This window comes from Sander vitreus, chromosome 19, assembly GCF_031162955.1.
Source record: "Sander vitreus isolate 19-12246 chromosome 19, sanVit1, whole genome shotgun sequence".
NCBI classification, from domain to species: Eukaryota; Metazoa; Chordata; class Actinopteri; order Perciformes; family Percidae; genus Sander; species Sander vitreus.
The window spans coordinates 14,280,133-14,562,632 of NC_135873.1; the positions used below are offsets into that span (position 1 = coordinate 14,280,133).

The following is a 282,500-nucleotide window of genomic DNA, read 5'->3' on the forward strand; positions in this document are numbered from 1 at the left end:
CTAGCTAGTTACTAGGGCTGCAGCTATCGACTATTTTAGTAAATAAACTCAACCCATTTAGTGCATTTAAGTGCCAAACATTTTCTATCTGACGGTCTGTCTCTGGAGATGCTGACTGCTCTCCTCCCAGCGAAGTAGTAATCTCCTAGTGTCAGGGTGTGAGACAAAGAGACCGCGGAGTGGGCTAATTTGTGGTTCCATGAACAGTAAATTCATAAAATTCAGTGCCCTGTGTCGCAATTTCCCACACTACCATAGTTGTCATATTTCACGGAGATGGACCTTCAGTTAGCGGCTGTATCAACTCAAATTGAGCCAGTTCTAGGCCCAGCGCCGGGGTCAGAGCGGGCTGCTGGCCAGCGGCAGCACTGGGTCTAACCTGATCTGGCAGGGGAGTTGGAGCGTCCCGCAGTGAGTGCGTTGTTCGACAGTAATAATCATCCGTGCCAGACACAGTTCGCTGTCATAAAGTCATAAGATCTTTAGTAACCGAGTTACTTGAGCTCCTGAAGAACGTTTTAGCCCTACTAGTTACCTTGCTACATCCAATAAAACAATAACCACATAAATAGTGACGAGTGTGGATGAGACTGACGCAGCTGTACAGGTTGTTAATTTATAACACACAGAAATACAACCTGGACCTTATTGTGTCTAATAGACTGATATGAATAAACGATTTCTGTCACTGAAAGTGATTGTTTTTTTTACCACTGACAGGCTCAGATTGTTGTTAAAAGTGTGCGACAACATTATCGATCTCACGAGGTGACGTCTTGTCCGAAGACAGCGGCGTGGGGTATAACGTGGGTCTGGGGAGGGGCGTTCGGGGAGTTTGTTGTTTTTTTGGAGTGCGGAAATTATAGGCCTGGGTTATCTAAAAGGTTTTCTGTGCCGTGGCTTAATGTTGAAATGATTTCGACAATGTGGATGAGGTCATCAATTCGCCTATTTCAATCAGTCTATTGGACACAAATGCATGGGGAAAATAGGGTCCAGGTTGAAAATGACTTTGCTGTTGTGATTTACATTAAAAAAAAAAACTATTTGCAATGTTTCTTAATTGGCACAAGAACATTTAGTATGAAAACAGAAATGGTTTTATTAAAATAAGTGTGTGTGTGTAAATAATTCACATCAGACTTTTTCGTGTGTTGTGAAGTGAAGCACCAGTTGGTAGAGCGGGCGCCAAACAGAGAAATGTATATATATATATTTTTTTTTAGATAAAACTGATGTTGACAAAGTTTCCTTTTGGGGACATCATTTGAAATTGGGAAAAATTTGAAGTCGAAAAAAATGTAATAAATTGCAGTATGTCGCAGAATATTGCAATATGTTTAAAATCGCAGTAATATCGTGATTCGTGACATAAGTATCGGGATGATATAGTATCGTGAGGCCTCCCCCATTAGGATTCCCACCCCCTAATGCTAGATAATGTAGTGTAATCACCTTACATTGTGTTACACGTTTAAACTTTTGAGCCTCACTTCACTGAGCATGAATTGGACAGTTTGGGGTATTTCAGTGGTCAGACGAAAGTCTATTTTGGCTGCTGCTTGCCATGTCTGCATTTTGGAGTGTCTCTTTTTCTAAGTGTGAGCGTGTAGGGTTATTGACTTCTTGTCAACTCTTGTTTTGCAGGGTTTTAGCTTCTGAACAGCGGTTGATCTCAGGACATCTCTATTTGGGTTTGGAGACTTAAAAGCATACCCAGAGCAACAGAGGGTGTAATTCCTATCACAACTGTCCTGAGAAAGTTTAGTCCCAATCTTCCAGACTGATCTCATGAAGTGGCGTATGTATGACACGCCAATTCGTATGCCCTTTTTGGCACGTTATCAAGGCGCATACTCGTTTTTTAGCGTGTTTATCAACGCCGTTTGGCCTCCATTGCATTACCTTGCGATTGCGTGTGAATTGACGCCGTAGCGAGTAGTATGAAAGGGCGAAAATCCACGTAGGGAGGTTGGTCGGGGGTGGCGGATAGGTCAAACACAGGACTTTCACCCAGGAGACCGGGGAACGTGTCCCGCGTGTCACGTTTCCTTCGTGTCCCGCCTGTCATGTTTCCTAAACTCAACCGTCGCTTTCTTCTTTTCCTAAACCCAACCCGTCCACTTTATACGGTGCTCAAAATGCATACAGATAACACGCCACTTGGCTTTAGGAAATGGCGTGTATGTTAACGCGATAACACGCCAAGTGGCGTGTATGTTTACATCTGCTGTATACAGCGTAGACATACGCGCGGATAGCACGAAATGCGTACAGATAAGACGCCACTTGGCTTAAGAAATTGGGCGTGTATGTTTACGCAAAGTCATGATGTCATGTTGAATCTTCATATGTCTATATGTACTAGGGCTGGATCCCAACATTCAACATTTCGGATATTCGTTCATTTGGTAGGTATTCAATTTGAATATTGTTTAGTTTTCTTCTTGTTTTCCTCTTTCAATACTGTAATTAAGTTGAGACAGATTCAACTTTTGGAGAAACGCAACCCCACGTCACGCTGCGGTGGCCAGTCGTGTAACCAGCGATCAGACGTGCCTGTGTGTTATGAGTTGGTGTGAGAGTCCCGTACAGGAAACATCACTGCCTCTATCCCTGCCACAAGACGGTTTTAAACCGCTATGAGGGTAAAAAAATAAATAAAACCCAAAGGCAAGCACTGAACTGCCCGGGGAGTTTGTTTAACAGCTGACTGTTTCCTGCAACAACAAAAGCACAGTCGCTCGTTCTCTTTTCTTTCTCTCTCTCTCCGTGAAATGAAGCTGCCTATAAACGATCTGACGGAAAACGGTAGTTGTGAAATATGAAGTCTACTTATGCTACATTGGGGGATTAAATAACACAACAGGACGTCACACGTGGAGCCATTCAGGTGACACTCCCACCGCCGCACAACCCTGCGCCGATCACTTTTGTTGGTCTGAACGTGCCCTGAGTCCTGATCGATATTCGTGGGAGAGTTATGTAGAGAAAAAGGAAATGTTTTGAACTACTTTTACCTTCAATAAAAATAAAAGGACTGGCACAGCTCTGCAGGAGCTGATGAGTCAGGTAAGAAAGGGAGGTAAGGAGGAAAGGAAGTAGTAGCACACAGATATGTCTTGGAGAGCCACAGCGCGATGGAGAGATAGGGAAGAGGAAGCAAGAACTAAAAGCAGCCCTAAAATGGCGAGGAGGAGATGGTGTGATAGACAGATGGAAGGATAAAGAGAGGAGGTAGCTGGGTGGAAGCAAGCAGGGAGGTAAGAGGGTCAGGCGCAGCGGAGAGAGATAGACCGATAGGGGGACGAAGGAAGGAATGGAAAGATGGAGGGAGAAAGATAATTACCAAAAAGTAGCAGGCAAAGGCAAAGAGCGATGGAGGATAGAGAGAGAGAGAGGGAAGAGCTAGTCCTGGGAAAGATGAAGCTACCAGCAGTGCTCATAATTTAGTCTGAAAAATGCCGCTTATTCAATGGATGTGTCTTTGTAATGAAGATTTCAGTGCTGGGTGGAAGACAGACACACACACACACACACACACACACACACACACACACACACACACACATATATATATAAGTTATGTATATAGAGTGTGTGAGAAAGGTTTTAATTTAAATATGTACATACTGTCTGTGTAAGTAAACTGAAACTGGAGTCTCGGGGCAGTGCCGCCCGGTGCTTTAGAAGGTGATAAGCAGACATAATTAAGAGGCCATTAATAAATTTGTTAATGAGCACTCCATGTAACCGAGAGAGCGCCGGGGAGGGAGAGATCATGTGTAATTGTGCGCATGGATGTGTGTGTGTGAGGCACAGAGGGGGGGAGGCTCGCTCACTTTGTGTGCGTCTCTCATATTCCATATCAGGCGTATCTGCTGGCTGAGATAAGTTATCATTGTGAGATATGTCCTGCCTGTGACACATACACACTGTCATCTCCGCTACATTTGCATAAAGAGGGCTTTTAGCGATGCCCTTGTACCCTCAATGACAGTATTACTCGAGACACACACACACACACACACACACACACACACACACATGCATTCATTATGTATTAGTTACTTCCCATATAGTTCTGTTTTAATGTAAGGATTAACTCTATTACAGTTTGAATTGAAACCTAAATATGTACCAATATTTGGCCTGTTTAAGCTAAGTTTAGGAATTGAGTTGAAACTATTATTTATTATATTTGAAGACATTTTTTGACGAACAACCGAGTGATCGTCCTCTCTCAGGAGTTTTCAGGAGTCGCATTCTCCATTCAAACCACACCAAAATTCCATTCATACATCAATAGGGCTGTACCGAATACCATTTTTTTTTTTTAGCTTTGCAGCTTTGGCGTTGGTGATTGCAGCGGCAGCAGCGGCGGGGGAAACCAACATTTCCGACCGCACCTGAAGGCAGCTTTATTAATAAAAGAGACAAAGTGAGAGATGAAGCGACTGCTTTGTTGTTGCAGGACACGGTCACCCCAAAATCCTGGGCAGTTCATTGCCTGTTTTTTGTTTTTTTTTTGTTTTTTTTACCTTCAGAGTGTGCTTTTCTCCAAAAGTTGAAATAGGACTCAACTCTTTGCCGCAGGCATTCAAAAACAAACACAAAGCCCTGGCGTTTTTGCCGGACTGTCTGAAGAGATGATGACCTACCTGTATGCAGTGTGTGTGAATGAATGCTCAGCCAGCCGGTGCCTCAACTGTGTTGGCATTATGCACGGCCGTACTGTCTTTACCTTTATCAAATCGCCTGAAAACGACACCAGACTGCTACAGTAGAACCATACAGACCTCTACACACAGCGGACATTTAGCTAGCACCTTAATCCCTACAAAACACCACAGTAAATGTCAGCATGCATGCACGTTTTAAAAACGACGACGATTATTGGAATGCCAAAGTTGAAAATAGAATACCTGCCCATCGAACAAATATTCAAATATTCAAATATTTGGATCCGGCCCTATAAATCAAGGATTTTAGCTGATTATATTTTTAGAACCAGGGCCTCTGTTATTTGGATCGAGTAGCTTGTAAAATATAAGTTGTGTCAGATTTAGTACACTGAAAAAAAAGTCTGTTGAATTTACATAAAAAGAATCGGTTGCACATATATTTATGTTGAGTCAAAATGATTTTCTATTTAATATACTGAATTTTTGAAGTTTTTCATTAATGTTAAGTGTATTCAATTCTCACCTATAGAAGCAACATGAGATTTTTATGTAAAGTATATGCAATGTTGTTCTGTTAAATCAACTTTTCCTGCTCAAGTTAGTCTCATAAAGATCCTGCATACTTTGTGTATGAATTCTACATGCTAAAATGATTTCTGTATGCTGATTTCTACTAATCTCTTACCTTCAGCATTTACTCGTTTAACATTTTCGAAACAAATAAGGCTAAACAAAACAGCTTTGTTTACAACTGTATTGTCATAGAACAGAAGGTTCAGTGTAATGTATACACAAACACATATGCACACATTCACAAACAAATCTCATATTAGAAGAAAGCACCTTTTTCATTCACAAGAAACCCTTAGTACCCAAGTTATCAAGAGTGTGTAGTAAACAATGACAGCTACAACCTGAGGCAACACTGTTGGTCCTTCAAACACCTTCTGAATTACATCAAACCAGCATCAAGAGAATACTATACAGCCAGGTTAATGCAGGGATGGCTTGCAAAATATGTGCAAAAAACATTTACTACATTTACAATTTCTCAACAAAATAAAAGGACACATGTAAGAACCATTATTGTCCTGGCAAATGTAGATCCAGTGCTTGAAAACTTAATTTTCTCCTTTGACTGCAAGGGCTTTGAAAATAAAGTAATACAGTACAAGAGTAATGGCTTGCTTTCCCACCACTACTATATTTCAGTGAAGAATGTGCAAAAGCCAAAAATCACCTCCAAATTTGAAAATAGGGGAAACTGTTGGAGCTCTAGTCAACACACATCTGACAAATGCTGACACCTAAATGAAAAAGGTACATGACCCTGAGAAAAAAAACAATACACTACACTTGCTATAAAAAATAACATACATTAAGGCAGCGCAAGTGAAATGCTTAAGTGTCAAAAGTCCAGTCCAATGAAAAAGCAGCAATGGTCCATATTCCAAAAGAAGATGGGGAAACTGTTGTATCCATCTTGCCATTAAATGGCAACAGTTCACTGATGGAGTCTGTATTTGAGAGCCTGGGCTTGCTTTGACGGTGTGTTACCGTCCAGCTCCATCACAACCTTCTGGAGCACTTCGAACGAGTACTTAAGTTCAGGAGGACAGTTGAAATTCAAGGCATACATTAGGCCAAACAACATGGCAGCAGCTAAGGCAACGTTGTCCAGATCATGCAGTACCACCTGGCCCTCCAGGACAATCCCAATGTCCTCTGGTCTATCAGTGGCATCTGTGTGTTTCACAATGCATGTTCCCAGCGTGGTCTACTCAATGGCTCCTTGGTTCAGGCCTTCGTCTTCTGCCTGCAGAGTGCACGTTCACAAAAAGAGTCATATGAGAGGAAATAAAAACACTCGCTCTAAACCTTAAGTCTATTATGCCCTGAAAACATCATACTATTTAATGAGTATCTGCGTTAACTGATAACAGTTTCCTCAAATAATGGCCTGGGCCTTTATTTACCTCAGCAGCAAAGGGTACCAGGTAAGGTTATGATCACATTTTTCCTGAATGGAGTTTTTTTATATTAACTCTGCAGTAACTATTTAACCCTTAGTCTACATTAAAGCAGATCTGCATTAGCGTTCATGAACTTTGACAGTTTAACAGCTCTTAAGTAAGAAATGTAGCCAGTACCAAAGCAGTACTTGATCATATTTTGTATAAAAAGGTCATAGTATTTTATGTAACTGCAAGGAATCTGTCAGTGAATGTTTTTGAATTATACTACAATTTAATGGAATACCAAGGGCAGCGACTAGTAACAATGCTGTCATTATTAGTTAAGCTATTGTTTTCTCAATGGTTACCCGTTATGAAAATTCCCACAACACAAAGCAACATAACATCATAGTGAAAAATACATTTTGTGTTTTCATTTCTGATATCTCATATTTTAAGACATTTCACTCTACGGGTCTTATAAATGTAAAAATGGATATTCACAAAATCTAGAATCTAGTCTTCAACATATTTTAGGCTACCACCAAACATGAACTAATTTTAGACCACTTTCTTTAAAATTTCGAAACCACTACCGTACTGATATCTAAATAATTGGCTAGCTGTTCTGTTTCTTCAATAACTAGATGTTTTAGAACTTAAAGTATCTAACATAAATTTCAAAACTACTCCCTAATATACTCACTGTGTATTCTCTCACTAGATTTTCCGGGTCCTCGTTGAGGTACACACTCAGACCCTTGAGTATGCATTCCCGCCCAACATCGACGTCGTCATCCTAAGTCAAGGGAAATGAGCAGAACAAGTCATGGGGTTAGAGTCCTTACCTCTATCAGATGTGTACAAATCAGTAGCCCCCAAATCAATGTTAGAAAACATGCTCTAATCAAATTTCATAAATCCCATACCTCGCTTACATCAAACAGCGTTGGCCACCTTGCCTGGAAGTCTCGTATAATTGGTGCGTCACGAACCAGTTCATATCTCCTATATGAAAATGTTTTTTTTTTCTTCCATTTTCATCCTCACCATCTCCCGGTTGTTCCTTTTCTTAACATCTGAAAGAAGTTCCACTCTTCCACTCTCAAGGCTCACATCAGTTTCTCCGGTAGGATGGGGATCATAGCTAAACTGAGGAACATGGAAGATACTGGGCCAAAATGACCTTGAGCTGGATGACTCTGACTCTGGTGAAGAGAGTATGTCTGTATCAACATTCCCACTAGACAGGGACGAGGGTTCTTCAAGAACGTGCTGGTGCAGAGCAGGAACTGAAGTGGAAGGATGAGGTTTCTGTCATGGGAATTACTCTGATGGTCCCCCTATTCTGTACTTTATCTATTGAAGTGAGATTCATAAACTCATTTCCAAATAGTGCATCCATGAATTGAAGTCTGAAGTTTGAGTTAAGGCCACATTGTCTTTGGACCTCACTAACAAGTTCATTAACAGATCCAGGAAGTCCGTTTTGGAAAGTCAACCTTTGGCTGCTGTTGTCACCCAGGATTACTTTGAGAATGGTCGAGGGAGTCATCATTCTGTGCTCTAGTCTGTTAAGAGGAGGAGAAAGATTCAATTATGACAAGGTTGTTATATACTGTTTTAATGTTAAGACACTTTTCTGTATGAAATAAATATTGGCATTTTAAATTTCTCAGATGCAGGGTAATATTTTGTAGTTTAACCAGCAACATGAGTGAAGATGAAATAGCTACAGTTGATTTAATCAGTCGGTAACACTTTAATCCTGAAAACTTGACAGTGGAGGCTATAAAGAGGCCTAGGAGGGATGTGGTCCACGTGCATATGACATGCAGTAGTAGTAGTGGGACATATTGTGGTTAGAAAATGGATTTAAAGTATGGTAGGCAAAAGCTGACAGTGTGGCACAACAAATGCACCCAGAATGTGGAGAGAGAAGAGTCATGCTTACACAGGCAAACAGGGTGACTGAAAAGCGAGGCCATGATAAATAAATCATATACCCAACACTTTTTAAATACCTTCACCTCCAACAAAAACACTGCATTAATGTCAAAAGAAAACTAAAAGGCAGAATCAGTATAATTAGTTTCTGGGATTTATGATCACAAGGTTCAATGTTGCTTCCTCATCGCTCCTTTTGGATAAATGTAGGGCTGGGCGATATGGCCAAAAATGTTCATATGATTTGATGTCGATAATTATTTTTCAAAGGTTAAAGGCAGATTTTTGCTCCTGAGTGAGAGTTGAAGAAACCAAATGGTTAATTGTGGTTTTAAACATTTCTTTATGTCATGTTCTTGGTCAGAACATAACACTTGATGCCAAATGGTAGAACATTCAAAACAATGATTAAAAAAAACCAAAAAACTTCTAGTTGGTAGTAATGGATAATTGAGCGGGATTGTTTTTGTATGAGTCTATAGATTTTTCAAGGAAAGTCCTACTCATTCTGCCTTTAACTGTTAATTACTATCCTGACAGTTAACCAACCTTTTACGAGGACATGCCTTTTTAAGGTCACCATACGATTTGATCGAACCACATAATTGGCCAATGGGTAGGTGTCCAGAAGTTCACTGAGAGCCACAAGCTTTGTTTCTCTTGATGGTGACAAGCTTAGTTCAAAGGCTCTGTAGTGTTCAATGTACCACCCACACAGCACTTTCACAATGAGGAACAACTCCTCATTTTTAACACGCATCTGAACAATTTCAGCAAACTGGTAATCCACTTACTGATCCATAGACAACTATCATACCCTTGCTGTAGGCTATGCCGCCGCTTGATGCATTCTTAGCAAGATGTACTTCAGATGTGTTAGGGTATTTTGACCTAATAGCATGAGCCACTTCCTCGTTCAGTACATCAACTGGAACTGTGGACACATTCGGTACATCAAGGCTAGATTTACCATAAGATGGTGAGTTTATGTGGAAAGCGATCATCAGCTGATGTTTGGAAGCCAAAGTCAGAGGTATATTCTTAAAGCAACTTGTGTGCTTCGCAATCTGCTTAAAGAAACTATGTTTGGACTCAAATCGCATTGTCCAGAGTGCGACTAGAGGGCCAAAACACCTTATCATGTGAGGGTAGTGCTCAAGATGGTGATGCTTAGGTAGAAGTCTGACACCAGGGAACAACTCTTGGTACCGCTGTCTGTGCTCAACTATTTTGCTTTCGAGATGTGAGATGGATTCATCAGTATGCACAGGAGCAACAACTAACTCAACAATATCTTTTAAGTCCATCAATACTAGCCATGCTGGCTCATTTTCTGGCACTAGAGGTCCAATCAAAAACGGGAGAAACCTCAGCAAACTCCAATTCTCATGGACATTGCCCCCAATAGTTTTCCGACTCAAGAAACTCTGTGGCGCAACGTGTGGCTTGTTTGTTTTGTCTGACCATTTATAAGGGCAATCCAAAATAGCTTTATTCAGGTAATCTAATGTAAATACCTTCTTTGATATCATTAATGCCAAACAGCAAGCCAGCTCGACTGGCACAATACCCTCAAAAACATTGTGTGCAACATCAGGAGGAAAACCAGAGACAACTTGAAAGTGAGACAGATTTTTGGTTAAAACACACTCTCATTTAACTCCAAAGCAAAGGGAATGACTCAAGTGCTGCTTTTACGTGGTCTGTATGCACCTCTTTGGTTCTAAGGCTGAAAGCAACACAGTCAGTCCTAATATCAAAACTTTTTGCTGTGCAAAACCGGCAGAAGAACTCACCTGAAAAACTTTCAGAGAAGCCTGCAATACTGTGCGCCCCCAAGTTATCAGCAACAACACTCTGAACTGTACCTTTAAGAGAGGGTGTGGGGGAGGGGGGAGTTTTTGAAAGTCTTGAGAATTTAGTTCAAATATGTCAAATAAAATTGAAACATTTTTTTTTGTTTGTTGGGCGTTTTAGGCCTTTATTTTGACAGGACAGCTGAAGACATGAAAGGGGAGACGGGGGGGGATGATATGCAGCAAAGGGCTGCAGGTCGGAGTCGAACCCCGGGCTCGCTGCGTTGAGGAGGAACCCTCTATATATGGGCGCCCGCTCTACCAACTGAGCTAACCGGGCGCCCCTACAGCGGTCATTTTGATGTTACATTACATTGTCCAGTTCATTGGAACTACAGATCCGCTACCCGATCTGGCAAACTTGCATAATGTAATGTAATGGACAATTCCGCTTCCAACCTGTAGGGGGACCAAAGTGGGGAAAAGTTACCTAGTGTTGCTTTAACGCAAACTCCTTTTTAACGTTATAGAGTTTTTTTTGACGCAAGATTAATGTGCGCGTTGTGCGATTTGGGTTGTGTGTAGTTTAGGATATCAGAAAGCGATGCAGCAGTACTGTTGTGGATGGCTAGCAGAATGCATAAAGTGCTCCGTGATAACATCCAGGGGATCACCAGACCCGCCATCAGCCATCTGGGTCGCCGTGGCAGATTGAAGCGCATCTCCTTCTACTGTCAAGTTAATCAAACTTTTCTTTGCGATGTAGTTGTCCCCCAGCTAGAATTAGCATGACTAATAGGCTTAGGGACCGTTTGTTATGTATTTAAGGGGCCACCGGAGGAGTTTTGGGACCTTTAGGCTAAAAAGACTCGACCCTTACCTCGCCAGTAATCATTTTTCTATGAATGATTTGAAAAAGAGGCATGACCCTCCCCTTATTTGCTAGTTTGCGCTTAGCAAAGATATACAGATGCCATTTGATTTTCTTTTACAGCCATGACATACATGAGTTAACCTCTGCATTCTCATCTTACACGTCACACTCCTCTGTCATGGCCCTTGAGCCAGGTTATGACAAGAGAGGGAGCGAGGCATCGTAAATTATCAAAAGTGATTTATTTAACAAAAGAATAAACTAAACACATCTTTTGTAATGTGCAAAAGTGTGTCTCTGTAACTTAAATGAACTCAAAACAAGATGTGGCAGGCAGGATGATCAGGCCATGGTGGATGGTCTGGATTGCAGTGAAGAGAGCCCGTAGTCTGACCAGTTGGAGCTTTATCAGCTCCCAGGTGCACCAGATCTGCAGTCAACTCAAACAAAGATGGGTAAGACCAGAGAGGTATCACTCCTACAGAGAGGCCCCACCAGATCACACAGGGGCCGTCACAGTTCCCAGACCCAACATCTTGATGTGGGTCTGGCTTGTCAGGCTACTTAAACGCAGCAGTTTCAAATATTAACCAACACACACACACACACACACACCCACCCACCCACCCACCCTGAGGGCTGTGTTGTGTTATGTGGGGTTTCAGCAGAAGTATAAATGTTAGATTAATGTCAGTGAGGGAGCTGGGGAGTGTGAAGTTCAGAAAGGGAACCACTGACTGGGCAGTAAAGAAGCGGAGAGTCTACTGCTGTCAATTTCTTCTCCCTCCGTGGAGAGAGATTGATCCCGCTTATGCTGCTTCATACTCTGCCACTCACACCGTAGCTGCCTTGGTTCATAGTGTTTTAAAATGAAAATTGCCGTCAGCTTTTGTGGACTAAAATGCATGGGAAGTTGTTCAGAAGCGGACACACACATAAGACTTAAAAACTTGCGGTGGAAATGGCTTCTCACACTGACATCATCTTTTGTTCAGTGGAATCCATTTAAACAGGGATTGGCATTCAATTTGAGAATACTCAGGTTTCATTTATAACCTTGGACACTCAAGCAGCTACTCTGTGGAAGCTGTGAAGCTACAGCGCCCATGCTGTAATCTGTAATGTCAACATGATGTACAGCCTGGAGGTTGTCCACTGACAATGACTTTGTGGACTCACACGATGTTTGTCTGGATTTATACATCCAAACAAGCTTTTTGCTGTGGTATTGTAATCAATCCAAAAACAGAAGTACTTTTTGTAGAACACTGCCAGAGCCCTCCTGCCCTGTGCCAGACCAAAGTCAAATGAATAAATATACAGTGATAATGCTAAATGTATCTTGGCAACCTGCCATAAAGGGCCCTTTTAGTATAGAATATTCATGCACCTATTTATTTGTCAGATGAGTCTTTATAGCATAGTAATAATCAGTAGATAATAAGAATTGTCTTGTTCTGTGTGCCAGTACATGTGTGGATGCTGGTTTTGCTTAAATTGATAAGATATTTAATCCATGAGGCAAGCAACATGTGCCACCAAGGCACACGACATCACAGGTAAAATTAGCGACTGTGATGCTAGCTTTTCGTAGCCTAGAAACGGGACAAATCTGCAAACTCATGTTTTACTTGCTCTGGCAAATACGTCTGGTCCCCCTTCCCAATTTCCAGCCGACCTGGACTGGGTAGCGACATTGTTTTCTTCTTCCTAGGATGGCGAAGGCATGTCCCGCCCTACTCTGCCTCTGATTGGCTTCCCCGGATATTCTTACCCTAACCAATCTCACTCCTCATGCCTCAACCTAACCAACCCCAACCAACAAAGGCAACAAGTACTAGCCAATAAGAGGCAGAGTAGGGCAGGTCATGCCTTTGCCATAGTAGGATTCACAATGTAGCGTCCAGGTCGGGCCAATCACAGCTGTTTATTTCATTGGAGCCTTTGTGCTGGGGACACGTTGGCGAGGATAAACCTAGCTTAGCAAAGAGGAGCACCTTTGAGGCTAACAACCAAGATGGCTGCAGCCGCATGCTGAAGTACTTATTTTAAATTCTGATGGCAACAATGGTAACACTCGTTCACAGCAGCTCATCACTGCATGCTGTCGTATTTGTCCGTCATCGGCGCTATGTCACATGTTTCGTTGCTCCGATTGGTTGTAGGTCTAGGCACTTTTTAGATATGTCAACACCTCTTGGAAATCGAAAGTGATCTGAGGGGCCATCCACACGGCAACGCTTTTTGGTGCAAACAAACGTTTTGTTTGGTTTTGGCCGATCGTCCAAACGAATCCTGTAAACGCACTGCCTGAAACCTGGTCCCAGGGTGAAAAAAAATGTGATAACGCCGCCCTCGCGGCTTCGTTTGGACGGCGAAGCCGCATGCTTGCGTGTGGATGTTGTCATCGCCACACCCCTCGACCTCTTATCCCGCGACGACGTCTCATAACAACAATGGCGGACTACATGCTTGTGTTGCTGCTGGAGAAGATATTGAGCCCTAAAGTGTTGTGAATAACGTGTGTCTAGTGAAAATAAACAAATGACTGCAATCACTTTCAGAAATCTCTTTTATTAAAAAGTCAAATTAAAGTTTTTAAACTGCAAATATAACATAAAGGTCACTCCACATGGTCTTTAGTCGGTCCCCTCTGTGGCTGTCCAGCTTGGCCTCGAATTAAGCAGAGCAGAACATTACTATTGGGCAAGTTAAGGCAAAACTATGTTGTGAATTATGTACTGAAGCAACACACCTACGTAAACATGCATCCGTCCTAATGCCCACAACGACACGGCACTGGGGGGGGGAAGCTTGTTTTGGTACGTGTGGACGTGGCCTGAGAGGTTCCAGACTAATGGTCTGGCGATGTCAGGCTGAGGTTCTCGTGGAAAAGAACATTGTAGAAATGTTTCTCCTTCACTACAATACAGTTCTCATTGGTGCATGGAGTGGCCATTAAAGGAAATGAACGCCCTTCCATCTCGGTTTCAAAATGTAGCCAAGTCTGTTGATGAGTGTTTGCTATATTAGCATGTTTGGCTAGCCAGCCAGGTGACAGCTATGTTCCGCTTATTGGACCTGTTTCTGCTCAAGCTACAACATGTTTTGGAGTAGAAGCGGTGAGACTAATGAACTCATCACTTTTACTTAAGCAACAGTATTATTATAATTTAACCTCCTTGTTATTTATTATCTCATTATAAGCCATTTTGTGTACATCAGGGTCTTCACTCCACCGCCATGACACACCAGCTGTTTGCTAGGTGTTTTATTTGGGGCTTTCCACCCTTTTAATGGATAGGACAGCTGTAGACGGGAAAGGGGAGAAAGAGAGAGGGGGGTGCGGGGGACATGCAGCAAAGTGCCGCGGGTTGGAAGGACTGAGCCTTGATACATGGGGCACACGCTCAACTAGGTGAGTGCTAGGTGGTTGTGGAGCTTTCACTCCCCTTTTTAAATTGAAGCGTGTAATATCCTTTCCATTTCCACCTTCCTCAGCCACTCTGCTATCAAATCCTCCTTCACCCTAAAGGGGCTTTAACTCAACTGTAATTACAAAAACCATACTACTCCCCCCCCACCCGCAGCAATTAGAGGATTCCCTCCACCGCCTCACCTTCCCGCCAATTAAACCAAAGCGAGAGAAAATGGGGAAAGCTGATCACCTTACTGAAAACCTGCCTCTCCGTCCCCCCCCTCTCTCCTCACCCCTCTCCTCTCTGCCCCTCTAGAAGCCATCATTTATGTACACAGTAAATCTCCCCGGACCTCAGAAGGAAGCAATTAGTCCTGTTTTGCCTGTTGCGTCACAGTAATTATGGCTTTACGTGTTGCCGTTGGTTGCCAAATCCTTTGCCTACTCCTCCTTTAAACAGCCGTTAAGTCGGCCACTAAAGAATCTCTGGCTCTTGAGGATTTTGGAAGATGATCTTAAGTAAGCCCCGGTTAAGTCACCCCCGTTGGGAAGCATCTGCTCTTCTCAAGGGTCCACAAAGGCAGAAACATGCTGTCACTCCCATGATGCTCTCTGTACGTGGCCTTAACCTCTGACTGTAAAGATGGGTAAAAGGAAGGAGGATTTTCCAGTGGGCTCAATGAAGTACTTAGTAGTAGTAGTAGTAGTAGTAGTAGTTTAGTAAAATGGTATTTTTTTCATTCATTGTAAAAAGGGGTTTTAGTTAGGGATGTCCAGATCAGCTTTTTGGATCCCTCCGATCCGATTTGTTTCCAAATATTGAATACCTGCCAATAGAGTCATGATCCGATACTTGTAGTTGCTCAAATAATAATATTGGGCGGAATGTAAGAAAAGTGTGATTATGAGACCCCTCTCTTTTTTTCCAATGATTTGGAAATGATTTAAAGATCGTCGAGGGGACAAGATAGATAGATAGATAGATAGTCCTCATCTGCGAAGCCCTTTCTAAAACATGAAACGTAAAACACTTCCATGAAGGCAGCATGTGAACCCCACATATCAGACACACACACACACACACACACACACACACACACACTCAAGAAACTCACCTGTCAGGATGTTGAAGCACTATTCTCTTTTAAGCTCCTTGCTGTAACACTGGGTGACACCAGTAATTTTGTTTCGCTTCTTGACAGCTGATTATTTCCTCCCTGGCAGCGTAACACCAGCTGTCAGAAAGACCTGCGTGTTAAACTGGGCTAACGGAACACTTTTAAGGCTGACTAACTTCAAAAGACTATAAACGAACTCAAAGAAAATGTGCTGGCCTCGCATTGAGCCTACAAACAACCCATAATCGATGCTTTCTGTAAGCCCGTGTTACACTGCTTTTATGTTGATGTTATCAATACTTAAATGTCACTGCAGCGGCTTTTGACAGCAGCATTTGCTATGTATTACAATAATTTACCTAGATTTAGATTTGGTGAGAAGGTTGTACAGTAAAATGTCACATAAAAATGATTTGGATGTATTTATTTTAAACCTCTGACTCCTGTCAGATGTGTGCGTTGGCCTGTGTCTAAGTGCCTGAGCCAGCACGCTCAGACTTTATGTAGAGCAATGTTGATGGGGGAGTGTAGTTGATTGTCAGACTTCACTTCATCACAGAAGCAATGATGTGTGTGCATGCTCGAATGGTTTTTATTACTATTATTTTTTTGTTTTGCTTATATGTGCAGTGTTTTCCCTAGGTTTATGGAAGACTTGGATGAACCTATTTGGCGCGCGGTTTAGGGATCCACCCTGAAAATAAAAAAACTTATGAAAAAATCATGTTGGGCCATTATTATTAACATATCTGTTACTGTAACATTTGGAAAAGCAGATAATAAATAAATAACACTGAAAATGCTTAGACAAAACTTTAAGAAGTCCACTTGGGACAAAACTAGTCATTTAGTTTGTTTTGATGTTCACATTAATGTTGTGCGTGCGTGCGTGCGTGTACATGTATCATAGAATAATTGTTCTTTTCAGCGCTACGTGCAGTGTAGCAGCGCGTGGCTAAGGCCGGCTGCCCACTGGCTGCGTGGCGTGAGCGTGGCGTTTCTGTTGCGTGGCGGCTGCATGGCGTTTTCTATGTCTTTGCACACCAGAAACGTGTGTCTGACGCGGCGCTGCTGCTGCTAGCCTTGTCTGTACACATGTACGTTTCCCATTGATTTACTGCACTCAAGCAGCAGTATACTTCATGTTAAACATAAATATATATTGATTTGATTACAGCAAAGACAACGTCGTCAGTATTGACGGCACCATAGGCTACAGAATATTTCGTTCTGTATTGACAGGTTTTTGTAAATTACATTTATATCTGCATTTATGTCAAAACCTAGAGACTTTCAAACAACATGTCATTTATTAATATGTATTCGTGTCAAAATTACATATAAACATCTTTTCCTATTCTATTTTGCCTGGGAACGCTTCCAACACGCTTGCGTGTCGCGTGAAAAATAGGCGTCGGTCCTATTTCTAGCAGGCACGCGTTTTGGCCGCGGCTCGAGACGCGCCTGAGACGTGCGTGTCACGCAGGCAGTGTGTAAGCTCTAACCTGTTAACATGGGAGCCCCCACGCCACGCAGCCGGTGTGCATCCGGCCTAAATCTTGCCCTGCACCTGAACATTTCCGCAAATCACTCCCGCAAATGGACTCAACTTTCCCTTCTCCAGTCAACATACTCAGTTACTTTCGTCCTCTGTTGGATAGTACAACGCACAGGCAGCCCTGCTCTGCTGTAGCGTAATGGAGATGCACGACGTGAATGCATAGAACCACCAGCAGCGAGCCAGGCAAGCTGACCCGCTGACAGAAAAAAGGAAGAAGAGAGGTACTAAAGGGACGACAGGGAGAAGAAAAGATGAAAAAAAAAAAAAAGACAGATGGACAGATGTAGGAGGAGATCACCGGGCCTGGCTGGAGATGACGGGGTTGCCCGCATGGGTTTTAACGGGAGGCAAAAGGGAAAAAGAAAGGGAATTATCCCCGTCCGGTTCAATAAAGCGGCTTGAATAATTACAGTGGAGTTTACTACCTGGAGGGAAATTGAATCCCTCAGAACCTCGAGAACGGTGCGAGGAAAAAGAGGAGGAGGTAGATAAGCAGGTGAACAAAGAGGAAATTATAAAGAGAGGAAGAGCAGCAAAGAGAGCGTACTGTCGCTTCACTTTTTTTCTATTATCTCTGTGCAGTAAATTAGACTTGCAGGCACGGGAGCCAACTGTAAAACCCATGTGTATGTGTTTCCTCTTGTTTGCTGTGATTAGCCGCAGCAGGTTTAAAAAAAAAAAAAAGAATAAAAACAAATAAAAACTGAAACCCACTGCTCTGCGAGGATAACCCCGTCTCTCGCCCGGTTCAATTTCCAGCTGACAAACGAAGCGCACGAACAACGTGCCGGTGACAACTCTGGCCAGCTGTTCATTGTTGAGTCGCCGCCAATCAAAGAGCGATTGTACTGGATGGTGGAACAGCTGCTTCAATGGGATCAGGGAAATAATTAGGAGTAACATTTTGTGAACTGCGTGGCATTTCGGTTGATCGCAGAGCTGGCGACGAGAACATAGTGGGATGAGGATGTACTGCGTGTGTGTGTGTGTGTGTGTGTGTGTGTGCGCGCACGTACGTTTTGGTATGGGGGCATTAATGTATTGAGGACAGACTGGAAGAGAGAGTCTCTGCAAATCAGTTTAATTAAAGAGTACCGATGCATGAGATTAGATTGGGAGCCTATGGTGTAAAGGATATGATATGAGAGAGAGAGAGAGAGAGAGAGAGCGAGAGAGAGAGGGGGAGAGAGAGAGGGGGAGAGAGAGAGAGAGAGATATGTGGGAGGGAACGGAACCACGTCACACAGCAGACTTCTAAAAGTAGTTGTTTGCCTGTGGTGATGCACAGTGCGCCAGTCCCTCATGATGCTTCTTAGGTTGCCACGGCACCCAGGGCGTTTACTGTCTCGGCGATGTGATACCCCCCCTGAGTCAGGCAGTGTGCGTGTCTTTGTTTGTGTGTGGGTGAAACATCTCTGGCTGGTCTGACGCTGAGAGCCTAATTAGTAGTGTCATACAGAATCTGGTGACAAGATGCAACACAACTGCCGCAAGACGGACAAACACACACACACACACACACACACACACACACACTACTGTATGTCCTTCATGAGGATATTATCCACTCTATGAGGACAAAAATTCTCACACCCTAGGCGCCTCCTTTTTTAATGTCAAGGAATAAAAAGCATTTGCTGCATGGCCAGTTGACATTCAATTCATTTAGAGCCAATCATGTTTCAGCCGCAAAATATCTATATATAGGAAAGACTACCTGTACTCTGAATGTTTTGTTTCTTTGCTTTTTAACATTTCTCACAAATATGCATTGTACCCTTTTAAAAGAATAGTGTGCCACTCAACTACTGTTGGGGGATTTAAATTGGCATCATTTAAAAGTATGCCGAATTAGCTATCAGCACTTCCTGCTTGCAATGTCCCCGTGGAAGTACAGACAGACTGTCACAGCATTTCTTTGATACTGAAAACAACTTAAAAACATGACGATACACTGAAGTTTTGGAGATTTAAGGTGCGTCTTTATTCTATGAGTTCTAAGTGGATGTATGGATGTTTATTTACGATGGACATCTGAGATAAAATCCTCAGAAAGCACAAATCACGCTGGATCTAAAAGTATGTGCATCATACAAGGAGCACGAATTAACCCCCTTTAACTCTCCTGCGCCCCACGTGGACAGGCTCGTCTCACAGTTTGAAAACCATGGCTCTGCAGCCAGCCGCCAGTTATCTTAGTTCAGCATATAGACCGGAAGCAGCTAGCCCGGCTCTGTCCAAAGGAACAGAATCTACCTACAGGCAAAGCTCATTAAGGAACATGTCATATCATGTTTGGCTAATCCACGCAATCCATAGTTAATCGTCTTCATGCAAATCCAAGATAACTGGCTGCTGACTGTAGCTTCATATTCATCGTACAGACATGAGAGTGGTATGGATCGTCCCATTTAACTCTGGGCAAGAAAGCATTGTTCTAGATTAGGGATCGACCGATACTGGTTTTTCAAGGCCAATACCGATTATTAGTAGTCAAAGCGTAACTCTCCAAAATGCAACATGGGGTCTTTTTGTGAATGTACCCGAGTCAAACTTTCGTTTAAAAGCATAATTAGGACGGAATCGCCACTTTTAAGATTGACCGTATTCTCGTTTTTGGTCAAATGGCCTTTTGAATGGGAGAGCTAGGGACACTACTGTGATCAATCTCCGAATGCAACGTAACAGGGAGGAGGGTAAAGATGGAAAGCTCTTAAAGCTTAGTTCCATATAAATGCACGGATAATTCGTTGTTTTGTCGTTAGTGTAAAAACAATATTGGCCTAGTTGAAAAAGGAGCCTCATATAAGAAACAATCCTAAAATCAACAGATGCATTCATTCGCATTCGGAGATCGACACTTTTTGACTAGCAAGATGTCGGCGAGCGGAAAACCAACAGCTACAGTGAGTTGCTCAAAACCTTTCTTTTTAGTAAACTCTGTGTACACAAACAATGTTGTCAATGCTGGAGTTCATGTGTAGAGCCCCTGGTGATACCTGGAGAAAAGTCTCATGTCGTGTCGAGCCTTCTTAGTGTTTTAATAATAGTGATCTTGATGCGATCACAGTAGTGTCCCTAGCTCTCCCATTCAAAAGGCCATTTGACCAAAAAACAAGAATACGGTGAATCTTAAAAGTGGCGTTTCCGTCCTAAATATGCTTTTAAACGAAAGTTTGACTCGGGTACATTCACAAAAAGACCCCAGGTTGCATTTTGGCGCGAGTTACGCTTTAATGAAACCGATAATTTAATAAATGAGAAACTTTCAACATAATAGCCAGAAAGTAGAGCACTTTTTATTAATGAACTTCATCGGTTATCAGGCCAATAATACGCAGATACAGCTAATCTGCAAACTGCCATAAAACGGCCGGTCCATCCCTATTCTAGAGCTGCAACGATTAATCAATTAGTTGTCAACTAATAAATGAATCACCAACTATTTTGATAATATCGATTAATCGGTTTTAGGCATTTTTTTTAATGGAACAAGTTAAAATTCTCTGATTCCAGCTCCTTAAATGTGACAATTTTCTGGTCTCTTCTCTCCTCTGTGACAGAAAACTGAATATGTTTGAGTTGTGGACAAAACAAGACGTTTGAGGACGTCCTCTAGGGCTTTGGAAAACACCGATCGCCACTTTTCACCGATTTCTGACATGTTAGAAGACCAGACGACTAATCGATTAATCGAGACAATCGTCAACATATTAATTGATAATGAAAATAATCACTAGTTGCCGCCCTACATTTTTAATTTTTTTTTCAAGATGTCAAACTATCACTAGAGCTCAAAAACAGAACGGATCCCTTTCAAAGTATTCTTCATGATTCCTGTATGGCTCTCCCAAATCTGAACTAAAACACGTTTTTTTGAAAACTTATCTTTGAAGTCCATTTAGTTTCAAAATTCCAACAGTGAGCTGAAAAGGCAATTTGGTTACTTAGGGCTAACTGTAACAAAATCAGGAGTGAGTAGAGTCACTTAGTCCCAAACACTGCTCCCAGTGAAAGAAAGATGATCACACGACATCACTTCAACGACGCTGTCGTTGTCAAATATCACAGTCTCCAGTTTTACATGACGGGGGGGGGGGGTATGCTAGTTAGGGATATGACCTGAGGAAAAGCAATGCAGTCGTACTGTAGTGGCTTGTGATTCCCTCATTTGGGAGCTGATGCTGACAGAAACGGATGAAACAGAAACGAAGGAGGGGGTTGAGCAAGAAGAGTAATAGTCAGAGCAGATAAAAGGCGAGGCAAAGTTTGCTTCCTTTTACAGCTCCTGACACTCGTTAGACAAGGTTTTCTAACTTGCATGTGCGTGAGAGAGAGAGAGAGAGAGAGAGAGAGGGGTACATATAGTGCAGGAGCCTGATTAGCATTGTGCTCCATGTTCCACGGCTGTGGCTTAAAGAGAGATGGAGCGAGAGAGCATGAGCGGGAATGAGAGAGAGAGAGAGAGAGAGAGAGAGAGGAAGGAGGCAGAAGTGCCGTCTCAGCATTGTGCCAAAGGAGGAAGGAGACGAAGAGAGGAGGAAGGAGGTGAGAAGTGTTCACTCCATATGTTTGGAGATGAATGAGAGGACTGGAGGCAATTAAGCTTGGAGAAAGTAACATGTGCTGCTTTTCTCTTCCTCTCATTGTCTAAAGGCCCCTGTACGCCTTCTGATTTTACACCGCCACCGATGAAAACAATCCAAACAATGAGAAACCTGGTGAGATCTTTGGTTGTCGGTCCAAAGATGATGATCCCAGATCCAGCGACTGTCTTAAGAGTCTCTCAGTACTTCCTGACCGACCTGGTTCCTCCCAAAGACAAATATTTATTTTCTATCTTTTCTTTAATAGAAAATTTAACATTTTTTGCGTAGAACATAGAAACATCTTTGAACAGATAATCGATCGCTGTGAAATAGAACTATATAAATGACTCCTGGTGTGGGAAATTCACACACATCTACGCATCTAAATGTAATGGAAGAACCATTTCCTTCTTTTCACATCCAATATCCAACTAAAGAAGCTCTGTATGAAAACAGGTAATGGCAATACAATAATATATAAATAACGAATACAAATAAAATAAATATAGCCTTGCAGTATAAAGGTATTTCTGAAAAGGCCGTCTATCAGCAGTGATTGTGGAGTGCGTGTCGGAGAATAGCACGGACGCGCGCTTCACACCGCGAGCGGGCACGCGCGTCACCCGGCGGAAAAGGGAGAAAGGAAAAAGAGACTGTCGCTGTAGTCGCGATCGCGTGTGTGCGTCCTTGACAACCGTAAGTCGTATAACTTATGTTGTCAGTTCATTGTCAGCTGGTGATTTCATTGTCTGTGTTCTCCACCTGCTAGCTAGGTTGCACGTGGCTGTGGATTCGATATAATGGCGATTGTTGGACGCCCTCGCTCACGTTTGTATTTTATGTGCGTTATTTACATGCTACAGTAGTTGCACTGCATTAAGATAATGTAATTAATAGTGGGTTTATTGTTATTTGCTAGCCTATATATAATTCCTATGCATTGTGTATGGTAGCATTTACAATGTTATTTATTTACAGCATTTGACCGGCATCAAATCGGCATATGTCAGACTGACCGGCTGGTCATGGCCAATCACGTGAAAATCGGCCAATTCCGGTCACCAGCCGGTCAATCGGTGCATCTCTCATCAAAACAGGTCACAAATGTATGTTTTCATTTTATTTAGAGGTGCAACGATGAATCGATTAATCGATTAGTTGTCAACTATTATATTAATCGCCAACTATTTTGATAATCGATTAATCGTTTGAGTCATTTTTTTTATAGATTTCTCTGATTCCAGCTTGTTAAATGTGAATATCTTCTAGTTTCTTCTCTCCTTTGTGACAGTAAACTGAATATCTTTGAGTTTTGGACAAAACAAGACATTTGAGGACGTCCTCTTAGGCTTTGGGAAACACTGATCCACATTTTTCACCATGTTTTGACATTTTTATAGATCAAACAACTAATCGATTAATCGAGAAAAATAATCGACCGATTAATCAACTATGAAAATAATCGTTAGTTGCAGCCCTAATTTTATTTATTTTTTTATGTCTAATTTCCTAAAACAGCTGGTCACTGTAGTTTTTGGCAAACGTTACTCAAACAGGAGTAAAGAACATTTGTTGGGGACTGTTGTCAGGTGTGGATCAACGTACATCTGGTGCTCTAGTAAGGATTTACACACTGCAGGATGTTAAGTCCAAATAATATACAGTGAGTGTTCATGTTAATTAAGGAACATGCCACTCGGTGCAACAGTGTGTCTCATTGGTGTGTTTCAATTGGTTTTGGAAAACTATGGAGCTTTACGGTACAGAAAAATATAAAATATGACCAACCTTACCTTTTAACAAAGGCATTATACTGCCCAGAGATGTTCACAAGTCATTTTTTGCAAGTCCAAGTCAAGTCTTTGAGCTCGAGTCCAAGTCAAGTCTCAAGTCTTTGAGGGGCAAGTTCAAGTCAAGTCTCAAGTCTTTGGGCACGAGTCCAAGTCAAGTCTCAAGTCTCTGGCCATCTGATCTGTCCCTAACACTGTATTGTTAAATCTTATGAATTGAAAGCATGTCCTGTAGCTACCATCCAGACAGTACAGTATTAACATCAGTTGTGGGATAACTTTATGGGGTCTACTTAACACATCCCTCTAGCCCTCTGACCTGGTGAAATATTAACCTAAAGCTGTCACATCATATGGATACAACTATAAAGATACAATGTGCCTGTTCCCAGCATTAGCACAACACTTTGCGATGGTTAGCTTGTTACCTGTGACGATATATGCTAAATGTAACGTCTCTTTCCACATTAGTGTGTGAGTGACTGACCTATCTGGGTGCGTTTTGAGATGCCTGATGAAGTCCGACGTTGTTGATCCGGCATCATTTATCTTGGTGCCACACTTTGCATGTAGCTGTTAGCTTACTGCCACTGTTTACCAAGTTATTGAAAGCAAAACTAATGACAAAAGGCACAACTCCGGGAGGACTTGGTGTCGCCATCGGCAATGTATTTTTTTATATGTGAGTGCGCGCACATAGGCGAATGTACGTTGCACATTATGGCAAAGGGCAGGGGACATGCAGCTCGTCATACGTTTCCCCGTATATGCGGCAATAAAAGAAAATAGAAATACATGAATACATTTAGATTTAAAAAGCAATAATTGCATGAAAACAGGTTGTTGACGAGTCTCGAAGCTCGAGTCAAGTCTGAAGTCAGCTGTTTGTTCGACTTAAGTGCGACTCCAGTCCGAGTCTCAGACTCGAGTCCCCATCTCTGATACTGCCTAGTATATTATGAAGGAATAAGGAATAAGAAAGCAAAATGATTGTAAATAAATGAAAGAAAACATCATTAAAACTTCACGTGATGTTACGTTACAATGTAACAATAAAACTTGACACAATATCTGATTTCCATCTAAAAGCCATTGTCAGCCAGAAACTCTGTCAAGTCTGAGCCTCGCACCAAGATAGCACAATTCATTTCCTGATGATATCTGGATGTTTAAAACCGCCACACGTAGAGCTGCGAAGGGTTTCTTATAATAATGCGAAAGCAAATTGAATCGTCCTCTTTTCTATCAGCCACTCTGGATGTGATCCAAGGGAAGAATTGAGCAAAGAGTCCTTCTGGCTTGTTTAAATCCGTCAAGTCATTGTCGATTCACCCTTGCCTCCAGCCTATTACCCATCTGCTCCAACACACACTGACTCTTCTTGTTCATGAGAAACCCACCTGTCTGTGTGTGTGTGTCTGTCTGTGTGTGTGTTGCGGGGAGACAGAAATTGGTCATTAACTAATACACGGTGGGAGAGCGTGTCCACCGCCGCCGGCCTCGCCGTGGTCAGAGGTCACTGACGCAAAAGCACACAAGTCCCTCGCAGGTCCGACTCTGCCTCATCCATCTCTGTCAGAGACTCAGCCAAGAGCGCACGCACGCGCACACACACAAGCATAAATGCATAAATGCATAGACACACGTGTAGGTGTTCTCAGGTGGATACGTGCACACAAACATTAACACGTGGACATGCATTGCCTAAGCGCACACGCACACACACAGATGGAGCAACCTCAAAGCATCTGGTGTCACTTTCACATGGATTTTGTTTGCACTCTCAGGGGAGACGATTGAGAAAGAGTGACAGCAGCAGGTGTCATGACCCATTTTTGTCACTGTGTGTGTGTGTGTGTGTGTGTGTGTGTGTGTGTGTGTGTGTGTGTGTGTGAGAGAGATTCTGGATGTTTCATCTTGCTTCTAAAGATCTGAGCAGTAACAGGATCTTTAGCTGCACACACATGAACACACACAAGACAATAGGGTTGGGTACCGAAACCTGGTTCCACTATGGAACCAGTTACTACGCAAACGGTAGTGTTCGGACCGGATTAGAACACAAACTTCGGTTCCTCATTTCGGTTCCACTTAATGTTTCAATATTTTCCCTCTGACGCTCCGGACAGCAGCAGACTCTTTTTTTTCTTTTCCGCCGAGTGGCTCGCGTGCCGGCTCGTGGTGTGACGCGTGCGCCCGCTCGTGGTGTGTAGCGCGTGTCCGCGCTACTCTCCGACATGCACTCTACAATCACTGCTGATAGACGGCTTTTTGTACACGCTCCGAAACGGACGTAAAAATATCACACTCTCTCTGTAGTCTACCGTTAGCTAGCTACCGTAAACGTAGGCTACTTTTAAAATGCCATATATTTCCCTCTGGGCTCACCAAAACGGACGTAAAAGCATATTAACCATTCACTGCACGTGATCACTAGTAAACATACAGGTGCTGGTCATATAATTAGAATTTCATGAAAAACTTTTATTTAGTAAAAGATTTATTTCAGTAATTCCATTCAAAAAGTGAAACTTGTATAGTGTTTATTTCTTTTACTTTTGATGATTAGAACTGACAACTAATGAAAACTCCAAATTCAGTATCTCAGAAAATTAGAATATTGTGACGCGGTTCAATATTGAAGACACCTGGTGCCACTCTATCAGCTAATTAACTCAAAACACCTGCAATGGCCTTTAAATGGTCCCTCAGTCGAGTTCTGCAGGAAGACTGCTGACTTGACAGCTGTCCAAAAGACGACCATTGACACCTTGCACAAGGAGGGCAAGACACAAAAGGTCATTGCTAAAGAGGCTGGCTGTTCACAGAGCTCTGTGTCCAAGCACATTAATAGAGAGGCCAAGGGAAGGAAAAGATGTGGTAGAAAGAAGTGTACAAGCAATAGGGATAACCGCACCCTGGAGAGGATTGTGAAACAAAACCCATTCAAAAATGTGGGGGAGATTCACAAAGAGTGGACTGCAGCTGGAGTCAGTGCTTCAAGAACCACCACGCACAGACGTATGCAAGACCTGGGTTTCAGCTGTCGCATTCCTTGTGTCAAGCCACTCCTGAACAAGACACAGCGTCAGAAGCGTCTCGCCTGGGCTAAAGACAAAAAGGACTGGACTGCTGCTGAGTGGTCCAAAGTTATGTTCTCTTATGAAAGTACATTTTGCATTTCCTTTGGAAATCAAGGTCCCAGAGTCTGGAGGAAGAGAGGAGAGGCACAGAATCCACGTTGCTTGAAGTCCAATGTAAAGTTTCCACAGTCAGTGATGGTTTGGGGTGCCATGTCATCTGCTGGTGTTGGTCCACTGTGTTTTCTGAGGTCCAGGGTCAACGCAGCCATCTACCAGGAAGTTTTAGAGCACTTCATGCTTCCTGCTGCTGACCAACTTTACGGAGATGCAGATTTCAAGTCCAACAGGACTTGGCACCAGCACACAGTGCCAAAGCTACCAGTACCTGGTTTAAGGACCATGGTATCCCTGTTCTTAATTGGCCAGCAAACTCGCCTGACCTTAACCATATAGGAAATCTATGGGGTATTGTGAAGAGGATGATGCGACGCGCCAGACCCAACAATGCAGAAGAGCTGAAGGCCACTATCAGAGCAACCTGGGCTCTCATAACACCTGAGCCGTGCCACAGACTGATTTCATTAGTTGTCAGTTCTAATCATCACAATTAAAAGAAATAAACACTTGAAATATATCAGTCTGTGTGGAATGAATGTATACATTATACAAGTTTCACTTTTTGAATGGAATTACTGAAATAAATCAACTTTCTCATGATATTCTAATTATATGACCAGCACCTGTATTACACTTGCTCTGCTAGTCTATCGTTCAGGACAAGACCCTGTAGCCTGGTGGTGGGGGAGGCGGGACAGCCTCCCCAAATTGTCTGCCCTTTCAAACTCATACCTGTGTCCAAGAGGCCTGAACACACCATCTGAGAGAGTTTTCTCCTGTGCAGGACATGCCATAAGTCAGGAGAGGTGTCGTATCTCGCCAGAGAAGGCAAATATGGTCAGTTTTCTGCAAAAGAACTGCTAAAGTTTGAAGCTGGTTTAGTTAGCATACCAACTCAACATTTTGTTGTTACTGGTTAATAGTTCACGTTACAGTAGAGCTGGGCAATATATCGATATTATATTGCTATCGTGATATGTGACTAGATATCGTAAGTGTTGTCTTTTCCTGGTTTTAAAGGCTGCATTACAGTAAAGTGATGTCATTTTCTGAACTTACCAGACTGTTGTAACTGTTCTATTATTTAACTTTACCCACTTAGTCATTATATCCACATTACTGATGATTATTTATCAAAAATCTCCATTGTGTTAATATTTTGTAAAAAGCACCAATAGTCAACACCACAATATCGTTGCGGTATCGATATCGTGATATTTGATCGTCACCATATCGCCCAGCCCTACGTTACAGCGCTTACGTTTAAAATACTTCTATAATGGTCTATTGGTGAAGTAGCATTGATCACTTTGAGGGGGGGGGGAGATACATTTAGTCCCCACCTGGAATCCCAACTTTTAAGTGTGGCTGTGAGTCACTAAAGTTTTAGGACTTAAAAAGTCAGTATTTTAGCAAATTCGACACTTTGAGTCAATTAATTACACCAGAGTTGTAAACTTTGAGATTTTGGCCAATTTGTGTCTTTTTGAGCATTTCTTTCCCATTTTGGTGCCTGATATTTATTTCCTCCACTTGTGCGTTGCTGTGAGTTATGGCGTAATACGCTTTAAGTGTCATCTAGAGAGCGTCTATAGACAGGGAATTGGCTTGTATTTGCCTCTAATGGCTCTTAAGGGACTATTCCTATTTATCTCTGTACAGGTCAGCACTTACCAGGAAGAGAGGAAAATATAGCACGGCGTTGAAAAGCTCCAAGATGTAAGGTGTCGTTAAGAGAAAAGAGGGAAGAAGAGAGCGACGAACCGAGAGAGTGCGCAGAGGAGAAACAAGAGAAGGGTGTTTCAAGAGCAACAGAGAGATGTTGGTGATGAAGAGAGGAGTGCGTGGGTGGAAAGTTTAGTTCCTTCTCCTCCTTCCATTTCAATGATACAACACCGGGGCCATTGGTGTTTGATCTCTCCGCTCGCCTCCCACCCTTCTCTCTCTCTCTCTCTCTCTCTCTCTCTCTCTCTCTCCCCCCTCTGTGATTGCCCTCCACTCCTCCCCCCTCAAACATTTTCACACAGTTTAACGCTTCGTCCTCCCTCCCTTCTTTTCCATTTCTCGTCCTCCTTCGTTGCACCTCTTCCCCTTCTTTCTCGTTCCACTCTCTGGTGTTAAGTGGGCATTCACGCAGCCAAAAGACGCGGTTCCTTCCATTCATTTTGAATGGGGGCAGCGCGTAGCGCTAGCCTGGATGCCAGCCGAACTTAGCCCCGCCCACAGCATTTGAGGTCGGAAAGTTCGGTCTGGACTTGATCCGTTGAGGAGCAACTATGCTCGAACCAGAGCTGTTCGGACCAATCAAATTGTCAGGGCGGGCTTTATACGATGATGGACAGATGATCAACAGTAAGGCAATCAACCACGTCACCAAGGAGCGTTTGGGTTGAATTCGTTTACAACAAAGATGGCTGCCATCGCGTCTGCTGTAGAAGATATCGACAGCACGTTCATTTTAAAAGAGGAACAGAGAACCGCGATCACGTATAGTATAAGCATTGCCACGCCGGTCCGCACGACACGGAAACTGCCGCCTCTGCCTTTGCTCTGTCGAATCCTGTCTTTGACTTGCAGCTTCTGTGACGTCTGTCTCCGTCGCTCTGATTGGTTGTAGATCCCTCCAATGAGTGCAGAGGCATTTTCTTTCCTGGTTCGGTTGAAACACGCCTCGTAATCACAGCCCATTGGAGCAGGATCAGACTCATATTCTGACTAGAACCTGAGTATGACCACGTCAGGCTAGGTCAGAGCTGTAACAATTCCAAATGTTGCTGTACAGTTAATTGTCTCCCCCCCCCCATCTCTTTCCATCTTCACTTCTTTTCTTCCTGATCCTCCCTTCCTCTCTCTCCCCTTTCTCCCTCACTTTCTTGCCTTCCCTGCTTCCTTCCTTCCACCTTCTTCTCTCTCTTCCCCTTTAACTCCCTGTTACCTTCCTTACTCCCTAAGTTCAACATCCTTTTTACTCTCTCTCTCTCTCTTACCCTGTCCTTGTCTAGTTCCTATTCTTTCGCCTCCTCTTCCTCCTTCCTTCCTTCTTATGTCCTTCACTCCTGGCTCACTCCCGCTCCACCTGTCCATCCTCCCCATCCTCCCCTCTCATGCCACTTCTCCCTCTCCATTTCCTTCTTCCTCCCATTTTTTCCCTCCCATGTCCTCCCCTCCCTCCTTTCCACCTTGATTTCCTAACTCCCTGTCTCCCCCCCCGCCCCGTTCATCCTGTCCTTTCCTTTCTCTCCCTTCACGTCTCGTTGTCCTTCCTCCCTCCCCCAAAGGTGATATCGGGCCCTGGCCTGGATCCACGCTGGGTGGGCGGGGTCTCCCAGCTGATCGTTAGAGTAATTAACATCAGTAAAGACGGGTCCTGGGATACTGAAAACCTCTGACTCACTCAGCTCTTCATCTCTGTCTTTTCCTCCTCCCATCAGGCCTCTGCAGTGTTCTATTACAACACAAGCCAGGGTTTTCCCTGCCATTATACTGTACGTTTTAGGCGCAGCACCTGAGCCGTTTTGGGCACCACCTAAGCCAAATGAATGTAACTAAAAGACTTTTCTCAGATCTAATGATTGTAGTTGGACTTCTTTAGCAAGTTTTGTCTTTAAGCTTGTTGAGTGTTTTTTCTTTATCTGCTCAATCTTTTCCAACGTTTTAGACACAAATATGGTGATATATTAGTCCACAATGATCTGATAAAGATGTACGCAAAACTACCATAAAGGGCCACAAACCGACTACAAAGAGACGCCAAATGACCACAGAGACCCAAAACAACCCCAAAGAAAACAAAAACGACCAAAAAAAAAAAAAGACACAACACGACTACAAGGAGACGCCAAACCCAGAGACAAAATCACACAAAGAGACGCAGCATTTATGGGAAAATTGCATTTGTTTTTCATTGAAAAACGTAATATTTTCTTGAGGAAGGATGCCTAAACCCCCCCCCCGTCAAATATGCGCACCTAAGTCTTGCACAAAGCCAGGGAAAACACTGCAATCATAAAGTAAAGACATAACACTCGATCCCAGTTTGTTTAGCTTTGTGTCCAGAAAACTAGCAGCTGCCGTCCAAAGTCCTGCATCCATGGATGGATTCCTGAACGGGCCTACCAGGCACAGGCTCAGGGGCCCAAAGTGTCAGCGCCAATAAACCAGAGCACGTTTTCCTCCCATCCCAGAATGCTGTGTGGACTAGCCAGACCCCCCTCCGCAGCGCAGTGGAGGAAGGTCTGGCAATGCGAGATTAGTCCAATGTGGACATGTTGTCTAGTTATCCTAGTCCGGACTAACCTGCTGGTTGGCCCTGGGGCAAAAATGAGCTGCAGCGCCCCCATCAAGCCCTAAACCTTCCGCTCTGTGCATTGTGTACAGTGTTTCTGTGCTAGAGAACTGCATGGCCCCATCATTTGCTGTGTGGTATTTTCAATTTAAACACATGGATTTGGAATATGCAACACATTAGCACAAAACTCAAATAATAAAGGCCTTAAAATTAGATTTTGACACAGGTAATGAAGTAAGACCCACCTTCTGGCCCTCATCATGTCAGCTGTGATGCATATTCTCAAATGTTCATTTAACCAGTGTTAAACAGTTGACACAGTTTACTAATATAATCTTTCCAACTTTTCCGCCGTCTGAACAGTTCTGCTGTCGGCATTGTGCGGCCCCTAGCCGTCATGTTTTGCCACATGACTGGCCTCGGCCCGTCAACCTCCACAAACAGTCTGGTTTGTGTTTAGTTTGGACGACTTGTATGTTGTAGCGCCGGATCTTTTTATACTTCTGGAGCAGGACCCATAAGTTCTTTGTACAAGTGTCTCTCTTACATTTCCTTTTTGACACTTGCGCTCTCTCCCGTCCTTGTTTTTCTGTCTCTCTGTGTCTGATCTAAAGCTGTTGTCTTTCCTTTGGTTTATTCTCGTACCCACTTCTCCCTCTCTGATCCAGGTTAGGACTGTCTCACCGGGCACCTCTCTTTCGCTTTCAGGCATTCCTTTGCTTCTTCTCTCTCCTGGTCTCCACATCTCTCTCCGTTTGCCTGTTACAAACACAGCCACCCCAAGGGTATCTTTCTTCTAGCTTTTTTCCAAAGTGTCGTCTCCTTCCTTGATTTATGCTCTCCGTCTTTGTCTCGCTCTTTTTCCTTCTCATCCCAGTTTCAATCTTGTTCTTTATCCCCTTTCCTTATCTTCCTCTCCGTACTCACTCTCTCGCTCACTTCTGAGACAGCCGCTTTTGTTTCTGTCCCTCTCTCGCTCTCTCTCTGACTTAATCATTAGGCCAATTATTTAAGCTTTAAATCATTAAGCTTCAGAGCACGGACTGAAAAGTTTGCCCATTGCTTTTCTTAATTAATCCACAACGTCTCACTCTCCCTGGCGTATAAGTGGGAGTTGTGTCACTTTTTGTTTGAGTGGTTTCTTGTTCCTGATGAACATCTTTTTCCCAGTGTCTGCTCATGGGCCAATGTGGGCCTGTCGTCACTGTGATTACTGTGGTATTCAGACCAGAATCCATTGAAAATATGTTTCAGACATTTAGAAAAAAAAAACGCAAACTCATGGTTTTAGATAATCTGGCTAACCTATTGGCTTCTTTTCATCCTGTCTGATCATCTAGTTCAGCATAGCAATGGCACCATGAGTCCAGATCTCAGCACTTAACCAACAGTTATATAGTTACAGTAAACTAAAATGATTCTTTAAAAAAAGGAATCGGAATGGAATGTCCCACACCACTGAACATAATTGGGGCAAAATCACTAATGTTCTGTCAGTTGGCAATATCCTGACAGTTCTGTAATCTAATGCTTTTGCGTCATTGCTGTATTTAGGACTACATTTGCTGAAAGTCATTTAAATAAGGCTTTGCGCTGTCCTAATTCCCATTTTTACCTTCTGTTTTATGTTTATGTCATGGCTTCAAAGTTTCCCGTAATGTCATAAAAGTGGCTGCAATGTAATAGGAAAGCAGCTAATGGGGATCGGAGAGACTAGTTTTATAATGTGGTAATTGTAACCCCATAACATGTATCTAATATTCTTATGATCTAATATTCTCTGTTCTATTGTCTGGAGCTGCTGTGTGTGTGTGTGTGTGTGTGTGTGGGGTGGCATTGATCTCTTTTCTGGAATACAGACTCTGACACATCAGAATGAGATTCTTTTTTTTTTTTTTCCACAAATGTCAACTTGATCCTCCCTTTCCAACAACGTATTGTTCTCCTCCACTTTAGCCCATTCCAGAGCCAGGAAATGTAACGGGCCAGTCACGAGGCTGTCATCCAAGTGCACAGTTATTGAAATTTCACAAAATTGCAAGTAGTAATTTTAATTACAACTAGAGATGTTCCGATACCAGTGTCGGTATTGGCTCCGATACTGCCTAAAACGCTGGTATCGGGAAGTACTGGAGTTTATGCACCGATCTGATACCACGTAATAAAGCCTAAAAATCTACGTTAAAGTAGTTTATTTATGTTATTTTTCCGTTATAACTGACTGTCAAACTGGATAATAAAAGAACGTTCTGTGGCGTTCATGTTTCACAAAGAGTTTAACCTGAGCCAGACCGACAACAAAGATAGAAATCATATCACATCCATACAGGGATAGTAGTACACAGTTCTTAAAACATGATAAAATATATGACACACTGGTATCGGATCGGTACTCGGTATCGGCCGATACGCAAGTTCAGGTATCAGAATCGGTATCGGGAGGCAAAAAATGGTATCGGACCATCTCTAGTTACAACCAAAAAACATGTCTAACCTTGGAGTTGGGTAAAGTTTCCACAGGATTGCACTTCACTGTTGGTTTTTCTAAAAGCTAAAGTTGGACAAGAGCGAGAGAGAGAGATGGAGATGGAACGGGAAAGAGGGAGAAGCAGTTTGTTTGAAGGCGACCCCGCCCCTTTCTCTCTCTCCATCCTATGAGGGATGAGGCTGCTGGCAGTTTGGAGATGATTGATGGTCCTTGTAAATATGGCCATTAGGCTGCCATATAGGCTCTCCCTGCCTTTAAATCCATTATTCATTGTCAACTGGGGCCACTGCGAGCCCCCAATTTTATGCAATTTAGCTGCGCACTTAATGTAAACTGTGAAATATGAGAACACACGTGGAGCCTCCTCATCCTGAATCAGGATGTTTTTGAGCTTATGCAAAAAAAATGCAACAACAAAAAAAAAAAACTTAATTGTGATAGGAAAACATCTGCATACCATACTCCACTTGTTCTCATTTCAATACGTGATATGTTATTGCTTTGGTGGCCGCCGCCGAGCGCTGTGGATGCAATAAATGCTGGGAGATGAAATACTAGCGGTTGTAAAATCCATATGTCCATGGATTAATAGCTTCAGGCGCCCATGCTGGCGGTGAGAAAGACAATATTAGAGTCAGTGGGGAGTAACAAGCTTATTAACTCCGGAGAAAGCGGAGAAGTGTCTCTGGGTCCAGTGTGCAGAGGCATGGCATGTTAAAGTAGCAGCAACCAAGCAGGAATTTGCCCACAGTGCTGAGAATAATACTGAAATGACCTTTGTCCACTGGCTGAGGAAGGAACAAAGACGATGCGAGCTCGAAGATGATTTGTAGGCACAAAAAACGAGTGCGCAATAGGGCGGCACAAATAACTGCAATATGGACTAGTAGAAGGCTATTCAGTTAGTTTGGAATGGGGGCTGCCGGTTGATTCAAATGATCCAAAAGGAGCGGTCGGAAAATGTGTTTGTTACTAACCCACGGTGAAGATCAGCTGTAGCGCAGCAGATGGGTGCGGAGAAGTTGGATCCTGGTGTCAACAACCAAATGACGTTCACAGCGCTGCACGCCGCTTCGGGGCTGCTTCCGCGTGCTGTGCGGCCCCGCTGAACCAGGCTGAGCTATTGCAAGAACAGGACCACAGGCGCGGAGAAGAGAGTTGCTGAAGCGAGTGAAGAAGAACGCGCAAGGGACTTTGCACGGAGATGCAAGAGATAGAGGACAGCACTCGGCGTCGGCCACCACGGTCACTACTTTTTTACTCAAGGGGCCACTAAATATCACCTTGTGGGCCAGATACGGCCCGGGGCCGCCAATTGAATAGCCCTGGACTAGCATTATCCTGATGGATGGATAATCAGTCACCCTATAATGTCTCCTTCAGTCCGTTCCACTGGTACTCCGTGTTGGCAGCATATACAACATACAGTATAAGTAACACACAACAATTACTGCTGGGAAGCTTAATTTTTGGAGGATATGGCAGAAGGTACAAAACTCTTCATGTAGCGGACCCGTCTCCAGACCAAGGACCTGTGTCTGCGTCCTGATGGAAGCAGTGTGGCGAAGGGGTAAGCGCAATATTTGTTAAAGGCAACATATGTGTCGAACCATTCTGAATCCAGTATGGTGGCGCTGCAGAGACGTCCATACAGACTTAAGAAAAGGTCTTTGTTTGGTACAGATCCTCGCAAAAATGACACATTTTTTTAAAATTTTAATATTTTACGATGAAAATGCGAAAATGTTCATTCCCTCCAATATCGTGAGTCATATCCCAATCGCAATATCAGTCACAAATAATCGCAATTAGCTCAGCTTTCCTCATATGGTGCAGCCCTCGTGCACAATGCACCAAGTTTGTGCATGAAGATGCATGCATGTTCTGGTGCTATACAAGCAGCGCTGCGAAAATCAATCGATTAATCGAACAGTTGTTTACTAAGTTTAAGTAAGTACAATTTCTCTGATTGCAGCATCTTCAGTGTGAATATTTTCTAGTTTCTACCCCCTCTGTGACAGTACACTGAACATCGTTGCGTTTTCACCGTTTTCTGACCTTTTATAGACCAAACAACTAATCGATTAATCGAGAAAATAATCACTAGATTAATCGACAATGAAAATAATGGTTGATTGCAGCCCTAGTTAGTAGTACAGTGGCAACTATGCAGACACAGACTAGAAAGATTTCACTCTTTCACTGCATGAACAGCATGCAACTTTAAATTGCTGCCGCTCCGTTGCTTGGCCTCAAGGAGTAATTACTTGAAAAAGTCAACTGTGCTTTGTTTCCACCTGTCAGGCAGCACAAAGGACAACCTGTCAGCCAGATGACTGAGAGTTTTGTGTTATAACATGCCTATTCAATTCTGCTTGATGGCTAAAGAATGGAAGAAAAAGTACCTCTGCAGCACTTAAAAATCAATATAAATGTGTAAAAATTACAACCGGTTGAGATAAAAAATGAATCACGGTGCATCTTTTAAACGGCCTAGGGCGTAATGTACTTTTGATTACTACTGAGACTACGCCGCCTTATTTTATGTATGTGAAGAGATTTCTTTCTGTTTATTTAGTTATTTTGATGTGGGATATGTTTTATAAATCTAATATTTTTTTTTTACATTTCTTTGTCATTTAGGATAGAATACAATTTCAGTTGCACTTTTAATAAGACACATCTGTTTTATATAAAAAAAATCTTGAGAAAATCCTATCGTGAACTTAAAATCGTGAGTCGAGTGTATGGTTATTGTTATTTCTTTTGTTTATGAACCTGTCCTGCCCTGCAGCTTGGTATACAGTATGAGGAGCTGAATACCCTGTTGTGCCAAACAGATTTTACTTTAACAAGAGAGTTTTAATATACTCCTTTGTCTGTTTTATTATTATTTATTTAGTTATGTTATGATTTGTCACCGGGCCGGACAGGGGGACAGAGAATGGGGATGGGGGGGTGGGGACAACAGAAAACAACAATTGCACAAAGTGACAACACCTGCAAGAGAACGGGGAGGGGGACTTGGGGCGGAGAAAAACTAACAAACAAACAAACAAACAAACAAACAACAAAAAATGACACAGAGACAGCCAGCCGAACATCAGCAATAAACAGCTGATATAAGAAAAGAACTGAGGTAGAATGAAAAGGAGGAACAGCCAAGCAAAATAACAACCTAAATTTGTTTGTGTGTGTGTCTATATGTGCGTCTGTGTGTATGTGTGTGTCTATGGGTGAGTGTATGTGTCTATGTGTGGGTGAGTGTGTGTGTGTGTGTGTCTGTATGGGTGAATGTGTGCGTGAATGTGTGTGTGTGTCTGTGTCTATGGGCGAGTGTATGTGTCTATGTGTGAGTGTGTGTGTCTATATATATGTGTGTGTGTGTGCATAAGTCTGTCGCAGAGTTAGTTAGTGAGAGTTTTGTCATGCCCTTTAAACTTTTAATTAATAATTTTGACTTACACCCTCCTTACGTTACATCCCTATGTTAACATTACATCCACGCTAGGGCCAAAATAATAATCTCGATTATTGTGATCAATATTAAGATCAGGATTATATAGCACGTCCTTGTTGTGCTACATTCCTGCTAATGTACAAATCTTTGCATCAAAATAAGTAGGGCTGGACCCGAATATTCAGATACTCGTTTGTTTGGTAGGTAATCGGTTTTCAAGTTTGGGATTCGTATATATTATATTTTTTAATATTGTAGAGTAACAGAATTCTTAAAAATGAATGCCTTTAATTACTGTCGGGATTAAGCTATGAGCAGAGGACTTCCGCTAGCCGCTAGCCACTAAGCTCATGCCAGTGTAAATACTGAAACCCTGCAGCGTTACTCCGTCCATCTCAGCTGAGAACGGAGAAACGCCTGGCGAGTTATAAACGACCAGTCGGATGCGTGGAGAGGTCTGATGGGTTACACTGCAACAGCCTGGTGTTGTTTTCAGGCGATTTAATAACGGTAACCCGAGGTAAACACAGTGGACGGCCGTGCGTGATGCCACTGCTGGCACGGCACTCTGTCCTTACCGAGTCATGTTGTCAGTTTTGGAAGTGCTTAATTTGATAGTTTTTAAGGAGCGGAGCACGCATTTTAGACGTCGATATCGCAGTCAATCATGTTCATTTAATTGTGGGAATCCAACATCGTCTTTGCGATAAATATTTGATTAATTATGCCGCCCTGATCCACACTAGCTTTGTTTTCTATACATGCCTGTGTACTCTAGTTTGTCCCAGCCGTTTTTGGTGCCACTTCTTGTCTATTTCTCAGTGGATTGTAGATGAATTTAGTCTATGAATCTGTTTCTTCCAAGAAGCGCTCATGCCAGAACATTACTGGCAGAGACAGAACGCTATTAAATGCAAGATACTCCATATTAACAGTAGTGCAACAGGTCAAGCAGTTAAATCAGCTTCTGAACATGACACATTTTTGGGCTGTGGAGGATACTGTCTCACTACTCGGGAGATACAGCGTGGGATTCCACAGATGCATGCAGACGTTGAATAAGTTAGTTTTGGTCGTGGAGAAACTCTACACCAGTGGGTCAGATTTGGAAGACAAAACAGGGCAGTGAGCAGAGCCAAAGCTGGCAGAGTTCCATCATGTTGGAACATGCGTAAGGTGATGAAAAATTCACTTCAAACATGTTGAGCTTTAGTAAATCCAAAGGGAAACAAACGCTCTTACATTGACGTAGGGGCTTGCTGTTGCAACTGGAAGAAACAGAGTCTGGGGTCTGTGGCTGAATTGCATACTACACTAAGTTTTTATTAGAGCACACACACACACACACACACACACACACACACACACACACACACACACACACACAAACCACCAGTGTGTAAGGGTTCTTTAAACAAACTACTCTCAGTCCTTTTAAAGTGGACCAAAGAGTAGACCGACAGAAAAAGGACTCTCCTCCTGACTCTTTCTAGTCCACTTCAGCTCCGATGGGGCCTCCCGGCTCAAATATATTGGCAAAAGACAAAAGGAACCTGAAGTGTGTTGTGTTTACAACGCACAGGTAAAGAGAACCACAATGTGGACTTACGGGGCTTTCACATCTGCCTTAATTAGTTCGGTTGAATCGCACAAGAGTTGGTTTTTCCCCTTGGTGCGGTTCGGTTTGGGCAGGTGAAAACGCAGCCATGCACCGGCACGGCAGAGCGAAGTCTCTGTGACAATGTCCGATCATTTAAATGAAATGAGCTGGTTCGACGATGGAGATGCAAGAAATATACGCTAGTCCAGAACACGGGACCTTCTCCCTGTATTTACTTTCTTTCTCCCGCCACAGAAACATCCGACCAATAAGCGGAGTGAATGTCCTTGCACTTGCTTGTAATGACGCATTTGTCGGAGTTCCTTTCTGGATTGTTCACATGAGCGCAAAAAATGCTGACTAATCGGTCTGAGTTCTTTTGGAGGACTGAAAAAGGCCAAGTTTGGACGCGCCCTGACAGAGTAATATATCTGTTGTTCTTCCTATTAACATTTGTCTCCGTAAAGTCTGGTATAATTGGCTAACTCTTAAAGTATCATTTTTCCCTATACAGTGTTACCACCTCAACTTCACCAGCAGCCCGTACATACACTACATTTATGATTCATTTGGGCTGCTGTGATGCATGAAGCTGCTGATTTTCTCAAATGACGTTTTTCAAGCTTTAATGCTCCCAAACGCTGAAACGGTTAGTGAACTACAGTGACCGTGATTCATCAGCGCTGCGTCAGTGGTGTAGCACATCTGTTCTCCCCGGAGTCTGACTGCGTCGGTGCTGACACAGACCCAACGGAGAGCATTTAAGATGTCTCGACAAACAGATGGAAGTATAATAATCGGCAATTGTCGCGGTGCCGCCAGCCTCAAGTGGTTTGACAGGCTTCAATGCCTGGAAGAAGAAGAAAATTATGAATCGCCGGGCTCGCTGAAAGAACCATCAGTCGCAAGTCGGCACTGTATCGCAGTGCTGCTGCGGTGAACTGGCTACCTGTTGGAAACATGTAAAGGCAGAGAGATTTACCCTCATTTATCCCCCGAAATCTAAATTTTATCTTATTTTCCTCTCCACCTTCCTCAGTCATTCAGCCGAGTCTCTGTAGCTGTTAAGTGACGTTTTATTGACACCACTGTTCTTCCTCTTCGCCATCTTTTCACTGCATCACTCCTTTACCCTCTTTCAGTCTTTGAAAAGAGCAAAAGTAACCGGCAGTTCCCACTGGATGCGGAACGTCTGCGGACCGGCTCCGCTGCGGAACGGCTGCGTGCTCCGCCGTCCGTCAACACCCACCAGGACCCACGATATCTCGCGAATTCACGTAGAGTAGAACCACAAAACCACCAACAGTTTGTTTCCGTCCACAGGAGTAGAGGGGAAACGACTCTGTGCTGTGTTTTCAAGGTGTAGTGCAGGGAAATATGATCCGCCGTGAGCACGGTGTATTTTACTTTGAAAATTAACCGGATTTTTATTTTGTTTCTGTGCTCGTCTTCCTGTCCCGCGCTATCTGCCGTGTGTGCTGAATTGCTGCGGAGCTCTCCGGCGTCCGTCAAAAATAGAAGCTCTGCGTATCTGCTCCTGAGGGCTGTGGACCGCCGGAGCTGGGACGGAGTAGGGACGCAGACGTTCCGCAGACGTTCTGCGGTCAGTGGAAATACACACACTTGACTTTAATGGAAACCTAATGACTCCGTCGACGTTCCGGAGACGTTCCGCAGACGTTCCACATCCAGTGGAAATTGCCGGTAAGAACTTCTGCGCTGATTGGATATGCATTTCTGTAATGTGATGTGATAGGGAAGACGAGAGGGAGGGAAAGAGGGGAAGAGAAAGGGAGGGAGAGAAAGAGGGAAGGCAGTTGGAGAAGGAGAAAGGGTGAAGAGAGGAAAGTGGAAATGAATAAGGTTGGGCATAGCCAGATAAACCTGTTAAGGAGGCATCAGGCAAACATTTGCTGATGGGCTCCTACTGACCCACCCCTCTTTGCAATGTGTACCCTGCGGTCACCAGTTACCATTACTTCCAGTGCAACCAGTGCTCTTATATGGGAATAATATGTAATGTGTGTGAGTTTGTAGTAAATTAGTTGAACACAGCTATGTTTAGGAATATGTACCATGTAAATACAATAGCTCTTCAAACTCAAAAACTGGATTTAGACTTAGGTCTCCTCTGCAAGACATACACACAACATGACCAGATAATGCTGGACCTCGCCTTATGTGATCTTTTTTTTATTTTAGTGATGCAAACTCCAAATTCCATGCAGATAATCAGATTACTAAAACAATTGACATGCAGTGACTATGAGGCTGGTAATCCAGCCTTGGGGAGAGGGAGGAAACGACAGAGTGACAGATAAGAAGCTGAAGGAGATGAAGAAAGAGACCCGTGATCTACACCCCCCCCCCCACCCTTTACTTTCCGCCTTGCTACATATTGGGCACACTACTTCCTCCGCTGGTAATGAACGTTGGCACCGGTCGTAAATTGGGCCCTGCCAAATCTTCCAATATGGAAGGAATCCCTAGTGATACTGGGCCAGATCGTAAATAGTGAGAGGACACTTGAGAGGAGAAAGTAAGAAAGAGATGGATGGACAGAGGGAAGGACACGAAAAAGTGTGTGTGTGTGAGTGAGTGAGAGAGTGATGACAGACAGACATTGTCCTTGGCAGACTGTCTCTGCTTCTTCAGCCAAGCCCATTTTCTTGAAGGTGTCAGACACACACACACACACACACACACACACACACACACACACACACATTGAAGTGTGTCATGGGGGTGAAAATAACACTTGCTGCTGCCCAGTTGTCATCTGACTTGAGGCAATGGGCAGCCGGATGGTTCAGGGCGACTTTAATGGTTGAAATTCTTAATAAATCAAATTAATCCTGCTCTTTTTTAAGGTCACTCTATAATTGGCATTGCATCTGTCTGTGGGATTATAAGCACAAATCCTCCTCATGCATTAAACACACACACACACACACACACACACACACACACACACACACACACACACACACCATGTGTTGTAGGATATGATGCACTCTGATAACAGGTCTGTTGTCTGTTGACTAATGCTATGATATTCCCAGGATACATTGTAATGTGCCAGTAGGATTGCAGTCTACACGAGCATGAATTTGTTTCAGTCCCATGGTTTTAATGCCATTTCAGACACTTTTCCACACTGCCAGGAATAAAACTATGCATTGCTGTCATTTTGGACAAAAAATTGGAAGTATAAAAATGTTAACATCGGCAGCTTTAATTCCAAAATGTCAGAACGCGTTTTTTTAAGCCTCCTTCAGTTAAACCCTAGGCTGGATTCAGGCTTCAACTGGCACCCGATTCAGGCACCCGTCCTCAGCAAACCGATGCACACTGATGCATAAACGCAGGACACATACAGTACAGCGGAAAAACGCAGGGTGCTCAGCAACGCAAAAGTAGCGAGCAAAACTCTTCAAAAAGCTGCCCCAGGCTGCTAAAATCCACTCTGATCGGGGCCTCACTCTGATTTGCCTCTGCTCTCCACCACCCCAACCTCCTCCTGATGTGATGAGCTTCGTGTATTGCTGATGTACCAACGGCCCCCTTTACACCTTGCATTAAAATGTGCTTTGGGTGATTGGATTGCAATTGGATAGTGCTTTACCATAGGTAGTGCAGACTTTTTATTCACATTAAATACATTAAGGGCGGATTGTGATGTGATGTGCTAAACCACCTTCGGAGGTGGTCAGGGACACATTGTGACCACATTGAACACAAGTGTAAATGCAAATGCGTTTTCAGTCCACATACAACAACTACCAGCACCGGCCTAAGTCCCGACGCCGGGGTGCGCACAACTTTCAGCCCAGACACGAAGAAGATCTCCATGCAGCAACAAGAGTAAAGTCCCTTTAGAGAATCATTATGCAGCCAGTGCTGGTGGACAGTGTACCCCCAAAACGCCCCGAAACTGCATTTCAAATGGCAGACATCTCTCCGTCCTGCGTTGCACTGTGGCCGGCTGCGGCTGCTGCAGGTGTAAATGGGGCCTATAATTGCTAGTAGGGGTGCATGATATATCGACTCAATATCGTTATCGCAATGTCACGTTGCGCAATATTATATCAAAAGTAAGTATGCAATATCTAGTTTATTTTGTGGAGCGCTGCGTCCCGTCCGTTGGCTGTGTGGCTTGGTTGTGTTTGATTTAGAGCCCCCTTCAAACGCTGTAATGATCCTATTTCATTGGCCAGTTACCGTGCCACTTGCACATGTTAGTGCACGTCGGCGCACGGGTCCACTACGTGACCAACCCTATGGAGCGTACCACGTGTGTGCATATTTCGACAGAGTGACGGTGTAAGTGAAGAAATAGAAAGAGACAACAAAACGGAACGAATCAGAGAAGCGAAAGAAAAGTTGTATCCTGTTCTCTTAATTTATTTATTTCATACTGTCCAACCAGTAAAACATGTCCTGTTCTGTAGACATGGTCCTTATTTATTTATTTATTCATGTTGGACCAGTCCAATATGACAGTCAGTGGAAATAAACCTTGTGTTGTATTTGTTTTATCTATTTTGATGCGTTTTCCCATAATTTTTGTAATGTTTAAAATGATCGTAAATAATATTGATATCACAGTATTCATAATCGAGATCGCAATATCACATTTTGTCAATATCGTGCAACCCTAATTGCTAGAAATGGTTAATTCCTTCATGCAATGTCTCTGGCTCGAACATACCTCCAGCAGGCCACCCCATTATGCATGTGGGAAGTTTTCACATCTTGCCCAAATCAACTTTGACTTCTGCATACATTATGCACATCACCACCCTTAGACCCCCGCAGATACAGTATACCATCTAAAGTTTACCTAAGAGCCAAGCAGACTGCTGCAGAAGCTGCAAAGGTCATCCCACTGGGGGAATGGATTGGTGTAAAAGACATTATCACATCCCCTGCTGATTATTCGTGCGTGACCAGTGATGGAGCTTAAGGATGTTAGTTCACCCGTCCGACTGTCTGACATATTGCTACATCTACTGGCTAGCTTTGATATGAGCGTTCCTAGCCCCCAGAGGATGATTTCTGATGCTTCTAACCCCTAACCTTTGTTTAGCATCACAGTCAAACACAAAGAATGCAAGTTTCTGTTCCTAAAAATGGACATCCACATGGCCCAGTGGATCAATCCCAGTGCTTTTTTTCCATTGACGCCATTTGGTCAAAATGTTGGCGTGGGGACGTCAGAATATATAGGTTTCAGGTTGTGTTGACATTGTTAAGAACAGAATCTGAGCTCACTTTGGAAAATCTTGTTCAACAAGCTGTCACGGAGTAAGGTGAACTACTGTAAAGCTACACCCCAAAGCAATATAGGTCTGTAGACTTTAGTCACTTATGGTAGAAAGAGTTTAAACAACAATTCTACTGTATTTTGGTTTCATATTATAGGTAATGATAGTCGTTTCTTGCATTTTCACTCGAGACCTACTGTCAAAAAACTCCACACACATTAACTTAGGCAGCGTGTGGGTGTGCGGGCTTTGTAAAGGCTCTGTACATGCCCCAGTAGTTTCGCATGTCCGAGCAGCGTGTTTTGGATTACAGCATCGTTACCAAACAGGGATGCACGGAAGCCGAGTCGCGCTAAAGTCCAACATCCGCCTTCCTCTGTGCTCTGTTCTGGACTGTGGCAGATCTGTTATGCAGCACATGGCTGTGTGTGTGGTCTGAGGCTTAATTTGGGATTAACATTCAGGATATTACAGATTACCACACCCCACATTTGACCTTCTGGTTCTAGTTCAGCCACCGTTGGATGGATGAGCTTTCATCTCTGAGTAGTTACAGCGACTCAATCTCGCGGCCGGAGCCAGAACGTCCGATGCAAAGCTTTCAAACATGTTGTGTCACACGGTCGGAATGAAAGGGAGGATTACACACCAGCGTTTCTTTGACCAATTCACATCCAAGGCTTAACTCAAACCCTAATGAGCTTCAATTCAACTTCTCAAGGATTGCAGAAAAATGTGCTAGCTTTGCAACGGAAAAAAAAAAAAGTATTTGCATAACATTTTTAATCTAACATTATGTCACCTTCTCTTAAAATTAAAAAAATAATCCCGTCAAATTAATGATAATGAGATTGTATGTTGGGAAAACGAAGTGATGGGGATACAGTGCAATAGAATATTCTAATCACAAAGCCAAAAAACTATTTCAGAACTATATTGCGTTGATTCAGTAAAATATATAATTCAGTGCTTTCATTTAAAGGGCCACTCCACTAGTTTTACACATCAAGGGCAGTTTACTTTTTTAAAGGAACTTACTGCTGTACTCAGCGTGTGGTTTGTTATCCTCTGTGGCTCTGGAGGGAACTTGGGAATCCTATTGAAAGACATGGGCATTTAAAGCCCCTGACACACTAACCTGATGGCCGACTGTTGGCAGAAAAGGCAGTCGGACTGATCCAAAAAGTGCCTCAGAACACACCAAAGCGACGCCGACTTGAGCGCGTAATACGCCTCCATAACAGCAGGCGGCGCTGATCTGTATTGTCGCAGAAAAAAGAAAACCGGCAGCTGATTGGACGAACGCGTCACGTGGGTCCGATTTCTCCGGAAATTCAAAGCCAGACTGTCATGGCGGCTTGTTCACTATACGATCTCATATTGGACTAAAATAGTTCACCGAAACGTGTTTCTGAAAACATTTTAAGCGAGAAATAGGCCGCGCAGTTGCGGAATCTGTCTTCATTTCAGATCGACGAAGGTCAGTTTAAAAGATTTTCGTCAGAGACTCTAGTCACGCTCACCCCACTCGTCATTTCCGGGGTTAGCACTCCACCAATCAGACGGGTCATGGAGTCTGACTGCCCGCCCTCCGACGCAACACACCGAACAGACTGGAGTCACTGACCTCGCCGGACTGTCCGACGGCCGATTATCAGCTTGGTGTGTCAGCGTCTTAACACACATGGGGGGGGGGGTCTACAAAAGGTGTCAAACAAGGTGTTTGTTTCCATAATAGAAAAGACCTACTGTATACACTTTTTTTGTAACAGGCAGTAGTTAACTGCTACAAATATGTAACCCATTAAAATAGGTCATGAAGGCTGAATTCCTTTATCTGATTCTAAAAACAAGGCCGTGGTTAACCATCTCAGAATGACCGGAGTTATTCCAACTCCCAAGTTGGAATAATATCAGGCTGTCCTGTTTCTTTTCTCATGATGCCAACATGTCAACAACAAAAAAGACACACTTGCATTATGGGAAGTGTGGGATACCGTGTTTATGTGGCACGACTCAAGGGATTGGGGGTAAATGTCACGATATCTCAGTCTGTCGTTTTATTGAATTAAATGTCATGTTTTCAACATTCTATTTTGACTTCCCCTCTAACTTTATCAAAGTGCAATGGATACACAAAGCATACTTAAATAGATGTTTTCCACGTACTTCAGGGAAAATGTATTCATTTTCCGTGTATAATTAATTTTGAGTGTACATTTTGGGATTGTTACCTTTTGCAGTGCTTTCTCTCTCTCTCTTCCTCCCTCCCTCCCCCCCTCTCTCTCTCTCTCCCTCTCTCTCGCTGTCTCTCTGTCTCTCTCTCGCTGTCTCTCTGTCTCTCTCTCGCTCTCTCTCTCCCTCCCTCTCTCTCTCTCTCCCTCTCTCGCTGTCTCTCTGTCTCTCTCTCTCTCCCTCTCTCCCTCGCTCTCTCTCTCTCTCTCCCTCTCTCTCTCTCTCTCCCTTTCTCTCTCTCTCCCTTTCTCCCTCCCTTTCTCTCTCTCCCTTTCTCTCTCTCTCTCTCCCTCCATCTTTCTCTCTCTCTCTCCCTCCATCTTTCTCTCTCTCTCTCCCTCCCTCTTTCTCTCTCTCTCTCCCTCCATCTTTCTCTCTCTCTCTCCCTCTCTCTCTCTCTCTCTCTTTCTCTCTCTCTCTCCCTCCATCTATCTATCTATCTATCTATCTCTCTCTATCTCTCTATCTATCTCTCTATCTCTCTCTCTCTCACCCCTGCTGTCCACCAAGGGCCAACTGCCAGCTGCCCCTGTACTTCTCTGTCTCATCCATATTTGATGCATCACATTAAAACTTGATCGTGGAAACACTTTCGCATTCTGACATTCCTGCTGATCCACTATTTAGTCTCCCTCAGCACTTTGGCGTGAAAGAGCCCCCCCCCCCCCCACCCTCCTCAGTCATGCTTGAGAAAAGGAACTCGACACAAAAACAAAGTTTGAGGAAAAACACCCCAAATTATCTCTAGAGCGGTGCCGGATGACGGTGTCTGATTGGTTCAGCGAAACAAATGGTAGTCTAATGCCTCCAAGTGCACTGGGTAAATGGCGACATTTGGTATTTCAGAGCAGGGTAAACAGACGACGGGAGATGGTTCAATTAACTTTCAGTATGATGGTAAAGTTCTTGTTTGTTTCTTGAGTTTTTGCCATCTTACATGCAGGGAATTGAGCTTTCTGCTCAAGTGTAGCACCCTGCGCCCTGTTTTTTTTGTGTAAGACGCTGTAGTTACACTACAGGGTGCTTGGCGCTTCATATTTCCAGGTAGCTACCACAAAAGTGTATCCCTGTGAAATGATCACATAAACAACTTCCACTTCAGGGCCTATTCACTTTCAACTACACCTTTTTAAATAAGTGACCCCAGATACCCTGGAAGAAAAATAATAACATGCAACAAAATGCAGTCTGGGCTGGGATTACATGGCTTTCGCTGCAAACATGGTGGTGGCTAGGGCTGCACGATATTTAGTTTCATCGTCTACATCGCGATGTGCGCATGCGCGATAGTCACATCGCAGGACGTTGCGATGTTGACGCTACAACTTCTTTGCTGCTTGTTCTCCTTTTCCATGATTGTTACCGGTCAACTCTTCCCCTTTAAGACAGGTGGTCATGTGACGTAACGTTAGTCCGACGGGGGGGTTGTTATGGGAAGTGAGGCTCTCCCGTGTGTAGACCGAAGAAGATCTGTGTAGGCTGCTGACACAGTGATGCACATGCTTTTCCACGGGTAGTGAAGTTACAGTAGTCAGTGTTTTATGTTCGCTGCAAAGACAAACTAAATCACCTGATTAATGCAGCGTAATCACGACATCTCCCGGCCATTTCTCACCGCAGAAAGCTGCTACCAGCCAGGCTAAAGCTAACATAGTTAGCCTAAAGAAACAAGTCATCTGTCCCAACTAACGTTATGGTTCGGAGCTGCGACGCTGGAAACGTAACACTAATCTACAACAGCAGTCTGTTTCTGATATAATGTAATTTACACTGATCTAAGTGCTCTTGGATACACAGTTTGTTGCAAGAGTGTGACATGCAGGCTCTTCATGTCACAGCAAACCACCAATCACGATCAATATTGATCAATTTATCTAACAACCAAAGCAGGCCCCGCTAGTCGACCACAACCTGACATTTAGAGGAAGCAACATGCATGCATTATTAATATCATTCACTTTAGCCTGGATTGATATTATATGTATACAATGGTGTCATGTCAGTCAACCAGTGTATTTCTTCCTAATGTCCTTATCCAAAATCACTTCAGAAGAGTAGTCACAGCCTTACTTGCTTTGGTTTTTATAAAGCATTAAAGTTCAACAAAGACTGGTTCACATAAGAACATTTCCTTTTTCCTTTTTATTTTCCATGTAGATGCTCTCCCCTACAAAATCACCCCAGTAGTTGAGAATGATTTAGTATTTCTAAATAGGGCTATTTATGTCCGCTTGTAAAAATGTGTCTTGTCGTGCAGGCCTAGTGGTGGCTGAGCCATAATGGCGTTGGCTTGCACTGCTAGCCGCGAGCTAACAATTGTTATAGTGCTCCCACTGCCTAGCACAAACTTTTTTACACCACGTACCACTTCAGAAAATATTAGGCTCTCTAAGTACCACCATTATGGCCCACGTCAAAATAAAGTGGCCTAGGCCTATGTCCGTTTCAGCTGCGGGTCGTTCACACAGGAGGCAGGTTTTATTCCTAAAAACAATTACTTATTGTCGACAGCCACAGCCACACACTACTTCCTCCGTCCCGCTCCAACTGAAGCCAAATTTGAGGTAACTCGGGTCATATCTCCTTACTGTTTTGCATCATTTGCTGCTAGCGGGTGCAAGTTTTAAACTTAAAGCTTTAAGCCTCTAAACATGTTCGTAATGTCATTAAAAGTGCCTACCCGTGTGAAGTGATTCCTTCCGAGTGAACACAGTGAATCCGCATAGTGAAGTTATAAAAGTCGTGCTAATTCAGCTCTGTTTAGTTCCGGTAAAAAAGAGATAAAAAAAAAAATATTTTCAAAAATAGGCATATGCTTATTTTTTTAAAAGTGCTGTAGTACAACTAACAGGAGACAAGTTATAATTGAGGTAAGTTTGGAGACACTTCCTTATTTAATCATTAAATGAATAAATGTTTTTGTTGTATCTCTTTTCGGTGTTGTAGTTTGTAGACGGTCCCTGAGTCTTGCCGTCTCAACACCGGAACTAAACAGAGCTGAATTAGCTGAACTTTTATGCATTTCTTTCACATCTACCGCAGTCAGATTCACTGTGTTCCCGTCACTTCACATGGGTAGGCACTTTTAATGACATTTGCGGTTTAAAACCTGCCCCGTTTCAGCCTCCTGGGTGCAAACCGTAGCAGGAGGATAACACGGCGTAGGCAGCACCGATTGTTTTCGTTTTTCTCGCTACTGACAGCACTCCAAATGTACAAACAACAGAGCTACTAGTTGGAATCGACCGGAATTCTCCTTTTAATGTTCTGAATGTCGAGTACAGCCCCTTTTTTAAGCAAAAAAATAAATAAAAATGAGACACCTTAAATAATGTAAAATACTAAAACTAGCAATACGCTTTACTAATCAGCAAACTAAAACCCCCAAAAACCTTTTATACCTCACAAATGCAAATAAGAAACAACCAAATGTCCCTATAAAATCAAATAATTGAAGCTTCCCATGTTCTTGCTATCTTAGCACTAACATCCTGCCTGATTACCAGGTTGGCGTTGTTTCCATCCGCCAGTTCTGCTGCGGGGGCTAGCATGTTTTAAAGTGCTCGCCCCATTGTGGGCAGCTACTTCCACACACACGTACATGAGGGCAAACAATAGGGGTGGTAAAAAAAAAAAAATTGAAAATCGTATGTATCGATTATTAAAATCGATTCTTTTCCCTAAAATCAATATTTTTCATTTCTTTTTCACCAGTGATTCACCCAAATCATTTTCTGTTTATACGGTACCGCTGACGTCGACTACATCATATCCGTTTCCAGAAAGCAGAAAATGCAGAAAATCCATGTTATGTACTTCTTTACAAATTACATAAATGTCAGACTAACTGACTGATTGTTTTTTTTAGAAAACAATTAGTTTTTAGTAATGTCTCATGATATATTGTCTCTGGAAGTGTATTATTCAACTTTTATTTTTATCAAAGAAGGAAAAGAAAATGGCAAAACTCAATACTATTGAATCGCAACACAAATCGCATGGGCACACATGTATCGTGAAGGAATCGGATCGGGACAAAAGCATATTGTCCCAGCCCTAGTAAACACACACACACACACACACACACACACACAGCATGCAAACACATGTACTGTACCTGGCCTCACTTGAACACGTGAAAGATGCTTCTTCTTAGCAGACGCCGGGATCCCATCAATCCTGCTGAAGGCCACAGTCACACACCAACGTGCAAGCGCGCGCACACTTCACTGTTTGACTATTTCACAGTGTAAATATCAAGACTTGCCTCTTGTTTAGTCAGTGTGTGTCTGTGTCTGTGTGTGTGTGTGTGTGTGTGTTCCTGTTCCCCGGACACTAACGTGTGCTTAACCCTGTGTTTGCTCTGCAGAGCCCCAGCTGAAGGGCATCGTCACGCGGCTTTACTGCAGACACGGCTTCTACCTCCAGATGCTGCCGGATGGCACCATGGAAGGCACAAAGGACGAAAGCAGCTCCTTCTGTAAGTGACCAGTCAGACACACAGAGATCAGACAGATAGTTTAAAGAAGGCATGCATTTCATAGTGTTTTTGAACCGTTCATTTTTACCTCTGCTTACTCTCTTGCCATCACATCTCGTAACTAGTTATGGATGTGTGGGGGCCAAACAGTTTCAACAACCTGGCCTGATCCAGGTCCTTCTGATTTACAAGTGAAGCTCTGAGTATAACACATGAACTGTACCAAATTCACACTGTAATGTAAAAAAGAAATTAAAAAAAAAAATCATTCCCTAGTCTAGAATATGTAGTTTCATTTCATTCTCCCCAACCATCTGGCGACCCCCCCAGAAATGATCTCGCGACCCCAGTGGGGGTCCCGACCCCCAGGTTGAGAACCACTGATATACTTTGTACACCACTGGGAATTCCCCCTGCTTCGATGCCAAAGGACATTTTAAAATATAGGGAGTCTGGACAGCACATGGATGCAGGATAACACTGCCATGCTTTTCTGGCCTGTTGTCATGGTTTCCATATTCCTATAGCACTATTTTGGGGGCGACTATATGCACTCAGCTTGTAATTGCAGTGTTTTAAAGTCACTTAATGGCAGCGGGAGAACCCTCTGGGGATCTGAATCAAGACTTAAAGCTCTCCGTATTAGTACAAAAACTTGACACACACACACACACACACACACACACACACACACACACACACACACGCCACAACCATGTAAACACATCTCACTCTGTGGGTGATTACTGACCAAAAACATCACACACTCTTGGACTACCCTCTAACCCTCCCAAAGAGATCAATATTCCATTATAGGATATCCCTGATGTGGCAACACAGCATCTTTTTCTGTCAAAAAAACAAGTTTGGATGGAAAACATGAAGCCTGCACATTTTTGGATTTACAGTCTTCAGAGAGGAGAACAAGAATTCACACTGACTCTCAGTTGTAGTTCCCTCAGCATTTCCTTGAGGTGTAGCGGTGCTACCAGGTTTTTAATAACCTGGATTAAACCTCGAGGCGTTTGTTGGGAGGTTTTCCCCTTGGCATTTGTCCCGGAGAGAACATTTAACAGCAATTTTTTTTATGTTTTTAATTTTTTTTTTTATGCGACTTAGACATTGCCAGGGTTATGTTTGATGATTGGGAAACTTGCAGTTAGATTGGGACGAGTAAAAGAACTATCAGCGACTATCCCTTGGGGAAAAAAGTTTCGGGGACAACTTGTGAGAGAGTCGTCCAACAGCTGTTTGGTTAAATTAGGCCCGCGACACCTCCAGACAGCTCCGCGGTAGAGTGTTTAGACCGTCCCCCTCACCTCTCCCTCTTATGTAACAGCACACCTACACTGAGGCAAACATTGCTGCACTGTGAACTTTAAACGTTCTCACGACCAAATCTGAAATATTCATCACATAATACCGTTGGGCACATCCAAAGGTGAACGGGGCTCATTTTCCAGACGGATGTGAAGATTGCTGTTGCGTAACGGCGCTCCTAGTGTGTCGGGATGTTTATTTTCATCAAGTCGGTGGGGGGTCAAATCGCAAAGTGTTTGCGTGGGTTTGACGTATCGTTTATTTTATAACAACTGGAATTCCATCAAAGCCAGGATCTGGTTTAATGTTGTCCTGGGCTTTGCATTATCAGGGGACTGTGTGTGTGTGTGTGTGTGTGTGTGTGTGTGTGTGTGTGTGTGTGTGTGTGTGTGTGTGTGTGTGTGTGTGTGTGTGTGTGTGTGTGTGTGTGTGTGTGTGTGTGTGTGTGTGTGTGTTGGCTGGGGCTGAAAGGAAAGTCCCGTTAAAAAACTCATAAATTGTGCACTTTTTTTTATCCAAGTCCAGTTATTTAGTCATTCATTCATTCATTCATTCATTCATGCAGGAGTTGTTGAGTGATGGACATCATTGTAAATGAGTATCAATCAGCATCACAATCATCTACCTGACTGCATGGAATATTGAAAGGGTAGAAACAGCTGTGTGGGCATACTGTAACACACTGACTGTCAGGCTAATCTCCAGTACTCTCCCTGGGAGCAGAGAGCTTTCAGTATATTGCAGACTGGCCTGGGATCAGACCGCTTTACATTTCAATTCAAATTTTATTTATCCTATCAAATCATAACTAGAGTTATCTCAAGACACGTTACAGATAGAGTAGGTCTAGACCACACTCTGTCATTTACAGACCTAACAATTCAGTGCGCATTTAGCAAGCATTTAGTGCGACAGTGGTGAGGAGAAACTTCCTTTTACATTTCAGTCCATTATAATTACATTTGTGTTTGTGTCGCTAATAGCCAATAGTGATCATATACTGTCAAGTCTTTATCGACAACGTTTTATTTACGGGATTGTTCGGTGCCGCCCGAAGTTCCGCCAGATGTCCCTCATTTTTGGCCGGACGTCCCTCAGCTTCCGCTTTCTTTGTGTTGGCATTCTAAACTCCGGTCGATTCGGGGAACGTCCTCCGAGCTAGAACCGACAATCAAATTGTATTTATCTTCTTTTTTTTTTTTTTTGCGTAAAATTCTCATCACTCTAGTCGATGGCCATTTTAATTCCAGAGCCCGCCTCCCTACGTAGTCCTGCTGTAGTTGTGTAAAACAGCGCGGTGGGCGAGAGCAGCGGACGCTAATTTTACCTTGTGTCGGGTTCGTTCGGTGGGATGGACACCGCATGATTTCTACTGAGAGGACGTAGCATTGACGCCCTGCTACTGTGGTAAGCTAGTTCGATTCTACAATAAACACACGGTACAGAGTTTTCGTGGTTTTTTTGCAGCTTAACATGTATCTGCATTTTCTGTCTCTTCTCTTAGCCCCTCACATTTTGCGCCGTCAGTCTTGTGTCCACAGAGGCGTCAGCGCTAGTAATAGTGACCTTTGCAGAAACACAGTGAGCGGTACGTTAGTTACATTGATTAAAGTAAGCTTCAAGGCAAAGAATTTTCTTAAAGAATGTCTTAACGTGGTATTTTGGAGTATTACTATTTTTGTTTTTATCAATTAGTGTGCACCAAATTTGTGTAACAAATGGTATCAACCCAAACAAAATGCTGCAACAACTTATGAGACATAAGTGAGCATGGGAATGGCCATCATATACTTATATTTGTATATCACAGTGTTCTAAGCCCTAATACACTTTCACAATTTCTGTTTAGTTTAGTTTATGACTAAAACAACTTGACAAAGAGTGCTGAGCTGCATCTCAAATGAATCTTCAGGTGTCCAGCTTTGATGATATATACCACTGCATTTGCCACATCCCCACTGTTCCTACCATATCCACTGGCATCAAAACAGGAAGAAAGAAGTGGTAAAGTAATAAAGCCCGCCTCTTGCTTGATTTGATTGGCTGCCTTAGCCAACTATGACATTGATGAGCGGTGCGACTCTGCGCCTTGCATTGAAGAGTTGCTAATATTTTAACTTGAATGCAGGTCTAAAAGCCGCAACGGTGGCCATACCATAGGAAAAAAAAATGTTTTTGGTTTTGGTGGCAATGCATTTCTTGCGACTTGTCTCGCTGTGATTGGCGCATCAATAATTATAATATCAATAATAAAGTAATATAATACACATCAGTTTGAAATGGGCCCTTCTGTATAATAAGTACTTTTACTTTTGGTACTTTAAGTATATTTTGATGCTACTACTCTTTTACTTTCTACTATTACTACTCTACTTCTTCTACCACCGCATGCAACGTTTGAGCCCTCACAGCCCTGTACAAAAGTCTGTAAGGGGGGGGGGCTGACGCACAATGGATGTTCTTTTCAACTTCTGATCCAAACAACGTGTGAAACAAAATAAAATCCTGAGGCGTGCAACCCTTAATGCAACATGTAACCTTCCCTTGCCCTTCACCTCTTCAAAATTCATGTGCGTGGACTAATTATGCACCCCGCAGCGCTGTACGCCGAGAAGTCCTAAAAAAGGGCCAAATCTGCAGCTAATGTGATAAATAATTAAGGGAGCAACAGTATGATTCATGACTGAGGCCCTTGCCCTGACGCTGAGTTCCTGGCCAACTGTGGTACTGATCGAAAACGGGTGTGTCTCTAGAAGTATACATCGATGCAAGCACACCTTTTTCAGACATGTACAGTACTTGTCTAACAGAAACATTCTCAAAGTACAGTTGCCCTTTAAAGGGCCGCTCCCAGAATTACCTCTCTCCATCACTATTTTCCACCCCCTTTCTCCCCTGACTTCTCCCTTTATCCCGTGACGACATGGACCCAATGGTCTGCAACCTCTCTGACCCCCTCTGGTCACCTCTCTTCCTGGGCCACCTGGCGTCACAGCAGCCACCCTTACCTCCTGCTTCTTCTGGACAGAAATGTGTCGGGAAGGCGAAAGGTTGGTGTAGGGACAAAAGTTGGGAGGGAGGGAGGGTATGGAAGCCCTGAGGGGGGATGTAGCAGAACAAAAATAGTGACGAGTGTGGCTTTTTCTTTATGGCCTTGCAATACTTTTTATCACTTTTCCCCCCCCCCCTAGGGGCTTCCATAACTAGGCGATAGAGGAAGTTGTCACGAAGCTGGATGTGATTTGTATATTAAAGCCAAAAAAAAAAAAAAAAAAGCGACAAAAGGAAGGAAACAGAGAATAAAAGGGATCAGAGAAGAGAAAAAAGAGGGCACGATGGAATACGCCAGAGAAAAGTGAGCTAGTGAGACAAGACGGGTTGGCAGAGGAAGTGAGAGGGAGGATGACAGAGAAAAGAGGGATAGAGAGAAAGAAAGGAGCAATAGGGAGCAGGAGGAACAGCTGGCACACAGCTGATGGCTCCTCCATCACTGTGTCTCCCCCCTCTGGTGGGAGGTCAGAGGAGCCCCCCCCCCCCCCCCGCGCCTCTCCTTTTCTGTTCTTGGCTCTTCCGAACTGTTATGTAATAAAGCTGGAAGAGGAATGACGGCAGCAGAGACGAGCGTGGTAAGAGAGTTGAGATTCATTGTCTATTTATTGGGGAAGAAAGGGCCGTTGAAGAAGAGATTTTTTTTCTGTTTGTTGAAAGAAAATGTCAGTGGGAAACTCAACATGGTCTCAGTGCACTTTACAATTAAAGGAACACAGCAATAACAGACAGCAACAACACAATTGAACAGCATTAAAGCAGCGATACAAAACCAGCATCATAAGAGAACGAGTGGAAACATTTAGTTATTGCAGGACGCAGAAAGGATGGTGAGTTATGGCTGGCTGTAGTATAATGAGTAGAGGTGGGTTTTCAATCTAGACTCGAAAATGTCAACTGAGTGAGCTTGTTTAACATGTAGTGGGAGGCCATTCTAAAGATGAGGTAGAAGAAGACAGATTTTTTTTTTGATGGAATTAACTGTCATTGTCTTTTATATTGAATTCAGTTTGTTCAAAAAAAGAATATTGATTGATTTCCTTTCATTTGTTTTAAATTCAACAAGCATTTTGTTGTATTTTAGCAGAATACTGAAAGCAGCAGAAATGCAGAACTGAGTACACTTTAACATCCGTTTGTTTAGCGCAAGTACTATTGTTATCTTGACATTCAACGTTATTGCATATTTTCCTCAAATCGTGCAGTCCTAATACGAATTTTGCGCCTATTAGCCAGTTTACTATGGTACTATGAAGCTTGTTCTTTACAGTTTGCCAACCATTTTCCTAACTACTGTGCAGACGTTGATTTTCTTTTAATGCCGTTTCCTAACTTCTTAGCAGCCATAGGTCTCCATTCATTCGAGTCCATTTTAAAATGCAGCTTTCACAGACAAAATATCAAAATATTGGATGAAAGTGTCTGCTTTTCTTTTTTACATTATGTGTATGCTGATGAATGGGTACGAATTGATTGATTTGAAAAGTCTGTGTGTGATTAAACCCATGAAGTGTAAAGTTTTAATTTGTAGCATTTCAAATCATTCTGATGGCATGAGTTGTTAATTGTAGTGTGCCAAAGTGTATTTTGTGATTGTGTGGGGGCTCAAGGCTATAGTTAGGAATGTTCAAACTGTGCACGTTGTGGCTGTTACTTGAGGAAGTTTCTGGCTTCATGAACTCCCTTATATGAGTGGAAAACATAGCTAGAAAGGTACAAAAATAAAGGCATGCTTCAAAAAACAAATGCAACATGCTTTAAAAAATGCCTTCCAAAAAAATTATTTTAATGTTTTACAAGAATGAAAAGATGGACTAGAGGAACATCTGGAAAAAAAAATGTAAATATAAGAGCTGCAGTAATAATTAAATACAATTTTATGTAGCATCAATGTTGTAGCATCAATGCCCTGTTTGAGGAATCGCAGCTTTAAAAGCCCCTGAACCCATGGTTTCTAATCTTAAGTTTTTCTCCATAGCATACGTTATTCATGACTAAATAAACAACAATCAACATTGAAGTTTGAGAAGAAAAAAAAAAATGTATATATATATAAGTTCTCATTTATTTAGAGATTTTGATTGACAGTGTTTAATGGAAGCAAATAACTGATTCAAATGTAGCTAAACTCTGGTTGGGGCGCGGTGGGTGCGATAGTGCCAAATATTGGGCCAATCAAAACCACAGATAACGTGGCAACGGAGGTGAGACAAGGATAAAAAATAAAATAAATAAATAAAAATAAAACAAAGAATATGTGCACTGAGCAAGTGATGATGAGGGACGGAGCTGCTGCTGTGATTGTCACTGTGATTTCTGAATTCTGTTTCTCGGCGAGGAAGAGAGGAAAAAAACAACAACAAAAAAACTGAATACGACAGGAAGACAGACAGTTTGACAGACGGGAGAAGAAGAGAAAAAACGGAGGCCGGAGAGATGAAAGCTATTGACTCTCAGTGTGTACACCGAGAAGCCATGAGGAAAAGCTTCATTCCCTGACTTTTATCCACTGTAATTACCATCTCCCACTGTTGAGAGGGAAATTTCACTTATCTCTTTCTGGAAAATAGTCTGCTCTTTCTCGCTCCGTCTAACTTTCCCCAGTGCTCGATAACGCTCCCTTCAAAGAGGGCAGAAAGAAATGCAAAGACTTGAAAGGCAAGACGACGGAAAAGTTGGCTCTGTGTGAGATCCCCAGCTTTCAAGGAGGGAAGAAATGTGAACATCGAAAGCAAATGCTCCGTCAGCCAGATGAGGGAAGAAAAGGGGAGAGTGCCAGAGCGGGCTCGTGAGGATGAGAAGCAGAGCATGAAGAATACCAAACGAGGAGAAGTAAGGACAGGGGATGACGAGACGAGTGATGAAGAGACAGGCAGAGAGGGCTGCAGGGTAAAATAGGACAAAGATGAATGGACCCGGATTGAAAAGTATTGGTTTCACAGGACGGGGGGGGGGGGACGACGACAGCAAGTGAAGAGGGAATTGAAGGGGAACAAATAGGGAAGAGAAATGGAGAGACGTATTTAAAAAAAAACCCCCAAAACACAGTGAGATAAGAAAAAGGTTGTTAATTCATGACAAGGCAGGGTGAAAAGACAGAAAGCAACAGGGAAAGAGAGGAGAAGACAGATGGACTGAAAGGAAGACGGATAAAGGCTCAGATGAATTGGCTGTGGAGAGGAAAGCCTGGGGGAAGAGGTGGAAGGTAAATAACAGGAGAGTGAAGGTAGTTGTCTTGTCATCGAAGTCATCGACCACGAGGGAAATCAGGCGTGAAGCTCCTCTACACGTCGTTTTATTCTACTATTGAGTCCTTAAAGCTCATTTTTTACATCACAAATGACAGTGCGTGATTTAGGAGAGAGGCAGTTCCATGCGTTGCCGACGCAAATCAACCTTGTTTTTATCAATCCAAGTGTCATTTTACTGATCCCCTTGCAGCGCTCTGTGTCTGCGTTTCATTAGCGCTTCGACATGCCCTTGTTCACTTCCCATCAGCACTTGCCCCTCGGGCGGGAATCCCCCGCCACCATCATAAGTGGCGTTCCGATTTGTCTGAAAAACTGAAAACTTGGTGAGATCGACCTTCAGAGGGTTGAGGGAGCGACGATGGTCACTCCAGAGGTGGATATGGCCCACAATGCATTGCAGTACATCCATGGTTAGATGGCAGCAACGTACAACTGGTAAAACTCTGTTTGCCGACCACCAAAGAGGGAGAGGATGATTAAATTGTAGTAAATTGAGTTAACTCATTCTAAGCCTGTAGGTATTTCTGATGATTAGTTAAAAGGCATAGTAATACATGTATTTTAATGATTAAAACATTTTAGAAATTATGTATACAGCAACTTTCATACAAGCAATGCAGAACAGAGTGCCTTGCAATAAGGAAGTTGCATGACAGACGTACATAAAATTAACATAAAAACAGGGATAGAATACCAAAATGAATGGATATTAAGAAAATAAAAGCAGTAGCGCTAAGCCTACAACTGGCGGTCGGTCCTGTAATGAATGATTTGGGCTGAAAGTGTACAAGAGCAGGTGTGTTCCATTTAAATCCCTCGCTCCTGCCCCATCCACTATCACTCTGCTCTCCAAGTAGCCTCTGCACAACGTATGCTGTTACGTAATAGTGTGTGTGGAACTTCTACTACAAACGCAGCCCATGTCTTGTTTCAAGATGTAGATATTTTGGGCCCTGTTTTAACGATCTAAGCGCACGGCGTGAAGAGCCTGGCGCAGGTGCGTTTAGGGCGTCTCCAAATCCACTTTTTTGAAAAAAAGGGTCCGTGCGCCGGGCGCATGGTTCAAAAGGGTTGTACTTAGTGTCTTCATTAATTCATAGGTGTGTTTTGGGCGTAACATGCAATAAACCAATCAGTGTCATCTCCCATTCCCTTTAAAAGCCAGGCGCGTTTGTACCTTGGAGCATTGCTATTATGATGGCGGATTTGCACCGTAATATTATTTGTAATCTTTTTCATGTTTGTGTGCTGCTGCGCTTCCCTGTGTGTGTGTGTGTGTGTGTGTGTGTGTGTACAAGCAAAGTGTGCACGAGCCTATGCGCATTTTACTAATTCACTGTTAAAATAACAATGAACTGCTGCGCTATTGACTTCAGACCAGGTTTTTGTTGGTCAATGGCGCGATCACTTCCCGCTGCCTCAAGATAGCAATACGCCAAGAATTCACCTGAACACACCTCCCTGTAAGACCAGCACGCCCATGGGCGCAAAGATGGGCGCAGGTGCATTTGCTATTTAAACGACGTGGGCGCCGGACGGGAAACTGACAACTGCGTCGGTCTTAAACTAGCAAAGACACTCGGGTCGGGCTTTGCGCTGCGCTGGGTTCAAGATAAGGCCCTTTAAGTCTTTGGAACTGGAATGGAATGTTTTAACATGGACATTTACTAAACACCATAATCAGGATACTACCAACAAGCTTAGGCTTTGATTATTTTGGATACATACTGTATCATTTAAAAAATATACAAACCCCAATTCCAATCAAGTTGGGACGTTATGTTAAAACGCAAATAAAAACAGAATGCAATGATTTGCAAATCCTTTTCAACATATATTCAATTGAATACACTACAAAGACAAGATATGTAATGTTGAAACTGATCAACTTTATTGTTATTTTGCAGATATTCAGTTATTTTGAATTTGATGCCTGCACCACGTTCCAAAAAAACTGGGACAGGGGCAACAAAAGACTGGGAAAGTTGAGGAATGCTCGATACGATATTGTAAAATCAAAATAAAGGCCCATCTTAAAGATGATGATATGTATGGATATTTTCACTTTGCATCAATGACATTGGATCGTTGATCATTGAATCCATATATTGATCCAGGTCGATGTATTGTTACACCCCTAGTAATTTTAAGCCTATAGACAGGGAATATGGAGTTTAACTACTTTCAGTTTGTTGCGTGTTTGAACTGCTGACAACAACGCTGTCAGTCACCAGTGAGGGGAACTCCACTGCTAAAAAGCTACAGTTAATGAGTCACTTTACAGTTCAGCTTGAGGATTCTGTGTTAAAGGATGTTAATGCACTGGCCACCCAGTTATCCGGTCCTTTTTAAAGCGTAACTCTCACCAAAATGCAACCTGGGGTCTTTTTGTGAATGTACCCGAGTCAAACTTTCATTTAAAAGCATATTTAGGACGGAAACGCCACTTTTAAGATTCACCGTATTCTTGTTTTTTGGTCAAATGGCCTTTTGAATGGGAGAGCTAGGGACACTACTGTGATCGCATCAAAATCACTATTATTAAAACACTAAGAAGGCTCGACACGACATGAGACTTTTCTCCAGGTATCACCAGGGGCTCTACACATGAACTCCAGCATTGACAACATTGTTTGTGTACACAGAGTTTACTAAAAAGAGGTTTTGAGCAACTCACGTCAGCAGTTGTTGTTTACACTATCCGACATTCTCCCAGTCACAAATAGGCGATCTCCGAATGCGAATGAACGGAATCCATAGGAGGAAATGTCATTCTTATATGAGGCTTCTTTTTCAACTACAAGGTCAATATTGTGTTAATGACTAACGACAAAACAAGAAATTATCCGTGCATTTATATGGAACTAAGCTTTACTCCCTCCCTCGACTATTTTTGACTCGCTCGATGGACGGCGAGCGGAAAAACGACCGCTACAGTGAGTTGTTCAAAACCTTTCTTTTTAGTAAACTCTGTGTAGCACTCACCATTCAAAAGACCATTTGACCCAGAACAAGAATACGGTGAATCTTAAAAGTGGCGATTCCGTCCTAAATATGCTTTTAAATGAAAGTTTGACTCGGGTACATTCACAAAAAGACATGTTTTGGCGAGAGTTACTCTGTATCAAAGAGGGAGTCTAGTCTTGCTTTGCCAGACCTTCCTCCACAGCGCTGAGAAAGAGGGTTTGGCTAGTCGTGCTCTGGTTTATTGGCATTTCTTTAAACCAATCACAAGCCACGGTGCCTCTGCAAAATAGCCTCAGGAAGGAACTTGTTTTGGTGGAACGTGTACGTTCAAAAGTAGTTTTAGTCGTGCAACAGAAAACTCAGATTGGACAGATAGTCTAGCTAGCTGTCTGGATTTACCCTGCAGAGATCTGAGGAGCAGTTAACCATAGTCTTCATAACTCTTCATAAACCAGAGTTAAAAATTACAACACAAAGAAAGCGGAAGGTAACGGGACATCCGGCCAAAAAAGTTTGACATCCGGCGGAATTTCCGGCCGCAACGGAGCAATCCCGGAAGTGGAACGTCGTAGATATAGACTACCTGGAGTCTACATCCACGACGTATACAATCACTGTGTTTTGTTTAGCCCATTGGACAATGAGAAACAGAAGACAATTCCACTTTTAGAAGTCTAAGTTACTATCACGCCACAATGCTTCCATCTAGTTAGCTTCATTCAAACAGCAGATAGACTAAAGAGCCTGTGTCTGTCCAGAAGTTAAACTCTGCGTGACTTCTCATGGATGACTATAATCCTCTTCTCATTCCAGTAGAGACCAACTGGGCTGCACAATACAACCCAGCAGAGCGCCAGGCCTGTGTGCAGGGCTGCAGATGCCCTCTGCATAGCTTAACTCTGTGTCTCTCTCTCTCTCCCTCTCACCCCATCTCCACTTTCTCAGTGTTTATTTATTGTGTAGATGATCTCAAGCCTCAAATTGACTTGTGGGATTGATTTGGCAACGCCCTCCACCCTCCCCCTTCATTTCCCTCCCCTCGTCTTCCTTTCCCCCCCCCGAAAGACTTTTGATTAATCCAACGGCCTCCTCTGTGAGTTGCAGAGAAATAAAGTGAATCAAATGAAAAGAGAGAGAAAGAGAGGGAGGGAGGGAGGGAAAACCAAAGAGAGATGAGGTGCCTCTTATTATACAAGCTGAAAGTTATGTGATCCATTTGATAAAAGCTCTTTTTTGATTGAGGATGAGACAAGAAGCAAACTTTCTTGGGAGGAGAGGGAGAGAGGGAGAGATGAAGGAAACAACTGACAATGGAGAGCGCCTGAGAAGTAGGGAGTAATTGACCATTCCTTAAGCCCTGTTACTTTGATAACGGTTACTAAACGCTACTATTTTTGATACCAATTTTATGAAATCCATTTTAACTAAAATAATTTACAATAGTTCACATTGCGGCACACATTTGTATTCATTTTTCAACTCCTACTACAGTACGTGAGCCCTGTCTCTGTGCGTAACGTTATTCCTGCCTGCTTCTACGGTGTGTGACGTTAGACAGCCAATCACCAGCTTTACGAGATCTTGGTAGATGCATAATGCATGCTTATTGGCTCACTGACACTGATGAGATTCACTCCTTGGGTATTGAATGACGAGGCATTTTTCAATACTCGATACTAAGGAGGCAATTTGGACGGTGCCTAAAAAGTATTGAGTTCTGTACCAAGCCCTAGTTAAAAGAAATGAAAGGAAATCATTTCCAGCATTCTTTTATTGAACATATTGAATATTGAATAGAATATAAAAGGCACCACTAAAAATAAGTGACAGTTACATTTTAAAGTGGTTTTCTACTGATATTTACTGATATAACACAAATCTTTCACGATATGTCGCAGCCTTTCGCGATGTGTTTATCGCGGCAGTTGATATCGCAGTGACGTTAAAAAATCAATCCACAGCCCTAATCCACACTACTAGTTTTTGGTTTGAAAACGAATATCTTTTGCTGCGTTTACGCCTTACCCCGGCGTTTTTTGAGCCCTTAAAAAGGCGACATTCGGAAAAACTGCTGAGCCCGTTTTAGTTCGACAACTCCGGGGTGGTTTGGAGTTTGGCCAGGACGAAAACGAAGACAGTTGGAAACGGCGACACAGTCAGTCTTTTGTCAGTGTTATTGGTTAGATAGGCTTCACATGCATCCCTAGTGTATGCGAATGGTCATGTGATATGCGTCGCCAGTCGTGTTAATGCAGACGGAAATTAGTTCTGCTACGGAGCTAAAACGCTTGTGTGGACAGAAATAATTTTTTGTTTCCAAATGCCGTTTTACAAATGAAAACGTAGTAGCGTGGATGTAGCCTAAAAGACTGAGGGAAAACTAGAGAGAAGGGAAAGAGGAGGGCAAGGAGGGAGGCGGTGTGTGCGCGCCATGCTCTATTTGTCATCCCGGCCGTGGTCTTTGGTGACACCTTGTTCATTTGCCAAAGCGACTGTTTGAGATGCAGGCATCGATCGAGCAAACAGAAGCTGGGCCCTGAAGATAGAGACTGAGGGAGAGAGAAGCGTGTGCAGTTTCATTACAAACGTTCGAATCACATTTTCAAACCGGACAGACATCCCTATCTGTACTGTGTTTAGTGCAGAAGTGGAAAGAAAAACAGTAAGTACTGTACTTAAGTACACATTTGAGGTACTTGTACTCTTTTCATGCCACTTTCTACTTCTACTCCGCTACATTTCAGAGAGAAATATTGGACTTTTTACTCCACTACATTCATCTGACAGCTTTAATTACTAGTTACTTTGCAAATTAAGATTTGTGCACATAAAACACATGTAGTATTATAAAATACAATGTTTTATTATAAATTAAACTACCCAACAATATACAGGCCTACAAGTCCAGCTGAAATGAGTAGCCTATTAAACACAGAATTGTTTGGATCGTTTCAAGTTTTCTAAAATGTGAGGATTTTTCTGCATTGAGTACTTTTAATACTTTAAGTACATCATCTTGATGATACTTGCATGCTTTTACTTAAGTATCATTTTCAATGCAGGAATTTTACTTGTAATAGAGTATTTTTACAGTGTTGTATTAGTACTTCTACTTAAGTAAAGGATATGAGTTCTTCTGTCACCATGTGTCATTTATAAGTGGATAAGTGGATGACAGATTACAGTTAAATCTGACTACGTTCACATTGGCGTTAAACATTGAAAAGTACAACTTTTTAAATAGAATCCAAGCTTGCAAGTTTTCCTTAAGTGTAATGGATGTTGCCTGAAAATGGGACAAATAAAGTTGTATGTTCTTTTTAGTTTTTAGAGACTTTCTTGAAGCTTAAATAATTCACTCCAAAACTCAATAGTTCTGACAAGGTTGAATTTTCAGTATATCCCCCCCCCCCCCATTATGGCCAGCATTGACTTTCTATCTCCATCTAATATCTTAACTTCCATCTATTATGTTGGCAGAACTTTTGATTTGAAATTGATTTGTTTTAAAAGAAGCTAATGGCTCCATGAATCTAAAACATTCTCCTGAGACTTCATCTTTCATCTGCGTAAGAGATCCGTCATTTTGACAACCACGCTGTCACCTCATAATGCATTTCTATCATTTGTCAAAGAAAAGAAGAAAAAAATCTCACACATGCTGCAAACTCTTACAATGATGCTGGTTTTGGTATTCTCACCAGAGTTTAGTAGTTCAGTAAATGCTGATTCCAAGACAGCGCTATCTGCTCTAGTGCCTTTTTAAAAAATGACCAGTGACACATTATTTAGGATTTTATCATGTTGGAGTTGTGCAAGCACGTGGCCGAAGCTTTCATGAGCTTTTGTCACGATCATCCTAAAATATAGTAGTTTGATTTTCTCAGTAATATTTTGCATCTGCTGACAAAGATCATGAAATGATGTTGAAAGTTCCAGAAGAAGCTAGTAAAAGGGCCTTGAGTTTTCTTTTTTTTTGTTTTCAAGGTCAAGGATTAATAATTTCAAACTCAACCTGAAATTTGAAAGGAATAGTTTCAAATACTTTAAGGACATTTAAGGAATACTTTGGGAAATACCCTTGCTTGCTTTCTTTAAGGAAATAAGCTGGTTTTACACCGGCGTCCGGCGCTTACCGCTAAAAGTTCAGCATGGTGAACTCTAAGGCCCCAATCTCGCACCCGGCGCAGCGAGGCACAAAGCCCGACCCGAGTGTCTTTGCTAGTTTAAGACCGACGCAGTTGTCAGTTTCCCGTCCGGCGCCCGCGTCGTTTAAATAGCAAATGCACCTGCGCCCATCTTTGCGCCCATGGGCGTGCTGGTCTTACAGGGAGGTGTGTTCAGGTGAATTCTTGGCGTATTGCTATCTTGAGGCAGCGGGAAGTGATCGCGCCATTGACCAACAAAAACCTGGTCTAAAGTCAATAACGCTTTTCATTGTTATTTTAACAGCAAATTAGTAAAACGTGCCTAGGCTTATGCACAGCGCGCACACTATGCTTGTTACACACACACACACACACACACACACACACACACACACACACACACACACACAGGGAAACTGGCTTTTAAAGGGAATGGGAGATGACCCTCTGATTGGTTTATTGCATGTTACGCCCAAAACACACCTATGAATTGATGAAGACACTAAGTACAACCCTTTTGAACCATGCGCCCGGCGCACGGACCCTTTTTTCCGCCGTCAAACTAGCAAAGGTGGATTTGGAGACGCCCTAAACGCACTTGCGCCATGCGCTTAGATTGTCAAAATAGGGCCCTGAGGCTACATTTACATTGCTACGTTTTGGTTTAAAAACAAATATTTTTTGCTACGTGTACACCTCGCATTCACACTGCTCTGGCGTTTCCGAGCCCCTAAACCGGAGACATTTGAAAACACTTCTGACCCCGTTTTGGTTTGGAATCTACGGGGTCGTGTTGCAGTATCAACGGCCAAGGAAAAAGAGCTATCCCATACACAAACAGGAATGTAAAAAAAAGACAACGTGGTTGTTTTACTGGGAGTTACGTGCTGTAACTGTTTGTCAGCGACCATCGGGCAGCCGCAGTGACTTCCTGGATTCTCAACAAGATTCCAGGAAGTCACAAGACATCAGTCGTTACAGCACATCAGTCCCAGTCCGCAGGCTGAAAGTGGTATCGATTTTCGAACTAATTCTTGGCAAAAACGAGCCCATTTTCCCAAAATGCTGAATTCCTTCAAGTAATGTAATAACAGCCGTTGTGTGTTCAGCCTTGTCTGTTGGTGGTTGTTTTTCTCATCCCAGGTCCCAGTCCAAACGCTTCAGGGGCTTTAATCGTCATGGTAGCGTTTGGCCATCATGACAGTGTGACCGCGGAGCAGCTGGCAGCGGAGGCTGCTGTGTCAGTATCACTCAGCTCACCGTGTCACATCTTATAAAGACACTGTTAGATGGCACACACTCGAGACAACACAAACACACACACACACACACACACACACAGGGCTGCACAATATATCTGTTATCGCCATCGCAATATCAACTGGCACAATATATACAGTCAGGTCCATAAATATTGGGACATCGACACAATTCTAATCTTTTTGGCTCTATACACCACCACAATGGAGTTGAAATGAAACGAACAAGATGTGCTTTAACTGCAGACTTTCAGCTTCAATTTGAGGGTATTTACATCCAAATCAGGTGAACGGTGTAGGAATTACAACAGTTTGTATATGTGCCTCCCACTTTCTAAGGGACCAAAAGTAATGGGACAATTGGCTGCTCAGCTGTTCCATGGCCAGGTGTGTGTTATTCCCTCATTATCCCATTTACAAGGAGCAGATAAAAGGTCCAGAGTTCATTTCAAGTGTGCTATTTGCATTTGGAATCAGTTGCTGTCAACTCTCAATATGAGATCCAAAGAGCTGTCACTATCAGTGAAGTAAGCCATCATTAGGCTGAAAAATCTAAACAAACCCATCAGAGAGATAGCAAAAAACATTAGGTGTGGCCAAATCAACTGTTTGGAACATTCTTAAAAAGAAAGAACGCACCGGTGAGCTCAGCAACACCAAAAGACCCGGAAGACCACGGGAAACAACTGTGGTGGATGACCGAAGAATACTTTCCTGGTGAAGAAAACACCCTTCACAACAGTTGGCCAGATCAAGAACACTCTCCAGGAGGTAGGTGTATGTGTGTCAAAGTCAACAATCAGAGAAGACTTCACCAGAGTGAATACAGAGGGTTCACTACAAGATGTAAACCATTGGTGAGCCTCAAAAACAGGAAGGCCAGATTAGAGTTTGCCAAACAGCATCTAAAAAGCCTTCACATTTCTGGAACAACATCCTATGGACAGATGAGACAAAGATCAACTTGTACCAGAGTGATGGGAAGAGAAGAGTATGGAGAAGGAAAGGAACTGCTCATGATCCAAAGCATACCACCTCATCAGTGAAGTATGGTGGTGGTAGTGTCATGGCGTGGGCATGTATGGCTGCCAATGGAACTGGTTCTCTTGTATTTATTGATGATGTGACTGCTGACAAAAGCAGCAGGATGAATTCTGAAGTGTTTCGGGCAATATTATCTGCTCATATTCAGCCAAATGCTTCAGAACTCATTGGACGGCGCTTCACAGTGCAGATGGACAATGACCCGAAGCATACTGCGAAAGCAACCAAAGAGTTTTTTAAGGGAAAGAAGTGGAATGTTATGCAATGGCCAAGTCAATCACCTGACCTGAATCCGATTGAGCATGCATTTCACTTGCTGAAGACAAAACTGAAGGGAAAATGCCCCAAGAACAAGCAGGAACTGAAGACAGTTGCAGTAGAGGCCTGGCAGAGCATCACCAGGGATGAAACCCAGCGTCTGGTGATGTCTATGCGTTCCAGACTTCAGGCTGGAATTGAATGCAAAGGATTTGCAACCAAGTATTAAAAAGTGAAAGTTTGATTTATGATTGTTAATCTGTCCCATTACTTTTGGTCCCTTAAAAAGTGGGAGGCACATATACAAACTGTTGTAATTCCTACACCGTTCACCTGATTTGGATGTAAATACCCTCAAATTAAAGCTGAAAGTCTGCAGTTAAAGCACATCTTGTTTGTTTCATTTCAACTCCATCGTGGTGGTGTATAGAGCCAAAAAGATTAGAATTGTGTCGATGTCCCAATATTTATGGACCTGACTGTACATCGCAAAAGGCTGGGACATATCGCAATAGACACAAAACTGATATTTTTGTGTTGGTTGAAAGAAAATATCAGTAAACTGCACTTTAAAATGCAACTGTCATTCTTTTTTTAGTGCTGCCTTTTATATTCAATTAAATGTTCAATTTGTTCAATAAAAGAATATTGGAAATGATTTCCTTTTATTTGTTTAAAATGCAACATGTTCTCATATTGTGCAGCCCTTACAGACATATTTTTATGTGATATGGTGATAACACAATATACATGAATAGACAACCTGTAACACTGCTGAGATGTAGTAAAGGGACAGAATAGAGTTAGTGCAAATTGTGGTTTAATTAGTGATGTGGATCAGTTGTAACGCAGTATATATAAATAGATAGTCTGTATAAATGCTGAGAAGTAGTGAAGTCAATATACAGTTAGTGCAAGTTGTAATGTAGTTAGTGATGTGGACCAGTAATAACACAGTATACAACAACAGACAGTCTGTTTAATATAGTAAAGAGTCAATATACAGTTAAACATGTATTTGTATTTGGACAGACAAGCACCTAAGAAATCACATTCAGGCAAGCCCACTTCTGACAACAGATTGAATTGTGTGTGTGTGTGTGTGTGTGTGTGTGTGTGCTGTGTGTGTGTGTGTGTGGCTCGTTCCAGTGGCTCAGTTGAAGTTAGTTTATATGGAGAGTTATGCACATAAGAAATCCAAGGTTCCACAGGAGGGATATTCAGCAAACTGCATTACAAAGTGCTGTTTACTGTGTCGGGACAGAGGAAATGAATTCAAAGCAAGCTCAGGCGATGTCGCCGTCTAATGTATTCCTAAAGCTCTCCTCTAAGCTATGCTGTCTCTATCTTTCTCTCTCCAGCAGGGGGATTCTCAGTGCAGTCACTCCGTTTTCTTTTCTTCTTTTTCTTCCAGTGCAGTTCAACTTGATTCCTGTGGGGCTCAGGATAGTGGCCATCCAGAGCACCAAGACGGGGCTCTACGTTGCCATGAACAGCGAGGGCTACCTCTACACTTCGGTACGGTCAGCACACACAGTACAGTAACACCGTAAGCCTTTGAAAGACTTAACTCATCATGCTATTTCTAGAGCTGCAAAGATTATTTGATTAGTTGCCAACTATTAAAGTAATCACCAGGGGTTTGTAGATAGGGAGGAAATTGTGCTTGCTAATTTGAAATGTTACTGCTACAAAGGATCTATGAAAGAAGACGGTTTGAGTGATAATGCTGGGCATTATATCCATATTATATCAACATTGATATATGAGACTAGATATCGTCTTAAATTTTGAATATCGTGATATGACACAAGTGTTTTAAAGGCTGCGTTACAGTAAAGTAACAGGGTTTCTGCGGGGTCTTAAAAAGTCAAAATGTTAGGCCTTAAAAAGTCACTCAAAATTCACTGAGGTGTTGTGTTCTAGGTCTTTCATCATTTTAAACAGGTCTTAGTTTTCCTACGTCCATGCAACGCTACCTCTGCGATTTATGTTTTATTTTTTTATTCCGTGGTGTTCCAGTTCTTTCTTTTGCTAGTGTAAATATAATTTGCTGTATATTTATCAACTAATATTACTCCGTTTCGCTTTTTTATTCAATTTGAATAAATGTATTTACTTTGCAAGTCATTTTGTGACTGCATTTCGTTGTACTTTTATGTTGTGATATAGGTCTTATATTTCATTCATGATGATCTTAAAAAGTCTTACATATGACTTGGTGAAACCTGCAGAAACCCTGAGTGATGTCATTTTCCGAACATACCAGCTGTTCTATTATTTGCCTTTACCCACCTAGTCATTATATCCACATCATTGGTGATTATTTATCAAAACTTTCATTGTGTAAATATTTTGTGAAAGCACCAATAGTCAACCCTACAATAAGCTGCAATATCGACATTGATGTATTTAGTCAAGAATATTGTGATATTTGACTTCCTCCATATCGCCCAGCTCTATGGCAAGTAAGTACTTACAAGGAATTTGCCTTGGTGGTTGGTGCATACGTAAACAAACAAACATATTGGGGACATTATTATGAAATAAACAATAAATACAGCAACAAATATATACAAGATAGCTGTTTAACATATGGAGGGGAAAAGTGGCTGAATAGATTGAGTGTAGAATGTGCAACAAATATATAGTATGTGCAATCGGTAAAAAGTAAAAAAAAAAAAAAAAAACATTCTCTGATTCCAGCTTCTTCAGTGTGAATATGTTCTAGTTTCTTCACTCCTCTGTGACAGTACACTGACTAACTTTGAGTTGTGGACAAAACAAGACATTGGAGGACGTCATCTTGGGCTTTTGGGAAACACAGATCGACATTTTTTCACCGTTTTCTGACATTTTATAGACCACAACAACTAATCGATTAATCGAGACAACAATAGACAGATTAATCGACTATGAAAATAGTCGTTAGTTGCAGCTCTAGATATTACACCAGCCCACTGCTGGCTTTGGACAACGCATGCATTCTAAATGTTGTTTGTTGAAATGGAAGTAATAGAGAAATATGTCGGGTTACATGAAAGCTTTTAAAGTCAGTCTGGGTGGCAGCGTTAGTTACAGTAGATGGATGTGTGTGATAGCCTCTAACACACTACTTGTTGTTGCCTTTAGAAGTAACAGAAGAACACAATAGGCCTGTATATTTATCATTTATTGTCATATTAGAGCTGAATGTATGTAATGCATGTACTGTTACTTACCACACACTGTATGATTTACAAAAAAAAGGATGATAAAGTTACTCCGATATTCTCTGTCTTGCAAAGTGGGATACCGCTGGGCTCCTGCTTAAATCAGATATATGAAAATGTAAACATTTGTGTCTCATCTGCTTTGCCAAGGATTCATTTTGGATTTACATATAGTATATAGTAACTGTCAAGCAAACCCAATACAAACCAGATCACCATTCATAAAAAACTAATACTGTAATGTCCCCAGTCTTCATTCACAATATATGTTCACCATGTTATGATAATTAACCATATGCATATTAATTGTTACTCCAGAAGCTTTGCAGATACCAGTTTTAGTTTGTGCCAACTCATGTTGTTTTTAGCATAAATAAGGATTCCAAATTGTTATGACATAAACAATGTAAGTGATCAGCATTCAACAAGCCAAGTGCTTTTCAACAGGTGAGCGAGTCCTGACAAAATTATGTGGGCAAAACTTTCAGACTTCACTGCGCCCAAACATCACTGTAAAACATCACTGTTTTCATTTCTTTAGTTTAATCATGGGCTCAGTCTTGCATCTTGAAAGGATGAGTTGACAGCTGATCAGTCGTCTAACGTATCAAATGAAGTGGTTAACAAACAGGATTAGCCTATTAGCATATACTTTTTTTCCAACTTGCAGTGAGTCGCGTGACAAAAGTCAAACTTGGTAGTTTGAGGAACTGTACTACGTACTGTACTATGCTTACTAATACACACACACACACACACACACACACAGCATGACATGACACAATGCTGAGACAGTCTTTTCACTCCGACCTGGTTCCCTTTTACTCACACAGTTACAGGCTAAGGTAGGGTAACATCTTGCGTGCATCTGTTTCCCACTCTCGGTCACAGCAGCACTCGTATGCTACAACTTGTGAAACCGCTCACACGGTTCTTCCAGAGAGTTGTTTCGCATTGATGTGCAGAGGAAAGCGGAGGCAGATGGAAGAATAGGCGGAGAGACAGAGGGTGGATCAGAGTGCACTCTATCAGGATGCGGAGAAGCTCTTTTATTTCTGCCTTTCTCCTCTTGGCACACAGGCAAAGTGTGTGAGATCTTGTTTGAAGTGCATCGGCGCGCTCACTTCAAAGTCCATCTAACGCTGCCTGCATGCATACTATACTGCCAGAGACGAGGAGAGCAGATGCAGGGTTTCTATCAGGTGGAACAATGGAAAATCAGCCCGGGAAAGAGCACACATACACTGATATACACAAAGGCCGCTGCCGCATATACAGTATTCGAACATCTGTCAGTTGAAAACATGGACATTACTTCATGTCTGTCCTTAATTCTAGCAGCTTCCCACTTTTCCAACCACAAATTGCAGTGAGACGTAACCGAAGTCTTGAAAGTTCAAAGCCCTTCTTGGTCCAGAAGTCACGTAACATGACTTAAAGTAGTTGGCAAATCTGGCTTGAACTGAGTTCTTGTTGGCTCTTTAAGTTTTGTTGCTTCGTGATTGTACAGTCATGGGCCTCGGTTTCAAAGCTCTACTTGTGATTAAAGGGAAATGTCTCTATTTTTTAACCAGGGTCTTATAATTGTGGTCAATCTGACCATGGGTCATGCCAGAGACGGTTTCGAACCGAGACGCCCCTACTCAGAGTAGTTTCCTGTATCTGTGTCACGGCCACGCCTCTTTAGGAGACTAGCGGCAGGTTCTGAGTGTATTGATTCCAACGGGAGAAGTAAACGTGAACACAGATTATGACCGGATTCTTTCGCCCCATAGTCACCAAAGTAAATATATGAGCCATTCTTCACAAGCCACATATCTCCAGAACATTCTGACACTAAAATGGCATTTTTCAGGGGGGACAAATCAGGAGAGATTAACTTAGTTTGAGACCTGTTTCTGTCTCAGGACCAAACTCTCGCGAGATCTGGCAACACAGAGAAGCTAACGTCCGTGAACGTCCTAACAAAAATAATCTCTGTGATGCAAAATCATTTTTTTTAGCTGTGTAAATATCTGTTAGCGGAAGAAAATACTAATAAATTATACATGCATCACTTTTCATCAATCCACACGACGTTCATTACTTTTTCAAACGAGGCCACGCCCCATTTGGGAGACAGGAAGTATGTAGCGTTTCATACCATTGGCATTTTAGTCATCTTTAGTAATAGAGAATCTTTGGTCATGCTTTGGTTAGCTTCCCAACTGCATAGAGACTAAGCTAGCTGTTTGGTTAGCCAACTAGCAAACTAAAGCTCCATATTAATCTGAAGTAATAATGGATATTTATTATGCATTCATACACATATAGCGTGAATCTACAACCTTTTAAAATCCAACACTTTCTGAGTTTACTAAAGACGAGCATTTGAAATGATTCATGTCAAATTTTATTTTCTCTGGGAGGCTTTAGGGAACGCTGCTTGCCTCGATATACGATGTAATACCTGAGTCGTGTTTATGCTCTTGGTAGTCCCGCTTCACCAGATCTTCCTCCACAGAGCTGCACAGGAGGGTCTGGCTAGTCCACACAGCATTCTAGGATGGGAGAAATTCGTGCTCTGGTTTATTGGCATTTCTTTAAACCAATCACTATCGTCTTGGGCGGCGCTAAGCACCGGACAGAGCCACGGTGCCTCTGCAAAATAGCCTCAGGAAGGAACTTGTTTTGGTGGAACGTGTGTACGTTCAAAGGCTGTTTTAGTCGTGCTACAGAAAACTCAGATTGGACAGATAGTCTAGCTAGCTGTCTGGATTTACCCTGCAGAGATCTGAGGAGCAGTTAACCATAGTCCTACCATAAATCCACCAGAGTTTAGAACACCAACACAAAGAAAGAGGAAGGTAACGGACATCCGGCGGAATTTCCGGCAGCACCGGAACAGTCCTGGAAAGGAAACGTCGTAGATATAGACTATGCCCTTGGAGGCAAACTTATTTAAAAGTTTCTTTTTATCATGAACAATCGTCGGGAGCGTTGTTTGAACTTGCCGAAATGTCAGAAGTAGCCCCAATCCATATTTTAACCTAACTCTACCTCTACTGTACTGTAACCCCAACCCGCCCAAAAACCCTGGAACTTTTCACCTAATGAGCCCCAGAAAATGGTCCTTGCACATGACTTTTCCGGGGCTCGGAACCCCCCCCAGACAGTAAAAACCTTGCATGCACACGCACACAGAATATAGAGGTTATAGTTACCCAGGCATTCTCCTGACAGAAGAAAGGTGACCCATTTTCACTAAGGGAAATAACCAGAGAGAGAGAGAGAGAGAGAGAGAAAATCCCTCTGAGATGAGAAAGGAGGGAGGACAAAGGAGAGAAGGAGAACTTTTTTCCCACCCCTCTCACCTTAAACTACCTGTTCTGCTATTGTTCTGTGCAAATGTGAACACCAGAGAGAAAGAGAAGAAGACAGAGAACAGAAATAGAGGATGATGCCATGTATTCGCTCTCGTTGCCCTCAGGGTCCGGAGAGAGGCAGTGCACAGCCTTAACACCCTGTTATGCAACCGTTAGCATGTGCTGGGAACACGGCTCCTGCGTCATCCCCTGAAGGGTTAGGGGAATTTTAGCAAGCAGTCAAAGAAATAATCTCAATACGAAATCTTATTTTGAACATGTGGAAATTTCAGAAAATATTTTGGTGCCATTTAAGGTTGGGCGTACCAATTTCCTTCTGCTTTCTGTAGAGGAAACTGCACTGTGGGACTGTCAGAGGAGGACAGGAGAAAAAGAAATGGTACGAGTAGCAAATAGGACAACATAGGGGTTGGCCAAACTGATTGACATGAATTATAATGTTAAAGGATATTGCTGTTCTTCTTTAAAGTTGCTATACTAATACTAATTAATATTTTCATAACAACAGATCAAATGATGCGCTTGGGCAAAAAGGTCTCTTGTAGTGACAAAGGCAAAAATCACACTATAATCCATTTACATTTTTTTAAATATATTTCAATGAAAATGAGAATAATGACACAAAAATGTTCATTCCCTCCAGTATCGTGAATCCTATCGCAATCGCAATATCTGTCAAAATAATCGCAATTGGATATTTTCGCTCTCATCAGCCTCGTTTTAATTCCTTTTTCTGTCATCGGCAACTAAACAGAGGAACGTCTGCACTTCTGCTCCCTCAATTATACAGCGTAGTGTACGACGACGTTTTGCGGGCTGAAAATGCCGGTAGCTTGGCTTATTTAGAAATGGTGGGTTTGTGCTGGCGCTGCTCTCTGACCAATCAGTGGTCTGCACTTTTTTTAACTTCACCTTCTACTGTCGGCTCAGCTCGCTTGGAACCTCGACCGAGGTGGTACCAAAAAAGTATCTGGTACCTATTCACAACTTTTTGGTAATCGAAAACCCAAAAAATGTGTTGATGAGTCGAGTAGAGTCGGATCGAGCCGTGACATGCAGTGGAAAAAAAACGGCAAAAGTTAGCATTTAGCTGGTAAACATGGTGAAGCATTTAACAGCCAAAGAGCCAGATATTTTCTGTAGGATTTGGTGTAAAGTACAATAGCTAAAAGGAGATTAAATATTGGTCTTAAATTATGTGTGTAATTTGAAAATAAGAAACAGTTTGCCAACAAGTGTACAGCTTTGTTTCTGCTGCCCTAGTGGACAAAAATGTCTCATACAAATTGTTTATATACTGCTACTTTTATTGCCAAATACGTTTTGAGCGAAATCCTAACTGCTGCCGGGATTATGATTTTCCAGGGTGGGACATTGATCTACTCGTGCAAACGCTATGCTTGTTACACACAGGGAAACGCAGCAGCACACAAACATGCAAAAGATTAAAACAAAAAAATATTACAATGTGAAATAGTATTATCATATGATCTGCTCGCACGCTTTCACTTCACGCACGAGCAGATCAGTTTCTTCTCCTGAAACTCTCTCCTTCCTGCTTAGCAAATCTGCCATCATAACAGCAATGATTTTCCCCCCGTCAAACTAGCAAAAGTGGATTCGTGCATGCCCTAAACGCACCTGCGCCAGGCGCTCCACGCCGTGCACTTAGATGGTTAAAATAGGGCCCATAGTGTTTCGTACCTAAAGTCACTGTTGACTTTGTCAATATTTGACCTAGACAATGATCTTTCCCTAACCTTAACTGTGAGTGCCCTAACATAACATAAATAAAAAAGTGAATTAATGTTTTAGCTGCTAAGTGAATGATTTGCAAATACTACTATTACTAGTAAGCACTTACTATGCCAAATAGGTTCATTTATAATGGTTTCCTAATTATACTGATTACAAACGTAATACAGGCAGCCTTATGTTGCAAAGCAGTAGTATACAAGTCATTTTTACGGGACAGTTACAACGTGATGATTTGCTTGTTAGGCTCAAATCGAGGAGTATTCCCCAGCAACAGAAAACAAAAAAACAAAAAAAAACATGTAACCAAGGTGGGGGTGTTCCCTCTTACCTTTTTGTAGCAATAACAAAGGCTCGCTTCAGCTGCGGCAGTGTTCCAGTGGCTACTCGGCATTAATCTTTCATGGGCTTCTGTGGCAGATGTGTTCCCTGCTGCAACCACCCACACACACACACACACACACACACACACACACACACACACACACACACACACAAGCAGATAATTACAACACTTGTTTAAAGGATTTGTAAAATGAAGTACCCTCTCCCAGCTGTACATTTGCCAGTAATGGCTCAGAGAAAAGTACTTTTCCAGCTCTGCCTTCTTAAGCATCATTTATCTTGATTTATCAGTTGCATCGTTCCAATTCTAAGCTCTCTGTTGTTATTTTCTTTTTGTGTTATTATCTTCAGTAGTTTGTTCTTTTCTGATTCCTGCTCTCTACTCCTCTGCTGCCACAACTCATTTTCCCCATGAGCATCACTGACATTTTATCTAATCACCTAATCTCATTTAACCAGCCTGAAACACAGCACAGCAGTGTTTTAATTATTTTCATTTGTTGTTTAATCTATGATGCACTGGACGAGATGAGCTGTCCTGGATCTTCTACTTTCTGGTGCAATGACAAAGCCAAGGTTTTGAACCAGGGTCCATTAGTAGAAATGTAGTTTTAAGGGCTGCTAAGAGAAGTAATGTCTCGTGGCAATCAGCGCTACTGTTAGCAAGCTGGTGTGACTAGCTTCCACTTTGCGAGTGGAATAAAACATAACGTCATATGGGGCCTACCAAATGCTAAATGATGTAAGGGACAGATGGCTTAAATAGTTGATAGCTATGTGGGGGGGGAAGAAGCCTTATATCACCATTTGTACCCTTTAACATCAAAGGAAGACACACAGAAGTTGAAGGTTCGTATTCTAGCAGAGGCAAGTCAACTCCTGCCATGGAAAAGAAATCCCATCCAGAGACATGACGCTTAGAGGCAGTTCCATAAATATGTCCAAAGACATGTTTCCTTCTCACAAATATGCTGCTGTCTCATTATACACATACAAAGGAGCAGAATTCAAATTCCACTTAGACTTTAATACACATTAAATACCTACTGTACGTACATAAAGTTTGATTGCTTTCGTTTGCACTGGTGTTTCCCCTGCAGACACACAACATGAATTATTGATCATACCCATATATACCCTCCCCCCCTCGCTACATTCAACCAGACGACAGACTGTGCAGACCGACACTTCGGCAGCGGCAGTGAAAGCAGCTCCTGCCAGGACAAAAGGGGGGGAAATAAACAGGGATTTCTTCACATAAGAGGGATCAACCTTTTTTTTCCTCTCTCTTGTGTAGATTCACCTTCCTCAGTAAAGAAGTAGGCGGCCAAACATTTCTGTTTATTAGCCTTGAGGAATATTACCCAAGCTTCTTTTAGCACTCAGTAGAGACGGAGAAAGAAAACCACAAACACACAACCACAGATTTTAATTTTTAGATTGCGAACTATTGTACCTATTGTATAAAACAATGGGGCAGATGAACGTGTTTGTGCCTGCCTCACATAGTTCGGTTGAATCGCACTAGTGTTCATTTTCCCCCTTGGTGTGGTTCTTTTGGGCAGTTGTGGATGCGCAACACGTTCTCACTCCCATCGCGTCAAAAAGCAACGCTCGGTCAGGTGTCTTTGGCGTTTGTTTATTGACGCAAAAAGTCTCCTTAAGCATCATATTTAGACGCGCTTGGTTGGGACTCTTGGCGTCACTTTTTGACGCTCTGGGTCGCGACGTACGTTCAACTGATATGCGGCAAAAGAAACAGGACAGGTTTAGGAAAAGACGGTGGGTGGGGTTACGAAATGTATGTTTCGGTGACACGCGGGACAAGAACGGGACACGAACCCCCGGTCTCTTGGGTTGTTGTTGGGCCCATCCACCACCCCAACCAACCTCCTTACACAGCATCGGTCTTTCATACTACTCACTACCGTTGTCGCTCTTAGTCATACCTGCAAACTAGTCGCTGTTCGGTGAAAATCGCCGTTTTGAATGGGAAAATGTCATCCACGTGAATCGTGTAGAGCCGAAGATTTTTCCCGGCCCGGATAGCAACGCGGATTTCGGTGCCTTTTTGGTGCCACTTAAATGCCTGCGGTTAATCTCTTTGTGGATTCGTGAGCTGGTAAATAAAAAAAGGAGTGAGAGCTAGATGATGGCGCGAATGTCCTTTTGTCCTTACAGGAGCCTCTTGTTTTCGGAGGATGAAACAAGACGATAATAGAGGCGAGACAGAGAGCAGAGGAGGGAGTCACTGCAGAGCATATGTGTATCTGCATTTACATTGAAAGGTGCAGGATGGAAATTGACTTTTGCTTCAAATGACACACCTGATTCCTGACACACCAGTTTTGACCTTTTCATCACACGCAATGTAATACTTCCTTGTGTGTACCCATACAACACGTGTGTGTGTGTGCGTGTGTGTATATGTGAGAATCTGTATTCAAGGCCAGGGCTCTTTAAACTCCTTGAAGATGGGGGGGTGGCAGGGCAATTTGATTGACAGGACAGGCTGGATCTTACCACTAGTAATAACAAACAGGGCTGATTGTAGTCGCTGTCTTGAGAGGAACGAAGATGGCAGCAATGGATGCTGGGAGGGAGAGAAGGAAGAGAAGGATGGGCTGACAGGCCCAGACTCATAGCGAACATAACGTCTCCGCTGGGAGCAACAACCGCCGCCATGCTCATCTTTCTTGCACAGCTTTTACTCGCCTGTCGGTCTGTCTCGCTCCCTGTCCGGCCATTTGTGTCTGTTGGCCTCTCCTGTGGTTTGTCTTTTTCTTCTCCTTTCTTATCCTCCATCACTTCTCTTTCTCCCCCCCGTTTTTTTTTTGTCACAACCTCTTTTATTCCGAAATATATATCCCCGGCTTGATGTGTCCCTTATCTGCTGTCTTTGTCCTAGCTCTGTCCTCTACCTCTCTGTTGTCCCCTTTCCCCTCTCTCCCTTTCCCCTCTCACTGTCTGATCTCACATTTTTATACTTCCCACTCTTTATTTCACCATTCCCTGTTCTTACACTAGGGCTGGGTATCGTTCAAAAATATTCGATACCGGTACAGATAACAATACCGTGACTTTGATAATGGCTCCTAAACAATACTTCTCCCCCCCCCATACCAATTTTATAAAACCAGGGTTTTCCCTACTATTAGAAGCCTGAGGGCGTTTTCACACCTGTAGTTCGTTTGCTTTGGTCCGAATCAGTTGGTGAGTTAGTAAACTTGGAGCGATTTGCCCTCGGTCGGTTTGGTTTGGTTTCACACCTGGAAAAATCCAAGCGTACCAAAATGCGTCATTACAAATCAGGCAAGAACGTCCAGCCCTCTTATTGGTCGGATATGTCTGGGGGCGGGAGCAAGAAAGTAAATACAGGAAGAAGGTCCTTTATTCTGGTCTAGTGGTCAAACCAGCTCATTTCATTGAAATGATCAGACGTTGTTTCGCAAGAGACGTTACTACATCTGCTCTGGTCACCGAGACTTCACTCTGCTCTGCCGGCGTCTGTCTCCAACTTTAGCGGCAGCTGGTTTGACCACGGAGATACGAGAGACAGATGGGAAGCCTGACTGCAGTCTATTTCTGTGATAGAAACACTAGAACATATATATATAACATATATGATAGAACTAAACACGAGACCACCTCTTCAATCAGGTCTCGGTACACTTGTTTGGCCCGCTTTTGGTGCGCACCAGAGTTCGATTGCCGCGTTCTCACCTGCCCAAACGAACCGCACCAGCGGGGCAAACGAACTCTAGTTCGATTCAGCCAAACTAAAGGCTGTTGGTGTGAAAACGCCCTTAGGCGCAGCACCAAAGCTATTTTGGGCACCACCTAAGCCAAATGAATGTAACTAAATGACTTTTCTCAGATTTAATGATTGTAGTTGTTGATTATCTGCGCTAGCGTGGCCAACATTACATTTTAGACACATATATGGTAATAATAACGGTCCAAAATTATGTGAAATTGCATTTTTATTTTTGTATTTATTTATTTTTTTTATTTTCTTAAGGCCGACCCTAAACCCCCTGCCAAGACTGCTAAGTCTTCAACAAACCTAGGGAAAGCACTGAAAACAAAAAGAAATGACATTGCACGTTACGTCATTTATTTATTTTTCAGCTCCTACTACGTGAGCCCCGTCTCTGTGAGTTTTTCCTGCCTGCCTCTACGACGTGTAACAAGGACGGCCAATCACAGACATTATGAGATCTTGGTCGAAGCATGCTGCATGCTTATTGGCTCACTGACGCTGATGAGATTTACTCCTTAGGTATTGAAATTGGATATTGGATAACGAGGCATTTTTGGATTCGCGATACTAAGGAAGCCATTCGGTCGGTGCCTAAAAAGTATCAAATTCATTACCCAGCCCTACCATACACAGAATATATGTCCAGAAAAATCACATTTCTAGATGTCTGTTGCTATGTATTCAAGGACAAAATCCATTCCTTAAGCTTATATGAACTGACACTAATGTAGAAAAGACGTGTAGACGTACTAAAACATTTCTGAATGTTTTAATAGTTCTGTGACTGCATGTTCCTGCATATTTTGACAAGAGGTAAAGCATCTCCCCGGATATCAATCAAGTCATGCTAAGTGATGTCTTCCATGTTAATGCTGGCTCAGCAAAACCGTCATGGTGCCAAAATAGTGACAGCTGTCCCAGGTGAGATGCTAATTGCAAGGGCATAATGCAGCAAGTGCATGACAGACGTAGGCGGCATGCTTTGAGGTAACGTTCTGCGGCACAGCTCCAGAAATATGACTCGCACACTGATTAGAAATGTGAGGCGGGCGGTAGAGCTGGGCGATTACTCAACCTTTATTTTCAATCATGCTTCTCGGCCTCCAACGATTATGAAAACGAGAGAATCAAGGTTGTTTTTGCCGATAACTGTGCCGCATTCCAATTTTGCAACGATGCTCCTGTTTCCGCTTGTGTTGAAAATCCAGTGCACCCCTTTTTATGTATGTACGTCATTTATTCTTTTTACTTTTGTTTATTTTTTGTTTGTTTTTCAGTCCAATTGTCCAAAGAAATCCACTGTTGAAAAGATTATTTTTAAGTTCAAGGAATGCATGATGTTTCCAAAGTCAATGGGTTATCGTTTTAAATTAGCCTGGTTATAATTTTTGCCTAAATCCAATGAATGTGAGACATGGGAATATAAACTATACAGTCAGTGGTGGAGAGAGTATGATCTTTTGTGATCCACAATGTAAAAATACTCCAGTACCAGTTAAAGACCTGTATAAAAAGTGAACATAAAGTTGTCCTGGGACAGCTATAGTGGGAGAGAGAAAAGACTGAGCTTCCTCTCTCTCACACATTCCCATACAGTCCTCCTGAGTGACCTACATCTTAGTCTGAGTGACCAACATTTCACTTTGCCGCAGTTGGGTGATAATAATAATCAGTAATAACTAAAGCCTGACTCTGTGGCGATGCACCAACTGAAACCTTTTTTCAGTGTGTTCTTTTTCCGAGCTGGATAGTCCAGCTGTAAGAGGCCAGATGGGCTGTGTGTATCCATCTGTCTTTACACATCCCCAACAATACACACCTCTTCATCATTCCCTCACTTCACCTCTGCGGTACCTTTATTCACCCGGCCGCCGCACATTCTTTTCAATCCCCAGCCTCTGCCTCTTGTTCCGTCATGTCGAACGCCCTGCACATCTCAAATCACTAAAGAGAAAAGAATCAATTGTGGTCACCAGTCATGTGTCCACTGTGTCTCTGGGAAGTCAGGCATAATGAATGGTTTGTGGAGGTCTTGATATTAATACAGGCACATTGGGCCAGGTCTATGCAGCGGCTGTGTAATGCTCCTGGAGCACCTGGGCACTCAGCAAAGGTTAATGGCGGGGGGTGGGGGGGACTCCCTATCATGGCTTTATTGTCTGAAGCGCTGGGACCCGCTTACCTGTGGGCACCTCCTGAAAATTGCTTTCTGATAAAAATAGTGCTCAGCCGCGGACCTGGCCCACTTTATTAGCTGTGTGCTCTGGAAAAGCCTCCTGGGTAGAGAGATGGCAGTGGAGAGGGAGGAGTGATGTCTGGATGGTGGGAGGGGTGGTTTTTCGAGATGTTGTCAAAGGCACACACACACACACACAAATGAACCTGTATACAGACACACACACACACCTGTGCAATTTAGCCACCCTGGGTAGAGACATGGCAGTGGAGAGGCAGGAGTGATGTCTGGATGGTGGGAGGAGTGGTTTTTTGAGATGTTGTCAAAGGCACGCGCACACACACACACACACACACACACACACACACACACACACACACACACACACTCTCTCTCCCCTGTGCAATTTAGCCACCCTCCACATCCCCACAAACACACATGTGCAGCCAGGTATAAACAATTTGACAGAGGCAGGCAGACATAATTGGGCCGGACTCCGATACCCGGGACCAGCTCTGGCCAGACTCTACGCAGTTAACAGGGGAAAGTTGGGTAAAGTAAAACTTTACTCTGCCGGATGTACACTCAGAGGATAAACAAAGTACATCTCCACTCGCGACCCAATACTGAGAATCATTGGTGGCGTGGAAGGGAGGCAGAAATAAAAACCCATTTTCTGCTTCTTTTCTCATGTAAATTTCAGGGGAGAGACACACAGCTAGAGCAAGTGTATCAATGGCATGTAGGAATGCCCAAGGAGACATTTCTAATGTATAAGATGCAAACACCTTTTCATATTTAATGCATAGAGAGTCCAGAGAGAGTTTAAAATGAGTTCAACAATTGAATGATTGAGCGTCACCAACATTACACGCAAACAAAACGCAGGATTTCAAAGGTGTTCTTAGGAGGTTTCTGTAATCAAGTTAGATGAAAGACACACCCTGACTGACCTTTTCCAATCCAGTGGAGATGACTGTCTGGGAATGGAGGCGACATGACTTGGTTAGGTTTAGGGAAAGATCACGATTTTAGTTTTACAGGCGTCTCTTTTACGAAGGTGGTCTATGGGGAAAATCCTTGGATTCAGGGGGGTTTTTCACTGTCCAGTGCGAGTGGCCACTGGACAAAATTGTCTGCAAGGCTGAACGCTCTCCCTGGGGCCTGCCCCCGACCTCCTCCCTGCGCTGACTTTGTGGCTCTATAACGACATCCCCTTTCTTCCTTTCTTTGCTTCCATCATAATTACTGCACCTGCTAGAGAGCTCTGTCACTTAGGTAGTAAATGTCTCTTCTTGCTGAATCCACTGATTCTGTCGTTCTTGGGAGGGGGGACAGCCTCCGAATCTTTCACGGCGAGTACAGCTGTGCTGACCTTTGAGCCACATATTCCTGCAGTTGACCAATAGCAAGCCGTCCTGACGGTGCTGACCTTCGTGGAAACTGGGAACGTTTTATTGAAGGTTATTATCTGCGTTGCACCATCCGCTGTTATGTAAGCGTCCTCTCTCAGAGTATAAACTGCTTCTTTAAAAGAGGAAAGGTTTTATGCAGACAGTTATGAGACAAGAGTTGATGGGACAAATGTGCATTTTGAATAAACTGTGTGAAGTTATTGTCCCATTAGCAGAGCTAATAAGCCAACTGTTAACGAGCCTGTTAGCCTGGTCAGCGTTTTTTGTCCTCTTCAGTAAAACCTTTCAATGGATCAAATAGTGGACAATCCCAAGAACAGCAATGTCAGGGGGTAGTACACAGTAAGTGCAGAGAAAATAGAAAGAACCCCGGGAAGCTGTTGTGACTGAATAGGTCTAGCATGTCCCGGCTGGCTATAGCAGTTAGGTTACCAGTAGTCTGGATCGACGAGAGTATTTTTCCAGGATAATCGCCGGATGTCCCTCGCCTTTCAACACGTTGTTACGGGAAACAACAGCAAACTTTGAGCTAGCAAGCTACACGCTGACAATGGCAAGTTTTGAAGAAAGATTTGGATCGTGCAACAAGGCAGGCCTGCTTGGTTCTTTCAGGGAATGATTGTAAAGATTTACAAAGAATATGTTTACGGCATTTCCTCTCTAACTGGGACGTTTTGGGACAGATTGGTGGGGATTGCTGTGGACGAAGTAACGTTAAACAGGGCGATACACTGGTAAGAGCAAATTCCGTTTAACCATGTATCCAGCTAATTTATGTAGCTCATGTTACTGTATTGTGTGAACAGTTAACTTCATTTTATATTATATGCGGCTTTTAATTTTATCGTGGTGCAAATTTTCCACCTAAACAAGTTCCTTCCCGAGATTATTTTGCAGAGTCATTGTCGCTGCCACCGGAGCTTAGCGCCGCCTAAGACGATTGTAATTGGATTAAAGAAATGCAAACAACCCATAGTTTTTTATTTTTTTCCTATCCTGCAATATATGTGTGGAGGAGCCAGACCTTACTCTGCAGCGCTGTGGAGTAAGGTTTTGGCAATGCGAGACTAGCTTCCCAGCAACGGTAGTTAACCAACTACTTCAGCAAGTAGTCCCTACGTCACCAAACGTATTACTTAACTTATAAACCAAATATTTCCCTGATTGTCTTCCTCTACCATGTATTAGGCTACATTTACATTGCTACGTTTTGGTATAAAAACAAATATCTTTTGCTACGTTTACACCTCGCATTCACACTGCTCTGGCGTTTCCGAGCCCCTAAACCAGAGACATTTGAAAACACTTCTGACCCCGTTTTGGTTTGGAATCTACGGGGTCGTGTTGCAGTATCAACGGCCGCAAACGGAGACCTTTGGCAACACCAACACTGACCCCAACGTTTCGCTGCCTGATTGGGTCAGACGTCTCGTTCTCTATGACTAAGCTACTAACGTTACCATGGCAACTACCAGCAACGGGCTGAGTATACATGCTGCCTCCTGTTTACCCCAGCACGTGCATGCCCAGTATACAAGAATGTTGATGAGATATGTGGTTTGGGTGTGTTAGTCTAAACGGAGATTAGTTCTTCTACTGGAGCTAAGCCAGACTGTCGTGGCGGCTTGTTCACAATACGATCTCATATTTTACTAAAATAGTTAACCGAAACGTGATTCTGAAAACATTTTAAGCGAGAAATAGGCCACGCAGTTGCTGAATCTGTCTTCATTTCAGATCAACAAAGGTCAGTTTAAAAGATTTTCGTCAGATTTGGAGAGACTCTAGTCATGCTCATTCCGCTCCCTGTTTCCGGATTAGCACTCCACCAATCAGATGGGTCATTTGAGTCCGACTGCCGGCATTGCCCGCCCCACCGATTATACATGTCAAATTGGCCAAAATGAAGGCCGACGGCCCCTCGGACGGACGACGGCACGGAACACACCGAACAGACTCGAGTCACTGACCTCGCCAGACTGTCAAACGGCCGATAATCGGCTTGGTGTGTCTAGGGCTTTAATCTACCGGTTCTCCCTGCCTCTAATGTGCTTGTTGTTCAGTCTTTCTTCCTCCCCTCCCCTCCTGTTCTCTGCACTGTTTGTGGCCTCTTCTCAGCTCCCCACTGGGGACTCTTTTAGAGAGGCACCGGCCGCTAAATAGGGAACACCTCTGCTCACATGAGCAACCTCCGAGAGGAGGGGAAGAGGGAACAAGGGAAGGGAGACATGGGGAAGAAGTGAGAAAGGAAGGACAGGGGAATTGGTGACGCAAGATGTGGGGCATCGTGAAGGATGAGGAGGCAGAAGTGACATGAGACAGGATTTCATATCCATTTTTAAATGCCGCAGCTATGTTCAGAGCCAACGCAGAAGCCTTGCTACAGTTTGACAAGAGTTACGGCTGTCCCCATGAGCTGAGAGAGGCAATCCCCGTTCTGCATTCTGATCAGTACTATCCATAAAAACACACACACACACACACACACACAGGGTGAATACACACAAAAAGACAGGGATACACAACACATGTGTATGCATAGATACATTTTATATGATCATTTATAGGAAAGCAAACATAAATGGGTAGAAAAGGTTGCAGTACACACCCTTTTAGTGTAAATTTTTTCCTGAGTGGAGTTCTTTATACGTTTCATGCTGTGCCATTTTACTGCCATGTCTTACAAAGCCAGTTATTTGGGATGGATGGTCTGTGGTGATAAAGAGAGTTACCGCATCCATCATCATAACAGCGAGCAGTTCCTTTCTCTGTGGAGACTGGCAAAGAGAAGTCGTGTGAAAGTGAGGGTGTGTGTGTACAGTATGGGGATGGTCTCTTCAAGACATTTAGTTCACTGGTTTTTCTGCAGAGCTATTGTGAAGAGTAGGTCACTGGATTCATGCAGGGCTAAGGAAAAAAGTTGGAGGAGTTAACTTCCCTGTTACAGACAACAAAATCCCGCTCTTTGGAGTTTAGTTTGTGTCGATCCAACAAGTCCTCCAAACCGTACGTTTTCCATCCTCATATCTTAACCAGAGAAAGTAATGGCTGTTAGGTTTTAAACACCTTGACGTTGTGAAAATGTCCCCATTTTTTTATATATTTATTTAGGCACCACAACTACTTTATGTTTAGAAAAACATTGTGGTTTGGGTTAAAAATCAGGCGTTACTTCACTTCCGCACGTGATGCTGAATGTGACGTAACTTTGTTTGTTCCGTAAAGTTAAAAAAACTTCATAACGTCAACGTCATAATTATTTTGGCCACTAGAATGCGCCGCCACTATAAACATGAAGATGAGCTGTAATTGCTGCTTGAACAAACAACCTATGGCAGTGTCTGTCCACCTGATGAATGTAAGTCCAATATTCACTTTCTTTTAGCTCTGTTTTGGTCTCCATCAACTAAATGCAGAGCTAAATGCTCCACTATCTTTGTCTTTTGCCTTAGTCTGCCTTTTGGTGCAGGCCAGATTGCGTGCAGTTGGGCGCTGTAAAACCTAAATAATGACCTGACAGATGCTACAAAAGCTCTGTAAAGCTGAGAGGAACTGCAGAGTAAGGGGCATATCTACTGTATAATTAGACATATTAAGAAGTAGGTAAAGGTAATGACATGACGTGCAAGTTATTTGGCCAAAGATTCCAGCTGGCTACAGAGAGAGGGCGCAGCCAGGATAGCTCCATAAAGCCGAAACCGCACCAAGCAGCGGCAAAGTGGAGCTCGCAGCCATAATTAAATGTTTCTGGGAGGCATGTTCATGTGTTTCAAGCGGGGAGAAATTCTTCATAAACATAAGTCAACATGTCACAAGAGACACAGGACTCTTCTTGATTGACTGTAGGTATTCTCTGGCCGCGCTTTGCCACTAAAAGTTGAACTATCCCCCTACTTTTAGTCTGGCTGAGATCGGAGCGGCGGCCGCAGCTTTCCTTAGACCTGCATGACAGCTCGCAGCCGGCCGCTCTTTGCCACTGCGGTTTTTTGCCTGTCTTTTGCTTCCTGCAGCAGGATCAGCACCTTGGAGAGCGCCACAGCACAGCCTTGAATAGTAGTTTGCCAAAGTGATTATATTTAAAGATTATATTATTATATTGTTGCCTTCGTGTATACTTGCTGCCTACCAAGTATGTTAGCTCATGCATTCTCTTCCTCGTAATGGTTTTTTATTTTTTTTATTTTGTCTTCTTCCTTTCCTTTTGTAATGTTGCATTTGTGGTTGTCAAAAGCTACACTGGGTACCTTTAAGTTCAGCTAAATGCTTTCTTCCATCCTGTAGTAGTTAATTTACACAACATCAACAGTTAATATTTCTATAATTAAATAAGATCACTTCTATATATATATATATATATATATATATATATATATATATATATATATATATATATAGTGTCTATATATCTATATATATCTATATATATATATATATCTATATATATTCTATGATTAATAAAATTGGCTCCCGTTAGCACAAGATATAGGGGTAACCGTAAGTTTGGGCTGCATGTCTTTTAACAATTACTGACGGTTTGGCTTTAATGCAGCTTCTTATGCAGAAATCATTACCGTAGGTACCACTTTTCCTCATTCCAAACCACACACACACGTGACAGGTGGCAGACTGGCAATTAGTCAGGTCCCTCAACACAACTTTTCAACAAGGTCTTCTGACAGTATGACCTGAGAGGACTGAGCTGCCAACACACACACACACACACACACACACACACACACACACACACACACACACACACACCACTCCTCCTGCCTCCACCTCCTCTCCTCTGACCTTCCTTACCCACCCATCGAATCAGAAACTGCTTGTCTTTATTTCTTTGAGTCAGCACTCTTATTTCCTTTCCTCTCTTTCACACTCTGATCGACCCCCCCCCTCCACACACACACACACACACACACACACACACACACCTTGTCACACACACAAACACAGAGACACAGACACACACACCTTCCTCCTCTGATGTGGCAGTAAAAGCGTGCAGACACACGTGGCCCATAGGAAGGAGATGGGAGGTAATGTGAAAGAGGAGATGAGAAAAAAGAGAGAAAGTAAAGGAAGACAAGAGAGGAGTGGACAAGGAGAGTTGGAGAAAAAAAAGCAGTGTAGAGGTAAGGCAGGTTATCTCTGGTTCCCTTTGGAAAATCCCCAAACGCACAGCGAGAGTCTGGCAGTCAAGGTGAGCAGCAGAGGACAACCCTCTCTCCCTCCCTCTCTGCTTCTTCCCCCTTCTGCACCCGCCTGCACCCTCTCCAGCTGTTCTCATTACAGCATGTGTGTGTGTGTGTGTGTCTGCTTTTTCACCTCCACTCTTGTCTGCGTGTGAGTTTGCGACAGAGTTAAGCCCGGTTCAGACGAAAGATTGTCGACGAGAAAAAACCCATTTTAAGAACGTCGCAGGGAAAAGTTGCAGCGGTCTGAACCGGCCCGTCTCAGCTTGACTCAAGCCGACTGATGGCGTCGCTCCGACTCAGCTGTTCCAGTCGCAAAGGCTGGTTTTAGAACGTAAAGGGGCGTCTCCTGTTTCAGCAGCCAATACAGAAGTCAGCTGGTAAAGTCGAAACGGGTCACATGCTTATTTCACAGATAAGAGAAACATTTTATTTTGATTCAGTGGCGATTCACAGTTTCCCCGGGGGGGGGGGGGTTTCAACGTAAAATAGAAAGCCACACTGCTGAGCGAACATTAACAAGTTGGAACCGGTTCTCGATGCCCAGTCCTAGTCAGAGGGTTGTGCATGAGTCTTAGTTTATTCGTCTTTTTGTGCAGTCAGATTTCATCCACCATATGTGTTTTTGGATGTTTTTTTCTCTTCCTTGCTTGTGTATGTATGTGTGTGTAAGATGCCATTTAGTGTGTGTGTGTGTGTGTCAGAGCTCTGGTCAAACTCCAGCTCTCCTCAGGGCGTCCCTGTAAATGCCAGAATGTTGGCACAGATGAGGACCCCTCTCCGTCTGAACTGCTAAAAACTTTGTTCTCTTCTCTGCCGGTCAGCAACTCGTAGACACTGACGAGAGGTCACCAGAGCGCCGAGAGGCTGAGAGGTTGAACTCGGACAGAGAAAAGACCTTTCGAGCCAGCGCTTAGGTTGCTGTGAGGTCTTTGCTGTGATTCATGGTGGGCTGGGAGAAATGTCACATTGTTCCAAAATCTCTGCTCCCTGAGAAGGACTATGCCATTTTGTGAGTCGAATTTGGAACATATTTTTCCAGCCTAGATTACACTGTGCATTTGACATTACATCCTGTGTTTAAAATTAACAAAATACTGTGCCGGTTTAAGCTGGAGTTTCCCTAGATGATGCTCTGAGTATTTTATGCTGCTATAATCAATATTTTTATGTTTAGAATGGATCAAATGTCTCTGTGCACATGAGGAGCCCAGCTCATTGTTTCTGTTTTACGACCCCCATATTTAAAGTTAGTTTTAGGTTAGGTTTAAGTTAGGTTTAGTTCACACTCACCGCTCTCATCAGCCTTGGTTTCAAAAGCAGCAAAAAAAAACCCAAAAGCTGTAGAGCAGAGGTTCTCAATTAAGAAGATAGAGAAATCTTGGAATAATTTGACGTGGCCCGTTTTTCACTTTTCTCGTCCTAATTATATGTGAAAGAACAACAAGAGAAAAGCATTAGAAGGAGATTAGACATGGATTAAACATGTTTGCTGATTCTAAGAGTTATAGATTTGTTAGTTAAGAACGTAGTCTATGAACTATTACAGATTTCAAAATGAAAATGATCCGTTACTTTTGTGACTCTGAATTTCCTTGTACTTCTATGTCGTGATATACAGTAGGTCTTAAATTTCATTCATAAAGGTCTTAAAAAGGTCTTAAAAAGTCTTAGATTTGACTTGTTGAAACCCTTAGTATGATCTCATAGAGAATAACTCCCAATACAAGGCATTTCAAAGTAAGATGAGTGATTAAAGACATTTGTTATCTCTAGAAATAGCTTGAATTTTGAATTTCTTTTCATTTAATGATATAATAACAGTATCTACTTAACTGCTATGTGCTTATTTCACAAACAAATTGTGTTATAGTCATAATCTCTAATATAACTGTACACAAAAGGCTTACCAACCACCAAAATTCTGAACTGGATTAGAGCCTGCTAACGCCCAACATGATCTCACACACACACACACACACACACACACACACACACACACACACACACACACACACACACCCACCCACCAGCTACATTGAAGGTATAATTTCTTTTGATGCTCTTAAGCTGTTATTATTACAAACAGCAAAACATTTCAGATATGATCAGCTCTGTTCTTTACATCGAACTCTACATCAAACCCAGTTATATGTAAATATATGTGTAATATATTGAGTCAAAAAACACTAATCTTTTGAAAATGAGCCTGCTATGAACTACAATCGTCCCTTCTTGTCATTTTTTTTTGCAGTGTGCTATCCCACAGTAATACAGCACACTCACACACAGCCAGAGTAAGGATGACACATCCCTTTTTTCAGAATGAAGCATTTGCTAACAGCGCTGCTTACAAGTTGTAGTGCGAGTCAGCCAGACAGATGTTGCTTTTCAGACTGTTTGCTGCTGCGACTATTGGACTTGACAGAGCTTGTTTTTCACTTAATGTGTGCAGATGATTTTCTAACACTTGAAATGGCTATAGGTTATCCACCCAAGATAACAATGCTGGCTCGGAAATGGAAGTTTTTTTATGTAGACTGTTTCTGAGTTTTCTTCCTTTTAGTGCTGAGTGATGGTTTCTACTAGGAATGGGTATCGCCAATGATTTCCCCATTTGATTACATTTCTGATTCAATTCTATATCTATTAGAGTAGGGAAATTTCACTTACAATACTTATATTGTATATTGCATATTTTGCTTGGATATAAAATAGATTCTCAGAGAACCTATGCTGTAAATTGTACAAACAAGACAGCCTGACATATTTTTTATATATATATATATATATATATATACATACAACCAGGAAGAGCAACGAAGAAAGTAGCGGAGCTAGTTGACAGATTAAAAAACGATTTAAACTTTGAACACATCTTCCTTTTCTAAGAATGACTTCAGTGCCGTTCTTTTCTCAAAGAAAAGCTGAACTCCAAGTCTTCCAGAGTTGCTGACAAAGCCGAGTCGAAAGACAGCAGCAGCAGCCATAAGCCTGCCCACCGACTCTATACACGATGTGATTGGCCCAGCCAGAGTTTGGTTTTTTCCAGCTCGCAAGCCAACGGAGACTTATAGACCCCCATGGCTGCAAATTACATTTGCTGCCGCTAGGGTGCGTCTAGATTTCTAGGCTACCAGGTTGATGTTTACATTTAGGATTAACCCCCCAAAAGTATGTTTAAAGTACCTTTTACTTATACATCCATGGTGAAAAGGCATACATTAAAACATCGCTTTCTGGATTGTATGGATCAATATCAGATTACTCAAACAAAGTGATTATTGATGTTATTTGACTATTATTAAAGTGATCATTATTTTAACCCAGCCCTAGTTTCTACTAGGGTTGGGTACCGAGACCAGGTGCTAATACGGCACCATTGCCTAAACGACCGGTATCTACCGGACCGAATAGCAACGCGGCTTTCGGTGCCTCATTTCGGTGCCACTGAAATGCCTGCGCATCTCTCTCATGCTCCGAAACGGACGTTACAGGCAACGCTGCACATGATGCTAGTTAACATTACACTTGGCAGCAGGTAATGTTAGCCTAGCGTTAGCTAGCAGCTAGATTAAACACGGTTAAAATGCTGACAGCTAAACGGTGTAAAAGTGTGACTGTAATCTACGTTACAAAGAAACAACACAGGCGGTGCGTTCACTTGAAACAGGTAGCCTAAGCCCCGTGGTGCATTCAAAGTTATTGTAAAATACCCGTTTCCCATCTAGTGGTTGTTTTTGTCGTTTACCAGCAATTTAACGTTACTGTTGAAATAAGTTCTTGTCATTACATTTTTAATAAATCATTTAATTTTGACCATATGGCATTAGAAATAAACAAGCTGTTCATGTGTTGTTTTGTGCTCCTTTTCTTCTTTTTTTTATATATATATATTTCTTTTTCTTTTTAAAAGTATCGGTTCAGGCACCGTCACCGTTTTAAAAGTAATATTTTAGCACCGGTATCGGAAAAAATCCAAACGATACCCAACCCTAGTTTCTACAAAGCATTTGAAAGAGCAGTGCCGATGGCAACACAGCGGGGCTACACGTTGTGCATAAATTAACACATGATAATTACTCCTATCTTTAGACAATTATTTTGCAAGCTCCTGTACTGCTTCCTCAGCTGTTTGTCCTCAATTAAAGTTGTTGTTTTTTTGTCTGCTCATTTGCCCAGATAATAATCAGCGTTGCTGCTAAACAAGCTTGTGTAAGCCTAACCTTGCTCTGTGTGCTTTTAGTGCTGATTCTTATCCTTCTGACAAGAGTTGCATCTGCAGGTAAATATTTCATCATTCACTATACAAGGACAGCAAAACGCCCCCAATTTTTAACGGTTATCCTCAGCCAAAATCCTGTATTTCCACTAGAGCTGGGCAATATATCGATATTTTATCGATATCCTGATATGAGACTAGATATCGTCTTAGATTTTGGATATCGTAATATGACATAAGTGTTGTCTTTTCCTGGTTTTAAAGGCTGCATTACAGTAAAGTGATGTCATTTTCTGAACTTACCAGACTGCCTTTACCCACTTAGTCATTATATCCACATTACTGATGATTATTTATCAAAAATCTCATTGTTTAAATAGTTTGTGAAAGCACCAATAGTAAACACTACAATATCGTTGCGGTATATCGAGGTATTTAGTCAAAAATTTCGTGATATTTGATTTTCTCCATATGGCCCAGCCCTAATTCCCACTGTTCCATAGTCTTTTCAATAGCTTCATGATTAAACACAAAGTAGCACTGAAGCATAACATCATATTGCACTGCTATTGACTCTTCTCAGATCATCCGATGTTCTCAATGTAAAGTTATGATAGAAAATGCTTTACGTATAATTGCGTCATACACAAACTCTCTTCTCGGGGCCATTGAAGGTGTTTTCCTGTGCCGTGTCACAAACTACCAAACCCCACTGAATCAAGTGCTTTTTTAGATGGAAAGAAAACAGCTCTCAGTTCATGATCAATCCAGTATGTTTTTTACAACCCGAGCCATCCCTCAAAAAAGGAAATGTTTCCCCGCAGGATATTTTAATGACAGTTCTCTTTTTTTTGGATTGTGAGATGAAGAGACAGGAGGGACAGGACAGAGACAGCGGGGCTGGAGATGGGATCTGACAGACGGCCGCTTGACTCACTTGTTGTGAAGCAAACTTGACCTGTTGGCCTTTATCATGACGTGACCCTCATCCCCCATGCAACAAAGACACATGATTGCTTGTACAAACTTTTTCTTTGAGAATAAATAAATCCTGAATAAATGAAGTGAAATGAAATACAATATTTCCCTCTAAAATGTGATGGGGGACGACTGTAATGATTCAGTCACAAAAAAATAACATACAAAAAGTTGAAGCTACCTTCAGTAGAAAGCAACAAAAAAAAAGAATTTGAAGTAGAGTAGGCCTCTACCTGCAGCTCTCCCTCTCCTCTCTTTGTCACACGGGCAATACATGCACAGAACAGCCAACAGGATATCTCGCTCTCTCTCCCTCTCTCCTCCTTCTTCTTCTTCTTCTTCTTCTTCTTCTTCTTCTTCTTCTTCTTCTTCTCTCTCTGAAATGACCTGTGATTGGCCAAAGTCTCCCATCACTTGCTAGATTTTCTAAAGCCTGATAACAGAGCCAAAGGGTGGTGCATATTCTAGTTTTCTCTCAGACCACTTGAATCACAATATGCTGAAAGATTGCCTACCACATCTTTAAGTTTATTTAAAAATAACTTTTTTTTAAAAGGAATCATTGTCAAATATGTATGTAAATTGACTACCAACAAATGAATCTCTTTAAAAAAAAAAAAAAGTAAAATGGCATTACATTTGGTGAGGGTGCATCATCGATTTGTGTTGGACTTAAAAAACAAAGATGGACTTGGACTTGTACTTGGACTTGGGACTTGTTGGTCTTGACAATAGATCTCCCTGTCCTAAATTGGGACTCGGCTGAGGACTTCATAACACAGACATTGTCCCACGCTTATCAGCCTATCTATCCGATCCATCATAAACATTGGCCTGCAAAAGCCCATTTTGCTTGAATGAAGGCCATCCATCCTCCCAGTGTGCATTTGGTGACCGGTACAGCTGTGACAGGAAAGCTAGTATTGATCAGTTGTAGTTGCTGACACATGTTACTGCAAACATCATTTACAGAGAGCTGTGAAAATGCAACACATCTCATGCGTTTCCCTTGCCATGTACAGTGAGCACACATACAGGCCCAGTCATACGTGAGCCCTATTGACGCAGTCAAATGCATTTGTCCTCTGGGATGCGGTCGATAAGTGCCTGCAACTGAAAGCCCACCGGATTAACCTGTGGTTTGTTCGATTGCGGCGTGTAAATCGTTTTTAAGTTCTTCACGCCCGGTTGTGTCGCCGCGTCGCACGTCCAATCAAAGCCTAATCTGGCCTTTTTGGACTAATGCCTATTGACTTTTCACATTGAATCAATTCCCCAGCTGAGCACACGGGGGGGGATCAATGGTTAATGGCAGCCTGCGAAACGGGGCTGAATGATGTCTTTAGGTGTCAACGGATGGAAATGAGACGAGAAGGTGTGTGTGTGTGTGTGTGCCATTAATGGAGAATAATCCTACTGTACTTTCTCTTGGTCTTCTTCCTCGCCTCTCATGCCGTCTTTTTCGCCATTTCATTCTTCTCTCCTCTTTCTCTCGTTTCGTCCTGTCCCCTCTCTTCCTCTCTTCTGTCTGTGGGGGTGAGCGATGACGGGAGGCAACCAGTCCATCCGTCAATGTTGGGGTGTGTGTGTGTGTGTGTGTGTGTGTGTGTGTGTGTGTGTGTGTGTGTGTGTGTGTGTGTGTGTCATCTGGCGCCGGGTGGCCTCCCACTGATGTAAGAGGGATCCGTCATGTCTCTCTGTCACAACAGCAGACACGCATGAGTGGATGTACAAACGCACACACGCACACAATCTTCTTGCCTCCCCTAAAAGGATCTGTGTGTTTTTTGAGAGGATTTTTTTTTTGTAAATGTAGTGTCAAGAAGTGTTTGGTTATGGATATGTTTTACTGGCCCTGACTTTATCTGATTAGTGAGTGTGTGTGTGTGTGTGTCTGTTTTCCTGAGTGGACTTCGTTTTTAAATGTCTCTATGTCCATGTTCTTGCTGTCTCTTTCTTTTTTAAATCTACTCTGGCAAATACTTTGACGCAGCATGGCTGAGTCTTCTGCACGGCCAACAATTCTGTGAAATCAACACCTAAATATCTTTCTAAAGTCAGTTAAAAACAGCTTTTAGGCCTTGGAGTCGTACAAGCAAGCAATGATATCATACTGCATTTTTTGTTTTTGTTTATATCCGTCTGCATCCTATTTTGTAGAATGCAACATGATGGAACATTTCAGCAAATTCTGCCTAAAATATTTAGAAAAACAAAACAACACATGGAGTTTAGTGCATAAATAGCAGCACAAAAAGAAATCCTTGTGTGGAGTTGTAGCTGCTCTGACACCTCGAGTGGTTTTAGCGTGCTAAAAGAGGCCCTTTGGGGGGAGCTGAGCATTATGGAGTGGCAAGTAGACAGCGAGTTAATTTTGTGCAGCAACAGCAGCATGACCAGTGTCAGGAGCTCCAGACTGCCTGTGTGTTTGGAGCAACCCCTGCCGGACACAAGAGGAACCGCAGCGGTGAGAATTAAGTCTGGCTTGTCTTTCGGATGAGGGGAATGAGAGTTATTGGACTCAGTTGACAGTAGTGGAAGAAGTATCCAGGGGCGTGCAAAGCACAAAGTTCTGGGCCCTGTAGAAAGGCATTTTCTATGGGCCCCTCCCCACATCCACAGCTATTCATTCTAGCATCTTTTTAGGCCCTCCTCACATGAGGGCCCTGGCTACTCAGTCCCCTTTTTCCCACCAGTCCGACGACCTTTGCTTAAGTGCTTTTACAAGTAAAAGTCCTGCATTGAAAATTTTACTTGATTAAAAGTATGTAAGTATGATCAGGAAAATGTACTTGAAGTATTAAAAGTGAAAGTACTTGATGCAGACAAATCCTCACATTTTATAAACTAGAAATGATCCAAACAGGGTTAGGGGTTAATCATTTCATCATTTCAGCTGTACTTTTAATTTCTAATAAAACCATCACATTTTATAAACTACATGTGTTTTGTGTGCAACGATCTTAATTTGTAAAGGAACTAGTAACTAAAGCTGTCAGATGAATGTACACTGTTTTTATTCGGTGGAGCTCTGTGTCTTGTTAGTTGTAAGTGAAGAGGTGTAAGGAAGCCCTGTTCTCAGTTTGTGAGAGAGGAAACGATCAAATAAGCCGTAGACGCTCTGCAGACAGATGTGCGTCCGTCGCCTGTGCGTCTGCTGTGTGTGAATAATGGCTCTCTATAAATGACTGCTTAATAGTGTGTTATCCTATTAAGCTGCAGCGCTTGATGGCACCCCCGACAGTGTGTTTGTGACTAAGTACATGTGGTTGGCTTCGGGCCAGGACAAAAGTGGAGATGGGACTGATCAAATTAAAAAATACGTTTCGATATGTGACGGTTACAGAAAAATACTTTCCACTGCATCTGCAACGTGAGACAGGTGCGTCGGTGGGCCACAAGCAGGTCAAAAGTTTCAAAGAAACTCCCACACACTGTCTAACTTGCAAAAAATAAATAAAGTTAAATAGTAGGCAACGTTTCTGTACTAGACCATCTTCAGGCAATATGTGACTGTTGAAAGTCCCTACAAAGTAGTAGTTTTTTTTATATATTTACAAATGCCAGATGAAAAAGAGTATAATGATGAAAAGTGCCTGCATGCTTGCAGAGGTGAGTGTGCTCATGCATGCAAGCTGCGCGTGCGTCTTTCTGTTTCCCTGCTGGGGGATTCTGTCCATGTAGCACCATGCTAAGCATTACACAGAGTTAAAATACATGAAATATTAAAGGTGTATTTTACAAGGGGAAATGATAAATTAATGATTCTCTGAAAACGGAGCAGATTTGTGCCCATGTTTGTCGCTTGCCTTCTTACGTTTTAGCATTTAAGACTTAAACATTGGATTTTGAAAAGCGATGAGTATTGCCATTATATCAACCATCTTTTCTCAGCCAGGGCAACAAGTGGTGTAGTATTATATTGCATTGAGTTCTGTTACTTGGATGTAGTTTAATGAGAGTGAATCTGTTCATCCTCTGTGTGGGCAAGTGTTGTGTCTTTGCGTTGGTTTGCTGTCAACACTGTGGACACTTGGGATGAGATGGGGACACAGCTCGGCTAAAGAAATCAAGTGTCTTCAGCCTCGATTTCTAAGAAGTGAGAGTTGCGGCCGACCTGCAGATTTCTGGGAGTTAATTCCACATATGTCGTGCAAAAAAACCCAGAATGCTGCTTTTCCATGTTTAGTTCTGACTCTGGGGACAGAACAGAAACACAACCACTGGTCATTTTAATTTGCATCTACAAACAAAATATATAGAATCAGAAAGGGGTTTATTGCCAGTGGTGCATACATACGTAAACAAACATATTGAACATTAATATGAAATAAACAAATACAAAATAGATTTGAATCCTGGCTGTGATGAAACATCAGGTTCATTTTCTTATCCAATTTTTCTCTGAAACGTAGAGGAGTAAAGTCTAAATTCTTATTAAATGAAGATTCTCACGTAAAGTACAAGTACCTCAAAATTGTACTGAAGTCCTTGAGTGAATGTACTTAGTTACTTTCCACAGCTGCTCCACTGGACCTGCCTTTCCAGCCTTTCCTTTTTTTAGGCTGTGAAAGCACACACAAACTTGACCTTTGCCATATATTAACCGTTCCAGTAGGAAACTGTGGAAATGTCCTTCCAAAATGTGGGTAGAAATGCGTGCGCACTGCAGTGCAACACACTGCAGTGCAAACACGGTTAATGATAGCGATCTGTTATTACACCTTCCGAGAGACTCCAGACCTTTGGATTTCACTCTGTGCTGTTAGAGCTAAGTTAATGGGTGGGCGAGGAAATGAACGGCTGCCTAAGTGAATGGATGTGTAATTAAAGAATGGGCGATACAGTCGATGTAATTAGCTTGTTTATGTGCGGTACAATGGATATAGGCAGACGTTAGGGCCCTGCGGTGGCAGACAAGTGGCGAGAGAAGACGGAGAGCATGGGGGAAGGGTGGGTGAGAAATGACAGTGAGAGAGAGAGTGTGAGCAAACTCCTTATTCAGGCCTTTTCCGTCACATCAAGGCTCCAAATCAATCCTGCAAATTGGTTTGTTCCTCAACAAGGTTACCAAATGACGACGGGATGGGGGGAATGAAGTGGAGAAGGAGAGGCAGAATATGAGAGAGAGAAGGAATATGTGAGAGCGGTAACGAGAGGGAGATAGAGGGAGGAGGGTGGGGGATGTCCCGGACTGATTTTGACGTACTAATGCAGTGCTGTGTGTGTGTGTGTGTGTGTGTGTGTGTGTGTGTGTGTGTGTGTGTGTGTGTGGGCGGGCGGGCGGGCGGGCGGGCGGAAGGCCAACAGTTAAACCATAGTGGGGTGAAGGATCCGGGCAATTGTTGTTTGTTAGAGGTAAACCAAAATCGGCTGAGTTATGGCATCCCATCTCACAAACCGCTTGGCAAACAGGCGTGAGCACATGTTGGGGGTGTGTGTGTGTGTGTGTGCGCGCGCAGTTTGTTAATACAGCCACAGCTGCTCCTGTAACCCTGTCACGATGAAATGTGGGGCCCGTTTTCTCCCATTCCCAGCTGAGTCCACTGGAATTGCAGAGTAAATATATAAATAATAGAACAGATTAAAAAAAAAATGGCAGACACACCAAATGTGTTATTCTTCTCCTCTGACTTGATGTGTGTGCGTCTGTCTTTCTCTGTGTGTGTGTGTGTGTGTGTGTGTGTCTTTCAGGAACACTTCACGCCCGAGTGTAAGTTTAAGGAGAGTGTGTTTGAGAACTACTACGTCACCTACTCCTCCATCCTGTACAGACAGACCCAGTCGGGTCGGGCGTGGTACATCGGCATCAACCGAGATGGACAGGTCATGAAAGGGAACCGTGTCAAGAAGACAAAGGGAGCAGCGCACTTCCTGCCCAAACTCATTGAAGGTACTACAGATTAGTATATACTGTGCACGCTGTTCCAGAGTCAGGGACCAGTGAGTGTTCAGGGTTTCTGAGAGGTCTTAAAAGTCTTAAAAAAAAATTGTTTAGGCCTTAACAAGTCTTACATTCGCTGAAGTGTTGTGTTCTAGGTCTTCAATAATTTTAAACAGGTCTTAATTTTCCTACGTCCATGCAACGCTACCTGTAATGCTTTCACGGGGATTTTTAATGTTTGTTTTATTTTTTTATTCCGTGGTGTTGTAGTTCTTCTGCTAGTCCAAATATAATTTGCTGTGTTTTTATTTTGTGACTCTGCATTTCGTTGTACTTTTATGTTGTGATATAGGTCTTAAAGGTGCAGTAGGTAAGACTTATAACACTAACTTTCTGTCATATTTGCTGAAACTGACCCTATGTTCCAGTAGAACTACATGAAGCAGGTACAGTAATTAAAAACAAATCTGGCTCCTCTGGCTCCACCTACAGCCTGTAGTGTGATTTGCTAAAATCCACCGCTCCCTGTTCAGATGCACCAATCAGGGCCGGGGGGGGGGGAAGTCTAACTGAGTGTCAATCACTGCTCATGCACACGCATTCATTCTCCCTTGTGGGGGGAGGGGCTTAGGAGACCGTTTTAGGCTTTAGCAGAAAGGGGGGGAGGGACTGAGAAGTTGTCGATGTTAAAAATGTTTGGCTAAGACCTGAATCTTCACAATCCTACCTACAGCACCTTTACTTTTCATTCATAATGGTCTTAAAAAGGTCTTAAAAAGTCTTATATTTGACTTGGTGAAACCCGCAGAAACCCTGGTGTTGCCACCATCCTTCAAGAACGTAGAGATTACCGTTGGATGATCAGTCAAGTATTCAGTCATCATTGTGTTTTGGAAGTAGCAAACAGAATTTGATTTAAGCGTCAAAGTTCAATCTTGACATTGAAAATAGACATTGGAAATATAAGGCTGACAGAACAGTCCCATTTACCTCGTGAAGGAATAAAGTGAGTGGTCCTGGAGCTGCAATTGTTACGTCAAAAGGCATTTGCCTTTTATATAATATTTTGGAATAGCCTGTGGGCAAATAACTCTATTTTATTAATTTTTTACAGGCAAATAATACACATAACACAGGGCAATATGATGACATAACAAGATAAGATCACAAAAGAAAGACAAAACCATTGGACACAAAAAAGACAAAATAAAATCATTAGGCTCTCTTGAGTAATTTAAAGAACAATTGACATACTGGTACATTTAGGAACTGTAATATACATGTGGGAAAATAACTTAAGGGTACTAACATTGAGACAGACAAGACAGGGATATTCACATGTTCTTTATAAATTAGAATTTGTTGACTGCTAAAATTACATTTATTATATTGATCTGTACTGTAAGAAATAGTAAAGAAGTAAACTAAACCTAAACTTTAGGTTACTACGTTATTGGTAAATGAGGTGCAAGTCTAAATGAACTATTTGTACCCTTCTCCCTCCCCAGTGGCCATGTACCGGGAGCCCTCTCTACACGATGTTGCCGAGCAGAGTCCGCCCAGGAAAACGCCCAAGACCTCCAGTGAGTCGCCCGTGCTCCAGAACGGCAAGAAGGACCCTAAATCCAAAACCAAAACAACGTCCTAGCGCTCAGAGACGCGGGTGGGGAGGACGGGGGGGGAGGTCACGGCGGACACCTGAACACTGTTGTTAGGGCTACCCTATACTAGTGACACTGACCCCCTTGAGAACTATGCGTACCACAATGCAGTGGTGTAAAGTTGGAGGAAAAAAAGGAGCAGATCCGGGAAGAGTGAAGCTGGCCAATGGGAAGCCCCTTTTTACACACACACACACACACACACACACACACACACACACCAGCCCATCCACCTTTTTATTAGATTGTGATTATCAAAGCCTGGGATATAAAAGCAATAACTCCACGAAGAGGCGAACGGTCGCCTCGCAAAGTATAGCATGTCAGCGCAGCGTGTTTGACCTGCTGGAAAGGAAATCCCACACACACCCTCTAGCCATCTTCAGCAACATCCTTCCAGCCGACCAAATGTCCTAGCAAAAGTCTTCCTGGTTTTACCACCAACGGGTGCAACGGTCAACTCGGTCCCTCTGCAGCGCACACTTTACAAATGGGTTGGGTTTTCGTTTCCCCACAGGGCTCCATGCTAATGTTAGCCGCACACAAAGCCATGCTGAAGCGAGGCTGTCACAGAGACCCTTGCAGACTTTTTGTTCTGCAGCCATCTGCTCAGTCCACATCTTCTGTGTGTGTCAGCGACTTTGTGTGATGGCCTAGATACTTGTCAGCCCTGTTTGTGTGTGTGTGTGTGTGTGTCTGTGTGTGCGTGTTCCCTTCTTCTTCGATCCACCTTTGGTGCGATTTGATTAGTTTGTGACATGGACTCAATTTTCCACTCGGCAGCACAAGAAAACCCCTCCCGTCCTCTCTGGCTCTGTTAATGGATTCTGGGGCTGATCAGAATCTTTCGACCCTTAAACGAGGGGCCAAGAGCTCCCTCGACACAATGCATAACCACACACACACACACACACACTCATTATTACACTGACATTTACGCACACATGCGAAGGTGTGTGTACTGTGTGCACACAGTCCTGATTTCCATGAGCAACGACCGCAGAAAATGATCTCCAACTCAACACACTTGACATAATGACACATACACACACTCGCAAATGCGCACACACACGGCGACGTGGTGAGTGTGTGTGCAGGTTCTGGGAGAGGGTGAGGAAATCATCAGTATGATGGTGGACGGTGTAGCTTGTGATTGCACTGCAATAGCTGTTCTTACTGTGGCTGGCCAAGCATTGCACAACCACCCCATAAAAACTCAAATTGTTTTTAATTAATAATTGCATTCCATGCTACCCCATCTCTGTCCCCATGCCATAAATATTCCGTGTATGTACTTAGACAGTTAGCCTAGTGACATCACTTGAGTAATGTTGGGTTGGGATTGGTGACTTTAAAGTCTAACAGAAAGACTGCCATGCAAACTGGAGGTGTGGAGTACAGCAACGCAAAGGCCTAAAACTAAGCCCAAAACCTGGGCCATACCGGCATCGTCGAGAAACGACATGACCCAACTGGTACTGCCAGTTGGGCACCCAAAGCTGTGTTTTTGCTCAATTTAATTCACTAGTCCAATGCCCGTTCAAAACATGCCTGATGTTCGAAACGGGCCGATTGCTTGGCCTGTCGTATTGCTTGCAGCTTTCTTAAGAACCGCTCATCGTGATTTTTACACCTGACACTGCGCTTCCTTGGGTGCAGAGCAACACACCTGCCATGACATAGTTGCGTCACACACCCAGGTTGCGGCTAAAACAAAACGTAGCTGAGGTATTCATTCACAATTTACAGTTTAATAATAAATAAATAAAATGAATAAATAAAATATGATGAAGTACTATGAATTATGTTACCAGCGATATCTTTAGTTCCAGGCAATCCTTCTTTTCTCGGGCCAACATTAACCACAATGCAACTCGGCCACAGATCAGTTTAGTTGGAGATTCTGCTGTGTTATGCTAGTAGAGCAGAGATGAGGAGCGGGCTGCAGAGGTTTAGTACCCTTTTCTGACTCCACGCCCCCAGATTTCTTCCAATTTTAAAAGTAGTTTTTTTCCCCCAACTGCCGACACGGACTCATGTGACATCACTTGAGGCAATCATTCCGGCAGTCATTAGCACAGCTCCTTCTGGAGCCACAAAAAGACTTTATACAACTGGTAGAGTAAGGAAATGTAAATGGACTGTATCTATGTAGCGCTTTTCTAGTCTTAACAACTACTCAAAGCACTTTAACAGAGTACAGGAACCATTCACACACATTCAAACACTGGTGGCCGAGGCTGCCGTACAAGGTGGCACCTGCTCATCAGATAAACAGTCACACACATTCACACTCCGATGGTGCAGCATCGGGAGCAATTCGGGGTTTGACCCATAGAAAGGACTAAAAGTCAGAATTCCTCAGCCTCTTGCTGCTTCAATTTTGACCATTCATGTTTTTAATCCATCTCTTGCAAGTCCCCTAACTTTACGGAAGTGCAATACTAAATCCCTGGAGTGGTCCTTTTAAGTCTTTATTTACACATGGATTAGTGAACTAAGCACCTCTTGTTTATGACGTGCAAAAACACCATGCTTCACATGGATCGCTTCCTCCGATTCTTCTTCCGAGTCTCTGTTTCTAAACGTGTTCAAATGAATCACAATGAATCTCTGCTGGAGACTTTGGTTATAATGCAAGGGAATTCAAGCCTACTTGTCATTTCACAAGTCTCTTTTCTGATTGAAAAGGCCATAGCTCATGATTACTTTTGACTATAACTGTTTTGTTAGGAGGAAAAATTTGAAACCAAAGTCGTATATAAATAATAGAAATTGATATCTGTAGTAAATTATAGCGATGGTGAATATAAAAGATACATGTGTTATATTTACTTTGATCACATTTTCTTTAGTGTTTAATGTGGTAGACTCCCTTGGGAAAGAAATATTTCACAGTGCTCGTTGGCGAGACCTTGTCTCGTGTGTTTCCATTTTGTTCTTTCCATTCAACACAAAAAGCAATCATTTTTCATATCGAACTTTCTCGGTACAATATGCCAGGCGGGGTAATTGTTTCTGCCTAATGTTTATGTATTGTGTGAAGCGAGAGGGTCCTATGTTTTCAGCAGGTAGAGGGGAGTTTAGATTGATGATCAGGGCTCGGAGAGAGGGACCATCCAAAGTAAAGAAAACCGAGATGGAGAGAGATTCTTAGGGGGGTGGGACCACGTTCCCTGAACACACACACACACACACACACACACACACACACACACACACACACACACATAATCATAATCCTCTGTTCCCTTGTAGCCTGTGGTTGTAAATAATAATAGCTGATAACCTGTGCAGAATAGAGGCGAGCTGCTGAGCAAATTAATCTGCTACCTGAGAGATGAAGCAAACTTTACGTCTGTTTTCCTGGAGGAGAGAGCGAGCACAGATTAGTTTACGGATGGAGAATGAAAAGAGGTAGGTTGAGACGGGGGGGGCGAGGAAGTGAGTATGGGTGACGGAGAAAGACAGATGATTCGACAAACAAAAGGAAAGCAAATGCGAGTTATTTCCATATTTATTTGTGACACAAGCTACCGTTATAACCTCGCTTACACACTAAAGACCTTAATTAAACTGTTTAATAGACCCTCAGGTCAGTGCGTTCGACCAGTTACCCACCCTATCGATCGCTAAATCCAGAACAGGTTTGAGTATTATTCGCAAAAGTAATTACGCAAATGTTTAATTAAATGAGGCTCCTGCCCACTGGAATAGATTTAAGACTGTGTGGGATTAGATAGAGAGATACGGTTCGGTAAAAGGAAAAGGAGGAATCCAGCAAACAGACAAAGCCATGACTTCTGTTACGACTATATATATATATACTACTGTATGTTTTAAGGGCTGGGAGATCTACGTTGCAATATTTTCCTATGTATGTGTCATGTTTTGTTGTTTTTAGACTTTAAATCAAAAAAGTCAAAAAGCTGTAAAGAAGAGTTAAGGGCTAACATTTTAGTTTATCGATCTAGGTGGACTATGGAGATAATGAAAAAAAAAATGTAGAGACTGCTGTAATTTAGATAAAGTTCAGATTAGTGGAAACCATGCACACAAGCCTGCGTTACACACTGGAGGTATGGAGTTTCACATATGTGAGCATTTAAGAGGCATAGAGGTAGGGCTGGGCAATATATCGATATATCGATGGCGGTACATGAGGCTAGATATCGTCTTTCATTTTGGATATTGTAATATGACACAAGAGTAGGGTTAGGCATCGTTTTCATTTAAACAATTGTGATTAGAGGTCGACCGATATGGGTTTTTCGCTGGCCGATGCCGATCTTTAGAAATCAGGGTCAGACGATGGCTGACAAAGGCTGCCGATTTATTTTTGTCGATATTTGACCGATGTGTGCTTGTTTTCAAACCTCTATTTAAAAGATAAAATGTAACACTGATAAATACTTAAGATACACCAAATTTCTGAACAAAAACATTTATTGAACACTTCACCAATCTGCACGTGTATACTTAAATTAAAAATGTGTAAATGTAAAAACATACGTTTATGTATAAATAATGTATACAAAATATATTAAATAAACGAAACAGGTAAGAAGAAAATAAATTTTGTCAAATAAGCTTTTCAATGAAAAAAATAAAGTTCAGGTTAGTGCACTTGGCAGCATTCATCAAACTTCTGAGAACACAAATCTGCAAACTTAACAAAAATAAAATAAATTAACAATGTTAACAGGAGTAGTGCTGCACACAGTAGCAACCAGCAGCATTTCTTTGTTTTAGGTCTGGCCGATTAATCGGTCAACCTCTAATTGTGATTCCAATCCCGGTTCTTCCTTTCGATTGTGGCTCTTATCGATTCCTGATTCCGATTCTTTGAGCGGTGGAGTTGAAACGGGTCACATGCTTATTTCACAGATAAGAGGAACATTTTATTTTTGATTCGATGGGGATTTACAGTTTTACCGGGCTTTTTCAGCCACACTTTAGAGCTCCGCTTTCTGTGCTCCATGGCTGCAACAGAACAAGTGCCTGGGCCACGACGGAAACCAACACTTGCCCATGTTACATTTGGAACCGATGATCGGATTCGAAACCAAATTTTCCAAACGATTCCAATAAAGAAACGATTCCATTGGAATCACAATTTTTGATGCCCAATCCTTTCCTGGTTTTAAAGGCTCCATTACAGTAAAGTGATGTAATTTTCTGAACTTACCTGACCGCTCTAGCTGTTCTATTATTTTCCTTTACCTTAATCATTATATCCACATTACTGATGATTATTTATCAAAACTTTCATTGTGAAAATATTTTAGTAATAAGTCAACCCTACAATATCGCTGCAATATCGACATTGATGTATTTGGTCAAAAATATCGTGATATTTGATTTTTTCCATAGTGCCCAGCTCTACATAAAGGGGCTAATGAAAAATGAGTTGCATTATGGGAAATGTAGGATCCCGCTTTTTATCGCAACTTGACTCTTGCATGACAATGAAAGTCAGGATATCTCAGCCTCTACTGTTTCAATTCCGACCATTTTTAAATATGCCTCTGGTGAGTCCCCCAACATTATGGAAGTGCAAGACTATATTGCTTGAGAGGCCCTTTAACCTTTAAAATAAATGCATAAATTAGCTGTACAGATGCACACACAAAAATAACACACAAGGAGGCATTTTAGATAAGACTTAATTCGTTTGAGATCTTTTTTAGGGCTACAATCATCCTATTTCCTGCCTCAAACTCTGCGGTAAAGTGACTTCAAAGTAATGAGAGCCGAGACTTTTTCAAACCGAGCCATCAGATCTCGGGACTGAGCGTCAGTCAACACTGGCATCTAGTGTGGATTCATATCTCAGATTGCTGAGATATTCATACTGTGTGTGGACTCGGTGATAAACATGCAATCTATTACAAATGGTCCATCAGCCACTTAATAATTGCATCAGTCATTAGTATCTGTTCATTTTGCCAGTGTAGAATATGCAGCTTGCTTAGCTTTTTAAGATGAGCCGTTTTATTTGAATACGCATCCTCATGCTATTCAACAAGATGTTCTCTGTTTTATGTCAGCGGCCATACCTTTCTGAACAGCCTGACAAATAGTCTCCTATTTTTTCATTCACATCTGTGATCTAATTACTGTAATTCTTTACAGAAGATGTAACAGATGTCGTTTGAAAATCAGATTTAGATGTTTGATGTTACCTGTTATTGGAGTTTTATTAATATATTTGGGTAAGGGTAAAGATCTTGAAAGAAGTTGCGTGAAAATGTGTATCCCACTGTGTTTGCAAAAAAGGTAGATTACAAAATTATTTGTTGCATGTGGAAAGTGTGTGTGTGTGTGTGTGTGTGTGTGTGTGTGTGTGTGTTCTTGTTTAACTATATTTGTGGGGTCCACCGGGAGTCCAGTATACTTGTGGGGTCCCGACAGCTTTGTGGGGCCAAAATGCTGGACCCCACAAGTTTAAAGGTCTGTTTGAGGGTTAAGACTTGGTTTTAGGATTAGGGTTAGAATGAGGTTATGGTTAGGGTGATGGTTAAGGTTAGGCATTTAGTTGTGATGTTAAGGTTAGGGTAAGGGTCTAGGGAATGCATTATGTCAATGACGGGTCCCCATAAAGATACTACTGTGTGTGTGTCTGTGTCTGTGTGTCTGTGTGTGTGTGTGTGTGTGAGAGAGTAGTGTAGTGTAAGTCCTTTTGTGAAGAAGCATGAAATCAGCTCCTCTGTTCCAGGCTGTCTGCTCTCCGGCCTTCGAGGCTTCACTTCAAACTGTTCTGTGTGAATTACGGGGACGTAAAGATAGCCATTTATCTCGGCGGGCGTCCATTCGAGCACATGTTTGATTAGCGACCCGCACCCCACCCTCTTTTAATTTACTGCTTTTAACTCACTGATAAATGTCTCGGGAGTCAGCTCTAAATGTTAAATATTGGCCTTTGGGCCTGGCATCGCTGTTTCTTTTGAGTATATGAAGAAAGGGGAAGGTGGGAGAGGTGTGTGTATGGGTATCGGAGGGGGTTAAATGATGTGCATCTGATTCTGCCGCACGCTTCACACACACACTTCTCTCCCCGGGGACTCCCTCCCATTTCTTGCGAGTCAGGGCCCTCCCTGCTTACTGAGCGAATTACAACTGCAGTGGGGGTCACCTGGGGTTGTGAAGAACTCACAGAGAGAGAGAGAGAGGCAAGTGCCACATATTGTAGTGTAGCTAACTTGTGCCCTCCCAGCCTCTCTTTGAAGTGTCACTTCCTCACTCTGATCCCTCTTGCAAACACAATTTCCCTTTAACCTGGAGGCAGTATGTATCTGTGTGTGTGTGTGTTTTCTAGATCTTACTCATTAGCTTTGGTCTGTGTGTGTAATCGTTTTGTAACTGTGATTGAATATCTGTGTGTCCAATATGTGCGAGGGGGAATAAATTATAGGCAGAGAGAAAGGGAGGGAGGAAAATAGAGGATAAATCAGAGGCCAAATCAATGAGTACGAGTCCTTGGGCAGGAAGCAATAAACTCCATTAACAAGGTGCAGCCACATAATTGGGAGAGTGTGGGGAAAAAAGGATTAATATTGATATAGAAACCAACTGAGTGTTTTATTAGAGCTTTTATTTTTCTAACACCGTTTCCCTTTTTGCGAGCTTGGTTGCTGTTAAAAGAGTGTATGTGTGCGTGTGTGTGTGTGTGTGAATGTGAGTGCGAGTGCATTACTTTGAGGTGGAGTCCCTTCACCACATCTGCAATGCAGCAGAAAACACAAAAAAGAGAGGGAGGAAGAGAGAGGCTCACGTGACAAAAGAGTGACGCCGTCCTCAGACAGATTTTCTCTCTGTCTCTTTTTATTTTGCTTTAGCTGCTTTATAAAAAAAAGTGCTTTTATACTGGAATCCAGTGCACTTTGTGTCACATCCTGTATAGTATTAACCAACACATTAACTTCATATATATATATATAAAAAAGGGGCTGTGTTTTTAAAAGCACACTCACAATCCCCGTAGACATCTGTGTTACACACACACACACAGGCAGCACCCTGCACCAAGCCGGCGCAGATGTGGCTAAATGGGGGTGACCTTTACAAACAGATCATTGAGGGACTTCACCTCTCACAAGCTAATGCACCAGCAATGTTGTAGTAGTGACCTTACACTGTACGCTGTGCTAAAATGTCTTCATTTAACCCTTCTTTCAAGTGTTTTTTGGTTAAAAAAAATAAATAAACAAAAACCCCCAGTATGGATTGTGTTTTGGGTATTTCTCAGTGGACGTACTGTGACTTGTAATGAAATATGAGGAATTCTGATTGTATTGGTATGAATCATTGTTGGTCTGTCCATGTGTGTTTGTTGATTTGACGTGTTCATTTAGCTGTTTAAGTGCAAATCTGTGTCTGTTGTCCTATCACATGTCGGGATGTTGAACAATAGAGCTCAATCTACAAAGAGAGGAAGACTTAAGTACGCCAAGACTGTAGAGTCTCAAACCTCCGGATCCCCCACAATCCCCCAGCACTCACCTGTCAATCAAAGGGCCGACTGACTGACTGATTTTAATTGGCGGCATGTGGACTGCTCATTCACCGTCTTGTCTCTCCCTCAAACACACACACACGTCTTCTACCTGTGTGTGTGTGATTCTGTGATCGATCCTTAAGGGATTTTTTTTGACTCTTTTATTTATTTTTTTTGCTCTTATTTGTACTGCATGGACGATCCAAATTATTGTGACAAAGTCTTCCAGAAAAGATGTTAAGGAAATCACCATATTCTTACTTTCCTTCTTGTCTTCCAAATGCAAAAAGAGTGCTTCAGTCTTCCAGCTTACAAAGCCACAATGACACTATTTTTGTATACAAATGGGGCAAAAAGTATATCTATATATAAAAATATATGAATATATCCACGCAAATGTGGTTGGGGTGCAGTAAGGTCCCCTGTTGCTGGCAAGGTGGAATAATACAACTACTATGCGCCATCCAAAACCCATGGATCCCTTTGGAGGAAAGAGCTGAAAAGGACTAGAGAACCGTTGGGACTTGTAGTTTGAAACTCCTGGGTTGAGGTTACGAGGATCACAGACAGGCGGGACTACAAGCATGCATGCGCCAATCATTTACTGGACACCTTCAAAGAAACAGTCTTTACCCAATATTTACTCTTTAACCCCTTAAGCCCCCCCCCCATCCTCAACACTTTATTATCCCAAAACTCTTGTCCCTGCATTTGCAATATGATCTGTATTTATTTCTATAATAACTTACACAAAGTCAAGGGAGACGTATTATTGGATATAATTGAATAAAACAAACTAATATATTTGTATGATTGTAACGCTGGTCTGCTGAGAGTTTTTCTTGGTGTTTTAATGTCATTCCTACGGCAAAAAAAAAAACATTTAATATTGGAAATGGCAGTACTGAACCGAGTTAACATAATCTGATTTACACTATATGATCATATGATCTGTCATGGTCTGAGCCGGGCCCCTTTGGTCGCTTTCAAACCTGTAGTTCAGTTGGTCTGGACCAGGGGTATTGAAAGTTGGACTATGTAAGGGGGCCCCCCCGCCCCCCCCAATCAGAGAAAATAACAAATGTGACACGTGAAGGTCTGAGAGTTCTGAAAGGTGCATCTTTTTTCTATGATTTCTAAGCAAATTTATGAGCGTTTTCCCCAATGTTTATTCATATTATATAATGACATTTTTGGAAAGTGTAAGTCAATCAAGTAAGTTCAGATTTGACTAAGTTATGACTCCGAGGAGAAGCGCGATTTTGACGCAAACTGCGGCAATCAGGCACTAAGGGTTTTAAGGTGCCTTGAATGCCTCCACTTCAGCTCTCCCTGGGGATGCGCATCTAACAGTAAGCCTCTGGTCTGGACCAAGGGAAAAGATTATACATTGTTGGCTTTAGTTGTAGTTGCTTTCATGTTCACACTGACTTTTAACAAACTAACCAAGAGGTTTAAACATGAAGTCAAATGCATTAGCAGAGACGTATTCGTTGGACAGTTTTGTCATCCTGTGTGGAAGCATAGGAGAAAATCGAATTCCAGTTACTGGGTTATGCAGTACCTATACAGCACTTACACTGCTTCTTTATTTAACAAAGTCTAACACGCAGCTTTCAAAATAATTACTAATAACTGAACTTACTAGGAGCATTATTGCTCAAGACTCCAACTGGACTTCAAATGCTAATTGTCTTTGGTAACCATGATCCCTAATACACATTGGTAAATTACTTTCTTGGCAGTTTATATACAGCATATGGCTTTAATGAAAGTTTAGCTTTTAAATGCTAAAATATCATATCCACTAGCACAAAAGCATGTAGCTTTTACACCACAAACAGCTCCAGAGTTTGATTGACGGCTTTCGCACCAGGCCAAACTAACTGAACCAAACGCACCAAACCAGATCCAGGTTAGTTGTGAGACAGCCTTTAGTTCCAATTGAGCAAAGTCTTAATGCTACAGCATACAATTATACTTATTTTAGACAATAGTGTGCTTCCAACTTTGTGGAAACGGTTTGTGTTTCTCCCTTTCCTGTTTCAACATGACAGTGTGCACAAAGCCAGCTACATTAAGAAATGGTTTTCCCAATTATAGTTTGGAATACCTTGACTGTCCTGCACAGAGCCATAAACCCCATTATTAAGCTTTAAGATTAATTGGATTACCTTGTCTCCCAAAAACAGTGTCCGACCTTACAAATGCTCTTGCGGCCCGGTCCCAAAGTACCAGGAGAGTGGAGGCTTTTATACAGTATAGCTGCAGATTAATGCCTGTGGTTTTGGAATAAGTTCAACAGTGAAAGATTAGGATGTTTACATGCTTTGTTTAGCTGTCCACAAATAGTGTACTTTGATCACTGTCAATTGAAGTCAAACTTTGAACACAAAATTCAACTGGCAGACTTTTAATTTGAAATCTAAGATAAGACAAAGTTTATCTCTGTGGCGTAATTAGCTAAATAAACACCAAAGAAAGTGATTAAACTGATGGATTTTCAGTATAACTTCAGGTGATAGGGAAAGTGGGAACTTTGACACCATGTTGGAATGAACTATAAGAATCCTCTCCCACATCAAACTATATAATCTCAGTCTGTATCCTTCCGTTCCGCTTCCGGGATTGCTCTGTTGCCGCCGGATAATCTGCCAAGTTTCACTCATTTGTAGACCGGATATCTGTTGCCTTGGGCTTCCTTTGTGTTGGTATTTTTAACTCTGGTGGATTTCTGAGGACTATGTTTAACTGCTCCTCAGATCTCTGCAGGGTAAATCCAGACAGCTAGCTAGACTATCTGTCCAATCTGAATTTTCTGTAGCACGACTAAAACTACTTTTAAACGTATACATTCCACCAAAACAAGTTCTTCCGAGCCTATTTTGCAGCGGCACCGCAGCTTTTCTCCGGTGCTTAGCACCGCCCAAGACGACTGTGATTGATTTAAAGAAATGGCAATAAACCAGAGCACGTATTCCTCCCATCCCCGAATGCTATGTGGAGTAGCCAGACCCACCTCCAGCGCGCTTCGGAAGAGGGTCTGGCAAAGCGAGACTACGTTTAAATCCACTTTTTATTAAGTCTGATTACTTTAATCCTGTTACATATTAGTTGTTACCCATGAAAATAACAATCATGGGTAAGCGATCAATCTAATTTAACTTAACTACTTCTGAATTAAGGAGTGATCTATTATGGTTGGCCTAGGAGAGATCCCTGGATTTGAGTTACTGCCAACAGGGGCTTTATATACACTCCCTTATGACCACAAATTTGATGTGTGACTTGACACTAGCTGCTAGCTGTTAATAGTTAGCTTCTATGGTAATTAAATTGGCGGCACGCCAAATGGCAGTGACAGTGGATCGTAAATTACGGCAGCGTGAATGGCCGATGAATATGAGTGAGAGCAGAGTGGCATGAAGAGACGAGTAAAGGGATATACAGGGGAGGATAGAGATGTTTTACTGCAGGGGCCTTCAGGAAATACAGCAGTGTGGCTGTTAAACGGTTTGATCAACTTAGCGTTATACTGTAAGAATAATGGCTGCTGAATCACCTCTGTATGTCCACTTATTACAGTTGGTGACCAAGATTGCCATGAATTTTTAACATAAAGGAAATGTTTTATCATCACACAAGAATAGAGACTAGACACTATGTAACAAACCAGATTGTATCTATTTACATGCATGTATGGAACAGGTTCTATGCATGTATGGAATCAGCAGCTGGGCGTTTTAGCCACTTAAGGATCTGTTTCTTGGCTGCCCTTTTCATAGTATTGCTAGAAAGATCCAGGAAATGTATCCCTTAATGGAATTATCCTCCAAATTATGCTCAACCACCCGGAGGTGTTCCGTGTTTAAAGGAGCAAAACATCTGTGAAGGGTGGCTCCCGGCTGATGACCCGGCAGCCGGACCAAAAGACACTGGCGAAAGTGCGTCAGGCAGAAATGCCTTGTAGGTGTGGTCTCACCTTTGCTTACAACTAGTCCAGTGCTCCCTATTCAGAGATACACTTTACACGTATGGAGAGCTAAGGAACTTACCAAGGTGAATGACACTTCCAAAAAGGCAAGATTCCAATTGATACTGGACGTAAGATGTGAGGTGCAGAATCCAAAATGGACGTGATTGCTAGGGCTGAGGAATAAATAGATAGAGAGAATAGGGGTCTAGCTCAGGGGGAAGAACAAATGGTCAAATGTGTATCAATGTACCTGAAGGTGTCATAGCTAGGGCCCACATGTAGTGCGACTCGGGGCTGGGTCAACAGTTTGATGTGGCATTGTAGCTTAATTTTTTCCCTTGTGGTTCCTAATGAAAGGGAAGAAGGCAGGAAAGTGGATTTTGGGGAAAATAGGCACTTGGAACAGGAAAAGGATGAGAACAAGGCATGTTCTTTGTGCCTGAGCCTAGGTAGGAACAGTAGTAAGTTTTCATCTGAACCATCGTATTAAACCAGCCTTTCCCATTCCATCATATCACTATGCCTGCTATCCTCCAATGAAATTTAACCTTCACTGTTTTTCTTGACGAACTGCCTGGAAACCCAACAAGGACTTCTGTGGGTAGCCTACCTCGGCCACAGTTTGACAACCAGTGGTGTGTACAGTAGGCTCTCACTGGCCAAAGTAGAGCCTGGTCCACACCATAGACTGACTGAGGGGGTGAACAGTGACACACACCCCTCCTCCCCATGGATGTAATTGGAGCAGACAGCAGTTGGCCAGGCTTGCCTGACTGACAGACAACAACAGTCCAAACCAAAAGTTACACTGAGGAGTTCCAGTGAGCTGCATTGGAAAAGAAAAAGAAAGAAATAATTAAGTTTGTATTAATCGACGGAGGATCTGTTAATCGGAGGAGAGACCTTTTTGTTTTGAGAGGTCGCCATGAAAAGCCTGGATCTGTTCCTGCTGACATGTTGCTTATGCAGCCTGAGTACATTGGGAGGTAAGGCACAAGCTGACACAATACACCCATGTAACAGTAACTGTAGTAGTCATGGAATATTTCACTACACTAATATCACGTAGAATGTCACATGGAACAAAAAAAAAGTTATAACCTAAAGTTCACCAGAATCCACTAATATTAACCGTTTCTGAGAAACTGTACATTCTTTAGGACTAACTAAAGGTTTACAGCAGTGATATTTTAGTTGGAGAAGGAGCAGAGATTGACTATCCATAGTGCTTGGCAATACAGGTCTGGCCCATGTCAAAAGGATTTTCCGATAGGATAATAAATAAAACTAACTAACTTTAGTTAATTCATTTTGAGCTTACTGCTCTCTTATGCTGATGTTGATTTAGTGTTTGTGAATGCCTTTCCCTACAGCCTCATTGACAAAACTGAATTACAGTAAAGCATTCTTAGCTAGTTATGTGTCACAGCAGCAACACAGTGATGAAGATGTGTATTAAGTCTGGTAAGTAGCCTAAACACACCACAGACACACTTTGGGAATATTAATCACATTATAAGAAGACTGAAAGTCGACAGTCATGTCAGCAGCTCTATGAGGCTGTACACAGCAGTGTTTGAGCTAAATGCTAACATGCTCACGGTGACACGCTAATATTTAGCAGGTATTTTACCAGTAATTTACAGGTATTTACCAGGTTCACCCCCATGGGAGTTTTGTGTGTAGTATGCTAACACACTCATTGTGACATGCTAACTTGCTTATGTTTAGCAGGTAATATTTTCCAGGTTTACCGGTGGGATAGCATGCTAACTTGTGCTAATTAGCACTAAACAGAAAGTACAGCTGATGTGAATGGCATTAGTTTTGCAGGTATTTGTTCATAAAAAAAGAAAATTAGAATTTTGACCTGATCATGACGCTAGAAGAACAGTCAGGGGATTTATAATGTTTATCTGAATTAATTCTCTCCAGGGACCTTGAATAGCTTTAGCGAATTTAACGGCACTGGATCCAATAGATGCCATTATATTTCACTCAAAATCATTAACGTGCTCATATTATGCTAATTTTCAGCTTCATATTTGTATTTTGAGGTTATATCAGAATAGGTTTCCATGGTTTAATTTTTTTTTTAAAACACCACATTTTTGTTGTACTGCACATTGCTGCAGCTCCTCTTTTCACCCTGTGTGTTGAGCTCTCTGTTTTAGCTACAGAGTGAGGCATCTCACTTCTGTTCCATCTTTGTTGGCAGTAGCTAGGTAAGGACTACTAGCCAGTCAGAAGCAGAGTATGAGGGCGTGCCACGCTAGCAGCTAGGCGAGCATTATAACGTGTGTTCCAAAGTGACCACGTTTGTCTCTGAAGTAAAGGCTGGACTACAATAGAGCTGTTTGGAGCAGTTTGTGAACAGTGTTTTCTGTTGGAGATGGTAAGTCCCTTTGGGGGGGACTTTAGGCTTTTTCACTTTGTAAACCTATAACATGCACAAAAAGAGATATAACACAATAAAGGAAAGGGAAAAAGCCAAAAAGCATAATGAGCACTTTAATGTCAACCTCATGTTGGCGTTTAAAGTAAAGTCAGGGAATCTGAAAGGATTAATTTCATCCTTAAGTGAACTAACCTGTGATAAAAGAAATTACTCCACAAACATAACTAAATATCATCAGACATTAAAGCCAAAACAATAATTTAAATCATGTTTATCACTACTCAGCAAGTGCACTCACTTGTTTTTTTTTAAGTTATTGTGTAGGAATACAGCTGAAAGCGCATTTTAAGTGCCTTTTCGAATAGGATGACTCATCCATTCTTCTTCTGTCCTTTATCAAAGTGACTTCAGAAGAGCAAAGCTTACAAATGACCATTCAAATTTGCTCTGTATTTTATTGCCATCATTTATATTCATTGCAAGTACCCTTCACATGCCCAACACTAGCCTTCAGCATAGTCTTAACTCATCTGATCTCATTGTACTTGAATCTGTCTTATTTACCAAGTCATCCTAAATGGGCAGAGAGGAGAAAATGCTAAAATCTAGCCTTCTACAGCAGCCGCCTTCTACTCATGCAGCCTCGGCCATCAGCAGCCATGCTTCCCTGTGCCTAGCTAATGGGGGTGCCTTGCTTGGTGATCGTTGTCATTTATTCCTGTCAGCTCGGATCCTACCGGGGCCACAGCTATGCCAAACGTGATGAATGCGGCATCACCAGAGCTGCTGATTATAAATGTGTCTAACCTTCCAACACTGAGGAGGAAATGGGTGGAAGTAAAGCAGGAGTTATGTCTGAAACTGCTGTAGAGTGGTACAGGCCTGTAGTGAGACACTTCTATAACTGCTACTTCTGTTTATGTTCTAAGGGGTATTTACTATATGGATTTTGACAGTTGTCATGTGGCATATGTGTTGCAGCTGGGGTAAGTGTTGCAGTAAATATGTTAATAAGGGTACATTTCTAACAGCATTGTTTATTTAATGTTATTTTCCATGTATATTCATCCTGAATCTGCAAATTCTTTTCACCACAGCATTGCTCCTTTGCAAAAAGTGAAACTCTGCCCAACTTTACCCTGTTAGCAAGTCACTGAAATCTCTCCACAAGCCGCTGCTTGACTCTCTCACCCGTACAACGCTCATTTGAGTTGCTTTGTAGTCAATGTGAGTGGGTGGTGACGAGGCAGAAAGTGGGACTCTTGTCTAGTTAGAAAAACGTGAAGATGTTCCATTTAGTTCATCAATTCCAAAACACACAGTGGTTACAACTAGTCTGGCTATCTCCTGCTGGGCGACACATCTGGCTGTAATAAACTCATTCTGGGAAGCATCCACTAAGCTAGAAGCTGCCACTGAGGCCACTGAGCTAGAAGGTTCATTGGTTGCCCAACACACCTTTCCTGCCAGTCAGTAAGCTTCGCCCTCACTTGTCACCAGTGTGATGAGTTTTGCACGGAGCTGCAGAAACTTTAAAGTGTTTGGGTTAATTTTATGAATTTGAAGACGTGAGAGAGACAGGCAATGGACAATATAAATGGTAATTGGTTTACAATAGTAGCCACATTATAACTACCACCGTCTGCTGATGGGTTATGGACAGCTACTAATAAATTAACGATGCAATGGCAGCCTTACTTGGCTGAGGTCTTATCTGAATTTTGAATTAAAAGGACTACACAGAATGGGTTTCTCAAGACCTCTAATCTATTTGTCATACAGGTGCGTCTGAAGTGGAGAAGGCTCTACTGAAGCAGCTCTTTACCGGCTACAACCTTAAGGTGCGGCCAGCATCCAGCCCTGAAGAGAGGGTGGTGGTCCGTGTGGGTATGGTCCTCTCCTCCTTCGTTGGACTGGTGAGCTACGGGACCGTAACATTTCACGTATATATTTACATATGTACATGCACAACCACAATGTGAAAAACAGAGGCTTGTCCACCCATGATTTCTACGAGCTAAACGGCAAAATAGAATTGCTGTTTCCTTGTCTGAAATACCTTGTTTTGAACTGAGTTCAAAACATTTCAAACATCAGAAAAAGAAATAAGTAGCTTAAGGATAGTCTGGCTATTTTTTAGGGTTACTGTACAATTAAAAAAGGCTTCAAAACCGAAAATTGTTCATTACGTAGCTTGGTATATGTGACCCTTCAAAATTGGGATTATTGTGACAGTCACTAATGCCTCATTTCCACTGCATGGTTCTGCTCAACTTGACTCAACTCCACTCACTTTTGGTAGCAGGTGCTTTTCTCTAAATTGTTTTCCACTGCAGATAGAAGCCTACCCCCTCAGTGTAGGCGGGTTTCTCAGCTGATTGCCAAAGCGACGCCGCATGAAACTGCCGTGACTTCATTGTTAACGCTACACTCGCTGGATCCTTTCATCAGCAAAGATGTCTGCCCTTTGTCAACTGCCACAATGTAGTGTACGCCGTAGTTTTACGAGCTTTGGTTTTTTTAAATCTGGGGCGAGTCGTGGCCGGGATAGCTCAGTTGGTAGAGCAGGCGCCCATATATAGAGGTTTATGGAGAGGGTTTGACTCTGACCTGCGGCCCTTTGCTGCATGTCATTCCCCCCTCTCTCTCCCCTTTCATGTCTTCATCTGTCCTGTGGAAATAAAGGCCTAAAAAGCCCCCCAAAAAAATCTGGGGCGAGTGAATAAAAAAAAAAAATGCGGTCGCAACTGACGGTAGCTTGGCTATTAAACATGGCGCCTTCGTGCAGGAGGTCCCGTGTTGCGCTAGTGATGGTTTTCTCTAACCAATCAGTGGTCTACCGTGTTTCAGCTCCACCTTTTTAGTATCGGCTGAGCTCCCTTGGAACCTCGACTGAGGTAGGTACTAAAAAAAAGTACCAGGTACTATCCAAAACTTTGGCTAATGGAAAACCAAAGAAGAGCAAGTGGAGTTGAGTAGAGCCAGGCCGTACCATGCAGTGGACAAGTGGCATAAGAATGTTCGCTTATGTGACCCTTCAAAATTGTGATTTTTGAGGGGTTTCTTGTGACAGTCAAGACATCAAATCTCCTTTTTCCCACATGTAACTGATCTTTAATACTGTAACTTATCCAGAAAAAACTAGGGCTTCTCTGCCTCTAATAAGTACGTATTTAAAAATCAAATCGGATTTCCTCAGACAGATGTCTCTGAAGAGGTTTCATAAGCACAGTGGTTGCTCCGCATGCTGAGGACCACTGTGCTCCAATAGTCACCTGGATCATGACAGGATAACAGAATACTTTATACCTGTAAATGTAGAGCTAAAGTTTTAAATATTTCAAACTGTGAATATATCTGAGCGCCATCTGGTTCTGCAGTCAGTGCTTGCTAGGTCTGCTGAGTCAAATGGCACACAGTTATCCTATTGATGTGGAGTACTGGATTTCTATCCACCCATGCAGTGTTCATATAGTGTTTTAGCAGCATGCACCGACTGGGCTTCTGTCTAAGTGACTGCATAAAAACCATGCACACACTTAAACAAACATACACACACCAGGTCACTTTATCTGTTCCTTAATCCTTAATTCCCCCTTGGCTCTTTTCTTCGTAGCACACGCTGGCACACATATGCCCGCACACAGTGTCAAATTTACATACTCATCTACAGTGAGCATGCTCCTTACGCCTCCACTCAAGGTCAGGCTCCGTTCTGGAGAGGAACGATGTTGAAAACTGACCCACTTGGATATGCTTCGTCCCCGTCTGCCCAGAACTAGTCAGCTGGATAACAGCAGTGTTATTATTAACATTCCCCCCGAGGGACACCCTGCGGTGAATTCAAACAGTTACAGGAAGAATCAGTAAGGGATAGGTCAGTTATGGGATAGTTATTTGTGTGTTTGTGTGAGGGTGAGAGAGCAAGGTGGTTTAAGTCAACCTCCCTTTACCCAGCCCCACCCTCCCTGTTTGTGTCCCAGCTGTCTGCCTGACATTCCTCCCAGCGTTTTAAATAGCAGGCCCGGCTCAGGGAAGCTCCACCTTCCTGCTGGATAGACAATCACATGCATGCAGACACACGCACGCACGCACACACTTAAATCCCGCCACCTCCATGTTAGCGGATGGACCAAACTAAAAACTCAAAGTACACCTCAACTTATTCTTTTCTAAAGATCTTTGTGAGTTTGTGTCATTTTAGGTTGTTTTTATCACGCTGATGTTTTTTTTTTTTTGAGTTAATAATCCTGATAAGTTTGGTTTTTATTAGTTATTTGATGCTATAAAAACGGGGTGAAATGTCATGACTGATAGCTGTGATTGACTCGCGATTGGTCAGGCGGGTGTATGGGCGGGACTTAAATACCGCGGCTCGACCGCCCGATCACTATTGCGCAGTTTCTGGCTCCAATATTACAAGATGGCAGCGCCCTTATGCTGGATATTTTTGGCTTCACTTTTGTACAGTAAAAGGAAGTACAGATGTGTCGTCCATCTTTTTTCACAGTCTATGGTTTGGATGAACAAGTAGAGGCTGTGCGTGTATATGTTATGTAGCCATAACACTTGATGTCATTTGTGTCATAACTATCCTAGCAACCATGTACACTATGGTATGGGCCAAGAAGTCCAACATCAGCACTGAAACTGTTTACACACATCAACTAAGCATGACGAAGGGCAGATGAAACATTATTACGCGGGGAAAGTTAAAGATCCTATGACATGGTGCTTTTTGGATGCTTTTATATAGGCCTTAGTGGTCCCTAATACTATATCTGAAGTCTCTTTTATATAGGCCTTAGTGGTCCCCTAATACTGTATCTGAAGTCTCTTTTATATAGGCCTTAGTGGTCCCCTAATACTGTATCTGAAGTCTCTTTTATATAGGCCTTAGTGGTCCCCTAATACTGTATCTGAAGTCTCTTTTATATAGGCCTTAGTGGTCCCCTAATACTGTATCTGAAGTCTCTTTTATATAGGCCTTAGTGGTCCTCTAATACTGTATCTGAAGTCTCTTTTATATAGACCTTAGTGGTCTCCTAATACTGTATCTGAAGTCTCTTTTATATAGGCCTTAGTGGTCCTCTAATACTGTATCTGAAGTCTCTTTTATATAGACCTTAGTGGTCTCCTAATACTGTATCTGAAGTCTCTTTTATATAGGCCTTAGTGGTCCTCTAATACTGTATCTGAAGTCTCTTTTATATAGGCCTTAGTGGTCCCCTAATACTGCATCTGAAGTCTCTTTTATATAGGCCTTGACCAACTGCCATGCTTCGCTTGTTTTCAAGCCATGATGTCTCTCTCTCATGGGCGGGCCTAATTCTCTGGGCGGGCAAAGCAGAGAAAGGGGCGGTAACCTTTCCCCTTATGATGTCATAAAGGGAATATTCCAGATTGGCCCATCTGAGCTTTAATTTTCTCAAAGGCAGAGCAGGATACTCAGGGCTCGGTTTACACCTATCACCATTTCTAGCCACTGGGGGACCATAGGCAGGCTGGGGGAATTCGTATTAACGTTAAAAAACGTCATAAAGTTTTCATGCCATGGGACCTTTAATGATTTGGTTCCCAGTAGACGGCTTAGATGATCTTGTTAGATGATCTTAGATACATTCCATTATTTTTAAACCTTGATCTTAAGCCTCTTTCAGACTTGCACCCCTTACCATTAATCTGAAGGCAGTATAATGTGTGGGTTTCATGTCTGATCGTGCACCCTGGTCACTTTTACATCAGTGCTTGTGCATGTCGGACTTTAGAAAACTGGCAGCAACATTTGCTCTCTAACTGCTATGAAATCCATGTGAAAATGTAACATTGGATTAGTGTGAGAAGACAGCATTGTGCGTTCAATGATCAAGGCTTTAACGGCAAGTTAAATCCATCAGTGATGCAGCCTTTTACTTTTAGACACAACATTGATGAGAGCCATGGATTTGTTTTAGTTACACAGCTAAGATGATTATCATCCGGGGATACATCTAGATTTAAAGTGCTCATTAGGCTTTTTGGCTTTTTCCCTTTCCTTTATTGTGTTATATATTTATTTTGTGCACGTTATAGGTTTACAAAGTGAAAAAGCCCAAAGTCCCCCCCAAAGGGACTTACCATCTCAACAGAAAACACTGTTCACAAACTGCTCCAAACAGCTCTATTGTAGAACAGCCTTTACTTCCATGATGAAAAAAAGCTCTTTGCAAAATCTATTAACAAACAGTTTTGCCGCTAGTGTAGTTAGCCGGAAAGTTGCCACAATAACACATACATTGTTTTGTATTTTCTGTTCCAGAATATGAAAAATGAAGAAATGAGCGTGGTCGTTGTCATGAATCTGGTAAGTGTGTTTGTGTGTCAGCTCCTTTCTCCACACCTAGCATTTCTTACTGTGTGCTTGTTGCGCTGAGGCTTGCAAATGCGGAGTTGGTTTTTATGAATGTTGCTGGTACATTTCAAGCCTTTTCCAACACACAATGAATGACCTGTCAGACGGTTGTCTGAGAGACCCAAAAGCTGCTTGCTTTTCTAAAACAGGAAGTGGCATTCATTAACACAGAGTACTGAAATTATTTTGACCACCTCAACGCTGCAAATAAGTGTATTCATGTAAGACCTTCTTTTTTTGTGTGTACAGCTCAGTGCCAATACACTACACATTAACCAAGCGAGAGCACTTTGGAGTCGTCCTAATAATACAGAGTATATGCAAAATGAAAAATTATGCAAATGGGGTTTTGTTATGCAAGGACAAATGCACAAGGGAATCGTCCCTGTGGATTCTAATTACAGCAGTGGAAAAACAATGAAAAATAAACTGATGAAATGACAAATTGGTTACATATGTAATGGTAACATTTCCTCCTCCTGTCATTTTGTTTCCCTCTTGTCCCTTGCCCTTTTTATGCATTAGTGTGTAATTTCCCAATGCCTGCACTTTATTTTCTTTTTTAACTTTTGAAACAGGAATGGACAGATCATCGGTTGTCATGGAAACCCAAGGAGCATGATGGGATTGAGGTGATGCGTATCCCCTCTGCGAAGGTTTGGCTGCCTGACATAGTCCTCATCAATAAGTAAGCACGGGCACTGCACTCACATTGGCATAAATTAACCAGCGCTAAAGAGCACAGGAGAAACAATTTGGTCACTTTCCTCCTTTTTTCTTCTTCCTCTCTTTAGATATTTTGACTGGGATGGTTTCTGCGTCGACCCTAAGGGGCATTTAGTTTTTACCCTCCTGTACATATTGATGTGACTGCTCCCTTGGTGGCAGACATGTAGAATACGATATTGCAACAGTATGACAAATGTTTTATGAGGACAAACGTGGGCACAGCTTGGTTTACGCCAAAAATAGTTCTCTTTCTTCCTTCCATTGACATGGGGCTAAGGTCGTGTTATTCAGTCAGAGTTGATATGCATCCACCCTGCTCAGTCCACTGCTCGTGTTGTACAGCTAAGTACACTTGTTGTACTCCTTGCACCTCAGCTGTCTCCTGGCTCAAATCCCTGAGTTTGTCTGACCCATCCATTCATCCTGAACTCCACCCTACGTGGACTTTCTCGGACTAATCTGGGAGAAAATATGGTTCCCTCCCTTTTTTCTGTATGGGAATGTAATTCTTAGGAGACAGAGCTGGTTATTGACTTATCTTAATGTATATTTAGCCAAACTAGTTTTCTGAGTTTGTCATTTCTCCATTCAAGAAATACAGATACAGAATAAAGATAAGAGAAAGTGCTATGTACAGTAATTAAAACAAGTAAAGTGCAGCCACAAAATATTTGTTACCATATTGATCATGCATGAGCAACAGATTGTTTGAACATGCAGCTGCACCCAGCGGTTAAAGACCAAGTACAGTACAGTACAGTGCCTACTGTATATAATGGAAAAACTCTATGTCACAGCATTAAATTAGAAAATTTTGATACTAAGAACAGCGAGTGGAGTCCCTTTTTCTTACACCCCTGCACACATACAATACACACGCCCATTAGAATGGCTGTAAATATCCCCACTGCTCCATTCATCAGCACTTTATAGGCAATTAAGCAGTATGATTCCCTAAAAAAAAAACGGAGCTGATGGCAGTCAGCGACTTCAGCCTGGGAGGCGCTCACTTGGAACCACACCTCACTCACACACACACACACACACACACAAATCCAAAAGTGTGTATACAATTCTGTGTGTGTATGATCAATGCTGGCCATTTAAGCAGCGGCAGCAGCAGCACCTTCACAGGGACAGGGTGTTAGGAGGGCCCGCTTTAAGGACACAAGCGTCTCCTTGTTAAATTAGCAGAGCCATAAAAAGCCAAACACTGCACCCTGACAGACTGCTAAATCTGGGTCTAATTGACTTGATGTCTTTGTTATGAGCTTAACAGCCCAAACAGCTCTGTATACATCCAACATTAGTGCTGCACTTAGAAGTGTCCTGTCAAATGTGTCGAGTTCCTGCATTTCATCTGTTCCAATTAGAATGTTTTAGTGGGGTCTTGCAGTACGGGGACCGCAGCCAAATGTTGATGTACTGTACTAGCACAGCTGTGCTGAGAGAATGGAAAGAGCACTGCGACTGCAGTAATCAGACATACCAGATCAAGTTTTTATATATATATAATTACTCACTCTGACCACAGCTTCACCCCATTTTTCCTTGTGGGTAATTTATGATAACTCTGCTTTATTTCAAAGAGAAGGAGACCGAAAGGTTGACTGAGAGGAAGTATGCAGGATGACATGAAATAAACGCTTCAGGGGTGATTCAAACCTGGGATGCTGCTATTACATGATATGAGTCAGCAGGATAAGCTGTTCATATTTGTTGCATTGCAAAATAGAGACTTTAAACTGCCTGTCACATTTAAGTCTACTGGAAATTTCTTGGACCCAGAAATGTTGCTTCCTATCAAACTATAGTGATTGAAATATCATCTATAGCCCCCCCCCCATATGTGGAAGTACAGTCTGTAGTTGAAGCCACAGGCCCGAGGGCCAGCAGCAAACCCCCCAAGTGATGTGTTTTGGCATCAAACGTGTCATTTGGAGATTGGTCTGCTGGCCTGTGAGTAGGGAGAACTGGGCACTGGTAAGACAGAAGGACGTTTACCATAGTTCATTTACACATACTACCAATATTATTATGATACAAAGCTGGTTGAATATTGGCAAAGTATCCCTTTAAGCAGGGAGGTGGTGATTTTCAGCTATCTAATAACAGTTAAAAATGAGTACTTGCACAACATGAAGTGAAGAAAAAGCAAAATACCTCAGAAGTCTATAAGTGCAATCTACTACTGACAGTAATCAATACAGGTGTAAGAAAAGTTTTGAAATCATACTTTGTTCTCTGTTTGCAGTAATGACGGGGTGTTCGATGTGGCCCTGCATGTCCATGTGCAGGCCTATAGTAATGGCAGAATAACCTGGACTCCCCCTGCTCTCTACTGCAGCTCTTGTGGAGTTAAGGTGAACATCAGCACATATACAAACAGACTTAACATTGTCCTCCTACTGTTTTCATGTTTCCCATTCATTTCCCTGTCTGTTTCTGTGTCTAGGTAACGTATTTCCCGTTTGACTGGCAGAACTGCACCATGCAGTTCCGCTCCTACACATATGACTCGACGGAGATCGATGTGCAGTACGCACTGGACTCAAAAGGCAACGAGATCCGGGAGATCCAACTGGACGAATCTTTCAGCGGTGAGAATTTGGTGGGGAACATATAAAGAGTAGGGATAGATAGAGCAGTAAAGAGTATAGGAGTACTTTAGGAAGAAAGTAGTCTCACATTGCCAGACCTATCCACACAGCGCCGCGGAGGTCAGGCTCCTCCAGGCATACATTCTGGGATGGGAAAAAAAACCCCGCTTGTTTGCATTCACAATCATCTTGGGCGAGACTTCAGATACTGTATCTGAAGTCTCTTTCCCAAAATTCTGCTTTGGTACAGAATTACAGCCACTGCCAATTACAGTCCCACAATGAGCTTTCCTTAGGATGTGCCATTTCTGTGTCTGTGTGTCTTTAAATGCTATTGAGGAGGAGAGAGGGGGGTGTGACCTTGACCAGCTTGCCATGGGCAAAGCAGAGAAAGGGGAGGTAACCATCCTCCTTATGACGTCATAAAGGGAAGATTCCAGATCTGAGCTTTCATTTTCTCAAAGGCAGAGCAGGATAGCCAGGCCTCGGTTTACACCTGTCACCATAGCATATAGTCCCCCACCTAGCCAGTGGGGGACTCGTATTAATGTTAAAAAAACTGATAAAGTGAAATTTTCATGCCATGGGACCTTTAAATTAAGTTAACTGTTTACTCAATATAATCTCCGTGTGTACTATGTCCACATCAATCCCCGCCAATCGGTCCCTAAACGTCCCAGTTAGAGAGGAAATTCCGTAAACATATTCTTTGTAAATCTTTACAATCATTCCCTGAAAGAGCCAAGCAGGCCTGCCTTGTTGCACGATCCAAACCATTTCCAGCGTGTAGCTTGCTAGCTCAAAGTTTGTTGTTGTTTCCCGAAGAGACGGCAACACAGAGAGCGGCACATCCGGCGGCGCTGGCGATTATCCTGGAAATGAACCGTCGTTGATCCAGACTAGGAAGAAAGGGAAAAGGATATAAATAGAAGTATATATCCATTTGCATGATACAGTGAATTTCCTCTCCATTCTTTTTGATTTTCTCTCATTAGACACTTTTGCTTGTCACAGGAGTGTTTTTACTTGCTCGACTGTGTTTGCACTTCCACTTCCTCTTGTGGTATGCAGATCTGTTGCCCTCGTTTTGCTGATCTATATTTCTTAAAACGTGAATGTTTCCCCACAGAGGGCGGCGAGTGGCACATCCGACACAAGCCGTGCAGGAAGAACATGAACGATGACCTATATGAGGACATGACTTTCTACCTCATCATCGAGAGGAAGCCCCTGTACTACGTCTTGAACATCATCATCCCCTGCATCCTCATCACCATCATCGCTATCTTTAACTTCTACCTGCCTCCTGACGCAGGTAAACCAACGATACAAAATAATACCAGTTTGCAACTGTATGAGACAATCTGGCTCATAATGCACACAGGTTCCACCTTGATCTAGCGTTGGTTAGGATTGTACTGCCCTATCATCGCTCTCTAAAACTGCTCATACCATTTCCTAAATGTGTTTGTGTGGTCTGGTTGAACTGGGCAATTACACATTTGTCCAATTACTGTACTGTCCCAAAGGGATTCAGATGAGATAGCGGTTTCTCATAGAGCACTGCTGAAATCAATAACCTCCAAAATGAAACATTAGAAATCAGCCCTGAGAGTGATCATCTTAAGACTGTACTTTGTCACACATGGTTTTAAACATGATTTATGTAATAGACTTGTTTACATGGATTCACTGGGTAATCAGTCTGTAGCAGTCTGTCTCAATTGGCATACTTCCGTGACCGCTTGAGTGTGAATACAGGTATATTCAGACAGACAGCATGAGATAAATAATGTGTTTTTTTTTTAACATTAAAGGATGTAAACATGTTCTAGTAGAGACGCAAATTACAAGTATGAACCTGAAAATGAGCATACTCATGTGGGGACATAGATATTACATAGAATCAAACTGTTAAAAGAATAAATATGGAAACAAATCTGAAAATTGTACAGATTTGTTGGTGGCTATTGTCAATTCAATTCAATTTTATTTATTGTATCAAATCATAACGAGTTATCTCGAGACACTTTACAGATAGAGTAGGTCTAGACCACACTCTATAATTTATAAAGTCCCAACAATTCTAGTAATTCCCGCAAGAGCAAGCATATAGTGTGACAGTGGTGAGGAAGAACTCCCTTTTAGGAAGAAACCTCGGCAGACCCAGGCTCTTGGTAGGCAGTGTCTGACGGTGCCGGTTGGGGGGGTGTGATGAACAGTGGCAATAATAGTCAAGATAATGGAACAGTGACTAGAAAATGGTAGTCACCACTGCAGGGCGTTACAGTATGTAGCGTGGCACAGCAGGGCATGGCTGGACGTAGCAGGTTCAGCAGGACGCAGCAGGGCACCGCAGAGCGTAGCAGGGTGTAGCAGGACGCAGCAGGGTGTAGCAGGACGCAGCAGGACACTGCAGGGCACTGCAGAGTGTAGCAGGTTGTAGCAGGACGCAGCAGGGTGTAGCAGGACGCAGCAGGACACTGCAGGGCACTGCAGAGCGTAGCAGGGTGTAGCAGGACGCAGCAGGGTTCAGCAGGACGCAGCAGGACACCGCAGAGCGTAGCAGGGAGTGCAGCAGGACCACGGCGACAGCTGCAACCAAGATCTTGGTGCCATCCTAATCCAAGGAAATATGCTGGGAAAAGAAACATAAGGACTCCGGGAAGTAAACTCCCCAGAGCTAGGTTAGTAACGGGCATTTCTGGATCTCCTCACTCCCTAACTATATGCTTTATCAAAGAGAAGGTTTTCAGTTTATTCTTAAATGTGGTGACGGTGAATGCCCCCCGAACCCAGACTGGGAGCTGGTTCCACAGGAGAGGATCCTGGTAGCTGAAGGCTCTGACTCCCATCCTTGTCAAAGAAAAGTTCCGTGAGTTGCGGTAGCTCTGGGGGAATTGGGACACCAGACCACAGCTAAAATCCTGGTTATGGCCCTGAAGAAAGCGTGTGTATGCACAAAGCTTTCTCTTTTCCTGCCCCTGCATTTTCTTAATCTTTCACCCTCTGCTTGTGGGACCTCTCAAAGTCTGCATACATAAAGTATGATTCGTGAACGATTTCTCTTCTTTTACAACACGTTTGCTGCCAATCAATATTATTTGTGCACTGTCTCACAAAAACTCTGACATGTTGAACTTTTGTGTTGATGCAGTGCGAGGAAGTGAGGGAGGGAAATGCCTCTGCTTTGACAGTTACTCACTGTTGGGAGCATGCGCTGCCCTAATGCACATCAATTTCCAATTACCTAGTAACTCTATCCAATCTGTGGTAAACACAATTTGTCAGTGACCACTGAATACTCCTGGCAGGCCCTGCTCTATTGGTCAGCTTCACTTAGAGATGAATTTCCTATTGGAGTCATTACTGGTGAATTAAACAGGCTGCTGCTAAGATAGCAGATCAGCTGAAGGAGGAACAAACCTTGTCCTGGTGAAAAAGATGATCCATAACACAGACCTAAAGGAGTGAAAACAATTACAGACGTTGGGTTGTTAGAGACATTGTTAAATACGTTGTAGGGTTGGGGGGAAAAAAATTTACAAGAACATAACTAAAGTACTTAACAGACCAAACATAACATACAACTGACCGGACCTGACAAACATAACACACAGGAGACATATATACTGGCTGATCAGACCAGGTTTGACACAAAAGGGGAAACTAACAATAAAACTGTACAAATGAAAATTAACAATTAAAACAAAACAAACACTTATTCCAAAAACGATATACCTTACTTAACATGAAGCAAAACAGAGTTACTTAATATAATGTTATTCAAGCAAAAAATAATCTAAAGAAAAAATGAAGCTCCCCCATTACACAGCGAGCAGTGGTAGTGTCCAATTAGGCCAGCTCCCCTATAAAACAGCTCTTGCTCCAGGCGCCCCCCCTTTTGCCCAGCAGACTGCCTGGAAAGATCTCTTAGTGTGGAAATAATGGTTATAAGAAAGAAACAGACAATTCAAAAGTAACTACATGTGCGATTCAAAAAGATGCCTTGTACTGTCAACTAAACAGTATATGTATGTGAAACAAAACCATAACCTGTAAATTATTTGTAATTAATAAATGTTTTAATGAAACAAAATCATGTATGTATGATGTGTCTAGAAAATGATATGACCCAATCTTTAAGAAACATAAGCCAAAGAAAATAAATGTAAGTGCAAGAGGTTACCACTTTGTAAGATGGCTGTCTGGTCATGGCTGTTGCCATCACAGCAATAAATAAAAAATCGCATGTAGCATGACAATCGGGACAAAAGCATATCGTCCCAGCCCTAATACGTTGTGTTTTCCTTTTTTTTTTTCCCATACCAGGAGAGAAGATGGGTCTGTCGATCAACGTGTTGCTCACCCTCACTGTGTTCTTGCTGCTGCTGGCTGATAAGATCCCAGAGACTTCACTCGGTGTCCCCATCATTGTCAACTACATCATGTTCACCATGATCCTGGTCACGTTTTCTGTTATCCTTGGTGTGGTCGTCCTGAACCTGCACCATCGCTCACCCAACACCCACATCATGCCCATGTGGGTCCGTAAGGTGAGCTCCCTGATTCGGGTACACCCCTTCTTTACCATAAAGAGACCATAAAGTCTTCATAGTATATGGCTACTATACAATGTCAAATGTAAGAGCTTTGTTCATCTAACTTTATATATTCAACAACAATAGAATAGAAATAGAATAATCAATAATAGAAATAAGACAATCATGTTAATCCAACTAATTATAACAAATATGTGGAATTAGATCCAAAAGATTTACAACCATTTTATTGCCTTGTGGGCACTTGCATGAGCATTGTCTCTAAAATTAAAAAAATTGGTGTTGATTGTGTGGCGCACCGCCACAAATTAGTCTATGTGTGGGAAACACTGGTACATTACAACACTGGTTCTCCACAACATGAATGTCATGTAAAACCATTAACCTCCATCAGTGGCTGTTGCCCTCACTGTACATTATGTGAAGCCAATTACAGGCCTCAGCAGCAGCTCTACATTTAGCTCCAAGTTCTGTCACTCTTTCAGGGAACACCCACCTCAGAAAGGCTTATACACCGGTGATTTGCATGGTTTAATGGAACTAAACTGCTTGGTACTGGATTGATGGGAGGAGAGAGCATTAAAGGTTCTGCTTCTTTGCACTGCTACTTTTTCTGACGATCAGTGTCATGAAATGTGGAAGTGAAAGATTTATGCACAGAACGGCAGTAGTGGGAAATGTAAAGATGTTCAGGTACCCTGTTCTTGACTCCAGAACTTCTTGTAATGCAGTGCAAAATGCAAACAGTGGAGAACAAGCAACGATACAACTTTATTGTCAGTTTACGCTGAAATTCATTTTGCCTTCCCGAGCAGCTCCACTCACAAAAAGGAAAAGAAAAGCACACACAGAGTTAAACAATTACACAAAGAGTACAAAGATTAAAGAAAAAACAATTAAAAATTTTGCTGTACAATTAATTGTCTCAGGAATAATTGTGATTAACAATATAATTGTCTCTTTCAGTCAAAATGTATTTCATTTATTTCTCACAAATTAAAGTTTAAATGAATTCCAGGATACATCTTTTGGTTGTATCACTGTTACGTGACCCAGATAATGTAGTGGTATCTAAGTAAACCACGCCTCTTTTTTTAACATAAAACATAGAATTTTTTTCTTAAATGAACATAAAAATTATGTTATCCTTAAAATTATTTGTCAAAACAAAGCATTGACCATTAACAAAAAAAACAGATTAAATTGTCTTGTGGTGACAGTTAAATTGTCTTTGTTGTTGCTATGAACGTGTGAGTGCCAACAACTAACAAAAAGCATAGCTTTAGCTCATCAGTCCAACCAATAATCACTTATGTAATTACAATTTGGCACATCCAAACATAATCAACAATTACCACCAACAGCCATACTCCTGAGGACAGTGGTCTTCACTGTTTTTTTCATGACAGCCACACTTGATAGGACAAAGTCAGTAAGAGCCATTTTCACCGCAAAGTATCAAAAGTTACATCCAGTCATAAATAGCATTTCTGCTTATCAATCTGTCATCCTTAAACATACAATATGCAATTTTTTTCTACATTAGCTCATCATGTATCTAATCATCCAAGAGCGCATTTGGCGTTAAGAGCTGGAAAGACCGCCCAAACTGGCAACGCCGCACTGAGTCAGTGTTATGGACAGAAGGGCAGAGCACGTTTAAATATCTTTTCTAGTCTATATTTCCATCTTGTAGTTTGGGGTATTTTTAAAAAAATATATATACATTATTTGTAATAGAGCAGACTTAGGGTTATGTTATAGCCCTGCTTGTTTTGAATGTTTTTATGAAATATCTGTTTTTACTGCATGATCATATCACCGAATTATTTACTGCCATGCGAGCCACAAATTAAAGCTTGGCTAGCTGCAGGATCCGTGCAATGAGTAACACTGCTTTAGGACCTTAGCTAATGTTAGCAATGTATTGCGGTTAAACAAAGAATCCACGATTACGTAAAAAAATTGCGATTAGACAATTATGTAATAATTGTTACAGGCCTAACAGATGAAAACACATCAACAGCCATGACAAAGAAACATGTTTCATAGATAGATACAGATACTGTAGCATGTACACAAATGTATACTGTTAGCAGTACGGCAGTTTGTGTAACGTCTGTGATGAGTTATTCAATCCAAATGATCTTGTTTTAAGTGAATGCAAATCATCACTGACACAATGGCATCTATCCATAATACTAATGCAGTAATTATGGTCTGTTAAATGAAGGAAACATTGACTTTTCTTCTCTTAGCATTCTTTTTATTGCAGTTTATTATGCTTTAACTGCACCACCTCCAAGCTGGGCATGTAGCCCTGCCAATTTTCAAACTAATCTTCACATTGGCAGAAATGTCAAAAAAGTCCTTACATTTTGAGATACATTTGAGTCTTAATATTTGTCAAAGCATGTGCTGTGATATTTGTCATACAACACAGGCTTTACAGAGGAAACAGCTGGAAATCTAGTGTCAAGAAATATGCCTCTAGCTGTAGAATCACTGTAAAGGACAAATTCAAGTGAGCCTCCTTGTTTTGTAATTGTTTGTACTTCACAGATTGATCATTCTCATACAAGAAACACCCACCTACTTATTAGCACGGTCGTCTATACAGCTAACCCTGAAGTAATAGACTTGACTCACATGTGCAATAATGGTGCCTGTAGTGGGGTTGTAGGCCCTGTTGAAAATTACTTTTGTAAGTATGCCAAATGGTCCCTATGTGTCTTTAATGTATCTGTCTAAAGCAACAGAAAAGTGTACACTTTGTGGACACCAGCGTTCAGTCTCTGGACAGACGTCATCTCTGCTGCTTTTTCTTCCTTCTCCATCATGACAGTTATTTTATTTTCTTTCTCCAGTCACTAAGTCTCGCATTGCCAGACCTATCTCCACAGCACTGTGTGGTAAGGTCTGGCTACACCACTCATACATTATGGGATAGGGGGGAAAAAACACTCTGGGTTGTTTGTATATCTTTAAACCAATCGCAATCATCATGGGCGGGGCTTAGCTCCGGATGCAGCCACAGTGCCTCTGCAAAATAGTCTCGGGAAGGAACTTGTTTTGGCGGAACACTTTCACCCCGATAAAAGAAAACACCACATACTAATATTAACTGAAGTTAACTGTTCACACAATACAGTAATGTGAGCTATTTAAATTAGCTGGACACAAAGTAATTAGCTATTTTGTCCATAGCAAATCCCACCAATCCGTCCCATAACGTCCCAGTTAGAGAGTAAATGACGTAAACATATTCTTTGTAAATCTTAACAATCATTCCCCGAAAGAACTAAGCAGGCCTGCCTTGTTGCAAGATCCAAATTTTCTTCAAAACGTGCCTATTCAGCGTGTAGCTTGCTAGCTCGAAGTGTATTGTTGGTTCCCGAAGCAAACGGCGTTTGAGAACGGCAACACACAGAGAGCGGAAGGCGAGGGACATCTGACCGAACATCCGATGTGAGGCAATTATCCTGGAAATGGACAGTCGTCATTCCAGACTACCAACAGTAGTAAATTTTTACAGAGCCCCCCTGGGGTCAGCTGAGAAAAAAAAAACTAAATCGTGCACACGAATAAAAATCCGTTCCTTCAGTGCAAACAGTTTATAAAACCGAGGGAACGGATTTTTATTCTGTGCGCACGGTTTAGTTTTTTTTTTCTCAGCTGACCCCAGGGGGGCTCTGTAAAATTTAAATATGCGGAGTGTCAAATATTCTGAAAACCGCCACAAGTATCCGAGTGTAGCCATTCTAGCGTTGTTTAACACACACACACACACACACACACACACACACACACACACACACACACACACACACACACACACACACAAATATAAATATAACAGGTGTTGCAGTATGCTGGGAAACAGGAGGATAGAAAGCTCACATAAGAACATGGACATATGTGATGAATGAAGGCCAAGTCACCCTTTTGTCTTTGAAACTACAATAACATACAATTCAATAAGTCAAGCTGCTTCGGCTCATTCTACATTCTCCACTGTAGCTAGAGTACAGTATGGTCCCTGCCAGGGGCCGAGTATTGACATCCATCTGTTAATACAGGCAAGCCAAGTGTTATTTCAAAAGAAGGATACCCAAGCACTTTGAGGTGCAAATAAAAGAGCCATTAACAGAGGCAAACAGCACTTATGATATTGATCAGGACTAACATTTGGCATAAAGTTTTGCTGTTATATCAAGTCAAATTCCTCTGCTATTACTTTAAAGGAGAGCTCCAGGTCTGACAGCCAAGGAGTATCAAGGAGTTTAACAGACATGTATCTCTATTTTAATTACACGCATCTGGGAGCTCCCCACTACAACTACCGGTCTTTACTTAAGAGCTCCACTGGAGTATCCAGAGTCTATGTTCTTTGCTTAAGGACACCTTGGTAGTAGACGTTGAGGAATTTGAAACCATTACACATTTGGTTTCCCTACCCACATCATTCAGCTTCAACTGTTCTCAAAGGTTATCTCACTGCTAAATTCAACATTTTGACTCATTTCTCAGCCTTAATAGGCAAATACAGGGCAAGTACATTCAGCTGCCCCATCAATCACGAAACAGGAATCCAAACAAATGGATTTTTTATTACCAGGAAAGACGGCGGATTTTGGAGGACTGGGCGAGCCAACAAGCTAGTGACTGAAAGTGGAAAGTTCAGCTAAATAACTGGTTCCCAATGTCATTTTGAGTCAAAGAAATATACATGAAAGAGTATTTTTCCATTTGGGATTTCCAGTTTTAAACTCACATCACATCAGTGGAAGTGAAAGCGCTAAGAAATTGATTGTACTGGAAGTTGTTGAGGTAACTTTTCATCTTTCCTTTCCCCCTAGATCTTCATCCACATGCTGCCTCCTTACCTGGGCATGATGCGGCCAAAAGTAGAGACGCCCCTCTCCCTGGAGACCATTCCCCGCAGAGAGAAAAAGATAGTCACCATCAGCAAGGTGGCTGATGAATACTTCATCCGCAAGCCTGACTCCTCCATCCTGTTCCCCAAGCCCAACAGGTGAGACCAGCACCCGCTCTGGGGTCCAGGGACATATGGGTGTATGCATGGTAGGGCTGGGACGATATGCTTTTGTCCGATACGTGGGTGCCGATGCGATTTGTGTTGCCATTTTTATTTATTGCGATTCTAGAAGTATTGAGTATTTGTGATTTTCTTTTCCTTCTGTAACAAAAACAAAAGTTGAATAATACACTTCTAGAGAAAAACTTTTCTATAAAGAATGCACATCACATGTCAGTCAGTCTGACATTTATTTCATTTGTAAAGAAAAACAACACAATTTTCTGCTTTCGCTCTGTTTTGCTGGAAACGGATATGATGTAGTGGTTGTCAGTGGTACAATATAAACAGAAAATATTTAGGTGAATCATTGGGGGGGGGGATGAATAAACAAATATTGATACTGGGGGAAATAATCAATTTTAAAAGTCGGTGCAAAAATAAAATCATGATACATAGGATTTTAGATTTTTTTTTCACCCCTAATGTATGGGTATGAATTTTGGTCTGCATACATAGCACATTTACACAGTTTACACTTTACACAGAGCTTTCTCTTTTTGTGAAAGAGGACTTTCAGACTCACTTTTCTTCCTACCCGTGCGTCAGTTGAGGCGCTTTCGGCTGCCATATAAAGTTATCCTCATTTTTGGAGAACTGATCAGGGAACAAATTGTTTAAGAAGTCAAAGTTAGCTCATCGCTTTCTGACCTTTGGTGTAGACTGTGGGAGGTGTTTGCATCTAGACAGTGGTGCATTTAGATTAAAATTGTGCGGTATTAAGCTAGAAAAGTACAAAGGAGCAGCCTTTAAAAAGGTATATAGACAACAAGTCCTCCAACCCATACGACCACATAGGTTGTTGGTTCCTACACTCGGTAATTAGGTAGGGTCTGGTGGCAGGAGATCAATAGTTCCTAAACGTAAACTCAACCCTCGCAGTTTGAAACACATGGTTAACGTCACAGTTTGGTTAGATTTAGGCAACAAAAATACTTGGTTAGGGAAAAGATCATGGTTTGGCTAAAATAAGTCTTTGTTGCACAACTTCAGTAACATACGTAATACGATTATGAATACCTTCATCGTCATTGTGTTTGTACGAGATTCAGTGTGTGTGTGTAAGTATGTGATGTACGTAACTCAACTTAACAAGTGAACTTACATCTGAAAGTTAAAATAAATCAAAGGTGAGTTTTGGTTTTACCAGGACACAAACAGTGGTCTCCTGGGTGAAAGTCCTGCTTTTGTTTGACCCATGCATCCACCCCGACCTCCTCTCTACGGGGACTTTGTTGCTCTTTATATAGTGTCGCTTTGCCAGACCTTCCTCCACAGCACTGGTGAGGAAGGTCTGGCTAGTCCATGCAGCATTCTGGGATGGGAAAAAAACGTGCTCTGGTTTATTGGCATTTCTTTAAACCAATCACAATCGTTTTGGGAGGTGCTAAGCACCGGACAGAGCCACGGTGCCTCTGCAAAATAGCCTCGTGAAGAAACTTGTTTTGGTGGAACGTGTGTACGTTCAAAAGTTGTTTTAGTCGTGCAACAGAAAACTCAGATTGGACAGATAGTTTAGCTAGCTGTCTGGATTTACCCTGCAGAGATCTTTATTATCTTTACTTATAGCTAACTCGCTAAGGAGCTGTGCATTGTCCCTAAATACTGAAATCAATGTATTTGGTCAAAATATGGGGATATTTGATTTTCTCCATATCGCATATACAACCTTTAGTTAAACCCAGACTGGTGAGTGCTTCCCCTGACGCTGTTGAGCTAGGAGCTGAATTGGGCCAATGTTGGCACACAAATAAGCGACAAACCACTTCTATCAGCCTAACCCTAGTCTATATACCTTGTCTACAGGTAATGGGTGACCTTGCTCAGGCGAATTTGGTAAAACGAACTACTGCAGGTCCTGCGAATCAGCTACTATGTGCCATCCTTAACTATTCAGCCTCCCTGCTCTATTAATACCAAAAAGTCTTCCTCACAGTCTGGAGCTGCCGCTCCCTCTCTATCCTTCACCTCCTGTGAGAAATGGAATGTGTCTCGAAGGAAAGACTGAAGGCGGCACAGATTTGTCGCTGAAATAATAATGACCCACACAAATCGACTCCGACACATTAGAGCGGGACGCTGTGTGTCTAGGCGAACGAACGGGTGACAGAAAAAGAAGGGGGGGGTGCTATTAGAGCAATTTGATGAGACAGCAGTATCTTTTCTTGAGCCCATGGTACACACACATTCACACCGACCTTCTTAATTGGGTTTAGTGCATGTGTTGGCACCACAGCCAGTTTTAGTTGAATTAGTCTCCTGAATAGTCATTTACTTCTCGCTGATGAAGTGCTGCTCTGAGCCACGCAAAAAAGCCGAAAGGCCAAATTGTGTCGCACCCCCTTTCTCTACCTCACTCTCTTATCGGTCTTTCAATTCAATTTGCTTTATTGGCATGAACAAAGAAAACGTGGCCAAGCAATTTACAGAAAATTCATATACAGTATAGTACATATCACATATTAAATACATACAGTAGGTGTCACATAGATTCTATACTGTACTGATCGCTGTACACACAACATTACAAAACAATTTCATTGCACTAGGGCGGGGCGATATGGAGGAAATCAAATATCACGATATGTTTGACCAAATACATCGATATCGCCGCAATATCGATATCGAGGTATTTGGTTGACAATGGATGCTTTCACAAAATATCTACACAATGAGATTTGTGATAAATAATCATCAGTAATGTGGCTATAATGTCTATGTGGATAAAAGCAAATAATGGAACTGCCAGAACGGTGTGGAAAGTTCAGAAAATGACATCACTTTACTGTAATGCAGCCTTTAAAACCAGGAAAAGACAACACTTATGTCATATTACGATATTAAGATACAATTACAATTTAAGACAATATCTATTCTCATATCACGACATTGATGTATTTTGATATATTGTCCAGCCCTACTACTACTGTACTAAACCAATCTGTCATTTAGGGATCCATTAGTCCCTCAGGCATATTTAGCTTCCAGTGGAGCTGCTGGCCCTTCTCCTAGGAGAACTTCCAGCTTCTTTTCTGGTGTTAACATTGGGAAGTTTGCTATTTTTTGGGGGATATTTTTCCAAAGTGTAAATCGCTTAGTAAAGAGAATTTTTCACAGTGGAGGAGTCTCTCTCTCTCTCTCTCTCTCTCTCTCTCTCTCTCTCTCTTTCTATCTATCAGATGAGGCTCCACCTCTCTTAGGTCACAGCCTCTTCACCTGCCACACTCTGCAAGCGCTGCATTGTAAACCCCCCAAACGGCTGCGATGAATACCAAGCAGCTCTATACTCTGCCCTGGCTGTCACTTTACACTCCTTTTTTAAATGTTTGCCAGTTAAAGACACAGTGCCGCACTGCCCTCTGGTGGTCATCTGCCTAGCCTGGCTGAAACTAATTTGATCTGGTAATTTTATAGGATCTAAAAAAAATGTAAGGTGTTTAATATTTGAGGTGTTTCATAAAAAATAAAAAAAACCCAGATGTTTGAAGAAGGCAGCTGTTCTGCAAGAAGAAGAATGTTAATTTGTCAGGGTGTTGTGTGTTTGGACGTGGTTGTGGCAAGGACCAAGGGTAGATGAGTTTGTGAAAAGTTTCTTAAGTGACTTTGTTAAAGGGAAATGCTGCTCAAAATAAAAAAAAATAATAAATGATATCACGTTTAATATACGACTTGTACAAACAGCATACGCAGGTATACACTTGGGAAGCAATGCCTCATAGCTGAATGAGTGTTCTTTGTGCGCACGTTAACTTATTTTCTACTTCTTTTGAATTTAATATGCCCAGAAATTTCTTTACATTTATTTTATATTTGTTACCCTCCTATGTGTAAAAATAACGTTCAGAAAATAGGTCTGAAACACATGCAGTCAAACAGGTTTTCAACAGACTTTTTTTTTTTTTTGTCGATGCAACGACGACCTGTCACATTCACACAGTTAGAAATTCATACCTGGAAGCTGCCCAGTACAACTACAGTCTGATCTGCTCCACTGGAGCGGTTGGGGTTAAGGGCCTTGCTTAAGGGCACCTCAGTGGTGGTAATGAGGGAGGGACAAGCACTGCTCTTTCACTTTCCCCACCCAGATTTTTTCCTGTCTGGGGATTGAAGCGGCAACCTCCCCGCCCCAAGTTCGCTTCTCTAACCACTAGGCCACCACTGCCGCCGAACCTGGAAGCGAAAATTAAGATAAACTGTACAATAATTCCCCGGACCTTTTCAATGATTTGAACTTAAAGACAACTTTCAGGTTTAACTTTGACCTACTGCACATGCCGTTGTTGTGTGTACACTGAGGTACTACTACGGACATTTCGGTTCAACACACACTAGGTTTTACCAGAACAGACTGTATAAGAAAAGTTGACGCAGCCACCGTAACGTCACCCGTTGGTTTGTGGACTACTGTTTTGAAGCCTCAAGGTTGGCATTTTGGCTGTCACCATCATCTTTTTTTTGGAGCCAGAAGTGACCATATTTGGACAAGAGGGTGGAGGTGGAGCTACATTAAATGACATGGCATCCATGATTCACGTTAACTGTGATATTAATTGGGATGCTAATTTTGCCACTCCCCAAAGCATCCCCTGCTTTATTCTATATTTAACTCTAAATGGGACCTTAATTTACAAAATGATCGCCATGCTGTATTGAAGAAGACTTTGAAAGTAGCGATTGATACCATAATCTCGTATGATGAGGATGAACATGTTTACTGAGGTAACAAATCAAGTGAGAAGTAGGATAATTTCTCATAGACTTCTTTACAATCAGACATTTTTTAGCAACCAGTGGAGTCGCCCCCTTCTGGCCATTAGAACAAATGCAGGTTTTATGCACTTCGGCATTGGCTTCATTTATTAGGCCTGGAGGCTACATCCACTTCTTTTAAACAGTCTATGGTTTAAGCTCTAAATGAATTCCATGCCCCACTGGACATTTTTGTATAAGGTTTCACATTAGAGAGAGAGACAAGAAACATGGGGAGAGAGAAGTTAGAAGATCATGGCCAACACTACAAATATACAGTACGTAATAAGCCAGAATGATCCTTTCATTTCTGAGACATCCTTTTACCTGTGACAACCTGCAGAGAGAGCTGTGCTGTATCACTGCTTAAAGGTATAGGAGTAGATCTCTGTGTCTGACACACCACTGGAAGCACCCAATGAAAAATTCATGTGTCATTGCTCAATGGCACTCTTTTTATTGTGATAATACGTAGAAATTCAGCAGGGAAAATCAGAGCACAAAAGATGAATGAGTAATGCTTTGAGTTTCTTCAATAGCTGTGGGGATTGAAGTGAGACTACATAGAGATCCGTCCTCTTACAAATGAAAAGTTGAATTCATAAGCAATCAAATGCTCCTTTCCTCAGTTCGTCCTTACATCGCTGATGTTCTTTGTTATGATTTTAATCAAGAAAGAAAACAACTTTGAGCCACTGTTAGACCTGGTGTCTTAAAAAATTGTGAGTGACAGCAGTTAGGAGGAGAGTTACGAAGACACTCACAGCAACCGCTGGCACACCATCGCAGCTGTAACCAAGGGCAGCAAGTAAACACAGAAACATGCACATACAGTAGTGAACACACACTCGCACACGGAGCAGCCCAGTCAGCAGATGCAGAGCGGTGACTCCCGCACCCAGGGAGCGCCGCTGACCTTTTCTTTATTCCTCCCTGAATGACAGAAGAGTGCAAAGGAGACGTGCAGCCTGCCTGCCTGCCTCATAAACAAATGCTTTACTATTTTACAGCGTTTAATTAGTCTGCTGGGCCGGCTCGAAAGTCGCAACATTCTGCAAGCCTGTGGGCGTTTGTTTAGTTTGGATGTCGAAACTTTATGTGCTACTCACTCCAATTCTCAGACTGATCTCATGAAGTGGTGTATGTATGACATGCCAATTCGTATGCCATTATTGGCGTGTTATCAAGACGCATACTCACTTTTTAGCGTGTTTATGAACGCCGTTTGGCCTCCATTGACTTATGTTACCTTGCGATTGCGTGTGAATTTACGTCGTAGGTAGTAGTATGAAAGGGTGAATCGCCATGCAGGTTGGTTGGGGTGGTTTTACGGGTAAAACACAGGACTTTCACCCAGGAGAGTGGGTTTCGTGTCCCGTGTGTGGCGCTTCCTAAAGCCAACCCCATTGTTCATTTCCTAAACTCAACCCTCACTTTCTTCTTTTCCTAACCCCAACCTGGTTTTCTTTTCCTAATCCCAACCGTTCATCCGTTTCTTGTTTTCCTAAAACCTGCGTGTGACGTAGTCTCGCGATAACACGTAGCCTCGCGATAACACGCCACGTGGCTTTAGAAAGTGCCACGTGGCGTGTATGTTTACGCAGTCATGATACCATGTTGCCAATTCTCCTCGATCAATCCTGGGATGTATTTTGTATATCAAATGTTTTGCATTATGGATATTTTTCTAGAGCTGTGAAAATGAACACGATAATAAGTCCACTAATTTTGTTTGACGTGCAATTAAGCCTCGGGCCGCTCCGTAGTTTGGGAAATCAGGAACCGATGCAGCAATAACGTTGTGGGAGGCTAGCAGAAAAAACTCTCATTGAGTAGAAATGGATAGAGCTGCCGCTCACATTGCAATTTAACAACAAGTAGAACTATTCAGAGGTTATTGGGCCCGTCCAGTTTAACCCCACATGCTGTTGTGTTGATGTAGTTTATTGTCAAAACGTTCGCTTTCTTCCGAGTCGACTATTAAACGAACAGCAACACCAAAAACGTCACGGCGGTGGGTCTGTTCTAAGTGTAGACCTGTTGTAGATGTTAAGTGCCCTATAGTTCCTCAAAAAATACAGTTCAATCACAACTGAAAATATGCTTCATTGTGTGTGAACAGAGGTGAATACATTTTTTTGTGTTGCAGCGAACTGTCAGTTCCCATTCATATGTAAAACATTTGCCGGTGGGGTGGTGGGGTTGGTTGTTCGGACAGACCTGCCCCCACTGCTAAAAAAAATCCTAAAGGAAACACTGAAAAATGTGTGATTAATTTCTTTTGGTTACTTATCGCGAATGTATGCAGTCAATCACGATTAAATGTTTTAATCGATTGACAGCCCTTATATTTTTTTTCTGTGACATTAATGTTTGTGTCTTTTCGTTTAGGTTTCATCCCGAGGGCATGTGTACAGATCTGAGAAAGTTCATCGACGGTCCCAGTAGCTACTTGACACTACCCGACGAGCTCAAGTCAGCCATAGTGGCCATCATATATATCGCCGAGGCCCTTCAGGCTGAGAAGGACTACGAAGCTGTAAGTTTGCCTATCCGAGTTAGCTGCAATGCTCTTCCGTCGTTTTCTTCCTCACTCATGTATTCCTTTTCAAAAGACCATTTTGTTCCTTGGATTTTATAAGCGCCATCATTTGGTTTCTGAACTCTGTTTTCTTTTTATTCTTCTGTCTGTCCCGCATAGGGCTGGGTACCGAATTCAACACTTTTTAGGCAGCGACCGGATTGCCTCCTTAGTATCGTGTACTATCATTCGATACCAAATGTTAACACCTAAGGAGTAAATCGCATCAGCGTCAGTGAGCCAATAAGGGTGCAGCATGCTTATACCAAGTTCTAGTCTATGCCAATGTCGTTTCATTTCCGCGATTGCTATGGTGCCGCTGCAAATTCCGCCGGATGTCCCTCTTTTTCGGCCGGATGTCCGGTACCTTCTGCTTCCTTTGTGTTGGCATTCTAAACTCTGGTGGATTTCTGAGGACTATGGTTAACTGCTCCTCAGATCTCTGCAGGGTAAATCCATACAGCTAGCTAGACTATCTGTCCAGTCAGAGTTTTCTGTTGCACGACTAAAACAACTTTTGAACGTACACATGTTCCACCAAAACAAGTTCCTTCCAGAGGCACCATTGCTCCATCCAGGGCTAAGCTCCGCCCAAGATTGTTATTGGTTTAAAGAAATGCCAATAATCTAAAGCATGTTTTTCTCCCATCCCGGAATGCTGTGCGGACTTGCCAGACCCTACTTCGCAGCGCTGTTGAGGAAGGTCTTACAATGTGAGACTAACCACGATCTAATAATGTTTGTGATTGGCTGTCTAACGTTACACGTCTTAGAGACACTAAGAAAAACTATTCATTGCGCACGGGGGAGGGCTCACGTAGTAGGAACTGAAAAAAAATGTTTTTACGATACCCAGTCCTAGTCCCGCCCTCCCAACGCTACTTCCTTGTATCCACTCATTCACTTCCTATCTTTCTTCCTTCCATTCTGTTTTTTCACGTCCTCCCTTTCATCCATCCTGGTCCAGCTGAAGGAGGACTGGCAGTATGTGGCCATGGTTGTGGACCGCATGTTCCTCTGGCTTTTCGTCGTCTTCACCACTGTGGGCACCTTGGCCATCTTCGCTGATGCCAGCTTCAACCACACCCCCACCGACCCCTTCAAAGCTCCCTGAAGGAGCGGGACGTTTGGTCTTCTTGAGCTGTACCCATCCTGATTTACCACCACAACAAATAGGGACAAAATAAATGACTGGTATTGAACTGTCAAAATGATTCTTTGGGTGTAGTTCACCATCAGCCAATCATTTAGAAACTCTTACTGGTACTCCAGGCAAGAAACTTGTCCAACGTACCTCACATGTTTTCCACAGTCATCTGTCATCTGTCACTGCCATTTTACTTTAATTTCACATGACTTCAAGATGGTAATTTGCCTTTAGTGGAGCCAGAGTCAAATGTTAAAGTAAATCTTCACAATATTCCATATGACGATAAACTATTATTACATTGCCATTTTTATGGAAAAAATTCTGGTGATTCATTTCCTAAGTCCTACGTTTCCTCCTGTTTACGACTTAAAGTGGAAAAAAGGTTTGCCAGGATAATCTTTCTAAATTTGTGAAACAGGTGGGAAAACAAGTTTTGCCAGATGAAAAGATTTTCCCAGTTTACCGTTTTCAACCTGCCAAAAACAAAATTGCACAGATGAAATAAAAACTGAAGAAGCAAATTAGAAAAATGATCCTTGCAAAACTATTTCTTTCTCACCTGGCACAACTTTTTTTCCCACCTGTTTCACAGATTTTTTTTAGGGAACTTAGAAAGATTATTGGGGGTGCACCGATCCGATATTAAAATCGGATATCAGTCCCGATATTGATGAAATAGCTGGATCAGGGATTGGAAAAATGAACAGATCCACGGGCCGATCCAGTTTTGTTAGTTTTTTTTCCCTCTGGCGCACGTGTGTCGCATGCTGGAAGAGTTGAGTGTACAAATACATAAGAATTCAATACATTACATCTGTTATTTTGTCTTAGTTAGGAAAGTAATGTTTAGTTAGAAAAGTCTGGTGCCTTTAGCCTCTTCCACATGGTGGAAGGAAGGTATAAGGTGGAAGGTATACAGTGTATTATTATTTCAGCAACGGTAACGGATCGGTATCGGGTATCAACAGATACACAAAGCCCAGGCATCGGTACTGGGACTGAAGAAGTTGGATCGGTGCATCCCTAAAGATTATCCTGCCATAAGCTTAATTTACCTGTTCTTAAGTCATAAACACAAAAGAGAAAACAATTAGGATCAGACTTAGAAACCAGTTCACCAGAATTTAGTTTCTCAATTGCCTCTTGGGGCTTCCGTATGTTCTTGGCTATACAGAAGGCAAAAAACGTCTTGGACCTCGTAAATCAAAGTCCTGTGAAAGCCTTAGCTGCACTGCCTCAAGACCAAAGTTGACAAAATGCTAAACCAGGTCAATTTGTGTACTTAAAGGATGAACAGAAGGGCTTGTATCTTTATTCTAACTACCCTTAGAGGATGGCATGTTGTTTGCCCAGCTGAGGTTTGTCAGATTGTATGCTGTCAAGAATTCCTTTTGTTTGCATTCAACCTCAAATTGCAAGAAAATGCAAATGATTGAACACCTTGAGGTTTCTCGGCTGAATGAGCAACAATGCTCAAGAACTTCCAGGCCTCAGTGTTTCCTTAATCACAAAGACATGTTTCTCTGCCAAGAAGTATTTGCACATATCTCTTGACATAGTTTATTCATTAAACTAGACAAAAACTGGATTACTGTATGTGTGCAGGGGCATTAATCATTGCATGGAATATACCAACCAATCCAATGTTAGCGTACCTGACATGGAAAATACATAAATCTAAGCTACTGTTGTGTTTTTTAGTGTATTAGCTACAGGAGGAATCTCGGTCTGGTGTGCATGGATCCAGAGTTGGATATTCATATGGGGTGTTCACACATAAACACCAAGACAAAGCAGATGCTATAATGAGCAAGCTGTATGACTTTCATTTCCCTGTCAGAATGTGCTGGAGTGTGGCACATGCTTTGTGGATATTTCTGAAACCATAGTAATCCCCTTTGTATTTTCGGCACTGGTGTATTTGTGCATTAGCATAGAGAAGCTATTCTTATGTCGGAGTGTGGAGTAGAGTACGCCAACTCAATTCACCAGCTGCACCAACAGCCTGTGGAATTCCCATTATAGAGGAGACCTATGCTACTCGCTGACATACCAATCCATTCTCACTCCCAACTCGTCAAATACTGATGCTTGGTCAGTGGCTCTCAGCGTCAGATTGCGACACAAAAATCAACCCTTAGCATCTGTATGGAACACACCGGGCATAGCACCAGCTTGACCGCGGTGCTGTTAGATGATGTAGTATTAAGAGCGACAACGGTAGCGACTAGTACAAAAGACCGAAAATCCGTTTAAAGAGGCAGGTTGTGGCGGTGGATGGGTCAAACAACACAGGACTTTCACCCAGCAGCACCGCGGATCGTGTCCCGTTCTTGTCCCTAGTGTCACTGAAACGTACATTTTGTAACCCCACCCACGATCTTTTCTTAAACCTAACTGTCCCGTTCTTGTGCCGCATGTCAGTTAAACATATGTCCCGAGCCAGAGCGTCAAAGTGACGCCAAGAGTCCCGACCAAGCGCATCTAAATATGACGACCAAGCGTCGCTTTTTGCCGTGCTGGGAGTGAGAATGTGTTGGACATAAACACACGCACCACACGTCCTGTTTCTCTCACATGACATAAACACACACCTGCCCTTTTATTCTTCTGTTTCGTTTTGTTTGTTTTTTAAAATAAAGATCTGAAGGGAAGATTTCAAAGGCTCCATCTGTTGTCAGAATGCTACCCAGAGTTGCAACCTTGCTCGCCTGCTATTAATAATCCTACACACACACACACGCACACACACACACACACACACACACACACACACACACACACACGCATGCGTTTCACTATCTTTGTGGGGACCCGTCATTGACATAATGCATTTCCTTAGCCCCTTACCTTAACCATCACAACTAAATGCCTAACCTTAACCCTTACCCTCACCCTAACCATAACCTAATTCTAACCCTAATCATAAAACCAAGTCTTAACCCTCAAACAGTTGTGGGGTCCAGCATTTTGGCCCCACAAAGCTGTCCAGACCCCACAAGTACACTGTATTCCCGGTTTTTGGACCCCATGAGTATAGTTAAACAAGAACACACACACACACACACACACACACACACAGGCGCTGGTTACCGGAGACGCCTGCATGGGCTTCCCTGATATTTTTATGTGTGTGTAAATGCACTTATGCATATATGCAGTGAGGGCTGAAGCATTCGAAGGGTGAAAATCTGCAGAGACTTTCGACAGCTCATTTGTGGTGACAGTACTGATAGAGCTTTAGTATTAAAGACCTGCCAGCATTATCGGTGCACGTGTTTTGAATCACTCATTGCTATCCTCCGCTTATTATCTAACGCTTTGACCTTGCATGAAACTGTAGCATCAAGAAGACGGGTTGTTTAACAGATACACGAAAACACTTTAGGTCGTTTGTAAAAAGCAGCTTATTATGACCCATAGTTACGGCCTTAGTGAATATGACGAGAGCAAAGGAGGAAGTCAGGTGACATAGTATAAAGACAAAGTCCATGTAGGGAGGAAGTTGAGGTGGTGGATGGGTCAAACAAACGCAGGACTTAAGAGGTGGCTGTTCGTGACCCGTATGAAACTAAAAGTCAAGCGTAAGTCTTGCGTAAGTTAGGTTACATACGTAAACGTAGTTACGTCACGTTCTACATCACGTACATAACTACATCATATACTTAACCACGTCTCACAATTGCGTACGTAAGTTACGTAACAAACTTATTTATTTTAACCCAAACCACAATTTTATTCCTGAACCTAACCAAGTAGTTTTGTTGCCTAAACCTTCCCAAACTGCGACCCCTTATTGTACGTCTAGGTCTGAGGACGGGTTGATCTGCTGCCACCGGTAGGGGCGCTAATTTTGGATATCCTCCTGTAGGTCATATTAGAGGGTAGGACCAAACGAGAGTGAGCCAGCAGTTATATCAAACTTTTTAACATCTTTAGATTTACCATCTGTAGGGATAGAGCCGAAGAAGAAATGAACAAGTCTATATCGAGATTGAAAACGAATAAAATGCCAGGAGCTGATCCATCGGAATGGTATAAGACCTTTAGAGAGATATTAATAACTGTACTTGAGGAATATTTTAACTCTATGTTATGGGGGTGGGGAGACATGTGGCCATTTCAGTAATGCATAAAAATGGGCAAAGATAAAACAGAATGAAGTTATAGACCCATATCTGTTCTAAACATGAATTACAGATTATATGCATCAATATTGGAAGACATAATCCCCGACCTGATAGATCAGACAGGCTTTTTTAAAAGCAGGAACAAACGAGTGTATAGGGTTGTATACTCTATACATGGTCTTATGTTCCCCAGGTTAATACCCTCCTAAATATGATATATAATAATATATGTAATAATGTATGTTTCCCTGGGTCATTATGTTAAAATCACCCACCTACAGTTCAAAGCCTACTGATGTTTTACTAAACATCCGCCCTCAAATTTGCGGGCAAGTCAGTGTTCTCGACTTTCGACATTGGTATCTCCACAGTGGCTGAACAGATTTTTACTGTCCATGTCCTTTTGTTCTTTTGCAATTTGAATTTACCAATCTCTTACCATTGGACACTGGGAACATATGGATGACCCCGTGGAGGGGCGGGATAAACAACCAATGTGGTCCTATGGGTTGGAGGACTTGTTGGTGCTGATTGATGTATTTACAGTATACTGAGAGTGGCGGTATGCAGGAGGGCAAGTCAGAGACCTATTCTCAACCTGTGTCTGATTTATGGCCTGTATTTTTGCACTGAAAACCCTGACCAGCATTCAGGATAGATAATAGTATGACCTCCGATGCAACAGAAAGGAGGTAATAGAAAGTAGAGACGGAGAGTAGGTGACGGAAAGTAGGTAAGTATTTTTCTTATCTTGTGTAACAGACAAATAACTTTACGACTCTTGAAATGATGACATTGCCTTTTATGAAAAGCAACATGAAGGATCCAAGAAGTTCATTCCCAGGCCTTCACCTCATCCATCATAACACTTTTCACGTCTCAGAACTTTCCTCACCATTTCTATGGCAACAACATCCATCTCTATTTTTGTATCTTATTCGACATGCTTATCTTTTCTTGCCTCAAGCTCCCCTCAAACTCAATATCAGCAAGTCAATATCGGCAAGACCGTGGTGCTCTTTCTCTGCTCAAACTCATGCATCCTATAAGTCCTCTCCATCACTTCTGACAACATCGCACTGCTCCTGCCAAAAAGTTGTCTAATTCTTGACTTTGCTTCCGCAACTTCATCCAGCAGGTTTTCGCTCTACAGCAACTGCGGAGCCGAGTCTTTCAGCATCTCTCATTTTAATTCCCAAACATATATTCGCTTTAATGGCTTAGAGACATATTAAGTCACACCATGTCAGCTTCCCTCTGCTGAATGATGTCTTTTCTGCTCTACTACCTGCAAATTATTTATCTCTGTCTTTATTTTGCTTGTCACAAAGATTCTGGTATCGCTAGAATAATGTCAGGGCTGTGGATCTTATCCCTGTTCCTACCATTGCTTGTAATTTTAAGAATGACTCATTTCCCTGTTGCGCTATATAATGGTTATTACAGGTTCCATTTCAATCCTGGTAATCAATTGGTTCTGAAATCCTTGTTGGTTTAAGCAATGTGCTGATTTCAGACCATTAATCTCAATGTCCCAGGTCAGATCCAATCTTTGCTTATCCTTTACCCCATCCCACCCCCTCTCTATTCATGTATATTGCTGTCTGCCACAGTTTTATTTATTTTTTTACCACTGGAAGGCACCAATTGGGAAGTTTGGAATCTTAAAAATCGATAAATGGTGGCTTTTATTCATTGTGTATTTTCCCTGGATAACTGTTCTTGCAGCTGTAAATTACTTCAAGTTGGAAAGGTGAACACAAGTTCTTCCCGTGAGCTAATGAAACAATAAATCCCACAACCCTGATGATGATGAATGAAATGATCAGTGAGGTTGCAAATTGCAACCAACCTCTCCTTTTCCAAGCGTTTAGTAGAACCTACGGTTCCCTTCAAGTTACATAAAAATGTGAAAAGGCCCTCTCTAGTGCCAGTTTTTGGTTTGTCCTCTCTGGGCTACTGTAGAAACCTCATAGTGGTGCAACATGGCGGGCTCTGTGAAAGAGGACCCAATTTTTATATACATATGAAGGGCTCATTCGAAAATAACGAAAACACAACCATTCTTATTTTCAGGACAATTAATTAGTGATTATACACTAATGAAAACATAATTATTAATATTCAATTTCTGCCAATAGTTCCCCCTAAATCCTCCACACTGCTCTTTTAAGGGTCAATTCTGTTGAATTAGATTAATTCTGTGATTATTTTTAATGAAAAACAATTGAAAGTGTGACAACCAATTCTGCCCTGAGATATGATGCACATCTTGAATTCCACTATTGTTACCAGACACTGTGCAGCACAATGGGAATGATTACTACTGCACCAAAGGAGGGAGACTGGAAACGAATGTGTGAATGGATGAAAGAGGTAGAGATTTAACAAGAAAGAAGAATAAGAGAGGGGAATTACAGGATTAAGGAGGCATTGAAAGTGAAATGAGCCACCTTTTAACCACTTCAGCTCCAAACCACCACCGCCAATCAACTCTACCCTCCACCCCGCCCACTTGTTCTCCCCCCAAAAATATCTCCATTGTCATAACCCCATGCCACCCCCCACCCCTCCCTCCCTCCACTTCCTCTTCCTCCCACCCACCATCCAAACAGTGCAAACCACAGATTGGCGAACACCAACAGGTGCCTGCCCCACAGGCTTCCCAGTACAAACACATTCCGCCCTCTCGTCACTCCCAGCATGCGCACCCAATCAGGCCGTGGATTCACCCACGGAGCCATGGCCACACACACACCAAGGGACAGGAGAGAGAGAGCTGAACAGTGTGTGCTGCTGAAGGTGCCAACCAGCTGCAATCCAACCGAAGGTGTAACTGTAGCTAAGAGCTAGAAAGGTGTGTCTTGTCGGAACGCTCCATCTAGATTCCAGGTGAAGGCGTCAAAGTGCCTAAAGGAAAGTGGGGCCTTTGATTGCACTTAAAAGTGTACAATGTCATGACTGTCATGATTGGACAAATGAAGATAAGGATGATCATTCATGCAAGGATGAACGCATTTATCATCGTATGCAGCTGCCTCTGTCTCACTTACACTGGTAAGGACATTTTATGGAATGCTTGTTGCATTTGTGCTGCCAATTTTCTCAGTTTTAGATATCATAAAGTTCCCAAGATAAATAAGATCAAACCAAATGTATTTTCCTTGATCTAAATGTGTATCTAAGACATGTAGCATTTGTTGGCACTAATATCAACTCAAATATTTTTAACTCTAAACGAACCTTATGAATTCAGACGTATATGCTGAATTGTAAAGTGACAGGAAGAAATGGAGAGAAAACGGGAGAAGGGAAAAGAAAAATGTTTGACTGCCTTTGATTTTGACCCTATCTTATAAACAACTAATTGTTTGCTTGTTGGTGACCTGTAGTTCAGTCCCATTCCTCTATCTGTCCTAACAATACTACCTATTTCCTGTTGGGCTGCCCAGAAGAGAAACCTTTGCACAACCATTTGCATGCATAAACTAAAAAATTGAAGTGTTTTTGCATTCAGGATGGCTACAGTTATCAGACCAGATCATAAACAAGCATCTCATCCCACTGCACTCTGTCAAATCAGTTATTGGTATTTATTCCACCTTCTCAAGATTATCATCAATATAAAATCATAGTTGGAATATATTTGCGAAGACTAGTTCCAGTGGTGAAATGTAACGAAGTACATTTACTCAAGTACTGTACTTAAGTAAAAATTTGAGGTACGTGTACTTCACTTGAGTCTTTTCTTTTCATGCCACATTCTACTTCTACTCCGCTACATTTCAGAGAGAAATATTCTACTTTTTACTACACTGCATTCATCTGACAGCTTTAGTTACTAGTTACTTTACAAATTAAGATTTTTTGCACACAAAACACATGTAGTTTGTAAAATACAATGTTTTGTTAAGAATTAACCCAACAATATACAGGCCTACAAGTCCAGCTGAAATCATTCAACCATTAAACACTTACTTGATTGACACAACTGTTTGGATCATTTCCAGTTTTCTAAAATGTGAGGGTTTTTCTGCATCGACTACTTTTACTCCAGTACCATTTCCAATGCAGGACTTTTACTCGTGTGGTGTTAGTACTTTTACCAAAGGAACGGATCTGAATACTTCTTCCACCACTGACTAGTTCTTATCTCAGCTGAAGGGCTTTGACTTGGACCTTCTGACCCCTCAATGCGAGTGGAAAGAAAAAAAGCTGCCCTGCACTGGTTTGTGCCCTCCACAGGGGTTGTTGTTCCTGTCCCTTCGTGAGTCCTACAGCAAGGGTGATTTTATAACTGTATTTCCCTGAAGAGAACAGAGACACAGAGGGGGAAATCCCAATGGAAAGAACACCTTAGTCTTAGCCTACTGTATGTCCTGTCAAAGATAATAGATCGGTTTATCTTGTTCCACTTGAAAAGCAAAAAAAAACAACCCAAAGACTGTTCTTTTCTGTTCTGCAAGATATAATGAATCATATTAACACATCATTGTTAGTTAATCAGAGTTTATTTTTGTCCCTGATGGAGCTGGTATCTGAGACATCCCTTTGATCCCTTTCCCCTGCTGCATATCAATTACATTAGCTCAGTCACCTTTGCTACCCAATGTCCAGCACCTGCCCGCCTGCTGGCCGCTTCCTTTGCATGTCCTGTCTGTCCTTCTCTGTCTTTTCCACATGTTGTTTGGTCACACATTTGGAATGTCTGTCAGTCCATCATCAGCAGGTAGTGCAACACATTTTTTTGGCGTGTTAAATACTTCGCATTTAATGTCACACCTTTCCTTGGAGAGAATGAAAGGTCATTTATAAAACCCAATTTCTGTTGCTGAGGTTCCTCTGTAGGATTGGGGCATCGAGAACCGGTTCCAACTTGGGATCGTTTCAAAAATTACGATTCCAATGGAATTGTTTCTTTATTGGAATCGCTTGGAATCGTTTCAAATCCAATCAGTTCCAAATTTAGCGTACGCAAATTTTGGTTTCCGTAGCGGCCACCGTACTTCCAGGCGCTTGTTGTGTTGCAGCCATGGAGCCCAGTAAAGCCGCTTTGCGCTGGCCTTTTTATCGATTTTCTTATGGGGAGAGCGGTGCCGTCCAACTATGCGCTGCTCTACCCCCTGGCGTGGTGCGCCGATGACCTTTCGAAAGCGCAACCAATGAGATAACAGCTGTCGTTACCTAGCAACGGAAATAGCTTCCTTGCCACCCTTCATGACGAATTCCTGCGCTGCGCTTTGATCTCTGCGCTTGATTGATTGATTGTTCTGCGCCCTACCTCGCAGAGAGCAAATCGCTTATGTGTAGGCGGCTTATGCGCCGCTCTAGCGTGGCTTCATTTTACGTTGTAAAAGCCCGGTAAAACTGTAAAACACCATTGAATTTGAATTTTTTTTTGTTTTGAATAGGGATGGAGAATCGATGAGAACCGTAATCAAAAGGAAGAATCGGAATTGGAATCAGAATTGTTCAAATCAAAACAATGCCCAACCCTATACCTCTGCAAGGTGAACAAAAGCATACTGAACAACCCCAATGGTTTCTCTCATCCACATATCTCCACTATTTATTTCCAGATCAGAGAGTAATAATATATGCGCTACTCGACGCTACTAGAATCTGAATCAGAGTCCACCCATACTAGGTATACATGAGCATACACAGTATATTTTTAGCATGAGTCATCCCAGTGGGCACTGTTGATTTACTTCCTGCTTTTTTTCTGCTTTCATTCTCTAACTTTTTGTGTGAGGCATTCTTCATCAATCAATCGAACTTTATTTGCACTGCAATAATAAGAAAATTCAAGGAGATACAGTAAAAAAAAAAAATAATGAGCCTCTTGCACATGGTGAATAATTACAAATTACAACAGATCCATACAATAAAGACAAATACAAAATTTATGAAATAAAACAATAGCCTTAAAATATTTGAAGTATGGCTGGGCGGTATGGCCAAAATCTTCTATTCTTACATAGGTCAACAACAATATATATCACGATAAGGGCTGGTACTCAATACCTTTGGTTTATCGACCGAAATAAACCACGACCGAGTAGTATCGAAACTTCATCAGTCAAACGATACCTGCATTCAAAGGTTTTTGTACCCAGATATATTTCTATTTGTATGATTTTGCTGACAGCGTTCTTTGGTTTAATGCGATGTGTGATTGGCAGAGATGGCAAAGTACTCACTTCCCGTACACAAGTAGAAGTACAGATACGCTTGTGTAGTAAAAGTAACAAAGTACAGGCTTGGAAATGTACTTGAAGTATAAAAGTAGCCTTGCGAATGACAACCATTTTTTATGCAAAGCTACCTGGACCACACAAATGTTACTAGAGTGCAAGCTGAGAAACTTCAGTGGACATGGAAAAAAGGCTCTCTATATGCTATTGGCTACATTTTAAATGAATGTCTACCAATAGGCCTAAAACATCACATTTATGATTATTGTGGTAACTCCACTGAAATTATTTGAAACTAATGTAACGAGCCAATTTTGTAAAATGTAAGGAGTAGAAAGTACCGATATTCGTGTTAAAAATGTAAGGAGTAAAAGTAAAACGTTGGCGCAAAAATGAATAGTAAAGTAAAAATATCTGAAAAATCTACTTGAGTACAGTAATGAAGTATTTGTACTTCGTTACTTACCATCTCTGGTGATTGGCCCACTACCGTAGAAGCTAGTGGTGGAGTGGTGGTGGCATTTTACACAGCTGAATGCTTTTATTCACATGATGGGTATCCAATAAAGTTCTCTATTGGTATTGGTTTCTCTTTAAGGTTACTGGTATCGGTACTGGTATTGTACATGTTTTATCGATACCCAGCCCTTATCATGATATAACGTTTTCTTGTGATTCATTAAGTCTATATAAAATAACTACATGGTAAAGCCTATTTTTCTAGTCCTGTCTGAATTAAATACTTGACAATTGAAAAATATTTTCTTTAGAAGTTTAGTGCAAAATAAATACAATGTGCAAGGATCATAACGTAAAGCGTCATCCAAATGACGTAGATAATGCTGTAACGCAGTTCGGTCACTGGTTTTATATAAAAAATATATAGACAATAGTCGTTTTTTTAAATGATTTTGATGATATATATCCTCATATCCCCCAGCCCTGAAGCATTATTTAAGACAAGCAGACTTTTGCAAAACCATTAAGTCCTTTAAAAATCCGTAAAACCAGGTAAAGTCAGTATGAAAAGTGACATGCAACCAGTGCAAATGGGCGTAGTGCACACGTGTCAAACACAAGGCTCACGGGCCAAATCCGGCCCCTCGCAAATTTTGACCGGGCCTGCATATCAGTTTAGGTTTACAATAAATGTTGTCCCGCCTAGATGTGCGGAAAACCAAAAAGACGGGAATTATTTCTTTATTGCTCTTTACTTTTCAAAAACCATTTTTTCAGGTGGTGGTGGCTCTTGGTTCATCAGGTATCACTCCCCCCCCTCCCCTCATCATTTTCTATCTCTTTGCATCCATCCTTTCATCCAGGAGCCTCGGAAACAGAGCGGAGGCTCCATCAGAAGCTGTTTAAGAACTACAACATGAAAGTCAGACCGGCTCGTTACTGGGAGGAGAAGGTGATGGTTCGAGTGGGGATGACCCTCTCTCAGCTTGTCAGCTTGGTAAATATATTACATTACACACTCTCATACATGCAAATACATGCTTATGAATTATTTGAGTCTGTTATATATCAGGTTGAAACAAAATATCTGTCCAGATTATTTTGATCTTGTTTTTGTCCAAAAGGTTTGATATGTTCAAGCCGACCGAGTTAAACATGGACACTGATGGATGCAAATTTTATTCCTACTATCTATGAATATTGACAATTAATAGGGGGGGTCGTACCAGAACAGTTCTCCACTTCTTCCAACCCCTTTTGAACATGAACAATATTATTTGAGTTGCTTATTTGTTGCCTATATTTTGCTGAGGATCCCGTTTGTGTTTTTTTATTTTAATGCTTATAAGTTTTACTTTCTTGTTGCATTTTTTTTAACATGTTTGACACGGCATAACCACAACCCCAGGAAAAACTTGAAACTGTCGTTAGTCTAGGAGCTTCCAAGGTTTGGCTGCTGATGCATGTGAAAACACTCAGTTTGCCGGGCCGCAGGTGAAATCACAGGGATTACCTGTCATCCTTGGCTCTGTGTTTCTTCGCTCCGTCAGCCGACCAGCTCTCTCCGTGGTCCAGTGCTGATCAGCGTCGACACTCCGTTAATTTGTAGACATTTCAGATGCAGACAAAACATTAACACAACTTGATGGGAGGGGGGGAACCAGGGGATTTGACCGTTCTCCGTCAAGACACAGAAGCACATGTCCTTTCTCCTCGAACTGCCTCTCAGGTTTCCTTAACTTCTAGCCTGACAAGCCAGTCAAGATGTTGGGTCGGGGAACTCACCATTGGCAGGGCTCAATCCGAGGGGCGGGGTAAACAGTTGTCTTTCAAATTCCCTCTGCACGCAATAGGATAGCGCTGCAAACACCATACACATACACCAGAGCAACGCTAGATGATAGATTAAACTTTTGCCGTATCCGGTCGGCAAAACTCCGAACACATCTTCCTTTTTTAAGAATGACTTCAGTGCTGTTCTTTGTTCTTTTCTCAAAGAAAAGCTGAACTCCAAGTCTTCCAGAGTCGCAGCCAAAGCCGATTGGAAAGACCGCTGTTCGCCAGCAGCAACAGCCATCTTCTTTCAAGTAGCAGGGAATTCACATGGAACCGTCGCAACTCTGCCGTCATGTTAAGCCCGCCCACCGACTCTATACACGTTGTGATTGGCCTGACTAGAGTTTGGTTTTTCCAGCTCGCAAGCCAACGCAGAGTTGCTAGACTGACCCTGGCTGCAAATTACATTTACTGCCGCTAGGGTGCGTCTAGATTTCTAGGCTACTTAACTTCCGCTTTGTAGTGGCCAGGTTGGCTCAGTTGGTAGAGCAGGCGCACATATACATGGAGGTTCATGCCTTGACGCAGAGGCCCAGGGTTCATGTCCGACCTGTGACGATTTCCTGCATGTCTTCCCCCTCTCTCTCCCCTTTCTCACCTAGCTGTCCTGTCCATTAAAGGTGGAAAAGCCCCCAAAAAATTATAATCTTAACTTCCGCTTTGTAAGGTCTGTGACGCAGGTAAGCCACACCCACCTCAGCCTGGCAATCAATAGGAACACTTGTGGCGTGACAATAAATTGACTAAATTAAAGCTATAGTGCGCACCTAGGACGCCAGTTAAATTAAAGCCATTGCCAAATGAGTTGCTATGAAGCTAATTAAGACTATCAGCTCCACAACTCTCTCTGTATTTCTCAGTATGACTGTGTTTAGAAGATTGTTGTCGTCTGGCGACTTTCCCCGCGTAGAGGCTGGTGTGAAGATAATTACTTCTTCTGAAGAGTCCATCATGTTTTTTTCAATCCTCCGTGTCCTCCTTGGCTACTAGCAACTGCGTGGAGGAGGGGTGGGGGTGGTGCGCGATCACGGAAGGCTTGTATCATGTTGTTGGCATTACATGTACATAGAATTCCCCATGGGGGGGAGGGGACAGAAACTACACATTAAAGCTTTAAATAAAAAAGTTTTTTTTATAAAGTTATCCTGTGACGATGCAGTGCTATCGTTCAGCAGTCCAATCCCACATACACACATTGGCCAGATCACTGCTGGGTGCATACTCAATTAGTTTCCATAGAGCCGGATTGAAAGTAACAGCACTGTCACACAAAACAAGATACGGTGGCTTCGCTAACTCTTCGTCTCTCCTTCTCCGTTTCTGTGTCTCTTTATCCTGCTACAGAACGAGAAGAACGAAGAAATGACAACCAACGTGTTCATGAATCTGGTATGAGTATGAATTCATCTTCATCACTGAGCCCCACTCCGCTGCTCCGACTCCTCTCTCTCTCTCTCTCTCTCTCTCTCTCTCTCTCTCTACCTCTCTCTCTCTCTCTCTCTCTCTCTCTCTCTCTCTCTCACTACCTCTTGCTCTCTCTCTCTCTCTCTCTCTCTCTCTCTCTCCGCTGCTCTGTCGCTTTGTCCTCAAATGCACTTGTCACTTTTTATAACCACAAATTATGTCTTGCTTTGTTCTCTGACTCACTCTTTCATTTCTGTCCCTCGCCCTCGCTAATTAGAATTCAGGACGGCCTGAGTGTTTGTGACAGTGTGTGTTGAGTGCATGTCTAAATCAGTGGGCTTTAAATGACAAAGACAGGACAAACTACCATGTAGATGACAGAGACATCTCTTCGTGTCTCCTCCACTATGGCTGTTATTCACTTTCTTTCTCCTTGCTCTTTCCTCCCTTCCTTGCTGCCTTTTTTCCCAGGCGTGGACAGACTACAGGCTGGCATGGAATCCAGAAGAATATGACGACATTGAAGTTTTGAGGATTCCTCCCAATAAGGTGTGGCGTCCAGACATCTACCTCATAAACAAGTGAGTGTCGTCCCATCTGTGGTCACACAGTCATCCATATCATCCATCATCATTCAGTAACCAACAGAGGATTTGCCCATAATGCAAACATACACTAGTGGCTCTAGAGATGGCTGACAGTCGGACAGTCCGTTCATGGTCAAGACTGAGATATTTAAACAACTATTGGATGGATTACCATGACATTTTGTATGGACACTTTACAGTCCCCACAGGATAAAGCCTACTGACTTCTGCTGCCGCCATGACCATGACATTTGTGGTTTTGAGATGAAATATGTAATTAGTTATTGGCTGACTGCCATGAAATGTGTTACATAAATTCAACTAATGACATTCACATCAGCCTTAGTTCTACTTTAGTGCTAATTAGCAAATGTTAGCATGCTAAAAAGCTAAATGATTGATGCTAAACATGGTAAGAAATATACCTGCAGAAGATCTAATTTTGTCATTTTACCTTATAATTGTCACTTTATCCTATTTTATCTTTTATGACTAGTGCTCTTATTACGGCGACTATTGTTTGTTTTTGTTGTTTTTTTTATTGCTGAGCTGGCCCGTTCTCCTGCCAAATACATTTCGTTTTACCATGTTAATCTTGAAATAAAAAATATTACATTTGTCTATTTCCTCCCTACAGTAATGACGGTCAGTTTGACGTGGCTCTGTACGTCAACGTCTTGGTTTACAGTGATGGGACAGTCAACTGGCTTCCCCCAGCCATCTACCGCAGCTCCTGCTCTATAGAGGTACTGGCTCTAGCTGTATGGCAAGTCAGGAAGGGACAGTGTATGGCTTGATTGTACTCATTTTAAATACATGCAGTACCCTAGGTTTTACTTTATCTCCCTCTTTCATCAGTTGTGGAAGTACATTTACTTAAGTACTGTACTTAAATACAAATTTAAGGTACCTGTACTTTACTTGAGTCTTATCTTTTCATGCCACTTTCTACTTCTACTCCGCTACATTTCAGAGAGAAATATTATTCTTTTTACTCCACTACATTAATATTTAGTTACCAGTTACTAAATTAAGATTTTTGCACACAAAACACATGTAGTTATAAAATATGATATTTTATTTTAAATTAAACTACCCAACAATATACAGGCCTACAAGTCCAGCTGAAATCATTCGACCATTAAACACTTAGTTAATTGACAGAACAGTTTGGATCATTTCTAGTTTCTAAAATGTGAGGATTTTTCTGCATGGAGTACTTTTACTTTTAATACTTTAAGTACATTTTCCTGATGATACTTACATACTTTTACTTGAGTAACATTTTCAATGCAGGACTTTTTGCTTGTAACAGAGTATTTTTTACTTTGTGGTATTAGTACTTTTGCTGAAGTAAAGGATCTGACTACTTCCTCCACCACTGACTTTCCTGGACCTTTATCCAGAAATCCGTATGTGTGAAACTTCCTTTTGGAGAATGATGCAACAGTTTTGTAATGTCCACTCTCACAGGTGTCGTACTTCCCATTTGACTGGCAGAACTGCAGCATGGTTTTCCGCTCGTACACCTATGACGCCTCTGAGGTGGAACTGCAGTACTTTCTGGATGACGTGGGCAATGAGATCCAAGAGATAGTTATAGATGAGAACGCTTTCACTGGTTGGTGCCTACAATGACCTTTTTTGAGCACCTTATGATATTAACTGTATATACTTTAGCCCTGCGGTGTTTTTAATTATTTTCCACATGGGTTTTATTTCAGCATGGGGGGGCACTAATAACCGGGGGGTCTGGGGGTCATCCCCCAGAGAATTTTGAGCATCAAACACTTAATTTCTATGCAACAATTTATAATGGAAGTGTCTTTATTTATGTAAAGGAAATTATTATTCTGCTGTATTGTTCTAAGCTTTCTGCATATTTAAAACATCCCACGTATTTCTGGATGTTTTTAAAGAATCATGTACTGTACATTTCGTCAGTCAACAACAAATCCATTAGAGAAGGAGACCTTGTTAAAAGCCATAAGCTCTGAAGTTTAAATCTGCATGAAAGACATTTAAAATCACACGAAATCACATCTTTAGTTTTCACCGTCCTGTGTACCTGTGCATGTTTTGAGCCCCCTGGGGAGTGGGTTGTCTTTCATATTTTTTGAGGGGGACAAATCTACCTCTTCTAAATATTGGGAGGGACATATCCCCTGCGTCCCCCCCGAAATCTATGCCTCCATTTTCCACCATTTTACTGCATGTCCCAAAGATTAGAGTAATAATGAGCATACGTCTCTTTCTCCACAGAAAACGGAGAATGGGCCATCTGTCACAAACCCTCCAGAAAGAATGTCAAGGAGGACCTTTACGAGGACATCACCTTCTACCTCATCATAGAGAGGAAGCCTCTTTTCTACATTATCAACATCATTGTGCCCTGCATCCTCACCAGCGTGTTGGCTATATTTGTCTTCTACCTGCCTCCTGGAGCAGGTCAGCACATCTGACATGCTTTGACACTGACTGATCACTGACAAGAAGCATGTGTCTGATACAGAATCCGTCATGAGGCAGGGCAACCATTGTGCACGATCATGGAAGGCTTGTATCATGTGGACGCGCCGACAGTTTTATTGTCATTACTTAGAATTTCTCATGGGGGAGACAGAAACTATGAACTATAGCTTTAAATCAGACAACTGTCTTCTTTACCAACATCGGACCAGTATACACTTGCAAACATGCCTTTGTCCAACATTTTTAAATATTAAGCCATTTCATCAATTGCATTTTTTCACAGCAAAAGGTCTTATTATCATGTCTTAGGTTCGTTTCAACTGGCAAGCACCATTTCCACGCTTCCCATTCATTGTCTATTTAAGCAGCCGCGCAGTGCTGTTCAATGCAATTCTGGTAGCTTCGCAGTGACTTTCGTGTGGTGTCAAGATGTCCGCTTCTTATTTGCATAGCGTTGAATCCAGGCTACTTTATGCAAATGAGGAGCAGGCAGCTCGACTCGCCGCCTCTCATAAACTCTTTTAAACTGGCTGTTGTTGATCTAAAATGAAGACAGATTCAGCAACTGAATAGCCTATTTCTTACATAAAATGTTTTCAGAAACACATTTCAATTATTTTTTGTAAAATAAGAGAGTTTTCGAGCTGCCGTGTTGGTCTGTTTTGAAAACGGGGCAAAGACAGCCTCGCGTGAAGCGTTCGTCCAATCAAGTGCAGCCATCGTGGTTGTAGGCGGGTGTAGCCTGTTTTCTTTGCCTGTCAGTGTTCAGTGAAGAGAAACTGATTACTGCTAGTGGCAAAACCCGTTAGCGTGCAATGCTGGGAAGCGGGGCAATCCCTGCCTTCAAAAAATGCCACAGTGGACACGTAGATATGGAGTTTGCCCTTTTCAACATAAAAAAAGAACCCAACAGAGTAATATGCGTTGCTTCGCTGTTCTAATTCATTCTCCCTGTTGTCTGCAGGAGAGAAGATGACTCTCTCCATTTCCGTCCTCATCGCTCTGACTGTCTTCATGCTTCTGCTGGCTGACAAGGTCCCCGAGACCTCCCTCGGCATTCCAATTATTGTCAACTACGTCTTGTTCACCATGATCCTGGTCACGTTCTCTGTCATCCTAAGCGTAGTCGTCCTTAATCTGCACCACCGAACGCCCAGCACACACATCATGCCCAACTGGGTTCGTAAGGTGAGGTTAGGTTTAACAAATTCAGTGAACACCAGTGTTGTAGTCAAGACCACCTAAACCGAGACCAAGTCATCACCAAAACCAGAGTATTTCGAGACCGAGACAAGACCAAGACTTTGAGGGTTTGAAACCAAGTCAAGACCAAGACCAAGGCAGGGCGAGACCGAGTCAGGACCAAGACCAAGGCAGGGCGAGACTGTGTCAGGACCAAGACCAAGGCAGGGCCAGACTGAGTCAAGACCAAGACCAAGGCAGGGCCAGACCGAGTCAAGACCAAGACCAGACCAGTGCCAGATAGCCAGAACTTATTCTGTCTCCGAGATTCACTTTGTTGGGAGTGCGTGTTAAGGGGGCGGGGAGAGGGGGTTAACAGTAAAAAAAATTTAATTAGAAATGAGTCAAGTTATTGGTTGCATTTGAAGCAGGAAGTTTTACATCCAGTCACAACAATAATGTTAACACATACATCAGACGATGCACAGGCAGTTTAGTGATATCCTTGCAGTTGTGGTCTTGACTGGTCTTGAAATAAAATCCTGAGTCCTCTTTATCCGAGAACGAGACCAGACTGAGTAAAAATGTGGTCGATTCTGAGACGAGACAGAGACCTTCAAAACGTGGTCTTGAGACCGATCTTAAGACCAAGACCAATCTTAAGTACTACCACACTGGTGAACACCCATGTAGGCTATATCAAATACTGTTGAGAACCCCGATTTCACTGATTGTTTTACCTCAAATTTACAGGTATTCATTCACTTCCTGCCCAAGTACATCGGCATGACAAGGCCAAACCCAGAGGAACCTCTGTTGAAGGAGGAGTCTAGTGATGACTTGCCCGTCCAAAGCTTCAACGGCAGGCAGCCTGGAGGAGAGTACTTTTTTCGAAAGATCAACCCTGATCTTGTCTTACCTTGGAGAGGCAGGTAAGGACACATTTACTATTTTAACAAGGAATCTGCCAGACTCAATCAGCTTAATGCTCTCTCTCTCTCGGTAAGGTGTTTTCCCATAACTAACTGCAAAAAAAGTTATTATTAAAAGAATGTCAGGGTGTCTCCTAGAAAGGTTGTTAGGCCCGGTGTGAAGTGTCCTTTTTTTCGACGAGGGCCCGGCTGATGGCAGCATTAATGTAGAGTCCAATAGTTTCTGTGATAACAGAATCATGGAAGGAATTGTGAAATTGAGAATTTGAGAGCGCTGTAACACAGATTCAATGGGGCCCTACATTCAAGGTGCAGTAAGCAATGCTGCAATTTGATCTCAACTGCCAAACAAATACAACCCATCCCCCCCCAGTGGGCCACTTGGCTTGCAATACACTGGGGGAAACCCTGTAATGTACAGAAAAGAAAGCATGGGATGTCCAAAAAGGCAATTAAGTTGTTTTTTACTGATTTAGGTTTATGAGAGTATTCCAGAACTTGCTGGAAACATTCAAAAATAAGTGTTGTATTTATCGAACATAACCCATTACGGTAACGATTTGGATTTATAGCCTGCGACTTACAGCGAAATTCTTCCCAATTTACAGTGAAATGATGGTACCACAATACAGTACATACCAATACATGCATTTAAATACAAGAGAATTAGATGTGAAGTTAATAAGAATTAATACTCTAGGTAACAGGTATGTATTCTAATATTGTGGGGTATAGTATGACCTACTCCACCACAATCTGACACAGACCTATTAAAGATAACTCTACAATGGGGCTGTTTTAAAACAAAAAACACCTTATTTAAAGAGTATGTTGGTCTCTACTGTATACTGATTGCTATGAAATACATACAGCTGACTTTTTGTTCTTTCAAGAGTAACAGATTACCATATTTGAAGTGCCCAGGTCAATTTTCCGTAAAAGTAATAACAGCAATCTGACTAAATGAGAATTCAGAAACCAAGGATGATACGGAGACAGAAATGTATTAAAAATGCATTTTATTCCGCCTTCTTAAAAGCCATAAAAGTCAAATATTCGTCACATTTTCATCATCTTTTGTGTGCAGAGAAAAGAAATCTGTTTAATAAACTACAAAATACTGAAATGTAATGTCGGCAAATAGCTCTTGGGTTGAGTTATTGAGCGAGACTGCCAAGAAGGTTATACTGTCTATATTCTTCACACCTGTCAAGACTGTTAAACTCCATACACCCAAAGTAATACCCATCAGAGTCATTCATCCAGATTCAGCCCCTTTCTCGGCTACAATGTGCTGATCTGGACATTACCCTAGCAGAAAGCCATTTCTATTAATGTTAAGCCAATCCAGCACAGGCATGAATCTTTTTTTTAGAGTGTGCCAAAGTTTGAATGTGGGATCCGATGCCAGCCTAGCTATTACAGTAGAGTACACAGTGTGCTATAGACTTGGCAGAATTACAGCCATCACCACAGCAGCGCAGAGAATCTGTAAAGGCAGTAACAGTGTGTGCACTTCCTTCAGCCTCACATATTTAATACAGTCACATGAAAAGGTACTCTGACGGATTAAAAAAAAGAGATTAATGACATGCACTCGTGTATCCTCGCCTACAGCTCCTCAGAGATCCTTCCTCGGTGCTCGCTTCTCGGAGCAGAAATAAGAGCTTTGAGATGGCCTTCACCGAGGAGGGACAGAACAAATTTCGGTTCAACCGAGGAGTCGAGGAGCTATCAAATAAGGGCTGTGAGATGCAGCCAGGGAGACTACACAATTAAACATGACAGGGGTGACAAGAAAACAAGGACTTATTACACAAAGACAGGCTGACAAGGAAAGACATGCAGGGCAGGACTACAGAGACACATGATGGACACACAAGCACAGAAACACAAAAACTATCACACAGTCTAAAGTAAACTAAAAGTCTAAAGGCCACTAGCCATAAAGCAGGACCGTGACATATCAATCTGTTATGTAATATGCTGCTTTAAACTGTACTGTCCCTCCAACCATATTTGCTTCAGTCTGGCTAATCTGCCAGTAGGCTTGGGCCTTGCCACCCAGCCCTGGCATCATAAACAGCTCCACCGTCCTGTGAACCAGGCCCTTTGCTGGACATCTCTCATCCCGTTCCAAAGGCATCATATTCAGCCCCAGCTAAGCCCCACACCCGCGGCCACAGTCGCCAGCCACTAAGCCTCTGTTTAGGTTGGACATTAGGGGGTAATCCCACAGAAAGGAGGTGGAGCGACGGGGAAGAATAGATACGGGTGGATGATGTGGAAGGGAAGACCGATGATGAGTGATCGGGGCAGAGGAATTTGTCTTTGTTTTTTAACGTGAAGGAGAGGGTGGTTGGGCACCATCAGCCAGTTTGTGTCATGTACTGTAGTCTTTTCCTTCATTCATCTCTCTTTAGCTTGTTAGTCTGTCAGAGGGCTAGTTAGAAAGCTAGGTGCTGTCCTTTACAACACATTTACATAGGTGGAAAGTATAGTGAATTACAATAACTCGCGTTACTTTAATTGAGTAGGTTTTTAGAGTAAATTTTAAATGAGCTACTTTTAACTTCATTAGATTTTTATACCGCTAATTTCACTTGTGCTTAAGTAAAAGTTCATCCAAGTAGTAGTACTTTTACTCAAGTAGAATATGTTTGTACTCTTTCTACCGCTGCACATTTATGAGAGTAATCTGTATGTTTGATGTAGCTTGCTTGTGGATCTCCATTTGAGTTGGTATTACTGTGTTTAACAGTCTTTGTTTCTGCTATACATCACCCATATGTGTGTGTGTGTGTGTGTGTGTGTGTGTGTGTGTGTGTCTGTGCGCGTGCGCGCGGGGGGGTAAGTGGGGTAAGTGTCACGGTGAGAGAGGCTCCATGTATCTGCAGTAATGAATACAAGCCGTGGAATGTGTATGGCATGCAGAGCACCGCATAGCTCAGCCCTGAGCTGTGGATATGCACACGCACTGCGCACACACACACACACTACACACACCATTCCTGCAGGAGTTCTCGGCCACTCATTTTTATTGTCCTGCAGTCCATCTGTTGTCACGCTGTCTCCCCCTGACTCTGATAACTTGTCCTGCTCCTTCACTGACGCCTTCCCCTCTCGGGTGCCAGAGGTTCTGGACATTATTCACATCATGCACACCCGTTATACACTACACTACATGCATGGAGTGTATACATGTACAGAAGTGCCAATTTGACAGGTGCATCGAGTCAGACTCCTTCACATAGAGCTCCCTCTATCTCTTATGTTTTTCTGTTTTGTATTTCTAATAGTGTCCTGTGTATTTTAACACATGATACTGCATTATATAAAGTCATTGACTATGACTTAGAAGAGGGCAATATGTTGTATTGTCTACTTTTACCTACTTTTAAAGTTATGTTAAAATTGAAGACCATAAACATACAAATCATTACACCGTATACAGTAGTTTAGTGTATATATAATATATATATATACACAAGATTATTCTATTGCTTGTGCTGCATGTTAGCTTATCTTCTTTTTACCTACTTTTAAAGTTATGTTAAAATTGAAGACCATAAACATACAAATCATTACACCGTATACAGTAGTTTAGTGTATATATAATATATATATATACACAAGATTATTCTATTGCTTGTGCTGCATGTTAGCTTATCTTCTTTGTTTACTTTGTTTCTCATGTGTGCTGCATGTGCAATGTTGATGAATTAATCAGGTTGTAATGTAAATGTCTTAAGCCCTTTTTGCATGGGACTAGTATTACCTCTCTAGTAATGTGTAATAATTACATAGGTTGTTTGTGATCTTAATCCCATGCAAATCTGCCATGTCTGTACTTTGTCAAGTAAAGATTCCACTGCAAATGACCTGCTATATTTAGCCAAACACAGGCGTTGTGTTATAATATTGGTCCCGTCCGAATTGGCATCTCTGTGATTCGGGGTTGTATTGTCTGCGTTGCCAATTATAAGCGAAGGTTTTGACAGAGCCTTGACATCATACCTGTGGGATTGTGTCAGTAAATTTGAGTAACGAAAGTCGTACAAATCACAGACGTCTGGGGGCTATATAATTCAAGAGCTGCCACAAATCACGAGACAGCAGAAACCATAGCAACTGACGGAGTTATCGATGAGTCTACACTTACTGATCCTGCCATGATTCTGTCATTTTAAAATGAAGTTTCACACACTGGGGAAATTCCCTTGTTACAGCAGCTCAAAAGAAAAATTCAAACATATATATATATATATATATATATAACACAAATACACATTAAATAGACATACAGTGGGGCAAAAAAGTATTTAGTCAGCCACTAATTGTGCAAGTTCTCCCACTTAAAAAGATGAGCGAGGCCTGTAATTTTCATCATAGATACACTTCAACTATGAGAGACAAAATTAGAAAAGAAAAATCCAGAAAATCACATTGTAGGATTTTTAATGAATTTATTTGCAAATTATGGTGGAAAATAAGTATTTGGTCAATAACAAAGTTAATCTCAATACTTTGTTATATACCCTTTGTTGGCAATGACAGAGGTCAAACGTTTTCTGTAAGTCGTCACAAGGTTTTCACACACTGTATTTTTGGCCCATTCCTCCATGCAGATCTCCTCTAGAGCAGTGATGTTTTGGGGCTGTTGTTGGGCAACACGGACTTTCAACTCCCTCCAAAGATTTTCTATGGGGTTGAGATCTGGAGACTGGCTAGGCCACTCCAGGACCTTGAAATGCTTCTTATGAAGCCACTCCTTCGTTACCCAGGCGGTGTGTTTGGGATCATTGTCATGCTGAAAGACCCAGCACGTTTCATCTTCAATGCCCTTGCTGATGGAAGGAGGTTTTCACTCAAAATCTCACGATACATGGCCCCATTCATTCTTTCCTTTACACGGATCAGTCGTCCTGGTCCCTTTGCAGAAAAACAGCCCCAAAGCATGATGTTTCCACCCCCATGCTTCACAGTAGGTATGGTGTTCTTTGGATGCAACTCAGCATTCTTTCCCCTCCAAACACGACGAGTTGAGTTTTTACCAAAAAGTTCTATTTTGGTTTCATCTGACCATATGACATTCTCCCAATCCTCTTCTGGATCATCCAAATGCTCTCTAGCAAACTCCCAGACGGGCCTGGACATGTACTGGCTTAAGCAGGGGACACGTCTGGCACTGCAGGATTTGAGTCCCTGGCGGCGTAGTGTGTTACTGATGGTAGCCTTTGTTACTTTGGTCCCAGCTCTCTGCAGGTCATTCACTAGGTCCCCCCGTGTGGTTCTGGGATTTTTGCTCACCGTTCTTGTGATCATTTTGACCCCACGGGGTGAGCTCTTGTGTGGAGCCCCGGATCGAGGGAGATTATTAGTGGTCTTGTATGTCTTCCATTTTCTTATAATTGCTCCCACAGTTGATTTCTTCACACCAAGCTGCTTACCTATTGCAGATTCAGTCTTCCCAGCCTGGTGCAGGTCTACAATTTTGTTTCTGGTGTCCTTTGACAGCTCTTTGGTCTTGGCCATAGTGGAGTTTGGAGTGTGACTGTTTGAGGTTGTGGACATGTGTCTTTTATACTGATAACAAGTTCAAACAGGTGCCATTAATACAGGTAACGAGTGGAGGACAGAGGAGCCTCTTAAAGAAGAAGTTACAGGTCTGTGAGAGCCAGAAATCTTGCTTGTTTGTAGGTGACCAAATACTTATAAGGAATTTGCAAATAAATTCATAAAAAATCCTACAATGTGATTTTCTGGATTTTTTTTCTCATTTTGTCTCTCATAGTTGAAGTGTACGTATGATGAAAATTACAGGCCTCTCTCATCTTTTTAAGTGGGAGAACTTGCACAATTGGTGGCTGACTAAATACTTTTTTGCCCCACTGTAGGAAAAATATACAAAAAGTATTATGAGAAAAAGAAAAATATAGAGTAAGAGTTATAATAATAATAGTAATATGTACACTATAAACACCCTTATTATAAACAGACAGGTAAAATATATACTAGGGCTGTCAAAATAACGCGTTAATTTTGATTAATTAATCTGAGAAAAAAAATAACGCGTTAAAAAAAATAATGCAGATTAATCCATTCCATATTGACGTTTGACCCGGAGCCATTCTAGCCACCATTGGACTGTAAAATGAAGGAGGGAGACGAGAATGTTGTGCCTGGATCATTAATTGGAACATTTACTTATAAAAATCTTCTCCCTGCCAACCCTGGCTACCGAAATCTGGTGCCACTGATATGTCGGCGCTTCTCTCTGATGCTCTGAAACACAAACACCGCTGCACATGACGCTAGTTAACACTATACTCGACAGCAGCTAACGTTAGCCTACCGCTAGCTAGTAGCTGGATTAAACACGGTTAAAATGCTGACAGCTAACGCTAAACGGTGTAAAGTGTGACTGTGTTTTACTGTAGAGGATTCAACACCGGTATGTAACAATCTGCAGCTGCCGTCGGAGAAACAACACAGCCGGTGCGTTCAATGAAACTGGTAAACTACATCCTTGTGGTGCATTTGAAGTTATTGTAAATGTCCTTTACCATCTGGTGGTTGTTTTTGTCATTCAACAGCAATTTACTAGTGAAATAAGTTATTGTTATGCATTATTATTAAATCATTTAATTTTGACCATATGGCCTTAGCAATAAACAAGCCGTTCTTTAATGTCACCAACTGCTGTTTAGTACCCTTTTTTTTTTCTTTTCTTTTTTTTAGTTTCTTAAAAAGTATCGGTTCAGGCACCGTTAATTATGTATGCGATTAATTAATCACAGAGTATGTAATTAATTAGATTACATTTTTTAATCGATTGACAGTCCTAATATATACACAGATAAACAGATGAGTAAGGTGCGTATGAATAGAAAGACACGGAGTACTAGATGAATAAATATGCATAGTGCAGAATATTGTCAAGTGATGGCTCATGTTCCATAGTTATATCAAAAGATAAAACATGAAACATCTATTATAACATGTAAAGAGCTGACACTGAGGGTATGCAAAAATACATCCCAAGTTTTTACAAGAGGTGAATGGTGAATAGGGCGATGGGAAGCGCAGGGCAGCAGGAGCAAATAGTTAACACCCTATTTAAGTGTTTGCTTCAACCTGTGGAACTGTGGTCAGACATGAGCGTCTGTGACCTGACCTGCTATACAAGAACAGTATAGATTGTAGGGTCAAGTAAGCATAAATAAGTTAAAGGGAAAGTTGAGGTACTTATCCATAGTTAGCGTATCAGCTACAGTTAGTCTCTCATTGCCAGACCTTCCTCCACAGCACTGCGGAGGAGGGTCTGGCTAGTCGACACAGCATTCCGGGATGGGCGAAAAACATACTCTGGTTTATTGGCATTTCTTTAAACCAATCACAATCGTCTTGGGCGGCGCTAAGCACCGCACGGAGCCACGGTGCCTCTGCAAAATAGTCTCGGGAAGGAACTTGCTTTGGTGGAACGTGTGTAAGTTCAAAAGTTGTGTTAGTCGTGCAACAGAAAACTCAGATTGGACAGATAGTCTAGCTAGCTGTCTGGATTTACCCTGCAGAGATCTGAGGAGCAGTTAGAATGCCAACACAAAGGAAGCGGAAGGTAACGGACATCTGGCCGAAATGAGAGACATCCAGCGGAATTTGCGGCAACACCTGAACAATCCCGGAAATGAAACATTGTCGATATAGACTAGCTAGAGTAGATGGCGGCCGGCCTGCCCACAGTTTGGAGAGGCAGGTAGAAGTACCGACACGGAAGCTATAAGCAATTTGCTGCTGTCGACAGGGGCAACAGCTAAATGTATTTTAGCCCAAAAAAAAGGCCCACCTAAAAACATCAATATCAGTTTAAGTGTACATTATATTTAGAATATCTTCATCGCTTTACCTTGCCGTCAGAAAGCCCTTTCTGGCGGGGAACTGAAGCCGTTATATCCATCTACGCTCTCTCAAACTAATATTGATGTTTTTAGGTGGGCCTTTTTTTTTAGGTGGCTAAAATATGTTTAGCTGCTGCCCCCGTCCACAGCAGTACATTGCTTAGCTTCTGTGTGGGTACTCCTGCCTGCTTCTCCAAACTGGGGGCGTGCCGACCGCCACCTACTGTAGCTAACACACTGACTATGGATAATTCCCTTACAACCCCACTTCAGATTTTCCAGAACAATCCCGTTTAAATAGTAAGTATGAATAATAAGGGTTTGAACTTGAAGTTGGCTTAATCGATTTATCGGCTACACATTCAGTATATTCTGTGTCACTCTTAATTTCCACCTGATCATCTGTTTGGTTAACAGAGACTGAGTAGAAAGCAACACGCATACCACCTTCTCTGTGTTGCAGGACATAATTCCCCTGAAGACCCATTTTAAAAAAACTTCCTGCACACAATTTTCAAGTGTAATGGTCTGAAATGCAGAGGTGAAAAGTGTGTGCAGGAATTTATTTTTTATTTTTTTATGGTTAACAAAGTAAATTTAATTATTGTAGTTCTGGCATTATAGCTTGCCCCAATATTTGTTCCTATGATTGATACAAAAGCCTAGAGATTGTTTAAAAGCCCCAAATATCCTTTTTAAAAAATATTCTGATTGAGCAGTTACACTGAAAAGCATGAAGGCACTACAACAGGGGTCTTCAACGTTTTTTTAAGCCAAGGACGCCTTCACTGAGAGCTGAGAGAGACGGATCAGGGGCCCCATACTACAGATATTGTATAAAATTAAGTTGCATATTAAACTAGGCCTACAATAACGTGTGGGTGGCCTAAAGCCTTCTTATATACCTTTTTAGTACATAGAATACTAAGCTTATAAAATATTAATTGTTGGCATAAATCATGATCCTTAGGATTAAAGGGATATTTCACCGTTGGAATGATGAATATATCTTTAAATTCGGTCACTTGTGTAGTAGAAATGTGAGAAAAAAAAATTAGAAATTGGTGCCTTCTAGGCCAAGAAAAGCCAGAAAATGTGTTTTTGGCTCATGTGGATGAAAGACACCAAATCCCAGAATGCACTTGCAAGCAGGATTGATGGAACAGGTGGCCAGCTAGCGTTAGTTTTCCGCCGAGGTCGAACCGGTGTCGAGGTCCCTTTCCCCCGGTGTCGAGTATTCCGTCTGTAGTAAAGTTTTCTGCATATTCTCCGATCTGTACCGATGTATCCCGGTGGTACACATGTCTGGTAGTTTGAATGCACATAAAAATCGTCGTTTTGCATCATCGGAAGATTTTTTCCAGACCCACAATACAGAGATCTCTGGTCTCAGGGGGACATGAGGGAGGGAAGCACGGTCATTCGAAAATACTACCATGTTTCTACTGATACAAAGCTTAATGCTAAATCGGTGAAGTATCCCTTTAACTATCTGTGGATGGCTACCTTATTATTACATGTCATTTAGCTGACGCTTTTATCCAAAGCATATGTCAGAGGTCGCACGCCTCTGGAGCAACTAGGGGTTAAGTGTCTTGCTCAGGGACACATTGGTTGATGTCTCGCAGTGGGAATTGAACCCAGACCTCCCACACCAAAGGCATGTGTCATATCCACTGCACCATCACCACCCACCTTAGTGAGTACTTTACCTATAGGCTAGTAAGCCTATCATCAATGTTTTTTTCCCCACAAATAGGCCGATTTATATTTGCTAATAATATGTTGGATTCATGTTGACATTTCAATTTTTGACAAAACATTATGCAAATTATTATACCATAATATATATATTATACCATATTATATTATACCATATTATACCATAATTTGGCGGCCCCCCTTCAGTAACTCTGAGGACCCCCTAGTCAATAAGGCCCTCTCTCTGCTCGTGTGTTTTGAGTAAAGCTCATTAGAGTCAGTGAAAACTGTTATTTATCGAGCCATAACAAACTGGAATAAGTTACCCCTGAAAATCCGGTTGATTAAAGATAAATCATCTTTCAAAAAGTATATGCAGAGGCATAGGCATAGATTTCGATGCAGAGAATATGTCCTCACCCGATTTTTAGAAGGCGTAGATTTGTCGTCCTCAAAAAATATGAAAGACAACCCACTCCCCAAAAAGGGCTCAAAACATGTTTATATCCTTCTTACTTGGGCTGCTTCTTAGGGTTGTGTTTCTCCATAAGTTGAATGTGTCTCAACTTTATTACATCAGTATTGAAGGAAAAACAAAACAAAAAATTAATATTTAAATTCCCAAAAACACCTAACCAACAAATGAATATCCGTATAGTCGGATATTCAGATCCAGCCCTACTTCTTACCAAAAAATATGTGTTTTTCAACGATTTCAGACATTTCAGAGGGTGAGGACCGTCAGACCCCCCAGTTATAATGTGTTGAAACTAAACCTAAGCCCTTGTGCAGAGGCATCTATCTGGCATGCAGATGAAAGATTGAATACTGGACAGTACCTGGAGTAGTCTTGTATAAAACAATGTTTGTTCTGTGTGAACAGGTTTTAGATTGTGGGTTATTTATAATGTGATAGTTATTGAGTGTGACTGTTAGTTTGGTCTCTTGGTTACGGGAAGTGTGTGTGTGTGTGTGTGTGTGTGTGTGTGTGTGTGTGTGTGTGTGTGTGTGTGTGTGTGTGTGTGTGGGTGTTGATGAGTTTATTGCATATTGAGGTGATTTTACATATATTCTTGTAATGGAATGTCTGCAATGTAATGGGTATGTATAGGCCTGTAACAATTATTACATAATTGTCAACTTTTTTACGTAATCGCTGTGTCTTTGTTTAACCACAATTAATTGCTGACATTAGCTAAGGTTTGACTGTTGATGGTGATTGTTGATTTTGTTTAGATGTGACAAACTGTAAATTATATAAGTGATTATTGGTCGGACTGTTGAGCTAAAGCTACGCTAGTTGTTGGCACTTGATCCTATACACGTTCACAGCAACAAAAATGACAAGGAGGCATACAGTTAGAAGAAAACGTTTTAGAGGCGTGGTTTACTTTATAGGCTGTGTACCTGTGTTACTAGTACATTATCTGGGACACATAACAGTGATACATAACTAAAAGATGTACCATGGAATTCATTCAAAACTTTAATTTGTTTAAAAAAAGTAATAAATAAATAAATATTTTAAAAAATTGTCAGAAAGAGACAATGATGTTAATCTCAATAATTTCGGAGACAATTAATTGAAATTGTTACAGCTCTAGGTATGTATTTATTTATTTTTTAACCTTTATTTATCCAGGTAAGTCGATTGAGAACAACTTCTCATTTGCAACGACGACCTGTCACATTCACACAGTTCCACATTCATACCTGGAAGCTGCCCAGTACAACCACAGTCTGATCTGCTGGCCACTGAGCAGCTCCACTGGAGCGGTTGGGGTTAAGGGCCTTGCTCAAGGGCACCTCAGTGGTGGTAATGAAGGAGGGACACTTTCCCAACCCACCCACCCAATGTACTTAAAGCAATAAAAGTAAAAGTACTCAATGCAGAACAATCCTCCCAGTTTAGAAACTGGAAACGATCCAAACAGTTATGTCAATCAACTAAGTGTTTAATGGTCAAATCATTTCAGGTGTTGTTGTAGGCCGTTATATTGTTGAGTAGTTTAATTTATAATAAAACATTGTATTTTATAAACTACATGTGTCTTGTGTGCAAAAATCTTAATTTGTAAAGTATTTTTGTAACGTAAACCTTACAGATGTATTTCTCTCTGAAATGTAGCGGAATAGAAGTAGAAAGTGGCGTGAAAAGAAGAGACTCAAGTAAAGTACAAGTACCTCAACATTTGTACTTAAGTACAGTACTCGGGGGTGTCGGACTGGGGGTGGAAATGGGACTGAGTACCCAGGGCCCTCATGTGAGGAGGGCCCAAAAAGAATGCTAGAATGAATACCTGTGGATACTGGGTGGGGCCCATACAGAATGCCTTTCTACAGGGCCTAATATTTTGTGCTACCTCCCTGACAGTACTTGAGTAAATATACTTAGTTACATTCCACCACTGTGTGTGTCCTACCCTGGACAGCCAATGTCAGCGCTGGTTTGTTTCTGCAGAGGTGAACAATGCTGTGCTAGTGAGTCATGACAGTCGCAGCATAAATCTGAGCTCGTTGAGCTCATGTAAAGGCTGTTGCTGCATTTTTTAACTTCTTCTATAGGACATGCATCCAAGTATTTGCATGGCATCCTCAAATAAGAATGTGTTTCTTTTGGAAACAGCATCTTACTTTGTCTATTTGTTCACTGGTATTAAAAAAAAATAAGACTTAAGAATAAAATGTAAAATCAATGAATGAATAGTAAAGATAATTGCAATTTTTTTTTTTTTTACAGTTAGTACATTTCTATTTCCATTTGTAATATTTACAACATGAACCTTTGTGTATTGTAATTGAGCATAGTACTTTATAATGTTGTAACATAGATGCACATCTCTTTTTTTTTCAATTTCCGATCATTTATAAGATACATCAGCTGGTACCGTGCACCATCATTTATAATTTGCTCTTCCATGTATATCTCTTTCTATTTTTTTGTTTATTTTACTATGATGGCATAATGCACAGCAGAGGTGCAGTCTTATCTTTTCATATCTTCATATAATGAACTTACTAGAAATAATTCAATAAGATATAGTTGAATTTATCCTGAAGGGAATTTCTTATGCACAAGATGCTATGAATGTGTGCTAAAATAGTAACGTATATACTGTATATAAACGTACATAAACACAGATAATGGGATAGAATAAGGAATAAACAAATGGGCAATAAAAGGAGACTTGGTGCAACGCGTGAATCATAAGTTGGCAGTTACTAATTACAAATTAAAAGCATAGAAATATGAAGTTTAAAAGAAAAAGTGGTCAGTCCTTTGCCAAAGAGCAAAAGTAAACTTTTCTTGCAGTTTTCTTTCTATTCAGGCATAGTTAGATTTTTTTGGAAACAGGTAGCAGGATATGACTATTAGATTACAAAGTGTTGTAAAGACCTACATTTCTTACAGTGTACGTAAAAGCGCCAGCACATAGCACAGTTGTGTAAACTATCTTGGAAACTTGGACAGAAATTTAAAAAGACGAAATGTCAATGCCAATGTTTAAAATGCCCCCCCCCCACACTACTTTCCCACTTCTTTGTTAAGGTGTGAGAGCACAGTGCAGCTCCAGCGGCTCCCAAACACTGACAGCTACTGTCTGGTCCTCCCTCCCAACCTGAAGTCAGCCATCTCTGCAGTGACATACATGGCCGAGCAGCTGAAGAAGCAGGACACAGACGACACGGTGAGAAATGGGCACGACACGCCACACGCTGTCAGGCAGCTTGTTATTCAGTCTGCAGTCTGCCGCTCCTGAGCACGGAGGGTTCCAAACATGCCTCAACGATGTCCATGTGTCATTGCATACATACAGTACATCGCTGACTCAGTGCTCACCAGGGCAGCACAAGTCATCGTAGTCTCGCTTTGCCAGACCTTCCTCCACAGCGCTACAGAGGAGGGAGAGAGCTCTGGTTTACTGGCATGTCTTTAAACCAATCACAGTCGTCTTGGGCCGTTAGGGTTCACCGGACCTACCTTACGTTCAAAAGTTGTTTTAGTGAGGCAAAAGAAAGCTCAGATTGGAAAAAAAATACTGGGACATATCGCAAACGATTTTTTTTGTTAGTTAAAAGAAAAATGTCAGTAGAAAAGTGCACTTTAAAATGTAACTGTCATTGCTTTTTTTAGTGGTGCCTTTAATGTTCTATTCAAATTCAATTTGCTCAATAAAAGAATGTTGGAAATGATTTCCTTTCATTTGTTTTAAATTGAACAAGCAATTTGTCGAATTTAAAACAAATGGGAGAGCAAAAATGAAGAAAAAAAATCAATTGAAAAAGCAGTAGAAATGTGAAATTGAGTAAACTTTAATATCTGTTTATTTATTGCAAGCAATTATCGTACTATTCAACCATGTTATCGCATATTTTCCTCATGTCGTGCAGCGCTAGTGCTTACAGTAGGTGTGTGTGTGTGTGTGTGTGTGTGTGTTCCCTCTAGATGACAGGAGACTGGCAGTTCATCGCCCTCGTGGTGGACCGCCTCTTCCTGTGGTTGTTTGTCATCATCACCACCCTGGGCACCCTGGCCATGTTCTTGGACGCCAGTTTCAACTATACGCCCGAGAACCCCTTCCCATAGCAGACAGAACACACACACTCGGAGTTTGAAGAATTGCTTGGTCGTTAATTCTTCTTATTGGTGATTTCGGAGATCACCGGATCGGACTTTCCATAAATACCTTATTGCCTATTCCATATATCTGTTCTCTGAAATGTTTTATTTAAGGTTAGGTAGCTGATAGTCTTGCATTGCCAGACCTGTCCCCACAGCGCTGTGGAGTAAGGTCTGGCTACACTACAGATGCATTCTGGGATAGGAAAAAAAAAAAAAAAAACGCTCTGGGTTGTTTGCGTTTCAATGAACCAATCACAATCATCTTAGGCGGCGCTAAGCTCCGGTTGCAGAGACAGTGGCTCTGCAAAATGGTCTCGAGAAGGAACTTGTTTAGGTGGAACATTTGCACCCTGCAAAAGAAAACACCACATACTAATATTAAATGAAGTTAACTGTTCACACAATACAGTAACATGAGCTATTTAAATTAGCTGGATACATGGTTAAACCTCATTAGCTCTTACCAGTGTATTGCAGTGAGTATTTTGTCCATAGAAAATCCCACCAATCGGTCCCTAAACGTCCCAGTTAGAGAGGAAATGCCGTAAAACATATTCTTTGTGAATCATTACAATCATTCCCCGAAAGAACCAAGCAGGCCTGCCTTGTTGCGCCATCTAAATTTTGCCATTTTTTAGCGTGTAGTTTGCTAGCTCAAAGTTTGTTGTTGTTTCCCGAAGCGAACAAGTTTTGAGCTGCTGGATGTTACGTCGATCCAGACTAGGTAGCAGAAGAAAACATGTCATATTTGCATAAAGTAGAACCATGTACACGTACAGTGCCTGAATTGGACCAAAAAAAGTACCAGTATAATTCAGCAGTTGCTTGACATGACCATCACGTGTGTCTTGGATATATTTATATTTATACGTATATCTTGTAGGGGTGACCCCAGAATAGTCGACTATTTTATCTAAGGAGCCTGATTTGACTGCCAATCTCTCAGTCGAATCGTCGCAGTGTCTAAAAAGAAATGTGGTTATGAAACAAAGCATCATTCCATTCAGGCTATATGGGGGTGCTGGATGTCTGACATAGAACATAGAACATAGAACTGCTTGGTTTCTCCCAATAAATCATGATATATATATATATATATAGCCTGTGTTTGTGTAAATATAAGCCATAGACCAGGGACGTCAAACATACGGCCCGTGGGCCAGAACCGGCCCGCCAAAGGGTCCAATCGGGCCCGCTGGATGACTTTGCAAAGTGTGATAATTGAAAAGAAGTAATTCATTCCAATTTTCCTTTAATCTCAGAAAATATCCAGGTTCTTTTTCTGTAAATTTCCGACTTTAATCTCAGAAATTCAGAGTTCTTCACTCTGAATATTACCCCTCTCCCCCCGTTCGGTAACATTTCTTTTTCTTTCTACAATGGCCTTAGAACGCTGTCGTAGCAGAAGCAAACAGAAACTCTGTGGCAGATAAAAGATTTAGAATACTGTTAATAACAATTAGAAATAAGGGTATTTATGTGGACAAAAATCCGTTGCCCGTACTCAGTGCTGGTGAGTACTGGCCCATTTCAGGCACTGATGTACACACAACCTACATGATAACAGAATCCATGTATAGATTTTTTTTAGAAGATATATGTGGAAACACTCACTGGTTTTGCATTCTTTTCTTTTCTTTTCTCTTCTTTCGTCTAAATCATGTATTTAACACATTGTGATATCCATTATTTGAGTCTAAAAGCTTGAAATACATTTTTCTCTAACACGACGAGACTTGTTTGTGCCTCTGTACTTTGTGGAACATGGAGGAAACTACTAGTTTGTGTTTGACTCTCTGCAAGAATAGTGATTACACTTAGTGATTGTTATGTTGGCGTGACGTCAGTAGAGGGCAATAACATAACGTTAATTCAAAAGCTGAGAACACTGCTGTTGAAAGGGCTGCAAAAGGTACATACAGTACTTTCTCATTCAAGTGATTGGGAAAGTGGGTCCAAACCTTTAGTGGTACTATATTTCTATAATTTTTGTACAGAGAAATGTTTTTTTTTGTCAGTCTAACAAGTGTAACACTTGTGTTTGGGGTGTTGGAGACTTTTCTCAAACATAAGTCACATCATTAGGTAAATAACATAGCCAACTATTCTTTGTCTGTAAATAAATTTGAGGCAGACAGTTTTATATTTATATATATATTTGTTTCTTGATAATTTGTTTATAACAAAAATAACTCAGTTCCCTGTTGGAACATATCATATAATTTTAAAAAAACAATAGAAGTACTATAAAACAGTGTTTGCAGAGACAGAGACCAGAATTTGGTTGGATGTCTGTAGACGCCTCGAAGCATTCTGTGGCTTTAGGAAGTAAGTGTTCTTGTACAGCATTGACCTATTTTGGGTCAATACAGCACTGACATAATAATGGCTTAACTTTACCCAGTGTTCAAAGGCAGAGTCACTATTCAAATCACTATTTTGAGCCTGAGTTGGTGTTATTTTTTATTTTACTGTTGTGTTATTTCCCCAGACTAAAACATGGTATGGTTGTCAACTGTTTTAATCTATTCTAGCTCTTCATAAACTTACATGTCACTAGTTGTTAGGGATTGTTAATGTGTGTATCCTTTTATATCATTTTTATACCAACAGCAATACATTTTGTGATGGGTAGTTGGCTTGTTAGTATCGAGGATGGATTACTAAACATGCATACAGTACTAGGCACAGCCCCAAAGGCCCCTTCACCACTATACGTGGTACTTTTCTGTGTGAAATGATTGGTAGAATGTCTTGCTGGAAAGTCAATCAAACAACCACAAAGGCACACAATAAAGCCACGAAGAAAGGCAAAACAACCACATAGTAATGCAAAACAACCACAAAGACACGCAAAACAACCACAAAGACACGCAAAACAACCATATAGTAATGCAAAACAACCACAAAGACACGCAAAACAACCACAAAGACACGCAAAACAACCACAAAGACACGCAAAACAACCACAAAGACACGCAAAACAACCATATAGTAATGCAAAACAACCACAAAGACACGCAAAACAACCACAAAGACACGCAAAACAACCACAAAGACACGCAAAACAACCATTGGAGAAACGCAAAATGACCACAAAGTATCTTAACACATTTGGTAACACTTTACTTGAAGGTATCGACATAATTACTATGACATGACACTGTCATGAACGTGTCATAAATGTTATAAACAAGTCATAAACGTTTATGACTTCTGTCATTAAGTGTCATTCGGTTTTTGTCAAGACAAGTTGACATTGTTTGGGTTGTCTTGATTATGACAACTTGACATTAATCAAAGTGACATTACCAGAAGTTGTCTTGGTCATGACAAGTTGACGTTACATTTGTTTGGAGTGTCCTTATTAAGACAACTTGACATTAAACAGGATGACATTATGTCAAGTTGTCATGACGTTTATGACACGTTCATGACAGTGTCATGTCATAGTTATGACAATGTCATGTCACGATTATGTCGATACCTTCAAGTAAAGTGTTACCACACATTTTTACAAATATGCCCATTCTTTGAATGTGTGCCCCAGTCTTACCCTCCCATTAAAAAGTTTATAAACCACCCAACAGTGGTATAAAAACTAACACTAACTACCCATGGGTGCTAGGTAAGGTTAACCCAGTATTGCATCGGTGCTATATTGACCCAAACTGGGTCAAAACTGACTCAGTGATTTTTCAGTATTAAGTGTTGGTTATTTGCGATGCATTGCCTCGTAGCTGATTAGGTTATCATATAGTATACATTCCACAGTTTAACACTGTATCCATTTTCATGCTCACTGAGGCGCAGCATAAAGCCACAGAGCCTGATTGTATTCATTGTGTCCAACTGTCCAAATATGTTTTTTTACCCTGCATATGTAACACTCGCCAAGAAGCTCTTAGGAGAAGAGTGAGTCCACAAGAGGGAAAACTCAATCTATTGGTCCCGTCCTGCTGCTGCTGCACAAAGGCCAACTGTTGTTGCATAAGAAGACTGAAGGTGAAAAAGACAGGGGACATGTAGAGAAGGGCGCCATCCCCCTCATTTGTGCACTCTGAGCTTTTCAGGGAAAAGCCGTGGGCGCAGCGTGTTTTATTGCTAATGCCTCAGTGACTTCCAAGGGCACTTACAGGGCTTCAATCATTGGATTAGCACTCCACTCGCTCACTTCAGACCTAGAGGAGGCCTCAGAAATGGGAGGGGACGCCCCCCGAGAGAATGTTGTTAGTGCCCTTCTTTGGGCTGATTTAGCTGTTTTTTTCCAGCTCCTATTGAGCGTTGAGCAACGGCTAAACCAGCGAGACAAATGTGTGTTTACGCTTTTTAAAAAAGAAAGTAGTAAAAAGGGAGAAGGGGGGGAAAGAGCAATGTTCTTTTTTGTGTTCTTTGCAATCCAGGTCCTGCGTGGAAAAGAAGCCAAGAGGACATCAGATAAATCAGGTTACCCGTGGCAACAGCACTGGTAGGCCTGGGACTGGCCCTTGATCTTCTTCTTAATCATCTTCCTCTTCTACATCGCACCCAACGTTTTGTGCTCACCTTTCTTTACTTCACGTGTTTTTTTTCTTATCACCTTTCCTTCATCTTTCAAATCCTACCCTGATTATAACAACTCCTTCAACCATCCAAACCATCCCCTCCTCCTCTTCCTCCTCAACTTCTGTATCAAAGTGAAACAGATTCCTTTAGGTATGGGGTCATTCCTCCCCAGCAACAATGGGGCATTTGTGTCCCTCAACAGCTAAGACTTGAAGCCTGTTACCCAGGCCTGGATACAGTATAGGGGGAAAGAGTTATAGTGAGAGAAGGGGTGGGTGAAGGTGGGAGGAAAGGGCAGGAACGTGAGAAAATGAAAGAACTGAGTGGTGGAAGAGGAAAATGGGAGTAACAGACCTGGGAGACTAATCTAGCAAAGCCTCATTACATTTTAAATTGGAAATCCAGCCAGTAGGTGAGTACATTCCCATTAACCTGGCAGTGGGAATGACTTCCTCCAGGCTTATGGGTTATTACTTCCTCTCCCATTGCTGTAGCACTATTGTTCAGCCACAGTGTGAAGTCACATGCTGCAGCGCCACAAAGAAACACGAAATAACCAAAAAGAAACGCAAAACAACCACACAGAGACCTAAAACAACCACAAAGACACACAAAACAGCCCCAAAGAAACGCAAAACAACCACATAGTAATGCAAAACAACTGCAAAAACACACAAAACAATCACAAAGACACGCAAAACAACCACAAAGACACGCAAAACAACCACAAAGAAATGCAAAACAACCACAAAGACACTCAAAACAATCACATAGTAATGCAAAACAACCACAAAGACATGCAAAACAACTACAAAGACACGCAAAACAACCACAAAGACACTCAAAAAGAGACACCAAATGACTACAAAGATGCAAAACAACTACACAGAGATGCACGACTTCCTCCAGGTTTATGGGTTATTACTTCCACTCCCATTGCCGTAGCACTATTGTTCAGTCACAGTGTGAAGTCACACGCTGCAGCGCCACAAAGAAACACAAAACAACAATAAAGGAACACAAAACAACCACACAGAGACCTAAAACAACCACAAAGACACACAAAACAGCCCCAAAGAAATGCAAAACAACCACATAGTAAAGCAAAACAACCCAAAGACCCGTAAAAACAACCACAAAGACATAAAACAACCACAAAGAAACACAAAACAACCCCAAAGACACAAAACAACCCCAAAGACACAAAACAACCCCAAAGACACAAAACAACCCAAAGACACAAACAAATCGAAAGAGACACCAAATGACACAGAGATGCACGACTTCCTCCAGGCTTATGGGTTATTATTCCTCTCCCATTGCCGTAGCACTATTGTTCAGTCAGAGTGTGAAGTCACACGCTGCAGCGCCACAAAGAAACACAAAACAACAATAAAGGAACACAAAACAACCACACAGAGACCTAAAACAACCACAAAGACACACAAAACAGCCCCAAAGAAATGCAAAACAACCACAAAGAAACACAAAACAACCCCAACGACACAAAACAACCCAAAGACACCAAACAAATCGAAAGAGACACCAAATGACTACAAAGATGCAAAACAACTACACAGAGATGCACGACTTCCTCCAGGCTTATGGGTTATTATTCCTCTTCCATTGCCGTAGCACTATTGTTCAGTCAGAGTGTGAAGTCACACGCTGCAGCGCCAAAAGCCTGGCCTCTGATATGGACAATGCTTACTATTGTCTGTTTGGTTTTTGCCCATTCACAACTAGCATGTTAATGGACCTGATGCAACAAACCTATCAGCTCTGTTGGACAGAAACCTTGTGTCTCCATAGTTTGTCATTTTAATTTTTTTTCACTAATCAATTTAAACGGCAACGAGGCAATTTCGTCTGACTTCGTCTAATTTAAATAGCTCAATCAAATGATTTAAAATTAGTGTTTTTTTTTCATTTCCTGCAACACAATGGTTTTCACCTGACAGCAACGATATTGTAAAATATTAGTAAATAGCATGACATATAAAATGGTCACCTCCCAATTAAATTAACTGATGAAGTTGCACACATGTATTATAGATCCACAACCTTAACTAAAAAAGTAAGCACTTTGAATTATTGCTATTTTGTATGTCTGGATGTCATTTGTTTCTTTTTTCAGTGACTTTAACACTTGTTTTCTGTGTTTGTACAGCTTAATCTTGTTCCCACACTGTGTATTTATTTATATAATGGAACAAAACAATGAGAAAAAGTCACACTTTATTCAATACACGGTTGATTATTACAGTTTTGTCTGTAGTAGAAAGGTGACGCAAGTGTGTTATCATTTTCCAGATGACTTAAATGGTCTTCTTCTTCTTCAACATTTACCTTGCAGTCAGAGCTCTGAATCAGGAATTTTATCGTTCCTCTCTCATGTAGCTATGAATGAATGAATTTTTTTTTTATTGGTCGTAACCAAAGGGTAGGGTCAGAAGCTTCAGCTTATATAAAGCCCCCCCTTGTCACATTTTTAAAATAACAAACTCATTTTCAAGGAAATAAAATCGACAAGACAAAAAAGATACAAGAAATTTACGGAAAGAAAAAAAAATAAAAAAAAAAAAAAAAAAAAAAAAATAGCTCTTCAGTAGTTCTTCCAGCCACCGATCTGACACAACACAACACAAAAGCTTTTCAATGAATACACTGGTTTTATGTTGCTTCATAACAACATCCATTGTGCCTTAATGTGAAAACAGCTACCACTCATGTCGGAAACCATCTTTTCCTGCAGAGAGACTTGTGGAGAAGCCTCGATCTCCTCCAGGACTCCCACTCTCTCCTTCAGCCTCTCTGAGGTGCTGAGCTGACGGGAGTCTATATCGACGAGGTTTCATTTCTGGGATTGTTCAGGTGCCGCCGGAAATTCCTCCGGTTGTCCCTAATTTACGGCCAGATGTCCGTTACCTTCCTCTTTCTTTGTGTTGGCGTTCTAACCTCCGGTGGATTTGTGAGGACTATGGTTAACTGCTCCTCAGATCTCTGCAGGGTAAATCCAGACAGCTAGCTAGACTATCTGTCCAATCTGAGTTTTCTGTAGCACGACTAAAACAACATTTGAACGTACACATGTTCCACCAAAACAAGTTCCTTCCTGAGGCTATTTTGCAGAGGCACTACTGCGGTCCGGTGCTTGGCGCCGCCCAAGACGATTGTGATTGGTTTGAAGAAATGCCAATAAACCAGAACACGTTTTTCTCCCATCCCAGAATGCTGTGTGGACTAGCCAGACCTTCCTCCACAGTTCTGTGGAGGAAGGTCTGGCAATGCGAGAAAATCATATTTTAAGGGGCTAGAAAGGGGGCACAGGGTGACACCACCCGCACCTTAAAATATGATTTTCTCTGAAAGTAACAAATTACATTTACTCATGTTACTGTAATAGAGTGTCAACAAACTAAAATTGAAATGTTTTTTGTCGCTTTTTGAGTTTTTTTGTTCTTTTATTTAGGTTGTTGTTGCTTCTTTAGAGTTGTTTGGCTTTGTGCTCTTATCAGATGGACTGAGATTGAATTAAAGAAGTATAAATAAGATATTCAATAAGTGTAAATATAAAAAAGTATGTCTCCCCCACCCCCTGCTGTTAAAGTAACTAAGTAGCTTTTACTCTGAGTACATTTTAATAAAAATACTTTTTACTCTACTTTTTATACCGGTAATTTGACTTATACTTAAGTGAACGTTCATCAACGTAATAGTACTTTCACTGAAGTAGAACTACCCAACTATATACAGGCCTACAAGTTTTTCTGAAATGATTACCCCATTAACCCTTGGGTTGTCTTCACATCGACCACGCAGCTTTTTGTCATTCTGGGTCAAAATGAAAAAAAAAAAAAGTCAATGTTTTGGTCGTCTTTTTCTACACTTTTGTGGCTTTTTTGTCACTTTTTCCGATGTCTTTGTCAAAGTTTTTCTTGTTTTCTCCCACGTTTTTGAAGCATATTTGTCACTTTTTTCAACCTTCTATCAATTTTTTTTCAAATGCTATAAAATCTAATAAAATATATATAAATGAATTGAAAGTAGTGAACTGATCATTTATTTTACACTAAAGAACGTTGTAGTGAACCATCCACGTTATCTTTTTTTGGACAATTTGTTGAAAGAAAACCAAATCTTTGATATAGACACTTTTGGAAAATGGGTTTCTAAAATGGGAGGATATTTCTGCATTGAGTACTTTTACTTTTAATACTTTAAGTACATTTTCCTGATGCTACTTACATACTTTTACTTTAGTAGCATTTTCAATGCAGGACTTTTACTTGTAACAGAGTATTTTTTACAGTGTAGCATTAGTACTTTTTCTTTAAGTAAAGGATATGAATATACCTCTTCTCTCTCACTCAACTTCTTTTCTAACTCCCATCACTAGTACTGTGAATATGTCTATGTGAAACTAGATCTGCTTATGTTCAATATTTATTTTAAATATAATGCTAAACCATAGAAAACATGGCATCTGGAGTTGGAATATTTACCCCAATATAAGCATCATGCCCCCCATTGTTTTTTTTAAAGTGGCAGACTGAGCCTGTAGTACTTGGATATTGTTAAAAAAGAAAACAATTGAAACTTATAATGAATGTGATGTTTTTTATTAATCAGCATTACATTACGTCGTTCTATCCCATCCACTATTTCCTATATTTCTAAGCAGATTTTCTATGCTGTATTCTGACAAAATACCCCAGACTGATTATTGGTCGCCCCCCCCTTCATGCCACCACACTTTAAAAAAAATCCTGCAATTGCCCCTGGTTTCTTTCCACCTCTGAGTACAAGTACCTCAAATTTGTACTTAAGTACAGTGCTTGACTACACATGTCCTTAGTTAGCCTACACCACAGCCCTGATACTGCAGAGAGTGACACAGCTGAAAAGGTTAGACATTGATAAAGAGAGAAGTGTCGAGTGCAAAGACAACCTGTTGCTTTGCTGGAAGCAGAGGGAACATTTCCCAGCAGCAGCGACTCCCCTTGCAACTCCATGCAACACACACACACACACACACACACACACACACACACACGCATCTCGGATGCCCAGCCCCGACTCAAGACCCCCGGTACACAACTTCCCTGCGACACGGTTCCCATCACTTTCTTTTGCTTCACTTAAAGACACATTTCTGGAGCTTTACGGTTTGCAAAGAATAAGAGGAATACAGGATCCGCCGAAACCCCAAAGTACACTACATTTTAGAGAAGGGGGGACTTTTATTTTAAACGATGGCCAACTCTGGTATTCAGCTGCTGGGCTTTTTCCTGTCGTTAATTGGCATCGTTGGACTGATCATCGGGACTATTCTGCCCCAGTGGAAGATGTCAGCGTACATCGGGGACAACATCATCACAGCGGTGGCCATGTACCAGGGGCTGTGGATGTCATGCGCGTTCCAAAGTACCGGACAGCTCCAGTGTAAGATCTACGACTCCATTCTGCAGCTCGACAGTAAGTAGTACTAAACCACACCTGTTACAAGTAAAAGGCCTGCAGTGAAAATGTTAGGCTACTTAAGTAAAAGTGTGTAAGTACCATCAGGGTAAGTACTCCATGCAGAAAGATCCTCACATAAACGATTGGAAACAGTTCTGTCAATCAACCAAGTGTTTAATCGGAGCTGATTTCAGCTGGACTTGTAATACAAGGTAGTAACCTTGTATTTTATAAAGTACATGTGTCTTGTGTGCAGACATCTTAATGTGCAAAGTAACTAGTAACTAAAGCTGTCAGATGAATGCAGTGGAGTAAAAAGTTCAAGATTTCTCTCTGAAATGTAGCGGAGTAGAAGTAGAAAGTGGCATGAAAAGAAAAGACTCAAGTAAAGTGCAGGTAGCTCACTATTTGTAATGTACTTAGTTACATCCGATCGCTGTCCATGACTGAGTTATATCAATCTATCATCGCTGTGTTTATTGCAGCAGGTTGTCTTTATGTACGAAACCATGTACAAAACTTTCTGCATATTCAAAACATCCCACGTGTTTTTTTTTTTGTTTTTTTTAAGGAATCGTGTACATCTCAACAACACATGTGTTAGAGAATGATACCTTGTTAAAGCCAGAAGCTCCAAAGTTTAAATCGACTTCAATGTCCTGTTGTGGTTTTTTATGTTGCCACACAAAATAGACAGTTCTTGTTTTCCGTACATGTTTTGAGCTCCCTGAACAGTTATTTTTGACCCCTTTTGGGGAGTTGGTTGTCTTTGATATTCTTTTGAGGGAGACTAATCTACCTCCTCTAAATATTATAGGGGGACATATCTCCTGCACCCCTCCTCTCCACATGCTCCATCAGAGCGCTCCTCCACCTATGTGAGACCTCAATGGGCCACACTGTTATTGCAGATAACCATACTCAAGTTTTGTAACCTGCTCATCACACCATATTCATTAACCACACTCAGCAGTTATACTGCCCACTGTGATGAGGGGGCTTATCACAAAATTCAGTCCCAGACCCCAGACTGTGAGCTGCCACCACAGTGGGGAATTTTCTTCTTTATAAGTGGAGAAACAATTTTTGAAAGGAATTGGAAAGAGTAGTGTAATGCACAGGGGCAATGCACAATTAAACATGAACCTTGTATAAGAACAAGGAGAGATCTATTGTACCACTTTGTAGCACAATTGCTATTTTCCAGCCGTAGTCCCTGGGCAGGTAGGTAAGACAATAAATATGCTACTAAAGTGAAGTTAAAAACATCAGAATATACAATTGTACAAACACATTCACCCCTAATTTACAATAATACAAATGTGCAAAGTTGCATCAATAAAATGATCAAGGGCTCAATCTATTTATTTCTTGAAGTATTCTTGAGAATCCTCACCCATGCATTGTCACATTCTGGGAAACCCTCCCAGCCCAGCTTACCTCCTACCATTTCCCAAGCACTCTCACTTTTCCTACGGTACACATGATGCCTTATCCAAATTTCAAGAGCTAATTCTACGATCCACCTTTGATAAAGACAGTTGTTTGCATAGGCATATATGAACTCAAAGCTGTATATGTTGTCACTATGGCCGTGCTTTTGTGGAAATATATACCCCCAGTGATAAAATGCACAACTCCCTAACTTGTTTTCCCCGGCTATCCCAAAATCTGGGCGACTGAGAACTTTGTAGCGACTTTCTGTTCTCTCTTTCGCCACCATGAAATAGAAACCACATTGCAAACGTCACAACCGTTGTTGCTTATTACTGAAGATGTTGCCAAAATAACCAGCTTCAAACCTCAATAGGACGTGCGACCATGGTAACCGCACGGCTGCAGCACAGGCATCTAAACAATCTGCTGTACTGTACATCACCCGACACATACACACAATGGCTTCAGGACGTCTCCCATGCAGAAATGCACATTCATTCATAGCAAACTGGGAGCTGATGGTTTTAACAGCTTGGGATAATAGCAACTGCCCTTCAGTGACCTGCAGACTTTTGGCCTCATTTGATGACATAATAGTATTAGAGGAAGCAGTGAGGCTTTGCTTTTGAAGCCAATTACAACCAATTTCTTGTAATGGACAGACAGTCTTATTTTTTTGTGTGCTAATTTTTATTAAAAACTGAGAATGTCTCTGCTGATTTATGTGATAGAATCTATTTTTCTTTTGTTTAGAGATGTAATTTACAGCCACTGTATTGTTTGCCCTGCAGTATATACAGTAGGCTTACTGCTGAGATGGTTTACTAACCTGGCAACCAGCCTTGGGCCCCCAGACCCTCAGGGGCCACAAAGGCCCTTTTTCATCGGTCTGTGGTCATATGATAATATTGCACATCTGTTTTGGAAGGAGTTACATACATACATACATATCACTAGAAAAAGACAAGAAGAGTTCATTTGTAAAAACAGATAAGACATTTAAAAAAGATGAACAAACCAACACCAGTTTGATTGATATTCCCTAAAAACAGAGGTAGTTGTTTTTGCAAAATTGAACCCTTTGTTGAATCAAAAACAACCTCTTTTGTGTAAAAGGCCCTATTCGAAGAAAAAGAAAAAAATAGATTGTGCAAATTTATTTTTCTCAAATCGCCGCAAACACATTAATCGGGACCCACAGCTCATTATTTCCCCCAGGGCCCCCTGCTGGGCTGTGGAGTAGCCTCCCTGTGGAATCGTGATTGGAAAAAAAAATATGTTACTCAATAGTACAGTTGTGACTAGCTTTATATAAAGTAAGTCAACTTATATTTGTTAATCAATGTTGTAGCAATGTAACCTTTACTTGAGAAAAGCTACAGAACCCTCTACTACCGTGAAATATTCTAAATACTGTATCCATCCCATATATATATATATATATATATAAAGTAGTACTGGATACTGAAAGAACCTCAGAACCTGATATATTTTTTGTAATTTAACATAACAACATATTTGGCACCACTAGGGGCAGAGAGAGGAGATGTTTTTACCATCAACGGCAGCTACTTGACTATTTTTCAAGCCATTTGATTTAAAAAAAATATATCTGTACATCATTTGGAAAAAAGACACGAAAAAAGTGAATCCTGTAGAGCCTACATCCTGTTTTGTATCTAATTGTTCTCCAACTGTCTTCATCATTCTGAAACCAGAACACTACAAATGTTGAGGATGACTCATTTTCACTCCTGCCACTGAAAAAAGAGGCAAGACATGTCTGATGTTCCTATTTTTCAGTTAGGCTATAAATAACATAGGTAGGGTAGGAATATGGCGTAAACAGCATTACTGATCTTGAATCCTATTCTTGTTTTACTATGTTGGAGTACAGTTCAAAAATTGAATGGCAGTATTTCCTCATGAATTGAACTTTTGCTCCGTTGATTTGCCTTTCCAGTCGGAGAGCTTGAGGGAGAAGTGACACAAAGTTGACTCTATTTTAAAATCTTTAAAAGTTTGGGGCTTTTGAGAAAATGGAGCGGAGGTGTGGCTTCTGAGGCTCTGGCCCTGGCGCACCACCTAACTTTTTGTATCTTAAATCTGTGTAACGAATGTACTACAAAATAATCATAACCCAACCGGTATCTTCTGCGTCCCTTTTTTTCTGTACAGTAAAATGCAGCAGATGTGCTACATTTGTGAAGCCACTGCAAAGCTGCCATAGACGGCTCAGTAGCAATAATGAAAGCAGTGTGATGTAGCTCCCAGCCAGGATACTGTGCATCCTGTATCACTCTCTCTGCATTTACTATATAATCCACCCTATTGTTCCCCATGTAGCAGTATTTTATAGAGTTGACCCCCCGCCCCTACTCTCCCTCTTCTCCGCACCATCCTTCCCTCTGTCTCTCTCCACCCACCCATCCCTCCCTCGCTGCTGGAGGGTTTTGTTTGTTTGGGCAGGGTAGTGATGGGATGGCTTAGACTGGCACAGACTGGTTCTAGGTGGACAGAGGAGGAGAGACAAAGGGGGGACTCACCCTGTGATAGGTTTATAGGGTGAGGAGGGGGTGGGGGGCACTGACAGATGAGGATCCTAGCAGTAGTGTTTCAGCAACAAATGGGAGGGAAACAGTGAGTGTGAGATTTGGTGTTTCTGTGTGTGCTGGTGTGTGTTCATGTGTATCCCATGGTTTCTCTTCCAGGAAAAGCTCACATTCAAATGTCCTGACAGGCTAATGTGAGTGTGATTCACAACCTCTGGACACACACAAAAAGCCTGGCTTATGGGTCAAGGCTTGTTTTGTTTTTTTAGTCTCTCCTCATCATTTATCAGTTGGTGCTTCCACATTGCACTTGATCTTTTTGGTTGTGGTGGCTTTTTATAAAAGCTACACTCCCACGATCCACAAAAACAAAAAGGCCATGTATTCACTGCCTCCCCGTACGAAGACCGACACACCTTTCTTCATTTATAATTGGTTTCCTTCTCTCTGTCTGCCCCCCCAGGTTCGCTCCAGGCCACTCGTGCCTTGATGATAGTTGGCATCATTGTGTCCGTCGCAGGCCTAGGTGTGGCCTGTATGGGAATGAAGTGCACCACCTGTGGAGGGAGCGAAAAAGTGCGCAAGTCCCGCATTGCCATGACAGGAGGCATCATCCTACTCGTGGGAGGTGAGGATGCCATAAATTGTTGATGACAATCAAGCACTATGAGGGGAATTTGATTACATATAGACGGATGACAAATGAAAGGGAAAACCAACATCAAGGTGTTGTTCCACCACAAGCTGCAAGTACAGCTTCTGTGTGTGGAACTCTAGAGGAGGGATGAACAGCGTCCTTCGTGCTGTCTAACACGTCAGTCAAACATTTACGGGTCTTTAATTGGATGGAGACCATAGACTGTATATAAAGATGGACGACGCGTCTCAACTTCCTCCCACTGTACAAAGCTGAAGCCAAAATATACTGGATACGGTAATAATGTAACAGTAATGGTTGTAATTTTGGATTTTATTTATTTTTGGGGCCTTTTTAGGCCTTTATTTCCACAGGACAAATGAAGACATTAAAGGGGAGAGAGAGGGGGGAATGACATGCAGCAAAGGGCTGTAGGTCGGAGTCGAACCCAGGCCCGCTGCGTCGAGGAGTAAACCTCCTCTATATATGGGTGCCTGCTCTACCAGCTGAGCTAACCTGGCCACGACGTCTTGTAATTTTGGGGCCAGAGTCTGCGCAGTAGTTATTTTCGATTAGTTGTTTGGTCTCTAAAATGTCAGAAAAGGGTGAAAAATGTCGATCAGTGCTTTCCAAGAAAATTATCTTGTTTGTCAGATGTCTTGTTTTATCCACAACTCAAAGATATTCAGTTTGCTGGCTTTAAAAAAAGAGTACTCAAACCGATTGAGCCACTATCAAAATAGTTGGCTATTCATTTAATAGTTGACAATTATTCGATTAACCGATTCATCTTTGTAGCTCTAACATCACAAAGAACCCACAAACTTAATGGAAGCCTATGGTGGCTCTACAGTGGAGGGAGTCCACCAAATTCTTTTGGAAAAAACAACTGGGAACCATGAATGTCTATACAAGATTTAGTACCCGTCTAGTCTGGCATTGCCAGACCTTTCTCCACAGCTCTGAGGAGAAAGGTCTGGCCCTTCCTAGTCTATATCCACCATGTTCCACTTCCAGGGTTGGGCCGTTGCTGCCGGAAATTCCGCAAGATGTCCCTCTTTACGGCCGGATGTCCGTCACCTTCCTCTTTCTTTGTGTTGGAATTTTAAACTCCCAAAACGTCCCAGTTAGAGAGTAAATGCCGTAAATATGTTCTTTTTAAATCTTTACAATTATTCCCCGAAATAACAGAGCAGACCTGCCTTTTTGCACAATCCAAATTTCCTCCAAAAGGTTCTGGTTGCTGTTCCGTGAAAGCGACCGGAGTTTAGAGCGTAAACACAAGGAAAGCGAAAGGTAAGGGACACCCGGCGGAACTTCCAGCGGCACCGGAACTATCCAGTAAGTGAACCGTCTTCGATCCAGACTAGTGCCAGTCCAACTTGTACGGTAGATTTGGAGATATTTCACTCGATAGGTGAAAACTTTGACCTGCTCGTGGGTGTCGCTAAATGTCAGGGGATCCCCAAAGTCAGTAGGATTTATTCTCTGGGCACCATGGATATCTGTGTTATATTTCAGCGTAGACCAAAGTGGTGCACCGACTGACAGATTGCCATCCAGAACCACACCGCTAGTGTGTACTAAAAATTTACATATGAACAGCAGAGGACCATCTCTTTGGAACCATCTACCAGCATCACTTCAGTCAAAAACATTTGAAACTGTCAAATCAACAATGACTTTTAAGACTTTGGTTAAGAGATCGTATTGCTGCTTAGTGTAACTAGTGTTACTTAGAGGGGTGGTATCTTCGTAAGAATTTTCTTGGCGTCTAACCTCCCCTGCATAATGTTTTACCTTGTATCAAGCTTTATTCTTGTATCTTTTAATAATATGTGAATAAAATAATCTAAACTAAACAGCTGAACCGGTAATATGATACATTAGAAAAGAGTGGTGGCAAAATCATGTGTGGCTCTGGTGAAATTACTCTTTGCTGACCATGCCACTGTATGGGACCAATGATAATCCATATTATTGTCGATGGGACCTATGATAATCAATACAGACCTGGTTACATAACATTTCATCAAAATTCGCCTCATCATCACATTCTTGCCTAGATCTTGCGTACATCACACAGAAGGTAGGAGGACGTTTGATCCCTAGTCCAAAAAGCTATCCTCCCACTCCTGTGCTGAATGATTGAAGAGGTCCAGTACTCCTGGCACTGATTCTAACATAAGAGGTCTAACTTGCTCTGGAGAGAACAGAAACACTAAAAGCTAATTGTGCTGGAGTCAATAGCTCGCCGCCTAGTGACTATAAAGAGGGTAAAAGCATGTCTACCCTCTCAGGTTTTGATGATGTGCTGATGGACTGATTGATATTTGTTGTTGGCCTTCTCTCATCTCAGGGCTGTGTGCCATTGTAGCGTGCTCCTGGTTCGCTCATAATGTGATCCGGGCTTTCTATAATCCCTACACTCCAGTCAACACCAAGTAAGCAACCCCCTGAAAAACACAGCGTGTTCAAGTACTGTAATTACAGAAACAGTTTGACATTTTGGGATATTTGCTCATTCGGTTGCTCGCCAAGAGTTAGATGAGAAGATGGATTCCACTCTCATATCTGTCAGTTAAATATGAAGCTACAGCCAGGACAGTTAGCTTAGCTTAGCATAAGGAGAAAACAGGGGAAACAGCTAGCCTGACTAGCACCTCTAAAGCTCATTATTTACCATGTTATATCCACAAGTGTAACTACAACATGTTGTGGCTTTACGGCTATGTGCCGGACTATTTCTTGGCCCGGTGCAGTGACAGAGCTAGCCTACCTGTTTCCCGTCTTTATGCTATGCTAAGCGAATTGGATGCTGGCTGTAGCTTTATATTTAACAGTCAGATATGAGAGTGGTATTAATCTCTAATTCCTGGAAAAAAGTCAATATGTGTATTTCCCAAAATGTCGAACAATTCATCTAAGTATTACTACTTCTACTACTACTACTACTACTACTACTACTACTGCTTAACATATCATTTTAAAGCACGGGTCCATTTTGTTTGGATTTTAACTTCTAATCTGCACTTTTTACTCCATTAAAGCTATAGCTATTGTCACTTTGCATATTAAGATTTATAAATAAATAAATCAGAAAAACATAAATTATTTCTATACGTTAACAACCATACCATACAACCACTAACCATACAAGTAGTTCAAATGAGCTCCATCTTAATCTGCTGCTTACACATTGATGAATCATCATTAAAAAATCAAATATTATACAGTAAGAATATTATACAGTAATTCTGCATATTTCATACTTTGGTATTTTGCTGATAATTCTGTAAATCTACAGAACTGTTATTTGAAATGAATACATTTGATATACTGGTAATTGTATTGCTGCTTAAATTGAAACAATGTAACTTCTGATCAAAGAAATAACAAATTTTTCATATTACACATACAAAGTTGTATATAAATGTAATAAAACACACCCTTGATCAATGTAATGCACTCTGGGGGTTTTCTGCTACAGTCATACTTTGTCTGGTATGACCAGAAGCTTATGGAGGCTAATCTTAGCTAATGTTATCAAACTCATATTTGCTCATTTTATGAATCCCCAATCCCATAAATGCCACTTGTGTCCACAGTGGCTGCTATTGAGCAGTAGTCTCACTTTAAGTAACAGAACTGAGTACATCTTTCACCATTGCCGGTTTGAATGTTATGTTTCTATGAGATAGTCTTGTGTGTAGCAGCAAAATGGAGAAATCAATTTAGCCAGAAGTTCAATTTGTCACTGAAAAAAATCCAAACACCATCTTGTGATCCCCAGGTTTGAGTTTGGCGCTGCCATCTTCATCGCCTGGGGCGGCTCCCTCCTAGACGTCCTGGGCGGAGCCATGTTGGCCGCATCCTGTCCACGAAAGAAACAGGCGTCTAAGTACCCGTCCATGGGCACTTCCCGCTCTGGTCCGCCGAGCAGCACTAAAGAATATGTCTGAGAGCGACCCCTACAGCTTTGGACTCCAACAAAAGCTTAGCATCCCCCCCACCCCTCTCCCCCCCATTCCTTACCCCTCCCCTTCTCATTTTTGCAGCAGCGGCAGAGTAAAACTGAAGGTGTATGGGAAGTTGTGAATCATAGAGGCAAAGAATTACTGAAACTGGGACTTTCTTTTCTTTTTTTTTCGTCAGGCAGACATTCGATAACCCCTTGATTATCACGCAGCACTCTCAGTTGTTTCATGAATGATGTCTCTCACCCCGACCACACATTCCACGATTGTTTACAAGTAACCTTCACAAATCCATTATAATTAGATCCCCCTGACTTAATAGACAAGCCCTCGGGGCGTAACCTCTCGAATTGCGGCCTAAATTGTGGGTTTTAGCCAACAATCGCACCTTCACGTTAGCACCAGGGTCTATTAGCGTTTGCCATGTAATTGAAAGTAATCAATTCCAGTTCGGTGTCTAGGCTGCGACTCACGGGCTCCGCGCAACAGAGACACGGGGTGACAAAACAGTGTTTTATATGAACCGTTGGTGGTTTTTAAATAGATGCTACGATGGGCAGGGTGTGACTTCACACACAGGGCTCAGTGTGTAGGGTGGCCTGTATCACACAGGCCTTTTACTACAACACTCACTACAGGCCCTGCAGCTCTTCGTACCAGTCTGTTACAAACCCTGCACAGATATGAAATATTTTCTTAAGTAGTCACTGTGCCGTTATCGCTCTAACAGCTTCCATATCAGCCACTATGAGATTAAACTGCCTCTATTTATTTTGACAAACGTAGGATGAAGTTTTGGCTTCTGTGTAGGTTTATATAATAGGTAGATCACTGTGGCCCAGTTTGAGTTTTCAGAGATTATAAAGTCAGATTTTGTATTAAGATGAACAGTATCAGCTGTTTCTTTTCTTTTTTTTATGTCATAGTTTTATAAAAAAAAATATTTTGGCTCATTTAGCAAATAATGGTGTAATGAAAAAAAATGAGTGAAAGGACATTTGTATATATGTCCAACAGTACTTAAATAAAAAAATATTGCAACATTGTTAATTGCGTGGTGGTCATAGCTGATTATATAGTGTTTTTTATATGGTATTTCTTTATGCAAAACCGCAAATGCTCCACATGACGCTGTGTTCTCCAAACTCTCCATACAATCAACACCATTTACTTCGATCCAAAACGATCATTGTCATTTTAAGGGGCGCTGTGCAGTTTTGGCCATTTCTTCACTGTTTTCTGGCTTTTTGCTGGCAGGTTTCTCTGCAGAGCTCCCCGTACAGCTTCACAATAGATATTTGGCAGCTCCGATGTTTACTTGTGTCCGACTCCTCGCTCGGTCAGTCTGCCGTTTCCTCTTTCTCTGTTCCTCCGACAATGCTTTCCTAGCTTTCTGCTTCTTTTTTTGCCGGCTCAGCCATGACAATAGTGTGAAAAACTCCATCACTACCTTGTTAGCCGGTTCCTGAAGGGGCGTATGTGTGCAGTGCCGTGAAGCAATTCGTTACATCGCGAGACCTGATATTACGCCATACTTCCTGACGCTGAGGCCGGCGGTTCGCCGGCCGAAAGTTGCAAGGGTGGTTTTTCCTCTCACAGGCGCTAGGGGGAAGCGAGACGACCACCATAGTTCCCCTTTAAGGTAGCAAAAAGAAAAACAACCTTATTATCATTAAAGAGCATCAAATCATACACAAAATATTTTTAGGTCCCCCTCCACTCAAAAATGTGTTGAGATTATTGTTACGGCCCTTGGATGAGGAAATGTGGGGGGAAGCTTCTAGTGACTTTCAGCAGTAGCTGTAATTTTAAGATTTTTTTACATCCTAGACACACATTCTTATTAAAAGCAGACTGTTTGTATGTACTGTATGTGTAAAACATGTCTGGAGGGGATCTTTAGGCATGCAGTATTTGAGTCTGTTTACTACTCTACTATGTCTTGCCTGTAATTGGCATTAGGCCACATCGCACTACTGTAATATTAGGCTTAAAAAATGCTTTAGGTGATAAATCCAGCCTTGGCATGACTGCTGTGGTGTCATCACACGTAAGTGTGACCAGATTGCGCCACTGAAAAACTCAGAAAGAGACGATTTATGTTTTTTCAGATGAGCTGTTTTTCCCACTTTACATTTGCTTCTCATCTACATCTCAAATGCTGTCCCTGTTGTATTTGCTTCTGTTTCTTTGTGGACAAACAGCAGGTGAAAAAAAAAAAACCCTGGTATGTCCCTTTACATGTGACTGTGTAAACCAAACTTGCTGCGATGTGAGGCCGGAAAAAGTCACAAAGTATACAGAGGGATCACTAAACCTACTGTAGCTGCAGAAATAAAGGTGAAGTGATACATGGAAGAACCATTGCAGACAAGTCATGTACCAGTGTGTCAACTCTGTCACTTCACATACATTCATTTTTTTTGTATTCTTTTTGTGACTGATCTCATCTTGAAGTCAAACGTTTAAACCTCTGCATATGTTCACACCTTGGAACTTCTTTTTAGAAAAAACAATTGTTAGGATCAAGACTCTTTTTTTTTTTTTATGTGACAGTTGTGTTAAAGTTACATAACTGTGTGAAACAAACACAAGCATTAGCAGTTATGTGAATGCGTATGTAGTTACCATGTTATGTCCCATTGGCACCAAGTGCGTCAAAACAGAATTCCACAAAAGATTCATCTTTTATTTCCCAAGATGCATTATGAAAAGTTGACCATTTCCATGCAGATGGTAGCCACGACCCCCAAACAACACCCTTTGAGTCAGAGAATGGGCTGTGAAATGCAGTGCTTCCGTGAAGCAAAAACAAAAAAAACAGTAAAAGTGAACTAGTAACAACTTCACAGCCAACTAAGTAACATGACATCAGCATGAGCCTTTACAGACAATAGCGTGTCATCCCAAGGTCCACTGCAATCTTTTAAAAATGACCCCAAAAAACACCAGTGTTCAGATTGTCTCAGCGGTGAGAGCTAATCACAGAGAACTGCTAGTTTTCATGATCTCATACTGTAATTAAGTAAAGGAGGTCATTATCTTTTAAAAAGTGTTCACCTGAACCTTAAAAAAAAAAAAAAAGACACTATGACACCATCTGGGTGTGGCTTAACAAGCAGATTACTGCTGTAAATATGAATACAAAGTTAAGTGCTGCTCATTACGACATGTCTGCGTGCAGATCCATTTTAATTAGCAACCTGATACAGCGTTAAATATCACTTGGCAATTGATTACAAAGAATTAGAACTGTACACGTCTTTAATCACAGTTGTCTGGCCGACTGGGAAACCCCGCCTTTGAAAAACCAAACATAAAAACCCTCCATAAATCTGTCGTATACGATATTTTACCGCAAGAGTATGCAGCCCAAGCCAACAATAAGCTTAGGAAAATGTTGACTCTGCGTGATCTAAAGAGCATCACGGTGGTGTGATTTCAAATACTATAACATTTAGCCCTTTAATAACAGGATACCAGTTATGTGTTTTGATGCTTTTTTTTGTTTTGTTTTTAAGCAGACTCCATGCATAGAATTCTGCAACATGTCACTGCACATAACAGGCATTCCCACAAAGTGCACCATTTGGAAACATAAATAAATCTCAGTTCTAGATGACTGAAGCAATTTCCATTCAGAAATGAGTAAAAAACATGTAGAAGCCATAACAACACGACAAAGTGTTTCTTCTCATTTTTTTTTTTTCAAACAATAAATAATTAACAGTAGTTTTTTTCCTCCTTTGTGTAATTAGCGAGCTTTTTATCCAATGGATATTAGTACACCACTTGCATCAGTGTGAGATGAGTGATAGTCATTGCACAACCAAAGCTTAACATTCCACCTGTGTGTTACACATTAACAGGCGTGTGTTCTCACACCCCCCTCCCCACACACACAACCAACCCTGCAGACAATCAGAAACCTTCACCGGAAAAAAATAAAAATGAAAAATAAACAAGGCAGGGACGAAGGCTGCTTCTCATCGAACCGTTCGCTCAGTGCAACTTTAGAAATGTAGCCCTTGTTAAGTAGCTCTGAAATATATAGACACTTCCTTTTCGAATCTTTCTCTCCAGTGCTGATAATCTACTGCCTACCGAGGTACAGAGTAGAGAGCGATGCAATACAATCCATTCACAGTCTGACCAAAGGTAAGTTAAATAAACACTATGTACAGTCAGGGCCTATAGGCTTCAGCTGCCGCTAAATGAGCCGTTTGGTGTGCCTGGTTGAGCCCATCAGAGGCTTCGGTATAGGACGCACGACGGGATCAAAGGCCAAGATCACTGACGGGAAGTTTTGGCATCCTGGGAGATTTTTGTTGTTGTTTGTTGGCACTTCTTGGTGAAGTTTAAGAGATGGGCGACAGGGATACAGGACACTGCCCGTTGTTGTTCATGATGTCATCCAAGTCTTCATCGTCCAAGTCCACTGAGGAGGAAAGGTCAAAAGTCAGAAAGGTGTGTCTCGAAGTGAAGAATGCATTGATATAAAATAGAATGGAAAAATAGAACAGCTTACATCTATTTTGTCCATTTAGAGATTAGTAGATTAGTTCTCTTAAAAATGGACAGTTCAAACCCCAAATCAAAAATACATATTTTTCCTCTTACGTGCAGTGCTATTCATCAATCTGGATCGTTTTGGTGTGAGTTGCCCAGTGAGTTGGAGATATATCGGTCATAGAGATGTCTGCCTTCTCGCCAATATAATGGAACTAGATGGCACTCGGCTTGTGGCGCTCAAAGAGGCAAAGAAAAATACATTTTAAAAGCTCAACAGCAATGTCTCTTTCCAAAGATCCTGACCCAGTAACTCAAGATAATCCACCCACCTGGTTGTGAGCAGTTTCATGTAGGAACTATTTTCTTTTTTTTTACTAATTTACAATCGCCAACAGTATCACCACGCACTCATGGAAATCTCTACGGCAGCTATCTCCAACACTGGGCAACTCGCACCAAAACAATCTAGACTGATAAATAACACTACAGCTAAAGCCGCCTACACGTGATCAGAGGTAAAATGGCGAGGTAGGGCGCAGAGCATATTGCAGTCAGAGAGGCAAAGCGCAGCGCAGGTATACGTCGTCATTGCTTATGGCTTTGGTTGCGCCTTAAGAAATGGTCAGCGGCAACCGGGTCAAAGTTGAAATCATTTGAGTTACCCTTGAGCGAGGTTTTACTGCGGATCATGTGTAGGCGGCGTGAGAGGAAAAAAATGGATTTTTGGGTGAAGTGTCCCTTTAATGGAATAGTTTGACATGCGAGGAAAGTTGCTCATTCGCTTAGCCAGGCTAGCTGTTTGTCCTCGTTTCCAGTCTTTATGCTAGGCTAAGCTAACCGGCCGCTGGCAGTCACTTCATATTAAACGGACAAACGTGACAGTGCTATCAATCTTCACGTCTAAGTCTCGTCAACAGAGTGAATAAGCAGATTTCCCAAAATGTCAAACTTTTGCTTTAAGCCTAGAGGTCTGGCATGTGCATAGTTTTGGCATTGAGCATGTCCTAGTTATTGTTATTGAAATATGACCTATTATTGATAAGGAGCAAACTTTTTTGAGCAATGTTTGAACTGCTGTTAGTTTGGGTTGTGTTTTAGCCACATGCTAGACAAGATGCTACCTTTCAAATAAAGCCACAAAGACTCCAAAAAAAGGGTTAAAATGTGCGATTCCCATCCCTGCTTCAGAGGCTGCAGTGTTTGGAGGAAAACAAAGCATGGAGATAATAAAAGAATGTGATCATTGTCCAATCGTAGGAGTGGTGGATATTGCTCTCTGAATGATTACATCATTACTGCAGCCCTACAAACCTTGCATGTGCAAATAATGAGTTACCATTGTGCATTAGTGTGCATCCGTAATATCTGCTGTGTGGTCTGGGCAGATTTTAGATTTAGATCTTTTACTGTCCATAGGGAGCCTTTTTTTTTCACAGCCAGTACAATATACATGTATTCAAGGTTATGCTCTTATTGTGTTCTTCAGTATACAAACGTTTACAATGTTTTCTTTGCTGGACAGGGATTCTCATTTTTGTACATCATAGATCACCACCCCCATTTAAAAAAGTCTGCTTTAGGTGTCCCTATGCCTATACGTCATATGGTGATGTAGGAATGCATTTCACTCCCTTGACAGATCGCTTAAGAAAATAATGTGTAGGCCTATCGTTTCTGAATATTAACTGAAGAAGCATCTTCTGAAAAGAGCCTTCAAAATGAGTTGTTGTCATTACAATAGTGCTGATGTGCTTATGTCATCATGCAATTGAACTGCCAGTCCCTCACCTTTCTTGGTTCGACCTATCTGCCCCAGCTTGGGTGCCCTCTGTCCGAGTCTCTGAGGGTTGGCTCCCCCGCCGTCGCCGTTGACCTGGGGGTGTCCCGGGTTATACTGCCCAGCCGGACCCGGCTGCCGGGGCGGCCCGCTGGGCTGGATGAGCTCTGGGATACCTGAAGCTCCGTACATCTCTAGAAGGCGCCTTCTCCGGATTGGCCGCTAGATGTCCGCACAGCCCAAGCTCTGTGTCGTGTCGAAAAGCTTCTCACTTCCGCAATGGCATTCAACAATGAATGTGTGAACGACGACAGAATGTTGAAAATAACAGAGAGAAAGTCCTCGCAGCCTGGGAAAGAAAGTAAATACGTTTAGTCAAAAATAGCTCTCATACGTCAACGAGCGGTCACCTCTTGGCACGTGCGCACAAACACTTCTCTGCTGTTTATATTGAAATAAACGACGTAACTCATATGTGTTTGCTACTGTATTACAACTAACAGGTGTAGCAAATGCCTTCCTGGCCATTACAATGGCTGAGCAGTACAATAACGTGTCTTCCGTTCGGTCTACTCACTGTAATAAACTGCTTTTTCCGCACGCTTCAAAAGGCAACGTTAAGCTAACAGGTCGCTTCCTCTAAAATCCTTTAGGAATACGTTAAATATGATTTTTTAAATGACCTCACCTTTTCTTCACCGATGATGCAGTAAAGAGCTGGATCCAGTAAAAGCGGCTTCTGAGAACAGTGTTGTTGTTTATCAGAGCGCTCTCTCTCTCTCTCTCTCTCTCTCTCTCTCTCTCTCTCTCTCTCTCTCTCTCTCTTGGCACACACCACCGAGGAAGCGTCGATTTAAAGGGGCCACTCGTCGTTTCTTCGGCAGTGGGGATTTCCTCGTATTGTGTCTTGACTGAGTTGACTCATAGCGGCATGTGCAGACGTCACCGTGCGGTTGATAGAAGGGACAGTGCTGACATTTGGGATTATACAGTGGAGGAAGTGTACGTGCCAAAGTTTCGCGAGCGTAGTGCGTGCGCACCTTCAGTAATGATAGAGTGACACATGCGCCAGCCAATGACAGGCACTGCTCAGTAATCCCCATATAGTCTATATCACATGCTTTATGTCAGAGGCAGCGGGTTACGTCAGCTCACTTAAGTGCAGGTATATAAACACATAATTATATTACACACAGGGGTGATTCTAGGATCAGTGTTAGGGGGGCTCAGCCCCTAATGAGAATGTGACACGGATACAGTGCCTTGCAAAAGTGTTAACCCCCCTGCTAAATCAGTAATTTCACTGGATAACAATGAATATATGTATTTATTATTATAACAGAGGATACATGCAAATTATTGAACATATGAAAAAAAAAAAAACTACGGAAGTCCCTTTATGGACTACCAGAATCAAATGAAATGATAATAAATAAATTAAAAATAAAAATGTCCTTGACCTGTAATTGTTTGCCCTCTGTTACTAACAGCACCCAAATTGATTTCTTTTTATTATAAAAACAATATGAATTTGTTTTTAATTATTATAATTTTTAGGGGGGCTGAGATTAAATTTAGCTTGAGCCCCCCTAAAAAGGGTCTAAAATCGCCACTGACTACACAAAAAAAAAGAACTCCCCTCCGCTTAAAAATCTGCCATAATATTTTATTTTTTTTCCTTTTTTATTGAGTTCATTTTTTAAACCTGCCTCAGACCTGATCATAACTACCAAATATCCATTCATTTTCAGTATGTTAACCCTTTAAATACCAATTTGTTAACATAACGCCACTGTTGTTTTTTTTATGAAGAAAGAAACACAAATATTAAATTATTTTCTGTATACTGAATACTAGGAGGATTGTTTTTGTTTTTTTCACAGTCTGGGATATGTCAATGATTAGCAGTCTGAAAATGGCTCAATATGGTAAAAAAATGAATAAATAAACAATTAAAATTATGAAGCCAGGGCTCTCGAAAGCCTGAATGCTTGATTTAATGCCATAATGGCTGTGGGATACAACATTTTTTCAATGGGGACATTTTGTCCTTAGGGTCTGAGTGTCTGTATGTTGATTACACAGTTTTTTGCAGACCTATTATAGAAGCTGAGGTTGAACTTCCAAAAATTCGAAAACTTATGCAAAATGCATTGGCCAAAATGATTGAAAAATGAAAAAGCCTAAAATGTCCCAAGTGATGCACAAAGAGTTAGCCCCTTAAAGGTCCAATGTGTAGGAATTTCTCTAGCGTTGAGATCATATATCGCAATCAACTATCTCGCACCACGCAGTTCAAAGTATGTATTACAGCTACGGTAGCCTTCACGCTTCAAAAAGCCGGTCTCTTGCTCTTTTCTATATCATTTTTCTTTTTCTGGGCGAAGAAGAAGTTTTGATTTTGAATACGTGTGGTCCTCCATGTTTCCTTCTTCAAACTTACCGGGGCCGGGAAGCTACGATACCCATTAGCAGCATTAGCAGCACCTGTGAGTTTATCATGTGACAGAGAAAACGCGAAAGACGGAGCAGCATGTCCTGTATGTCCCTTACCGGCTAACGTATTTTCAAGATGGAGCATGAATATGGAGCGTCTACCTCAGTTCATGCGAATGCAAATGTGAAATTTCAAGCCAAAAGGAATACTTGGAATTGATGGTGGTGGTAAATATTTATGAAAAAGGACAAGTTTGTGAACGGGCAACACAGATTTTGATAATGAACAACTAAACACATTACACACTGGGACTTTAACATGTAGTTGTCACCACTCATTCCCTTCCTTTAAGTTTGGAAAGCATCAACTTATTCCACATTGTCGGACAGTGGCCAATTCTGCATTAGCTTATTCTTCATTGAAGCTATACAATGTATACATTCCCCTCAAGTTAAAAGTTCTAGGTTTGAACCATGTTTTGCTGAACAGCATGAGTTTGTAATGACTGAGTGTCCATTGGGTTTAATGATTTGCTCTCTCTTTGCCTATGTTAGTCAAAAGTTGACCATTTGTGCATCATGATTTCAGGCAAAGGTCAAGCCAGAAACATTAGCAATCTGTTTTTATAACCAAGGGTTGGTCTCTGTGGATCGGGGATAGGACTCTGTATGTTAGGTTATGATTAGGCGATGCAGAGGTGACTGGTTTGGTTCAGACTAGGTAAATGGTAACTCAAAATCAATGAGGAAACACAACTTTGACACTGACTCAAGATCGGTGAGTCCATTTAACTATTAAGCTATAACAACACAAATAATAGATTTATTTGATGATTTAAATCAATAAATGATCAACTGAACAATGTTTATATGACAGTGGTTTCCAATCAGAGTAATTCTGCATATTGATAAAAAATGACATTGACATGCATAGCCACATTTTTGTGTTCAGGGGGTAAATAAAAAGTCAAATACTATATGCTCTAAGATATAAATCCGTAAAATTTTAGCAAAAACATTCTGCCAGCTTATTACCAGGACTTTGTCCCGTAATTAACAAACAGAACATTTTCTTTTAGGCCTATATAATATCTCTTATACTAAGCTGCTCAGTTAGTAAACGTAAACGTTAAAAGTAGACCTTGACAGAAATTTAAAAAATGTCGACAAACGTGGAAAAAAAACAAATAAAATATTGGATAAGGCTTCAAGAAATGGTGTTTGGTGTTTTAAGCCGCCAACGTCGTCTTCCAGGCAGCGCTGCCTGGAAGACGACGTTGGGGGCTTAAAACACCATCGAGCCAAAAAAGGACTTCTAAAAAGTCGTCAAAAGTGTCTCAAAGGTCGAGAAAAGCGGCAATAATGTCCAGAAAAAAGTCGGAAAAAGTGCCAAACGTCAAAAAAAAAAAATCTACAACGTGGACTTTGATCTCCCAAACCCTCCGTGGACGACAAAAGTTGTCGGAGCACAAATGATGCAATTTGAAATGTAAAAAAAACAAAAATACAACTCAACAATTCTGTTAAAATATAACATAACAACTATTAATACACAGATATTTCTAAGAGTGTGTAAGCAACTGGTGTGAGGCTGATTTTAGTTTATGTATTGTCACTGGAACCAGTAACCTTCCACCTAAGATACACTGACACAGTGCACTGCACAGGACAAACTCTAGGATAAAAGCTCAACTCCATGTTTGTGTTTTTAGGAATGTGTTATCTCCATTGTGCATCGATTGGGAGATTAACCACACAATAACCCCCTTAGCGGTCTTTCCAACACTGATCTGCCCTTAGATCAAACTCTGCAGACCCACATGTGCGTGGACAGGGTTGGTATATAATTCTCTTCTCCTGCAGAACAATCCAACAGTTGTTTTGTGAACGGAGCGAACACACTGCCATCATGTCCAGGATCGTAGGTGTTACTCTCCTGCTCGTCCTTCTGGTTGACACCTTCTACTGCAGCACTGGTAAATCTAAACAGAATTTGTACTGGAATTGTTTCTGCATGAATGCATCTTTGGGGCATTTTTAGGCCCTTATTGACAGTACAGCTGAAGACATGAAAGGGGAGAGAGAGAGGGGGAATGACATGCAGCAAAGGGCTGAGGTCAGAGCCAAACCCGGGCCCGCTCTTACCTGCAGAGCTACCCGGGTGCCCTGCATGAATGCATCTTATGATCTCGCCAACATCGACAACACAGGAAATTATACAAGGCGGTTGATGGGTGATGTATTATTGTTTCCACGTAAATTATTTCTTGCTACTTTTTTCCACTGTGTACAGATTCCCATGCTGGGTTTCCTGTGTCCAAAGTGTACATCCGCAAGTGCAGGTGCAAAGGTGAGTGTCCGTTGGTCTTTCATACATTAAGTTTAAACATTTGCAATGGTGACAATCAGCATATGCGACAGCATACATGACTTGACTATCATTTATTGAAGAAACTAAGGTTTCGGCTCTTCTTGACCAGTGCGGGATCTTCCTTTTTCCAAGTCTAATGTCTTATTTGTGAATGTTAAAGCACTTGCATCAAAGAATTGTTGGAAGTGCGAATTTTTTCTTCTTATGTTTTCATTAGAAAACATCAGCATAGAAAAAGAGCTTGATCATCGGGGCTTTTATAATACTGTATTGGGGGGTCTGCTATTGGCTTCAAAGATTTTGGTTTTCTCCAGACTTTTCTGCCATTGTATCAACTACTACAGTCTGTTGTCAGGTAAAGCAGACAAACAGGCATCGCATGTGATTATGACCTGAGTTTCTATGCTGTAAATTTCAGTGACCACCTCTGTTTTTTCATTGCAGTTTTTCCCAATGGAACAATGATGTGTCGCCACCCACTGCTTCCCACAAACCACGTCGAGAAACGGAAGCTGATCAAATGCTTCTGCAGCAAAGCAAACCATCGCAGTGAGTGAACTGACATTGCACGTGGGTGCGAGATAGAGATTTGTCTTTTTTCTGTGCGAATATTTAGTAAAGATCTTTAATTTGTCTGCATTTTTTCCCTCTTATTTTGCAGAGTTTCCAGAGTTGAGGGCAGCCTGCGCTACATGGCATCCTAGTTTTCCAATCTCCCTGGTATGAATGAGTGGAATTATGCGGAGAGAGCGGGAGTGAAAGACCTTAAACACGGCTCATTATATATCATTTGACATCATGCAAGATCAAATGATTGCATTACAATAACCATTACATCACGTCACATAATAGTCACATCATGACATGAAATTACATCACGTTATGCTTGCTCTTGGGGGAATTACTGGAATTGCTGGGTCTTTGTAATTTATAGTGTGGTTTAGCTCTATCTGTAAAGTGTCTCGAGATAACCCTTGTTATGATTTGATACTATAAATACAATTGAATTGAATTATGCATCACCTTATCCTTGCAATATATTATAGATGTCTGTGACCTTTCATACATATTAAATCAAGAAATATTTTAATTGAGCAGACTTTAGTTTTCTTCTTTGTTTGTGCATGTTTGAATTTAAGCGCAGCTCAGCAATTATGTGATATTTTGGGAAATATGCAAATTCACTTTTTGCAGAGAGTTAGATAAGAAGATGGATACCTGTGTGTGCAGTGAATATAAAGCTACAGCAGTCGGTTTAGCTTAGCATAAAGACTGGAAACAGAGAAAGACGGCTAACTGATTCCACCGAATGCAAAAAAAAGAAGGTCATCTCATTTATTTAATAAGCAAAAAGAATAGTGTCAAAATTAATAATCAGCCATTTAATGGGGGTTGTGTGCTGGATTGTTTTCCTGCTTCTTGTCTTTATGCTAAGCTAAGCTAACAGGCTGCTAGCTCCAGCTACGTATTTACGAATTGTGAGAGTGGTATCTCTTCTCTCATCTTGCACAAAAAGAACATTAAGTCCGTATTTCCAAGAATGTTGAACTATTGTCTTAACGTTTTTTTTCCAACACTGGTTGAAACATTCATCACAGTTCCAGGTACAATATTACATAAAGTTGTGATACTTTGTAGTATGTAATTACTTTGTAATTGACGCTGTGTGTAGAAAAGCCCACCAGCACATTATATGCATGTATGTTTACTGTAAGCTTGGACGTTTTACTGTTGACAACACCTCCATGAAAAAGGTTTTATTGTCCTCACATTCTCCTTTGTCAGCTGGCAAGGGTCCCTTCACCTCAAAAAAAAAAAAAAAAAAGGCTGCAGGGGATTGTCAAAGTGTGTGGAAAAATTGCAGGCATGAACATGAATAACCTTTCTGGCTAGCATAAAGTCAGGGCTCTGAAGAAGTCTCAGTCGACCCTGGCAACCAGCCAACCCCTGTCCCAGGAGTTGAAGTTTCCGTCCGGCTGCAAATACAATCTGCCAAGATGCACGACCAATAAACTTAACTGTCCTTTTTAAATAACTCAATGTGATTCTTATTTTTTGAAACTTTTAATGTTATATCCCTAGGTGCAATAGAGTATAGAGTATTTTTACAGTGTGGTATCAGTACTTTGGATCTGAATACTTCTTCCACCACTGGATGTGATACTTTATTACCCACCATGCATCTCACCTCTGTTAATCCCCTGTGTCAGCTGCAGCCCCTATAGAAGAGATGTTTCACTCAACAGAGCCATTGTTTTCTGTTGCATGTCCAGCTCTTGCTTCTCATCGGGGACTACAGGTGGAAATTAGCAATTGTTGCTATAACCTGGCCCAAGACATATTCTCTTATATTACAAGTTTAATAATATTTATTTGTGCATTGTCCCTGTTTCAAATAAATCAATTTCCATTCCATTTGATTTGATGCATTTTTCACTGAGCAGAATCTTTTGAAAGAGACATTCTAATAAACAGTGGTGGAAGAAGTACTCGGATTCTTTACTTAAGTAAACTTACTAATACCACACTGTAAAAAAAGACTCTGTTACCAAGTACAATTCCTGCATTGAAAATGTTACTCAAGTACAAGTATTTAAGTATCATCAGTAAAATGTACTTACATTATTAAAAGTAAAAGGGCTCAATGCGAAACTAGTAACTAAAGCTGTCAGATGAATGTAGTGGAGTAAAAAGTCCAATATTTCTCTCTGAAATGTAGCGGAGTAGAAGTAGAAAGTGGCATGAAAAGAAAAGACTCAAGTAAAGTACAAGAGCCTCAACATTTGTACTTAAGGATAGTACTGGAGTAAATGTACTTAGTTACATTCAGCCACTAGTGTTAAGGTTGTAAAAATGCAAATAATTCTTTGTGTGATTGATGTAAAGCCAACATTATTTTGTTCCTGTATTGTATACATGTGTTCCTTTAGGGAAATGTTGTATTATCTGATTCAACAGTTTTTTGATTTAAAAAATAAAAATAAAAAAATAAAATAATCAAATACATTTAACTTACATTTTTCATTTTTGTTATGTTGTATGCCATTATAACTGTGTTGTAATGCCCAAAAGTTATTTACTTCTGGCCATGGTTGTGCTTGTTAAACTTGCAGATAGAGTGACAAATGAACCCACAGTGAGTAATAATGTGACAGGAGCAAAAAAAACAGTTACACAGTTAAACATCAGCCTAGCTTCAAAATCTTACTCTCAATGATACACTGGTGGTTAATAATTCTAAAAAAAAAAGTGCTTTGTGATGACATTTTGGGCTTTCTCACGCCTCTTGCTCAACTGGCATCACATGGGTGCACAGTGGCGTGACTCTAAAACCAAAACACTCCACTCCACACTTTCCACAATGGCAATAAGATAAGATAACAAAAACGTTGTTGTCTGTCACGAGGCTCAAATGACCTAAAATACAGTATAAGAACATAAAGATACATATATATAAACAGTGTAATAACATTGACTTTAAAACATGTGCAACATGCTAAAACAGTGCAAGAAGAAGCCTGAATGGAGCTGTTTGATGCTGTCTGTGTATGGCTGTTTCAGTGTGGTGATGGCAGTGGGGATGAAGGAGTTTTCATATATTCTATATATATTTATATATATATTTTTTTAGCAAATGGGACTCTGTAGCGTCGCCCTAATGGCAGTAACTGAAAGGATGGGTGAAGGGGGGGCATCCTGTGTGATTATAATGGCTTTCCTGAGTACCGACCGGGTGTGCAGTTCTATAACTAACTGATTATTAATAACTGATTTAGTGGAATTGACCTAACAAGTATAATGCCACTGACTAGTTATCTTTATTATTATCTTTTAATATGCAGAAAGTTTTGAACAATACAGGAAAATAATAATTTCCTTCACATAAATAAAGACATTTCCACCCTCAATTGTTGCATAAAGAAATCACCAGAATGCAGGAAATGAAGTGTTTGACGCTCAAAATTATTTTAGGGGAAAGGTTATGTGTTGAAACAAACTCCGCCGCAACACTCAGTTCTTTTAAATCAAGGCAGAAGACCTTTCTTTTTCACTTTGTTCACTTCTTATGCTGCACTGTAACTTTTATTCTCGTATATGATCTGTTTTTGTATTTGTAATTGTTACTGAAGTTACTTGGTTGAATACTATAAAGCGGCCTTGCCTTGCTTTGAAACAAAACCTGCGCCCTTGGTCTGATTTAATGTTGTTTTTGGACCCCAGGAACAGTGGTGTAGTCTACGTGATACGCAGGTATACGCAGTATACCCACTAAGAAAGCTCCAGGATTTCCATATACCCACTTAAAAATGTGCAATGACATGCAAAAACATACTCATAAAGTCTTTGACGCTCAAAATTCCCTTGGGGGAGGACACCCAGACCCCATATGTCCATTCTGGTCCATATATTTATATAGTACAGTATACCCGCTAAAATACATTAGACTACACTACTGCCCAGGAAGACTAGCTGGTTATCTAGGGCGTCAGCTGTGGATCCTTATAATAAACTATGAACTATAAACTAGTAGCCTAAAGACACAGTGTCTGGACATCCCTTTAGACATCAACTAACCTCTCACTGCGGTGTCTGAATAAACGTACTGCAGGTCAGCTGAGTCAAGTGTCATGGAAGTGGAATGCCTTGTTTACCCGTCTTATCTGGCAGTTTCATATTTACACCAAAACACTGCAGTCAAGCAAAGAGCACACACACATGCAAAAGTCAAAGTAAGAAGGCAGAAATAGAAAAAAGGTCCCACAGAAGATAACAAAACTGTGCTGGTTTTTTTTTGGGGGGGGATTAAACAAGCGCAGACAGGTAAGTCATCTATTCTTTATCGAAACAAACCTGGTTACATATTTTTAGTTCTACTTCACTAATGTAAGTCATTCTGCAGAGTACAAGTAGTGGCTGGCTCTGAGCCGCACATGTTCTGGAAATAAATTGGAACGTTCTGGTGGAATTTTTCTCTCCTGTGTGGCTGGAGAGCAGAGCTAGAGAGGAACTCATGCCAGGCGCCATGCTGTGTTTAATCTTTAGTCAAGGTTAGGGGCGTGGACCTTTGTTCTGAGCACCTCACGGGTTTGTTGAGCTTGTCTTTTGACTGAGATAATGTTTTCCTGTGGATGTTGGCTTTGGACAGAATTATGGGCCGCGGATACAGAGTCGGCTGCTTTGTATCCTCTTTTTATTTATCTGGTGGCGATGTGTAGAGGTGATAGATTACACATGGGCCAGCAATCAGCACTAGCACTAGGCCAAAATTCCCTTTAGCTGCAAACTAGTAGATCAGATAGCAACCCCAATCTCCTGAAAGGCTTATATTACTAGAATGTACTACTTATGTGTTTGCCATATGTGTTGGCAACTTTCGTTTTTCAAAATAAGTGTTTGAGATCAAACTATCTAAGTGGCAGATAGCAACTAGTACACTTTTTACTAGTATTTGTACTAGTAATTTACTACACTGTTAGAAAAGTCCGTAGAACTACAGGCTAATATACCGTGTTCATATGAAGGAATTTTCTGTAATGATGAAAGTGTTTGTCCATATATTTAGTTTTTTTGGATTAATAGAAATGTCCGTTGAAGGCCAGTTAAAGGTAAATAGGTAAATCTACAGAATAATGAGTTTTTTTGGATTAACAGAAATTAGATTAGATTAGATTAGATTCAACTTTATTGTCATTGTGCAGTGTACAAGTACAAAGACAGCGAAATACAGTTTGCGTCCAACAAGTGCCAAAAAAAGCAGAAAAGTGCAATGCGATATTCAAGTGTAGACAGGTGGTGCATAGGCAGGACAAGAAATATATTGCAGTGTTATAAGAGCAGAATAAATATGGCTATGTAATATGAACAATGTATGAACAACACGTGCAGATATGTGCAATGTAGTAGCAGTGACATTATACTAGTAGTAAGAATAATATAGATATAGATATATGCATTGTATTAACAGAATATATAATAAGAAAAACAGAATAAATATGGATATACTGAATGAACCATATAGACAGATATGTAGTAGTACATACAGTATGTACAGCTATGTGCATTATAAGAATAGTAAGTGTGCAGGTAGTAAGTAAGTGTGCAGGTAGTAATGTAATGTGCAGGATGAATAGTATGAAAAGCAGTAGAATATGGCTATTTATAGGTGTAATTACAGTGTGTACATCTGTAAATAAATAAATAGAACAGTATGGGGGGAATGCAGAGTTAGAGTTTTGTGAACTTAACAGAAAAGGTACTGATAATTTTCTGCCAGGACGTTGTGCGTTTTTCTATGGATTTTTTTTCTTATTTGAGTATATTAGTTTTATGCCACTTCATATTTCTGCTTCACTTATATTACTTTATGCATTCATATTTCACATACAAAGCAAATCATCAGCTTGTACATTGTTTTAAATCCAACAAACCAAATGTATGTAAAATAGTTAGAAGTAGCGCTGTCTCGATCAGATGCAACAATAAAATGCTCCTTACATGAATGTACCAGTAATAATAAACCAATATTGTAATATTTAATAACTAGAGTTTTTCTGTTATCAATACCACTTATAAATAACTCTCGGTCTAAGCACCGATCTGATACCACGTAATTTAGCCCAGAATTGTCTTTTTTTTTAAAGTAGTCTATTGATCTTTTTTCCGTCATGACTGACTGTCAAACTAGAGAATAATAAAAAGTTCAATAGCATTTATTCTTTATATGTATCTAACACATCTATACAGGGATATGCAAGTTAAAGTATCGAAATCGGTATTGGAAAAGAAAAAAATGGTATGGAACATAATCTAATAATACTTGACTTTGACATGCGTGATTCAGCAGCTAGTGAAACATTTTGCTTTACATACTTTAAGTACATTTGACTAATAATAGTATAAAGTATTTTAATCGTGTCCCCACCTCTCTATCATGGTCGTTCATGGCCAGCTCAGCCATGTCTCGACAGGTGGTCCAGGTCCAGCCGGAGAGCAGGGTTCAGGAGGCAGGTCAATGGAGTACTGGCCTGTGTGAGTGCCATAAAGACGTGGGTGACTGTAAGTGTGCAAACATAATGAAGTATATAAATTATAAGAGTTATAATATTTCTGACAGTCTCTGCTGAATGCAGAAAAATGCATTTCCTGAAAAGATAAAAGCCTAAACCGTCATGTCATGTTTTTGTGTACTGTTAGTTGATCTACTGTGTGTGTGTGTGTGTGTGTGCGCGTGCGTGTGTGTGTGTATGTGCAGGCTGCTTTGCCCTGTGCTGCTTCCCAGTGTTCACCTGTAAGGTGACTAGTGCAGTGGGTGCCTGTCCCTGTCTGCCTCTGCTGGACTGTATCGGCTGCGTCCCACCGGCATCTCTCGCCATGAGGGCGTCTGTCAGGGAACGATACGGCATACGGGTAATACAGTACAGATTTCACTATTGATTACAACATATAGTATTTCACACATTGTGGGTAAATGTAATCTTAATTTAGAGTGTCAAGGCAAAAAGATAAAAGATAAAAGAACTGTGCTTGCTTTCTATTCAGTGAAGAATTCTGCTGCATTTGTCTTTTCTGTCAAAATAAAAATTAAAAAGCCATACTCTAGTATGTTGAAATAATTGATAAAAAGCCATAGTATACTATGTCGAAAAAAGTGCTAGTATAGTATGTCGAAAAAAGGGATAAAAAAGCCATCAAGAGTATGTCGAGAAAAGCCATAATAGAGTATGGTGAAAATAATGAAAAATAAGCCATAGTATAGTATGTTGAAAAAAGTGAAAAATAAGCCATAGTATAGTATGTTGAAAAGTCATAGTATAGTATGTTGAAATAATTGATAAAAAGCCATACTTTAATATGTCGAAAAAAGCAATATATATATCGAAAGAATTTATGAAAAAGCCATAGTATAGTATGTCGAAAAAAGTAGTAAAAACGCTATAGTATAGCATGTCAAAAAAAGCCATGGTATACTATGTCGAAAAAAGTGATGAAAACGCCATAAAATAGTACGTCGAAAAAAGACATATTATAGTATGTCGAAAAAAGTGATAAAAAAAGAAGTAGTATAGTATGTTGAAAAAAGGGATGAAATGCCCAAAAAAAAGGTAAAAATAATCCATAGTGTAGTATGTCGAAAAAAGCCATAGTATAGTATGTGGAAAAAAGTGATGAAAAGCCATAGTATAGTATGTCAAAAAATAAAAAGATAAAAAAGCCATAGTATAGTATGTTGAATGAATTGAAAAATAAGCCATAGTATAATAAGTCAAAAAACAAATGATTAAAAAAAGCCATGAAATAGTATGTCGAAAAAAGCCATGGTATAGTATGTTGAAAAAATGTATGAAAAAGACATAGTATAGTATGTCGAAAAAGACAAAGTATAGCATGACGAAAAAAAGCTATGGTACAGTATGTCGAAAAAAGGGATAAAAAGCCATGGCATAGTATGTCGAAAAAGTGACAAAAAAGACAAAGTATAGTATGTCGAAAAAAGTGAAAAATAAGCCATAGTATAGTATGTCGAAAATAATTTATGGAAAAAGACATAGTATAGTATGTCGAAAAAAAGTGATAAATGAGCCATAGTATAGTATGTCGAAATAATTTATGGAAAAGACATAGTATAGTATGTCGAAAAAAGTGATAAAAAAGACATAGTATTGTATGTCGAAAAATTTATAAAAAAGACAGTATTGTATGTCGAAAAATTTATAAAAAAGACATAGTATTGTATGTCGAAAAATTTATAAAAAAAGCCATAGTATAGTATGCCAAAAAAGAGTAATATTATAGTATGTCAAAAAAAGTGATGTAAACACCATAGTAGAGTATGTCAAAAAAAGCCATAGTATAGTATGTCGAAAAAAGTGATGAAAACGCCATAGTATAGTATGTCGAAAAAAGCCATAGTATAGTATGTCGAAAAAAGCCATAGTATAGTATGTCAAAAAATAGTGATAAAAAAGCCATAGTATAGTATGTCGAAAAACAGCCATAAGAAGTATAGTATGTGGAAAAAAAAGCCATAGTATAGTATGTCGAAAAAAAGTGATGAAAAAGCCATAGTATAGTATGTCAAATATAGTCATAAAAGCCATAGTATAGTATGTCGAAAAAAGTTATGAAAACGCCATAGTATAGTATGTCGATAGAAAAGTCATAGTATAGCATGTCAAATATAAAAAAGCCATAGTATAGTATGTCGAAAAAAGCTGTATAATCAAAGCCATAGTATAGTATGTCATAGAGCTATAAAAAAGACATAGTATAGTATGTCGAAAAAAGTGATGAAAACACCATAGTTTAGTATGTGGAAAAAAGCTATAGTATAGTATGTCGATAAAAGTGATAAAATAGGCATAGTATAGTATGTCGAAAAAGGTGAAAAATGAGCCATAGTATAGTATGTCGAAAAAAGTCATAGTATAGTATGTCAAAAAAAGTGATGAAAACACCATAGTATAGTATGTTGACTAAAGTGATGAAAACGCCACAGTATAGCATGTCGAATAAAGCCATAGTATAGTATGTCGAAAAAAGTCATAGTATAGTGTGTCCAAAAAAAGTGATGAAAACACCATAGTATAGTATGTGGAAAAAAGCCATAGTATAGTATGTCGAAAAACGTGATAAAAAAGCCATATTATAGTATGTCGAAAAAAGTGATGAAAATACCATAGTATAGTATGTGGAAAAAAGCCATAGTATATATAGTATGTCGACAAAAGTGAAAAATGAGCCATAGTATAGTATGTCGAAATAATTTATGGAAAAGACATAGTATAGTATGTCGAAAAAAGTGATAAAAAAGCCATAGTATAGTATGTCGAAAAAAGTGATAAAAAAGACATAGTATTGTATGTCGAAAAATTTATAAAAAAGACAGTATAGTATGTCGATAAAAGTGATAAAATAGGCATAGTATAGTATGTCGAAAAAGGTGAAAAATGAGCCATAGTATAGTATGTCGAAAAAAGCCATAGTATAGTATGTCAAAAAAAGTGATAATATTATAGTATGTCAAAAAAAGTGATGTAAACACCATAGTAGAGTATGTCAAAAAAAGCCATAGTATAGTATGTCGAAAAAAGTGATAAAAACGCCATAGTGCAGTATGCCGAAAAAAAGCCATATTATAGTATGTCAAAAAAAGTGATGATAACGCCATAGTATAGTATGTGGAAAAAAGCCATAGTATAGTATGTCGAAAAAAGTGATGAAGAAGCAATAACATAATATATCTAAAGTATAGTAAGTACATGAGTACTAGCTATGTCGACATAAATTTATGCCCTAGAAATAGTATCTCAAATACAACACCCGTGAGTATGAGCATACAACCTTGTGTGTCCAATCATTCTCTATATCTGAGCCATAGATACTAGTATGTCGAGAAAAAGTGAAAAAAAGCCATAGTATAGTATGTTGACTAAAGTGATGAAAATGCCATAGTATAGCATTTGTCGAAAAAAGTGAAAAATGAGCCATAGTATAGTATGTCGAAAAACGTGATAGAAAAGACATAGTATAGTATGTCGAAAAATTTAGAAAAAAGCCATAGTATAGTATGCCAAAAAAAAGCCATATTATAGTATGTCGAGAAAAGTGATGATAACGCCATAGTATAGTATGTTGACTAAAGTGATGAAAACGCCATAGTATAGTATGTCGAAAAAAGTGAAAAATGAGCCATAGTATAGTATGTCGAAATAATTTATGGAAAAGACATAGTATAGTATGTCGAAAAAAGTGATGAAAAAGACCCAACAATTCTATTACGTCCCTGCCCTATCAGACCTGGTACTTAAGTAGCTTCTCAAAAAAAGGGATAAAAAAGCCATAGTATAGTATGTTGAAAAAAGTCATAGTATAGTATGTCAAAAAAAGTAAAAAATGATAATAATAATAATAATAAGTCGGACAAATTCATGAAACTGACACAGTATAGTATTTGGAAAAAAGTGATAAAAAAGTATGTGGAAAAAAGTGATAAAAATGCCATAGTATAGTATCTCAAAAAAAGCCATAGTATAATATGTCGAAAAAAGTGATAAAAAAGCCATAGTATAGTAGGTCGAAAAAATATATATTTTACTATGTCGAAAGAAGTGATGAAAACTCCATAGTATAGTATGTCAAAAAAACGTGATTAAAAACGCCATAGTATAGTATGTCAAAAATAGCCATGGTATAGTATGTCGAAAAAATTTATGAAAAAGACATAATATAGTATGTCGAAAAAATTTAGGAAAAATATAGTATGTCAAAAAAAATGATAAAAAAGCCATAGTATAGTATGTCAAAAAAGTACACTCTAGAGGTAAAGCAGCTCTAGACCACACTTAAATTTATAGAAAACCAAAAATTGCCCCTATGAGCAAAGATTTGGTGCGATAGTGGCAAGAAAAAACGTCCTTTTTCTACAGGCAAAAACCTTGGACACAATCTTGCTCTTGGTGGGTGGCCATCTGATGCGACTGGTATCACAACTTTTATAGCTAACTAACATTTGAAATCTACCTTGACACCTTTGGTCATGTAGCTTCATGCTTCTTTTCCAGTGTTGAGAAGTGATTGCAAAAAATAACAACAGTGTTTCCCTGAGTTTTCTTTCTAGCTGGGGTTAGGAATGTGAGAAATAAATTTGGGATTCAATTCTTTCAGTGGAGTGAAATGGCCCCTGTAGCTGTGATGTCGTGACACACACTTTCTGGAACAAGGCAGCTGATTGCATACCACACTGGGTCCCCAGCTCAATTACACAGAGCTGCTGGAGCTTTGGGTAATTGTGATTACTGCCGAGAAGATGGAGACATTTCAGTGATGAAACACAGTAGCAGCACACAGGGGAAATAGCTGCAACATCATGCAGGTGTGTCTAATGACACCGGTTATTACTTTAGAAATGCAAGCAATGTTTTCAGTCTATGTAGTTACATTAGCTAAAGCTTAGATATATGCTGAGGATGCAGTAAGATCAGGACACAAGGTAATGATACATTCAACTCTTTTGATTCAATACGATTTTAAATTCACAATACGATTTCATATCATACTTTTTGGATGAGCTGCAGACATATGACTGAAACATATCCTTTATATATAAACTGTACAAAACCAACAGATGTAGACAACGTTTAATTTCTGGGATTGTTCAGGTGTCGTCGGAAATTTCCCGGATCTCCCCTCATTTTCGGCCGGATGTCCGTTACCTTCCACTTTCTTTGTGTTGGCGTTCTAACTTCCGGTGGATTTCTGAGGACTATGGTTAACTGCTCCTCAGATCTCTGCAGGGTAAATCCAGACAGCTAGCTAGACTATCTGTCCAATCTGAGTTTTCTGTTGCACAACTAAAACAACTTTTAAATGTACACGTTCCACCAAAACAAGCTCCTTCCAAGCCTATTTTTCAGTGGCACCGCGGCTTTTCTCCGGTGCTTAGCACCGCCCAAGACGATTATGATTGGTTTAAAGAAATGCCAATAAACCAGAACACATTTTCCTCCCATCCCCGATTGCTATGTGGAGTAGCCAGACTCTCCTCCAGCGCGCTTTGGAGGAGGGTCTGGCAATACGAGACTAGTTACACTTTATATGCCCAAATGTTAGGCTACTAGTGACCCATTAGTCTTTTATCATCAAAAGTAAGATGCAAGTGCATAAATATACAAAGCTCACAACGGAAAGGGAATAGGATGGATTTAATATGAAATATTTTTTTTTAAAGATATTCTTTTATTTAATTTCAAGGTTTGGATATCTGATCGATTCTGATATTGTTGAACATCATTGTGTTGTTGTAAAGATGTTGTCCATCCATCCATCTTCATCCGCTAATCCGGTATCGGGTTGCGGGGGTAGCAGCTCCAGCAGGGGACCCCAAACTTCCCTTTCCCGAGCCACATTAACCAGCTCCAACTGGGGGATCCCAAGGCGTTCCCGGGCCAGGTTGGAGATATAATCCCTCCACCTAGTCCTGGGTCTTCCACGAGGCCTCCTCCCGGCTGGACGTGCCTGGAACACCTTCCTAGGGAGGTGCCCAGGGGGCATCCTTACCAGATGCCCGAACCACCTCAACTGGCTCCTTTCAACGCGAAGGAGCGACGGCTCTAATCCGAGCTCCTCACGGATAACTGAGCTTCTCACCCTATCTCTAAGGGAGATGCCAGCCACCCTCCTGAGGAAACCCATTTCGGCCGCTTGTACCCTGGATCTTGTTCTTTCGGTCATGACCCAGCCTTCATGACCATAGGTGAGGGTAGGAACGAAAACTGACCGGTAGATCGAGAGCTTTGCCTTCGGGCTCAGCTCTCTTTTCGTCACAACGGTGCGATAAATTGAATGTAATACCGCACCTGCTGTGCCGATTCTCCGACCAATCTCCCGCTCCATTGTCCCCTCACTCGCGAACAAGACCCCAAGGTACTTGAACTCCTTCACTTGGGGTAAGGACTCATTCCCTACCTGGAGAAGGCACTCCATCGGTTTCCTGCTGAGAACCATGGCCTCCGATTTAGAGGTGCTGATCCTCATCCCAGCCGCTTCACACTTGGCTGCATGTAGCACATATTCCCCCACCCCCTGACCCGACTCACCACCAGATGGTGATCGGTTGACAGCTCCACCCCTCTCTTCACCCGAGTGTCCAAAACATACGGCCTCAGATCAGATGAAACAATTGTAAAATCGATCATTGACCTTTGGCCTAGGGTGCTCTGGTACCAAGTACACTTATGAGCATCCCTATGTTCGAACATGGAGTTTGTTATAGACAATCCATGACTAGCACAAAGTCCAACAAGAGACAACCACTCTGGTTTAGATCAGGGAGGCCGTTCCTCCCAATAACGCCTCTCCATGTATCTCCATCATTACCCACGTGCGCGTTGAAGTCCCCCAGCAGAACTATGGAGTCCCCCCCTGGAGCCCCATACAGGACTCCATTCAAGGGCTCCAAGAAGGCAGAATACTCCGAACTCTTGTTTGGTGCACAAACAACAGTCAGAGTTTCCCCCCCCCCACAACCCGCAGGCGTAAGGAGGCGACCCTCTCGTCCACCAGGGTAAACTCCAACGTAGCGGCGCTCAGTCGGAGGCTTGTGAGTATCCCTACACTCGCCCGGCGCCTCACACCCTGGGAAACTCCGGAGAAGAAGAGTCCAACCCCTATCCAGGAGTATGGTTCCAGAACCGAGACTGTGCATAGAGGTAAGCCCCACCAGATCCAACTGGTAGCGTTCCACCTCCCACACAAGTTCTGGCTCCTTCCCCCACAGAGAGGTGACATTCCACGTCCCCAGAGCCAGCCTCTGCCACCCGGGTCTGGTCTGTCGAGGCCCCTGACCTTCACCGCCACTCATGTGGCAGCGCACCCGACCCCAGTGGTTCCTCCCACAGGTATGTACATGGGATGGAGAGAGAGGTGCCACGTAGCTTTTTCAGGCTGTGCCCGACCGGGCTCCGTGGCAAACCCGGCCACCAGGCGCTCGCTGAGGGGCCCTCCATCTGGGCCTGGCTCTAGACGCGTGCCCCGGGCTTCTTCCGGGCAGGGTCACTCTATCTCTTCCTCGATTTCTCATAGGGTTTTTGAACCAATCTTTGTCTGGCCCTTCACCTGAGACCACTTTGCCATGGAATACCCTACCAGGAGCACAAAGCTCCAGACAACACAGCCTTTAGGTTTATAGGGACACACAAACCTCCACCACGATAAGGTGATGGTTCCCGGAGAGGGTAAAGATGTTGTTAACTATTAAACTGAATGTGAACTTATATTTTACAAAAACATACTGAATTGCAAGGTTGTAGAGAAATAGTGCGCTATTGCAGACTTATATTCTAAGGTTTTAATTACATAATTTTATATAGTCAGTCCAGAAGTAAAGTGGGCCAGTCTAAGGCCTGAAACTCCAGGGCTGAAAATGAGTCCCACTTCTTAGCGCCGCCCAAGATGACTGTGATTAGTTTAAAGAAATGCCAATAAACCAGAGCACGTTTTTCTCCCAACCCGGAATGCTGTGTGGACTAGCCAGACCTTACTATAACAAAAATTTAATTAAAGAATAATAATTAGAGTTTTAAAACAAATCCCACAATAACTAAATAAATAGAAATAAAATCTCTTCAAATTAATAAACTAAGAAGTAGTAGTGACGTCTGAAGTCAAACAAATTAAATCAAAAGCAGTTTATGCCCTAGGCCGTTTAAAAATTGCATCGCGATCCGTTCTTTATCCCAACCTGTTGTAACCTTCATACATTTATATAAATGTTTAAGCGATTCAAAATGCATCGCTACATCCCTACAATACACATTCAGGGGCGGAGCCAAATGTTGTAAACATTTGGGGCTTAGCCCAAACCTAGGGGGGGTCAAGGGGCATGCTGCATTTACAGCAGCTTTTTGGACTTTTCTTCAAGCCATTTGATAATAGAATGCCTAAAAATCTGCAAATCATTCGGGATGAACATGATAGTTGCCAAAGAGAAGAATAATTTCTTTTTAGAGCCTTTTTTGTATCTAATTGTTCTCCAACTTTCTTCATCATTCTGATACCAGAAGACAACAAATGTTGAGGATGACTCATTTTCACTCCTGCCACCACAAAAGAGGCAAAAATTGTCTGATGTTACTATTTTTAAGTCCTACATGTACTTTTAAGTTACATGTAGGATAGGAATTTTGAAACAAAGGTGATATTTCCCCAGTAAAAGACCTTTTGCGCCATTGATTTGCCTGTCCAGTCAGAGAGACTGAGGGGAAAGTTATTTTAAAAACCTAAAAGAGTCAGGGATTTTGAAAAAATCTGGAGCTGGAGACCCAGAAGCCACCCCCTTGCTGTACGTGCTTATTAAATTAGTACATCTGCCCTAGAGTCATAAATAGCATAATGACTACACAACAAGCTGTTAATGCCTTCAATATTCAGCAAGCTGCCCAGGCAACCAACCCACTACATGCATAACCACAGATCTTAACACACATCAGGTCACCGATCAGTGCACACAACCAATCCGAAACTGATGTTCGACATGCAAACATCACATGCCAAGGCCAAGTTATGAGTCTGATGTTGGATAAGGAGAGACGCTTGTTTCTGGGACAGTGAAGAGAAGGAGAGATAAGGCAGGAGGAGGTGGGAGTGGTTGGAGGCCAGGCAGGCAAAAGCTGGAGCGCTGCCATTGGAAAGAAGGAGGTGGTTGGTAATGTTGGCTTCTCTGGAGGTGGAGTGGGCTGTGGATCGCTGTCAATACTGCAGGGCAGGAGCTAGGAAGGTGCCAGAAGTTCTCATGAAAACAAGTCCCAGCATGTGGGCTGTTTGTAAAGCAAACTCTCTCATGGGTGGAAGGAGACAATGCTGTATAAGCTGTTATCATGAGAATAGAAATAGAATGTGGATTCAGACAGATTACTTCAGTCGCACGCATTCCAGATCGTCTTTGAGTGTATACAGTTTCTTTATCTCAACAACTGTTAGATGGACTGCCATAAAATCTTCGACAGACATTTGTGGTCCCCAGAGGATGAATCCTAATGCCTACCATACACTAGTAGACTTTAAACAGACTTTGAAAAGACTAAAGTCTGACACCATCTCCCATCTAATATGTGAAGACTGGAGATCTTGCAGGGTCACAAATTGCGAGACTACAACTAGATTTTAAAACAAAAAATTTAACCAAGCTAGCTAGCTACCGCTAGCGTTAGCTGGTAACTTAAGGGAAAGTGTGCCGTACCTGCAGATGAATGTCTCCAGTACCCGGAGGTCCACGTTTATCCGCCGGTAAATGTCCCGCTGGATGACATGCTTCAGAAGGGTTGAAAATCGGCAACTTTCCCTCTTTAGCGTTTAGCTTAGTGCTGTGCCCTAGCAACCATAATCAACACTGGCTCTGGTTGTTGCTGCTTCCTGTTTGGTGCTGGAGGGAGTGCACCCATTGGTTGTTGACGATGTTCACAGGATTCAACTTCACTACCAAGACTTCAAACTTACGATGACATTGACTTTGTTGGAACGTCAAGACCTTGTACTACCACCCTCCCCCCCCCCCCCCCTGCACACACACACACACACACACACACACACACACACACACACACACACACACACACACACACACACACACACACACTTTTACGCCCCTGGCAGAAATCAGGGTTATAATTTTGTTTTTGTATTTATTCTTTGATAGCACTTTTTCTTTATATATTTTATTTTGTACAATGCAAGAGAGTAAATACAGGGTAACCAACATCATTCCAACATATCCATCCAACCATTTAATTAAGTTAAGCCCACATTTTTTTCTGTTCATGTTTATTGTGGTATCATTGCGTCTCCATGTAAACTTTACGTTGCATTTTTCATTCAGACTTGTAATGATGTTTGTGGGTGCAGTGGTAACTTTGGTTCATTTAGTTAATGTCACCCTCCCACAGTAAATTCACAAGGGAGTCAACGCAGCAGAGAGAAAGTGTGCTACTGAGCAGATTTTTTTTGATTTGATTGATTTTGCTCCTATGAGGCTGATTGCCAGCACTTATGACACACTTAATATTGATATGTTGGCGATATTGTAGGACTGACTATTGGTGCTTTCACAAAATATTTACACAATGAGATTTTTGATAAGTAATCATCAATAATGGATATATTGCTTAGATCGGTAAAGGAAAACAATAGAACAGCTAAAACAGTCTGGTAAGTTCAGAAAATGACATCACTTTACTGTAACGCAGCCTTTAAAACCAGGAAAAGACAACACTTGTGTCATACTACCATATTACGATATTCAAAATTTAAGACAAAATCTATCCTCATATCAACATCGATATGATATCGATATATTGCCCAGCCCTAATCAGAATCAAAAAATCAAATCCTCAGATCTGTAAAGATGCTTGTGGGTGGAGGGATTATTTTGTTGGTCATGTCACCCCTTTAATATTAAATTCACAAATTGTAATACAACAGGTGATAAAACTGAAAGTATTTGTCATGCTCCATAACTATCCTGTCGATGAAGTTCACAAATGCATTATGATCATGGCTGATTTTCTTTTGAGGATTTGATATTATGAAAGAATAAAATTTGGACTTGACAGTGAGGAAGCGAGACATACTAGTGATTCAAGAACAGTTTCTTCCCAAAATCCATAACCACTTTGAACTCACACATGCACTGACTTCACTTCACAGTCATACTCCCAACCCCTGGACTTTCTTATACTGTGCAATATTTAATATGTATTATTTAATACTTTTGATAACACTGATAATTCTGTGCAATTTCATTACTGTGCAATATTTAATATTTAATACTTCTGATAACACTGATAATTCTGTGAAATTTCATTACTGTGCAATATCATTATTTCACACTGTGTACACTGTATACAAACCATATTTGTCTTTCTTATTTTTATATGTGTATATAGCATATCAGAACTGTGCACCTTACCCCCCTTTTTCTTTTGCACTACTTATTTTATTCCATGTTGTTACATTTCTCTTACCTACATGTTGACACTGGAAAAGGAGTTGCTTCAATCTCGTTGTACATGTGTATAATGACAATAAAAGGAATTCTATTCTATTCTGTTCTAATCAAAAGTGACAGAAAATGGTAATTGGGCTCTGAGTTACAGTGCTGACTCAGTGTCATGAAGGAGAACGCACATGCTCAGGCTGTGCATGGAAAGATTGGAGCCGCCTTCTGTTTCTCAGACTTTATTGATTTCTTTAATCTCACCCACCAACATTTCCATCCTAACATTACTGACAAGCCATTTGTCCTGGTTGCTGTTGCTAAGAGCAAAGACTTGGCTGCAAGAAACTTACTGTCCTCCGAGGGAGGATATTTACTGAAGCTGAAGAGCACGACCATTACTATGACTGACAAATACACTGTCTATTAACTTCAAGCGGCTGTATCACTATACATTACTCCTTTTTTTTTTTTTGCTTCTCGATTATTGGTGTATTTACCTAATTTGGACTTTTGTAACATAAAACAAAAAGAACTGCAGTAAAGCTACAACAAATTTCAAAATTGTACTGTACAGTAGATTCTTTTCAAACTAACTTCAAGTAATACTGTCACAGTTTTTCTCAATCGCTTTGGCACAATCGTCGAATGACTATTATATACATAAATTGAATACATTTATTTACATTTTAAACTAGTTAATTCGTTTGATTGAGTAATCACCTTTTGCAGGTCACATAGAGTGGTGTGCTGAATGTGCCACATGGTGTGAGCATTGTGCGTAGAGTTTTGACAATTGTAAGTTTGTCAAATGTACCAAATCGATGAAGAAAAACTGCAATTAAAAAGGATGTGAGTATATCTCATTTCAGAATATGAAACCCAGATATGCTGCATTGCATATCAAATGTCTTTTTTTGCACCTAAATGCAAATGTTCACCTTTTGTTCGAGCCTCCCACCTGTGTTCAGGCCTCTCTCCGTGTGTCTTACAGGGGAGTGTGTGGAGCGACTGCCTGTACGGATGCTGCTGCTATCCGCTATCTTGGCTCCAGATCTCCAGAGAGCTGAAGAGAAGAGCAGCATCCCACGCCTCTTCCTCTTCCTCCTCTTCCTCCTCAGCCAGATACACTGCTCTGACCGCCCTGCAGGGGGCGCACCTGGTCTAGACACATGCAGCACTCCTTTTATTTTAATTTTTTATTAACGGGTTTTGAAATGTACATTCACTTGTGAAACAAACTCAAATTGTAAAAATGTTGGCACAAGAAGCATGTATTCACAAACAAAGAAAAAAAAGAAAAGTACAGGACATGTGCAATAATATAATACCATAAAAGAATACACAAATTTGAATACAAACATGAACACACACAAGGTTTCACCTAATTTGTTATACAATAATAATAATATTGCATAGATCAATCGTTTTGGTTAGGTTTTCATGAAGTAGTTTTAAATCCACATGCAGCCCTCCTGTGTTCTGTCCTCGGCTGCAGCCTGCCCTCCAGTGTTCAGGAGTTGATTTAATCACACTTCCTCTGATCTGCGGGCACTCCCCTGTTACCTCGGAGAATTCAGCCAAGACACAATCTGTCCCACAGAGAGGAAAGTTCAGTTTGTCCCCTGATGAAGTGAAAGAAGTATGATAACAGTTGAACATTAGATCAGGGCTAATGTTGATATTTTGAAGTAGCAGTGGAGGGAAGTAACTAAGTACATTTACTCAAAGTGCAATTGTGAGGTACAAAAATAACAGAAAAATGTTCTGGCAGCTTATTACCCGGACTTTGTCCCATAATTAAAAAACAGAAATTTTGTGTGCAGCTGCAGTAAAAACCCAGAACATTTTCTGTTATTTAAAATTCTCTAAGACAAAGCTGCCCCGTTAGTAATGTTGCAACCTGATCTCACAGAATTCCGTGAAATGAACACGCCCCTTTAACTCAAAATCTGTGGCAGTTTCACGGAATCGCAAAATGTTCCGTGATGGGCCCACAGCTTTTTTTGATGCTTTTGATACTCCCTAATCCAGTTACTTACCGCTGAAATGCAGACGGACAAATTGTGTCGCTTTCGCCTCCATGGCCCCCAAAAGTTGCCGGAGCACAGATAAAGGTCCCAAAATGCAATCTGAAATGTAAATAAACACAAATACAACTGTGAATCACGTTCTACGGATAATTTCTGTTAAAATAATTTACAGTCATACAACTTTTACTGAACAGATATTTCTTAGAGTGTACTTTACTTTACCTGGGCATTTCCTTTTGATGCTACTGTATACTTCAGTTATCTGTGTAACTGTTCAGATTAGGATATTACACAAAAAAACAACACTTTATAAAATGCAGTTCACTGTTACAGATTAAACAAGTGATGCCCAACTTTTTTACCCTGTGATCCCTTACAAAAAAGCAGTGTAGTTGGGGCCATTTGTCATGTTTCAGATTTTAGAGGTTTCCCCTCTAAGCTGGTTTTATTTAAATAACTATTTAAAGATTTGTAATATCTAATATTTTCGCAAAAAATGTGTGTTGAGTGAAATAATTTGTGTCGCAGAATTTCTTCTCAAATGTTCTTCTTCATTCACATCTCATGGCCCCTCAAAAGAGTCTTGTGACCCCTTTGCAGGGGACCCAACCCTAGGTTGAGAACCACTAAATCAAACTCTGTCTAAAGTAGATTAACAACCTTCAATCTAAAAGTCCTGCAGAATGAGTAGACCTTTACTTTTGATATGTATCAAAGTTTTTTTTTAATAGAGTTAAAGCTATAGTGCGTTGTTTCTGTCGCCCCCATAAGGAATTTTAAGTAACGACAACAAGCAGTTGCTAGTAGCCAAGGAGGACACGGAGGTTTAAAAATAAAACATGATGGACTCTTCAGTAGAAGTAATTATCTCCACTCGAGTTTCTGCGTACGAAAGTTGCCGGACGACAACAATTTCTAAACACAGCCATACTGAGAAATACAGAGAGAGTTGTGTTGAGCTGATAGTCTTAATTAGCTTTGTAGCAACTCATTTGGCAATGGCTTGAATGTAACGGACGTTCATTAATATCAAAAAGTTACGCACTAAAGCTTTAAGGCAAAGTACCACATTACAATGGTGTCTGTAAAACCTCCATTTAAAAAAAGGTTGATGATGTACAAAGACAACTTATTGTATGCAATTTCCTTAATATGATTCACATTTTTTGTTACCTTTCTTTTTACGTATGGAGAAAATGTTACTTGCTGCTCCATTAAACAGTTGTTATGATGGAGATTTTCAGAAGCCATTCCTGGAATCTTTAAGCATTATGCCAGATGAATTTTTTGGACAAGGAAAACACATTAATCCCAAATGTCATAAAAACAAAGTCTAAAAAAAAAGACTGAACTTTTTCAAATGTTACAGCAGATTACTTTAATTTGTTATTTAAGACAGAAGAATTTAGACATTGTGGTTTGAAAAATGCTGATATTAAACAACAAAAATTAAACTGTAAATTGAACTGGTAATGAAGCATGCTGGAAATCTGTAAAGTGTCCAAAATAAACCTTTTTTTTTCACTTTCTACCATTTTATATGACTTTCATTTGATCTTAAAAGCTAATGTCCTTGCAGGGAAAATGTGTAGCTTTCTTACCTACGTGTTAATGGATGTTGAAATGTACACTGACAGCCAGCCAAACTCCATTCAGTAATGAGCACCAAACAGGAAGTAGCAACAACTCAGTTAGCATCTGAGCTCTTGAACTTTAATGACATTCACGTTGGCATCACAGTGTTCTCATTTAAAAGGAGTGAGACTATAAAAGTAATACACAAATTACTGCATTGTACAGAATCAGGTATAGAGCTAAACTGCTACCATTACAATTGATGCTGCATGAAAATAAATGCAGAGCAATAAACCAATTCTCTGGTACATTGAAACATAAATGGCATGATTTACAAACAAAATGCTTAGGTTCAGCTAGTGTTACTTAAAATCATATTCACTGCATATTACCTACACAGCAACACTCATGTGCTCAACTACGTGCAGGGCTACCGAATGCGACCAAATTTTGAGACAGTGCAAGTACTTTTTACAACTACTCGCACATGTGCAACATGAAAATCTCATGACTTTTTTATTATTTCATGTTGAAAAAGGAGGAGAGAGCGAGTCTGCCAGAGATGGCCACTGTGGGTGAGAGGGGGAGGGTCCGTGAGTGATTAGTCAGCTGTCCGGGTAACGTCATCTACACTCGTGTGTCTCGGTTTCGACAGATAGTCTAGCTAGCTGTCTGGATTTACCCTGCAGAGATCTGAGGAGCAGGACTGTAACCACAGTCCTCATAAATCCACCAGAGTTTAGAACGCCAACACAAAGGAAGCATAAGGTGAGGAACATCCGGCGGAATTTCCTGCTGCACCTGAACAATCCCGGAAATGAAACATCGTCGATTTAGACTACTCCCATAGTGACCACAGCAGCGCATAACGCTAGCTTCACTCCTTCTGTTTCTACCCTTCACAATAAAAGCCTAACTTAAATTCAGAGCATTTCGCTAAGAGGAAACTCAATTAAAAAAGCTTACACAACATTTTTTGCATGCCTTAGATATCAAACAAAAGCCAGGCACGTTATCGTATGTTGTTGCTGTGAGCTGTAAATTCACCACTTCCAAGCATAAGATAACGTTATCTCAGAGCTGCTTACTCTGGGCAGCTGCCTCCGTCTCACTCTGACTTGACCTGGGTCTGGTTCCGCAGCTGCCTGTGCCATGTATGTATAATAAGAACGCCTGTTCTCCATCACTGACATTTTCCCCAACATGACGGGACAACTTGACGTAGTGGAATGTGAGGAGCACTCACTCTTACTGACCAAAAAGAAGAAAAAAAAAAACGACTGCTCGACTTGGGTCCCAGGCAGGCATCGACTTTTCATAGCTTTCAACCTGTCTCTAACTGGGACCGTCGGTATTGGCAATGGTGGAAGAAGTAGGCCTACTCAAAACTTGAGACAACGACTATGCACAAGCATGATCGGTTTGAATACAGTAAAGGCAATGAGTCTGTTACCTTATTTGACAAAAATCTATGCATTTCCCTGTTATTTCTTTCAATTTGATAAACAAAAATGTATATTAACCCTGACAGAACCCAAGGAAGAGCAAGTGTGAGTGTGAAGTTATTTGGATGACGGTCCTCAAGAAAGCTGCAAGCAGCAATACCACAGGCCAAGCAATCCAGTTCCGAACAGGTATGTTTTGAATGTGCACTGCTCTACTTTAAACAAAGGCATAGATCCACATGTCAAGATAAACATAACATAATGCAATACATTCTGTTTTTGTTCTTATCAGCCTGTCTAAGAACAGAGTTGCACACTTTAATGAGATAATGTGCATTTTGTGGCACGATGACGTCTGAGATGTACAAGGTGCGTGAGGGCCACATAGTCTGATGTCTGACTGTGGTAGTGGTGACACAAGGAGGACTGGACAGACCAGTCAGTGACATGCATGCATTGCTGTCACGTTCACAGCTCTGCAGCAAGGCTATAAGATGCCATACTGTCCTGCAGATCCATCACTTCACTGAACTTGGCTCACAGTAAGGTAAGACAACTTTAATAATTTACGTACTGAACCGTAATATTGGCATTTTACATTACATTACATGTCACGGCAAAGGCACGTGTCATATCCACTGCGCCATCACCACCCGTGTGTTATTTAAATGTTATTTAAGGGGTTGCGTGATTCCGGAGCTGTTTAGGAAATTCTGCATCCTGTGAATTTGTGAAAACTTTCAAGAAGTAGTTGAATTCTAACCTACAGACCACCTGTTCACCTACTATCAAGTCTGTTAACTTTCGGAAAAGTTGAAGATGCGACATGTTTGCTTGATGACAGCAATGTGTAATTGTAAGCTTATGAGTGTGCACTTCTCCATCCTAAATAACTAGAAACTGAAAAGGGTAGCTTTACATTTGTCATCTCAAGTCTGGCACTGCTTCATGGGACACACCTTTAGAATAGAAACTTCAAGACCAATATTTCAAGACAAATGCAAGTTCACAAACTACTGAACTGTTCTAACTGCTAAAAATAAAACCTTGAAATGAAATGTTGAAAATGAAAAATATGTCTGATTTCCAAGCTACTTTCGTATTCAGTGTAACGATTAAGTAGCTGTCTTTATACTTCATGAAAATCACCCACAAACACACTTGCCACACAGATATGATATCTTAAAAGTGGTGTTACTTTAACCACAACACTAGTGTGGAAAATAGGTTCCGTAACTTGATTAAACACAACAGCACAGTACACTAGTCTTAACAAAGTCTGACTTAATGAAGACATGAATGTCTAGAATAAGTTAGGAGGTACAATCACCATAGAGCCACATAGATGTTATAGACAGTGAGGATGCAACAAAACAGGAATGCGTGAATGGCCCATTCTCTATCTTTTTGTCAGAAGCTGAAATCATGTCTAAGATGGTTGTGACCCAGCCGAGGCCCTTCATCACAACCTCCATATACAATGAATGGACCTCTGGCATCTGTGAATGCTTCCAAGACCTGCCCCAGTGTAAGTGCACTTCTCTGTTTTCTCTATGCACTTTCACCAGGGATACATATGTTATAGTTAGCGATAAAGAGTGATGCTCAAAGTAGGTTGAAAACGTGCTGATCACTCACAATGATCTGGGTTTAGAAATGCCAGCAGACGGCAGATTGGAGATCAGCGGGTGTAGTGAAGTATTTAGACATCGCTGTGTATTGCCGTTGTTGATGCTCCATTATAAACATTCTGATTTGTTTGCCAGTTTTTGTTTTAATAAGCAGTTAAAAATCATTTTTGTACACTGCAACTAAATAAGAACTACTGAAGTGAAACTACATTGCCAGGTTAAAAAATAAAAAATAAAATAAAAATGAATGTAAATCATTTCAGATTTAGTTTTTTAGCTATAATTTTCCCCCGAAAAAAGGAGACCGCATGAATGTCCATCAACTCTCGTGACATTGAACCACAGAAATTGAACAGACTTGACATGAGATGGAGCTGTGCTATACGGAGGTAACGCATTTCATTAAACATGAAACATTATGGCCAATGTCCAATCTCTGAGACTAACTACTTTCAAAATTAAAATAAATATATCAAAACTGAAACTAAACTAAAACTAGCATACACACTCAAATTAAAAAATCAAATCAAACTGAAAAGTCAAAACTAAAATAAAACAAAAACCTAATTGAAAAGTCAAAACTATACAGTAATAACCTTGGAGTGGAACAATAATGTGTGTACACCTTAGAAAGACTTAAAGGTTCAAAAAGGGATATTTTGATATAACCGTGATGTTCTCACGATGCTGGAAACCCTTTAGAAAAGCGCATTCCTACTGTTGAAGATAAATGTGACTTTTTTTCTGTTTAGGTTGCTTGGCCTTCTGGTGTCTTCCTTGCTTCTACTGTAAGACAGCCCACGAGGCCGGGGAGTGTGTGTGTTTACCTCTGCTGGATGGTTTTGGATGCATCCCTCCTATAGCCACAGCCCTCAGGGTGTCAGTACGGCAACGATATGGAATTGAGGTACAGACGCTATGCTATCCTAGCCTGGTGTTGATAAAATGCAACTGTGTTCACCAGCATAAAAGTCAGTTTATCTGATCTCTGATCAGTCTTAAACCTGTTCAGCCTTTGTCACAATGTGTATTTACGTCCCTACACAGCATCAAGCGATTCATATAGCAAAGGGTGTTACAGTACACTTTGTTCCTTTTGTTCCGGCCCATTTGTTTAGGAAGACTTTGACAATGAGTAATGTCAAAAAATCAGCTATGTTATAGAACATGTTGCTGAAGTGTCATGCAAACAAATCTACTCTTTGATAAAAAAACAAAAAAACAAAAAACAAACCAAAAAAAAACAGTATTGTGCAACCCTGTCTCCTAGAAAAGTATGTTCCCATACAACAAAACGGTATTCTGAATTACGATCTGAGGAAAAGTATTTCACAGCGATCAGCGCACGTTGTGAAACTGACGCTATTTGAAACACTTGGTTAACGCTGTGACTTGAAAATACATGGTCAGTTCAGGCCCCCAGGAAGTGCGCGGAAGCCAATTTGACATATCGGCCAAACAGTGAAATTACAACTTCCGTGTTCGTCACATGATGCCACACGGCCCAAAAAGATTTTTTCCCCCATTGACTTACATGGGGAAAGACATGTCTGTAAATCAGTGAATAGTTTTGTTTGAGCATCACACAATGACTCGTTTCACTATTAGAATTTGATCCATTTGGTCCAAAAGTAGCCTCTCTCATATAGGTACAGCAGCAGTAGAACATTTTGGGCTTCATGTGCCACTGAGCAACTCTCATAAGAATAAACGGGGCTCCGCCCCATACGCTGTATCCAGGTCTTATTATACATCCATGGGTTTGGTTAAGAAAAGGTTTATGGTTGGGGTTAAAATAAGTAGGTTTGCAACGTACGTTAAGTTAAAGCTTTAGTGTGTAACTTCTTTATATTAATGAACGTCCGTTACATTCAAGCCGTTGCCAAATGAGTTGCTACAAAGCTAATTAAGACTATCAGCTCCACACAACTCTCTCTGTATTTCTCAGTATGGCTATGTTCAGAAGATTGTGGCATCCGGCGACTTTCCCGCGCAGAAACTCAAGTGTCCTAGCAACTGCGTGTGCGCGGTCACGGAAGGCTTGTATCATGTGGACGCGCCAACAGTGTTGTTGTCAATACTTAGAATTCCTCATGGGGGTGGCAGAAACTACGCACTATAGCTTTGGTTTCACATGGGACACTAAAAGCGGTCTCCTGGGTCAAAGCCCTGTGTTGGTTTGACCCATCCATGTAGCCCAACCAGACTTTGATCAGAAAACATATTAGTGATTTGTCCAAAACAATGTGATCTGGGACAAAACCCGTTTCCCTGGAAACTTAATTGAGAATGCAGTGTCATTGTATGGGAACGTAATAAAAGACTGATTAGTGATCATGAACCACTGTAAATCCTTTGTTTTTCACCACTTGACAGCTGAATGTCTAACCGCTCTTATCTTAACTGTGTCTTCACAGGGTACAGTTTGCAATGACTGCGTGTACGCCTGCTGCTGCGGGCCCTGCAGCTGGTGTCAAATAGCAAGAGAGATCAAAACGAGGAAGAATGCCATTATATAGATAAGAACAATATGCTGCCACAGCATCAGCATCATTAACGTCATTGCCACCATCAGCCGTGTCTTATCATCATTAGCTGTTTGGAATAAGAGGGGATAAGTAGACTGATTTGTGATCTGTTTTAAGCACGTCTGGCTCTAAGGAATGTAGCTAGTTAAAGATCACCACACGAGGGTCATAAATATGTCATACAACAATAAATGTAGATAAACATCTAAACAACAACACTAAATCAACCATACTCAACTAAAACCCAGATAACATAAATGCATACCCAAAACAATATTAAAACACACTTTAACTAGGACAGAACCCGTTCAGAACATATATTTTTTCCTTCCCATGAGCATTTGCACGGCTTCAGCGCAGAACAGTTCAAACGACCCCGCCCCTCCCATACAGAAACTTAACGTCCTTAGTTATCTCTGCTTAACATCACCTGTGCACTTCATACTTAAGCTGATTATTACAAACAACTGATGTGGTTTAGAAATGAATTTTTTTTTTTTTTAACAAAACATGAAAGAATAAGTAGTGACCACTACTAACTAAATCTGGGTTTACAGTGATTGGGGTAATTATCTATTTTTTTGTTTTGTATGTTCCTTTGGATAATCAATTGCTTGTTCACTTGTATTGCTCGTTATTATTATTATTTTATGTATGTATGTTTGTATATGGGTTGATTTTCACTTGGTATATTAAAAGCCAAAGAGGTAGAAACAAAGTGTCGACTTCCATTTAGCGCCTACATCAGGTCACAATTTTTAACGTGTACAATTTTAACGTTAGTCAATGACCAAATACCTACAAAACGAATGACCCCACGTGTACTTTGCGTACGCATGCTAACATGCTAAACTATGATGGCGAACATGGTAAATGTACCTGCTCCTCTGGCATTAACCCTTAACTTATTTTCTCACTTTTCTTATTATAATGGTGTGCAAAGATCACTTTTCTTATGACTGGTTACATTGTAAGTTGTGGCGCACTGTAGATGCATTTGTGATAAAATATTCATTGTTTTTATCACCCATTCTTCACATTTATGTTTCAGAATTATTTAAGTATTTTGCATGACGTGAACAGTGCAATAAAACTCCAAGCCTGTTAAAAATGAATGAATGAATGCATGCATGCATGAAAATCTCACACGGTTAACCATGCCTTGATGGGTTAAATACCAGCTTTTGCTCCATGTGTAAACATGAGGTACATGGTTATGAAATTAAAGTTGTAATTTCACAAAGTAAGCATTGACAAATTCGAAACGATAATCTTGTAGATGAGGATGGATGATTGGACAGCTGCTGCTGTTTTGATCACAATTTTTCTCAATCGCTTTGGCACAATCGTCGAATGACTATTAAACTTCGTCAAACTATTTGACCATTTATATCATATTAATCAGTAATCATATTACTTTCAAATGAGATTGTACTTAGACCTTTGACATTTGCAAGTTTGTTTCTGTAAATGTGCCAAAGCGATTGAGAAAAACTGTAATAGTAATAGTACATGCTAGGTATGTGAGTAACTGGTGTGAACACTGTCACAGGGATTGAAGTGAGCCATATCACGACGCAGAACAATCGAAGGAAGGAAAGGTTTTGAACCGTGTGAGCGAGTTCAGATATTTTGGCTTAACGTCAACCTTTGCAAACGTGCAATACATGTAGAAAGACTCCCATGAGAAAAGAAGTATAATACATGTTTTCATTCTCAGGCCTTCCTTATTTAAGCAATCACCATGATGATGTATGTCTTTATCAGCAACCAGCAGCCTCAGTCCAGTCTGCGACTCTGATCACTGTCCTGTCCTGTCTGATTTTAAATGTGTGCAAGCCTTTGTAGCACAGAAGGTTTCCATTACACCTCATGTGTGTTTGCCTTCCACTGGTGCGTGCAAATATTGTCAAAGACCCAGTTTCCACCTGGTATTAAAATCCCATCTGGGTGATCGGATCACAAGTGGACAGCTCTAAGTAGAGGTTAAAAAACTCATAATAAGGCAGCTATAATATAAACTTTAAACCACAGAGATTCAGTTAGAAGCTACAAACTGAGAGCTGAACACACTTCAAAAATGTCTTCCTCTCCTGCACAGGTCCCACCACCTGACTGTAGGCCTCCTTATGTCGGCACACAGACAGACTTTTGGTAGAGCTTTTTTCATTTTTCACTTGATTTATGTGAGAGGAAACAACTGACATTATAAAAACACGCAACCAGCCTATATGCAAACTGAAATGATGTACATGTTTATTTGCATATCGAGCAGGGAAGTCACAAGCGGTGACTCTGGACGCATTTAGAGACACATTCTACTGCCAAGTGGGAACACATATCTAAGGCTGTCCACACTGATTTTAATACCAGGCCAAAGTGACATTTGAGTCTGGACAAAAACGTCTTCAGTCTTACTTGAGTTAACTACTTAAGTTAAAAAGCCCCATTCTGCTTTTTTGTATTCCCCCCACCTTTTAGTGTGTAATATAGTTTTTAGTGTATGTAATAGATGTATAAAGTACAAAAAAAAACCACATTTCACTCAGGGTTTCTCTCCCACAGACAGTACTTTTTCCTCAACTGCCTGAATCGCCTTGCCTTGCTCATTCCAACCACTGAATGAGAATGCCAGCCCAGATTTTCATATGTGCTACCCATAGGTGCTGCCTGAGCAAGCACAGCACACCCAGCGGCTTGCTTGAATGCAATCAGAGCAGACTGGGCTTTTCGGGAAGTGTTTCAGGCAAAGGAGCTGCAGTAATGGGAAGTATGAGTATGAAAGCATGTAAACCTATTCTAGTATACCCTAAGAGTACAAATATGATACTGAAAAAGGACAGAGAGTCCAAATGGGTCAAATCTGAGTCAAATACAGCTTTTGACTTTGTATTCTGTCGTGATTACATGTCACTATTAGTCATAATTTGCTCTTAAATGTCCATACGGGAGGAGCTGGTTGCATACACACACATTGCAAATCCAACTGGACTTGGTCGAGACTGGAGACTTGATATCTGAGAAAGGGGGCCAAGAGCTAGGCAAGTCTGAGATAATTAAAAAAATTAAATGGTGATAAATATTACATATACAAACAACTTGTTCTGCAGCAGTGCATCATCAGGTTTGTGGGTTTGTTGTTGTCTTTTTCCTATGGGCACAACTCATAAGCAGCATTTTTTCCCCTTTTATATGTACACTAAAGTCTCAATTTAAAATGTTCTAATCTGAAATCTTTTACGAAACTGCACAAGCTATTTTCCCACGACAAAGGACCTGTACTGTTACTGTTACTGCCTCTCAGATAAGACCTGTTGGCATTGCAAACACATCGCCTACTGGGGCTTTCTTTGCTTTGGCTGCAACATGGCCTCTGAGTTTGGAGCATGTTTCTGTTTCCCCCTGCTGGATATGCTGTGGACCAACCTTCACATGGTGTTTAACCAATCATGCACTCCACCCATTCCCATTTCCATAAGGGCGCAATACATCTGGGTCCAAATATACAGTACAAATCTGGAAAATCAGACCTAACGATGCATATTTGTGTGCATATACTTTTGTCTTGATGATGGAAAAGAACAGGTGGTTTAAACAGTTAGACTGCATATAATGTACATGCCTGCATAAATACATGATGCAATTTTTGCAATACATGTCACTTTACCTGGATAAAATCACCTCTGAGTCTTTGGAATGTGTTGAATCAGCGTCAAAGCTATATCATTAATTGGATTTTATGTTACCCTGATATTTTCTCAAATTAAATCTTCTACCGCTTGTTGGGAGGACACGCAGGAAGTTTCAGAAATAGCACTTATGTGCTGTGCTGAGGTGGGACTACTTTTTAGTTCTTATTCAAAATGTAAAAATAAATGATAAATATGGGTCCCTAAACTGACTTCCTATACAGTTTAACTGGCTATTTGTTTATGCTGTTCTAAATACAACTGGGCTCCTGTTTATCAAACTCAGGATTTTTTTACTGAAGTAAACAACCCTTTACTTTAACTATAGAAGCTACTGATCATAGTTCTTTTGACTCACTCTTTATTTAAGAAAGGTCTCTGAAATTAGTGAAAAGTAGTCTGCAGGGTCCTCTGCAGGACGGATACAGAGGCAGGCACTCATATATCGTCTGGGAATTTTGGACTGACTGCAATCTATTATAGGTCATGATGAACAATATGTTATCTATGTAATTTAATAAAATATAGTGTCATCATACCAGTTGCAGTGGCTGCTTTTTTTTTTAAGTTTTCAAAGGAACTTTTGAAAGGATGTTTCAAGATCAATTTTTTGCAAGAATAAAGCTGACATTGATTTTCTTTACAATCTGACTAATAACATGAATTCTTTTTCTGTACTTAGTATATGTTTTCTCTCATCTTCGTTCTCTACCAGCAGCAGATTTTCCTTCCTGCTCCAGTCTGATGTTCTCTATAATTTCACTCAATTCTCTAAAATTCCGCACCTACTTAATAATTAATTGCATGTGTTAAATGCGACTGGGGATCAAGATTTTACACATAAAATACACTTGAATAAGTTTAAGCATACATGCGTAGACAATGCATGGATTTCATTTCACAGAATGAATGTAGATGAAATGCTTGCCTCTGATTGGCTGTTCTGACCACAGGTGTTATTAATGATGTGATCAATTAAAAACTGCTCTCAAAGGTTACTGCTATACTTCAAGAAAGAGTCACATGCTTGTTATTGTGTCCTATTCTTTACTTTTCTTAAGATTGCTCTTTCGAGGATTCTTGAATGCAATTATTGTAGTAAACTCTGTGGGGTTTGCTGTTACCTTGACCTGACTGTTGTTCCCTGGCTCAGGTTTATATAACTCTACAGAGGCAGAGGAGCGGAGGGGAAGGCTGCAGCTCACTGATATGACTGTTGAACACTGACCCGTGCTGTTATTGTAATCACCAATGCTCACTTTTTTTCCCCTCCACTGTGTGACCTTCTGCTGCTTCCTCCTTCCCTCGTTCCCTGCCACTCCCGTCTCACACACTCTGGCTGTGTCCCATTTTGGCATTTACCCAAGTTCTCCTTAACGTTCCCTTACCAATCAGATTGTGAAGTCTGTGCATTGAACTTGCCCGAGTTCTCAAAGAGGAATCTACAAGAAATGAAAAGTGTCATCCAAAGATGTGAAATGAGCAGCAAACTGGAGCTTATTTTGAGTAACTTTGCATTGAGGATACAATATACTACTTTGGCAAAACAAAGCCAGAGCAGTCACCTAAATCAATCTTTAGCAGCCACTGGATCAACATGGAGGTGATCCTCCGAGAGCTGCACTCCAGAGGCCACATCATGACTGTGCTGCGCTCTGACAAGAGCTGGTACATCTACAGCCAATATTTAGGGGATTATGGTGTAGCCAGTGGATATCTGGGCCAAAACCTCCTCTTCTGCACACCGGCAGTTGTTTACATGGTTTCAGATTAGCAAAGAATAGAGTTGAAGTAGAGAGACGATGTCTCCGAGCAGATTGTTTCTCTGCATATGAATGCAGATACATTAAAAAGCTAATAAAAAGCTTAGTCATTGTCAGAAGATAGCAAATGGTTTCCAAGATTGTATTTTGACCAATGTACTCCACCTTCTTTTGCTCTCCACACAGACTGTTTACCTGCATGCAACTAAAGCTCACTCGAACGTGATTGGTCAATACTAATCAGACTACAAACGGAAACCGGAGCGCTTTCGATACCAAAATCTTGTCCCATTGCCTACAGATTCTGCATGTAGATATCGGTTTATAGAGATTAATTTTAAATAAAATAAAGGTCATAATCATTGTGTATGTTTGTTCTAGATACAGACAATCTTATTTGTAATGAAATGTTTTTAACAGAGACAAAGTAATACCAAAGATAAGTCAAAATGTCAGCTTTGGGGAAACATCTGGAGCTGTTTTTATATTAATTAGTTTAAAATGTTAATCAAAGTCTGCTTTTTTCAAGCTTTTCTAAGTTGGTTTCAATAATTGCAGTTCTATTTTGATTACAAAAGACAACTTTATGGGTAAAGTGTGTTAAAGTGCCCATATTATGAACAGAAGACTCAAAGTACGCTAAGGTTCATAAAGGATTAAAATGTCTGAAATCAAATGTGGAGCCAGCTCATGAAGAGCCTTAAAGGTCCAGTGTGTAACGTGTTTAGTTGTTCATTATCAAAATCCAGCCCAGTCTCATGGCAGTTCGTGAAATGGTGACGTTATTTAATCTATTGACTCGTGTACAGGGACATGTTTTTCTGGTTTTTATCGTGTTGGTGAGCACGAATTTTAAACTAATGTATTTGAATGGGAAGCATATTACGTGATATCAGCACGATTATGGTAGCGAGTAGTATGAAAAGCCGAAAATCCGCGTAAGGAGGTTGGTTGGGGTGGTGGATGGGTCAAACAACACAGGACTTTCAACCCGGAGACCGGGGATCGTGGCCCGCGTGTGGTAGTTCCTTTCTGCATTCTTGTTCTCCTAACCACAACCTTTCCCCGTCTTTCTTTTCCTAACCACAACCTTTCCGTTGTTGTAGCGTGTCACGGTAGTTGTTGCCGTTGTCGCCGGCGTGCAGCGTTTCATTTCCCCGTTGTTACGTCCCCCAGAGACCGCGGATCGTGTCCCGGCAGCCGTTGTTGTCACCGTCTACCGCATGTGGCATCCCCATTTTTGCATTCCCCAGAGCAGACCAGTGTCATAGCAGTTGTCGCCGACGTGCAGCGTTTAATTTCCCCGTTGTTGTGTCCCCCAGAGACCGCGGATCATGTTGTCACCATCTCCCCCAGAGCAGGCCCAGCTGCAGCCCAGTCGCATGGCAGTTTGTGAAATGGTAACGTTCCAATTTCGTGGTGACCACCACGAAATAAAGTAGAAAATCGTTTCCCTGTACACAAATCAATAGATCAAAATAACGTGACCATTTCACGAACTGCCGTGAGACCGGGTTGCGAAATCTGTGTTGCCCGTTCATGAACTTGTTCTTTTTCATGAATATTTACCACCACCATCAATTCCAAGTATTCCTTTTGGCTTGAAATTTCACATTTGCATTCGCATGAACTAGGATAGACACTCCACATTCATGCGCCATCTTGAAATACGTTAGCCGGTAAGGGACATACAGGACATGCTGCTCCGTCTTTCGCGTTTTCTCTGTCACATGATAAACTCACAGGTGCTGCTAATGCTGCTAATGGGTATCGTAGCTTCCCGGCCCCGGTAAGTTTGAAGAAGGAAACATGGAGGACCACACGTATTCAAAATCCAAATATCAGGAACAGGAGTCTTCTTCTTTGCCCAGAAAAAGAAAAATGATATTGAAAAGAGCAAGAGACCGGCTTTTTGAAGCGTGAAGGCACCGTAGCTGTAATACATACTTTGAACTAATACATTGAAATGACAAATGCAAAATGTTTGATAACTCAAATTTCAGTCCATTAATATGCACTCTACCTTACTATTGTATACTTTTACCATTGACCTTTGTTCTTAAATACAGCACAGACCGTTGGGAGTAGGCATGTAACCCACATGCTGGACTTTGACCTGGTAGAAACGGGCCTCTGTGTATAAAAGTTACACTGTATGGAAACACAGATCTTGGCTCACTGAGGATTTGGAGATCAAGCCATATGTCTGGGTTTTGATACAACAAGACCAGGTGAGGCATTTGACTAACTTTTAATTGAACAATCTAACAAATTACATACATATGAGCTATACCTTAAAGTTACTGGGTTTTACAACTCTAATTGTTTCTTTATGTTGTTTCTCCCAGGCAATGTCCAGCATGATGATCTCTATATTCCTGACAGGGCTCTGCTTACTGTTGCTCGGGCCCACTTGTTGCAGTGGCAGCAGGATCCTAGTAGTGCCCGTTGATGGCAGCCACTGGATCAACATGGAGGTGATCCTCCGAGAGCTGCACTCCAGAGGCCACATCATGACTGTGCTGCGCTCTGACAAGAGCTGGTACATCCCTAGTAACTCTTCCATTTTTACTTCTATTAATGTGACCATGCTGGAGGATGAGACAGCGGACATTAACTACTACAATAAAATGCTACTAGATGTTATGGAATGCCGTAGGTTGCCCGCGTTTATACGCACCTTCTGTCAACAGTACTTAATCACATCCCTGTTGGCAAAGGGCCATGGGATCATGGCCAGATCAGTTGCTACAATTTTAGATGACCCTGTTTTTATGAGAAAAATGCAAGACTCTAAGTTTGACTTAATATTAACGGACCCTACTCTGCCTATAGGTAATGTTTTGGGTAGTTACCTCAAGCTGCCAATGGTTTTCAATGTGCGCTGGATTAATACTGGAGAGGGCCATTTGACCATAGCTCCCTCTCCAGTCTCCTATGTTCCTGTGTCAGGAAGTGAACTTCACGATCAGATGGATTTTCTGGAAAGAACCAGGAATATGTTACATTCTATCTATAGTTTTGTTGAACAGCACTTTTTCATTAACCCTGCCTACTCAGATGTGTTCCAGCAGTATTTCCCTCCTGGAACTGACTTGCTGTCTTTGCAGCTTGCAGCTGATATCTGGCTGGTGAGGACGGATTTTGTCTTTGAGTTCCCTCGGCCCACCATGCCCAATGTGGTCTACATAGGGGGGTTCCAGTGCACAAAGTCTGGTCCTCTTCCCGTTGAGCTGGAGGCCTTCATGCAGAGCTCTGGAGAGCATGGGGTTGTGGTCATGTCTTTGGGGTCGCTGGTGTCAGCCCTGCCTCGTCAGACTACAGAGGCCATTGCTGCTGCTTTTGCTCAGCTACCTCAAAAGGTGGTGTGGAGGTTTGTGGGTGAAAAGCCTTCATCCTTGGGGAACAACACCCTTCTGGTTAAATGGCTCCCTCAGAAAGACCTCCTGGGGCACCCCAAGACTCGTGCCTTTGTAGCCCACGGAGGCACCAACGGCATGTATGAGGCCATTTACCATGGCGTTCCCATTCTGGGCCTGCCACTCCTCTTTGACCAGTTTGACAACCTACTTCGGCTAAAGGAACGTGGGGCAGCTCGGGTAATGGAGGCCAACTCACTCACCAAAGAAGACTTCCTGGAGGCTCTAAAGGACATCCTGGAGACTCCCTCGTACCGTAACAACATACAGCGTCTCTCACAGTTACACCACGATCAGCCAATGTCTCCTATGGACACCGCCATCTTTTGGATTGAGTACGTCATCCGGAACAAAGGAGCAGCCCATTTGCAATCAGCAGGTTTTAGTCTACCTTGGTACTCCTACTTCTGCCTGGATGTGGCTGTTTTAATTATGGCCCTCACTGGAGCCTTTGTCTGGGTTTCAGTCTTAGCCTGTAGGGTTATCTGCTGCCGAAGTTCTCGGAGAAAGAGCAAAGCTGAGTAACTAATTCGAGCATAACTTATACTTAATGCCTGCTGTAAGGGAATTAATGCCTGCTGTAATTGTCATGTTTGAACATGTTTATTATACGTAAGCCTTATTACAGATGTCCTAAACTGCACTGCACGTATAATCATGTAGTATTTTTTCTTTGTTGATCATACATTTTTTCCATGTATCCTTTACTCTACTGAACCTTAGTCTGATTGTTTATGAGAGGTACATAGTATCTTGATATTTTCCATGGCAATGTATTAATACACGGACGGCAAGTACTGATCTGTTATTATATAAATCAATCTTTTATTATGTAAATTGCACATGAGAATTTAACTTCTAACCCTTAACCCATAATATCGTATCGTGTGGCTTCTGGTGATTCCCACCCCTAATTTCTGCATCAAATTCTAAACTTTTGAATCAATCTCGGAACCCATCGATCTGATGACAATTTAGCCTCTGGGGGCAACAGCCAATATTTAGGGGATTATGGTGTAGCCAGTGGATATCTGGGCCAAAACCTCCTCTTCTGCACACCGGCCGTTGTTTACATGGTTTCAGATTAGCAAAGAATAGAGTTGAAGTAGAGAGACGATGTCTCCGATTGTTTCTCTGCATATGAATGCAGATACATTAAAAAGCTAATAAAAAGCTTAGTCATTGTCAGAAGATAGCAAATGGTTTCCAAGATTGTATTTTGACCAATGTACTCCACCTTCTTTGCTCTGACCGAGTTGGAGAAACAGCCTTCTTTTACTGTCTATGGAGCTAGCTAGCTGACATGATCTACATCTGAGCTACTGCGCATGTGCGAGTGCAAGCAAAGATAGTACAGAAGAAGAAGAAGAAAAGAGGTCTCACTCTGTAGCTAAAACAGAGACCAGGTGAAAAGAGGATCTGCAGCAGTGACAGAGAGCTGTGCAGTACAACAAAAATATGGTGCTTTTTGAAAATTAAACCATGTAAACCTATTCTGGTACAACCTTAAAATACAATTATGAACCTGAAAATGAGCATAATATGGGCGCTTTAACAAAATGATCTGACCTGAGAATCAACAGTTGATAGGTAGTATAACAACCCAAATTGAGGTTTTGTTTACCTAACAGTAGCAACACGTGTATATTATCATATCATTCAGAATGTTTTATCAAAGATCTCACAGACACAAATGGTGACAGCCTCCACCTCACAGCCTGATCGTGGTGAGCTTATCATTAGTTTTGCTCACTTCCTGTTTGACACAAGCTCTTTGCACAAAGATCACCCTACTAAGAGCTCACATGGACTGTGGAGACAAAATCTAAATCCTCAAGAACAAGACAAACCCTAGGACAACATCTTTACTTACTAAACATATTTGTATTATCTACTCTTTTCTGCAGGGCTCTCACTTTAAAATTTTTTGACGAATGTAATTAAGTTACGCCATCATATTTGCACAATATTAGACACTTATATTTGTCCTACAGTATGTGCTAAGATACCAAGATAACATCAATATGATATGGACATAATAATGACCTACAGCCATTTTGTCATAATTTTATAAATGTAAAAAGCATGTGTGATGGGAAATGTCAGAATGCTGTACTGCACCTTTAAACAGATTGTAATTGCAAACACACATAGGGTCTTATTATGAGATGATCTCAGTTCACACCGCCAACAAATGTAAGATTGTGGTTTACGCAATTGTTTTTGTAGCTGCCAAATTTGGAAAAGAACCTTTGATCATGGCCAAGCAGAGAATATAGCACAGAGGGGGAAAAGCTACTTTGGTCACCAGACTGTTGCAGAGCTGGAGATGAATCACCATTTTTATGAAATAGTGTCATGGTGATGATGCTCTATCTGCTGCAGCAGTAACAATAATAATACACGTTGGGTTAGGGTTTAGGGTTAGGGTTATAGCACCTTTCAAAACAGTCAGTGCTTCACAAAAAAACAGAACACATTTAAAACACAAATATAATGAAATAAAATAAACGCCTAAAATACATGAAGGCCAAAATAAAAATAAATAAACAAGAAATAAAAAAAACCTATGAAATAAACAGGCAGCTCAGATAAAATCGGGATATGCTAAAGTACATTTTTAGAAGAGACTTTAAAAAAAGACACTGACTTAGACAGACTCATTTCCTTGTCATTAGTCACTTGTCACCCTCAGGCTTGGACTGCAAAAGCTCTAGATTCTGAACAGGGAGCCAATGGAAAGAGGCTAAAACGGGTGTCAAGTGATCGTACCTCTTGGTTCTGGTTAAAAGCCGCAGTTCTGTACAAGCTGTGATTGTTTCAAAGTTTTTTTGATAACGAAAGACCAGAGCCTTTTTGAGTTTTTGAGGATGTCGCAATGAGCTTACAAGCTTGTTTTCTCACTGCAGCTTCCTGTGTGATCTTATGTTGCAGAACTCCGAGCCCATCTCTCTATGTGCATACAGTGGGTACAACTCTCGTATTCCATGACGAGATCAAATTCCTGCAGCCAGTCTGTTGCAATAACTACTTATTATGCTGGGACCGTCTTAGGGACACTTCCCCCTTGCCTTTACTTATTTTCTATGCCGTGAGCTGATATAGGTCATGTTTTGTGGTCTACATAGGGGCATGGAGACCTTAATGCAGATAGAGTGCTAGTAGTGACTCAGGGGACTGGTCAGTATATCAGTTACAATCTTGGATTCTTCAATACATCAGAGATTGGTGACATTTTAAAGGAAGGGAAAGGCAAAGTGAGTGATTAGACCCTCCTCCCTGCTAAACCATGTAGTAAAAATACTGCCTAACCGCCCAACGTCCCAACGTCCCAACGTACCCATTCTTCTCTAAAACAATTTTAATTGTGTTCGCTTTTTCTCTCCCAGTGGTATGTGAGCAATGTTCACCCTGGGTAAATTACACTCATTCAATTTCTACTACCTGGATTAATGAAACAAGTCACATTCATGAGAGGGGCAATGTTTTCAGCATTGTATGTAGCCTCTACATTCACTTTCGCAGCAATACATTTGCTTTCAGGGCTGTTTGTGTGCTCTCTTTTTCTGTGGTTTGTAATCTTATCTGCCAATCAACTCTCATGTAAATCACACACGCACATGCACACACACACACACACACACACACACACACACACACACACACACACACTATAGAACAAAAAAGCCATGTTGCATCTTGCACATGTAAAATGTGTGTAGATATAGATGGATATGCACACACACATACACACACAAAACAAGCTTGACAAAATGTTAACTAAAATAACATTTCTACTCACATAGTAAAAATAATCAAATGGGTTTAAAAGTCATTTAAAGACAGCATGATTAATGTGTTCAATGGCACACAGCCAGCAATCTAAAGGGCCTTAGTGGACACCCTACATCAGATCCTTTCCTTCACAGCTCCTGACCACCTCAACCATCCTGTCTGCTACTTACTGGAGTTAGAGAGACAGGGGGACAAAGAGAACGACAGAGTATATGTTTTTGTTCTGGGCCAGAAAGGCGTGCTCCTGCCTCAGGATGTTGCCTTTAAAGCTGAAGAAGTGGGTTTCCTGTGGAGGAAACGATCACAGAATAGACGAGGCTGGGTCCAGACACCGTGTTCCCAACATTTCTTGAGTACAGGTCACCCAGCTGCAGAGAGGGCAGCGCGCTTTTGTGGAACAAAGCCGGGCTCACAGCCTTGAGAGGTGAGTGAAAAGTCTTGGTTTGAAATATATGGTTTAACTGCTAATGCACCTAATGATACTAAACCATCTGAGAATGCTCTTCTATCTGCTTTGCAGGCATTCGTGTCTGTCCTTGATGGATCCTGCATGCTTTGGAGACTGGTTGACTGACAGAACGTACAGGAGAATGCATTCATGAACAATATGCAACGGAAAACGTGGATGCATTAAACTGAGACTTTTGCTTTGAGTGACTGAATGGCAGTGGTGAAATGTAACTAAGTACATTTACTCAAGTACTGTACTTAAGTACAAATGTGAGGTACTTGTACTTTACTTGAGTCTTTTCATGTTACTTTCTACTTCTACTTCACTACATTTCAGAGAGAAATATTGTATTTTTTACTCCACCCTATTAATCTGATTGCTTTAGTTACTAAATTTAGTTACTTTACAAATTAAGATTTTTGCACACAAAACACATGTAGTTTATAAAATACATTGTTTTTTATAAATTAAACTACCCAATAATGTAACGGCCTACTGTACAAGTCCAGCTGAAATGATTCGACGATCAAACAAAGAACTGATTTGATTGTTTCCAGTTTCTAAAATGTGAGGATCTTTCTGCATTGAGTACTTTGACTTTTAATACTTTAAGTACATTTTCCTTATGATACTTAAATACTGTTACTTAAGTAACATCCAATGTATACAGTGTGGAAATAGTACCAACCCATCATCCTGCAAGTACCTCTAGTTTCCCCATGTCAGGTGCTTGACCAACAGAGACATGTCCAATGACAGCTGCAACCTCCCGTTGGACACGGACACATTTGGCCTGACCTGTATCTATGGCTTGATCTTCTCTTTGGGTCTCCCCAGCAACCTGCTGTCTCTCTGGGGACTGTACCACCTGGGTCGCTCCGGTGGAGGAGGCTGCCAGCTGGTCTACATCCTCAACCTGCTGCTGTCAGACCTCCTCCAGCTGCTCACCCTGCCACTGTGGATACTGTATCTCCAAGGTGGCCACCGCTGGCCCTATGGACAGCTAACCTGCGAGCTGGTGGGCTATGTGTTTTACGTAAACGTCTACGCCAGCGTCATGTTCCTGTGCCTGATAGCGCTGGACCGCTGCCTGGCCATCGTTTACCCGCTGAGCAGCCGCAGCGTGCGGACTGTCAGGGTTGCAGTGGTGTCCGGCGTGGCCGTTTGGACCCTCACCTTCCTGTTCTGCCTGAGTGGGCTGCTACCGTCTGTGTTTGACTCCGACAGACTGCTGTGTCTGGAGCAGTACCCCGTCAGCCCCAGATATGCCCACTTCAAGATCACCACCGTGGCCCTGGGCTTCCTTCTGCCATGTTCCATACTCGGGTGAGTTAACCCCACGGTCCCAGTGAGGATACTAAAACATATTATGTCACGTTGTCTTTCCAAACCTTTCTATGAAAAGGTTCTTTGGTCAAATGAGTCTGATCTTTTCCAATGCCAAAGAACTACTTTCATGTCTAAATAAGTCAAGTGGTCAAATTTGTTATACACAATGGAAATTTGGAGACTATTTACCAAAACCTGAAGTTAAAATAATTCAATAAAATGTATGGGCACATGCATTGCATTACACTAAAATGAGATTGAAACCTGAAAACACGGAGTGAATGTACAAAACATCAGTGAAACCCTTGGGATACAGAGCTACTGAGCAACATTTTGTAATGTTTGTTAGCAACGCATTCTCATTAACGGGTTCATATAATACCGTAGGAAAATGTGTGCACAACTATTCGTATGATATCTTACAAAATTATGGTGACCTTGACAGTTAAGATAAGCGGTCGTTACAGTTACGCTTAGCGAAGAAAAGGTCACTGTGAGCCGGGTACCATGCACCGTGGGTGACGGTCATGACGGTGACCAATACAGTTGAGTTTAGCCGACAAAAGTTGCCTATCATGCGGCGACGACAGTTAAGTTTAGGCACCAAAACGACTAGTTAAGATTAGAAATAAAGCTTGTGGTTTGGGTTAAAACACCTGTCACCTTAAGTAATACTCCCGGGACACAAATATCAGTTTCCTCTGTTAAAGTGCTTTGTTTTCCCCTTAACTTCTTCCGGAATACGAACAACGCTCCTCACTACACGGATCTTTGCGCTCTTATACAGCGGCAGTCAATGTCGTGCACACAGCAATAAATAAATGGAATACATACGAATTACAGTGCATTAGTTTTCGTAGATATGCACAAATGGTTCATGACAACAGCCTGTTGTGAGTGGTACAGTTTAAAAAAGGAACTGATGTAATGTCCTCCAGCGACATTAAACCAATTTGCATATTCTGATGACCAACAGGCTGACTTCTCATCTGCTTCCTCCCTTAGCTACACCTCAGCCCACATTGGAGTGACACTCCGGCGATCTCCTTCCCTCTCCGACCACGAGCGGCACAAAATCGTAGGCATACTAGTCGTGATCACCGTCAATTTCATCGTTGTGTTCGGACCCTACCACCTCGTGGGCGGATACAGATTTGTGTCCTTGCTGCTGACTAATGAGCCCTGTGGATTTGAACGTTCCATTTTCCTCATCTATCGCCTGTGCTACGGCCTGACCAGCCTCAACACCCTGCTGGATCCCCTCTTCTACATTTTCCTGTGCCCTGATGCCCGGCTAGAGCTGCAAAGATCCCTGCCCTGTGTGGGAAGGGGGCAAAATACCGGCAAAAAGATTGCCCTCAGTTTCAGAGCTCACCCAGACAACAAGAGGGTGAGTGAAACTGGACATAATAATCTAGCAATATAACTTGGATTTGACCACAGAGGAGACTCCTTGGATTTAGTCAAAGCAATTGTGCCACCCAGTGGAAATTCCACATTCCAGTTTCAACTCTCAGTGAATACATTCATTTGTGTTTTAACCTCCTGAGCTGAAAAAATGGAACTTGTTGATCTGAATACAGTTTTAGTAGGAGGAAAATAGAAACATTTGTTTGCAGCACACAGATCTCAAAGTGCAAAGACTCGAAAGTGCTGCTTACATAAACTCAACACTTAATTTAGTAGAAATATATCAAAAACCCACTCTTTTGTGATAACTATATCCATACCTTCAAAGGAGACATATACTGTACATCATCTGATTCACCTATTTACTAGATTTGTTTTTCGAACAGTGTATGGAAATGAACCGACATTTTACGTTTTTTTACTGCGATGTTTACAATGATTAAAAAAATCATCTTAATCACTTGTTAAAAATAGAATGGGTGTCAATTAGCCTGCTCCGGAAACACAAGCATGAGTGTGTTTATATGATTGCAAGACAAATGTCACGCTGCAACACCAGAATGCTTTTCTTGTTGGTTTATTAATGTTTTGTAAAACAGCATTAAAACGTTTAGATATTACATGAATGGAATGCAATAATGGACAAAGACATCTATTCTCTATGATAAGCACAGTGGGCAAATTTATAATAATAAAAAAAAGAAGAGCATACTGTTTCTCCATTTTTCCACAATAGCTCGTCAGCTCCTGCAGATACTGATGAGAGACACCGCATGTATCTGTGACTTATAGTCCAAACTCTTTCTACAAAGCCATAAACAAAAAAAGATGCAAAAATGTATGGGCCATTCAACAAACTATAAACATCGATCAAGCATCCAAGTAAAAAAACAACAACAAAATCATGCAGAATGCTGTATGCTTGTTCCAGCAGTCAGCATTCAGTTGAAGGTTTAAGAGTACACACTGTAGAGTAATACTGAGTAAATCCTTGAACAATGTATGCTACAGTGAGTCAGATAAGCAATTTGAAGAATGGTTGAGACATTTGACATTTGCCATAAATTCTAACATAAAAGCCAAACATCGTGGTCATAACAGTAGGGGCCGTTGCCAGCACAAACAAATAAAGCTCTGTCGCTAATAAAGATCAGGTAGAAAATATTGAGGAGGGATTGAAAGACTTGGGATCTAAAGGCTCAGATAAGAAATTTAGCATAATGTACATTTCTACACCCCTAATTCCATCAGTACAACAACAGTCCAGTGGATTTTACTTGTGAAAACGATTAGGTTTCCATTAATTTAATGAAATTGAATGCCTACTGTATGTTTCAAATTAAAAGCCTACCTGGAACGCAAGGAGTTATGCCAACTGAGCTTCTCGGTTGACTTGGGAGCATCTCTTAGTTAATTATGTTAAATATAATGATCTAAGGACATTTTCTTTTTAGGATATTTATTCATTATTAATTTGCTTTTTTCTGTTTATTTCCAGCATATTGGAATAAATTGTGAATAAATGGCCCCATTGCCTATCTGCTCACCTCTATTCACTTTCAATAGCTTTGTCCATCGCATTCAAATGGTGAATCATGCAACCATCTGAGTTCCTGCATGGGTTTTAATTTAAAACATTGGTGTAGGAAATGTAGTTTAACATCGACTCAGGAAAACTAAATTGAAGCAAAGAGAATTAGGAAGCAACAGGAGGTCAATGAAAACAGTATTTTGCAATCGCAGATTGGCGAGTATGAAATTACTGAATCCATCAATCATTCGATGAATTTTATTTGTCAATGTTATGTGGTATAATTCCAGTGAAATGTTATCCCATCGGCTCCTCCAACTTGTGCCTGATTCATCATAAAGCAGAATGTGGCCGTCAGATCGGCACATAATATTTGTAAAATTAAAAACATATCAGCATAAATTTTGCGTAGCTGATAGAGAGGCGCCTGGAGAGATCCGCGCCTTCTTGAACTTATGTTGTACTCTGTTGTACTGATGAGAGTGATGCTTTGCGGTTAAAAGTATCCTCAATTTATGTAAAGACACATCATCAATAGCAAATTCAAAACGGGAGCAGATCAGAAAACACAGGGACTTCTTACTAAAAATGTGATCAAATATAGATAGAAAACTACAAAATTACAAATAAAGGCTGTTCCAAAGAAGTAAATAAAAGCCTGGCTACTATTTAAAAAATTCACGTTACGCTTTCGATCAGTTCAGAGCAGAGTCAGCAAGACTTTTAGTTTGCTCCTGATCCTTTCCTGTCAAGGTTGTCAGAGAATTCTTCTGCTTCAACACCATCTCGGACGTGCTGATAGAGCTGCGAGCGGTGCTGCGGCGTCGGGCGAACTCTGCCAGATCCTCAGCCAGTACGCTCTCCATCACCGCACCCAGGGAATGTCTAATTTTCTTGCACAGGTCAGGGCAGCTGAACACATACAGAACGGGGTTAAGGACACTGTTAAGGAAGCTGATGGTTGCTGAGATTGGGAGAGCATGGCTTGCAAATGTCTGTGCAGGATGTTTCCTGGGGGCCATCACCTCCATGATGATGAAGATGTGGTACGGAGCCCAGCAGAGTACGAAGCTCACCACTACGGCCACTACGAGCCGAACGAAACGGAAAGGGCGTCGGCAGCCTCTGCGCGCCAAGTGGGTGTTCACAGCAGCATAGCTGAGGATGATGATCAGTAGAGGGATCAGGAAAGCTAGAAAGAACTTCATAAAGGCCAAGGCCTCCTTGCGTTCCTTACATAAAGACCCCAGGTTATATGGTTTAGCAGGAAGGAGTTGAGCATAATTGTAGTAACATAGGATCTTGCCGTTACGTAGGGGAATGGTGTCACGGAATATGCAGAAGGGGATTGTGAAGAGGACAGCCAAGGCCCAAATTACCCCACATACCTTCCCCACACGTTGGACATTCCTGTAGTTCTGAGCCCAGACGGGTTTCAGCACCACCAGGCAGCGGTCCATAGAAATGGCCGCCAGCAAGAAGCCACTGACAAACATGTTGAGAAAGAAGATGGAGGAATGGAGGCGGCAGAAGGTTGTGCCCAGGGTCCAGGTGTTACCGCGGGCCATGTAGAGGGTGAAGAAGGGCAGGGAGGCGGTGGCCAGCAGGTCCGAGGCTGCCAGGTTCAGGATCCAGACACTGATGACAGAGCGACGGACATGGAAGCCCACTACTGCGAGGATGAGGAGGTTTTCTATGATGCCAATGGTAGCGAACAAGCCATGGAGGGAAATGGCGAAAACGTTCAAAGAACTCATCTTGGTTTGGTTTGATGCGTGAAACATGCTGATATTGGTTTCTATCTGGCTGACAGGACAGTCCACCATCTTGGAGGACAAATGTCCTAACGTTGTAGTGAGCTGATGTCCTTTAACTCCCTTTTGCTTCACACTGCTGAGCTCTACAACAGAAATCAGAACATGTTGAAAGAGGCAATTTACCCTTGCTAAGTGGCAGAATATTTTCTAAAATATCTGGTAGTGTCTGTTACAATGTATGCAGTGCATATGGTATCAGGGCTCAGAGGTTATAAGATAAGTTTTAGCTCTTATTTCTAAATGGCTATTCTACGGAAGAGGATTAGGGCCACATATGAAAATGTTTTTGATTCCTGAGTTTAAAGTCAGAATCCTGACAAAAGTTTTGAATTTAAACTCAAAATTCTGACTCAGAACCACTTGTGGCCCTAATCCTCTACCATACTATTGAGATAATGTTCATGACATGAGCAATATGTCAATTTGTGGTTACAACTAGAGATGTTCCGATACCGAAGTACTGGAGTTTATGCACCGATCTGATATCACGTAATAAAGCCGTAAAGAAAAAATACGTTAAAGTAGTTTATTTATGTTATTTTTCCGTTTATAACTGACTGTCAAACTGCATAATATGACACACTGGTATCGGATCAGTACTCGGTATCGGCCGATACGCAAGTTCAGGTATCAGAATCGGTATCGGGAAGCAAAAAATGGTATCAGGCCATCTCTAGTTACAGCAACAATAAAGTCATTTTTCCACCATAGGTGCTTAATGTACTATGAATCTTTAAATAAATTAAATCTATAATAAAGCTCCAATTTACTTATGTGTGACCCTTAAGTCGACAAACTGCTTTTCGTCTGTCTTAAAGCTGCTGAAAGAGGAATTTGCAACTCTGTTTGCAGCCTTTGTGGTATCTCTGTACAGAACAGTACAGAAGTCTTATCTTTCACACTGTCTGTCTGATCTGATCATGCAGCACAACATGCCATTGTATATAAAGCATACATACAGTAATAAACTCAATATGTAACATACTTTTTTTAAATTGCAAACTTTGTTAAGTCATGCATTGAGCAGGTTGCATGTGGTTTATCTTGGAAAACACAGATGCTTGGATTGGAAATCACACAGCTGTAACAATCAAATGCACTAACACAAAGATTAGGATGAAAACCTGAGGTGTTCACATTTGAAATAAAATGTGTAATGCTCAAGACATATCACTTTTGTATTACTGACTGAAGAAAATATTAGGATCGGACATTTGTGGTGACTTTGCTCTGCTGCTGATGCAAACCGCAAAAGCAAAGAAAGAAGCATTGCAAATATAATTTGAAGTCTGGCGTTATGTCTTAAAAGCAACCTTTTGTTAAAGAACTGTAATATACATCGATAGACATTTCATATATTTCCCATGCATGTTCATTTGATTTGTGGTGGGTGAAAAAAAACGACACTAGTGGTGTTATCGGGCTCATTACAAGATAATCACTCTAAAACTGAAACTTGTAAAAAACATTGACCTCTTCGTTACCCATTGTCCTAAGTCCTTGCTAAACACGCAGACCTACTCCTGACAAAAAATGACTTACCTGTTACTCTGTTTGAAGGCTGATGAGATCTGTGTCATGTGTATGACAGAGTATCCGGCACTAGCCTCATGGGCGTACAATTGCAGTAATAGGAAGTCACAAACCTCAAAGGGAACCTAAAGTGACAGCTAAGTGAGAACACAACCTAATTTCACTTGACTTTTCAGAAGGCAGGCTTTTGATATAACTAGTCTGTTAGATACTGGTTTCTTACAAAGAAAGTGAAAAAAATGTGTATTTCATGTACTGTATGATTTAAGTTGACCAATTTATCTCAATGCACAGAGATATGTGTGGCTTATCATTTAATAATCAGTTACTTTCCTGTTAGCAGTGTTGGGGAGTAGTGAACTACATGTATTTAAACTAGTAGTTTAATTACATGTTGCAGTAGCTTGCTGGTAGTTCAACTGCATTTGCCTAGTTATTCAAGTATTTTCATTACTTTGTTGCTATTTTTAACTTAACTTTTGAAACTACAAACAATTTTGGGCCATAAAGTCAATGCTGTTTTATTTTTATTTTACCATTGCTTCTTTACTGTACTGTAAAACGGCCCTGGACACCCACACCGGTGTTTTCAGTTATTCTAGCTGATTGTTGACGACAGGCTTAGGTCTCAGGGGTACTGTTGTGGATTTTTTTTTTTTACAAATCAAGGAATTTCAGGGAGACCAGATGATGCTACGTATAAAGTCTTCCTTCAATCAAAAGACCTGAGTATACCACAGTGTATCAGCTGCAACATCAGCTCACCTGTGAAATATATTTACATACTGTTAGTACTTACTATAGTGTTTTTAAAGTTTTTAATCTGAATATGTAAAACTAAACTTAAAGCGTAACTCTCACCAAAATGCAACCTGGGGTCTTTTTGTGAATGTACCCGAGTCAAACTTTCATTTAAAAGCATATTTAGGACGGAAACGCCACTTTTAAGATTCACCGTATTCTCGTTTTTTGGTCAAATGGCCTTTTGAATGGGAGAGCTAGGGACACTACTGTGATCGCATCAAGATCACTATTATTAAAACACTAAGAAGGCTCGACACGACATGAGACTTTTCTCCAAGTATCACCAGGGGCTCTACACATGAACTCCAGCATTGACAACATTGTTTGTGTACACAGAGTTTACTAAAAAGAAAGGTTTTGAACAATTCATTGTAGCTGTTGGTTTTTCCTTTCGCTGCCATCTTGCTAGTCAAAAAGTGTCGATCTCCGAATGCAACGTAACAGGGAGGAGGGTAAAGATGGAAAGCTCTTAAAGCTTAGTTCCATATAAATGCACGGATAATTCGTTGTTTTGTCGTTAGTGAAAAACAATATTGACCTTGTAGTTGAAAAAGGAGCCTTCCCCTCACTGACCACTGACAACCAAAGAAAACAGGCTACACTCTCCTAAAACCGTGATGGCTGCACCTGATTGGACGAACGCTTCACGCCGAGCTGTCTGCTGCCGGATTTTAAAACGCACCAACAAGGTGGCTTATTGTAAAATGTCTTATTTTGTGTTTGTGTTTCTGTGATAAATAGATATAGGTGAATCTGTCTTCATTTTAGATTGACAACAGTCGGTTAAAAAGATTTTTGTGAGCTTTTGAGAGGCAGCGAGTCGGAGGAGCAGGCAACTTGACACCCCACTTCTTGAAAGATGCTGCAAAGCTACCAGAATGCATTGCGCAGCTGCTTACATAGACAGAAGCAGGGAAATGACGCTTCACAGTGGACACGTACTATCACTGGGTAATCTCACATTGCCAGGCCTATCTCCTCAGTGCTGGGAGTATGGTCTGGCTACACCCCTATCTATTATGGGATAGGTCTGGCTTGCTCTGGCTTGTTTGTATTTCTTTAAACTAATCACAACCGTCCTGGGTGGTGCTAAACCCCGATAGCATAGATCGCAGAAGGTGAGGGACAGGGATGTCACGCTTTTCCCCAGCAATGTACATACATTAAGCCAGGCGAAACTGGGTATTCATGCTTGGTGCATTACCTGGACTGGTCTCACTGATGGACAAAACCAATGCTGACATTCTGACTTGCACTTTCCATGAATAGTGGGATTTTTTTTGTTTTTTTGGTTGATGTATGACCCGTGAACAAGTGAGCACGTTTTTGCAATAAACTCAATTGAGTGGCATTTTTTGCTGGCATGTGACTTTTTTGTTTTATTTTGTTATAATTTGGTATAACATGTATCACACTGTCAATTTGATAGTTTGAACTACTTTTTAAAGTAGCTTCAGTTAACCAAACAAGATTTCTCCCTATAGTTTTGCTATTGTTCAACTTATTCCAGAGTGAAGTCATTGGTAGCTTGCAAAGTTTTCAAAGTAGCGTCCCAAACACTGCCTGTCTAATCTGTTGATCTACACAAAATAAATGAAATGTCCTATTGCAGTCTTTTTTGTTGCGCAACCTGCTTTTTGGCATCCGAAAAGTGTCTAAAAGTGACCTATTACCAAAATCATTTCAATAGTGGCAGTATTAACATCAAAGGGTACCCATATGAACAGACCACAATGACCTAGATATGCCAACATAACAGGAAAACATGAAAAAGCATGAAGGTAAAAAAAAAAGTTGTTTTAGTCAAGTTTATTAACTGCTTTAACCCTAACCAGAACTCGGCTTCAACAATTACAATCTAGGATAAAGATGGGGGAAAAAATCACATATTGATGTATCTAAAGAGTGAAAGACTTTGTAAATCATTGCCCTACTAGGTTTAGTTGATTGAGTTAAACACCATTAAAGGTGCAGTAGGTAAGACTTATAAAACTAACTTTCTGTCATATTTGCTGAAACTGACCCTATGTTCCAGTAGAACTACATGAAGCAGGTCATTAAAAATAAATCCAGCTCCTCTGGCTCCACCTACAGCCTGTAGTGCGATTTGCAAAAATCCACCGCTCCGTGTTCAGATGCACAAATCAGGGCCAGGGGGGGGTGTCAAACTGCGTGTCAATCACTGCTCATTCATTCTCCCTTGTGGGGGGAGGGGCTTAGGAGACCGTTTTGGGCTTTAGTGGAAAGGGGGGAGGGACTGAGAAGTTGTCGATGTTTTCAAATTCCTGGATCTTCGCAATTTTACCTACAGCACCTTTAAATTGGGTTAGGGTCTCCCACAAATAGTCTTTGTCTTTCAAATGATATTAACATTTCTCCTTAACATTGTTTATGACTTTGGAGATATCCTGTATTTTCATCCTCCCCATAAACCACTAAACAATCTACCACAGTGGCATTCAATTCACCACTCAAGACACCTATTGACCGCACTCACCACAGGTATGTCTAGTCGAGTTCAAAGTGAGCAACCGTGATACCACATCACAGTTAGTTTAGGTATAAAATGTCCTCATACCAGTTCTGAACTGGACTGATATCTGGTACTATGCACCCCACTACTGGAATGGACTACAGATCAAACTGAAGTCAGAGACGCTAGTTCCTTGTTGTGCGTGTGGTCTCTTCTTCACAAATTATAGTGATCTAAGAAAATAATTCTAATCCTGCTCTCAATAGATCTAAACTAGGCCTTTAACGCTGTTGCGCCCTCCCCATATACTACCCAGGGAGAATAAACTGATGGACAAAACCAATGCTGACATTCTGACTTGCACTTTCCATGAATAGTGGGATTTTTTTTGTTTTTTTGGTTGATGTATGACCCGTGAACAAGTGAGCACGTTTTTGCAATAAACTCAATTGAGTGGCATTTTTTGCTGGCATGTGACTTTTTTGTTTTATTTTGTTATAATTTGGTATAACATGTATCACACTGTCAATTTGATAGTTTGAACTACTTTTTAAAGTAGCTTCAGTTAACCAAACAAGATTTCTCCCTATAGTTTTGCTATTGTTCAACTTATTCCAGAGTGAAGTCATTGGTAGCTTGCAAAGTTTTCAAAGTAGCGTCCCAAACACTGCCTGTCTAATCTGTTGATCTACACAAAATAAATGAAATGTCCTATTGCAGTCTTTTTTGTTGCGCAACCTGCTTTTTGGCATCCGAAAAGTGTCTAAAAGTGACCTATTACCAAAATCATTTCAATAGTGGCAGTATTAACATCAAAGGGTACCCATATGAACAGACCACAATGACCTAGATATGCCTATAAGTCAGAGACGCTAGTTCCTTGTTGTGCGTGTGGTCTCTTCTTCACAAATTATAGTGATCTAAGAAAATAATTCTAATCCTGCTCTCAATAGATCTAAACTAGGCCTTTAACGCTGTTGCGCCCTCCCCATATACTACCCAGGGAGAATAAACTTTATATATTTTTTTTACACGACAACCATCTTTATATCCAAAGCGTTTAAGGAGTTGGATAAACATATAAACACATTGTATTTTCATTAAGTGCAAGATTTAGTTATGAAGGTGCCTCACTGCTGTGTTAAGAGCATATAGTGTGCTTCTTACACATGGGTGTCAAAATGCTGAAGACCAAACAGAAGCAGAAGTTACCAAACATGAGAGCTGTCGCATGGTAAAGAAGCATGTGCCAATCCCTCTTTTACATACCAAACTTCACTGTTTCTAAGATATATGGATTCACGTGTGCCCTTACCATCTGTGATGATGTAAGTGTCTGTGACTCGTCATCACAGAGCAAATACAACCCTCAGCTTTGTGCTGTGTTCAAGGTTTATACTGACACCTGCTGGCCCACTGTGGCGTTGACACATTTCATTTTGTGAGAAGCCATCAAAGCTGCCAAATAGTACCTCTGTGCATTTCTATGATACATCTTTTTTAGTCTCTTTTCCTGTGTTGACATAAAACAAAATACAGCTTTTATCATATAATACTTTTAAATACATGACACATACTTATAATAATAATAATAATAATGTTCAGACAGACATACAGACAGACGGATAGATAGGTAGAAATTATATTCTTTATAGTGTTAAAGACAAAATAAGAGTAAAAACAAAATACAATATTTATTGAATAATGAGCAAAAAAACTACACAATAGGTATCAACAATATACAACTATACTTAAAAACAATAACTTAATTAAGTGGGGAAATAACTTCAATTTCATACTGTACATACAATATATGTGTGAGTTGGACATAGTGCAATGAGTGCAAAATGAAATGCAAATTGTACTGTAAAGTTATTGTGCAGTTATGGTTCAGATAATATAAAGCTGTTGAAAGGTTTATGCAGGGGCAGAGTTTTAGAAGAGATAGTTAGTACATGCACAAATCATCATGAGGGCTATAGTTTTTCAGATCCCCCTACCTCAGGTAGAACAAAACAAGACCATGTTTTTATCTTACTTTTGATATGTCCCCTTTATGAAATAGATGGTTGTAATATAAAATCACGTAAAGTGCTGAAATTGATCAATATATTGACTTACCCACTAACCCTAACTCCGTATACGGAAAAAATGCAGTTTAAAACCACCCATGTAATTTTTACAACACGGTCTCACGGCAGTTCGTGAAATGGTCATGTAATTTTTAATCTATTGATTTGTGTATATGGACACGTTTATCTTGTTTTTTTTCGTGGTGGTCAGTACGTAATGGGAAGCATCTATACGGAGGTTGGGTTGGGGTCAACAACGGGACGGGGGACAACAAAGGGACGGTTGGGATTAGGAAAAGAAGAATGGGGAAAGGAAATGTCACACGCGGGACACGATCCCCGGTATCCTGGGTGAAAGTCCTGTGTTGTTTGACCCATCCACCACCCCAACCAACCTCCCTTTGTGGAATTTTGGCATTTCATACTACTCGCTACCATAGTCGTGCTGTGATCACGAAAGATGCTTCCCAGTGAAATACATTAGTTTAAAAAATGTGCTGACCACCACGAAAAAAACGACATAAAACGTGTCCATGTACACGAATCAATAGATTAAATAACGTGACCATTTCACGAACTGCCGCGAGACTGGGTTGAATTTTTCACCTAATGCTTGGATTTGGTCTCATCAGTATTCAGATTCAGAAAGTGAGAGTCCATCCAGTCTTTGATGGCAGCGAGACTAAATGAGACATGGGTGTAATCAGCATAACAATGGTTGGACACAGCGTTAAAGAGACAAACAACATGGCCAAGGGGTAGCAGATACAAACTGAATGGAGCCAAGTCAGACACGTCAGATGAAAACCATTTAAAGCAGTTCCACCTACTGAACCCAGTCCCAGAATTTGCTCTTATTAGAAAAGAATGATAATGGTAAGTTTTCCAGTCCATACTCATTGGCATGTCATTTGTTTGCAAGGTTGTTTCCGTAGTGCAGTTCTTTAAAAGGCCAGACTGAAAATTGAGGGTTCAAAGTGGTCCTTTTTTTTTGGAAACTTCTATCTGAGCTTTTAATTAGTTTCTCGTATCAAGGGATATGCTTCTTTTTCGGTTGTTACATTACATTTACAAGCAAACACAAAGCTCAATCCATTTCATGAAGTCGAGGGTGAGGCCTGAGCCTTGGCCAGGAAGACATACAGTAGATAGTTCATTAGGAAAGGTCTGATGGTCTGATCTCTTATGCCATAAATGAGAGAACTCAGACATCTATGGAAAATGAAAATACACACATATAAAAAATTGTGTGCACGCACAGGTACTTTCCTTGTGACAATTATCAAAAGAGTTATGAGGAGAGACTGAGGCCCAGCTGCACCAGATGCAGCAGCATAGTGTTACGAGCTAAAGTTTTGACTGCAGGCTCTCCAGGTCCTCAAATGGAAAATCTAACAGTAAAATAACTTGTATACACAGTTTTAAACCAACAATTTTTTTCTTTTCAGACATTGGATATCAAAGTCAACGCAGCGTCCGTGGCTCTGCAAAATAGTCTTGTTTAGGAACTTGCTTAGCGGAACATTTGCACCCCACCCCATATTAAATGAAGATAACTGTTCACACAATACAGTAACGTGAGCTATTTAAATTAGCTGGATACATGGTTAAAAGTAATTAGCTCTAGATGTTGGGTCTGGGAACTCACCATTGGCAGGGCTCAATCAGAGGGGCGGAATAAACGGTTGTCTTTCAAATTCCCTCTGTACTCATAGCCAACCAAAGCAATAGTCAAGTCATTTTATGAAAAAAAGGTAGGCCAAATTGCAAAAGAAGCAAACTCAACTGATTTTGTATCCTCAATATGTCCTGAGTAAGGAAAAAAAGCCCCAAAGAATCCCATTAGGGGAAAGTTTAGAAAAAAAAACAAATATAGCCTCATTCATACGCCTATTCATTCTTTTTCTCATGTGAATAGGCTAAAAAATTTAACCTTTAGATATCATCATGAAAATTACTGAGTTGATTACTTACATCAAGACAAACAAAGAATGTATTACAAGTTTTTTTAAATTGTTTGTTAACATGGGCAAACGGTGCATAATCTAATTACGTATGTGTTAATTTGCATAAATACCACAACAGAGCTAAACATTGGGTATAGCCAGGTGAAAATGTCTTGTTGAATCTTGTTGACATATAACAGTAAAAGACTTAATGTTAAGGTCTGAATGGAACCCATTTAAGCTACCCATGAGCATTAATACATAGAGGCAGGAAGAAGTACTTTAAACCAGCCTTTATTAATTATTATTGCAGAGATAGGGTTTGGGGCTGGGTCTGTGGGAATGTTTCTGGGGGATGAGTCTGAGGGAAGAACAGGAGACAAGGGTAAGGAGAATGCAGAAGAAAACAAAGTTGGTAAAATAAAAAGTGGCTGGATCAAACAATCAAATTACGTACACACCACTAGAGGATGGCTTGTTTAAAGTACTTCTTCCTGCCTCTATGTATTAATGCTCATGGGTAGCTTAAATGGGTTCCATTCAGACCTTAACATTAAGTCTTTTACTGTTATATGTCAACAAGATTCAACAAGACATTTTCACCTGGCTATACCCAATGTTTAGATCTGTTGTGGTATTTATGTAAATTAGCACATACGTAATTAGATTATGCACCGTTTGCCCATGTTAACAAACAATTTCAAAAAACTTGTAATACATTTTTTATTTGTCTTGATGTAAGTAATCAACTCAGTAATTTTCATGGTGATATCTAAAGGTTAAAATGTTTACCCTATTCACGTGAGGAAAAAGAATGAATAGGCGTATGAATAGGCTATATTTGGGTCTTTTTCTAAACTTTCTCCTAATGGGATTCTTCTGGGCTTTTTATCCTTACTCAGGACATATTGAGGATACAAAATCAGTTGAGTTTGCTTCTGTTGCAATTTGGCCTAGGTTGACCCCCATTTTGGCTTAAAAGGACTGGACTACAACGCTAGTTGATAGATTAAACGTATCCAGTCGGCAAAACTCCGAACACATCTTCCTTTTCTAAGAATGACTTCAGTGCCGTTCTTTGTTCTTTTCTAAAAGAAAAGCTGAACTCCAAGTCTCCAGAGTCGCGGCCAAAGCCGATTCGAAAGACCGCTGTTCGCCAGCAGTAGCAGCCACGCAGAACCGTCGTAACTCTGCCCACTGACTCTATACACAATGTGATTGGCCCGGCTATAGTTTGGCTTTTCCAGCTCGCGAGCCAACAGAGAGTTGCTAGACCCCCTGGCTGCAAATTACATTTGCTGCCGATAGGGTGCGTCTAGATTTCTAGGGTGATGTCTAGATATCTAGGCTATCTTAGAAGTTTATTGCCAAAACATCCCAATAAGAGAGTAAATGCCGTAAACATATTCTTTGTAAATCTTTACAATCATTCCCCGAACGAACCAAGCAGGCCTGCCTTGTTGCATGATCCAAATGTTCTTTAATACTTGCCATTTTCAGCCTGTAACATTGCTCAGAGGTTCCACTTAATACTGCTTGATGCGACGGGAGTTTAAAGTTTAACTCAAAGAAAGTAGAATGTGAGGGACATCTAGTGAAACTTTCGGCTCCTCCAGAACTTTTAAATGAACCGTCTTCGATATAGACTACTTTGGACTTAACTTTCTTTTTTTAACTTTGCCATAGTTTGTCTCCATGGCGATTCCTGATTAACTCCCACAGGAATCATAAAGCATGTCAACATTTACTGAAAACATTAACGAGTAAGGTTTTGAATATTTAATGTGTCTAAATGAGTTATCAGGAGACTAGGTCAGATGGGATGGGTTTCTATCCGTGACTCATTAGTATATTTAGCAGCTGAAAAACAACATTGCCAAAACATATTGACATTCAAGATTTAGCAAAAAGCACCTGACAATTAAGGAAACATGTCCGAAAACATAACAAACAGTTATTGGCAGACATTAAATGAACTATGGACCCTTTAATAAACAAGGGGTATTTTGCATTTTAAGATATTATTCAAAGGATATTTTTTTCCATTGATTAAAGTAGAGAGTTTTCTTTGAGCCACTATCTGTTGACCAGAGGATCTGCAACATAAGACATTTCAGCACTCAGCTGCAGACATTCAGTGAGAATAGTATAGCTAATAGGGCAGGGATAAATGTTTAGGTAGGAATGCATTACATTTATTTTTCACAAGTGTGCATTTATCATCATCATTTATCAAAATCAAATGTAAAAAGAAGCAATAATACAAAGAAGTCAATCTTGTCTTGATCTAGAAAGGTCAGTGGTGCAGATTTAGATTTCATTGAAGAAACAAGACAAGGCCGAATAATTCTGTGAGGGAAGTCATACTTTTGTGCACTACTTGTTTTGTGGTTCTGAAATTGAGACTGGAGTGATCACACTTCCAATGCACTTTCTAAAAAGCATGATATCAAGCTACAACAAATAGATATGATAATCAAAATTAATGCAGGGCACCTGTATAGCTCAGTTGGTAGAGCAGGCGCCCATATATAGAGGTTTACTCCTCGACACAGTGGGCCGAGGGTTCAATTCCAACCTGCGGCCCTTTGCTGCATGTCTTTCCCCCCCTCTCTCTCCCCTTTCATGTCTTCAGCTGTCAAATAAAGACCTAAAAATGCCCAAAAAGAATCTTAAAAAATCAATCAATTGTGGGGTTTTCCTTAATGAAGGAATACAAAATTTACGAGCAAAATGATTTAATTTATTTGATAAACACCAAAAAAGTCTGCTCAGTCTGTTCAGACAAAAAAATATTACTGCCCCAGCAGCAAACAAATTTCAACAAATGTCAACAAAAAACTTGTATTCACTTGTATGGCTTACAGTCAGCTCTGTGCGTTGCTATGGTTGTTGTACACAAACCAACTAGCCAACAGTTTGCAAGGCTGCGGTAGAGATGCATGCCCTATGGAAAAAGAAGGAGAAACTCTGCTCCTTTTAAACATTATGAAAGACTTGGATATCAACATGTTTTTGGATATGCGCAAACATCTGTGGTAGAAATTGTAATACTTAGGTGAGATCTTCGGTCAACGACGTCTAAGAGTTTTATTTCTTGCAAGAAAGGTTTAGTACATCACAGAAGAGTCTAAAAGAATGAACAGAGGAACTTGAAAGCATAAGGTACTTATGTATTTCTGTTGCTGGGCAGAAAAAGGCCAGGTTGTGACCGAACTGAAAAGGTCAAAGAAAGGTTAGTGGGAGGCTCTGCGGTTATCATATAGTAACAAACAACTCATGGTGTGAGCAGGGTCAAAAGGGCATGCATGCTTCAGAACATTCTGCCTGAAACATTTGTATAAAAAGTAGAAACTGCAGATTCAGAAGAAAGACTAAGCACCAGTATAACTAAAAAATATTATATTATTAGTGGAATATTCCCTTTCATTAGCCATGTAAACAGCTTAGTCGGATTATTGTCTTTTTTGGAATAAGGGCAAAAACCGGAATATTATGTGCATGTAAACATCGTCACTGAAGATTGAAATTTCCTCCATTTACTTTGGACTTCTTTAACGTACTTGCCATACTTTTTGTCTACAAAAGGTACTCATGCCCTCTCCATTAAACATTGTTGATAAACACCCACAGGAGGCATTTATTATATCAATATTTAATGAAGACATAATAATGAGTAAGGGTTTGAATATTTAATGTGACTTAATGACTTATCAGGGGATTGATTCAGCTGTGGGGATTTCTCTCTTTGTGATACCTTAGAGTATTTCACCAAACTAAAAACAATATGTCCAACCACAACAACAACACCTCATTATTTTAAAAAGGTTAGCAGAAGTCTAACTTTTACTGACTTGAATTTGAGTTTTCTTTTGGGCCTCAGTTGTTAAAACATATTTTATAAAATTAGAATAATTGATTTTACATTAATAAATCTAATGTAAAAAGCGTATAGACAAGCTACAGCTATATATTTTAACACAAGGATACAACAAATGACCATCAGATGTCAAAATCAAAAGTTGGGCAAAGGGGAGGAACTGAAATGGTAGGCCAATCAATGGGGGGGGGGGAATTGGTGCAGCATAGTATCGCGATAGTTTCCGTAACAATACTGTATCCATACACGGATGCCAAGTATCGATCTTTAATTGTATAAATTGCAACCCTTTGGTAATAGAATTACAATTATCAATTGCTTGTTCAGTCCACTAGATGGAGAATTGAATTGAGATGAACAAACCAGAGAATTCTTTTATTTTAGATAAAACAGATGTTGACAAAGTTTCTCTTTGTGTACATAATTTGATGTTGGAAAAAAAGGTAATGAATTGCAATATATCGCAGAATATCGCAATATGTTTAAAATCGCAATATCCTATCATAACATAAGTATCGTATTGTGAGGCCTCTGGTGATTCCCAGCCCTACGAATCAAACAACCATGCCTTAAAAAACAATTCTTTTTACAACTTAATGTTTTTTTTTAATAACTCTTAATAACTCTTAATAACTCGTAAAGCTTTGCCCAAAATCCATCTGATAGGTGTCCAACACTCACTCTCTGTAGACCTGAAAGGTGAATCGCTGTAAAAGATTTGTAGTTTGCTCTGACTATAGTCAGCTTGGATTCACAGAGGTTACAGTGGATTCCAAAGGCAGGGAAAAAAATGAGTCTAAACATTCATGGAAATTTCTCAAAATACTCCTCTTGCAGATCATCCTTCTCGAATGGGATTCCGTCATTATATTTAGGAATGAGTTTGGAGAACTCGTTACTTATTAGGGCCCGAGCAACAGAGGAACTGAGACTGAGCCTAAGCACAAGCCTCTTGTCCATGACTACATCCTGGTAAATGGAGTTTTTCCATTAGCACTTTTAGTCGCACAGAGTCAAACCATGGTGTGCTAATTTGTGTCCTTTACCGGGGTTCCCTCTGCATAGTGGAATTTTTACTGCATCCAAAGCAGTTAAGCCAGCTTCAGGTCAAATGATAACATCAAACTATACTTCGGTCATGTGTCGTCAACGGTCATATATGTTGTTTTGGGAGTCATTGAAAATCAACCTATTCTGTTGTTTAGGTGAGCATGTGTTTGGTTAGATTCCTGCTGATGAAAACCCAACCCAATTTCTGGATTTTGCTGATTTATAATAAAAGCTTTCAAGTAACAAAGGGACTTTCATTGTGAAGAATTTATAGGAAATCTTACAAAAACTTTTAACAAAAACTAATACACAACAATTCATATATCTTACGATATTATGGCAACCGACAGTGAAGTTTAGCCGACCTGTCATGTGACAGTTAAGGTAAGCGCCCAATTCAGTTAACTTTAGCCGACAAAAGGCAACTGTGAGTCGGGTACTGGTCACCCTGAGATGACGGTCGTGACAGTTAAGTTTATCTACAAAAAGGTGACTGTAATGCAGCGACGTGACGGAGTTAGGCATCAAAACAACTAGTTAGAATTAGAAAGAAGTTTGTAGTTTGTGTTAAAACACCAGTCCTCCCAGGACTTTTGGGACATGAACACCCATTTCCAGGGTAAAAGTCTTGTGTTTTTCCCCTTAACTTATTCCTGGACACGTAAAACACAATGCACATATAAATGAACAGCGATTTGTATTTGTAAATGTGTATCTGTGTCTGTGCCTCTAACTTGTAACTAATAAAACATTGCACAAATAAATGCTGAGCAATTTGTATCTGTAAATGTGTATTTGTGTCTCTAATTTGTAGCTTTGATACAAATCGGTTGAGAGTCAAAAGGACATTACATGTCATTTCTCCAAAGCGACTTACAATTAAGTGCTTTCAACCCTGAAGGTTCAAACTCCAGACAACAAGTATTAAGTGCAAGTACATTAGCTTTAAATAAGCAAAGCTACAAAGAGCCATATGAAAGTGCAGGTTCAAGATTTTTATTTAAGATGTTTATCCGAGGTGTAGTCGGAAGAGATATGTTTTTAGCCTTCTGCGGAAGATGCATAGGCTTTCGGCCATCCTGATGTCAGTAGGGAGCTCATTCCACCATTTTGGAGCCAGGACAGCAAACAGTCGGGATTTAGTTGAGTGATTAGTTCTCCCTCGCTGTGAGGGGGCAGCAAGCAGGTTGGCTGATGCAGAGCGGAGTGGGCAGGTTGGGGTATAGGGTTTGACCATGTCCTGGATGTATGCTGGGGCCGATCCGTTCGTGGCCCTGTATGCAAGTACTAGTGTCTTGAAGTGGATGTGGGTAGCAACTGGTAACCAGTGAAGAGAGTGGAGGAGCGGTGTAGTGTGAGAGAACTTGGGGAGGTCGAAGACAAGACGAGCTGCTGCGTTCTGAATGAGCTGCAGAGGCCGGATGACACATGCAAGCAGGCCAATCAGTGGGGAGTTGCAGTAGTCTAGACGTGAGATGACTAGAGCCTGAACCAGAACCTGAGCCGCCTTCTGCATTAGAAGGGGACGTATCCTTCTGATGTTATGCAGCATGTATCTACACGATCAGGTAGTTGCTGCAATGTTGGCAGTGAAGGAGAGTTGGTCGTCAAGTATCACACCCAGGTTTCTAGCAGTCTGGGTGGGGGCTACCACAGAGTTGTCAATTGTTATAGTCAGTTTCTTGGGTAAGAGAGCCCTTCCCTGGAAGGAAAAGGAGCTCAATCTTGTCGAGGTTGAGTTTCAGATGGTGTGTGGACATCCAAGAAGAAATGTCAGTCAAACAGGCCGAGATATGTGCTGCTACTTGAGTTTCAGACTCCGGAAAGGAGAGAATTAGTTGGGTGTCATCTGCGTAGCTGTGGTAAGAAAAGCCGTGCGACTGAATGACAGACCCGAGAGAGTTGGTGTACAGAGAAAAGAGGAGGGTACCCAGGACTGAATCAACACAAAGAGGGAGAGATTTAAAAAAACATATATTTCCATTGAAAAATGCTAAGTCGATTTACAAATGACGATATATGATTTACAACTTAGAGGACCATGTACGAGACAGATTTACAGATACAAATCTTGCTAATATTTAATGAATGCTGCCAATCTCATTAGGGGTTTTTATGTATGTTTTTGTTTAGTCTGACCATATTTTTGTTTAGTCTGACCATCATTGATTCATGTATAAATCAAATCACTCTTACATTTTTTTTATATTATTAGTATATGTGTATATGTGCAAATTATAAAGTCAACTTGTTGGATAGATGCTGTTGTCATGGCCATTAGGGAACAATTGATGACAAGAACTAGGGGCATGGAATATGACAGAAGGGGAGTTACACCAACTGAACTGGGTATGAGGACGGAGCTCATAAACAAACCATGCAGACAGTTTGCATTGAAACAGACACAGCCTCTAACTATCCAACTGTCTGCAGAAGATGAATGTTTAGGAGTTTTGCTTGTGAACTAACCAGGCATCCCTACCCTTCCAATGGATGAAAGGAAGGAGGATCTTCACGGATATAAGAAGACAAACTGAAGGAGACGATTAATTGTGCTTTGTGATATCAACAGGTTCATATTGTTGTTTATGTTTCTCTAATATGTCAAACGCAAATCAGTCTCAGTCCAACAACACTGTTGGACTGCAGTATATGGGGTTCCTGGAATTAGTGTTGTTTTCCACTATGACTTCAATGCCATGCTGTGTGTTTCTCTTAATTAATGGGACCATGTTATTCACCTTAAGGAGTAAAATAGTGTTTCGTGAGACCTCTCGTTACATTCTTCTGTTTAACCTCCTTTTTGCAGACACTGTACAGATGACACTCGGTCAGCTACTTTTTATACTGAATGCTTTTAGAATAAGGCTGACATATCCTGTATGTGGTGTTTTTACCATGCTTGCTTGCTTCACAAATACAATCCCCCCTCTCACACTGGTGGTGATGTCTCTTGAGAGACTTGTGGCTGTGTGCTACCCACTGAGACACTCTACAATCGTTACCATCAGAAACACAGCAGTGGCTATCATTGTGGTTTGGGGCTTTAGTTCACTAAATATCTTCACACAAGTTATTTTATTGTTAGATTTTAAATTTGAAGACCTGGAGAGCCTGACGATGAAAGATAACTGTGTCAGAGAAAGCATGCGTCTTGGCTCAATGTCTGCTCTTTATGATAATGTGTACGTTTATTTTCTGTTTGTTTCAGCTGGTGTGGCAATCCTTTGCTCCTATATTAGTGTGACGATAGCAGCTAGGTCGGCCTCCACAGACAAAGCTTCAGCTCGTAAGGGTCGTAACACGCTGCTGCTGCATATGGTGCAGCTGGGCCTCAGTCTCTCCTCAACCATACACACCCCATTGCATCTAGCGCTCTCAAAGGTCCTAGACAAGAAAATATTTGTGCGCATCCAAATTGTCCTTTATGTGTGTGTTATCATCTTTCCATCATGTCTGAGTTCTCTCATCTATGGAATTAGAGACCAGACCATTAGACCCATCCTGATATACAATTTTTGCTGTCAGTGGAGATGCGCACTTTCCCTCTCAGTCGTCCCAGCCAAGGCAAAAAGCAGCATGCATATCACTTCATAGATAAATATATTTAACAAAATGTGTTTATTTTTTACTTTTAAACTGTGTAGCATGGCACTTTAAGTAAAGTGGGATTTGCTGCATGCTATATATGAGTACCTACAGTAGATACATACTTATATTGGATAGAAGTGATTGTAGCTGAGTAGGATTTTTTTTGGTCTGTTTTATAGTGTTCTTTTGGGACTTACAGACAATAGCCAGGAGGTAAAGTTTCGGAGCCAGAGGATACACCTGACTATAATGGTGAGCCTTGAATCGTTCAAGATATATGAGCTTTAAAAACCTAAAAATGTGTGAGAAAATTAAAAGGGATGTTTTATATGGAAGAAAATGTGATCACGTTCAGAAACAACAAGAGCACTATTTATCATTTGCAATCAGGTGTAGTCCACTAATAACTTTAAAATACAATCACAGAATCATGAAAAACATAACACAAACAAGTGCATCAGGGACATTCCTCAGCGATGACATGAATGTATTTGTTAAAACTAGGGCTGTCAAATGATTAATTTTTTAATCGCAATTAATGGCTGAATTTCTATAGTTAATCGTGATTAATCGCATATTTTATCACATGATTAAAATTCTATTATTTTGCATTTCAGAACAGTTTTTAAGTACATATTAACAATCGAAAGCAATGTTTACCAGTGTATCTTGATTGGGAATCAAATGAATGCAAAGAAAGTTACTTTATGAACTTGATTTTAAGATTTGTAATTGTTTATTTACTGTAAACAAAAGAAAAATGTGTGAATCTGTCATTATTGCACAATTCCTCCAACTAAAAAAACTAAAAATCTCTATCCTTACTAGAGTCAATATAGTGTTTAGTAACTCCTAAATAATGTTGAAAAAAAAAATTGAAAACTTGCAATGCCATTGTTGAAATGAGCAACATTACAAGGTTAAAGTGCAAATGTGTGTGTGTTAAAGATCAAAATGTATATCTTGAATACATACTTTTTGCAAAGTTCTACATTTAAAAAAAGTGCAATCGTAAAGGAAAACTCTGGTTCATTAACTCTGTTAAGTCTTATTTTAGTAACTGATTTTCATTTATTGCGATTCTAGAAGTATTGCGATTTGTTAGTATTATACAGATGGCACGGAGTCAGTTACTATACATGCTGGCTGTTTGTAGAATAAGGCTGACATATCCTTTATGTGGTGTTTTCACCATGCTCGCCAGTCTTATAAATGTAATCTCCCCTCTAACACTGGTGGTGATGTCTCTGGAGAGATATGTGGCTGTGTGCTACCCACTGAGACACTCTACAATCGTTACCATCAGTAACACAGACAAACAGTGGCGATCATTGTGGTTTGGAGCTCTAGTTCACTAAATATCCTCACACAAGTTATTTTACTGTTAGATTCTAAATTTGAAAACCTGGAGAGCCTGAAGATGAAAGATATTTGTGACGTAAAAAGCATGCTCATTGGCCCAATGTCTGATGATTATGACAAAGCGTATGTCAGCTGGTGTAACAACATTAAGTTCAAAGTTCCCTTCCTAATATTATTCCAATGTTATAGATGGGAGACAAAATCTAAAATTGTCAACAATGCTATTTAAAGTTTAGCTGAAGCTAATATGAGGCTTCAGTAGTCTAGATCACAGATCTTAATCATGGTGTCCGGGACCCCTAGGGGGTCCTCAGAGTTAATGCAGGGGGGCCACCAAATTATTGTATGACACATTACGAAGGGATCATGGTATTGATAAAAGGAATATTTACAGCAAAAACAAAAATAAGTTCAATGTACATATGAGGCATATGAGTATTGTTTGAAGACAGACTTGAATTAGAAAAGAGATTGTTTATTTTTTATTTAAAGCTTTAGTGCGTAACTTTTTTTTAATATTAATTAACGTCCGTTACATTCATGCCATCGCCAAATTAGTTGCTACAAAGCTAATTAAGACTATCAGCTCCACACAACTCTCTCTGTATTTCTCAGTATGGCTGTGTTCCAACCCAGTCTCACGGCAGTTCGTGAAATGGTCACGTAATTTAATCTATTGATTTGTGTGCACAGACACGTTTATCTCGTTTTTTTCTTGGTGGTCAGTACTTCTTGTAAACTATTGTATTTCATTGGGAAGCATCTATTGTTATCACAGCACCACTACAGTAGCGAGTAGCATGAAAGGCTGAATATCCGCATAGGGAGGTTGGTTGGGGTGGTGGATACGTCAAACCATACAGCACTTTCACCCCGGAGACCGGGGATCATGTCTCGCATGTCACAGGACTTTCACCCCGGAGACCGGGGATGGTGTCCTGCGTGTGACGTTTCTTTTCTCCGTTCTTCTTTTCCTAATCCCAACCTCCGTGGGCCCGTCATGGAATTTTCGGCGATCGTGTTCATTTCACGCCCGACTGACAGAAAGAATCGTGCTACGAAAGATGCTTCCCATTGAAATACATTAGTTTAGAAAATGTGCTGACCACCACGAAAAAAAAGACAAACGTGTCCGTGTACACGAATCAATAGATTCAAAATTACATGACCATTTCACGAACTGCCGTGAGACCGTGTTGTATGTTCAGAAGATTGTGTCGTCCTCCTAAACTTTTAACATAATTAGTGTAGGAGTTCTTGAGTTAAAATCTAGTCAGTTCCTCCTTAAGTCCAAGTGGACATTTTTGCCAGATGTAATGGCATCCCCAGCGGTGGAAAGTCAGTGGTGAATCAAGAATCAGACATCTTCATCTTGAGGATTGAATATGTCCATATGATGAGGTTACTGTTAGTCTGTGAAGATATCCCTGAAGGGTCAATTGACTTAAGAACATTGCCTGTACAGTATCTACTGTATACTGTTCTACTTTTCTATTTCATTTTCTACACATATTATTTATTTTTATTGTCCCCAGCAGGGGGAGCCATTTACCTTCCTATACAGTATTTGCCTCCCTGCCTGCTCTCTGTTTCTTACAAGATAACTTAATATTTTCCTTCTAATGAATTGATTTTTTTTACTGATGTAACTTTCCTATACTGGTCTTGGACGACGTCATTGAAAAATACTATAATCTTCATTCCATTATTGTTCATGTTGGGCGGCAGTGCTCATTATTTTAGGACGTTTTTATTTTCATTGCTTTTATTTCTCCGCAGTCAGGAAGTTCCCTTCTTTCATTTCCTCTATAATGTTGTAGTAAATCTATTTTTTTGTTTTTCAAAACCATGTTTGAGTCAGCAGCTCAGTTTAACATGGAGAGTTTGAGTTCATTGAAATCATGCTCACAGTTAAACAACTGAATAAAAAGGTTTAAAAACAGAAAGTTTGGCATTACATATATATATATATAGAAACATATTCATGCTAATGTGGTGTATCATAATTCTCTGTTTTGCACTTTGTTCCACATTTTCCAAAGGTTACACACTTTCAATTTCTACCTGTAAGGAGTTATTTCACAATTATCTCATTCTTATTTTTCTATTAATGTACAAGGTTAAGAGAAATAACCAAAAGAAAGGCTTAATTTTTGTTTCGCAAAGCACACAATACTTTCTAAAAAACACACTAATGTTGAAGAGATGAAACTTTTTGATGCAATCGGTGGGGTGGGAAAGCTCATTTGTTGTCATGGTTCTAATCATTCAGGGGACATTAGGACCTTATTTGATCGTACAGTAGATTCAATGAATCTTGCATTGATCGCACATTTCTTCTGATGACAGATGGATTTGAGACTTTTTTTTCAAAATAGGGATGCACCGATCCGATACTGATATCGGCCCATACTTTATGCTAACCCTAACCCAAATAACTGGATCAAGTATTGTGACAATGTGGCTGATCTATTCAATTCAATTCTATGTTTAACGATGTTCCTCCAACCCGCCTACTTGCGCTTGTCCGCAGGTAAAAAAAAATCTAATATATTCATATCCAGGAATGATATATCCTCTATTTCTAAATAGTAATTGTTTACATTTGAAAGTAGGAAGTCTTAGAGAGATAACTGAATCAATGAAACAATGCCTCATTGTGCTAATCCCTCAGCCAAACAAAGATCATTTACATCGAGATCATTGGCATTCAATATCATTTTAAAAGTTTGGATCATAAATTGTTCGCTTCACTCTGTCTGAACGAAATGATATCACCAACTCAATCTGGATTTATGAAGGCCAGATACGTAATCATATTTGTTTAAAGCTTAACCTTTAGATATTAATGGACGTCAGATACATTCAAGTCATTGCAAAAAGCTAATGAAGACTATCAGGTCCACACAGCTCTCTCTGTATTTCTCAGTATAGCTACGTTCAGAAAATTGTGTCATCTCCGCTCTGTTAGCTCTGTAAGATCCGCCAGAACAGCCTCAATACATAACTGCACTGTACCCTTCCATTATACAACCTTTGGACAGTCAGCATTTTCAGTTAAAGCCATCACTCAATGGAATGCTATTCCAGACAACATAAAGACCTGTAGTTCCATCAGAAGCTTCAAATTTCAATTAAAACATTATTTAAAAACCAATCAACTTTGCAACCACTAACATCCTGCTTTTTTTTACTTTTTTTTTTTTTTTTTAAACATGGTGCTGTTGTGTGTGTCTGTCTGTGTGTGTGTGTGTGTGTGTGTGTGTGTGTGTGTGTGTGTGTGTGTGTGTGTGTGTGTGTGTGTGTGTGTGTGTCTGTAACAATGTGCATTATATTGATGTAGGATTTGTGATCTGTCTTGTTGTTTTGTTAGATGTTGTCATGTTTTTACTGTTGGATTTAAATTGTGCCCTGCCTAGGGATTGTAGATGTAAATTAGCCTAAGGCTAACTCTGGTACAATGCATCAAATGGCAACAATTATGTTAAAAATGGTACATGGTCCCTAACAAATAAAATGAATAAATAAAATAAAAATAAATAAATTCGGTGACTTTCCCGCGCAGAAACTCGAGTGAAGATCATGACCTCTTCTGAAGAGTCCATCATGTTTTATTTTATCCTCCGTGTCCTCCTTGGCTACTAGCAACTGTGTGGAGGAGGGGTGGGGGTGGTGCGCGATCACGGAAGGCTTTTATCATGTGGCCGCACCGACAGTGTTGTTGTCATTACTTAGAATTACTCATGGGGGAGACAGAAACTACGCACTATAGCTTTAATCCTAGATATTATTCTGTTTTAATTAATGAAGAAGCAATTATACTTCAGATTTGTACAACGGCTTTAACACGCAACAACATTCATAAGTAAAGCTTTACTGTATTTTGGCTTTACTGTATTTTTTTTAGAAAGTTTAGTTCATATTCTATAAAAAAAACTTCAGTTTATGGCATTTCCCTTCCTTTTATGTTAAACAGGTAGCAGACAGGGGTGCCCAACATCCCCCTTTTTATATTTAATTGCTGCCAAACTTAAAATGTCAAAAATAGGAGAATATTACATAATAATTAGTCAACTAGCAGATGACACTCGTCTCTTTTTGAAAGAATGAAGATCAAGTGGCAGTCATATTGGAGGCTTTAACAAATTTCTCTAAGGCCTCAGGTCTGACAATCAATAAGAGGAAGAGTGACATTTAAACATTACATCATTCTGATAAGACATCAAAAAGGGGTTTAGATGTAAAAAGAAATCACTACGATATATTGATGTCTTGATAAATAAGTCAGCGTCTGATAAGAGCATCTGCCAACTTCTCGCCCAAGATAGAAAAAGCAAAAAAAAGTCTTCAACTGGTTGCGAACAGACCTTACCATACAAGGCCGTGCACTGCTGTCAAGGGTAGAAGGTAAGCTATCTCGAGAATATGATACCCTGCCATCTCACTTTATGTCGATCCAATAACATGTGCAGCCATTGATTCTCTCCTATTTTAAAATGATATGGAAAAACAAAACTGAGCATGTTAAAAGAAAAACATGTATTAGAAGCTACACTGATGCATTAGATTATCATATAATCAGATTTTCAAAATCAAGATTAAGGGCGTTGTGCACCCAATGCTTGCTGCATGTGTATGGAAAAACACTCTTGTGAAGCAAGCTTGGATGCACAAAAGTATGCCAGTTTATACAAGCCTGGTGCATGCTATTAGTCTGAAAACCCATCTAAACCACAGAAAGGGTAACAGAGCACAGCCACCAACAGCTAAGGATGTCCTAGAAAGATTTGGTGTCATAAAAGGTGATGGGGAAACATGAGCTTCTCACTTCCTTTTGTAGAAGTATTAACACCCACACATGGGTCATGCACAGACAGTTTTCCGCTGACGGTGTAGCTTCTGTCATTGACCCCGTAACCGAAACCGCCGGAGAAAGAGAAGGATGTTCACGTTTTATGTGCTCTTAGTTCTTGTCTTTGGAGCCTGTAAGTCATTGCAAACAATATTTTCCATGCTGCAAATTAATTATGGGTATTGTAAATCTTACTTTGGCAAGGAAATTGTGACTCCAAAATGTTTGAGACTTTTTAAATGTGTAAAAGGGATATTTGCATTCAATGGTCATTGATGTATCTCTGTATCTGTGTTTTAGCTGGCACTCTGCTCTCCGCAAACCCCGGACACAATGTGACTTTACCATGTTTCTATGACTCCAGTGCCAAAAATCTGTGCTGGTACAAGCAGGTTGCGGGGGAGAAACCTCAAATCGTATCCTCTTTCTACAAATATTCACCTGACTCCAACAAATTCCACAACCAGTTCCAAGACAAACGCTTTTCAGTTCGTATTGGCAAAGGGTTCTACCATCTGAACATATTTAATATCCGGGACTCAGATTCAGCTATGTACTACTGTGGACACACCACTGGTACAGTCACTGAATTTAACAATGGAACATTTTTGGTTTTAAAAGGTATTTTGTTTTAGATTTTGGACATAAAACTATTTTCATTGATGTTTTTTTTTTTTCACCCCCATTTGATTTTCCATTTCATAATCATGTCTTATTTTTCAGAGTCCAGTCGAAGGACTTTCCTTCAGCAGCCGGCGTCCGACTCTGTGAAGCCAGGCAAATCTGTAACTCTGAACTGCACGCTGCACACTGGAACCAGTGACACAGAACACAGTGTTTACTGGTTCAAAAGGGAGAATTCAAGAAACTCCCACTTGGGAATTATGTACATCGACACACACAGTGTCAGTCAGTGTGAACAGAGCCTGGGGCTGGAGTTTCCTGCACGGAGCTGTGTGCACACTTTAACAAAGAGGAATGCGAGTGTGTCGGATACTGGGACATACTACTGTGCTGTGGCTTTGTGTGGAGACATACTGTTTGGGAAAGGAACAAGACTGGATGTTGGAGGTGAGCAACATACTCAGGGTACCCCCCCCAGGGTTATCCTAATTACGTTTTTAAGTTACATTTAAGACTTTTTAAGACCTTTTTAATACCACCTCGGATGAAATATAATGCCAACTTCATAGTCATCTAATGTAAAATCAGTAAGTATTTACCAAGTAACGTTAATTTAATGGAACATTTTTGTGAAGTGTGTTTGCACTCCAATAACATAAAATGAATCAAACCGATGTCACATTTAGAGCTCGTATGCTATGAAACCAAAAATACAAAATAAAGTGAATTTAAACGTTACCCACACAAAATATTTATTCATAACCTTAGTTAATCCTGCGAAAGGAAAAGAACCAATTTAAGACCTTGGTCAACGAAATTAATACTTTTAAGGCCTTTTTTTAAGATTATTAAATCTCTGAGCCTTTTTTTTAAATACTTATAAGACCCAGTGTGAACCATAATACTGTACATTTAAAAATTTGAGTCTGAATAGTTTTTTTATGTTTTCACAGAGAAACAGGATGACATTTCCCCTGTCTTCATGAATTGCATGGTTGCAGCTCTGCTTGTGTCCGTTTTCTTGAACATCACCCTAATCGGCATCCTCTGCAAAATGTCCAGGAGAAAACGTTCTCATTCTGAAGGTACTAATTCATTTATAGTTAGTAGAGATGAAGTCTGTCGTTCTGTCTGTTGTTTTGGTGAGGATAAGAGGAACGATTTGTACACCCAGATTTATAAATCCCATTTTTCTTACTTAACCTAATTTTCTAATGTCTTGTTTTACTTTGGATAATCCACAGACCACACAGCCCTTTTTAAAAAAAAAATCATAGACAATTACCAATTGATCACTAGAAGGCAGGGGCGGAGCAGACGCAGGGTGCATGACCACCCCACCCCCGGGGAGATTTCTATCCTATTACAGCAGCTATTTGAACTATTTTTCAAGAAATTAGTTAATGGAATGCCTAAAAATCTGTACATCGTTTGGGGAAAACATGATAGTTGCTGAGGAAAAACTGCATTTGATTATCGTCTGTAAAGGGGAGACTCGTGGATACCCATAGAACCCATTTTCAGGAGGTGAATGGACCCCTTTAAATATGGCATGCAAGGTTTTTTTTTCCCAACAAGCTAACATGACTTGGTTGGAACCAAATGGATTCCTTAGATGGTCAACTTTCATATGATAATACTGTCTTCTTTATCTTCTTCCTAGCTTTAAAACAGAGCCCGCTACAGCCTCTGTAGAGTCAGCTTATAAGATTCTGGGCTTTTGAGAAAACATTTGGGGCTGGAGCCCAAGAAGCCACCCCCTGCTCTAGCCCTGCTAGAAGGTAGTGACTGTAAAATCTGATTGTTTTTTTTCATAGAGCTGCAACCTCACTCGAGTGTCCCAGAAAACACTGCTAACAGTCAGGTAAGCTCAATTTTTTTTTTTTTTTTTTTTTATATGGATAAATATGGATTTTTTTAAATGAGTTTAGCATGAGGTAATAATGACGTAGCTTTGTTATTATCTCCAGAGTGAGGAATCTGATGCTCCGCAGTACGTAGCTGTGGACTTCAAAGAGATGAAAGGCAAGAGCAGGAGATGGAGGAGCACAGAAGAGGAGACAATTTACTCTGGAGTTAAACTGTCAGAGCTGAACTGATTATTACTGTTTGAAGCTGGGGTAGACCGTTGTCTGGAAAAGGCAATGAAAAAAAAGCCATCATTTGAAAATACATCCCTCTTCCTGCAGCTGTGCCCTCTCTGTCCTAAGCCCCTCTCTTCATCCAGTAACCTGTACGAGTACTAGTCATTCATTTCAATCATCCCCATTATGATCCCCACGCAATTATATAGCCACAGTTCTATATGAGAATTACCGTCCTGATTTCTTTGCAAACTTGTGGGCCTGTAAAACACTTTGAGATGACATACTGTGATTTGAGGCTCAAGGTAAGTCTTGGGTGGTATACATTTTTTCATATCTTTTTGTACATACATTTTTTCCCCCTGGGGTATATGGTATATCACAGTCCTTTGTATCATTTAAAAAAAAATTATATTTTTTAAAAATCTTTCTCCTCTATGCAACCACATCTTTAACTTGAGCTAAAGGTTGCCTTCATGTTTCTGTTTATGACATATATACACACACATATATATATATGATAAATGTAAAGAGAAACACATTTAAAGTTGTAAATAGCAAAATCCAAAAATACTGTAAGCCACTCAAAAGTTGTTCTTTGTGTTTAACAGTTCAGACGTACAGAGGAAGTATATCTGTCCCTAACTGGCCTGATTTACTTCTTAATGCCAAGTAGTCAGTGGAAAAAGAAAAGAAAAAAAAATCCAGTATTACCACACAAAGTATGCGTTGCCCAAGGATGTGCTCTGGTAGCCAGCTCACAGAGTTTCTGACCTATTTTCAATTCTAGCATGAAATGTACCCCTACTGTTGAAATCATGTCCATATTCTGGTGCAAAACCACTATCAAGATATTATTTGTACAGTATATGAGTGAAAATTGATGGACTGAGACTTGATTAACTTCTCTTTGACCCCACTAGGAGTTTGAAATCATGTGCAGTTTGAATCTGAATTTTTTTTAAGTCTGTCTTTTTTCTGCAGGATTTTCTGTCTGAAAGAATGTGCATACACATCTGCATAGAACAGCCAATAGCCAATGATTTCAGTTATTATTACAGCATATTGTAATATTAAGATCAACTTTTGTGTTTTTGACATCCTTTAAATCCTAAATATGCTTAACTGCAAAGTTAAACATCTATTCTTGTAACACAAATTAAGCAAAATAATTAATACTTAATTTTTTTATTCTTAAAAGGTAGTGGTTTCTACATTTTTTCATGGTTGCTTCATGATGACCTCCAACTGTAACCATAAAGCAACCGCCAACATGAGGAAACGAGTATTCCTTAAATGCATGAACTTATTCTCATTCCTAAAAAGACTGTCCTCATGTGACCTGCATAAGTTTATTGTAAATGTTGCTGTTTTGCTCTCTTTGTGTGAACGTGTATATATATATATATATATATATATATATATATATATATATATATATATATATAT

The 282,500-nt window shown here is 41.1% G+C and overlaps 11 protein-coding genes and 2 long non-coding RNA genes across 19 annotated transcripts in view; 11 read left to right on the plus strand and 2 right to left on the minus strand.

The window, feature by feature from the left end:
- fgf11a (fibroblast growth factor 11a) overlaps positions 1-102,004 on the plus strand; it is a 116,497-nt gene extending 14,493 nt beyond the window's left edge. The window contains exons 2-5 of the mRNA XM_078276513.1: positions 50,641-50,751; positions 69,461-69,564; positions 100,167-100,365; positions 101,865-102,004. Of these exons, the coding sequence (XP_078132639.1) occupies positions 50,641-50,751; positions 69,461-69,564; positions 100,167-100,365; positions 101,865-102,004 (554 nt within the window). The remainder of the gene's footprint in view (positions 1-50,640; positions 50,752-69,460; positions 69,565-100,166; positions 100,366-101,864) is intronic.
- Positions 102,005-115,415: 13,411 nt separating this feature from the next.
- On the plus strand, positions 115,416-144,712 carry chrnb1 (cholinergic receptor, nicotinic, beta 1 (muscle)). Its single transcript, XM_078276076.1, has 11 exons — positions 115,416-115,476; positions 118,671-118,804; positions 123,187-123,231; positions 123,858-123,967; positions 126,263-126,371; positions 126,464-126,608; positions 127,738-127,923; positions 130,941-131,164; positions 136,030-136,205; positions 143,409-143,556; positions 144,566-144,712. The coding sequence occupies exons 1-11, from the start codon at positions 115,416-115,418 to the stop codon at positions 144,710-144,712; spliced, it is 1,485 nt and encodes a 494-aa protein (XP_078132202.1).
- Positions 144,713-151,835: 7,123 nt separating this feature from the next.
- Positions 151,836-178,134, plus strand: chrnb1l (cholinergic receptor, nicotinic, beta 1 (muscle) like). The gene is made up of 11 exons (XM_078275910.1): positions 151,836-151,935; positions 156,398-156,531; positions 158,715-158,759; positions 159,246-159,355; positions 159,999-160,107; positions 160,835-160,982; positions 161,624-161,809; positions 162,798-163,021; positions 163,769-163,947; positions 177,097-177,235; positions 177,994-178,134. The coding sequence occupies exons 1-11, from the start codon at positions 151,836-151,838 to the stop codon at positions 178,132-178,134; spliced, it is 1,515 nt and encodes a 504-aa protein (XP_078132036.1).
- Positions 178,135-187,970: 9,836 nt separating this feature from the next.
- Positions 187,971-196,766, plus strand: cldn7a (claudin 7a). The gene is made up of 4 exons (XM_078276106.1): positions 187,971-188,193; positions 192,631-192,795; positions 195,164-195,248; positions 196,598-196,766. The coding sequence occupies exons 1-4, from the start codon at positions 187,971-187,973 to the stop codon at positions 196,764-196,766; spliced, it is 642 nt and encodes a 213-aa protein (XP_078132232.1).
- A 2,690-nt stretch (positions 196,767-199,456) lies between these two features.
- Positions 199,457-204,021, minus strand: LOC144534274 (uncharacterized). Its single transcript, XR_013503527.1, has 3 exons — positions 203,759-204,021; positions 203,082-203,419; positions 199,457-201,219 (listed from the first exon to the last, which is right to left on the minus strand). It is a non-coding gene; the product is annotated as an uncharacterized LOC144534274 (long non-coding RNA).
- A 3,313-nt stretch (positions 204,022-207,334) lies between these two features.
- On the plus strand, positions 207,335-209,895 carry LOC144534196 (uncharacterized). Its single transcript, XR_013503518.1, has 4 exons — positions 207,335-207,482; positions 207,800-207,856; positions 208,322-208,426; positions 208,539-209,895. It is a non-coding gene; the product is annotated as an uncharacterized LOC144534196 (long non-coding RNA).
- A 2,677-nt stretch (positions 209,896-212,572) lies between these two features.
- Positions 212,573-229,926, plus strand: LOC144534060 (placenta-specific gene 8 protein-like). 6 transcript variants are annotated; one of them, XM_078275724.1, is made up of 5 exons: positions 212,997-213,095; positions 214,622-214,670; positions 214,827-214,933; positions 215,130-215,284; positions 227,359-229,926. In XM_078275724.1, the coding sequence occupies exons 1-5, from the start codon at positions 213,086-213,088 to the stop codon at positions 227,530-227,532; spliced, it is 495 nt and encodes a 164-aa protein (XP_078131850.1). In that variant the 5' UTR covers positions 212,997-213,085; the 3' UTR covers positions 227,533-229,926. The 6 variants fall into 6 exon arrangements, with proteins under 6 accessions (XP_078131852.1, XP_078131855.1, XP_078131853.1 ...); XM_078275726.1 differs by lacking the exons at positions 212,997-213,095; positions 214,622-214,670 and adding an exon at positions 212,573-212,698; XM_078275729.1 differs by lacking the exons at positions 212,997-213,095; positions 214,622-214,670 and adding an exon at positions 212,573-212,698 and having other exon boundaries at positions 214,832-214,933.
- A 1,894-nt stretch (positions 229,927-231,820) lies between these two features.
- ponzr4 (plac8 onzin related protein 4) lies at positions 231,821-236,691 on the plus strand. The gene is made up of 4 exons (XM_078275984.1): positions 231,821-231,964; positions 232,832-232,945; positions 233,801-233,955; positions 235,466-236,691. Exons 2-4 carry the CDS (start codon positions 232,843-232,845, stop codon positions 235,565-235,567), a joined length of 360 nt encoding a protein of 119 aa, XP_078132110.1. The 5' UTR covers positions 231,821-231,964; positions 232,832-232,842; the 3' UTR covers positions 235,568-236,691.
- A 6,688-nt stretch (positions 236,692-243,379) lies between these two features.
- On the plus strand, positions 243,380-244,972 carry ugt5g1 (UDP glucuronosyltransferase 5 family, polypeptide G1). The gene has a single exon (XM_078275983.1). It carries the CDS (start codon positions 243,380-243,382, stop codon positions 244,970-244,972), a length of 1,593 nt encoding a protein of 530 aa, XP_078132109.1.
- A 3,578-nt stretch (positions 244,973-248,550) lies between these two features.
- LOC144534146 (G-protein coupled receptor 4) lies at positions 248,551-253,871 on the plus strand. The gene is made up of 3 exons (XM_078275891.1): positions 248,551-248,666; positions 248,763-250,019; positions 251,028-253,871. The coding sequence occupies exons 2-3, from the start codon at positions 249,439-249,441 to the stop codon at positions 251,446-251,448; spliced, it is 1,002 nt and encodes a 333-aa protein (XP_078132017.1). The 5' UTR covers positions 248,551-248,666; positions 248,763-249,438; the 3' UTR covers positions 251,449-253,871.
- Positions 251,994-282,500, minus strand: part of LOC144534143 (prostaglandin D2 receptor 2-like) — a 40,437-nt gene continuing 9,930 nt past the window's right edge. The window contains exons 1-2 of one of the 2 annotated variants that reach the window (XM_078275887.1): positions 256,323-256,431; positions 251,994-254,863 (exon numbers count right to left, since the gene is read on the minus strand). In XM_078275887.1, the coding sequence (XP_078132013.1) occupies positions 253,659-254,789 (1,131 nt within the window). In that variant the 5' untranslated portion in view covers positions 254,790-254,863; positions 256,323-256,431 and the 3' untranslated portion in view covers positions 251,994-253,658. Of the gene's footprint in view, positions 254,864-256,322; positions 256,432-282,500 lie in introns of those variants that run through there. The other variant, XM_078275888.1, reaches the window with a different exon arrangement.
- LOC144534630 (odorant receptor 131-2-like) lies at positions 271,140-273,487 on the plus strand. Its single transcript, XM_078276639.1, has 2 exons — positions 271,140-272,065; positions 273,286-273,487. Exons 1-2 carry the CDS (start codon positions 271,140-271,142, stop codon positions 273,485-273,487), a joined length of 1,128 nt encoding a protein of 375 aa, XP_078132765.1.
- LOC144534508 (uncharacterized) lies at positions 278,380-282,458 on the plus strand. The gene is made up of 6 exons (XM_078276477.1): positions 278,380-278,476; positions 278,644-278,964; positions 279,067-279,414; positions 279,921-280,052; positions 280,785-280,831; positions 280,938-282,458. Exons 1-6 carry the CDS (start codon positions 278,434-278,436, stop codon positions 281,064-281,066), a joined length of 1,020 nt encoding a protein of 339 aa, XP_078132603.1. The 5' UTR covers positions 278,380-278,433; the 3' UTR covers positions 281,067-282,458.

Bases quoted from the DNA above. Each gene is read 5' to 3' on its own strand.
- chrnb1 (XM_078276076.1), top strand. From the start codon at position 115,416: ATGAAAAGCCTGGATCTGTTCCTGCTGACATGTTGCTTATGCAGCCTG. The intron at 115,477-118,670 runs GTAAGGCACAAG...TTTGTCATACAG, and splicing joins CAGCCTGAGTACATTGGGAG to GTGCGTCTGAAGTGGAGAAG. The intron at 123,232-123,857 runs GTAAGTGTGTTT...CTTTTGAAACAG, and splicing joins TGGTCGTTGTCATGAATCTG to GAATGGACAGATCATCGGTT.
- chrnb1l (XM_078275910.1), top strand. From the start codon at position 151,836: ATGACTGTCATGATTGGACAAATGAAGATAAGGATGATCATTCATGCA. The intron at 159,356-159,998 runs GTGAGTGTCGTC...TCCTCCCTACAG, and splicing joins GACATCTACCTCATAAACAA to TAATGACGGTCAGTTTGACG. The intron at 163,948-177,096 runs GTAAGGACACAT...TTCTTTGTTAAG, and splicing joins GTCTTACCTTGGAGAGGCAG to GTGTGAGAGCACAGTGCAGC.
- cldn7a (XM_078276106.1), top strand. From the start codon at position 187,971: ATGGCCAACTCTGGTATTCAGCTGCTGGGCTTTTTCCTGTCGTTAATT. The intron at 188,194-192,630 runs GTAAGTAGTACT...CTGCCCCCCCAG, and splicing joins CTCCATTCTGCAGCTCGACA to GTTCGCTCCAGGCCACTCGT. The intron at 195,249-196,597 runs GTAAGCAACCCC...TGTGATCCCCAG, and splicing joins TACACTCCAGTCAACACCAA to GTTTGAGTTTGGCGCTGCCA.
- LOC144534060 (XM_078275724.1), top strand. The intron at 214,671-214,826 runs GTATGGAACATA...GTTCATGGCCAG, and splicing joins TATTGGAAAAGAAAAAAATG to CTCAGCCATGTCTCGACAGG. The intron at 214,934-215,129 runs GTAAGTGTGCAA...GTGTATGTGCAG, and splicing joins CCATAAAGACGTGGGTGACT to GCTGCTTTGCCCTGTGCTGC.
- ponzr4 (XM_078275984.1), top strand. From the start codon at position 232,843: ATGTCTAAGATGGTTGTGACCCAGCCGAGGCCCTTCATCACAACCTCC. The intron at 232,946-233,800 runs GTAAGTGCACTT...TTTTCTGTTTAG, and splicing joins CTTCCAAGACCTGCCCCAGT to GTTGCTTGGCCTTCTGGTGT. The intron at 233,956-235,465 runs GTACAGACGCTA...GTGTCTTCACAG, and splicing joins GGCAACGATATGGAATTGAG to GGTACAGTTTGCAATGACTG.
- ugt5g1 (XM_078275983.1), top strand. From the start codon at position 243,380: ATGTCCAGCATGATGATCTCTATATTCCTGACAGGGCTCTGCTTACTG.
- LOC144534146 (XM_078275891.1), top strand. From the start codon at position 249,439: ATGTCCAATGACAGCTGCAACCTCCCGTTGGACACGGACACATTTGGC. The intron at 250,020-251,027 runs GTGAGTTAACCC...TTCCTCCCTTAG, and splicing joins CTGCCATGTTCCATACTCGG to CTACACCTCAGCCCACATTG.
- LOC144534630 (XM_078276639.1), top strand. From the start codon at position 271,140: ATGTCAAACGCAAATCAGTCTCAGTCCAACAACACTGTTGGACTGCAG. The intron at 272,066-273,285 runs GTGGAGATGCGC...GGCTGTTTGTAG, and splicing joins ATATACAATTTTTGCTGTCA to AATAAGGCTGACATATCCTT.
- LOC144534508 (XM_078276477.1), top strand. From the start codon at position 278,434: ATGTTCACGTTTTATGTGCTCTTAGTTCTTGTCTTTGGAGCCT. The intron at 278,477-278,643 runs GTAAGTCATTGC...TCTGTGTTTTAG, and splicing joins AGTTCTTGTCTTTGGAGCCT to CTGGCACTCTGCTCTCCGCA. The intron at 280,832-280,937 runs GTAAGCTCAATT...TATTATCTCCAG, and splicing joins AAAACACTGCTAACAGTCAG to AGTGAGGAATCTGATGCTCC.